The 241,454-nt window shown below is 44.2% G+C and overlaps 7 protein-coding genes, 2 non-coding genes and 2 pseudogenes across 16 annotated transcripts; 4 read left to right on the plus strand and 7 right to left on the minus strand.

Annotated features, from left to right (window-relative positions):
- Nucleotides 1-550: 550 nt before the first annotated feature.
- MPP1 (MAGUK p55 scaffold protein 1) lies at nucleotides 551-30,255 on the plus strand. Of its 2 annotated transcripts, XM_045817367.1 has the most exons (12): nucleotides 553-824; nucleotides 15,616-15,759; nucleotides 16,313-16,391; nucleotides 17,395-17,480; nucleotides 20,145-20,213; nucleotides 21,817-22,013; nucleotides 23,576-23,682; nucleotides 24,252-24,332; nucleotides 25,281-25,361; nucleotides 27,049-27,251; nucleotides 27,504-27,578; nucleotides 29,579-30,255. In XM_045817367.1, exons 1-12 carry the CDS (start codon nucleotides 723-725, stop codon nucleotides 29,753-29,755), a joined length of 1,401 nt encoding a protein of 466 aa, XP_045673323.1. In that variant the 5' UTR covers nucleotides 553-722; the 3' UTR covers nucleotides 29,756-30,255. The 2 variants fall into 2 exon arrangements, with proteins under 2 accessions (XP_045673324.1, XP_045673323.1); XM_045817368.1 differs by lacking the exon at nucleotides 25,281-25,361 and having other exon boundaries at nucleotides 551-824.
- Nucleotides 30,256-31,493: 1,238 nt separating this feature from the next.
- Nucleotides 31,494-44,320, minus strand: DKC1 (dyskerin pseudouridine synthase 1). Its single transcript, XM_045817366.1, has 15 exons — nucleotides 44,209-44,320; nucleotides 43,365-43,432; nucleotides 42,845-42,931; nucleotides 41,321-41,412; nucleotides 40,926-41,110; nucleotides 40,235-40,299; nucleotides 39,720-39,846; nucleotides 39,357-39,487; nucleotides 38,677-38,820; nucleotides 35,939-36,059; nucleotides 35,359-35,477; nucleotides 34,610-34,713; nucleotides 34,014-34,065; nucleotides 32,768-32,908; nucleotides 31,494-32,336 (listed from the first exon to the last, which is right to left on the minus strand). Exons 1-15 carry the CDS (start codon nucleotides 44,222-44,224, stop codon nucleotides 32,271-32,273), a joined length of 1,518 nt encoding a protein of 505 aa, XP_045673322.1. The 5' UTR covers nucleotides 44,225-44,320; the 3' UTR covers nucleotides 31,494-32,270.
- On the minus strand, nucleotides 34,143-34,270 carry LOC123804963. Its single transcript, XR_006783260.1, has one exon. It is a non-coding gene; the product is annotated as a small nucleolar RNA SNORA56 (small nucleolar RNA).
- On the minus strand, nucleotides 39,012-39,145 carry LOC123804962. Its single transcript, XR_006783259.1, has one exon. It is a non-coding gene; the product is annotated as a small nucleolar RNA SNORA36 family (small nucleolar RNA).
- A 7,537-nt stretch (nucleotides 44,321-51,857) lies between the features above and the next one.
- Nucleotides 51,858-52,991, minus strand: LOC123804936 (annotated as a pseudogene).
- Nucleotides 52,992-57,311: 4,320 nt separating this feature from the next.
- Nucleotides 57,312-161,266, plus strand: GAB3 (GRB2 associated binding protein 3). Of its 7 annotated transcripts, none has more exons than XM_045817396.1 (11): nucleotides 57,312-57,633; nucleotides 107,989-108,292; nucleotides 110,794-111,013; nucleotides 111,581-112,218; nucleotides 119,695-119,750; nucleotides 120,240-120,459; nucleotides 122,987-123,068; nucleotides 124,190-124,292; nucleotides 134,205-134,321; nucleotides 135,852-135,961; nucleotides 157,842-161,266. In XM_045817396.1, exons 1-11 carry the CDS (start codon nucleotides 57,562-57,564, stop codon nucleotides 157,846-157,848), a joined length of 1,929 nt encoding a protein of 642 aa, XP_045673352.1. In that variant the 5' UTR covers nucleotides 57,312-57,561; the 3' UTR covers nucleotides 157,849-161,266. The 7 variants fall into 7 exon arrangements, with proteins under 7 accessions (XP_045673352.1, XP_045673348.1, XP_045673349.1 ...); XM_045817392.1 differs by lacking the exon at nucleotides 157,842-161,266 and adding an exon at nucleotides 136,811-139,431; XM_045817393.1 differs by lacking the exon at nucleotides 157,842-161,266 and adding an exon at nucleotides 136,811-139,431 and having other exon boundaries at nucleotides 110,797-111,013.
- A 10,186-nt stretch (nucleotides 161,267-171,452) lies between these two features.
- On the plus strand, nucleotides 171,453-172,722 carry LOC123804937 (olfactory receptor 10V1-like). The gene is given in 5 exon segments (XM_045817374.1): nucleotides 171,453-171,561; nucleotides 171,677-171,826; nucleotides 171,829-172,125; nucleotides 172,128-172,369; nucleotides 172,372-172,722. Coding segments are annotated over 5 exon segments (1,149 nt in total).
- Nucleotides 172,723-187,781: 15,059 nt separating this feature from the next.
- Nucleotides 187,782-188,612, minus strand: LOC123804938 (olfactory receptor 3A1-like). The gene has a single exon (XM_045817375.1). It carries the CDS (start codon nucleotides 188,610-188,612, stop codon nucleotides 187,782-187,784), a length of 831 nt encoding a protein of 276 aa, XP_045673331.1.
- A 13,666-nt stretch (nucleotides 188,613-202,278) lies between these two features.
- Nucleotides 202,279-203,110, minus strand: LOC123804939 (EKC/KEOPS complex subunit LAGE3-like). Its single transcript, XM_045817376.1, has 3 exons — nucleotides 202,872-203,110; nucleotides 202,684-202,812; nucleotides 202,279-202,417 (listed from the first exon to the last, which is right to left on the minus strand). The coding sequence occupies exons 1-3, from the start codon at nucleotides 203,108-203,110 to the stop codon at nucleotides 202,279-202,281; spliced, it is 507 nt and encodes a 168-aa protein (XP_045673332.1).
- Nucleotides 203,111-204,532: 1,422 nt separating this feature from the next.
- LOC123804964 lies at nucleotides 204,533-204,684 on the minus strand (annotated as a pseudogene).
- A 16,717-nt stretch (nucleotides 204,685-221,401) lies between these two features.
- Nucleotides 221,402-222,232, plus strand: LOC123804940 (olfactory receptor 3A1-like). Its single transcript, XM_045817377.1, has one exon. It carries the CDS (start codon nucleotides 221,402-221,404, stop codon nucleotides 222,230-222,232), a length of 831 nt encoding a protein of 276 aa, XP_045673333.1.
- The last annotated feature ends 19,222 nt before the right edge of the window (nucleotides 222,233-241,454 follow it).

Here is a 241,454-nt window from a genome sequence, read left to right on the forward strand (position 1 = left end):
TATTCCTAAGGAATGTTGTCTCCCTTTGCTTCTAGTGATCTCTCAATATTTTTGTGACATCCGCAGAAGGTGTGGCCTAAGACAAGTAAAAACAGTTTGCTTTTGGAGGCGATCAGGTCTTTCATCATTGAACAGCAATGTATTTGTGCTGCCAAAATGAGCACCGAACTGCAGTGTAAATGATAGAGTATCACCAGCACAGGAGCCTTAAAGACATTTTCGCAACAACTTGTACCCGCGTGCATTTACGGATAGAGCCTGGAGTTGAAAGGGAGGCAGTCACAGCCCTTAGATGCTTTCCTGCTCTCCCCACGAAATCAGCCAGGGAGTGGGCCATGCACTCAACTAGCCTGCAGCTGGGGGCCCCTGCGCTGTTTTGGCGCTCAACCCCCTCAGGAATACAGCCACAAGGGCCTTGACAAGAGCTGTGCCTCCTTGTGGCCCTCTGAAGCAGAGAGGGCGCCGCGGGGGTCGAGCGTGGGCGGTCCAGGGGCGGGGCGAGGGTGACAGTGGGCCGGGCGCCGGCGGGGTGGAGACTGGCCCAGCTGCACCAACTCCACCGCTTGCACCGCCTCCGCCGCCCTAGCCGCCTTCTCCTCCCCGCAGGCATCGGGCCCTCATACACCAGCTTCTTCCTGGCCCCTAGTCTCTGCGTCCCGCGTCTCCGCGTCTCCGTGTCTCTGTGTCTCTGCGTCTCCGTCTCAGCGTCCAGCTCCCTCAAGATGACGCTCAAGGCAAGCAAGGGCGAAGGCGGGAGCAGCATGCATACAGCGCTCTCCGACCTCTACCTGGAGCACTTGCTGCAGAAGCGCAGCCGGCCCGAGGTGAGAAAGCTCCGTGGGTCCCCAGGGCGTGGGGTGCGGAGCCAGGACTCTGCCGTGCCTCGCACTTCGGGATCTCCTCTGTCTGCGGCCCTGTCTCCCGGGGCCTGCCCTCGGGAGTCCTGTCCTCGGGGTGAAGGCCACTGCGGCCAGCAGCTTGTGCGGGGGGGCGGGGGGTTGGGGTGCAGTGGGTGGTTGCCCCCAGCAACCCTTCTAGGTGGGAATCAGGAGAGGCCGAGGCCTGAACAGAGTGCTTATTAAGGTCAAGGAAAACTTCGTGGACGGAAGTCAGTATAACAGAAAGACTTTAAGGAGAAGATCCAAGAATACATCTGATTCGTTGGTGTTGAAATTCCTGTGTTTGCTCAGCAGAAAGGGTTGTAAAAGCCAACTCCAGCTCTAAAGCGCTCACTCACTGTCCCTCTGCATTTAGGCAGAACCCCTTGTGCTAGTGTGCAAATGTGGTAACCTGGTGTATTTGTGGGTAGACAAGGAATGCAAGGATTTCAGAGATAATTCTGCCCTCCGGATTCCTATGATGACCTGTAAATACCTGTTAACATCTATCCTCAAAGATACCCACAGGGTACGTTGTCATTTTCTTAGTTCTCATGGTTCTGGGTGTGGGTTGGACCCAGGAAGGTAAGGTTATCACTCAGGGTCTCTCAGACAGGGATAATGCCACTGGAATGCTCACTCATTCCCTCACAAATCTGGAAGCTGAGGCTGGCTCTTATTTGGAGCCATCAGCCGCATAAGACATGCCAGTATTTCTTTCCTGTGTCCTGGCCTTCCTCACATCATAGTGGCCAGGTTGTGTGTGTGTGTGTGTGTGTGTGTGTGTGTGTGTGTGTGTGTGTGTGTGTGTGTGTATGAGAGAGAGAGAGAGAGAGAGATTGAATGAAAGAATGGATATGAATCCAACTGTGTGCAATCTTTTTCTCTCTGGCTTGTTTCACTCAGCATAACCTGAGCCCCATCTATAACTCCATGACTAGAGTTCATGTAAACCTGATGGGCAAGTTGAGAGATTTGTCTGCCTTTTTGAAAAGAGTCCCTGTCACCACAAAAGTTATGCTGTGGGTGCACCATCTGAATAAACAGCAGTTTTTGAATTTATCCTAAAATACTGAATACAGTGTATGGGTTAGCCCATTTATTTTTGTTGTTATTTTTGATGGTTTGACCCCATGAACCTGCTGATTCTCATTCATGAGGTTCATGAGGTTCACCTTCCCTTTTGAGCTCTTACCAGTCTTTGCTGCCAACACTAGTCTCTGCCTCTCACTGGCTGTGTGGCCTTGGACAAGCTGCTGAAGCTCTCTGTGCCTTAAGTTTCTCTTCTCTGTAAAATGCCCTTGCTTGGAGGATTGTGGTGATGTTTACCTGAGGTAATATTCATTAGGCACTTCCAACCGCACTGGGACATCCAGCGTCCCTCAAAGAGCTGCCTGTCCAATAGAAGTCAACATGTTTTCCTATCCTGGTAAGAAGCAGGAAAACCTGTGCAGAAGTTGTTGGCTTTAATAGAAATTTAAAATAAAATCATAAATGATGATATGTTGTTGAAGGCTTCAATTAAGGTGACTGCTTTGTGTAAAGGTTCTCCAGACTCAAAACCCAAAGTTTTACTTTCGACCACAGTCCACATTTAATACTGTAAAGTATTGTCAAAGGATAATTTTGCAATAGGTTTGAACTGTAGCCTGTCTTCCAGAATTAATTAGTGTTATCTCTTTGGAGAAACTAGTTTTAGAAGCTCTCTCTGGCCTTATTCTTTACAGAAGTATACATTAGTGTATACAAAATTGATTATAAAATTCCTAATACTCCTTTTCTCTTCCGTCTTACTTGAAGCAGCACTTTTCCCATGATCTGGCATTAAATAGATCGAGAATCCCTGAAAATTCACTCAGGCTTATTCAGCTTCAAAAAATGAACTGAAAAATAAGTCGGGCCCAGATGAGTGTCCACTAAGAACACTTGTCTATTGATTCCTAGGCCGTCGGGTGCAGCGTCACTCCACACTGGTCATCATTTATTCTGGCCTGCTATGTACAAGCCTGGTGTGGACCTAAGAAGTCAGTGTGTACACTGATGCAGGTGTAGGGTACTGCGAAGCTGTTGGAGCCTGAGTGTTTTCTTTTTACAGAAAGAATCATAGAAAATGAAGTGTAATTTTCAAATTATTTGGTTCTGTCCCCACTTTCAGTACAAGGTGTGGTCTCAGCCTGTGTGACTCCTTTCCTTCTAGGAACCCTGTGACTGCCTTCGAAACTAAAGGACTTGGTATACCTTGCAGATGAGAATCTGGTGTCTTTTTTAACCACTTGGAGGCTAAGTACATTAAAGTTTTATCATGTAAATTCTAGTCAATATTTTATATTAAGGGAGATAACATTTTCTAACTCATTTGTTCTCTGACACTGAATTAGATATTCCAGGTCAAAATCAATTCCCTTAAATTAGGGTTTCTCTGACCTCGACATTACTGACATTTTTAAAAAGATTTTACTTCCTGGCTGGCGTAGCTCAGTGGATGGAGCGGGCTTCGAACCAAAGTGTCGCAGGTTTGATTCCCAGTCAGGGCACATGCCTGGGTTGCAGGCCACGGCCCCCAGCAACCGCACATTGATGTTTCTCTGTCTCTGTCTCTCTCTCTCTCTCTGTCTCTCTCTCTCTCTCTCTCTCTCTCTCTCTCCCTCCCTTCCCTCCCTAAAAATAAATAAATAAAATCTTAAAAAAAAAAGATTTTACTTATTTTTAAAGAGAGGGGAAGGGAGGGAGAGAGGGAAACATCAATATGGGATTGCATCTCGCGCGCCTCCTGCTGGCAACCTGGCCCACAACCCAGGCATGTGCCCTGACTGGGAGTCAACGAGCGACGCTTTGGTTCGCAGACCCGGCGCTCAGTGTACTGAGTCACACCAGCCAGGACGACATTATTCACATTTTGTGCCTGGTAATTCTTTGCTGGGAAAAGTAATACCTGCCCCCCGCCGCCCGCCAGTTGTGACAATCAAAAATGTCTTGAGACATTGCCAAATGTACCCTGGGGCAAGGAAGAGAACTCAGTTGACATTTCATTGATGTAGAGATTGTCCCTAAGCAGTGACTTGCTCAAAACTTTCAGTATTGCTAAAAACAGGAGGACTCTGGATGTGGGGTATAGAAAGGCAACCGTAAATAACCAAATTTCCAAAAGCAGCTGGCCCAGGGGTGGGGAACAGGAAGAAAAGCTCTGAATTAGGGAACCAGCATACAACTTTCGTAACATGTAATTTTCTGAGTCTTCACTTTTTCTTTTTTCCTTTATATAAAGAAATACACATGAACAAAATACATATATATGTTTTTGCTCAAAAGTCACCTTTCCTGCAAGGCCTTTTCTGGACACCCTATTTAAAATCACAAAGCCCCTTGCCCAATTTCTGCCATTTTCCTCCATAGCACACATCATCTTTGGATATTCCATCTAATGTACAGTGTTTAATAGGTGAATCTGCCCGCTGGAATGCCCACTTTTTAAGCACAGGGTCTGTCTCTTACTCATTGCTGTATCCCAAGCATCTGCATATATCTTCGTTATATGAGTACTAGTCCTCTCACAGGGATTCCAGCTCCCACAGGGCTCAGTTTGCTCAAACTGTATGGAGAAAAAGTCTTCCTGACACTAGGACTCCAAGTGAGGAAATGACGGGAGCCGAAGGTGCCCTGCAGTTCTGATAGGAATGAACTTCCATTAACACCCTTTTGTGTCCACCTCTATGCTTCGCACTTTTGGAGGTGCTGTGCCTGCATTCTCTCCTTCAACCCTCACAGACTCTGAAGTCCGCGCCCTTTTAAGTCCTAGAGTTTAAAACATACTAGTCCTTTAACTTTAGACAAGCTTCTAAACCGTTTCACACAAAATGGGGATGAAGACTTCATGAATGGTGTATGTACACAGTCCAGGCGCCAATTTAATGGCAGTATCTGGCTTTGCAGTTCTGTGTTTCTTTCCATGTGGAACTACAGTTCTTGAGTTTCCTGTTTTCCTCCAGTGCAAGGAGAAGCCTTTGCCAGTGTACATAGTACACTGGGTAGATAAAAGCACATTGGGAAAGGATCTTTAGAGACTTGGCCTTTGGATGGATGGATATGTTCTCAAAAAGATTTACTGCCTGAAAAACAATGTGCCTAGTTAATGTATAATTTTAAGATAGTACTTGCAGAAAGTCCTGGCCCTTAGATCTTCTTGTCCCCCAAACTTTTCCTCAGTTATTTGTCTTTTGTGGTTAAACAGTGTTAATCCCTTTCTAAGGCTTTGGAGCACTCTTTGTTTTCTCATAGTTTGTCTTATTTTTCTCCCCCAAAGTGGAATGGAATCTTGCTAGGGCAAAGAGTGGGGTGTTTGTGTGCCCATGGGCCCCCAAACTGTGGGAGGCTGGCTGCTGTTGTGGGGCAGTTCCCAGGGCCTGCCCTCAGGTGATCACTCACCTTCTTGGTCTGGGCCTTCTCCTTAGTCTCATTGCCAACAAAGAGCCTTGGAGTTGGCAAAGAGCCCAACAGTTGGCTGAACTATATTCTTTCCTATGTCACTGTCACTTTCTAATTCGATTGTTTGAATGAGAAAACCATCTTTAATTGCCCCTGCTTTATTCACTCTCTCCAGCCCCCAAGTTTGTTTTTCATTTCTTTTTTTAATCCCAACTTCCTTTGAGCAACTATGTCTGCCCTTTGAACCCTGTTGCAGATGTTTCCTCCGGAGGGAATTGCAGAGCAGCAGGCTTGCCACTCCAGCAGTTTGTAAGATTAAAGGCCAGGATGCTGCTGAGCAAAGGCCAAACATGCAGTTGTGTTTACTTCCCAGTTTCTCCTGAATCTGAGCAGTCATCTTTAAGCAGAGTCACTCCCACCTTGCGTATCATTGGTGTGGGGCAGGCCCATCATAGCCCTGGGGTTTCCCATGTCCACTGGAGATGAGGGCGGTGGTTTTGAAGTTAGGAAGGGGACTCTGCAAAATGGAGTCTAGTACCTTACACTTTTACTGTTTGTCAACATTGCTCGTGTTGCTTACCACTCACATGGTGGTATGGTGGTGATGGTGGTGGCAAAAGTGAAAAAACAGCAGCACATACATGCCTTGGTAGCCATTAATGTCATAAGTGGATGTTGAACAAGCTCCTGTTAGAGCTGGGCACTGTTCTGGGTGCCTGGGTCCATGAGTGAAGACAACAGATAAAGGGCTCTGCCTGTGTGAGACTTAAATTCCAGCTTGGAGAAAATAAACAAAATAAACAAGTAAAACATACATAGCACATTAGAGTGTATTACCAGCTGTGCAAAGAGTACAAGTTAAAGGAGATAAAAGAGCCAGGACAGGTGCCTAGTATGTGTCACTGGGACTGGATGAACAGATGGGACAGACTGCAGTTTAAGTTGTCCCCCTGGACAAGTTAATTATCCCAAGTCCAAGGGAAATACCTTCCCCTTTGTCTGAAGCCCAGCCTCTGCCAGTTGTGCAGCAGGCAGACTGGGATGCAGCTTCATCAGGCAGAACTTGTATATGAATCCCAATTCTTCTGTCTTCACCTCCCATTGAAGAGCAAACTTCCCTTCGTCCATCCCCAAGACTTCCTGCCTTCTTCCTCTCTCTCCCCTGCAGGTGCCATCATTATTTAGAAAGCCTCTGTGAAGCTCCATTTGCAAGTTTTGAAGAAGGCTGACAACCTTGGTGTGTGGCCTTTGAGCACTTACAATCTAAGACAATCTTAAACTCCATGGAGGATATCTTTCCCATTTATTATTTATGGTGGATTAATGAATGAATGATAATTTCTTCTCACCATGGTGAGCTGCTGAAGGTCAGAGACCATACTTAACTATGTCAAGCTCTCTTGCATTTAATGAGGTCTCAGACCACCAGATTGAATTAAGTAATCAATCACCTTTACTTTGCATGTGTACACATCCACACAGACATCAAGTGTAAGTGTATGTGTATTCTTGCTGCTACGATTTTCTGTAGTGAGGAGATACAAGGGGTTAGTTGAAGGAGTTTGCTATAAGGTGTAGTCAAGGAGAAGATAGCCTTTCTTTTCTGAGAGAAGTTTCACTGAAGACAGGCCCCAGGGAGGGGTTAGTAGGCTGGGCAGAGTGTGTTTTAGGAAGACAGGGTGGCTCAGGGACAAGTTCATGCTAGAGAAGATTGTGCTATGCTTTTGGAAGCCTTACTGTTGTGTGTAGGTTCTCTGCTTACCACGTTGGAGGTTTCCGTTTACCTTAGTCATCCTTTGTAACTTCTGGGTGAGTATGATAGTGATTCTTAGTCATCATGAAGGGGAACGACTAGATGGACAAGCCCATTTGAAAGACCAATCTTTGGGATAGCAACTCTTGAACTTTTCTGACTGGAATGTGTTTTGCTTCTGGTAAGCTTGCCTGAGTCCCTAGTGTAAAGGCTGTCATGGTAAAATCAATCTTTATAATAAAGCTGAGTAAGAAGTTTATCCACCTTGTCTAGGTACACTATCATGTAGCCTTCTCCCTCTTTCAAAGGTCATTGTGTATTCTGTGGACTAAGACTTTCTAATCTGTCATAACTTAGAACATTATACATGGGTTCACCAAGTCTGAAAACATAGGTGAATCACTGTAAGTGGTTTATTGATGGTACATTACAGCACGTGATAAAATAATGTGATCCATGTTCCCAAACCTTATGGCCCCCTTTATACTACTATTGTTACTAACACAAGTGTTAGTTGGTGATAAACCCATAAAATTAATTTCCGAGTCTGGTTTTTCAGCTTTCTTAGCCCCACAATTACTAGTGATAAGAGATTCATAAGTCAGGGTCAAAGAAGGTCCTTACATTTATTTCATGCTTTGCATTAGAAATGTGAGGTTTGAGCTCATAAGTTTTGGCAGCAATCATTCAATCGGTGGTCCTTGAATTCCTCATTCTATAGACTCAATCTGTAATACACACACATGGTAAAAACATAAAAATAATACAGATGGTTCATTTGAGAAAGGGAATTCTTCCTTCCAACTTTACACTGTTTCTCCTCTAGTTTTCTTGAATCTACTTAGAGAGATATTTGATCTTGTGCCCTTGAAATGGATCTGTGGCAGTAGCTACCCTGCTTTGATGCGAAGCATAAGAATTCTTTGTCTAGGCCTAAATCCTGACCATTGTCTCTTAAGTTTTTTTTTTCTAAAAAAGCTTATAGTTGTACACTTTACATTTAAATCCATGATCCATTTTATAAGTTGGGTGGTTTAGGTTACTGTTTCTTTCTCCCCACCCCTGCCATGGGTATCTGATTGCTCCAGCACCATTTGTTACAAAGTCTGCCCTTCCTCCACTGAACTGCTTTTGCACCTTCATCAAAATCAAATGGGCATGTCTGTGTGGGTCTATTTCTTAGCTCTCTATTCTGCTCTATTCATCTATGTGTCTGTACCACACATAATTTTTAAAAAGATTTTATTTATTTATTTTTAGGCAGAGGAGAAGGGTGGGAGAAACATCAGTGTGTGGTTGCCTCTTGCATACCCCCCACTGGGGACCTGGCCCACAACCCAGGCATGTGCCCTGACTGGGAATCGAACCAGTGACCCTTTGGTTCACAGGCCACCACTCAATCTAGTGAGCCACACCAGCCAGGGCTGTACCACACATTCTTGATTACTTATAAATATATAAGTCTTGAAACTGTGTACACTGATTCCTTCTAGTGTCTTCCTTTACAAAATTATTTTAGCTGTTCAAGAGCCTATGCCTTTATATCATGTACATGATTTTTAAAAGTCATTCAGGGGTGCTTTTAGCATAACCTATGTGGGTCAGGTGAGTGAAGCTGCTTGTGTATAAGAAAAATTACACTGCCCCAGCCAGGTTTATCAGTAGGTTGGAGCATCATCTCATACACCAAAAGTTTGTGGGTTTGATTCCTGGTCAGGCCACATACCTAAATTCTGGGTTTGGTCCCAGGTCAGGGTGTGTATGGGAGAGAACTATCCGATCTCTCTCTCTCTCTCTCTCTCCCTAGCCCTCTCTCCCTCTCCCTCCCTCTCTCTTCTTTCCTCTCTCTCTAAAATCAATGAACATGTCTTCATGTGAGTACTAAACATTTAAAAAAATAAAGAAAGAAAAGTAATATTCCAGGTGCAGGGAAATCAGCAGCCAACACTTGGCTTCTGTACCAGGGAGCAGTAGGGAATGACCTGGAGAACATGTGCCTATCTGCAGGGGGCAGCCACAGCCTGACACAACAGTTTTGTTCCACTTCTTGCTTATCCCACATCTCCCTGATCTCATTTGAGATAGCAAGATGCCCAATTCAGTTTTTTTTTTTAAGATTTTATTTATTTATTTTTAGAGAGAGGGGAAGGGAAGGAGAAAGAGAGGGAGAGAAACATCCATGTGTGGTTGCCTCTCAGGCGCCCCCTACTGGGTACCTGGCCCACATCCCAGGCATGTGCCCTCACTGGGAATAGAACTGGCGATCTTTCAATTTGCAAGCTGATGCTGAATCCACTGAGCCACAGCAGCCAGGGCGCAACTCAGTTCTTATTTTCTCAGCCCCCTTTGCAGCCTGGGGTGGCCATGTTCTACAATTCAGGCCAATGAGGCACGAACAGATGTCCACTGGAGAAGTTCTGGGACAGATGCCATTGTCCTGGCCCTTTTCGTTCTTTCTGCTATTTTAATAAAGATTTTATTTACTTATTTTTAGAGAGAGGGGAAGGGAGGGAGAGAGGGAAAGAAACATCAATGTGTGGTTGCCTCTCACATGGCCCTCACTGGGGACCTGGCCCGCAACCCAGGCATGTGCCCCGACTGGGAATCAAACTGGCAACCCTTTGGTTCGCAGGCCAGCACTCAATCCACTGAGCTACACCAGCCAGGGCTCCCTCTTTCTGCATTGAGAGTGGAGCTGAAGGCTGGATTGTCAGCTTTTTGTGAGATGTTTTTAGTCCGAGCTCATTTTTTTTTTTTTTTTTTTTTTTGCTTTCTCTGTACAGGGACTTTAGAGCCCCTGACTGTTGTGCTCTACAAAGTGACACAGTTCTCAGCCAGTTCCTCCTCTGTGCACATTTTAGGCCCTGCTGTCTCAACTCTGCTTAGTCAATGGTCATTCCCCCATCTGCTTCCCATCTTCTAGACAGTTATTGAAATCTCTAATCCATGGTAACTTCCTCATTTCTTTATGGGTTTCTGTTCCTTGCCCGCTTTGCTCTCGTTTAAACAGAGTCTGGGGTGTACACTGGTACTTAGGCTACCAACTTGAACCCAAGTCACAGCCACTTATGAAAATTCTGTCTCACCAGAATAGAAAGCATTGTATTTTGTGGAGCTTTTAAGATAATAGATTTTCATTTGCCTGAATAGAAATTAATTGAAACCAAAGGGATGCATGAAATTTTTAATGCTGAACATTTTCTTTAGCAGTGTGTTTCAGCATTCTAAAAATTTTTTAAGATTTTATTTATTTATTTTTAGAGTGGGAAGGGAGGGGGAAAGAGAGAGAGAGAGAAACATCAATATGCGGTTGCTGGGGGTCATGGCCTGCAACCCAGGCATGTGCCCTGACTGGGAATCGAACCTGCGGGTTCGCAGCCCATGCTCAATCCACTGAGCTACGCCAGCCAGGGCTGTTTCAGCATTCTAAATGTATCTCAGCACTCCCCTGCAGGTAGACTGGCACGGCATCTTGACAACAGCTCACATTTGTAAGTGAAACACTGGGAGGTCAAGAAACTTGCCCAAAGTTACCAAGCCGTTAGTTGAAAGAGTCAGGACTCAAACACAGACAGATTGTGTATATTTCTGGTAAGATGCATACCTACGATTTGTAACCTATGCTTTTTTCTTTTCCTGACTTCTTTTATGGCAGTGACACATACACATAGTAAGTAATTTGAAAGGTTTAGAGTGAATACAATTTCCTTCTCACCCCATCCTGTGGTCACCCAATTCCCCTTCCCAGAAGCAACTGCTGTCATTTGTGTCTCCTTCCAGAGATAGCTTATGCATTTATAAGCAAATATGAATGTATTCATTTGTTTCACTCTTTATGCTGATGATAGCATATCTTTCCTCACTGTGGGTTGTTTCCTCTTAACAATGTATCTTCAAGGTTAACCTCAGAACGTCTTTTTCATTGCTACATAGTGTCTGTGTGCCAGGATGCCCCCATAAGATACAGTGTTAACTACACCACTGAGTCATCTACTGTAGAGAACCTTGAAGTTATATGGGGTTCTGTGCTTCCAGGTATCATAAGTTGGATTTATAAATACAACCCTGTCTTAGACAATTCTGTTTTAATGGCAGTGCTGTATGACTCAGTGTCATGTGAGTCTAGTTGCTGCACAAAGCAGTTTCTCTTTCTTAGTACTTCCCTCATCTGAGGCCACCCTGTAACTAACACTATCTCAAATGTCACCATCTTATCAGAGTTGAAACTCTTAGAAAGGATGAAGTAGATTAGAATTAAGATATTATTTACTTTTTAATATACATATTGTGTCTTATAATACATATGTCCATCCACAAGCCTCTAACCTCTTTGTCTCTGATCTTCCAATTTGTTTCCATCTAGGCCCTTGGGTAGGCTATTGAGTGCTTCCCTGGAATGAATGAATGAATGAATGAATGAATGAAAAGGGATCAATTGATTCCCACTTTTCCTTCCCCACAAAATGGATAACTTGGTGTACTACTCACAACCCCACTGTCTTTGAGGGGCACCCTTGGGTATGGCTGGAATGAAGCTGCCATCCATTTTCAGCTTGTACTCAAATACTGAATTGACTCTTCCATTAACCAAGCTCAGACTGCTCCTCCTCCTCCATATTGTTTTTGGAATTAATATTTTACCTGGGGTGAGGGGTGCACTTTTAGAGGTTTCCACTTGGCATTCCCTACTGTCATAGTGCTTACCCTAAGACTGGGCTACTTCAAATTAATAGATTAGAAAAATAAGAAAGAGTCAGCAAAGAAGACTGAGAAGGAGCATTTGAAGGAGAAAGGAGCGATCATCTGTGAGGTGTGTAACCTCAGTCTAATCATGAGAAAACATTGGACAAACTCAAACTGACAGACAGCCTATAAAACAGTAGCCCTGTCCTCTTCAAAAATGTCAAGATCGTGAAAGGCTGAGGAACTGTTCCAAGTTAAGGGTGACTAAAGAGATGTGCAGACTCAACACAGAGCATGATCCTGGATTGGATCCTAGTCTAGGAAAAGGAAATACATACCTATAAAAGACATTTTGGGACAGTTGATGAAATGTGAGTATGAAATGAGGAATACATGATAGTATGGTACCAGTGCTGAATTTTCTCTTTTGAGAATGTTTTTCTTAGAAAACACACAGAAGTATTTATGAGTTTAGGAACATGATGTCTTCATACTATGCTCAAATGATTCAAAATTTAGATTTTGCAATTTTTTATTTTATTTCTTTTAATTTTATTTATTTATTTTTAGACAGAGGGGAAGGATGGGAGAAAGAGAGGAAGAGAAACATCAATGTGTGGTTGCCTCTCATTTGCCCCCCTACTGGTGATCTGCCCACAACCTAGGCATGTGCCCTCAACTAAGAATTGAACCAGTGACCCTTTGGTTTGCAGGCCGGCGCTCAATCCACTGAACCACACCAGCCAGGGCAGATTTTGCAATTTTTTAAAAAGTGCTATGCCGACATTGCTATCCATGTCTTTTGGTGCACATGGAAGGCTCTGTGTCTGTGTTGAGTGGCAGTGAATGGCTGGGCCCTGTGGGAGCGTGGGCCCTGCTCCATGGTTTGCCTGCTCACTCTCTTAATGCATTTCACATCAATATTTTGTTTGGAATTTTCAAATTTACTAAAAAGATAAAAGAATTTTACAGTAACACCTATTAGGCACATCTCCTAGATTCTATGGTTAACATTTTGCTGTGTTTGCTTTATCATATATTGATCCAAAAAAGAAAATCCATCTAGCCACCTTTTTTTGTGCATTTCAAAGTTTCAGTTATCAGAGCAATTCACCTCTGAAAGCTACAGCATGCACATCATTGGCTAGAATTCAGTATTTCTTTGTGGTTCTTCTTTTTTAGGTAGAATTTACATATACTAAATGCACTGGATGAGTTCTAACAGATTCATACACCTGTGTAACCCAAACCCCTGTCATGACATATTTTACCATCATCCAACAAAGTTCTCTCATGCCTCTTCCCATCCTATCAGATGGGATAAAGCAACTACTCCTTTATTTTTGTACTGTAGTTTTGCTTGTTCTAAACCCTCATAAATTGTATTATGTAGTATGTATTCTTCTACATAAAGCTTCTTTCACTCAACATGATGCTTTTGAGATTCATCCATGTTGCTGCATGTATCAGCAGTTTGATCCTTTTATTGCTGAGAAGTATTGCATCATATGGGTGTACTGCGAGTGATTTATGCATTCTCCTGCGGATGAACACCTGGGTTGTTTCTACTTTTCAGCTATTATGAATAAAGCTGGTATGAACATTCATGTACAAGCCTTTTTGTGGACATCTGTTCTCTTTTCTGTTGGGTGAATACCTAGGAGCAGGATAGCTGGGACATAAAGTAAATGTATGTTTAACTTTATATAAGAAATTTCCAAACTTTTCTGCAGTGGCTGCACAATTTAGCATTCCCACAGGTGGTGTATGAGAGTTTCAGTTCTTGGCATCATGTGCCTTTCTCACTTTAGCCTTCCTAGTGGGTATGTAGTGGCATCCTGTATTTCCCTGATTACAGTGATGTTGAGCATGTTTTCATGTGCTCATTGGCTATTCATATGTCACCTTTGGTGAAGAGTCTGTTCAAATTTTTTGTCCATCTTTTCATCACTCATCATTTGTCATATTGTTATTGAGTTTGTAAGAGTTCTTTTTATGTTCTGGACACAAGGCTTTTGTCAGATGGAAATATTGCAAATTGCACTCTCAGGCTGTGCCATGCCTTTTTAGTTTCTTAAATATCTTTTGCTGAAAAGTTTTTAGTTTTGCTGAAGTCAATTGTTCACTTTTATGATTATTGCTCTCTGTGTCTACTAAACCTTTGCCTATGTCAGGGAAGTTTTTCAATGAACAGATGTTCTTAATTTTAAAGTATTTATCTTTTTACTTTTCATTTTACAGTTAGGATCTTTTATGTTGTTTGTAAGATATTTTTATTATACTCCAAGGTTATGAAAACATGCTGTTTTCTTCTCAATGCTTGGTTGTTTTACCTTTCACATTTGGTGCTGTGGTCCATCTAGAATTGAGTTTTGTGTATAAAATGAGGTGGGAATTGCCCTGACCAGTGTGGCTCACTTGGTTTGGCATCACCCAGCAAAGTGAAGGGTCATCGGTTCAATTCCTGGTCAGGGCACATGCCTGGGTTGCATGTTCAATCCCCAGTCAGGATGCATATGGGAGGCAACCAAAGTTTCTCTCTCACAATGATGTTTCTTTCCTCTCTTTCTCCCTCCTCCTTCCTCTAAAAAGAAATAAAATATTTGTAAAAAATAAAATAAAATGAAGTGGGAATCAGCATTTATTTTTCCCATATGCTGTTCTGAAAGACCCAGCACCATTTATTACAAAGACAATGCTTTCTCCATTATACTTCAGCATCACCTTTTTCATAAACCAGCTGACTGTGTTTGTGTAGGTCTGTTTCTGAAGTTTTCATTCTGTCACACGGGTTTTTTACTTATTCTCCAGCCAATGCCACAGTGCCTTTGCTTACTTCAGATTTCCAATAAAGAGGTCTTGCTAGCTAGTCATGTAATTTGTCCAACATTACTGTCATCAAGTTTGGGGGCAAGAGGTCACAGTGGAAATGTCATCTTGAGATGGTAGGAGGGGTAGTGGTGATCTCATCTAGAGGTAGCTCCTTGGTTTTAGTGGCTATTGTTGTTATCATGGGCCAGGGGGCTGGTACCAAGTGCCTAATTTTCCAGTCCAGATAGGACTTCTTTATAGCCTCAGAGGTGAACTGTGATAGACTGATGCTAACCTGAAACACATTTACTGCTCTGTGACCTAGAGCATCAGGGAGTAAAGAGGAAATAGAGCAACTGGGTCTGATGCTCACCAGAGCTCCTGTCACTGGAGAGGCACCCATTGTTGGAATGGGAAAGGCCATTGTCATCAGTGCTCACTTATCCCCTTTACTGATGCATTCCTACTGCACCACTTACCCCCTCTGCCTGCTCTCATTATGAATTAAATCCACCCTGGACCTTTGCTATAGAGTAGGTGCACATGTGTATATGCCTCATGCATGTAAATAGTTCTTATCAGAAGTTCTTGGGGCCCAATGTGCATTAGAAATCAAATTTTTTTACAGGAACAAATTTAAAGGACACATGGACAAAAACTAGGGGGAGGGTGGTAATGGGAGGGAAGTGGGGAGGGTTGGGTGGGTGCGCTGGAATGGGAGTAAAAGGGAGAAAACTGTACTTGAACAATGATTAAAATAAAAAAATTTTAAAAAGAAATAAAATTTTTTGTAATTGTATTATATTTTAGGTAGTTGTCCCAGTAGGGTCCAGGGAAGCACCCTGTAAATCAAACACATTAATATTTCTGCAGCAAACTATATAAACATGTCTATAAAGTTGGATAAATAAGGCTTACAAACAGGTTCACATAAATTCAAATGAGATTGGATGCCAATCTTATAACTGTTGGTTTTCAGAGCCATTGGATTTTAGAACTGCAATTACAGAATGACAATGGACCTTTGCCATTTATTTCATACATTGTTCTGTTGTTTTAACCTGACAGGCTGTGTCACACCAGTTGAATGCCGTGACTGAGGACATGTATACCAATGGGTCTGCTGCCCCAGGTAGCCCTACCCAGGCTAAAGGGCAGGAGGTGCGGAAGGTGCGACTCATACAGTTTGAGAAGGTCACAGAGGAGCCTATGGTAATCCCTTGTCATATGTTCACCCACTGCTTACTGTCAACCACGTAAGTCACTGGGCCACCGAAAGAAACTCAGAAAGCTGAGTTAGGGCATCATTCAGCTCTCATATTGTCTCTCTATCTCCATCTCAAGCTCCTCCTCAAAGCAGGCTTTATGCCCATTCTACTTGAGGACTCCCCCAGGTATAGATGGAAAACATTTCTCCTGAGAAACTGCCCTAGATTATCTTCAAGATAACCTCAGAAAGAACTTAAAATAAAACAAGCTGACCCTGGCTGGCATGGCTCAGTTGGTTGGAGCATCATCCCATAAACTGAAAGGTTGCAGGCTCAATTCCCTGTCAGGACAGATGCATGGGCTGCAGGTTCGATACCGAGTCCAGGTGTGTACAAGAGGCAACTGATCAATGTTTGTCACTGATATTGATATTTCTCTCCCTTTCTCTTTCCCTCCCCTCCCCTCTCTCTAAAATCAATAAGCATATCCTCAAATGATAATAAATAAATAAATAAATAAAGCAAGCAAGAATACTGTACCATTGTGTTTATTTCAGGGAATCACTCTGAAGCTGAATGAAAAGCAGTCCTGTACGGTGGCAAGAATCCTTCATGGTGGCATGATTCATAGACAAGGTACTGTGTGCAGTTCCTAAATTGTGGTCATTCACTGCAGTGGTGAGGGACATGAAGCTTCCATTCTTCAAAACTGGGAACATTCTTGTATGTGTGCCAAGAGATTTGTTTGTGGCTTAATAACTGGCTCTTTAGAATAATTGTGTGATAAGGTCTTCATAGGAATTGCCCAGTGCCACCGTCTGTCCCTCTGAGCATTTCTTATACACCTATTTATATATACCAATATTTTTTTAGTTAGTTAATATTTGAGCAATTAGTGTATACAACCCATTGCATTAGAATTTGAGTACACAGTACTAAAGAAAACAGACCTCCTGGAGCTAGCAGTTAAATTGAGAAATTAAACATTACCTGCTACCCCATTAGCTCCTACCGTTTATGTTTAGTTTTGTGTCTAGGGTGGTGCAAATTTTGGTAAGTACTCTTCACATAGCATCTAAACACTGATTAAGTTTACCATTAGGTAGCATTTTGGGGTTTTAATTAAACAACAAAGAAATATTGAACTTGCTGGTGAATGAGAGGTATTGTGCTCTCTGCCTTACATTGTTATTCTTTTTAGCATGTATAGGTGTGTCATAGCCTCCTGGGATCTGTAGCTACTCTAGTTGCAGGGAGCTTTGAGGATGAGATACTTTTATTCTGTTGTTGGAGTACTGAGGCCACGAAGGATGAGATAGTCAGACTGTGAAGTACTTGCCACAATACATCCCTCAAGGGAATCAAGAACATTTATGGTTGAATTGTGTAAAATCCTGAGTATTTTATACACTTTATTGTATAATAAGCTCTAGATCATGGTTTCTTTTCTATGGTATCTTTAGTTATATTGACAGCTTTTATCTGAATATTTATTCCTTTAAAATTTTTTTCAATTACAATTTACATTCAGTAGTATCTTCTGTTAGTTTCAGATATACAGCTTATTGGTTGGGCAATCATATACTTTACAAAGTTGAACATTTATCCTTTTGTGGACTGAGTTTTCATTTTGCGGCAGGCTTCCTTCATGTCGGGGATGAGATCCTAGAGATCAATGGCACAAACGTGACTAATCACTCAGTAGATCAGCTGCAGAAAGCAATGGTGGGTATTTGCTATGTCATTGTCTTTGTGAAGTGTGGATCCACAGTGATGTCAATGTACCTCATTTTTCTGTCAAAGTATTTGCACCTCATTGAGGAGACTTACCATTGCTAATCTTTATTCTGTATAGAAATGAGAGTTCTCTGCTTTTATTTACTAAACTTCTAAAACAAGGCAAATAATCCAGAGCATATATCTAGAAGAAACATTGGACTGGGTGTCAGAAGGCCTTTGTCTCTAATGGCAGCTCTGAATCCCTGCTCTACTTTATTCTAGCCCCACGATTTTGAGCAAGTGAATTAAGTTCTCTAAATCATCTGTAAAATGAAGATAGTAATCCCTATTCTTATGTCACAGATTTGTTATGAAGAGCAAATGGGATATTATAATGAAAAGTTGAGTGTGCTCTCAACTCAATAGATTCAGTCGATATTTGTTGAGTAACTGCTACATGGAAGTCATGTGCTTGGTGTTTGTGCTGGCTATCCTGTTTGCTTCTCCAGATTCTTCACCATCTCCCACCTCTGCACACACCAGAGATCATTCCTGTAACCAAAGCACTAAGAAACCCATGGGGTAATTGGCCACTGCTGGCAGGAGCCACACCTCAGACACTCAGGAATGAGATGCTAGGATACCAGCCAGCAAATGAACCAGAGAACAGTAACTCAGGAAAAAGTGTCATTTGAACCAAAATGTGGTTTTTCACTTGAGACAGAGATGAGGGAACTACACCTTGGAGAGTTTTGAAACTTGCCCACAGTCACATGACTTTTTAAGGGTAGACCTGGGAAGTCTAAACTCTTTGTTTAGACTTCTGCTTCTAACCAAGATGCAGAACAGGGACCACATTTACCCTGCCTCTTGAAATTATCCAATCCTAAAGGCCGATGCCCCTAATGACAGAGCTTCAAAATACCTAAAGCCAAAACTGGTAGAACTGAAAGAAGAAAACAACAAATCCATGATTGTACTCTAAAATTTCAACATCTTTCTCTTAATATAATCAACAGAACAAGTAGCCAGAAAATTAGTGAGTATACAGAAGGGGCAAACACCACTATAAACCAACTTGAACTAACAGATATGTGCAGAACACTCAATCCAGCAATGGCAGAACACACATTCTTCTCAAGTGCACATGGAACATTCTCCAGGATAGGTAATAACACAAGCCTCAACATTCAAATCATACAAAGTGTATTGTCTACCCATAAAGAAATTAGAAATCAAAAACAGGAGATATCTGGAAATCCCTAAATATTGGAAATTGAACAACACACTTCTGAAATAACCCACAGGCCACAGAAGAAAATACCTTGAAGTGAATAAAAATGAAAACAGTATATCAGAGTTTGCCACCTAACCAGTGCTGAGGTGGAAGTTTAGAGCACAAAATGCCTATACTCGAAAACAAGAAAGGTCTCAACCAAAAACGCCTCAACTTCTGCCTTAAGAGACTAGTAAAAAGGACACATTAACAAAGGAAAGGATAGCCCTGGCTGTCATGGCTCAGTGTATTGAGTGCCAGCCTGCAAAGCAAAGGGTTGCTGTTTCGATTCCCAGTCAGGGGCACATGTCCAGGTTGTGGGGCAGGTCCCCATTAGGGGGCGTGCGAGAGGCAATCACACATTGATGTTTCTCTCCCTCTTTTTTTCCTTCCCTTCCCCTCTCTCTAAAAATAAATAAGTAAAATCATTTTTTAAAAGGATAAAAACCATATGATCATCTCAATAGATACCAAAAAAACAGTTGACAAAATTCAACATCTTTTTTGATGAAAATTCTCAACACAGTAGGTATGGAAGGAAGATATCTCAACATAGTAAAGGCTGCATATGACAAACCCACAGCTAATATATTCAATGCCAAAGAGCTAGAAGCTTTTCCTCTGCTTTCAGGAACAAGAAAGTGGAATTGCTATCTTTCGGGAAAGTAATTTGAGGAGAGCTATTAAAATGTTCTCATCCTTTGATTCTGCATTTCCATGATGGGATCCTATTCTATAGGAATCAAAATGCAAATATCAGGACATATGTTCAAGAATTTCTACTGCAGCAGATTGTAGTGAAAAAAAGCTGGCACCAGTCACAATGCCCAATAATGGGGAGAATAACCGAATGATGTATGATATACCCATAGTGTGGAATGCTGCATAGCTATTAAAAAGAATGAATGAGGTCTTCATGCATGGACCTAGAAGCATATCCACCAAGTCTAAGCAAGTTATAGAGTAATGTACATAGTACAATTCCATTTTTGTTAAAAAATAACAACAAAAATACACACATGTGAATATGTATATATGTGTAGATATTTATAAATGTTTTCATTGGTATGGAGAAAGTTGTAGATATATTTGTGCCAGGATTGATTTTAGGTACTTATGGGGACCATTTGTGGTCAAGTGTGGGGAGGAGGGGAAATCATGAGGTTTTTCTCATTATTCTTTGTACATCTCCATGTTGTTACAATGGTTTATGGGCACATGACACTTGTATTAGAGGAGAAATAGTTCCAATACAAAATTTCAGTGTAAAGTAAAAATGGCTGTTGGGAAAAACAATGCATGGGACTTTAAGAGGGGAAAAAGGAGTTTATGAAACCCCAAATCATCCAAGTTAGCCTTCATTAAAATGTTATTTCTCCTTTCTTTTTTAATAGAAAGAAACCAAAGGAATGATCTCTTTAAAAGTTATTCCCAACCAACAAAACCGTCTTCCTGCACTACAGGTAGGTGGCGCCATTTTCTCTGTTGCGATAACAGCAGAATTCAGTCCCAGTGTTGAGATTTGTTTGAAGTGATATGATTCTAACTTTAAAGTTCTGTATATCTTACAAATGTAGCTGCCTGGTGCTCTCTGAACTTCCATTACAAACAGGCAGGCCTTCTTTCTGACCGCCAGCAGGGCTGGTACTTTGCTGCCTATTTGTAATGAATATGAAAGGAAGGGATAATCTTATTCTACAACTCCAAGAGGAAAATAGGTAAAGGGAATGAAGAGATCATTCACAGGAGGAAAAATATCAGTGGCAATAAGCATACAAAAAAATATCCAGTTTTACCTTCAAAGAGAAACATAGCTTGGACACGGCCTTGGCAGATGAATGTGGAAGAAGTTTAAAAAAAAACACTCTGAAGTTTCTACTGCAGATTACTGTAATAACAGTTTCATGGTCTTAAATAGGTATATTAATGTTCATTTTTTAACTTTTTGTTATATCACTTTTGGTAAATTATGTTTTTCAAGTGATTTGTCAAATGTATTGGTGTGAAATTATTCATAAAATCTTATAACCTTTTAAACATCTCTGGGGTCTCTACTGATCTCTACTGGGACATTGTATCTTCTCTATTTTATTAATTGGCCTTGCTAGGGGGTTCTTAATTTCATGAATCTTCAAAGAGCCAGTTTTGCCTTTGTCGATCTTCTCAACTCTATTTTCTGTTTCATTTGTATCTGTTCTTTATTATTTTTCTTCTGTCTTTGGGTTGGATCTGTACCCCTAATCTTCCTACCTGAGGTAACCAGTATAAAATTCTGAAGTAGTTTCTTCCTGTTGTTTTTTTCTATGTATAAATAAATACATTCTTAAAATGTCAAGCGGACTAGGCATTGTTTTTAGTGAATAATATTCTCTTTTAATGTTGTATCAGTGCCATTTTGCAAGAGCATTACATTTTTCTACAAATTGATTTTTATAAGTGCATGGTCACATATGCAGCAGATGACTAAAACTTAACTCAATTCCCCATTCTTGGAAAATTAGGCTGTTTGCAATAGTTCATTCTTATAAATAATTCCGTGGTGAGCATATTTACCCATACATTGTAACTGACAACTTTTGCATAGAACTGGATTGAGGGGTCAAGGCGGTACCAACTCAGACCCAATAACCCAAAGGCATTTTATACCTTCTTGTTGGAGGGCTCAGGTCTGACCTCTCCACAAACACAAAAATAACCAGTTCCAGTCACTTCAGCTCCTCCATTCTTTTCTTTTTTTACTTATTTTTAAAAAGATTTTATTTATTTTAGAGAGAGGGTAAGAGAGGGAGAAAGAGAGGGAAAGAAACATCAGTGTGTGGTTGCCTTTTGTGCACCCCCCACCGGGGACCTGGCCCAAAACCCAGGCATGTGCCCTGACTGCGTACCAAACCAGTGACCCTTTGGCTCTCAGGCTGGTGCTCAAGCCACTGAGCCACACCAACCAAGGCTCCCCCTCCATTCTTGCCTCTGTGTTATTCATTCAGTCCTGACACTACTTATTATATGTGCTGATGCTGGTGTTTCTCTTGAGGCTGCCACTGCACTTCCCCTTGCCTTCTTTTTCAGATGTTCATGAGAGCACAGTTTGACTATGATCCAAAAAAAGACAATCTGATTCCTTGCAAGGAAGCAGGACTGAAGTTTGTTACTGGGGACATTATCCAGATCATCAACAAGGATGACAGTAACTGGTGGCAAGGGCGGGTGGAAGGCTCCTCCAAGGAATCAGCAGGCTTGATTCCTTCTCCTGAGCTGCAGGAATGGTGAGCTGATTTTATGCAGGTGGAAATTGCAGATGGAATGGACCCATGCCTACCACAGACAATGGCTTCAAAAATCTGTCATGGCATGTGTAGGTTCTATTTCTCAACCAAGCCAACCTCCCCACTTCCCTGGAATAATGGGTAAGGGCAGGGGTAACAATGAATTGATAAGCTTAGCTGGCAGACCTTTACAGGAAAAGGAGGCTGAATAGCTCTTCACTCATTTGTGGGCCTGTTTCCTCAAATGCTTTCTCTGTGGTTAAAAAGGAAGTGGCAGTGCTGGGACTGGAGCCCTCCCTGGTCTCCTGCCTCCCAGGCTAGTGCCTTTCTGAGAAGATATCTTCTGAGTCCTGAAGAAAACAGTCAAATTTTAAATATGCGTTCTTTATGCAAATTCCCAATGTGTGGAAAATGAGGTGAGAATCAACATTTATCCCACACACTTATCTGGTCGAATCCAGGATTACTTATACAGAGACAATGCTTTCCCCACTGCGCAGTATCACCTTTATCACAAACGATCTCAGAGAGACGGGTGCCAGGCCTAAGGCCCCCTGCCAGCTGCCATCCAGACTAATGCAGGGATGGCTGCCCAGGGTTTCCCAGGGCTCACCCACCTCCTTTACCTCTTTGGAGAGTTCTTACGTGGGTGTTCAAATACCTGGCAACGGCAATGTGTCCAGAAGGAAGTGAACTCCCACCACGTTCTCCCATTAACACAGCCTGACCATTCCAGCGGTGCTCTTTGCACCTCTCCTTGTGGAGGCCTCAACTCTAGGCAACTCAAATCCTAGTGCAGTACTGAGAATACAGTGAACACACTGGTTCAGCTGATTCTTTCCTCACTTCCATACTGCTCTAAACCCGGCTCACCACAAACCCAGAGCCTTCTACATACAAGAGAGTCTGAGAGGAAGGGAATGAGGTGGGGAGTGGACAGATAGAGAGAGAGAGAGAGAGAGATACAGGGTGGCTGAAGGGGTGCTGGCAGAGGCAGAGAAACAGGCTGAGAGACCAAGAGGGTGGGTCTCAGAGAGAGACACACAGAGAAAGTGAGGGGCTAAGAGGCAGAGAATGAAAGTGAAGGGGGAAGAGTTAGAGACACACAGAGAATTGAGTAGCTGGCAGAGGGTATGAGAGAGAAGGAGAGGGGTCAAGAACAACATGAAGTTTATTGGCAAGTGCAAAGGGAAGGAGGCAGATGAGTCTAGTTTGGAGGGTTGTTGTTGTTTTTTCCTAAAATTTCATTTATTTATTTTTAGAGAGAGGGAAAAGGAAGGAGAAAGAGAGGGAGAGGCACATCAATGTGTGGTTGCCTCTCACGCCCCACTACTGGCGACCTGGCCTGCAACCCAGGTGTGTGCCCTGACTGGGAATCGAACCGGTGGCCCTTTGGTTCACAGTCTGCACTCAGTTCACTGGGCCACACCAGCCAGGGCTAGTCTGGAGGTTTTTCATAGAAGGGAAAAGCAATCACTGAGCTCTGTCACAACACAGGTGAATGATCCTGGGACTCTCGCACTGCGAGTTCACTGACATGCCTGGTCCTCTTTTCCTACTAGGAGGGTGGCAAGTGTGGCTCAGTCTGCTCCAAGCGAAGCCCCGAGCTGCAGTCCCTTCGGGAAGAAGAAGAAGTACAAAGACAAGTACCTGGCCAAGCACAGTTCAAGTAAGCTTTCTTGAGCTTTCTGGGCCTCCTCTCTGCAGGCTCCTGGCAAGTGGAGATGGTGTGGTGCTTAGTGGAACATACGTTATGCTGAAAGCATGCCATTTCTTCTGGTTTTCTTTTATTACATCCATCTTCCCAAGCTTACTGCAATCAGTAAGACAATGCCAGTACACATAAAGGAAGGTTAGTGGTCTGTTCTCACCTACTCATCATCCTCAGCCCTCAGGTAACCAACTGAACAGCCTTCCAGACCTTTATCAGTGTGGCATTACCATCAGCATGACCAGCTGGAAGGTCTGGACAACCCCAGAGAATAGCATGCTTTCCTGAGAACTAATTCCAGCTTTGGTTTTTACCTACCATGGTTGGAAATATAATATACCAAAATTATAAATGAGTTTTCAAGCAGATTGTAGACAAGAAAGGAATAATAATGCACCACTTATTAAATGCCTCCCATGCCACTCTAAGTACAGACAGGAGCAGCAGAGAATCACAAACTGAAATCATCTGGCGTGATATCTCCTCGGCTCTGGAAGTGAACATTACTTGGTTTTCTTTGTCTCTAGTTTTTGACCAGTTGGATGTTGTTTCCTATGAGGAAGTCGTTCGCCTCCCTGCATTCAAAAGGAAGACCCTGGTGCTGATCGGTATCTCCTCGTTACCCTCCATGTTGCTTTGCTAGTTAGAGTACATTTCTGTCCTTTTGTTCCTGCCTGTAGTATATAACCCTTCTTCAAAAACAAAACAAAACAAAACAAAGACAAGACATTGAGGGAAAAAAGAAGTAAGGTCTCTTGGGTTCTCTGTGTAGAACAGGTATAAAGAATTTTCTGAGTTTGAACCTCATCTGGGTTCACCTTACAAGTGAAACTAACAAGTTTTTCAGCAGCTAATTCTTTTAGTTCGGATTTGGTGCTGGCCAGTCCTAAACTGGGTCTGGCTTTGTTCATCTGGATGGCTGTAGGGGTGTTCTAGTCCTGTGCTTTTTGTAAAGTACGCATGTCAGAGTGCTTTGTTAGCAACGTCAGTGGCCCTGGAAACTATTTGGAGCTCTTTGGTCATCCACATGAGCCCCAGCCTTGAAATGAAATGAGTCCTTGCTCCAATCCCAGGTATGTGGGCCTTGGCTCACCTCCCTGTCTTTAGAATTAAAATATCAATTGCTTAGATCTGTATTAAGGTTCTGCTGAAGTTTCCAATAAAAATTCTAGCTTACATTCAGCACCATTCATTTTGGAAAGCTCAGTAAAGCAAAGATTGTTAGAAAATGGAAACCATCATGTGTTAGCTTGTTCCTCTGTGGAAATAACAGTTACGTTCTAAGTCCTGACTTTTAGCCGTTAGAAGAGTCTCCCTCCCCAGCTGGGACACAAGGGCCTGAAGCCCCTAATCCCCCTGTGGTTAAAGGCATGCTTGCACCTGCCCCCAGCCCAGATGCTGTGCCAACTCACTTTCTCAGCTGTTGGCGATTTCAGGCTTTGAGAGATGAAAACCCATATTCTGTTCCTACTCCTACCCCTTTTTCTTTGGGGAAAGAAATGGAAAACTTCATTAAAATCATAGCAAACTGGATTCTTTCTTCTCTTCCTCTGAAGGAGCCGGTGGGGTGGGTCGCAGCCACATTAAGAATGCCCTGCTCAGCCAGTACCCCGAGAAGTTTGAGTACCCTGCCCCGTGTAAGTAATTCAGGGGGGTGGGTGTCTCAGAGGGCAAGCGAGAGCACCATTCTCCATCTGTGATACTGTAGTAGTCCTTCTTTGGTGATTTTATTTTAAATATTTGATTATAAAAACAAAACACAATTTAGGAAAGATACAAATTTGTACCCATCATCACTCCAACTAAGAGCATAACTGTGTTTTCTTATTCTCTTCTGTGTTGTTCATGTACATAACAGAAGCAGTAGTAAACAATTTTATCCTGCTTTAAAAAATTAAGTAATGTGTGCTCTAGCTGATGTAGTTCAACAGATTGAGTGTGGGCCTGCAAACCAAAGGGTCACCAGTTTGATTCCCAGTCAGGGCACATGCCTGGGTTGCAGGCCAGGTCCCCAGCGGAGGGACCATAAAAGGCAACCACTCATTGATGTTTCTCCATCTCTCCCTCTTTTTCTTTTTCTCTTTCTCTCTCCCTTCCCTTCTCTCTAAAAATGAATAAATAAAATATTTTTAATATTTAAAAAGTAAAAAACTAGGTAATATGTTATTAAAACTTAAAACTTTTTCTCTTTAGTTTACATTAGAAACATTTTCTCATGTGCGTTAATCACTTTGAGAACTTTCTTCTAGTCCACTGAGTGGCTATACTGTAATTTCCTTAGCTACCCCACTTTTATTTGATGTCTGGGCTCTCTGATTTTCATGAAATGTCTCCTAAATCAAAGCAGTGCTCAGGTGAGGCACAATCTCTGCAGCAGTCCCAGATAGGGGGAATCTGGCCAGTGGTCAAGTGGGAAGTTAGATACTTTACATTCCCGGAAGCGAATCTGCATAGCATGGGTGTGTATATTCCCAGGAGGAGATTCTGTTTCTCGCAGTAGAAAAGAGGATTCTGAACCTGATATTAGTATTTTTTTATCCCTTGCTTCTCCGTTTTGCCTTTAGGGACATTGTGACATCCTGGGGCAGAAAGCAAATGGACCTGGGTTGAGAACTGAGTGAGGAAGTTGAGAAGTAGAAACAGCCAGTATAGGCTCATCGTTTAATAACTTTCAATGAAAGGGAGCTAGAGAAAGAGGGTGATAGGTCAAAATAACTTCAGATCAAAGAAGAGGTGTTGTTTTATAAGCTGGAAAGGGGATGATGATAAGGATGGAAAGCAGGGGAGGTCCCTTGGGGAGGGCTGGGGAGGATTGTGTTTCAAGTTACAATATCTGGAGCACATTTACTTAGAGCACAATTTATATGAGCAATACTAGATGTTGTGACTTAAGAACATTCTAACAGTTAACAGTATAAGTTTAAATAAAACCAAAGTATTCTTCTTTCCAAGTTATGAAAACTTTAAATATACTTCCAAGAAATCCTGACCATAGCCTATAGATCTGTTTTTAAAATATCTCCACATGTCATTTCTCCATTTTCAAACTTCAATATTCCTGGAGTTGGTGGTTTGAGACATGGGACTTAATGTTAGGGAAAATAATGATAGGAATGTTTTACACTGGGCTTTGCCTCTTAAAGTTTAAATTTGTTCTGGGTGGGTGGGGGATTTCCTGATATGTATCATCTCCTATTGTCAGCCCTTAAGGATTCCATGAGAGAAAACCCTCTCTCTGCACCAAAGGCAGCTAGGGTTTCAGCAGACACCATGGTCTGTGGCGAGGACCCTGAGTTTGTCAGGGGTTTGGGTTCTTGTGCGCAGATACAACACGGCTGCCCAAGAAGAATGAAGAAGATGGGAAGGAGTACCACTTCATCTCCACAGAAGAGATGACAAGGAGCATCTCTGCTAATGAGTTCTTGGAGTTTGGCAGCTACCAGGGCAACATGTTTGGCACCAAATTTGAAACAGTGCACCAGATTCATAAGCAGGACAAGATTGCCATCCTGGACATCGAGCCCCAGGTGGGTAGGCATGGAAAGGCAGGAGTGGATGGGGAGGGGGTGCTGAAGAGCAAAGCTCATGGAAATCTTTGGGGAGCTCAGATTTGCTTCATGTACTTTCAGTGGGGTCATACAGAAGAAAAACAGTAGTACTGGAAATGATGGAAAGAGTGCTGGGGTCAGTGAAGCCCAGAGATGCTTACTAGCAAGAATGCATCATGACAGCTAACTTTTTAAAAAAATATTTTCTTCCTTTCTCTTCCTCTTTTCTAGACTCTAAAGATTGTTCGGACAGCAGAACTTTCACCTTTCATTGTGTTTATTGCACCTACTGACCAGGGTACTCAGGTAGGAAGCGGGGGATTGTGCAGGGTGGGTAGGGGTTCATTCTCTAGGCATGTCCAAACTGGGACATCAGTCCAGATCATTGCCCAGAGCACTGGCTGGAGCTCAGTTTCAGCTTGTGACCAAATCCCCTATGAGTTTGCTGATTACCTCTATCATTCCCGCAAGGCAAAGAAGCCCAAGGACATATATATTATGTCTTAGCAGACACTTATTAAACCACTAGCTTGACAATGGCCATGCTAGGTAATAGGGACACAATCAGTGTTCCAGACATGCCCAGGGTCCAGTGGCAGAGATGGACAGTTGGGTAAATCTTGACACTTCGGTATAATGTGGGCTCAAGTGGGGTAAGCAGTGGGGACTGTGAAGGAGACTGAACCCACCCTGTGTTGTGGGGTGGATGTGGGGATCATGGGAGAGGAGAAAGGAGGCCAGGGTTATAGTGAAAGGTCTCCCCTGCTCCCCACTCCACAGTTCTTACCTGCCACACACACACTTTGCTGCACCCTGCTTTTTCACTGAACACAATGGTCTTTGTGAATCCGTGCGTGGAGAGCTTCTTCAGTCTTAGTGCCCGCATGGTCTCCCATTGCGTGTATGCAGCATTGTTTTGTGTCACTATTCCCTTAGAGCCATTTGGGTTGTTTTAAAACTTGGACTATTATAAATAACATGGCAGCCAATGGCCCTGTACAAATGGCATTTCACAGGTGTGCAAATCTATCTGAGGAAAAATTCCAGACAGGATTGCTGGGTCCAAGCATGCATGCTTTGGGAATTGGGAATTCAGACAGAGATGATTTACTTCAGAGTGCTTGCTTCCCTGTGCCAGGATCATATTTTCCAAATTTTCACTTTTGTCCAGCCTAATACAGAGAAATATGAGTCTCACTGTATTTTTATCTTTTTAAAAAAGATTTTATTTAGTTATTTTTAGAGATAGGGGAAGGGGAAAGAAAGAGGAGAGAGACATTGATGTGCAAGAGAAACATCAATTGGTTGCCTCTCACACACTCACACACCCACCCCAACCGGGCACCTGACCACAACACAGCCATGTGCCCTGACCGGGAACCAAACTGGTAACCTTAGTTTGCAGGCCAGCACTCAACCCATAGAGCCACACCAGCCACGGCTGTACTTTTATCTTGTACTCTAGGCAGTTGAGTATTTTGTCAGACTCTTTTTTTTTAAGATTTTATTTATTTATTTTTAGAGAGAGGGGAAGGGAGAAAGAGGGAAAGAAATATCAATGTGTGGTTGCCTCTCACATGCCCCCTACTGGGGACCTGGCTGACAACCCAGGCATGTTCCCTGACCAGGAATCGAACTGGTGGCCCTTCAATTCACAGGGCAGCATTCAATCCAGTGAGCCACACCAGCCAGGGCTTTTTTGTCAGACTCTTACTGGCTATTTGTATTACCTTTTCTGTTAATACCTGGTCATGTTCTTAGCTTATTGTTCTGCTGATTATTGGCCTTTTTGTTATTGATTTCTAGGAACTCTGTATTAATTATCACTTTGTGATATCAGTCACAATTTTTTTTAACAATTTGGCATCTTTTGGTGTTTTTTGCTACAGAAACACTTTTACTTTTATGGAATTAAATTATCAGTCTTTTCACGGCCACTTGTTTTGGGGTTCTAGAAAGAGACCTGGGGTTGTCAGTCACACATAACCTTGTCCTGGGATTGCAGCTCTGAGAGCTGCTGAGAGGGCTCTCCATGCTCAAAGGCAAGAACTGGGAGATGGCTGCTGGTCTTCCAGAGTGCTCTGATTAGTTCGAGGGTTACTTTGAGATCCTCTGAGAATTGTTGATTGCCTCCCCATGCCCTTCCCCATTAACATTCTAAAGCAGGGTCTTCAGGCCTTGTCTCTAAGCAGCTGACTGGGAGCCAGGCAATGGTCCTAACAGTCAACAACTACTTAAAAGCCATCCCCAGCCTCTCAGGCTGGGCATGCTGCAGCCTTTCATCAGTGGCTCTCTCTTCTTTGCAGACGGAAGCCCTGCAGCAGCTGCAGAAGGATTCGGACGCCATCCGTAGCCAGTACGCTCACTACTTTGACCTCTCATTGGTCAATAATGGCGTTGATGAAACCCTTAAGAAATTGCAAGAAGCCTTTGACCTGGCGTGCAGTTCTCCACAGTGGGTGCCTGTCTCCTGGGTTTACTAAGCTTGCAGAATGCAGCAGGGAGGAACTACTGTATGCCCTCCCCAGTATTTGGAACTCTATTCCCCTTGCTTTAAGACAAACAGGGGCCCTCCAGCTAATTTGTGTCAGCTTCCAGCTCTATGCAACTATCCTAATTAAGCAGTGGGTGTTGGTCTTGTTCAAGGTGCTGAACGGTCTGGGCTCTGGTTTTCCTGATACATGGGGCCCCGTTGATCAGAATTTTGAAAGGAGCTCTGGAAATTGGGGTCCAGAAGCACTATCCAAATGCAAATACTAATCAAAAATGGCGTATACAAGGAGGAAAAGCACTGGGCCCCATCTCTCTACGGCCTACACTCCTTCACCTTGAATCACACTGGGCACTCCACTTGTCTTTACTTTGAAAACTTTTTTACTGCAACTTTCTAAAATGGCAAAATCAAACAGCTGTGCAATAGAATGATGTCTGCTCTAGGAAAACCCTTAAAAGCAATAAAAATGTTACTGTGTTAAAATGCTAATGACCTTGTGTTTGGGTTTCCACCCACACAAGCCTATGGAAAGAGAAATGTCACCAGCTTTAAGTTCATGGAGCATGGCATTCAACAGCACATGCCTCCCTCAAGCCTTTAACAATCTTAAGGGTCTGGTGGTCTGAGTAACCCAACCTCTTGTGCATGTGACCACATGCTGGGCAGGGTCCAATTAGGTGCATTATGACATGTGTGCATGTACACATGCAACGTGTTAAACACACTCTGAGGGCAATTTTGCTCCATGGGGAAATAAGCCAACATCTTTGCTTCCACTTGCACTGGCCTTGGTTATGACATGCCTAGCAAATCTTGCCATTTTCCCTGCCAGTCATTGTAGCGTTCTCTTTATTCACAAGACACGCTTTTTAGAGTGGCCGCATGACTGGCTGCAGAGATTAAACTGTCAAGAAAATGAGCCGCTGCTAGGATTACAGAAAAACAAAAACTCACAAACCTCAACCCCCAGTCCTGAGCCTGAGCCTATTGTCCACCTAGGATTATCCTGGAACCCAGCAAAGGGCAGGCATTTATTGTAGCTTCCTGCTAGTGCTTGGAGGTTTACATGCTGGTCACACTAAGAGTGTCAGGGCAGGGGGGTGGGGGCAGAGGCTTAGTGGTGGATCCTGAGCACTGGGGTGCACATACCAGCAAAGGCCTCTCCTCCCTGTATCTGGAGACTACCCACTCCTGCCCCAGCTGCTCCTCACATTCTCTTAGGTTTCGGTAACAGATTGGAAGCAATCCTAGACCTCACCAAAGCCTTTAGATTCCTTAACATCCATCCACCACCACTACCCCCCACTTTTGTCACTCAAGTGGGCCATCAGCACAAAGCTTCAGTGGGCTCCTGTCACCGAGTTTGAGCCCCAGGTAGCTTTCATGCTTCCTTCAAGCTTTTTCAGGGCATATCCGCACACACTCACCCCAACACCTGACAGACCCATCCCATAATAGTTATACCTTTCTCCTTTTCTTTGAGATTGCCGAATTTGTGATGATTCCTTTGTTACCTAGTTAACATCTTCAAGAGATTCCAGAGTATTTGATCCAATGCCCAATCAGCCCCAAGGTGCAGGTTGCAAGACAGACCCAGAAAGAAAATTAACCAAAGGAAAAGCATCACATTTCAAATACAGCAAAGTCTCTAGATTTTTTAATCCAATTGTTATTTTTTGTTCTACTAGTTTGAGATCACCGACAATCAGAAAACCCAACAGGAATACTTAATGTAATAAGTCAACTTTAATTAAAGTAAAAATTACAACCTTCTTCCAGCAACAAATGATTGCATCCTTTGAAAGAAGGTAAAAACAAGAGAATACATTTTGGATTCTGCCACGTACACAAGTAGGCAGATGGATTTAGGTACATGAGCCTGTACACAACGAGCTTGAGTAAGTACACCAAGTACTAGGCCAGAGGGATTGGAAATAGCCTTTCAGATGAAAGGACTGTGAGTCCTTGCCAGACCTTTATCTGGGAGATCCATGGAGTCAGAAAGGTGGCTGACACCGGAACAGACCACTGTCCTTACAGTGCAATGGGGATTTACCACTCCGAGTAAACATGGGTGTTACATTCTTTTACTTTTTCCGGACCATTTCACTCTACAATTTTTACAAACTTTTTAAACAGAGGGGTACTGGCGAGTGGCAGAAGCAAGTGAGTAAATGACAATGCTGTTAAAACAGCCATTAGAAACCAGCTACATGTGGTTACTGGGGAGTACGGGGTCTGAGGGCAAGGCTTCCCAGCTCTCCCAAGCAGAGAAGTGGGTGGCATCAAATCTGCCTCCTGCACCCATGTCCTTAAAACAGGACAAGATGGGATGACCACACCAGGTATTGTCACTGAGGTCTCAGAGAGCAGCTAAAATCTGCCTTAGCTCTCCACTGTTTCTGGGACCTATGTTCCATTCCCTCAAGAACAAAAGGAACTGTTTTCTTAATAAGGCTTTAATCTCTCCTCCCAGGTGAGCACAGTGCTTAAAGTGATCTCCACTAATCAGAAACTACTTCTGCTTTTATTTTCTTCTTCTTCTTCTTCTTTTTGGTGGTATCACTGTCCTGGGAGAAAAAAAAAGAAAGACCACAGAATCTGTTAACAGAACCATTTCCACTCTCCCAAAATGAATTCAGGGAAGTCACACGCAGTCAAGCCTTCTAGGATCTCTAAGGATATGTGGGGATAAATCATTTTTTGCACATAACACAAAGTCCTAAGCTTTTCAGTGGTGCCCCAGTGATCCACTTTTACAAACGGGCAGATTCCCAAGCTATGGCCTCCCCACCTACCATCAACAGAATTCTAACTATGAGCAGTTACTACAAAATGCCAGGGCCTATCTCCGCACATCTGCTGTGGTAGCAGGGGACAAGGGCACTCCACTAACATGGGGCAGCTCCTGGAGTAACCAAGTTGGCACCCGTTGGGCAATTCCTCCCTGCGCCCACAAGGACTAAGTGGGCCAAGGTATCTTTAACATCTTTATACACACCCCGTCTCCTGGCTCTCCCACACTCTCCAGAGCAGCTTTGGCCTTCTTATCCTTCTTCTTCTTTTTTTCCTTTTCCTTCTTAATCACTTGTGGAGATGCTGGTGAAGTCTCATCACTTTCACTCTCTCGCTTCCTCTTTTGCTAAAGTAGAGACATTTCATCAAAGGTTAACATCTTAGGCAAAAACGGATAGAAAGGTTAAGTCAAAAGGTGCAGAGCTACCAGAAAAAATCCTGACTCGGTACAATAGGAAGTTTTCTAATTATGAACACCAATGGGTCTTTAAATTTACCAAGGATTCAAAAACAGTCTCGTCCACAAAGAGCAGGAAGCCATGGGCACGGCAGGAGTAGCAAAATGGAGCTGAGGGAATGAATGGCCCTGAGCAAGCTGGGGTTTTTTTGGAGGCCAACCTCACTAGTATAAAAAGTAGAACTAGGCCCTGGCTGGTGTGGCTCAGCGGACTGCCAGCCTGCAAACTAGAAGGCTGCTGGTTTGATCCCAGTCTGGGCACATGCCTGGGCTGCGGGCCAGGTCCCCAGTAGGGGAATGCATGAGAGACAACCACACAATTGATGTTTCTCTCCTTTTCTCCTCTCCCCCTTCCCCCTCTCTAAAAATAAGTAATATTTTTAAAAAAGTTGAACTACATGTCCCCTAGGGGTGCTCCCACCAGTCCTCAAAGGTAGCAGCAAGGCAGGAAGAGCTCTTCCAGAGAGCTTGCTTCAGGTCACTCAGTGCCATACGTTATTTCTATGCTGTCAGTAGTCCCCAACCCTGGGAAACCAAGCTGCCGCTGCACGCTTCCCTTCAACTTTTGAAGCACTAAACTGGTGCCTTCTGGAGACTTGTGCCAGCCTCAGGTGGCACTGCTGCTCCTGCTCAGCCCCAAGTGTCACAGCCTCTGATTTCGACACACCTGTGCCATCACCTGACCCAGGGTGGGGGCCACAGTAAAATATAACCCCACACTGTTCCGGCGGTGTTGCCTAAGCTGAGGTGGATGAGGCCAGTGTAATTCCTGAGCCCATACTTCTCCCAGAAGACTCGTGAAAGTGAATGTCACCTACAGAACCCAAACACCCTGAGGCATAACACGTCATCTCTCTGCACCATGCACCCACGGGGGTGGGAGGCCCTGCCCTACTGAGCCAGGTTATATGGCTGGACTGCACAGTCACCAAAACAAGCCAAACAGAACCATCTCCCAAAGTGTATTCCGAACCCATCACAGGATGCCACTTACCACCTTTGGGATCTGCACTGTTTCGGCACCCACCTCAGTCTTCACGACATCACTGAAAGGAGAGGCAGTAATGTTAGATGCACTGAACAGCTTTCCAAGCAGGGACTGCCTTCACCAGCAGCCAATCAGTAATATCTGGCAAGTCTAAGCCACCATCAAAATGCTGACGCTGGACAGAAGAACTTACCACTTACTGTTGCAGACTGACTCCCTCTAGAGTCCCACAAGCCAGACTAGAAAGGGATAACTGTCTGCTGCAGAGGACCAAGCAATTGACCCAAGCAGTCGAGGTGAAGCAACCTGCTGCCATCATACAGCCCTCAAGGCTTTGCAAAAGGTCTCATGGGTTCCTCTGCTCCCACATCTAGCAAATCCCCCCCCTACTCCACAACCAAACCTGCTCCTCACCTGGGCCCCATGACCGCCTATCTTCATTTGCAGTTGATGTACTCATCCGAGTGGCCAGCATGCTGTGCTTATCCCTCCAAGTTCAATACCCTCCTACCTTCATCTGTAGCTGAGGCACACTATATCCAGGCAAGTATGCCATCTCTGCCTGCCCTGGATGTCTAATAAACTAAAAGCCCTGCCCTCACCTGTAGTCAACATACTCCTGAATCCAGGTGGCCGGTGTACTGTCTGTGGGCTTGCCATGCTTGTCCAGAAGGCCCTGCTTGATCATCAGCTTCTTCTGACTTGCCTGGTGGACATCAAGGTTTCAACGTCAGAAATGTGCCAACACATACAGCAGGTATTGTGACTGCATGCACATGGCTCAGGTCACACTTCTTCCTTGTGTACTCCTTATAGCCCTCTACAGACCACTCGAAATTCACCCTCTCTCCAACAGGAGCAAACAAGGGACTTGTTAAAGCTTACTGTCTTGGTGAGAGCCCTTGCAGTGCCCTTCTGTGGCACAGGGACTTCATATGTACTGGCGCGCCTGCCCTGCACCTTCCCTCCCCTCTTCACCTCGTTGACATCTAATGCCACACCTTTCACACCAGCATGGCTCAAGTGAAGGCCCCTTACCCAGATCCCCTCAACAGGTCAAGCCCTTCCACTGTTACTGTGCAGGTGCCACACACCTCTGCATTCCTTGATAAGACCTCAACTGGGCTAAAATCCACTATTCCATGATGCAGTTTGAGTGATGCCCATGTGCTTCCTCCCATTAGATGGAAATCTCTAAGGTCTGAGACAAGCCAGTTTCCACTCACCATCGACTCCCCCAGAGCTCAGCACAAGGCAAGGCTGTGGCTCAGAGGTTATACCAAGAGCTTCCCAAGTATTCAGCAACACTAAACAAAATAACCTGGCAGGAGACACACCCCGTTTCGCTTACCTTTGGACCTAACCCCCACTTCCGAGGGTAAGTGTCTCTTTCCATGATCACTCTCTTGATCTTGGCCACTATCCCATGGTCACAGGTGGAGATCACTGCTGTGGTCATTAATGCGATAGCTGCAGGTGTTGTGGAGAGATATCGGAATCACTTAAAGAGGAAAGCCTTGATAACTGGTAAGCCCAAATGCCACTGGTTCATATAGCTTTTTCAAACTCTAAGCTCTACTGCCTTAATCAAAGCTTCACTGAAGTGATACTGTACATAGGGATGTACAGACAAGAAGTGGACTAAGGGTTCTTCATTGATAACCATGGACATTTATTCCCATTCTTAATGATTTCCTCTTTCCTCACTGGAGAACCAGCTGCTGAGACATGGCCTCCAGCAACAGCCACAGGGACAGGGGTAAAACCCACTTATCTCCTCCCCCACATGTGCCTGTCTGACATGGCCTTTTGCTGCGGCCACCCCTACAGACCCCTGATAATACAGTGAGATCAAACCAAGACCAGGTACCTGCTCTTTGTGAACCTGGCCATGATGGTGCAGAAGAAATGAGGACAACGTCCCCTCTTACCTATGCAGATTGCTTCCCCTTTGGTGGTGATGACCACGATCTCCTGATTAACTTCAATGCCATCCTCATATCGGAGAAGACCCGGAAGCATGATCTTCGCCCCATAGCAGATTGCATTCACCTACAAGGATGGTACCATCTGTGAGAGCCCCAGCCACTGCCCTCCACCCCACACAACAAATTCAGACATGGGGGGCGGGGCCTGTGAGCACCACCGCACCTTGATACAAGGCCAACACCATCAAGAGCCACTGGCGGCAATCAGCATGTGAAGGAACTCCGAATGATAGCAACCATTCACCACACACCGGGCAGTTTATGCATGCTGACTCAGAAATGTTAAGTAGGACTTTAAATAGCTATGCCTTCTATGCCTGTGGAAGTTTAGGATGCTTTCATTTTAAATCTAAACCCAGCCTTAGTCTCCCTGAATTGCTCTTCTCTACTACTTATCATTAAGGGAAAAAACACCTTGACAGAACTAGATCTATTAGATCTATTGGGACATTTAGGTAGTAACATAATCCCAAAGTAACTCACAAGAGCAAGATTACCAAGGCCAACTGCACACAGGTTTTGGCATAACTTATAGGCCAGCAGGTACAAGGCCACCTCTCCCTGAGTTCAATGGCATTCAATGCATCCATCTGCCTTGTCTCATCTTGTCTTTACTCACCCTAGGTCTCTTTTGCTGACCACATTCCACCTGCCCCTTAAATTTTCCCAGGAGCTACCAGTTTGACCCTAGCAAAAGGGTGTATCACATTTATGTTATTCTGTTTTATGTGGTTAAGTATTGTCAATCATTATAGTGGCATGTTTTAGTATACCTCATTAATTTGTTTATTATGAATTATAACATAAAAGATACATCAAATAGCCCTGGCTGGTGTGGCTCAGTGACTTGAGTGACAGCATGCTAACCAAAGGGTTGGAGGGACAGGTCCCAAGTTGGGAGCATGAGAGAGGCAACCAATAGCTGTATCTATCTCTCGCACATCAATGTTTCTCTCTTCCTTTCTCTCTGCCCCTTACCCCTCTCTAAAAATACAAACTTTTACAATCTTTTTTAAATAATCTATACAATCTTTTTAAAAAATCTATATAATAAGATAATACAACAATCTATATAACAAGATCAATACAATCTTTTTTAAAAATCTATATAACAAGATAAGAATATGTATGATAAACCTCAAATTATTATATGTAGAATTTACATCCTTTGAAGTTAGAGAATTTTTTATTGCCACATAACATTGAAAGCTTGATTATGCAGTTGGTCACAATCTTAATTTCCAAAGGGCCATTCTCTCATGATACCATTAGGAATAAAAAGGGTGTTTATAACATTCTGGACTCCTTGAAAAGAAACTTATCCTTAAATCATTACTAAAGAAGAGACCCAAGCTGACAGTACGCTCAATGTTATTTAGTAAATATACTAAGAAAAAAAGGCTCAAAAGGCTCAGTGATGCTTAGGTTTTATAGACTCAAACAAGTATTTAAACATGACAAGATTTTATGAAATTCCCAAAAGGGAAAATACCTTATATCTTTGAAACTCTCCAGTCTCAACTTTTTATCCTCATCAAAACAAGTTTTTCTAGCAGTCATTTAAATAAAATCAGTTTATTAGACACATGGAGAACTACCAGGCTATGAGGCCAAATTCCATCTACTACTGATAGTCTATTTCTTGAACAAAGTTACTTTGGGAAAACTCTCAGGTAATTGCTTAATTTGTCTTTATAGAATTAGGCCTAGCATTAAACTTTTACTTTAATTCAGTACATTTAGTTTTCTTTTTAAAAAGATTTTATTTAGCCCTGGCTGGTGTAGCTCAGAGGATTGAGCATAGGCCTTCAGACCAAAGTGTCACCGGTTCAACTCCCAGTCGGGGCACGTGCCTGGGTTGCAGGCCAGGTCCCCAGTAGTGGGGCGCGAGAGGCAACCACACTGATGTTTCTCTCCCTCTCTTTCTCCTTCCCTTCCCTTCTCTCTAAAAATAAATACATAAAATCTTAAAAAAAAAGATTTTATTTATTTGTAGAGAGGGAAAGGGAGGGAGTAAGAGAGGAAGAGAAGCATCAATGTGTGAGGGAAACATGGACTGATCACCTCTCGCACGCCCCCAACTGGGGACCTGGCCCACAACCCAGACATGTGCCCCGACCAAGAATCAAACTGGCAACTTTTTGGTTTGCAGGACAATACCCAACCCACCACACCACACCACATAAGGGCTAAATTAGTATATTTGGTTTTGATTCGACCAATCAAAAATGCTTCATTGACAAAAAAAGAAAAAGACCCCAGTGTCCCACCTACAAAACCAGAAAAAAAAAAGGGCAAAATAAGAGACAAATACTAACAACTCAGAAAGCCCACAGAAAGTTAAGTTCACGGCCCTGACTGGCGTAGTTCAGTGGATTGAGCGCAGGCTGGGAACCAAAGTGTCCCAGGTTCGATTCCCAGTCAGGGCACATGCCTGGGATGCAGGCCATGACCCCCAGCAGCCACACATTGATGTTTCTCTCTCTCTGTCTCTCCCTCCCTTCCCTCGAAAGAGGAAAAGAAAAGAAAAGAAAAGAAAAGAAAAGAAAAGGAAAGGAAAGAAAAGAAAGTTAAGTTCACAACATCATGTTTCCCCTTTTTAAATAGAAAGTTTTCAGAACACTGACTGTATCTCATCTATGAAGACACATTTTGTCCAAATATGGACACCCAGAACTTACTGCACTGTCTTTCATAACCAGCCGCTTATGAGATGTCAACAGCTTTTCCAAAGGGTAAACAACTCGCCGCAGATAACTCTCATCCTTGTGGTTATCATACAGCCACTGGGCATCAAGCACGTCGTGCATTGTCACCATGTGGTCCTGAGAAGCAGCCATGTAGAAAAATTATTCATTGTCATCACATCTCAAATAGCCAAACGGACACCACACTGCCAAAAACTGAAATGAATTTAGCCTCGTCTGCTAATCCAAGCTCATTAGTCTTCAATTTCTTTAGAATCACTTCTCTTTTGGACATCTTTAACCTGATATATTTAAATCTGAACAAGCAGTTTTGTAGGCTGTGAGGTAAATGAATAGATTAATGCTTTCTATCCAACCGTCTCCCCTAGCCTGTATTTCAATGTCCCAAAGTTTAATTAACAGAACAGGGAAGATGCCCTGAACTGAACTCAACACTTTGGATATTGTCTTTCCCAGGACATGAAGCAGGTGGAGTCCCACCAAGAGCTAGAATATACAGGGTGGGGCAAAAGTAGGTTTATAGGTGTTTGTATGGAAAATACAATAATAATATAAGAATAAACTCTGCTTCTCATACTCACATCTGCACACCTACTCTGGCCTGGCCTGTACTATGTACCAGCCCCAGAACTGCCAGCCCCACGGTGGCGTACCTTTTCGCTCATGACTCCAGAACGAACCCTCCGAAGTTCCTGCATCTGACCACCAACTCCCAGTAACAAACCAAGGTGCACACACAGTGTCCGAATGTAGGTGCCGGCCTCACAACTCACCCAAAAGATTCCTAAGATACATACAAAAGTAGCACATATTCTCCAAAGTAAATATATCACCAGTTGAGAACCCAGAGTTATTCTCTATCTGAGCCAGAAAGACTAGAAACAATACACACAGGCCATGGCTGCACCATATACTAAGGGCATCTATACTTTTAACAACAGAGTATAATTTTCAAGAATCCATTCCTCCCCACATATGGTCTGTTAATTCAGTTCCTCACAGGCCTAACAGCTTACCTAATCTTCTTTCAGGATCATACTCAATCATTTTGCTCTCATAGATGGTCCGCACTCGGAGTTGCCTCTTTACTGCAGCAATAAGAGGGGGTCGCTGGAATAAGGCACCCGTCAGAGTTTCTAGGGCCTGAGACCAAGCACAAAGCAAAATAAAGACTCTCATTGCATGGACTCTCAAATAAGATCAAAGAGCATATTTTAGGAGTTTGAGGACACAATCAAAACATACAAGATTTCTTTCAATCATTGAAGATCTAAAAGACCCTTTCAATTTTTGCTTCTTTCTTTCAACTACACAGGGATGGCTCAGTACTGGATCAGAACTCTCCTCACAAGGGATATGACCAGAAGTACCCTTGCCATCTGTAGTCACCTGTCCAAGCTGGCTAAGGCAGCCCACTGGGAAGGGCACAGGAGAGTCCAGCCAGGAAAGCTGACCTGTTTCCAGATGCCTAGGGGCTCAGAGATTGTTTCCAGGTCACCAAAAGATTCCCTCCCTGTAATTACAGACTTACCCTGGCAAGTTGGGTTCCCCCTTCAATAGCATTGTGCAGCCGGACAATTCCCACATACTCTTTGCCTGAAAAATGACAAAAGAGTAGTCAGATGTGGCTACTGAGTTTTCTGTATTCTGTATATACTCCTATCAATTCCATTTTGTGCAGCAGAAAATATAGTCAATTTGACCTTCTGTTCCTGTAAAATTTTGCAGCAAGACAGATTTCATGGTGCAGATGTGGGAAAGGAATGACAACACTTTCTCTCATGGGGACTTCAATTTCCAATGTGCTGACAAGGGCAGTTGGAGTACCCAGTGTAGAGCCTGCCTGGAAAGAAGTCTTTCAAGGTCAAGTACAATCTTCCCAGATGAAAATGTGAGAGGGCAATTTAGGCAGAAGCAGCAGCATAAAGTTAGAGGACCCTGGAGTGACAAGCTGAAAAGCTGCACTTCGACACAGGTCTGCCTCAGGGCTAGGAACAGATGTAGTTGGCTCAACGTGCACAAGCCTAGTAACCTAGCACTCCAAGAAAAGGCAGATGCAGAGCACAAAAGGCACATAGAAAGTAAAACTGTCTCTGCTTAGGATTTTTTTTTTTTTTTTACTGATGAACGAAATTTCAAGAGCCAAAAGGTAGAAGGGAAAGGAAATACAGAAAGCCATCCAATCTCAAATTACCCACCTCTTCCTTCCCTCTTCCACATACCTGCACTCTGTTGTGATTTTACCAAGCGAGTGGCTCGTTCTATGCAGACGATTAAACAGCCAGTCACCTTGGGATCCAGGGTACCACTGTGTCCTGTCTTCTCCACTCGCAGTATTCGTCGGATCCAGGCCACCACCTCATGGGACGAGGGGTTGGAGGGCTTGTCAAGATTAATGAAACCTGTCCTAGAATGGGAAAGAAATTACTGGGCATCAGTTCTGGTCCCCTAATAAAAACAAAATCTGAAGAGTAAAAAAGACTTCGCCATAGGTACAAGTTATATGATATTTAGGATAATGCCACCCTAAGATGCCACTACCACTCAGTAACTGATGTAAAAAGGGTCGTTTTTAAAGAACAGAAGTTTGAACAGTGCTTGCTCTGAACACACTTACCTGATATAATCCCCAATCTCTCTCTTCAGAGGATTTGAACCACAAGGAAGAGGTGTATAATGTGTTGTCCTTATATTTAGCTTATCAAAATTCTAAAAAGCAATGATACAACACAAAATAAAGTTAAGAAGCTATTAATATATGTAAAACAAGAAACCACCACCACTGTGATATGGTTACTGTTCAAATTCGCAGACCTGGGTCTTGCTCCTGTATGTTCATTATCTGCTGCGACAGACTGTTAAGCCTCCTTACATACTAGGAAAATTACTCATGAGTAATAAGACCAATTTTGTCACTCCTCTAGAAAGACTTCTTGAGGTACTACAGAACAGACTGGGCTTCACCATGCAGGTTTATGAACAAAGCATGAAGTAGCTTTGATTTTGTCAGGGACAAGAGATAGTCAAATCAAGGAGGACTGGCAGCAATATTTCTCAAACATGACTAGTTTGTTCTTACTCTAGATACTCCTATTTCTGCTTTCTCATGTCTGCTCCTTTTCACTCTCCTTTCTCAGGCTCAATCACTGGTCTGAAAGAGCTCCTCTCAATTAGAGCCCATCTTTCACATCACCCAGTTTAGTTTCATTATGGCATTTATCATAAATACCAATTATTTTAACTATGTCCCACCCCTAGATTTTAAGTACCATGAGAGTAGGGACATTGCCTACCAGGTTCACTAGTGTATTCCCAGGGCCTACAATAAAAAAGCAGATGCTATTTAAATGACAGACATAGGCCTGGCTGGTGTAGCTCAGTGGATTGAGTGCAGGCTGTGAGCACAGGCTTCAAACCAAAAGGTTGCCAGTTCAATTCCAGGTCGGTCAGGGCACATGCCTAGGTCGAGGGTGAGGTCCCCAGTGGGGGACACACAAGAAGCAACCACACATTGATGTTTCCCTCCCTCAGTTTATCCTTCCCTTCCCCTCTCTCTAAAAGTAAATTAATAAAATAAAACCCAACACAATAGTCAACAATTTCTAGAGGACATGTTACATGCCAGGCACTGTGGCTAAACACATTACATGAATTACCTCCTGCAGCCCAAAGCTTGCCTTCCTAAGATATTATGAGCAAACAGCTAACAGCCTCTAAGAGTTTAGAGGTTAAATGACTGGCTGAAGGTCACACACCACCTGACCCAATCTGGCTTTAAAGCCCATGCTTCTGAAGCACTAAAGTGGTCAGTGCCACTCCAAGTGTGGCCCACAAACTGCTTCAAGTCTGTAAAGCGAAGTAAAGAAACCAAGAACTAATTGTTTATAAGCTTTGAGGAGTTTGATGTCATTTTGACATTTTAGCTGTATTCTACAACAGTGTTGGGTACATTGGAAATGGAGGGGGGAAAAAAACAACAAAACCTGGTCCTTCACCTCAGACACCTTGAGGAACACTACACTCTATCACCTAGCATTTCATAAGGGAAGGATGCTAGCATTAAGCACTCTTAATGAACTACTTAACACTTAAAAATAAAAGCCAGACACTGACCTGATGATGCACAATCTTAACCACATACCTTTAGCAACAGGGGCCACTGAGATGTGTCCAACTGAGCCACTTTGGATTCAGGTTTGATAAGAAATTCTCCAGCATGTTGAATTTCCTTCCACAGGACAGAAACACACCCTATTAGACTTCCCACCTGATTTGGAACAATTCCATTACTACCACAGAACCTTATACCCTTTCAATAGAAAACAAGCTAGTATATGCCTCTTCACTGGAACAAAAAATGACCTAAAATCTCAGATGGGTAAGTGAAGTGCCCCCCAAGAAGGGTACAGCTATTTAAAGAGACAGAGGACAGTGGGTCTGCAGGTGGAATAAAAAAAATTTTCAGGGAAAACAGCTGGTGTGGCCAACACCACCTAGGAAACTACATGTGATAGGAGACATTTAGATTGGCTGGGACTGTGTACAATGACTGCCCAATTCCAGCCTATTACTTCAAAGCTTTTAAAAGTAGTTTTCTCTAACTTGTTATCTAAGTGATCTTTATTTTTAGTCAAAACAAAGGAAAACATATTCCTACTCACTGCAACATCTTCTTCTGGTAATGTCTTGGGCTCTTTTTTCTTTTTATGCTTCTTTGGCACAGTAAATACTAGAAAAACAAACATGAGATTTGTTTTGTTTTGTTTTGTTTTTTCTGAAAATAAACGCAACGAAGTTTAAAAGAGAGAAGGAAACCAGGGTAGGTGGAAAATGGATGTTTGGTCTACAATTACTGAGGAAAACGATGTGTGATGCCAAATGTGGGGTGCATAAATCCGTAAGAAACGAGAACCAGTCGCACGTGTCGGCTTCCTTTAGGTTCACCACGTGGCGGTGGCTGGGCTTCACACACTTCTGCGTTCGGCCCACACGCCGGAAAGTTCCATTAAGGGACCACTTGACTGTCCCCGAGTGTATGTGACCTCTAGAACTTCCTTTAGTGTAGAAGGTACGTCCACGCCCCAGCCCGAGCCCCTCAACCTCTTTTCTTCCCCAATCATCCTGTCCTCCCCTCACTCCCCGGCGCTGACTGTGGCGTCTAGGCTGCAGGCAGCACAGGTACCGCTAGGTCTCCTGCCACCGCAGAATCAATGGCATGGCAGCCGCCTTTCAAGCCCTAAAAAGGCTGTGCTGTCAGTGGCAGACCCGGGCCTTGTGGTATCAGCTCATCGCGAGGGCCTCCCGCGATTTTGCCATCACTCATGGAGCCAAAGCCAAGAGGTAAGGCTGGCAAGAGGCCTTGCAGCCAGCGAGCCAGCCCGGTGGCTGAAGCTAACGGACAGCTCGGGCTCCGACGCTGTACCCTGCTCCCTTATCTCTGAGGCAGTGGAGTTGGCCCCAGTAGGGGAAACTCGGCCAAACAAATTGTGAAAGAACGACTCTTACCTTCAACATCCGCCATATTTCCCCGTAGAGCGTGCGAGCCGCGTGGGCAACCGCCAAAAGAGAGATTAACACTCCCACCGCTCTCAGGCCCTGCCACTAGAACCCGCCCACTTGTGCGCGTCCCCGTGCGTGTCGCACCACGGGGTGGAGTCAATATGAAAGAGCCTGGCCTGCGCGCGGGACAACTGAGCAATCTCATTGGCTGGTTTCTCCCAAGTGGTGGTGCGCCTGCGCCTGCGCCTGCGTTTTGGGCCTCGCCCCGCCCACAGGAACTCCGGCTGGGAGAGCGGCGCAGCCAGGCACGCTGCAGCTTGTGGGCGTGGCCTGGGCCGCTGTTCGTTTACCTTCACTGGTTTTAACCCGAGTTTGAGCACCTGAACACCTGGCTGAGTACTCTGTTGACTGTAGCTTATTGCTTCTTCTCGCCGATCATTTAAGATTGGTATCGGATCAGTCCCGATTAAAAAGTGAAGACGTTAAGGCACAGAGAGATCGAAAGCCCTTTGCTGCTTGTAATTCCTATCCAGCTAGAGTCTCTGGCCAGAGTGCGAGCCACTTGTGAACTTTGAAATTTTCTAACAGCCACATAGAAGAAAAAAGTAAAAAGATAAAGTTAAAATTGTTTTTAATAACGAATTTTACTTAACCCAGCTATTCAAAATGTCTCGACATGTAAGCTATACACCATATTATAAATGGGACAATTTACATTAATTTTTGCATCAAGTCTTTCAAGGATGTGTTTTACACTTAAAATGCGTCTATTTGAACTCCATAGATGGGTCCATGTCAAGTGCAATAGTCACAAGTCACTAGTGTCGAATTGGGCAGCCAGGAAGCAGTCCCTGGTTCAGGGCCTTTTCCCTTCTGTTTTTGGTGCTCTTCTTGCTCTTCTATCTCTCAAACGAGTTCTTAATCTAGCCCCTGTGGACTTGATTGATCTCCAGTTATTTCTTTATTGCAATTGTAAGTGGAATCTTTTGCCATTATCTTTCCTAATGAGTTGCTGCTGACAAATGAGAACAGTCACTGATTTTCTTTCCAAGCCTTCTCTGCCAACCAAAGAATAGAAAATTTTCACTTTTATTTTACTGTGGCTTAAAAAAATTGGTTTTTCCTCACATAACTTAATCTATCAAGAACTTATTTTGGTGTATGCCAAGGTAATGACCTAAATTGACTTTTTATAGCTAACCAAAGCTCCCAGTATCAACCAGTTCATGAGTAGTTCATTATTTCCCCCCTTATTTTATATTATTTCATTGGCACCCATTTGGCTGGATAAGTCTGAGGTATTCATTAATGGTTCTCCTATGGGCTTCATCTTTGTCCAATACTCATCTGATCTGTTAGGAAAGCCTATCAGCTTTGCTTTCAAAGGAGGTGCAAAATCTGATGGTATTTTACCACCTTCACTGCTGTCACTGTAGTGCATGCCATCATTATGGCTCTCCTAGGTTTTTTCAGTGACCTCCTGTGGTTCCCCCTTCTACTTTTCCCAAATAGTGTCTTCTCAACACAGCAGCTGGAAAGAGCCATTTAAACTGTAAGTAAGGCTATGTCCCTCCTCTGCTCAAAGCCTTTAATGGTTTCCTTTCTGTAACAGGGTGAAGAGTGGCCCCCCCAAAAGATATGTGCTAACTCCTGGACTCTGTTATTGTGACCTTATTTGGAGAAAGGGTCTTTGTAGATATAATTAAGTATCTCAAAATGAAATCATCCTGGATTGCCCAAGTGGGCCCCAAATCCAACAACAAATGTCTTAAAAGAGAAGGGAAAAGAAATACAGATAGAAGAGAAGACCATGTGAAGATAGAGGCAGAGATTGGAGTGATTTCAGTCTTCCAGGTTCTGTAACTGTGAGAGAATAAATTTCTGTTATTTAAAGCCACCCAGTTTGGGGTTACTTGTTGTGGTATCCCCAGGGAACTAATATACCATCTCACTAAGAGTAAAAGCCACACTTCCTCTTGGTTATCCAGGACTACTCCAGGCACGTTCTTCCCTCTTCCTTAAGTGTACCTTGTTTACTTAATATTAGCCTTATGAAGCCAGGAAATGTTTGTCTATTTTGTTCACTGCTACATACCCAGTTCCTAGAAAATATTCAGTAAATATTTGTTGAATGCATCCGTCTTTTGAGCCCCAAAACCCCATGGACCTTCCCTTACCATCCAAAGCAGCTCCTCCTCCCCTTCTGATGAAATTGATCCTGCCTTTCTTGGAGATCTTTGTACTGAAATCATCTGGTCAGTTACTGAGCAAAGGGATGCCAGTTCTCCTTGTTCCCTACTCCCTGCATCCCTCACTGTCTCCAACCCTAACCCTTGGGGAGGTGGGAATGTTGGAATGGAGTTGTCATGTGCATCCCCCTGGCACACCCTTTAACTACATACCCAGAGAGAGCTCAAAGGACATTCCTTTTACCAAAAACACTTAGGCATACTTCGGTCAAAGTTCTGAAAAACTAGTCTGGGAAAAGAGGCAGGAAATGTTGTCATGGAAACAGATTTGCACTCGCAGTGGGAATTAAGGGGTCCTGCAGCAGCAGAGGCCAAGTAGTGGCATCATGATAGGCAGCAGCCTGCTATCTGAAACCAGAATGGTTTCTCCCCATGGATCTTTCATCGGAGGAAACTGATCACAGTATCCTGTTAATAGGCCACGTGTAGTGGACCATGATCTGTATTACTCCAACCACCAACAACAGAAACTCTATGTTGAATGGCAGCTTGCCATTCAATTCACTGGCTCAAAACCCTCAAGTAAAGGTGAGGCCAGGTACATTTAACATTACAATGTATACTGTATTTTAAACCTTCTTCCTATTTTCCCCTGGGGACATAGAATGCCACTGTGTTCCACTGGTCAGAAATGGAGTCTTAGTCCTTGCCCCATTCACTATGGAACCCCCTGTGGTTCTTTCCCCAATCCCTGATTGCTTAATTGGAATAAACACAATTGGCAGATGGAAACATTCCCACAGGGGCTTCCTGACTCAAGGACTGAGGACAATTATAAACAGAAAGGTCAAAAGGAAGCCCCCCCAGCACTGTCCCTTCAATCCTCTGGCACATTATCATAATTAAGTCCCTAGGGACTGGCTTGATCACTTCATTGTCTCCCAAGACCTCATGCTGGTCCACCACATTAATGACATCCTGCTGAGGCATAGGAAGTAGCAAATATTTCACCACAGGATGAGAGATAAACCCCAGGAAAATTCAGGGGCCCAAAACTTCTGTGAAGTTTCTGGGCATCAGGGGGCTGGGGCCTATTGATATGCTTTCTCGAAAGAGAGAAATGACTTGCTGTACCTCAACCATACTGCCACTAAGAAAGAAGCACAATGCCTGGTGGGCCTCTTTCTCAAGGTGACATTCCCCATTAGGATGCTATACAGAGCTTTTTCCATACCTTGATGAGAGAGTTGCAGCTGAAGCCTCTGAAATTTGGGATAAAAAGTAAAGACACAGGTGCGCATGCACACACACACACACACACATACACACACACACACACCAATTTGCTGGTAGGAAAAGTTTCTGACTTGCTTTAGTCCCTAATTAAAAAGGAATGACTATGTGATACAAGTTATCTCAAGACCTGAGCTGCACGTCATGAACTGGGCCTTGTTTGACCAACCAAGCCATAAAATCAAGAATGAGCAGCAGCACTCCACTGTCATGTACAGTGGTGCAGCTTCTGGGGAAAACAATCTGGCAGCTCCTCGGACAGTTAAGCAGAGTTGCCATATGATCAGCAATTCCACCCCTAGGTGTATATACCCAAAAGATTTGGAAACAGAGACTCAAACATGATTCCAGGGACTCGTGCTGCATGATTCACAGTAGCCAAAAGGTAGAAGCAACCCAAGTGTCCATCTACAGTTGAATGGAGAAACTAAATGTGGCCTGTCCATGCAGTGAAATATTTTTAGGCCATAAAAAGGAATGAAGTACTGGTACATGCTCCAGCATGGAGGAAACTCAAAAACATGCTAAGTCAAATAAGTCAAGCACACAGGGGCAAATATTGGGGTAAGCAAAAGTAGATTTGCAGTTGTGAGTATGCAAAACACAGAGTTTATTTTTGTATTATTATTTATGCTTATATTATATATTTTTCTCCTACAATGTAAAACTACTTTTGCCCACTCCTGTATTGTATGATTCCATGCATTTGAAATAGCCAGAATAGTCATCCTAGCACAGGCAACAGGCATGTGAGTGAGGAAGCTTCCAGAATATTATAGCATCCAGCCATCCAGTCACCCTCAACCACCTAGTCATTTCAGCTGAATCTCCAGACATTATGGAGCAGAGAGAAAATATTCTCACTGTGTCCTATCTGAAATCTTCAACACAGGACAACCTGAGTATGTGCTGACCAGGAATCAAACCCATGACCTTTTGGTTTGCAGGACGATGCCCTTACCAACTGAGCCAGGGCCGAGCATCATTTCTGTTGATTGTATGGTTGAAGCAGTCACAAACCTACCCAGGTTAAAAGGGAGATGGGCCCTGGCTGGTGTGGCTCAGCGGATATAGTGCCAACCTGAGAACCAAAGGGTCGCTGGTTCGATTCCCAGTCAGGACACATGCCTGGGTTGCAGGCCAGGTCCCCAGTAGGGAATGTGGGAGCAACCACACACTGATGTTTCTCTCCTTCTATCGCTCCCTTCCCCTCTTAAAAAAAAAACAGGGGCGGGAGATGGTATCGACCCCACCTCTCTCTCTTTTTTTTTTTAAGATTTATTTATTTATTTTTAGAGAGGGAAGGGAGGGAGAAAGCGAGAGAGAGAGAGAAACATCAATGTGCGGTTGCTGGGGGCTGTGGCCTGCAACCCAGGCATGTGCCCTGGCTGGGAATCGAACCTACAATACTTTGGTTCATAGCCCGCACTCAATCCACTGAGCTACACCAGCCAGGGCGATCGACCCCACCTCTCAATGAGAGGAGTGTCAAAGAATTTTGGAACCCTGGTTTAAAACTGCTACATTTATCAATATCTAAGTGACTGCTGTGCCAGCCAAACTGATGAATTAAATGGGGATGTGATAGAAATTTCCTTCTCTGCATTTTTCAAGTCCTTGATAATGGAACTAATTTTTGACGTTGTCCCCTAAGTATGCAATGTTTCTTTCAACTTACACTTTGACTGGAAAGTGGAGCTCCAGGGGTTTCCACTTGGACTTTTCTGCCATGATTTCCTCATCCCATGGGTCAGGAAATCAATGTTGGGGGGCGGGTTCTGCTGATTTTTTTAATTGTAGCCATTCTGCTCTGTATATAGTGGCATCTTACAATGCTTTTAATATCCATTGCTTATTTGCTAATAATATTGAACAATTTTGCATATTCTTATTTGCCATCTTTATATTCTCTTCACTGAAATGTCTGTTCATATCTTTACTCTATTTTGTAATTAGATTATTAGTGATATTTAATTGTTGAATTTTAAGAGCTCTTCATATATTCTTGATATGAGTCTTTTTGCAGATATGTGGTTTTCAAACATTTTCTCCCAGTCTTTTTATACTTATTACAAGGTATTTTGTAGAGCAAAAGTTTTAATTTTAATAAAGCACAGTTTATCATTTTTTTTCTTTTATGGCTTGTGCTTTTGGTGTCATGTCTAAGAACTCATGACCAGGCCCTAGGTTTCAAATATTCTCTCTTATGTTGTCTTCTAAAAGTTTTTTTTAATTTTATTTATTTGTTTTTAAAGAGAGGATAAAGGAGGGAGAAAGAGAGGGAGAGAAAATGGGTGCAAACAACAAGCTTCGATCAGTTGCCTCTCATAGACACCCCTACCAGGGAACAGAACTTATGACCCACACATGTGCCCTGACTAGGAATCCAACCACTGACTTTTACCTTTACAGAATGATGCCCAACCAACTAAGCCACACTGGCCAGGGCTAAAAGTTTTATAGTTTTATATATTAGATATAAATATGATCCATTTGTCATTAATTTTTATGTAAGGTATGAGGTTTGGGTTAAAATTGCTTTTTATTTTTGTTTTGTTTTGTTTTGTTTTGCCTGTGCATGTCCAATTGCTCCGGCACCATTTGTTGAAAAGACTGTCTTTCACCCATGGAATTAATTTAGTGCCTTTTTCCAAGACCAGTTTTAGCTAATTTATCTGAGTTTATTTCTGGGTCCTCTATTTTATTCCACCACCTATGTGTCTATTCCTCTAACAATATCACAAGTCTTGGTGACTGTACCTATATAATAAGCCTTAACATTGTGTAAAGAGCTTTGTGTGTTGACCTTGAATCTTCATTAGTTATGGGAGTGTTTCTGTAGATTCCTTGGAATTTTCTATGTAGACAATTACCTCTGTAAATTGAGACAGTTTTATTTCTTGCTCCCCAATCTGTGTGCCTTTTGTTTCTTTTTTGTTGTTGTTTTCTTCTTTTTTGGATTTATTCCAGTGACTAGAACTCCCAATACTATGTTGAACTAGAGTAGTGAGAGTGGATATCCTTGTCTGTTCCTAATTTTAGGAGGAACGTGTCCAGTTTTTCACCATTAAGTATGATGTTTAGTCATATGTCTTCTGTAGACGTTCATTAACAACTTGAGGACATTCTCCCTCTATTCCTAGTTTTATTAGAGTTGTTGTCATGAATTGGTGTGGGGTTTTGTCAAATGCTCGTCCTACATCAATTGATATAATTGTGGGACTTTCCTTCTTTTGCTTGTTCATGTGGTGGATTGCATTGATTGGTTTTCATATATTAAATGAGTGTTGCAGCTCTAGGATAAACCTTACCTTGTCATGGTGTATAAAATGTTATATATTTGTAAATTCTACTTGCTACCATCTTGTTAAGAATTTCAAATCTACATTCATTAGGCATATTGGTCTGAAGTTTTTTTTAAATTATTTTTACTGTAGTTCTCTGGTTTTGGCATCAGAGTTATACTGTCCTCATAGACTGAGTTGAGAAGTGTTTGATTTGGACTTGTGACAACAATTTCATTTTTTCTCATTAAACTTTGTTTTAATGGGTTTCAAAATTCTGTGACATGTTTTTGGTCAAGTTGTTTTCATTAAAAATACTGATTTCAAAAACTAGTAACTTGCCCTGGCTGGCATAGCTCAGTGGATTGAGCACAAGCTGCAAACCAAAGGGTCGCAGGTTTGATTCCCAGTCAGGGCACATGCCTGGGTTGCGGGCCAGGTCCCCAGTGGGAGCCACAAGAGAGGCAACCACATGTTGATGTTTTTCTCTCTCTCTTTCTCCCTCCCTTCCCCCCTCTAAAAATAAATAAATAAAATCTTTAAAAAAAACTAGTAACTTAAAAACTGTCACACAAAGAAAACCAAATGGTCCACAAAGCATTCTCCTTTCCTTCTGAAGATTTTAGGATGCATTGTAATCATTAATCAGTGCTTTACTATTAAACTCAAGTGGTCAATTGATACAAACAGTTCTTGTGTGTGTGTGTTTGTTTTTTTATTTTTTGACTTTTCAGATAAAATTTGTTATTATATTTGGGATTTCTTTATTAAACCATAACACATGGGATCTGTGTGTATCTTTTTTATGGTTGCATAAAGAGACAAACAGTTCTGAGATTGCTCTTCTACTACTAATTAAGTCAGGGCTGGCAGGTGTTGGGGATAATATTCACTTAGTCTTCTGCGCTTTCTGGACAGACTTGATGGCTTTGCCAGCTCTAGCTGCCTTCTTGTCCACTGCTTTGATGACACCCACAGCAACTGTCTGTCTCATGTCACAAAGAGAAAACAGCCCAGAGGAGGGTAGTCGGAGCACCTCTCAACAGACATGGGCTTGCCTGGAACTGTATAAAAAATGGCACAGCCCTGGCTGGTGTAGCTCAGTGGATTGAGCATGGGCTGAGAACCAAAGCATCGATGGTTCAATTCTCAGTCAGGGCACATGCCTGGGTTGCAGGCCAGGTCCCCAGTGTGGGGTGCTTAAGAGCAACCACACATTGATGTTTCTCTCCTTCTCTTTTTCCTTCCCTTCCCCTCTCTCTAAAAATAAATAAATAAATAAATAAATAAATAAATCCTTTAAAAAAGAGCCAGCCTGCCCTTCCCCAGGCTTCTCTTTTAAATTAATTAATTAATTGATTAAAATAAAAATAAAAATGGCAGCATCACCAGGTTTCACAAAATTCAGGCCATCTTCCAGTCTTTTCTCAGAACCATGGTCAATCTTCTCCTTCAGCTCAGCAAATTTGCAAGCAACGTGAGGTAGATGACAGTCCAGCACAGGTGCATGTCCAACACTGACTTGGCCTGGATGCTTCATGATAATCACCTGAGCCAGGAAGCCAGCTGCTCTCATTGGTGGGTCATTTTTGCTGTCTCCAGCCACATTGCCATGGCAAACATCTTTGACAGACAGGCTCTTGACGTTGAAGCCCACATTGGCCCCAGGAAGAGCTTCACTCATAGCTTCATGGTACATTTCAACAGCCTTTACTTCAGTTGTAACACTGACTGAAGCAAAGGTGACCACCATGCAGGGTTTGAGAACGCCAGTCTCCACTTGGCCCACAGCGACGGTACCAATGCCACCAATTTTGTAGAAGTCCTGGATGGGTGGACACAGGGGCTTGTCACTTGAGTAAATCGGTGGCAGGATGTAATCCAGAGCTTCACACAATGTGGTTACACTGGCATTGCCATCTTTATAGGTGACCTTCCATCCCTTGAACCAAGGCATGTTAGCATTGTCACCATTTCAACTAAAAATTGGCACAAATGCTACTGTGTCAGGTTTGTAGCCAATTTTATTTTTTAATAATTTGTAAAAATGTTTTTACTGATTATAGAGAGAGAAGGGACTGGAGAGAGAAAGAGAGGAACATTGATGTGAGAAAGAAACATTGATTGGTTGCCTCCTGTATGCACCCTGACTGGGGATCAAATCTACAACTCTTGGGGTAATGCTCCAACCAATTGAGCCATCTGGCCAGGGCTAAAAGCCTCACTATTTTAAATGTTATAATAATGGATATGAAGTCAGGATTTTTCATAAGACATGAAAAAGAGTATCATTAATAATAATAAAGTCAAATTTTCATATTTCGGATAGAAATTAGATTGCTTTCACTCTCAGAGAAGCACTTTATAGGTGTTCTCATAGGCAAAAAGAGTGTTTCCCTATCTGAAATTGTACCATGGCAGTCTAGTCCTTTAATTTATGTGCTTTATAGATTATTTGAACAACAGCTGGGTGGGAAGAGGGGAATTATAGGAAGGCACAGCCTTCTTTCCTTATTATTGGCTTTTCATGCACATGTAAGCTATCACCCCATGTCTGTCCCTGATCCAGAAATTGGAGAGACATTTTATTTTTATTTATTTTTTAAGGATTTTACTTACTTTTAGAGAGATGGAAAGGGAGGAAGAAACAGAGTGAGAGAAACATCGATGCATAAGAGATACATCCACTGTTTGCCTCCCTCATACCCCCAGTCGGGGACCTGGTCCACAGCCCGGACACATGCCCTTATTGGGAATAGAACTGGTGACCCACTTCACAGGCCAGCACTCAATCCACTGAGCCACACCAGCCAGGGTGAAAGACATTTTACTTTTAAATGTTCTCTCTTTTCATGGAGAATAAGCTAGATGCATGGCCATTTTGCCCATCATAACATAATTGAAATAGAAACTCTTCCATAACAGTGGACATTTATTTTCACAAATCCTTCTAGTTATAAGATCTACAGTACTTAATGAACTGCCAAACTAAACATATTTTAAATAAATAATAAATGGGGAAGCCACAGAAAGAATCCAGGTACTGAAAACCACTTTCTATTTAAAGCCTCCTCTCCCCAGGCTGGAGTGCAAAGAAAGTGGGATGGGGCTTGATGAGAGGAAAATGAAAACTGTGATATGTAGAGGTCATCTCTCCCTAGGAACTGAGGAGGAGTGACCACAAAGAAGCAACTTGGTTTCCTCTGGAAGGGAGAACAGTACACTCTGAAAGATGCAGGAATCACATCCTTATGTAACCTTCATGGTTAGCCTGGGGGTGAATAATGGGTGATCACAAAATTAATCAGGTTGTGACTTGAATTGAAGCTATTCTGGTTGATGTTTTTTTCCTAGGTCAAATCAGCACAGACCCTGGCACCTGGTAAGTGGCTATTTTTCTGACAAATGATCTTTTCTCTCTTAGTCAGCAGATACTATCTGAAGCAGCTTGCTTTCATCTGGAAGGAACAGAAGTCTGACTTTAGAACCTTATCTAAGAGCTATGCCTATCCTCTGGCTTATTGTCATAATCCAGGGGGAGTGGAGCTTGATTGCTGATATAACCATGGTGAACATTGCTGGTTTATTACAATGAAGGCATTTTACTTACTGGACTTGGCGAGCAACAGATAGCATAGATCCTTTATTAAGACACATGTATGCCAGAGGATGGGAGATAAAACCCACAAAAACTCAAGAGTATGACCCTCAATGATGTTTTGAGATGGTCTGGACCATGTCAGGTATTCAACAAGTTGCTGTACCTCATACCACCTACTACTCAGAAAGAGGTACGGCACTTGGTAGGGCTCTTCAGATTCTGCAGGCAACATATCATACACTTAATTATGTCACACCAATGCATGTGGCAAGTGATCTGTAAGGTTGCATGTTTTCAGTGTGACCCAGGGTAAAGAAAGGCTCTGCAGCAGGTCCAGGACACTTGACCTTTATGGTCATGCAGATCTAACATGCACAGAGCCCCCTGACACCATGGGAGGCTACATGGAATCTCTGGCAAGTTCCAATAGGAGAAACATACAGCGGGCAACTAGAGTTCTGAAGCAAAAGAAGTATCAATATTTTCCTTTGCCCCTGGCTGGTGTAGCTCAGTGGATTGAGTGCGGGCTGCGAACCAAAGTGTCGCAGGTTCGATTCCCAGTCAGGGTACATGCCTGGGTTGCAGGCCATGACCCCCAGCAACTGCACATTGACGTTTCTCTCTCTCTCTTTCTCCCTCCCTTTCCTCTCTAAAAAATAATAACAAATAAAATCTTTAAAAATATATTTTCCTTTAGACTAGCAGCTTCTGGCTGGCTCCTGGGCTATGGTCAAGTCTGAATGTCTGAATATGGGGCACCAAGGTGTTGTGTAATTTCAGCTACTCCTGATAAATTGAGTGCTAATTGATCACCCTCTGCAAGTGGAATATTTGAGACCAGACTCAAGCAGGTCTGGAAGATACAGCAAAGTTGCTCAAGCAAGTGGCTCACATGTTTGTGTCCCTACCGCTGCATGACACCCTTTCCTTTGACTCACACCTGTAACATCATAGGGTTTCATGACTAAGTATATTGGTCAAGGTCCCAGAAGGAAGCAAATGGTAGACTCAGTGGGTTGAACTGAGGAGAGTGTTATGAGGGGATTTTATTTTTTCAGAGATGAGAGCAAGCTTAAGGGAATTAGTAATGAGTGGTGAGGCTCCCAGGGGCTGGCATCAATTGATATGGTCACAGCCACTGCCACTGTCTTTGCCATGCACTCAACCTGCCCACAGCAGAGACCAACACTGAGCCCCCCATAAAGTAGCATTCCCTGGTGGGCCAGCCAGTGTGACAGATTGATGAAATCAGACCACATTTGTCTGTAGGGGACAGCAATTTTTCCTCACTTGAACAGGCACTTACTGTAATCCACATTTCTGCCAGCATTCCCACCCATAGACTTACTGCACCTTATTCACTGCCACAGTATCTCACATAATAGTGCTTCCAACCAAGAAATCATTATAAAACAAAAGACACGAGTGAGTGTGCTCATGCTGAGGGACTGCACTAGCCTTACCATGAACCTCATTGCCCTGAAACACCTGGCCTGATAGGATGGTGGAGTGGTCCATTTATTAAAGACTCAGTTACTGCACTAGTCAGGTAAAAAAATACACTGAAAGGTGGAGTTTCTGTCTTACAGTATGAGGTAAACACTTTGAACTGATGACTACTATACGGTGCTGATTTTGCATAGCCAGAATCAATGGGTCCAGGAATTAAGAGGTGAAAGTGGATGTGACTCGTCTCACTGTCATATCTAATAATCCACCCTCAAGGTGTCTCTTCCCATCCCACAACTTTGAGCTCCCGTGGTTCCCAAGGTAGGAATGTTTCTACGACAGCTGCAACATTGGTTCTATCAAATTGTAGATTGAGATTGCCATCTGGCCATTTAGGGTTCTTTGTTCAACCAACAGGCAAACCACGAGGCTACTGAGCTGGCTTGGATGGGGGATTATCATATGGAAAGTGGATTGCTGGTAAACAAGAAGATTAGGACTGTGAATGGAATCCAAAAAATCCTCTGGGGCACCTCCCATTACTACCACCTGGCAGGACTCCTGAGGATTCAGACTTGATGGGAGTAAATATTTGGGTCATGCACCAGGTGAATTGTGACCATCTGAGATCCTGGCTGGAGAGCAAAGGGAGAACAGGGAGGGTGGTGGAAGAAGGAAGTTATAAAGACCAATTATAGTCTCAAGACCAGTTATAGATATAAGGACTGTGGTACACTTGTGTGTGTGCATGTATAAACTTCTCTGATCTTCCTTGTCTCTATATCTTATACACGTCAAATAAAGGTTGTAGAGGTTATAGGATATAAAACCCCTAGAGATGGCTGCAATGACTGATGGAGCTTTTGGTCCCGTTTTAAGGAGTGCCTTTTAAAGTAGGTTTTTCCATCTGAACCTCTTAGGCAGGAGCGGGGGGAGGGTCAAGGATTCCTCCTGAGTCTTTTGCTTCTTAACAATAAGCTTAAAATCAGTATCCCAAAAGGCCTATTTGGGGGTAACAAAACTTCAGTCCCCCTAAGAACCATTTGTCTGCAAACAATCAAGTGGAACAGGGAGGTCAAAGAGGAGGCAATGCTTTTCTTACTGCCTAACTATATACACGGCAGGTGCAGATAACAAGTTTGGGCTTTCGGTACCCAGGACCAGCCCTTTTGACGTGACTGGACACGGGTGGGGGTGAAGGCAACGGGGGACAGTTCCGTACTGCACTGCACTCTGTATAGGTCACGGGGCTCCTTCCGCGCGCTCTCTCGTGGTGCGTCTAGTGGCCACTCGGCCGGGCTCTTGTTCGAAGGGGCTTCCCGATTTTTGCTGCCTGCTTCCCCCCCGCGGTCTCTCGCCGCGGGCGGTGGCGCCCGTCCCCTCCCAGGGGGGCGCGGCGGCCGGAGGCGGGGGTCGTGGCGGCCGCACGGGGCGGCGCTGGGAGGGCGGGCGCTGGGCCCGCCCCGTCGGCATCCCTGGCCCGACTTCCTCCGGCCGCGGCCGGCCGACCCAGCTGGAGGAAGCGGCGGCGGCGGCGGCCACGATGAGTTCGGGGGACGCTGTGTGCACCGGCTGGCTCGTCAAGTCTCCACCCGAGAGGAAACTGCAGCGCTACGTGAGTAGGGGCGCCGCCCGCTCGCCCTCTCGTTCTCGTGTCCCCATCCGCGAGGTAGCCACGGGGAACCCCGGGGTTCTATGCACCCCCAAAGCAGCCGCTCCCAGCGCTCCGGGCTGCAGGCAAGGCCGATCCACCGAAAGCGAAATCGCACGTCGAGCCAATGTCCAGCAGGCGGGCAGGGGCCCGGTGACTCTTGGCTTGCGGGGCTCCGCGGCTCCAGACCGCCGCTCACCCTATCACCCTAGAAGAGGAAGGCGGGTTGGGGCTGAGGCACCAGGCACCATTCTCGGTGCAGAAGCGCAAGGAGACATCTCTAATGCCTTGTCTCTGGAGAGGGGTGCCCCTGAGTTCCATTGCCCGGCAAGGAGAACAGGGTAGGGGTTAGAAAGAAGCACAGAGGAACGGGGCCTGCATTCCACTTGGACCGTAAGGAATACTCTTTCTTGTAACTGTCATCGGACACTCCTATCTGGAACCTTCCACAGAGTATAACTCGTTTCTCATGCTGTCTCTTCTCAGCTTTTTCTTTATGCTGACACGTTGCTTTTTTTCTAGTACCAGCAGGAACCGCGGACTTTTGCTAGTATGAAATAAGGGACACAGGGAAGAGCACATCTTCCTACATATTGCATTGCCATTTTAAATGCGCTGCCCACAGCTCAAACGTTCATTATCTCCATCAGCACCCTCAGTAAGGTCTAAAAAAACATTCCACTTGAAGACTTGATTGCTACTGAGTGTTCTTCATCCATTAGGAAGAACCACTTCAGCCCTTAGGGATTTGCATATAAATAGATATTAGGGCTTCTTGCTTTTTTTAGGCTGGGAGTAGCTTGATGGATTCATCTTGTTAATAATTCCCAATTTCTCTGCAACTCCAGAGCAGGGTGCTAGCAACAAACACACTCATGTCTGCTCTGCTCCACAAAAGCCCACCCACAAATCTCTTGTTTATGGCACGCTCCCAAACTGGTGTCCGAGTTTCAGCCAATTTCAGCACTGTTTTGGTTCCTACATTTATGAGGCACATACTGTGTGGAAGTGGAGGAGGTGGGATTCTAAGAAAACTTGAAGCATGTATGTATGCTTCCAGAATGTGAGACAGCAGCCTTTCCTGAGCATACAACTGCTTGGGGTCCCCATTCCCACTGATCCTAGGCTAGACAGTATCACTCTTAGGAATCTTTGGGAAGGTTTTTTTTGATGTTTGTTCTGCTGAGCAACATTTTACAGGAACGCTGTTCTACTTATCATATAGGTGTCACAAATCTATACATACCAAGATTTTTCACATTAAGTACCAGTGTGTTCCTTCATCATTTTTGTTTTGAGTCCCCAAGTCTATAAACACGAGGTCCAATATTTCTCAGCCTCTGAATCACCCAGCTGCTTCCCTAAAAAACACTGAAGCCGTTTTGAAGACTCATTCATATTCAAATGAAGCAAGAGACAAAAGCGTACTCCCCAGGACCTTCCTGAGCAGGTGAGGGTTTGTCTCAGCATGGTGCTTAGGGGCCAGCCCAAGGTGTGCTATTCCTTGTTTCCCTTTGGAATGTGAGACATTTTAAAGGTTCACTAGATATTTTCTGAGTGTCACTCATTCTTCAATAGATAACTCAGAAAGATGGTGAACCTGGAGGGCAAAGTTTATGGAAGATTTTTTTCCAGTCCTGTTTTGTGTCTTGTCCTGACCACACTGGCTTAGGGAAAAAGTTTTTTAGTATTTTGTCAACATTGGGAAAGCATGAGTGTATATACCTATTATTAGATGTGTTTCATTCTTTTTGGGTGCAGTGGAGGTGTGGCAAGTATGGACTTTGCACAGCTTATAGGTAGGTAGGTGTTTGTGATAGTGGGGTGGTGATAGAGGAGACTTCACATATGAGTTATCTAGATTGACATCTTATCAATACTCCAATACATGAACATTGCCCTTTTAGCTCATGATTGGGCTTTTTTTTTTTCTATTTACGGTCAATGCCGTTTGGTTGAAAGGTGTCTGGAACACACCTAAGACTCCCCTTTCTCTCATCTCTAAATTCTGTAGGAATCCCTTGTTGCCACTAGATGGCGACGGTGTGTCAGTTCAATGGGGCAAGGACAGCACTATTATTCACAGCCAACTTTAATTAAGATCTTGTCATGTCCTCCCTTTGAGTGCCAACTCTGAACCAGGCCCTGTGTCACCAGCTAGAGATACAGAGCAAAAAAGATTTGATCCCTGACTTCAATAACTCCACAGTCTTAACATTTGTAGCACAATAACATAACAAAGCAAGTTTGTCACACAAAGGGCAGTAACTCAGTTCTTTGTGCTGCCAGGTCAACAAGCAGCACTCCTTTAATGTTTGTTAAATTACAAATGGAACCTCAGTTTGTTTTCAGTGAAGTCTTTCAGTCCAAGGTAAGCTTGTCCTTCATCCTCTTGACTCCATGAGCCAAGGCAATCAGTAAGTTATTTTTATCACTGCTCTTTGAAAAGATGGTTAATTCTTTTCCTTTATGTTTCTTGTTTCACAAGTAATATTGGGACATATTCTTGTAAAAATTCAAACAATCGAGGAATAAATTGAATAAAAAGTGAAAGACCCTCTTTAATTTTCCTCTACATCCTACCTTTTCCGTGCACCCCTCCTGACTCCACTCCACTCCCTAGGGATAACAACTGTTAGCAGTTTGGTGAGTATCATCCTAGAAAAATTTCTACAAAAGACATAATTTTCTTTTTGCACACATGAGATCATACTATAAAATTGTCCTACAATTTTCTTTTTGCACAATCCTGGACATCTGGTTAGTGCATATAGATTCACTTCATTCTGCTAAACCATTGCCTAATATTCCTTGTAATAGATGTAACATAATTTAACAATTTGCCTATTAATGAACATTTGCCTTGCTTTATTTTCTCAATTTTAAAGAATGCTGTAACACCAATGATAATAAAATTATAATAACTTAAATTTGTTGAACGGTTGTATGTGCCAGGCCCTGTGCTTCTGTTATCCTTTGAGTCTTCAAAGCAACACTAAGAGCCCAGGTACTGTTTTTATCTCTGCATGTAAGTTCTTTGTTGGGTGTATAATTTGCAAATATTTTCTACCAGTGTATAGGGGTTTTTTTTTTCATTCTATTTACGATATCTTTTCTAGAACAAGGATTTCAAATTTTTGATTAAGTCCAATTTATCTATTTTTCTTTTATGAATTATACTTTTAGTGTCAAATTTAAGGATGCTTCACCTAGCCCTAGACACTAAAGATTTTCTCCTATGTTTTTTTCCTAAAAGTTTTGTGTTTTATATTTAGATCAGGGTGTCACTCATTTTCATTGGGGGCCACATCAACCTCGCAGTTGTCTACAAAGGGCCGAATGTAATTTCAACTCCTTAACAGTTAAGAAATAGTTACATTTATACAGTCCTGAAATTATTTTGGCCCTTTAAAGGCAAGCATGAGGCTGATGTGGCCCCCGGTGAAAATGAGTTTGACACCCCTGATTTAGATCAATGATCTACTTGAGTTACATTTTGTAAAAGGCATGAGGGGTATGCTGTGGTTCATTTTCTCTCTGTATATGTATATATGATTTTATTTATTTATTTTTAGAGAGAGGGGAAGGGAGGGAGAAAGAGAGGGAGAGAAACATCAATGTGTGGTTGCCTCTTGCACGCCCCCTACTGGGTACCTGGCCCAAAACCCAGGCTGGCAGTCAATCCACTTAACCACACCAGCCAGGGCTATCAGGTGATTTTAAATAATATCCTTGTATTCTGCAACACTGATAAACTCACTAGTTCTAGTAGCCTTGCTTATAGTTAGAACCTGTGGTACTGTCAGTGTTACACAGAAATCATGAAAGTAGTCATCCTTGAATTTATCCAGATCTTAAGGGGAAAGAACTGTTTTTCACCTTTTAAATATGTTTTCTGTAGGCATTTTGTAGGGGCCTTTTTTCAAGTTCAGGAAGTTCCCTTATATCGCTAGTTTGCTGAGACTTTTTATTGTGAATTGGATTTTGTTAAATACCTTTCCTGCATCTATAAAAAGAATAATACTGCCCTGGCTGGGTGGTTCAGTTGATTGGAGCATCATCCCATACACCAAAATGTTGTGGGTTCAATCCTGGATCAGGGCACATACCAAGGTTTTGGCTTTGATCTCCCATTGGGGCACGTATTGGAGGCAACCCATAGATGTTTCTCTCATATCAGTGTTTCTCTCATTCTCTCCCTAAAATCAATAACATATCTTCAGGTGAGGATTTTAAAAAATATGCGTTTTATTCTTTGTCTGTTACTATGGTGAATTCTGATAGATTTTTGCATGTTGAGCCAGTCTTGAACTTCTGGGTTAAGCTTCACTGGATTGTATTGGGTTGGCCAAAAAGTTCATTTAGATTTGTCCGTACGATGGCTCCAGTACTGCTTAGTTGTCTTTAGCTTCATTCAGAACAATTTTGATAGATTGTATTGCGACAGCTGTCATATCAGTGTGCATTTAAAAAAAGTTATCAAAATTGGTGAATTTTTGTGTAGCCATTTTAATATTGAAGATGGGAGAAAATACACAACATTTTTGTCAAATTATGTTTCATTATTTCAACAAAGGTAAAAATGCAACTGAAATGCAAAAAAAAAATTATTTGTGCAGTGTAGGGAGAAGGTGCTCAAATGTTAAAAGTGGTTTATGAAGTTTCTTGGTACTGATGATATTTCGGTCAAATAATTCTTTGCTGTGGGGTGTCTTATGCATAGGAAGATATTTAACAGCACCCCTGGCCTCTACTCACTAGATACCAATAGTGGGAGATAGCCCGCATACTCAAAATATTGAAATCAATAAAATTATTGGTAAAAATGAAAGATGTATGTTTTATTTTATGGAAAAAAACTAAACAGACTTTTTGGCCACCCCAATAATATATTATCCTTTGTATATACTACTGTGTTTAATTTGTTAATATTTTGCTGATAATATTTTTCTCTTTGGTATATTGATCTGTAATTTTCCTCTTTTTGTGCTATCTTTGTCTGGTTTTGATATTAGCATGACATGGGCCTGATAAAATGAGTTGGGAAGCGGCATTCCCACCTCTTCTATTTCTGAAAGACATTGTGCAGAATTGGTATTCTTTCTTCCTTAAATGTTTGGTAACATTCACCATTATTTTTTTAACTAGTTAGATGGATTAGCAGTTTATTACATCAAAGCCATAATTTACTTTAAAATTTCTTCAATATTACTTTTTAAAATTTAATTTATGGGACTATTATTGTTTCAAAACATTTCCCATTGAAACTATCTGGACCTGGACTTTTCTTTGTGAGGTGGTTATTAACTATAATTTCTATTTCTTTAACAGGTATAGGACTATTCAGGTTATTCATAGTTTCTTTTTTTTAAGATTTTATTTATTTATTTTTAGAGAGGGAAGGGAGGGAGAAAGAGAGAGAAACATCAATGTGCGGTTGCTGGGGGCTGTGGCCTGCAACCCAGGCATGTGCCCTGACTCAGAATTGAACCTGCAACACTTTGGTTTGCAGCCCGTGCTCAATCCACTGAGCTACTATTCATAGTTTCTTGAATGGTCTTTGGTAGTTTATGTTTTTCAAGGATTTTCTCTATTTTAGTTTTTGAATTTATTAGCATGATGTTTATTATTCGCTTATTTATTGGCATGACGTTTATTATTCTCTTATTATCCATTTAATGTTTGTAGGATCTATAGTGATGCCTCCTCTTTTATTTATGATACTGTAGTTTATTTCTTCTCTATTTTTTTCCCATATGATCAATCTGGTTAAGGTTTTGCCAACTTTACTGATATTTTCTAATAACTAGGCTTGGGTTTCATTGGTCTTCTCTTGATTTTTTGCTTTAAATTTTATTGATTTATCCTGTTATCTTTACTATTTGCTTCCTTCTGATTGCTTTGGGATTAATTGTATCTCTTTATCTAGTTTCTTCAGGTGTAAACTTAAATTACTGATTTGAGATTTTTCTTATTTTTCAATTTATTTTTTTTCTAATATAAACATTTAATACTATAAACTTCTCAGCAATGCTTTAGGTGCATCTCACAAAATTTGATATATTGTGTTTTCATTTAAATTTATTTAAAAGTATTCTTTAATATCCCTCTGAGATTTCCTGTTTGATCCAAGGGTTGTTTAGAGGGGTTTTTTTTCTAATTTTTGTTTGTTTTCTTTCTTTTTTTTTATTGTATTTATTTATTTTTAGAGAGGGAATGGAGGGAGAAAGAAAGACAGAGAGAAACATCAATGTGCGATTGCTGGGGGTCATGGCCTGCAACCCAGGCACGTGCCCTGACTGGGAATCGAACCTGTGACACTTTGGTTCGCAGCCCGAGCTCAATCCACTGAGCTACACCAGCCAGGGCGGTTTTTTAAAAATGTTTTATTTTTTTATTTTTATAAAGAGAGGAAGGAAGGGAGAAAGAAAGGGACAGAAACATCAGTGTGTGGTTGCTTGTGTGCTGCCCCTTTTTGGGAACCTGGCCTGCAACCCAGGCATATGCCCTGACTGGGAATCAAACTGGTGATCCTTTGCTTCGCAGTCCCGGTGCTCATCCACTGAGCCATACCAGCCAGGGCTAGAGGGGTTTTTTTGTTTGTTTGTTTAATTTCAAATATTGGGGGATTTTCTAGATATCTTTCTGTTATTAGTTTCTAGTTAAATTCAATTATGGTTTAAGAACAAACTCTGTATGAGTTGTATTCTTTAAAATTTATTAAATTTATATTATGACCCACAATATATTTTCATTTGGTGAGTATTACACATGCACTTGAAAGAAAATGTATATTATTCTCGTTGGGTGGACTGTTCTATAAATACTAATTAGATTAGGTTGGTTGATAGTATTTTTTAAATGAATTCATTGGGGAGATATTGGTTAAGAAAAATCATAGGTTTCAGGTGTACAATTCCATAACACATCATCTGTGTATTGTATGTTCACCACTCCAAGTCAAGTCTCCTTCTGTCATCATTTATCCCATCTTTATCCTCTTCTACTTCCTCTCATCTCCCTCCCGACTTCTCTCTGGTAATCACTATACTGTGGTCAGTCTATGAGGGTTTGATTTTTTTTGCTTAATCCTTTTACCTTTTCTACCTAGCCCCGCTCCTGCCTCCCCTCTGACAGCTTTCAGTATGTTCTCTGTATCTATGAATCTTTCTATTTTGTTTATTAGTTTATTTTAGACTCCACATAAAAAAGAAATCATATGGTACTTGTCTTTGACTGGCTTATTTCACTTTGCTATTGCAAAGGGTAAGAATTACTTCTTTTTTACATTGAGTAAATGTGCTGCAGCTTTTATTCCCATTCATCTACTGATGGATACTTGGGCTGCTTCTAAATCTTGGCTATTGTAAATAATGCTGCAATGAACATAGGGGTGCATATACTTTTTTAGAGAGGAGGGAAGGAGGGAGAAAGAGAGGGTGAGAAACATAAGTGTGTGGTCGCCTCTCACACGCCCCCTACTGGGGACCTGGCCTGCAACCCTTTAGTTCGTAAGCCAGCACTCAATCCATTGAGCTATATAAGCCAGGGCTATGTTCTTTTTAATTAATATTTTGGATTTCTTTGCATATATTCTCAGAAGTGGAATTGCTAGGTCAAAAGACAGATCCATTTTTAATATTTGAGGTATCTCCATACTGCTTTCCACAGTGGCTGCACCAGTCTGCATTCCCACCAACAGTGGAAAAGGGTTCCCCTTTCTCCACATCCTCCCCAGCACTTATTTGTTGATTTATTGATGACAGCCATTCTGACAGGTGCGAGATGGTATTTCACTGTGGTTTTAATTTGTATTTCTCTGATAATTAGTGATATTGAACATCTTTTCATATGTCTATTGGCCATCTGTATGTCCTCTTTGGAGAGGTGTCAGTTCAGGTCCTTTGTCTATTTTCTTTTTTTTTAAAGATTTTATTTATTTATTTACTTTTTAGAGAGAGGGAAAGAGGGAGAAAGAGAGAGAAGCATCAATGTGTGGTTGCCTCTCACATGCCCCACACTGGGGACCCAGTCCACAACCTAGGCTTGTGCCCTGACTGGGAATTGAACCAGCAGCCCTTTGGTTCACTGGCCACAGCCCAATCCACTGAGCCACACCGGCTAGGGTTGCCCATTTTCTAATTGGGGTTTTTTTTTGGTGTTGAGCTTTGTAAGGTTTTTATAACTTTGCATTGTAACCCCTTATCAGATGTATCGGTGAATATGTTTTCACATTCAGTGGGTTGTTTTTTCCTTTTGTTGATGTTTTTGTTTTGCTATGTAAACACTTTTTTAAAGATTAATAAAATCTTTATTATAAAGATTTTATAAATAAAACTAAGTATCTTTTTTTAGAGAGAGAGAAAGGGAGGGAGAGAAACATCAATGTATAGTTGCCTCTCATGTGGCCCCCACTGGGGACCTGGTCCCCAACCCAGGCATGTGCCCTGACTGGGAATTGAATCAGTGGCCCTTTGGTTCACAGGCTGGTGCTCAATCCACTGAGCTACACCAGCTAGGGCAACACTTTTTATTTTTCCTTTTGTTTCCCTTGCTTATGGAGATATATTAGAAAAAATATTGCTATGAGCAATGTCTGAGATTTCATTGCCTATCTTTCCTTCTAGGATTTTTACAGTTTCGAGTCTAACATTTAATTCTTTACTCCATTTCAAATTTATTCTGCTATGTGGCATAAGAAAGTGGTCTAGTTTCATTTTTAAGCATGGATCTATCCAATTTTCCCAACACCACTTATGGAATATATTACCTTTAGCCCATTGTTTGTTTTTGCCTCTGTCAAGTATTAATTGACTCTTAAGGCATGGGTTTATTTCTGGGATCTTTATTATGTTCCATTGATCTATATGCCTATTTTTATGCCAGTACCATGCTCTTTTGATTCCTATGTTCTTATAATACAGTTTGATAGTGTGATTCCTCCAACTTTGTTCTTTTTTTCTCAAGGTTGGTGGTGCTATTCGGGGTCTTTTGTGGTTTCATATAAATTTTTGGCATATTTGTTGTAGTTCTGTGAAATGTCATTGGTATATTGATAGAAATTTTGTTGAATCTTTTCTGGCTGGTGTGGCTCAGTGGATTGAATAGCTGGCCTGCGAAACAGGGAGTCACTTGTTCGATTTGCAGTCAGGGTACATGCCTGGGTTGAGGGCTAGGTCCCCAGTAGGGGACGCTCAAGAGGCAACCACACATTGATGCTTCCCTCTTTCTCTCCCTTCCCCTTGCTAAAAATAAAGAAATAAAATATTTTAAAAAAACTGTGTTAAATCAATTGATTGCTTTGCATAGTATGGACATTTTAATGATGTTAATTCTTCCTATTTATGACCATGGTTTATGCTTCCACTCAAGTAGGATTTATTCTCGGGATGCAAGGTTGGTACAATATTTGCAGGTCAATAAACATGATATACCACATAAGTAAAATGAAGGATAAAAACACATGATTATATCAATAGATGCAGAAAAAGCATTTGATAAAATACCTCAATATTTATGATAGGTTGCCTGTGAACTGATAGGTTGTCAGTTCAATTCCTGGTCAGGGCACATGCCTGGGTTGCAGGCCTGGTCCCCAGTTGGGGGCTTGCAGGAGGCAAGTTTATTTATCCTTATAAACTTTGTGCTATTGTTGTCATGTATTTTACTTTTACTTACAATATAAACACATGATAGATAGCTATTAATTTTGCTTTAGATAACCAGTTACCTTTTTAAGCAATTAAAAATGAGAAAAAAATCAAATTTACTTTTCTTTGTTTATTCTATCTAGCATTCTTTATTTCTGTAGGTTCAAGTTTCCGTCCGTTGTTATATTCCTTCTGCCTAAAGAACTTCCTCTAATATTTTATGTTGTCTATATCTGTTGGCAATGAATGCTCTCAGTATTCGTCTAAGAATTAGCCTTTGATTTTTTTTTAAATTTTTAAGGTTTTATGTACTTATCTTTAGAGAGGGGAAGGGATGGAGAAAGAGGGCAAGAAACGTCAGTGTGTGGTTGCCTCTTGCATGCCCCCCTACCTGAGGACCTGGCCCACAACTCAGGCATATGCCCTGACTGGGAATCGAACCAGCAACCCTTTGGTTAACAGGCCAGCACTTACTCCACTGAGTCACACCAGCTAGGGCTTAGCCTTCAGTTTTAAAAATATTTTCACTGGGTCTGAAATTCTGGGTTGACTTTTTCTTTCAATGCCTTAAAGATGTCACTCTTTTATCTTCTGTTTTTTATTCAGGATAGGGGCTGTTTGTCAAAGCTTCTTTCTCAATGTCAGCATGACCTTCACCTTTAGGTCTCCTTTTTGTATTTTCAATGTACCATCTTGCTAGTTGTCTCATTTATTCTTTCATTTTTCCTCTATTCTGCCTTGTTTTGGATTAATTAAATTTTATGATTCCATTTTATCTTCTTTGTTGGCTATACCTCTTTGTGTTTTTTTATAGTGGTTACATTAGAGGTTTGGTATATATCTTTAACTGATTATAGACTATGTTAAAGTAACATTTTAATTTCAAGTGTCAGGAACAATAGTGCATCTTTAGATCTTTCCTCTGGACTATGAAAAGTCTGCTCTTCTGCCATAATCTAGTCTTTGAATGTTTGGTAAAATTCACCTGTGAAGCTATCTGGCACAGGACTTTTGTTTAGTTGTTGGGAGTTTTATGATTAATGCTTCAATTCCACTAGGTGTAATCTGTCTATTCAGATTTTATGATTCTTCCTGATTCAGGTTTTTTTTTTGTTCTGATTCAGTTTTGAAAGGTTGTATTTATTCATTTCATCCAGATTGTCCAATAAATTGGCATCTAGTTGTTCATAGTAATTTCTTAACAATTCTTTGTACTTCTGTGGTGTCAGTTGTTACTTCTCTTTCATTCCTAATTTTACTTATTTGGGTCCTCTTTTTCTTGGTGAGTCTGGTTAAAGGTTTGCCAGTCTCATTTATCTCTTCAAAGAACCAGCTTTTGGCTTTATTGATCTTTTGTATTGTTTTTAGATTCTATTTCATTTATTTCTGCTCTGATCCTTAATATTTTCATTCTTTTACTGTACTTGGGCTTTGTTTGTTGTTATTTTTCTATTTCCTTTAAGTGCAAACTTATATTATTGACTTGACATTTTCTTGTTTCTTCAGATAGGCCTACAATGCTATGAATCCCTCTTAAGACTGCTTTTGCTAGGTCCCATAGGTTTTGGGTTGTGGTCTCATTTTTATTTGGTTCAAGTTATCATTTGATTTCATCCTTGATAACATTTTCAACCCATTTATTGTTCGGTAACATGTTCTTTAGCTTCTATGCCTTTGTGTGTTTTTCGGTTTTCTTCTTGGAATTGATTTCTAGTTTCATACCACTGTGGTCATAGAAGATGCTTGATATGAATTCACCTTGGTAGGGTCTGGTGCCTACTGAAATCTCCCTTTGGATATGTCGCTTGTAAAGCTAGTTGGATCCTGCTGTGATGTTTTCTGAAGCTTGCCACTGGGTGTGTTGGTTCTGGAACCTTTTGGGAGGGACTCTGGTACAGGTCAATGTCAGATGCTGCCTGTGACTGGCTCTGGGCAACCTGTTTAGAGATGTAGTTTGTGGCTGCCTCTGCTGGGCCTTGGTGTGCATGAGAGGGACCAAGCTATGTACCAAGGCTGGCTTCCACCACCACCGAGTCCGGTGACAGTTTCAGCAAAAGGCCCAAGACACCCCGAGGTCCACCTCTTCCTGTCTTTACCTCCTGGCTGCTTGTTAGGCTCAGTCACTGAAAGAGCCTCTGGGCATACTCAAGTTGCATGAGGAAAATTCTCAGTGAGTCACTAGGTAGGGGTGAGTGGTTTTCACCAGATTGAAACAGGTTGTCTCAATGCCAGTGCTGAGTCTGAGGCCACTCAGCAATAGTCCCATGGTACACCAAGTCTAGCTGCCACCTTCCAGGTGCCCACAGAGCTTTGTAGGGTGTCAGTGTCGTGAGAAATCATCAGAGTGAAGCCACCGGAGTTTATCAGGCCCAAACAGATCAAGATTTGGCTGTGTGAAGCAGGGCTCTATACCAGTTAGGTGTGCAAGGGAAAAATGCCCCCCTCAACCTAGAGCCACACAATTCTGTCTGTCCCAGATTCTTCCTGGAGTCCAAGCTCAGCAGTGCAGGCTGCTGGGAGTTGGGAGGGTGGGGCTGGTGGATTTCCTGTAAGGGGGAGCGCAGGTCAGGCTTGGAGGAAGGAGGGAGGAGTGGCCCCTGTCCCAGAACCACACAGCTCAGTCCTGACATGCTCTGGGTTTGCCTGCACCTCTACACCCCTGCCCAGGCCACCAACTCCTCAGCAGAGTATGAGCTGACTCCTCAGCTGCGCAGAGTAGGGTGACAGGAAGTCTGCACAGAGTAGGGTGACAGGAAGTCTGGAAGGTGTGGCTATTGCATCCCCCCAGACTGATGCTATAAGGAAGGGAGTGCTGCACTCAAGAAAGATGGTGTCTGCAGTGTGGGAGAGGTCTCAGGACAGGGATCCTGGTCGCTGCCCCTTCAGGTCTCTCCCCAGAGCCACAAACCCCAGTGTCCCCTCACAGGACTCTAGTCCACACCGCAGTCCCTCCACTGTAGCCCAGGATGGGTGGCTGTGAATGAAATTTTGTGTTTTGGCCCTTTAAGATAGTGCCTGTGCCTGTGTCTCTAGCAGACTCCTCTTTCTCCCTGGTAGGCAGAATCCCTGCTGATTTTCACAGTCATGTGGGCACCTTTTCCTGGCTCTGGAGCTCTGGGTTGGGGATCTGGGTATGGCATTGACCCCACACTCTTCAAGCAGAACCGTTGCAGGTCAGATACCCCTTCAGTATCTCAGCCACCACCCCTGGGAGTAGGGCCACCCCTTTTTGGTCTTCGCCCTTCCTACCATTCTTGATGTGGTTTCTTCTGTAAATTCTTGGTTATTACACTTCTGTTCAGCTAGTCTTCAGTTGGTTTTTCAGGTTGATTGTTCTATACTTTAGTTGTAATTCCACTTTGGTCTTGGGAGGAGGTGAGTGTACCTTCCACCTAGTCTTCCCCCAAGAATGTCTTTTTAATTGATTTTAGAGAGAGAGAGAAACATCATTTTGTTGTTCCACTTATTTATACACTCAGCAGTTGATTTTTGTATGTGCCCTGACCAGGGATTGAACCCACAACCTTGCCATATAGGGATAATGTTCTAACCAACTGAGCTACCTGGCCAGGGTCTCCCAAGCATACTTTTGAGTTACTATTCTGGTAGTGAATGTGGGGAGTACCAACGATTTTTGCTCTTTCTACTCTTACAGCCATTGCTTCACAGGCCAGAAGGCTGATGATGGGGATTGGATCAGTTGTCAGTGATATCTGTTCCAATTACACATTCAGGAACTGCTATAGACCCATTGATCCTACTCTGAAGTGTGACTAGGTGTCAAAACTCCATTTATCACCTGTCCTCCCTAAAATATTCTTTCAGGAGATACAGTGGTATATTGGAAATCTCTGGTAAATGTACCCACATCAATACAGTTAGCTTGATCCAATAGTATATTGTCTTTCTCAGGCTAACATTCTTAGACTGTGTTCCCACATATTCCAGTGGTTTTTCAAGAGAGCTCTACTGAGGTACACACATACATTAGTTATATTATTCATCCATTGTAAGTATACAGTTGTGTAATTTTTAGTAAATCTATAGCTATGCAACCATTATTACAGTCCAGTTTTAGAACATATCTGCTCCCTCAAAAACTTCCCTTGGCTTATTTGCAGTCAATTCCCACTCCTTCTAGAAAGGGGAAAGAACTAATCTGTTTTGCTTTTTTTAGTAATTTGATATAAATAAAATAATAGAATATGTGGTCTTTTGTGTCTTCATTCTTGTAGCCTTGACCACACAAGAGCCAGTGCTTTTTCTGAAACTCACTGAAGGTAGACCCTGAGGCCACCAATTTGAGACCTTTCTTAATGTCTGACATAGACATTTAATGCTGTGAATTTCTCCCTTGGCACTGCTTTAGTGGCATTCCACAAATTCTGCTATGTTGTGTTTTCATTTCTATTCACTTCAAGATATTTTCTAATTTCCCTTCATATTTCCTCTGTGACCTATGTGTTATATTTAGTTTTTAGTTCTAATTTCATTTCATTGTGGTTAAACAACATACTTTGCATGATTTTAGTCCTCGTAAATTTGTTGAGACTTGACCTAGCATATGGTCTATGTTGGTAAATGTTCTGTGTGCACTTGAGAAAATTTTACAATTTGTTGTTGGGTGGAATGTTCTATAAATGTCAATTAGGTCACCTTGATTAATAGTGTTGTTCAGTTCTATATCTTTTTAGATTTTCTTCTGTCTTATTGATTTACCAATTACTAAGAGAGGGGTATTGAAATCTAAGATTAAAACTGGGTTTGTCTATTTTACCTTGAAGTTTTATCAGTTTTTGCTTCATATATTTCAAAGCTCCATTAAGAGTTGCATACACATTTAAGACTGTTATTTTATTTTGATGAAATTAACCATTTCATCATTATGAAATGACCTTATTTATTTGTGGTACTATTCTTTGCTCTGAATTCCATTTTGTCTGTCATGCAAGGTCATTGCAAAGGTTTATTTTCTAGACTGCTTTTGGCACCAAACACTGTTTCAGTCAGGCCTTACACAGAAATACAGAAGCCACACCAAGTATTCAACAGAGATAATTCAATATAGTATGTGGTTTACACAGGTGTTAAGAGAGCTGAGGGAGCAAAAATGGGGCAAGCAGATACTAGTAACTTCAGAAAGCAACTGCTATTGTAAGAGGAACTTGGGCATAAAAGTGAAGAATGATATGACCAGAATGTAGGAGCTTGGAGGAGGACTACTTGTAGCCATATATCCATTGCTCCAACTTCTGGTGAGGCAGGTGCTATGCAGTTAATACTGTGCCTGAGCCCTGGCTGGTGTTGCTCAGTGGATTGAGCATGGGCTGTGAACCAAAGGGTCACCGGTTCGATTCCCAGTCAGGGCACATGCCTGGGTTGCGGGCCAGGTCCCCTGTGAGGACCACATGAGAGGCAACCATACATTGATATTTCTGTCCCTCTCTTTCTCCCTCCTTTCCCCTCTTTCTAAAAATAAATAAAATAAAATAAAATAAAATAAAAACCTTAAAAAAGTTGCACCTATTTAAAAAAATTTAAAAAAAAATACTGGTACCTGAGAGGGAGCCTAATGAAGCTGGCAACTAGAGCTGGTGCTATCTTCTGCTACTGTGGAGATTCAAATGGATGTTGAAAGTCCCTTCTCCCTATTTCATGCCTTGGAGTCTTCTACCAGTATTTCCTCTTAGCAGAACCCAACAGGAAGACAGCCAGCAAGGGAGTCCTACAGTTGTGGTTGGTAGAGTCCCAGTTCCAGAATTAGAGGAGACTGTAGACGGGTGGTCTCAGGGTTGAGAAATAATAGAAAAACAACTGGTACAGTCCGGACTGACTCTCCAGATATGTCCCAAATTTTCTCTCATACTCTCCTTGTGTCTTTTTGCTCAATGTTATTAGAGAATTTCCCAGGTCAAGCTTTTAGCTCACTGATTTACTCAAATTGTAAACATTCTGCTGTTCAGCCCGTTGATTGGTAGTCATGTCATGTTTTAATGTCAAAGAGTGGTTTCCTTTTCACATTGGCCTGCCTGTCTTCTCTGGATATCCCAGCATCTAGTGAGAATTTTCCCTTGCATATATATTATATCCTGGCTTCCTCCCTCACATTCATATACATAATAAGGAGAACAGGTTTCTAGAAAGAGGGAACAGAAAGTGTAAATACCCTGAAGCGAAAGGAAGGCATTAGCCATATTTGAGGAAGAGCTTTTTGAATTTGGTTTCATATTCTTCAAATGTTTGATGATTCTTGGTTGCTGGCTCATGTTCATGTTTGAGGGTCAAGATCAGTAGTTCTCAATGGGTGTGAGATTTTGCCCCTCAGGTAGGGATGCCATATTTAGAAAACAAAAACAAAAACAGTTAAATTTCCATTTCACATAATAGAAACATAATTTTTAAAAGATTTTTTTTATTTTTAGAGAGAGGGTAACGTAGGGAGAAAGAGAGGGAGAGAAACATTAATGTGTGGTTGCCTCTCATGCACCCCTTCCTGGGAACCTGGCTTGCAACCCAGGCATGTGCCCCGACTGGGTATTGAACTGGCGACCCTTTGGGTCAAAGGCCAGCACTCAATCCACTGAACCACACCAGCCAGGGCAAAACATAATTTTTTAATATATGTGAACTCTATCCCCAGGAGACATTTGGCAATGTTAGGAGAAACCTTTATTGGTATGTCTGATAGGGAGATGCTACTGGCATCTAGTCCTACAATGCGCAGGGCAATCCTCATAGAAAAAGAATTTGGCCCAAAATGTCAATAGAACCAAGAGTGAGAAATTCTGTTCTATATTGAACAGTGAATTTCTTCAGCTGAAATGAGGATCCTGTTGAAAAGGAATGTTTTAATTATAGGAGCCTGTTTCTTGTTTTGGTGAAGAGGAAGGTCAGAGACTGGGGTTGGCTGGTTTGTCTCCTGGGGTGTGGGCTCTCATAGCAACTGGAAATCTCTATGATTCAGATCACCATCAAGGAGGCTTTGCCACCACGAGTCCCATCTACCCTCAGCTCTCTTATGGGGTCGAGACAATGAAGATTCTGTGTTTTGTCCAGCTTTTCTGGTCAGGGTAAAAAGGACATCCTTTGCAACTTTCTAGATCCTAGGCAGAAAATGTAACCCCTTTATTTTTTTCTGAGTTTTCAAAAACTCTTGTTTTATTATTTTATGTCTCCTTGGTATTTATTCATTCTGTTATTTTGACATCTGGATGATCTCAACTTCTGAGTTATATTTAGAGGATGTGTTGGGAGTTTCAGATTTATACAGCCACCATTACCCTAGCTGGTTTCATTTGTAAAATCTTTTATTTCTCTACTTTAGTTGTTATTCTTATTAGAGTAGAGCAAAGTGAGGGTATAACTTTATTGTCTAGTTAATCAACTGACTCAACACCATTTGTTGGGTAGTCTTTCCTCCATACACATTTTCTTTGTATGTTGCCGGAGAGAGTGTACTTTAAGAAATACATGCACATGATTCAAAATGTAAGCATATTAAGCTATATACAGTGAAAAATAAGTTCCCTTCCTTCTCCCTTTCTCCCAGTTGCTCAGTTTCTCTCCACAGCTGTAGGCATGGGAACTAGCTTCTTGATTTTCATGTTTATTGCAACGTTCTTCATAATAGCCAAGATATGGAAACAACTTAAGTGTTCATCAACGGATGAAGGATAAAGAAGTTTTGGTGTATCATACAATGTAATATTATTACTCAGCCATAAAAAAGAATGAAATCCTGCCATTTGTGACAACATGGATGGACCTACACGGTATTATGCTGAGTGAAATAAGTCAAAGAAAGATAAATACCATATGACCTCACATGTGGAACCTAAAAAAACTTCATAGATACAGAGAAAAGATTAGTGATTGTCAGAGGCAGGAGATGGGGGATAGACAAAAAGAGTGAAGAGGGTCAGAAGGTACAAAAGTTCAGTTATAAAATAACTAAGTCATAACCAAAGCATCGCAGGTTCGATTCCCAGTTAGGGCACATGCCTGGGTTGTGGGCCAGGTCCCCAGTGGAGGCCACATGAGAGGCAATCACACATTGATGTTTTTCTCTCTTTCTCCCTCCCTTCCCCCCTCTAAAAATAAATAAATAAAATAAAATAAAAGATTAAAAAAATAAGTCATGATGCAACGTACAGCATGGTGACTATGGTTAACAATACTGTATAGTATATGTGAAAGTTGCTAAGAGCGTAGATCTTAAAAGTTCTCAAAAAATTTTATTCTAGAATTCTCTCCATGTCACTAACCAGAGATCTTCATTTTTGACAACTGTATAATATTCTGCTGTGTGGCTATACCACATTTATTCAACTAGTTCCCTATTTTGAACACCTGGGTTGTTTCCACTTTTTTGATATTTACAACCATTGTCACAACTAATAACATTGTACGTGACTTTTGTACATGTGCAGGTATATCTGTATGATTTTCACAGCTGGGATTTCTGGGTCTGTGAATCTATAAATTTAGTAGATATTACTGAATGCCCATTTGCATTCTTACCAGCAATGTAAATAGTGCCTTGCCAACAGAATGTGTTGTCAGATTTTGAAATTTTGATCTTCCAGTCATGAGAAATGCTTTCCGTGTAATTTTAACTTGTAGGTCTTTTATGCAAAGGGAGGTTAAACATTTTTTGATATTTTTGTTTATTTTCCTGTGACATGTGGTGTTCCTCTATCATTGGTCTTTTTAGTCTCAATTTCTGGGAAGTGGTTAGTCCTTTGTGAGAAGAATTGCATATAATTTTTCCCAGTTTGTTATTTGTATTTTGACTTTGTTTATGTTATTTGTGTGGGTGTATAAAATGTATGCATTAAATGTGTCAATTTGTTATTTTACAGCTTCTGGAGTCTCAGTCACATTAAGAAGGCCTTTTCTACTCCCTGGTTTTAAAGAAATTCACCTATGCTTTCTTCTAGCACTTGTATGGTTTTATTTTTTACATTTAGATTTGTGATCCATTTGGAGTTTATCCTGGTGCTGATGTTATTTTTTAAAATTATTTTTTAAAAGTTTTATTTATTTATGTTTAGAGAGGGAAGGGAGGGAGATAGAGAGAGAGAAACATCAATGTGTGGTTGCTGGGGGTCATGGCCTGCAACCCAGGCATGTACCCTAACTGGGAATCGAACCTGTGATGCTTTGGTTCGCAGCCCGCGCTCAATCCACTGAGCTATGCCAGCCCGGGCTGATATTATTGTAGATGGATCTTTCTCTCCATTATATCTAGTAATTGGCTGTTTGTATACATAAGGCTATTGATTTCCGTCTTTGTCTGAGTTCCTTTGAAAACAGAACTTGAGTCAAAACTTATTTGCCAATGCTTTGTTGGAGTTGTAATCTCAGTGTAGTGCAAGTGATAGAAAAGGGGAAGGCAGGAAAGAAAATACAAATTGGTGTGTTATTGAGTTGGCCACAGCTTCAAAAGAAAATACAGCCAGTTATTGGGTCATTTGGATCTATTTGGACAGGCTTAACAGAACCACTGCACCTTGAAACAGTCTTTTGCAGCAAGGAAGGGAGATAAATTTATCTGCTAATTCCCTTAGGGTTTCTGTCTCTCACTGATCCTCAAGGCAGCCACTGGGAAAGCCAAATCCCATATTGTGTGGCATGGTGTCTCATCTGAATTCAGAAGTGGTGGAAGTAACTAAAGTATTGAAGGGTTCATTTGGGTTGGGTCTAGGCATAGGAGCTGAGTGGCTTCTGCCATGGCAGACATAATTGCAGCTACACCAGAACCCAGCCTTTATCCAGGGAGAACAAACCAGGCAATATGGGAGGACTCTGAGCAGGGCGCTTGGCTCTTCACTGAGCAAGCAACCAAGGCCTGGAAGGCAGGTGGGGCCAAAGTCATCCAGGGATGCACAGAATTGGGTCTAGTATAGTTTCCACATGCTAATATTCTGTGCTCACACTTTTGAATTTTATTATGTTTGTAATAGTTTTTCCAGTTGATTATTTTAGGTTTCCTGGATATACAACCATGTCTTCTGAAACAGAAAGTTTTACCACTTTTTTTTTCAGTTCTTATATATTTCATTTTTTTTCTTTTGTCCAAATGTGTTGGTTAACACCTCAGTGTGAAACAGTAGTATTCATACCAATGTTAGTTTGATTTTGACTTTTATAAGCATGCCTTTAATGTTTTCTTGTTGACGAAGATATTAGAAGTTTATACCAATTGAAGAGCAGCTCCCCATTTCCTTCTCCCCTTGTACTCTGGCAGCCACCGCTCTGTTTTCTGCTTTTACAAGTTTGACTCTTACAGATACCTCATGTAAGTGGAATCATGCAGTATTTGTCTTTCTGTCTCTGGCTTATTTTGGTTAAGATAATGTCCTTCAGGTTTATTCATGTTGTCACAAATGGCAGGATTTTTTCCTTTTTTAAAGCTGAATAATATTTCATTGCATGGATCTTTCACACCTTCATTCATCCATTCATTCATCGATGAATACTTAGATTGGTTTCATATCTTGGCTATTGTGAACAATGTTGTAATGAACATGACAGTGTAGCTATCTGTTTGAAATACTGATTTCAGTTCTTTTTAGTACATACCCAAAAGTGGGATTGCTGGGTCATATTGGTATAAACTTTCAGTTGGGAAAGATAAATCAGTTCTAGAAATCTGCCGTACAACATAGTGCCTATACTTAAGAATACTGTATTATGCAATAAAAAATTTGTTCGGAGGGTACACCTCATTGAATAGAACTTCTGTCTGAACTCTTAACACACACACACACACACACACACACACAGAAACACAAGCAAACTTTTTGCAAGTGATGGATATGTTTATTACCCTTATTGTGGTGATGATTTCCAAATTGTGCATACTACATGCAGTTCTTTGTATGTCAGCTGTACTTCAATAAAGCTGTTCTTAAAAAAGAAAAAGACTGATTTGGGGGGTAGGAGAATATTTTTTTCATGTTTGTGAAATATTCCACTGATACCTCTATTACTGTTTCTTTTTTTCATCAAAAGTCACTGTTGAATTTTATTTAAAAGATTTTTAGCATTACTAGTGAAAAAGTCATGACTTTTTCATTGAAAATAGCAGAGCAGCCCTGGCTGGCATAGCTCAGTGGATTGAGCACGGGCTGCGAACCAAAGTGTCACAGGTTCGATTCCCAGTCAGGGCACATGCCTGGGTTGCAGGCCATGACCCCCCAGCAACCGCACATTGATGTTTCTCTCTCTCTCTCTTTCTCCCTCCCTTCCCTTTCTAAAAATAAATAAATAAAATCTTTAAAAAATGCTGCAAAAAAAGAAAAGAGAAAGAAAATAGCAAAGCAATACATTATTTTTTAAAATAATTTTTCTGCTCTATTTTTTAAATTTTATTTATTTTTGGAGAGAGGGGAAAGGAAGGAGAAAGAGAGGCAGAGAAACATCATTGGTTTCCTCTTGCACACCCCGCACTGGGGACCTGGCCCACAACCCAGGCGTGTGCCCTGACTGGGTATCCAACTGGCGACCCTTTAGTTCGCAGGCCGGCACTCAGTCCACTGAGCCACACCAGCCAGGGCACAATACATTCTATTAAGAGGTTATCTAGCATTGAACCATTTTTATATTTGTGGAATAAACCCCAGCTAGACAGGGTGTGTGTGTGTGTGTGTGTGTGTGTGTGAGTGATTATGCATGCTAATAATGTATATTGGGTTTTTGGATCAATATTTATAATTAAGTTTGCTCTTTGGCTTTAAATTTGGCTTTTTAAATTTCTCTACAATCTTTAGCAGATTTTGGCATAAATGTTATACTTGGTTCATATAAAAATTTGGAAATTTACTATATTCTAGAATATTGTAAGTAGAGCTGGAATTATCAGCACTTTAAAATTTTGGCAGAATCCCCCTACAGTTTATATCTGGAGCTTTTTTGTGTGTGTTTAGATCTTTTTCAACTCTATTTCTTTTATGGAAATTGATCTGTTTAGTCTATCTCGTCCTGAGCCAGATTTGTAAATTATACTTTTCTAGTCTATCTCGTCCTGAGCCAGATTTGAATTATACTGTAAATTCATCTACATATAATTTTACAAAATGGTTCTTATGACTTTTGGATTTATTTTGCTCTTTCTGGAGATATTTCTTCCTTGTCATTGTGATTTATTTTGTGCTGCTTCTTTCTGTTGATTAGGTTAGCTGGTGGGTTTTCTGTTTTATTGATTTTGATTTTTGCAGTGAACCAACTTTTTGATTATTAATTAGTCATACTTTTAAAATGTTCTAACTTTTTAATTTCCCCTTTTCCATTTATTAATAATTCCTTCCTTCAAGTTGGTATATTTTAGAGATGAGGAAACTTGGACTGACCACACTGTCCATATAGATGTTGTACTAGTCAGAGTTTTAATTTCCAAACAACAGAAGCTGATCTTGACTGATTTAAGCAGAAAAGGAGCTTATCAAAATGATATTGGGTAGCTCACAGAAGTGTTGAGAGGGCTGGAGAACCAGCTTTGAGGTTAAACAGCCAGGAAAAACACCCCAAACCACAACTCAGAACTAGTACTGGTGAGAAATCCACTGCTGCTGCCACTGCCTACCTGTTCCTTCTCTCTCGTGTCTGAGTAGATGCCGGACAGCCTGTGTGGTGCCACTTATCTCTAGGATTGTCACGAGCCTACCTAAGAGTCTATAAAATACAAATTAAACCAAAAAGTTTACTACCATCAACACATCCTAGATAAAAGAGTAGGGAATAGAAAGAGGAAAGGAAAATTACTAAAATGCCATACATAGCAGGGCAGAACATCTCAATGGTTACTATAGTCCTTGATTCCTGTTACCCTTTCACTCAACCAACACCTCAGCTGATCCAGGTTCTGTACCTGGTGAGATGACCTGAATCTTCATTGCTGAGGAGTCTGATTCCCTGGTGGTCCTAGCAGTGGGTTTTGGGGGTCAGGAGATGTGGGTACTTAGAATCATCCAAATGCCCTTAAATGTGTCCATTCTAATTCTTAGGATCCCAGTCTTTCTTAAGCTTGCTCTTGATTTTACAATATAAGACCTGGTAGAATAATTTGGCAACTTGCAGTATTAAATCAGGAGATTTGTTTTAGGCTATCTCAGTTTGTGGCTGTAAGATGAAGTTCTTTTAGCATCATCATTGAACGTCTAGTTTTTCTTTTTTTTTAAAGATTTTATTTATTTATTTTTAGAGAGAAGGGAGGGGAGGGAGAAAGAAGAAGAGAAACATCAATATGTGGTCCCACTGGGGACCTGGTCTGCATCCTGACCGGGAACTGAACCGGTGATCCCCTCCTTCACAGGCCCACGCTCAATCCACTGAGCTACACAAGCCAGGGCGAAAGTCTAGTTTTTCAACCATGCTTGAGCCAATAATTTAGGTGTTTCAGGTTTTCATCCCTTTTCTTTAAGATCTCCAGCACTTTTAGAAGCAAATGCCTACCTTGGATGAGATTATCCAAGGAGAGTGTGATGAGTTAAGTCCTAGAATGCCTCATGACCTTCATTGCTATTCTGTGGTAGTTAACACTGAGCTCCTCTCCCCATCCCACCTGTCAAAAACCCTTCTCTTCAATAAGCACATCATTTCAGGTAACTAGATGATTGTTTAATTAGGTGGCTAAAAAAGGGTTGTGGGTTCTATAGAAGCAATCTTGAAGCTAAACTGTTAGGCAAGACAATCAGAGTTTGTACTCTAGGTTTAAGGGAAGCTGGAAAAGAAGTGTATTAATGGGAATGCAGCAGAAGGGGAATGTATGAGAATGGTTTTAGGGAAATAATCAATAGGGCTTGTGATTGCTTAATTCAGAGGTGTGTGACAGAGGCAGGACGTTAAGAAGGGTGATTGGCAATCCCCATTGCAGTGCAACACTGTAAACTCTAGTGACTTGAAGGGGTATTAATGGTAATCTGATTAAATGCTGGCCATGTTTTTTGACCAGTCATTTGTTATCTGGACACTTCCAGTGACAGGAAACTGGTTATATAACATGCTTCCCAAATAATGGTATGATAGCTGGGACTGTGAGAATCCAGTTCCGATGTTACCTCCTTCAGATACACAGAACACATCTCATTCTTTTTCACCTTGAGAACTCTGCACATATCCAGTCTGAAAGTTTCCAGTTTATTCAGCCATTCCACCTGAGTTCCTACACCATCCTGATAGACCTTCTCTGAACTGGTACCAGACTGAACAAACTCCTCCATATTTTGAGTGGCCAGGCCAGGGCAGGGCAGGGCAGGGCAGGGCAGGGCAGTGCAGAGCAGAGCAGAGCAGAGCAGAGCAGAGTAGAGCAAGACAATCACTCCTTATCTGGACGCTGTGCTTCTGAGAAGGCAGCTGGAGATTCCATTAGCTTTGTTCTGGCAGCCACACCACACCATTGACTCACACTGAGCTTCCTGTCAAGTGAACTTAGTTTTCCTCTGTGCTTTTGCTCAGCTATCTTTTCTCCAGTCTGTTCTTGTGCTGTAGATGTTTTGTTTTGTTTAAGCCAGGGAACTGGACATTACATTTATTACTGTTCAGTTTCATCTTTTTGTTTGGTCGTTCATACCAGTCTGTCAAGATCTTATTGGACCCTGATTAGGTCACATATGACATATATGTGAGAGGGAGCCCAGGAGAAAGACAATTTGGGAGAAAGTCTTGCTGTGGGCACATCCAGGCTGAGACATACTCAGTTTGAAGTAACTGTGGGACAGTCAACAATTATTTGGGGTAAATTTTTCCTGAGCTCAAGAATGGGACCTGGGCCTAAGATGGCATTTTAGTTGTCACTGAGTTATAGTTAATTGAAATAATGAGAGTGGATGAGATTATCCAAGGAGAGTGTGATGAGTAAGAAGGAAAAGAACCTTGGACAAAACATTGGGAGATACCCACGGTTAGTAAAAGGAAAGATGTCATTGAAGCTGAAAGAGCTAAGAGCACTTGCAGAGGGCTGCTTTTGCAGGGAGAGTTCCAGTCAGCCCTCCCTCCTCCACTCAGGGCTCTAGAGTGGAGAAAGCCTTGGATTTGAGGGCAGAGTGCCTACTCTTTCTGGTAAACCTGATTCCATGGTTTAGGAAGAAATGGGCAGGGAGAAAGGTACAAGTGTGCCAGTGAAAGAAAAGAGAGAGAGATCAGGTGGTAGGGGAAAGCAAAGGTGGGGGGGGCATTTTATTCATTTGCAAGGTAAAGTAACCAGAAATCAAGTGACCCAGGCCTGATAGATAAATACAGGCAAGTGACTAGAATGTATAAAAGTAAGCAACTTTCCAGATGGACAGCTGCAACTTCAGGACCTGAAATGTGTGTTTTAGATGCATTTTGCTTATAGGTATTTGTGAGATTGAGGATAGAGTGCATTGGTTAGAAGTCTTAACAGGAAAAACACTCCTTAAAAGCTTCTCCACAGTTCTTTCTTGAAATATGAGTACCCACTATTCAAATCCTAGAGCAAAAGTGGAGAAATAAGGCAGTGAACTGGCTTCTCCGCAGACCAAATGCCTCCTCCTCTCCCTACCCTGTATTTGGTCAAGACTCTGTAAGTCCAGGTTAAACCTCTAGATTATAACAGCCAGCACTCAGATGTGTTGTTATTTTCTGAGTGACTAATATAATGAGTTAATCACTTACCTCAGTAGAACTCATAGCCTTCAGAGGTGGTATTCTTTTACTTCCATTAGGAGAGAAATCATAACTGGTTGTCTTTTTGTAATTTTAGCAGTCACTGATGTTTCATATGCATATGACCTCATTAAGGATTACACATGGTGATATGTTTCTCATTCACTCTTAAATCTGGCTTTTGACAAGGTTGACTAATGTCCTGCCTCACAGAGTTGCCATGAGAATTAAATGAGTTATTATATGTACAGCACTTAGAACACTAGTAGACACTTCATATATGGTCAATAAAGGTTACCAATGAATATTTCACTACTAGAACTACTAGTACTAGTACTACAGAAAGATATCGCAAGGTGTTCCTCTCTCCCCACCTTGGGTGGGCTTTCACTTACAATAGCCATCACCTGCAACTCCTGTTTGAGGAATTACTCTTGGCCTACTAGAGACCTTTTTGTTTGACTTGACAGAGGTAGAAGTGTTTGGGAATTTGCTTACCCAACCCCTTAAACGGGAGAGGGAATAGCTAATGCAGAGCCCCTCATTTAGGAACACACCTGGAATGTTCCAGGAACAGTGAACTTGGCTGAAGCCCAGGGAATGAAGTTGGAGTTAGAAGTCAGAGAGGTGATCGGAGGGAGTAGGGCACTCAATGTAGGGCCTTATGCCAGAAGGCCTTTGGCTTTTCCTCTGAGTGAAAGAAAAAAGACAACGATAAGGTTCTGAGCTCAGAAATAACATGATTTGACATGAATTGTAACAAGGATCACTCTGGTAGCTGGATCGAGAATAGACTGTAGGGACAAGGGCAGAAAGAGGGAGAACAGGTGAGAGGCTACTGATCCAGGTGAGAGACAATGATGACTCCTTCTGCAGAGGGGGCAGTGGAAGATTCTGAAAGTAGAACCAGCAAGATTTTCTAAGGGATTGTTTTTTTTCTCTTTGAGAGAAAGAGGAGGTGAGAACTCCCCGGGTGATTTGGGTGGGGTGTTTTGGGTGTTTTGGCCTGAGCGCCTGGAGGATGAAGTTGCTATATACTGATATTTGCAAGCCTGTGGAAGAAACAGGTTCAGGAAGACCCAAAGTGCCCCGAGGGCTGCCTTATAGAAAAATGCCTTGCATGCCTGGCCCTTGCATGCCTTGCGGGAGAGACTCTGCTGGGTTTTGTTTGTGAAAATTTGCATTTACTTTGGAATTTCACTCAGACCTGTAAATGAGATAAGGCAAATGGAACTCAAAAGAATCTAAACAAAAGAGAGTACTAAGATTTCCAAGATATGAGAGTAGCCTGGGGTGGAGGGAGGGATGTGTATGGTTTGTACATTCACACTATAATTATTTGATGGATATTTGATGTATATTTACTTTCTGATTTTAGCCATTATAAATGACATCAACATCCATGAATATACATTATTGTACATGCTTGAAAGATATTTTTTACAGAATTTATTTATTTATTTATTTATTTATTTATGTATGTATGTATTTATTTATTTATTTTTATAGAGAGGGGGAGAGAGGAATAAAGAAGGGAAAAGAAACATTGATGTGAGAGAGAAACATCAGTTGGTTGCCTCTCGTGTTTTCCTTGACCAGGGACTGAACCCATAACCCAGGCATGTGCCCTTACTGGCAATCAAGCTGATGACCTTTGCTTTGTGGGATGACACCCAACCAAATGAACCATACCGGTCAGCACTGTTTGAAAAATGTTTGCTAGTTTGATGGATAAAGTTATCACATGTTTTTTGTGGGCATCACATTTTTAATTAGCAATTTCTGGATACATGATTTGGGGCCATTTGTTCCTTCTTCTGTGAAATGCTTATTCATATCTTTTGCCCATTTTTCCTATTAGGTCATTTATGTTTATCATAGTGTTTTATAGAAAGCACTTTATGTATTTTGTTTATTAAATTGTAGCCTACATATTATCTCACAATTATATTCATGTAATAATTAAACATGAAAATTAAAAGAAAATATAGAAAAATATTTTTTATAATCTTGGCATGGGGAAGGCCTCCAAACTTGCACCAGGCTAGATGTACCCAGAGGCCCTGGGGAGCCTGGCCCCGAAGCATGCTAGGAAGCCCTGGCTGGGGTGGCTCCACATCTGTCTCAGTAGCTAAGGGTGGGGTGTTAGAGTGGAAACAAGGATCAAAGTCAGTTTCCTTCCCTTGTGGATCACCCTCTGTTTACTTGTCTGTCTCCTTCCCTGCACTGTGAGCCCGAGCCACGGGGGCAGCAATGGGCTTTCTGAGTGTCAAATCCCCAGGGCCTAGAATGAGTGACATAGAAATCTGGCTTCCTTCCCTTGCAGGTTGGTACCCCATGCCTAAAAATGCACTGTCTTCATACCAGGTAGAGCCTCATAAGTGTGTTACACTGACCAGTGAAGTGTGTAGGTGAAAACCTTCCCATCCTCTCTCTCAGGCCCTGGCCTTGCATCCCTCATATCTATCATGGTGTAGTGTGATTATTTGTTTGACTTTCTTGTATCTGTATCCCCAGTACTTAGCAAAGTCTTTCACTACAGACTTTCTACTCAGGTAACTCGGCTTATTTTGCCTTAAAAAATTTATTTATTAATTTGAGAGAGAGAGTGTGTGTGCAAGAGCAAGAGAAACATGTATCACCTGCAGCCCACATGCACCCCAGCTGGGGATCAAACCATAACCTAGGTATGTGTCCTGACTGGGGGTCCAACCCACAACATTTTGGTGACCTTTCAGTGACCTTTTCAGTGTGCAGGATGGATGCTCCTATTGAGACACACAGGCCAAGGGGTTATTTTGCCTTCTTTACAGATAAGAATTTTGCCTTTCTTTACACTGAAATAAATGTTTACTTGCTATAAGGCAGCATCAGTGACGTGCCAGCTAGGTCACCCAGTGGGCTGCTTTGTGATCCCCTCCCAAACCTCCTTTTCGGTAGTTGTTTCAGCTCATCACTTCCAGTTCCTATTTCACAAGAAGCAAGTCTGTTGTGTTGTGGCTTTCAGTGCTAACAAAAAAAAGAACAACAACAAAAAAAAACAGTGGTTTGGGGATTTTGGCCAAGAAAATGGTATAATTAGAACTTAAACTGAAGTCTTAAGTAGTAATTTAACCCCACCCAAATTTTGACACCAAATGAGAATTCTGACATTACTTTGTTTCAGACCCTTAAACACTAAAATGTTATCTTGATCAATATTATAAAGTAAATATGAAAGGAATGAAATGTATTGTCAGATAATTACCACCAAGACACTTGCTTGACTCAGAAAGTTTTTATATGTGAGATCTTTTGAACTTTGAAGAACAGATAAATTTCATACTTTGAACTATTTAGGCAAATTTCAATAACTGCGATAACAAAATAGATTACAATACAAAAAAACATATTGATCAATTTCAATATAAATATGAGAAACTATTTTCAGATGTACTATATTTAAATGTAAGAAAATGAAATATAATTTCTAGAAGAGAAAGTTGTAGAATCTCAATTAGATCTTGGCATAAGGAAAACTTTTCTCCACATGATAGCAGAGGGAAAACTATTAAGGAAAAGACTGGAATTTCTGTCCTATAAAAATAAGACACTTCTTTTCACTCATTTATTTATTCATTCAGTCCTCCAACAAACATTTAGTGAGCATCTCCTATATGCTAACCACTATTTTAGGCATTAGGTATTTCAAAAACAATATAAATGTATAAGGCAAATAATAAATGTGAACAACTTTTGCATCAATCACAAATATGTGGCAAGCAAAGAGTTCATATCCTTCACCATTAGAAAAAGGTCAGCATCCCAAATGAAAAATTGGCAAAGTATGTGAACAGCAGTTTACAGAATAAAACCTACAAATGGGTGTGATACATAAGAAATGATAACCAACCTCATTAGACATTAGACCAATACAAATTTAAATGAGATAGTCTTTTGCTTTGGCTTATGTGACTGTCAGAGCTTTAAAAGAAGTTTCTGAGAAAGGTGACAGAAATAAAGTAACATAGTTCTGAGTACATGTTTGCATAATTTCCTCTGTTATCACACTCATCAAAAAGAATGAAAAATGTCCTGGCTGTTGTGGCTCAGTGGATTGAGTGCCAGCCTCAAATGTGAACCAAAGGGTTTCTGGTTCCAATCCCAGTCAGGGCACATGCCTGGGTTGTACGCCAGGTCCCCAGTAGGGGGCACATGAACAGCAACCACACATTGGTGTTTCTCTCCTCTTTCAGCCTCCATTCCCCTCTGCCTAACGAATGAAAAAATTCCAAAATAGAGAAGGAAAATCCAACTGAGTCATGGACAGACCCTTACTTGGGAGGGCACAGTTTAAACAAATTAGGAAAAAGATTTCTGAAGCCTTCCAGTGAAAAATGCTTAGCTTGGAAAGGAGAGGACTATGGCCTGGGCTAATCCTCTATTTGGATTCTCAAGAGTCATGAATAGAAAGGGACAGTGAGGGGAAAAGGGTGGAGGTTTAAAGTGAGAAGAGGTGTGCAGTCGTGCCCAGGGCAGGCAGAGTGTGTACCAAGGGACCACCTGAGTGATATTAGTGCTCATACACTGAAATGAAAGTGAGACCAGTTTGTGTCATTGCATCTGAGTGTTCCTGAGGTAAAGGAATGCCACTGGGGTCAACAGTGAGGAGGCCAAGGAAGTTTTCCTTGAACTGTAAACAATAATAAGGTTCTTCCCTCTAGCAGGTGTATGTGCTTTTGAATCAAGCAAGCAATGAAACCAAGATGAAACGGAGAATGTTCTTTTCCTCTCCAGGTATCTGGGGATAAGACTGCTAGCAGGCAACCTCTGGATCTTAACTTCTCCCATGCTGAGACTGGCACTTAAACAAACACTGGTGCCCTGTGGTCTGGGTGGAGTAGCTTCTATTGATTGACAGTTATGTGCTGGCCAGAGACTGGGAGGTGGTTTTGGCAACTTCCTCTAGCCAGAGGAGTATTTCAAGCTGATGAACCACTTTGTAAAAAGTCCCCTTGGGGCCATAGTTTATTGCTTGATTGTCCTACCAACCCTGAGATGCTGCCACAATGTGAAGCCGAACCCCTTTCGAGATGGCTCAGCCCTTCTCACATTCACTTATGTCTTTTTTCTTCCCTCCCATCTGCCTACATCTCAGGCGCATACGTAACACAGGTGTTTCAAGTGTAGACGTCTCTGCTTTTTAGGAATTCACATACAGCACTGTTTTTCGTTATAATTTCTGGCTGTAGTGACATGTTTGTAGGAAGCCTTTTCAGATACCAGTGTTACGTAAATGTCCATGTCTATTTTTTCTGTGCTGTTATAATTTCCTTATTTAAATGTGAATTTTTAATCCAGGCAGTATTTGTTTTGATTGTATGTAGAATGAGGCAGATTTATTAATTCATTCAATAAGATTTACTGAGCTCCTTCCAGGCACCAGGCACTGTAGGGACATTTGAGAAAGATTTTCCTCATTATTAAACCTCATATTATATCTAATAATACAAGAGACGAGATTTTCTGAATGCTTTCCAAATTCATATAATTTACAAAAAAGAACAGGAAGACCTCTTGATAGACTGAGTTCATTTTTATAAAATGGTGCTATATTTTCTCCTTTCCTAGACATTTAATCCTAGATTTTGTAACACAGATACACACTTGCCCACAATCCCAATCAATTTGCCTCATTCCTTTCTTCCTGCCCGACTCTTTAGGAGTTCTAAGCTCTTTGACCTGCAAAGCTAATTGTCAGTGGATAGCAGCTGCTAAACTCACCAAAGCACGTGGTTAAGACCCAGGCTCCTGCAGTAGCTGATCTGAGTTCAAAGCCCACCTCTGCCACCTATTAGCTCATGTGCTTAGACAAGTTGATTAATCTCTCTGCTTTTCAGTTTTCTCATATGTATCAAATGGCATAAACCTTGTATACCTCACAAGGACCGTATGTGGATTAAATGATTTAATTTAATCCAGTCCATCCAGAGGACTTCAAACAGTTCCTGGGACATAATGTGTTAAGTATTATTATTGCTGTTGTCTATTTTGCAGGAATACTAACAAAATAATAATCTGTTCCTTCAGGTTTGTTACTTTGGTACTGATATCTTCTCATTGTTAATGAACTTTTTTGTTTTGGAGACAGTCCCAGGAATTCTCACACTTGTGCACTCAGCTTGAGCAATGAGGAATGTCCCTAGGGAGCATACATGGTGTTAGAGCAATAGTTTTTATTGTAGTAAAACATATAATATAATATTGATCATTTTAACCATTGTTAATGCCACAATTCAATGGCATTAAATACATTGATGAAACTGTATAACCATCACCACTACTTGTATCCAACACTTTGGTGTGAAAGTAATTTTAAAAAGCCTATTCACATGTATTCATGCCTTTGCAAGTACTCTGCTTAGAAGAGCCTCCCCTCAACCATTTTGGTCTGGTAAGCTCAGCTCAGTTGTCACTCCTTCCCTGAACCTTCCTCCCTTCTTAATTACCTCTTTTGTGTTTCCATTCTACCTCAGGCTCCTAATCTATCACAGAGCTTACTCGAGTTTAAAATAACTGTTTATTCCTGAGTTGGTTTGAGCTCATTGTTCCAACCCACCATTTTGCATCCTGAGCCTGGTACCTAACATATTGGTGACCCTCCCAGGTTCATAACACCTGCTAATTTGATTAGTGGGTCTTTAATGACCTCTAAGATTCTGCCGCGCAAGAAATAATGAGAAACTAGTCAGGACATTCAGTGGCACTTAGATTGACAATACATGAGGAAGGTCAAGCCCATGTCATGTACTGTGGCATACTTATCTCTGCTGAACATTCCTCCTCAGGATTCCTCCTTCCAAGGCCCACCACAGTGCAGAGATACAAGATTTTTCTGCCTCTGTTGACAAGCCATGGAGGGAGATCCTGTGGGCCAGGCCATCTCTAGGACAATCACAGGAAGTTATTCCACGCCTGGGACAAGTCCCAACTCTATCTGGCAGCAAGCAGAAGGTTACAGGCCATCAGGCTGAAGGGTCACCAGCAATCCCAGGGCTGGTGGCACTGAGCCAGGACAGAGAGGAGCTGTATAACCTGCTTCTGGAAATTCCCAACCTGCTGCCCTTGGGTCCCATAGCCTTTGTGGTCCCCCTTGGCAAGGAAGTAGAAGGTGGAGAGAAAGGACCCTCGAGTAAAGCACAACAGAAAATAGAACGTTAACCAGAATTCTGCCTCTTCAGTGATACATTTTGCAACACATAAACACACCCCAACTTCCCAAGCATTTTCAAGGTGAAACCACTGAGAAGAGAATGAGAGCTAGGCTTCGAGGAGCAGGTCTTGGGAAGTTACTGAAAATCTCCAAGTTGCTACCAAATGCTTTCTTTCATCTCATGTTCTGGGATCACATTCAAGATTCCTGGGAGCCTTACAAATGGCAGTCAGTGGTTGAATTGTTAGGTTTTCTAAACACTAACTAGCATTTACTAAGTAGCTGTCAATAGCAACACAAAAACAAGAAAAACACAGTTGGGGAAACCTGTTCATAGAGGAACAGGGGTGAGGGAGGATGCAAAAGAAAGTGGAAAGTCAGTAAGTCAGACAAGAGTAAGTCTTATTCCTTTTTTTTTTCCTTCTGTCTTTTCTGCACTCCAGAGAAGAATGTTTGTACATCAAGGGACAGAAATATTCCACTTTGGAATACAGAGCTAAATCAGGGGAAACAACTTTGACAGTTCGTTGTGATAGAACAATCTTTGCTGGAAGTGCTCTAACATGTATGTGACTTTGAAGGTAATATGCTCTGTCAGTCTGTTTCCTTCTGAATACCTCCCAGTAAACTACAGGAGTGGCAGGAGCAACCAGCTTGAAAACCTGCCAACTTCAATAGGCATATATCCTCTTCCTACTATAACTTTTTTGTTTCTCATTTAATTTCAACTAATTCTAATTCACTTTTTTAAGCTTTTATTTATTTATTTTTAGAGACTGGGGCCCCAGAAAGAGAGGGAGAGAAACATCAATGTCTGGTTGCCTCTCCTGCGCCCCCTACTGGGGGACCTTGCTGGCAACCCAGCATGTGCCCTGACTGAGAATGGGACACCTACCCTTTAGTTTGCAGGCCTGCTCTCAATTCACTGAGCCACACCAGCCAGGACTCTAATTCACTTTTTCAAACCGTGTTCTTGAACACTGAAAGGGAACCATGAGAGCTGGACCAATGAATAAGGCACTTCATATCTCTGAGGACCAGCTTTTTCTGGGAAATTAGTTGTTTTAACCACTTCACATGATTATTAATGTGAATTCATAGACTTGTAAGAGAAAGAAAGAGTTTGCCCTTGTTCTCTGCAGGAGACTTGTAGTACTTGATAACACAATACACAATGATAGTATCTGCCCAGTAGCAAACCAGAGCCTCGGATTCATCCTGGACTCTCCCTCTCCCTAATGGTCGGTACTATCAGTTTTACCCCCCACCCAGCCTTCCCCCATCTGGCTGATGCCAGCTCTGTAGCTTTGTCCTCAGTTACTTCGGCCATTTAGGAAGTCAGAAATTCACACATGTGGCACAGCACTTGGTCCACGAGACCACTGTGAGTATCATGAGAGCAGGGCCTAGGTCATATTTATCTCTTTATCCCTTGCACACATCCCATTCAATAAACATGCTTTCCCTGGATGATTTAGCCCGTTTCCACTTAATGTAATTATTGATGCTTTGGGATTGAAAACAAGCACCTTATTTTGTGCTTTTTATTTGCTCCTACCTAGTTTTCCTTTTCTGTACTTTCATAACGTCTTTTGGAGTATCTTTTTGTGAACTTATTTAGAAACTTAATTAGATCCCCAGGAGGTTGGAAATAAATGTAGAGGAGGCCACTGGCCCTTTCCCTTGTCCCTCTACATTTAAGTATCTTGCACAATTCCAGTTCAGTCTTATAACCAGCCAATGACATTGGTACCATCCAAGATATGCGGCAGGTTTCACCTTTTGTACATGTACACATGGGCATGCATGTGTGTTTTATGTGTGTCAGTGCAGCTTCATCACATAGTAGATTCATGTAACCATCACTGCAATCAATATACAGCTACCTTCTAACACAAGGATTTCTCCTGTTAACCTTTTATAGCCACACCAGTTCAGCCTGTCATTTGGTCCACAACAATGCAAGTATGTATTGTATGCCAAGACTTAAAGGTGTGGGAAGTACTTCAAGGACCAAGACAGGCGATGTCGCTGCTATCACAGAACATAAAGGCTATGTCAGCAAAGGCTAACATCCCAGGGAGAGTTGGAGACCACTTATGTTCATTGGCTGTGTCTTGGTTTCTAGAGTTCCTTTATTCTGCCTATAACTTCAGACACTCACCAAACTACTTCCACTTCCAACTTTACACCTCTCTCCATATGTAATAGTGAGAAATTCTCTACTAAGCCATTCATATACAACTTGAAAGCTTTTCACAGTATACCCGGGCCTTGCTATCCATAGGTTCTTAGCAACATTTTTTTTTCTCCTTGCTGTCCTCTAATCTGAGGCATCTTCTTCAGCCTGTGGCCAATAAGGCCACTGAAACAGCTGCCCAGAAGGAGACCAACACCTGTAAGCAATCAGAACAAGTAGACTCTGAGCACCAAATCCTGGAGCCCCGGACACTCTTGGCCAGGACAGCATGGAGCTCATCCATAAATCAGGAGAGGAAGAGGCCCACATAGTTCCTTTTGGCAGGTTAAGTCGAAAACTGCCATTGCTGAAATGACAACAGTATTTGAAGGATCAAAACCTAGATCCTTCAACTGTAGCTAGATGTAGGTTTTGTTCCTTCAGCCTGATTTGGAAAGCCTGACTATGAAGACAGGTTGCTGACCCATCCTGTGCACATGCAAAGGAAATGATTTCATAGCTTTGGGATTTCACCACTGCAGAGGGGGCAGGGGGCCAATTCTGCTTAAACAAAGGGACAGTAATCACTCTTGCCAGAAAAGCAGTTTAAATCAGAGGTGTCTCTTTACAGCCTCAGAGACTTTCAGGATGTTTCTCAGTTCATTTCAGTGTCTTTAGACAATGAATACGATCCAGACAGGCCACTTCAATTTCATTGGATTGAATTCTGGAGCCCAAGAAGTGTAAAAAAACATCAACCTTGCTATAACCTAGCCAGGTTTGTTTTACTGCACAAGTAAAATTGAGTACACCAATAAAGTGCTCAAACTTCTAAGTTTTATCCATTATAAACTTCAGCTTTGATAGCCTATCTTATTAACTCATAAAAGCCCATCTTAGGTATGCTTAGCTGATCACTTTTACGCCCCAGTTTAATCCTCAACAAGCTGCAGTGTCTGGACAGAGCATTTACTGTGTTTGAGTTAGAAGTCTGGAAGCAAGCCTTGCCTGATTGCCTAAGGTCCAGATTAGAGGCTGTGTCTATCTGGTTCACCATCACATCCTTACCTCCTAGAACATAAATCCATGATGAGTGAATTTTGGTTATTAGGTTTGTTATGAACCCATAAAACTAATTTCTCAAGAGTCATGTTTTGTTTTGAATTTAATTTTTATTATATTATTTTCCATAACCTTTTAATCCCCTTATATCCCCTGTCCCCCACAACCACCACACTGTTGTCCATGTCCATGAGTCCTTTCCTTTTTTGCAAATCCCTTTACCCCCTAACCTCCCTCCCCACTAGCTGTCATCTGTTTTCTATCTATGAGTCTATCTCTATTTTGCTTGTTAGTTCAGTTTGGTTGTTAGATTCCATGTATCAGTGAAATTATATGGTATTTGTCTTTCTCTGACTGGCTTATTTCACTTAGCATAGTGTTCTTCAGGTCCATCCATATTATTGCAAAGGGTAAAATTTTCTTTTTTTTTTTACGGCTGAGTAGGATTCCAATGTGTAAATGTCCCATAGTTGTTTTATCCACTCATCTACTGATGGACACTTGGGCTGCTTCCATATGTTGGCAATTGTAAATAACGCTGCAATGGACACAGGTGCTTATGTCCTTTTGACTTAGTGTTTTGGTTCCTCTGGACATATTCCCAGAAGTGGGATCAATGGCTCAAAAACAGATACATTTTTAATTTTTTGAGGTATCTCCATACTGCTTTTCACAGTGGCTGCACCAGTTTACGTTCCCACCAACAGTGCAAAAGGGTTCCCCTCTCCACATCCTTGCTGGCTACTTGTTTGTTGATTTATTGATGATGGCCATTCTGACAGGTGTGAGATGGTATCTCATTGTGGTTTTAATTTGTATTTCTCTGGTGAATACTGATGTTTAGCATCTTTTCATATGTCTATTGGACATTTGTATGTCCTCTTTGGAGAAGTGTCTATTCAGGTCCTTTGTCCATGTTTTAATTCGGCTGTTAGTTTTTTTGGTGTTGAGTTTTGTAAGTACTTTATAAATTTTGGATATTAATTCCTTACCAGATGCATCAGAGAATATGATCTCCCATTCTGTGGGTTGTCCTTTTATTTTGTTGATGATTTCCTTTGCTGTGCAGAAACTTAAAAAAAAGATTTTATTTATCTGTTTATTTTAGAGAGAGGAAGGGACGGAGAAAGAGAGGGAGAGAAACATCAATGTGTGGTTGCCTCTCAGGCACCTCCTAATGGGGACTTGGACTGTAACCCAGGCATGTGCCCTAGACGGAGAATCTAACCTGTGACCCTTTGGTTTGCAGGCTGGCACTCAATCCACTAAGCCACACCATCCAGGGCAAAAAATTTTTAGTTTGATGTAGTCCCAACTGTTTATTTTTTCTTTTGTTTCCCTTGCCTGGGTAGATATATCCAATAAAAAATTTCTGTGAGCAGTGCCCAAGATTTTTCTGCCTATGTTTCTTCTAGGATTTTTAAGGTTTCTGGCCTAACATTTATGTCTTTGATGCATTTTGAATTTACTCCTGGGTGTGGTATAAGAACATGGTTTGGTTTCACTTTATGTATGTACCTGTCTAATTTTTCCAACACCATTTATGGAATAAACTATCTTTAGCCTGTTGTATGTGCATGCTCCCTCTGTCGAATATTAATTAATTATAAAGGTGTGGCTAATTTCTGGGCTCTCTATTGTTTTTCCTTTGATCCATGTGTCTGTTTATATGCCAATACCATGCTGTTTTGATTACTATGGCCTTATAGTATAGTTTCATATTAGGTAGTGTGATTCCACCAACTTAGTTCGTCTTTTTCAGGATCACTGTTGCTATGTGGGGCCTTTTGTGGTTCCATACAAATTTTTGAAATATTTGTTCTAGTTCTGTGAAATACATTTTTGGAATCTTGATAGGAATTGCACTGAATCTGTAGATTGCTTTGGGTAGTATGGACAGTTTAATGATGTTAATTCATCCTATCCATGAACATGGTATGTGCTTCGACTTATTTGTATCTTCTTTTTCTTTCTTCATTGTCTTATAATTTTCTGAGTACAGGTCTTTGACATCCTTGGTTAGGTTTATTCCTAGGTATTTTATTCTTTTTGAAGCAATTGTGAATGGGATTATTTTTTAATTTCCTTTTCTGTTAGTTTGTTAGTGATATGTAAAAATGTAACTGATTTCTGTATATTAACTTTGTATCTTGCCAGTTTGCTGAATTCATTTATCGGATCTAGTAGTTTCTTGGTGGAATCTTTGGGGTTCTCTATGTACAGTATCGTGTCATCAGCAAATAAAGACAGTTTTACTTCTTCCTTTCCAATTTGGATGTCTTTTGTTTTCTTCCTCTTGTCTGATTGCTGTGGCTAAGACTTCTAGTTCTATGTTGAATAAGAGAGGTAAAGCAGACATCCCTGTCTTATGCCTGATCCTAAGGGGAATGCTTGTAGTCTTTGCCCATTGAGTAAGATGCTGACAGTGGGTTTGTCATATATGGCCTTTACTATGTTTAGGTATGTTCCCTCTATTCCCACTCTGCTGAGAGTTTCAATTATAAATGAATGCTGGATTTTATCAAATGATTTTTCTGCATATATTGATATGACCATGTGGTTTTTATCCTTCGCCTTTTTTTTATGTGGTGAATCACATTTATTGATTTGTGACTGTTATACCGTCCTTGCATTCCCAGAATAAATCCTACTTGATCATGGTGTATGATCTTTTTGATGTGTTGCTGTATGGGTTTGCTAATATCTTGTTGAGGATTTTAGCATCTATGTTCTTCAGGGATATTGGCCTACAATTTTCTTTCTTTGTAGTGTCTTTATCTGGGTTTGGTTTAGGGTAATACTGGCCTCATAAAATCAGTTTTGAATTTTTCCCTCTTCTTGAATTTTATGAAATAGTTTGAGAAGGAGAGGTGTTAGTTCTTCTTGGAATGTTTGGGAAAATTCACCTGTGAGGCCATCTGGTCCAGGGCTTTTGTTTTTTTGGGGAGCTTTTTGATTACTGCTTCAATTTCATTAGGTGGCATTTGTCTATTCAGATTCTCTGATTCTTCCTGATTTAGTTCTGGAAGATTGTGTGTTTCTAGGAATTTATCCATTTCATCCAGGTTACCCAGCTTGTTGGCATATAGTTGTTCATAATATTTTCTTACATTCCTTTGTATTTCTTTAATGGCAGTTATTTCTCCTCTTTCACTTCTGATTTATTTGTGTCCTTTCTCTTTTTCTTGATGAGTCTGGTTAAAGATTTGTCAGTCTTGTTTATCTTTCGAAGAAGCAGCTCTTGAATTCATTGGTCTTTTGTATCATTTTTTTAGACTCTTGTTTATTTCTGCTCTAATCTTTATTATTTCCTTCCTTCTACTCACTTTGGCCTTTGTTTATGTTTCGTTTTCAAGTTCCTTTAAGTGTGACGCTAGATCATTTGTTTGAGCTTTGTCTTGTTTTTGAGATAGGCCTGTAATGCTATGAGTGCCCCTCTTAAGATTGCTTTCCCAGTGTCCCACAGGTTATGGATTGTTGTGTCCTCATTTTTATTTGTTTCAAGATATCTTTTGATTTCTTCCTTGATATTGTTGTTGACCCATTCATTTTTTTAAAAGATTTTATTTTTTTAATTTAGTTTTAGAGAGGGAAGGGAGGGAGAAAGGGAGAGAAACATCAATGTGCGGTTGCTGGGGGCTGTGGCCTGCAACCCAGGCATGTGCCCTGACTGGGAATAGAACCTGCGATGCTTTGGTTTGCAGCCCGTGCTCAATCCACTGAGCTACGCCAGCCAGGGCTGACACATTCATTTTAAAATAACATGTTATTTAGCTTCCGTGTCTTTGTGTGTTTTTCACTGTTCTTGTGGTTGATATCTGATTTCATAGCACTGTGGACGGAGAAGATGCTTAATATGATTTCAGTCTTCTTGAATTTATTGACACTTGTTTTGTGTTCTACCATGTGGTCTATCCTAGAAAACACTGCACATGCACTTGACAAGTATGTATATTCTGCTGCTTTGGGGTGAAATGCTCTGAAGATATCGATTAAATCCATTTGATTGTGTGTCCTGTAAAGCTGCTGCAGTCAGTCTCCTTGTTGATTTTCTGCTTGGAAGATCTATGCATTGAAGTCAATGGGGTGTTAAAACCCAAAATATGACTGTATTTCTGCCAATCTCTCCCTGTATGTAAATCAAGATTTGTTTTACATATTTAGGTGCTCCTGTGTTGGGTGTGTAAAGGTTTACTAGGGTTGTATCCTCTTGTTGAATTGTTCCCTTTATCATTATATAGTGTCCTTCATCTCTTACTATAGCCTTGGTTTTAAAGTCCATTTTGTAGGCTATAAGGACTGCTACTCCAGCTTTTTTCCCTTTTCCATTTGCATGAAATATGTTTTTTTTCCAACCCTTTACTTTTAGTTTGTTTGTATCTTTCAATCTGAGATGGGTCTCTTGGAGGCTACATACATATGGGTCTTATTTTCTTATCCATTCAGCCACCCTCTGTCTTTTGGTTGGAGCATTTAAGCCATTTACATTTAAGGTGATTATTGATAGATATATATGTAGCACCATTTTATTGTTAGATTGTTTTCCTTTGTTTTTTTCCATTCTTCTCCTCATTCTCCTCCTTCTCCTTGCAAGCCCTTTAACATTTTTGCAATATTGGTGTAGTGTTAATAAACTCCTTTAGCTTTTTCTTCTCTGGGAAGCTCCTTATTTCTCCATCTATTTTAAATGACAGCCTTGCTGGGTCAAATAGCCTTGGTTGTAGGTCCTTGCTTTTCATTGAATATTTCAGACCACTCCCTTCTGGCCTGCAATGTTTCTCATGAATAATCAGATGACAGTCTAATTGGTGCTCCCTTGTAGGTAATTCCCTACTTTTCTCTTGTGGCTTTTAGGATTCTCTCCTTGTCTTTATGCCTTGTCATTTTAATTACGATGTGTCTTGGTGTAGGTCTCTTTGGGTTCAACTTGTTTGGGACTCTCTGAGCTTCCTGGACCTGTGTGTCTTTTTCCTTCACCAAATTAGGCAAGTTTTCTCTCATTATTTTCTCATATGGGTACTGAATCCTTTGCTCACTTTCTTCTTCTGGTATTGCCATGGTGCGGATGTTGTTACACTTCATGTTTCCAAAATGTTTCTTAAATTCTCATTTCTTTTTCCTTTTGCTGCTCTACCTGGGTGTTTTTTCTACCTTGTCGTCTCCAAAACACTGATCAATCCTCTGCTTCATCTAACCTACTGTTTATTCTTTCCAGTGTATTATTTATTTCAGATATTGCATTCTTTAGTTCTGACTGGTCCTTTTATATGGTTTCTATATCTTTTTTCATGCTTTTGAGTATCCTTATAATCATTACTCTAAACTCTGTCTGGTAAATTTCTTGCTTCCATTTTATGTAGTTCTTCTGGAGAAGCCTCTCATTCTTGGAGGTCTGTTTCTTTGTCTTCCCATTTTGGCTGGTTTTGTTTTTCTGCCTTATATGTTAAACTAATCAGCTACTATTATAATTGGCTGTGGATCTAATCAATCTGTAATTATCAGTGAGGCTTAAGTACCACAAAGTGGGGCAGAGTAATTCCTGAAGTTGGGGCTATTGCTTCCCTTCAGGCTAATGCCATTTGGAGAAAGATGGCTTCTGCAATATGGAGGATGACTCAGCACAAGGATCCTGCTGGCTGTTCCTTTAGTTTTCTCCCCAGAGTCACCAAACTCAGACTGTCCTCAAGTGTCTCTAGTCCCTCCCTGCCCTCAAGTGTCACTCTGCCCTCCCTTTGCTGGCACACAGAGTAAGTGGCTGCAAATGAAATATGTGCATTGGCCCTTTAAGAGGTTCTCTAAGTCTACAGCCATCTCTCCCTGGCAGACAGAAACCCTGGTCCTTTTCACAGCTGGATGTTATCTGGGTTCATTTCTGTCTCTGGTGTTGCAGGCTGGGGAGACCAGCTTGGGATTTAGACCCCACACTTTTTAGGGGGAACCTCCTGGCCACTGAAATATCCATCCAGAACTTCAGCTGCCAGCTGTGGGAGCCCAGCCAGCCCTCTTGCGTCTCCTCCACACTTCTTACCAGTCACATTGTGATGAAGTGTTTTCTTCTGCCTGTCTGTATTCATAAGGTTTCTCTCCAGCTGGTGTTCAGTTGATTATTCTGGATGATTTCTCTACAGTTTAATTGTAATTACAGATTGGTCTCAGGAGGAGGTTAGTGTAGCTTCCACTTAGTCCTCTGCCATCTTAGATCCCTCAAGAGTAGTGTTTTAAACCTGGACCTTTGATACCATGAAATAATGTGTAGAATTCAACCAACAGGTATTTACTGAGCAACTATTTTGTGCCAGACACCACTAGGTATAAAGAGGTGATCAAGACAGGCAAGACCTTGCCTTGGCTAGGTGGCTCAGTTGGTTGGAATGTCATCGTGTACACCAAAAGGCTGTAGATTCACTTCCAGTCAGGGCACATGCCTAGGTTGCAGGTTCAATTCCTGGTCGGGAAGGCAATCGATGTTTGTTTCTCACATTGATGTTTCTCTTTCTCTCCTTCTCTTCTCTTTCTAAAATCAACAAACATCCATGGGTGAGGATTTAAAAAAAAAAGATCCGCTCAATCATTTCAAGATTTTTTTTTAAGCTTTCTTAGGTTAGGTCTAGAGTAGACTGTACTCTAAGGGCAGTTTGGCCTACTGCTAACTCTAAGGTTTGGCCTTTCCTGAGTCTCTGCTGAATGTCTCAGGTTTCTTTGTGGTTAGCTCATCAGAATTCTCAGCCCGGTGTGAGCTCCAGCAGTTATTCATTGCTGAGTGTTCAGTAGTTGTTTTTGGATTCACTTCAAGGGGTTGCACCCTACACAAGTGCATGTACTACTATTCAGCCAAAGTCTCACAGGGGACAGGGGAGATTCCTATGTAGATTTCTGGAGCTCTTTCTTTCTTTTTTTTTATTAAGATTTTATTCATTTATATTTTAGAGAGAAGGGAAGGGAAGGAGAAAGAGAGGGAGAGAAACAGCAATGTGTGGTTGCCTCTCGCATGCCCTCTACTGGGGACCTGGCCCGCAACCCAGGCATGTGCCCTGACTGGGAATCAAACCTGTGCCCTTTTGGCTCACAGTCTGGTGCTCAGTCCACTGAGCCACACCAGCCAGGGCTTGAGCTCTTTCTTTATATAGCTCCTTCCTCTCTGGTGTTCTGCTCTACAAATTTCAGCCACCTCAACTATCTAGAATTCTGATCTCTGTCTTCGGAATTCTGCAAGATTTCTATTCTCTGTTTGGGATCCTCTCCCTGCACTTGTAGTCTTGAAATATGACTGTAGGCTGAAAGCCAGGTGGTCATAGGGCTCCCCTCTTTTTTTCTCTTCTCATACTGACCACAGCCCTGCATTAACCACCGTCCAACGTCTGAAAACAGGTGTTTCATATATTTGGTCTACTTTCCTAGTTGGTTTTATGGGTAGGGGACAAGTTTAATGTCAGATGTACCAAAGTGGCAAGAAGTAGTTGTTCTCCAGGTGATTCAGATGCATATTAAAGGTTGGAGAATGTATTGGTTTGCTGAAGCTGTTGTAACAAAATATCACAAACTGGGTGGCTTAAGCAATACAAATTATCCTCCAGTTCTGGAAGCTGGGATTCTAAGATTGGTTCCTTCTGAGGGGTATGAGGGAGAATCTGTTCCAGGCCTCTCTCCTTGGTTTGTTGATGGCCATCTTCTCCCTCTGTTGCTTCACAATGTCTTCCTTCACTGCATAGCTGTGTTCGAAGTTTTCCTTTTTTTAAGGTCACCAGTCATATTGGATTAGGGCCCATTCTAATGGTCTCATTTTAACTTGGTAAAGACCCTATCTCAAAACACAGTGACACCTTGAGGTACTGGGAGTTAGGATTTCAGTGTATGAATTTAGAGGGGGGCACAATTCAACCTATAACAGGGAAGTTCAGATTCAAGTCTCAGTCCCTCTTCCCTACATATTAAAGTGATTGCACTTTTCCAAATGCACACATCACCCACCTCAGTCCTGCGGGCACTTGCACCTTTGTTTAACCTAGTGGGTCACTCTCAATCAACAAGAAGCTAGGAGGTATTTGTAGATGTTAATCTGCAAATTGGATTGGCTTAAGAGAAGACCGACATATAGCTTTTACTCTCAGAAGGATGAAATTCAATTATTCCTCTAACAATTCCATACAAGCAAATAGGCCTGTGATCTAGACACATTTTCCTTGGAGGAGTTTATATTTTAGAAATGAGCAAAAACACTTTTTTCGCAAAATTACAGGATGTTGCAGGTTTTTGTTGTTAAGAGATGATACTGGTGGGGTGGTAATGACTCAGCTTGGTGGCTGTGACAGGGAAAGGCTGATGGGAAACAGATCTTTTGATGGTTAGAACTGGAAAAGCCCTCAGAGTCCATCAGGTCACAGTGGGGGATGTGGGCTCCAGAGGAGGAGAAGCAATTTTCCCAGGGCAAGCAGGTACCTTGTGCAGGGTTGTGGCAGGGGCAACAATCTCACTGTCATTTTATAAGTTACTTTAAATTGCTAATGTTTTGCTATCTATTTTCTCACTGGTTCACTCCAATTATACCATAAGGGAGGCAGGACAAAGTTTATTATCTTCCTTTACATATGGCAGGACTGAGGTTCACAGCAGTTCATTGTTTAAGTCACTGGGAAAGTCTAAAGGACAATCAGAATTCAAATGCAGGTCACCTGACTTTCAATTCAGCCCCCGCTTTTTCTGAACTCTTTCTCTGAGTCATATTTGTGGATACTTGTTTGCAAAATGACTCTGCTTTCTAGATCTCTGTAGTTCAGGATATGCTCATTGGCTTAAACAGTCTTTCTTGAACTGTTTACTTCACCCTTTTCCATTGTGGCTTTCCAAGCTGCTCCCCACCTACCCTACAGGGGAGGCCTGAGGTGAGAATGTGGAGTCTAGTGCAGGCTTGGAAACCAGGAATCTTGCACTTGTAAAATGGAAACATCTCCCCAGTTAGGAACAACTGGGGAGGGTCCTCTGTGAGCTTACCAATTCCCTGACAACCTGGCACCCTTCTTCCATTCATGCACTGTGCCTGGCACGTAATAGGCACTCAGTTACTATTGAATGAATCCATGAGTATGCCCTGCCCAGAGGAAATACTTGAAAATCCTTTTTATCATAAAAGAAAACACAAATGTAGCAAACCACATTTTTAAAAAAATGTATGGTGCACTAAATTACTATTAGGTCAGCCCCCTTGTAACCACCAACCAGCTCAAAAATAACTTTGCCATTCACTGCCAAAGCCCCTCCATGTGCCCCATCTCAGTCACAACATCTTCCTTCTCCGCATAACTAACTATGGTTCCTGATATGTATAGAAATCATCTTCTTTGCATTTTTAATGTTTTTATCACTCAAGTGAGCATCACCTGGGCACTATAATTTAGTCTAGTGCTTTGAAAAAAATCTGATACATCCTTTAAGTGTCCTTAAACCCATAGATTCTCCATACTCCTGTCCTTTCTTTTTCTTATTTATCTGCTGAAAAACTTGGGCCTTTGGTCTGAATAATTTCCAACAATCTGGCTTTTGCCTTGTTAACAGAAGAAACATAGAAACCTGTAAGAAATTTTATGAGTTTGTTTGAGCCAAACTGACGACAATTGCCCAGAAGCAAAATCTCAACAGATTGAGAAAATGCTCTGGAAAATGGCAGTTTTACCACTTAATTTTATGAAATCAGAGGAGAACACACAGGGCAGTTACACAAATCCATTGGTGATAGATTAGGGAGGTGGGAGAAAGTGAAGCAGGGGAACCTCTGGGACTGGGTGAAAAGTAAAATGAACAGCCCGGCCAGGTGACTCAGTGGGTTGGAGCATCACCCCATCCACCAAAGAGTTAGAAGCTTGAATCCTGTTTGCAGGCATATGGGAAGAAACTGATTGATGTTTGATGGATGATTGTCTCTCACAGTGATGTCTCTGTCTCTCTCTCTTGCTGGGTAGATAACAGTCAATAATTATCGTGATAGCAATAACAAGGAGATTTGTGGTCTTCCTTCTGGTGTTGGTTGTGCTTTGAGGTGTCCAGAAAAAAAGGAACTACTTTGTTATTCTAAAGGCATGTTATCAGGTGTGTTATGCTACATGCAAAAAGACTACAGACAGGTTCAATTAAGGTAAAGATTGACCTGTGTTAGGGAAAAACACCACCCTGGGATATTACTACCAGTCAGAAACAGCTTTTAGTATGAAAGTTTTAATTTCAGACCATCTTATGTGGTTACTTTTTGTCTGTAAGTTTGCAAGGCCCACCACACAAGTGTCCTCTGAATTTGTCAGGTTTAGTATGTGGCCTCTTTTTTATCCACTGCCTCATGCTCGGCTCCTGAAGGTGCCTGCTTGTTTCTCTTCCTGAGTTGGCCACTGTTGATGCTTAATACTTATACCTACTCATTCCCTGGGGATGGCAAAATGGTGATAGCCTACTTCTATCATTTGTCTTTCTTTATTAGTCCAAATATGTTTATAAAAATGTGTTCAGTGGGATGGCTTATCTAGGAAAGGCAGGGTAATGCTCAATTCTTTCCCCTTACTTGCCAGTTTGCAAGAAAGTGAAGTGGTCCCTCATATCCTCTAAGGATGACAAATTCTTTTTTTCTTTTTTAATATCATGAGAATTCATGCACTTAAACATATTTGATGGATTTCAAGCCACTGGAATTATTGTACTTATTAAAGCTGATGTCACTCCACTTTTGTCCATGGGAACATCAGGTGAACTCCTGTGTCCTTTTGATGTGACCCTTCACATTTGATAACTTCCTAGTGGCACTGTTTCATTGGAAAGAGCTTCACTTTGGTGCCAAGTGACTGCCTTCAGGGGTCTTTGTCACATGTGTTCCACTTCCAGAGGCTTGTAATAAGCCTGATGGAACAAAACCATACACAGCCTCTGGTTCTACCTATCTAACAAAGAGTTCTAAGAATGTGTCATTTCTGCTTTTGCATCATTACAACTGTTAGGTAGAGATTTACAAACCCAAGAAAGAACATGCTGATGAGTTTGCCAGATTTAGCATGAAAATGATGCTATAGCCTATTCAAGTTACTGGGTGACTATTCATTTTCCTTTCCACTCTCACGCTTGCCATTCAGCTCTGTTGAACTACCTGCATTCACGCATGCTACTTATTTAGCCCTTTGTCAGTCTAAGTAAGCTTAGCTATCATTTCCTTTTGGAAGCTTCCCTACACCTACCGATCTCTCGTGTGTTACCATAGCATTTTGGCTTTCTCTTCTCATAGCACTTATCTCACTGACTACAATTGTCTGTTTAACCATCTGCCCACTTCCTTTGCTACCCGCAAGACTGAGTGGCAGGGCCTGTGGCTTGTTCACCTCCATTTCCTCAGTTTCTGCACGGTGTCCAGCATATTAGTAGCGTATTAACAGATAATCGTTGAACAAATGAGTGAAAACCAGACTTGTCCGTGTCATTCTCCTTTTTACACACCCACTGCTCCTGGTTGACACCTCTACTAGCGCTCTCATTACCCTGCATTGAATCTACCCATTTCATAATTCTAATTCCCTCCTCTTCACATGTCCCTACCAAAGTGACTTTTGGAAAGTTTGGGGTATCCCAGACCCCCATTAAAGCTTTCCTTAGCAGGCACACATGACATCCTTTCATCCCCAAGGCCCCTTCCTTGGGCCCATGTCATCACAGGGAATACCGGGACTGGTCCTTACTTTCCTGTTTACCTCAGTCACTGCCAGAAGCCCAGGTTTCCCCTTTCCCTCACCCCATACCCCACAGTGACACTGGAGCTCCTTTCCTCATGTTTGTTGTCTCCACTCTGTTGAATACCATGTTTTTGCTATAGGAATTTACTGACTCATTTTTGTCTCCCTCCTGGATTACTATGTGAGCATACAAACATGATATTATTTCTTCCATCTTTTTTAAAAAGTCCTCACCCAAGGATTTTTTTAAAGATTTTATTCATTTATTTTTAGAGAGGGAATGGAGGGAGAAAGAGAGAGAGAGAAACATCAATGTGCGGTTGCTGGGGGCTGTGGCCTGCAACCCAGGTATGTGCCCTGACTGGGAATCAAACCTGCGACATTTTGATTCGCAGCCTGTGCTCAATCCACTGAGCTATGCTAGCCAGGGCCCAAGGATATGTTTTTTAAAAATTGATTTTAGAAAGAGAGGGAGAGGGACGTTGGGAGAGAGGGAGGGAAGGAGGGGGAGTGAGAGAGATCAATGTGAGAGAGAAACATCGATCAGTTGCCTCCCACATGCACCCCAACCAGGGATCAAACCCACAACATTTTGGTGTATGGGATGACTCTCCAACCAACTAAGCCACCTGACTGGGCTACTTCTCCCATCTTATAAACAAGAACTAAATCACACTGCTTTGTCCCTCTTCTAAGTGGCCAAACATCTCCTTAGAGCTGTACACTGTCTGTAAAGGCAGAACCAAGCCAGGGCCCACCTGCCAGGCCCTGTTTCTCCCTCTCTGTTCCAGCCCAACATGGAGCAACTGCCCTCCTTCTGATGGCTGGCCCCTGCTACGGGTTCTAAAGGGCTTTTTATTCTGAGGTATAATTGCAGGTACTTTCTGCCAATTGGCCTTCCTCTCTTCAGTGCTTTATCAGATTCTGTCTCAGATCTTATGTTCTCTGAGCAGGGAGGGAGCTGAGAATGCTCCAAACGGTGGCCTTTCTGTTCCCCCTGGCCTCTTGGTCAAAGCTGGTGGGCTTATACATGTGTCAGGCAAAAATGAAGTTAGAGATATAGGAGACTTCCTGTTCCAGTGGTCACCATGCCTCCTGGCAGAATCCCGCACTTCCTGCTGTCACACATGCCACTGCACAGGAGAGCAAACCACAGAGCTATAAATCTCTCCACTTGCTTTTGCCAACTGCAACATTGAGTCTCTTCAATGGAAGAAAGTCCTGCTATCAGCCCATCAGCCCCTTACTTTTGTGCTCAGTTCTCTCCAGCAGAGCAAGCACATGGTATCCATGCAGGCTGGCCAGGTGGCACGCACTGAGCAAAGGGCACCTAAAACTAAAAGATAGGGAACTTGAGGAGAGTCCTCACTTCTTTCTCCCTGCCTCCAGGGGACAGAAGGGAAGTTTACTGATACTGAGGACTTATTAGAATAGCATGGATATGGTCACTTGCAAATATCTCTTTCCCCAGGCCTCATACCCAAAAAGGTAGCTATCCATTTATCTGATAGGATTTGCACATCTTCTTGGAACTGCCAGCAGCAAACATTTTATGTCAAGGGTGAGTCAGGAGCTGAGGAGGCTTATGTCCTTCTCAGTAGCTCTAGTCTGCCATTATCTCAGCTGGTTTCTTTCCAGTATCATTCACTTTTCTTTGTTGAGCGTATAATAAGCTTTGCCTGATCATCTTACCTCAAGACTTGACTCTTTCTAAGATCTTTATTGCACTAACAAAATTCCTTTCAATTGTTACAGTGTATTCTCAACATGGAACTGATAGTTTTAAGCCAGACAATTCCTGCCACCCTACCCCTACCACCTTAATGATAAACAAAATACAATTATTTTCAGATGTCCTGTAGGTCATCTTGATCCCTGATTGAGAAACACTGTGATTGGGAGGAGGGAGAGGAAATGCATGTGTCTTCCATGTTTAAAAGTTATCCCTTGCCCTGCTGAGTATAGCTCAGTGGATTGAGCGCGGGCCTGCAAACCAAAGAGTCACCAGTTCGATTACAAGGCAGATGCCTGGGTTGTGGGCCAGGTCCCCAGTAGGGGGCGCATGAGAGGCAACTGTACATAGATGTTTCTCTACCTCTCTTTCTCTCTCCTTTCCCCTCTCTAAAAAATAAATAAATAAATCTTAAAAAAAAATTCCTTGACCCCAGAGATCTCCCCTTTACAGTGACACATCTCTAAAGAATTGGCCACACACCCCTCTCTACTTTTTTTCTTCACATTCATTACTGATCCTTTCACCCTTACTGGAGTTCAAATCCATTCCTACAGCACCTTAGCTGTGTGACCTTGAGCACATTAGCTAATTTCTCATTTTTTTCATACATAAAATGGACATACAATAGTTGTGTCTCCTATACCATAGTTTTGGAGATTAAATGGGTTATCTCCTCTCCAATGTGTATGATTTTTCTTTTCTTGTTGAGTAATTCTCTAGAAGTTAAATAACAATGTTACATGATACTAACAATGGTAGGCAATCATGATTTGCATCTGATTTTAATGTATGATACTGGCTTTGAAACCGAGATAGTGATAAGAAAGCATCCTTCTTCTTCATTACTAAGGTTTTGTTTTTTTTTTTAAGACCTGAGTATAAATAAGTTTGTATTATTGTACATACCTGTGCTGCACTGATTGTATAATTCTGGTCCTTCGACCTGTGGGAATGAACCCTATTACCACACTCTTTGATAATGACACATCCTATAATCATCGAAGAAAGCAGAGTTGAAGATGGCACACTTTAATCCCAAACAGGGTGGACTTTGCATTTCATTGTTCAAATAGCTGATTTACTTCTTTTTGCTGTCCTTGCTATGAAATAGGTTCTTAGCAGGGTCTCTAAAGCAAGAGCAATTGGTAGTAACTCCTTGTTGAATTGTCTCTCCACAGGCCTGGCGCAAGCGCTGGTTTGTCCTCCGACGGGGCCGCATGAGTGGCAACCCTGACGTCTTGGAGTACTACAGGAACAAACACTCGAGCAAGCCCATTCGTGTGATAGACCTCAGCGAGTGTACAGTGTGGAAGCATTCAGGCCCTGGCTTCGTTCGGAAGGAGTTTCAAAATAATTTCGTGTTCATTGTTAAGACTACTTCTCGTACATTCTATCTGGTGGCCAAGACCGAGGCAGAAATGCAGGCGTGGGTATACAGCATCACTCAGGTCTGCAACTTCGGCCACCTGGAGGGTGGTGCAGGTGAGAACAGAGTCATGATTCCTATGTGCTGACGGCGGGTGCCTGGGACACAGCACATGCACTGGAGAGCTACTATGGGAAAACCATAGAAGGTAGCAAGCCTACCTCTGAGGGTGTTTTGGCAGGGTAATTTGTATCAGAACTGCCCCCCCCCAAATACAGTACCAGAAATTTCTCCCTTTTACCAGGTGTTAGGCTTCAGGTTTACATGTACCATGCACTGAACATTATAGGCAACATCAAAAAGGCTTTGAAGCTGCTCTGTGCCTTTGCTCTCATAAGTCACAGAGAATGCATTCAGTGAAAGTAAAACATGGGTGAGGACGTCTCATGGGGCTCTGATTTTCCCAGTGCTGCTACTGCTGATTTTCTAGAAATATTAAATATCACCATCTTTCATTAATTCATGGAACTGCAGCTTTTCTGTTACCTATTGTATTACTTAGGAGTAGGTAGTAGAAAGACAGAACTTGGCTACTTATCATAGGCAGGGAAAAAATCCTCATATCTGTAATTGGTTTTAGGTCTCTGCAAGGGAAATTAGGTCCAAATTTGCTCTGTTCCATTTCTGGGCAGTGGGAGCAAATGAGTCATGAGGTTCTTTCTCCTCTCTCTCTTATTCTCACTCTCCCTTTCTCATTCACAGACACTGACCATTCTATGCAATAAAGCAGATAGATTGCACCTAGGGTTCCAATTCATTCCCCTTCATGGGTTTTGTTGTTGGGCAGCATGCCCTGATCCTCGAACCATAAAACTTTCCATCTTATTTCTTTTAGCCCCTTACTCCTAAATTCCATGGTCAACAGTTGCTTCAACATTTCTACTGTTTCTGAATGCTTAGCATTGGCCGCTGAAATATCTATGTTAAACGCTAGGTGGTGGTGGAGAGTCAGAGTTGCATCTTTACGAGCATGTGAGAGAGTGTTTCCTGAGGACAAAACTCTCTCTTTTTTTTAATGAACCGGGGAAGCTTATTAAGTGAAGCTATTCAGTTACATTGTTGAGCTTTGACAGCACTCAAATGAAAGGAAATGAAGTGCTGACGAGTTCTTTACCCTTGCTACAACAGATAAAGTTTATTAGCAAAGTGGCAGTGAAGGCACCCTGGCTGGATTCTCACATTGGCAAATGGCCAGAGGCTCCTTGACCAACTCCTCTAGCTTTGCTGCCCACTCTTTGCCACCCTAGTCCCTACCTTCAGCCTAAACTGGATGTATATTCATGTATTATGTTATGTGTTTTCTCTGTTTCTTTCCTCATCTAGGAGTTATCCTAAGACATAGATACATAACATGTTTCCCAGTATTCAAAGAGGAACAGGAATGAGTAAGGCACCAAGCAGGAAATGGAAAGTTCTGGCATGAAGCTGGAGGAAGCCTGAAACCCCCTATGACCTCTTTTATTCCCTGTATTTCCCCTTAGTTTTTAGAAGGATGTGAGGGCAGAGTCCTCTTCATTGGAGAACCACACCCGAAGGGGTTTCTTGTGGCTTTTCACATATGTTTGGTTCTGTCTACAGCAGCCACAGGTAGTCAGCATACTGTGCAGACTTTGGCCAGGAACATTGCTAAATGCTTTTGCATATTAGCTCATCTTATTCCCTAGACCAATTCTGTGGCATATGTACTAGTATTTGCATCTCCACTTCACAGAGAAGGAAACCTGGAACAGGAGGGTAATTTTCCCAAGGTCACAACAGCTAGATAATAGGGCCTGAACTTGAACCCAGGTGTTTCTGGGCCACCCTGACTCAGGAATTCAGAACTCCTACTAACTGGGTTCAGAGGGGAAATAAAAGGGGGCTTTTTATTGGGGGTTTCTGAATGTTATGTTCCTTGTGAAATGTGGGCTTTACTAGTCACCACAACACCCCCTTTTTAATCTTCCTTTTCCTTATATGTCATTAACAGTCAATCTTTAACAGTGTTCTTTATTCATGTTACTTGTCTATCCCTTCTGGTGGACAGTAAGGGCTGAGTCTTTGTCTTGGCTGTAGCAGAAGAGTTAGAACAGTTCTGGGCACATAGTAGGTGCAAAGTAGATATTCTATATACATAGACATGAACAGATATCTATATATGCATATATACATGTATGCAGAAATGCACATGTAAGTACATACATATGTGTTTGATATGCATAAATATGTGTATATATGTATATTTGTTGAGTGAATAAACAGTGATGCAGGGCTGGGGCTGAGGGCCATAAAGAAGCTGTGTATAGACTGTCTAACTGCAAATTTTTATACCAAGGATGCTTCTTTTCTTTTTTTTTTCTTTTTTTTTAACTCTTAATTGATTCAACACTTCACTCTTAAGAACATTGGCCTTCTTTCCCAGACATTGTTTATAGCTTGGGGAAGTGGTCTCCTCCATCAGTACAAACACCAGCTGTAATTTGCATCTTTTATCTGGCTTCTTTAGATGCTGTTTGAGAAATTGTGAGTGAGTGTTATAGCCATTCTTAAACGTTAACGTGGGAAATGATTTCTCCAGCAGATTCCATGGAGAGCCTCTCTCACACGCCCTGCTCCCTCCAGCCATCCTCTGCCAGCTCCCTTCACACTGCCCATGCTGTCAGCTCCTCCTTGCCAAGAGATGACCCAAACTCTAATACTGTAGCCACTGAGGAAACCAGAAGTGAGTCAGAGTTTCCCTTACTTCCTGATTATCTGATTCTGTCCAACTGTGAGACTGGAAGACTGCACCATGCCAGGTATGCTTATGCACCAAACTCCCTCTGAGCCAGGCCTCCTACACACTCTCCCCTGTTTGCCGTGCCCACACTGCCTCCTCTCTCAGGGTCTGTCAGTGAGATGTGCTCACTAGCCTGACTGAATCAGTCTGTTTAGCTGCAGCAGGTTTTAGTGGGTATATCTGCCCTCACTTCTCTTCCTGCTACTGACAGGGTGGGGACAGATCATTATCAACCACTATGAAGGATGAAATATGTGATATACTAAACAAAATGAGTCACGTATTTCAGCATTGTGGCTTTCATTTCTAACCTTGCATTTTCATATAAAAAAAATCTACAAACCATTTTTTCCCCCTACATCAAGGTGTTGGTGTGACCGAGCGTTGTAGAGGGAATGTGGCTATATAAGTAAAATAAAAGGTAATATTGGAGGAATGGGAATGAGGCCAGTATGGGTTTTGTGGTGGGTAGATAGCTTTCTTTAGATTTCTGCCAAGGGAGTATCAGCAGTGTTGCTGTGGTACCTACTACAGCTGCCAGGGACCTGCTACTTTCGGTCAAATTTATATACTTTTCTTCCCTCAGTTTACCCACCAGATGTGACAGCTGGTCAAACTCAGACCGTTCATTGGAACAGACTTCATCTGATGATGTTTTTGTTGATGGCCTGCAGTCACTGCACTATGTTAACTTGGCCGACCCCTTAACCCGTCGGAATGGATCTCAGGAGGTGCCTTACTATGCAAGGCCTCGGAATGGATCTCAGGAGGTGCCTTACTATGCGAGGCCTCGGAATGGATCCCAGGAGGTGCCTTACTATGCGAGGCCTCGGAATGGATCTCAGGAGGTACCTTACTATGCGAGGCCCCGGAATGGATCTCAGGAGGTGCCTTACTACGCAAGGCCTCGGACTTCCCTGATATGCAATAGAGATAGCAATGGGCCATACAGGGACCACGTTTCTTCACCACTGCTGGAAACTTCCTTAAATTCCACCATTCAGGTAGATAAAAACCAAGGTTCTTTACCCTATGGGGCAACAACACTAGACCTTGTGCCCAATGTGCCACCTCCTCGCCCCCCTAAACCAATCCATCTCTCTGAACGGCGCCAAGAGGAGCGGCTCCAGTGGAGTGGACACAGCAGTATCAAGAAGCCAGAATGTACTACGGCACCAAGAAGAATTTCTCTCTCTGGCTTAGATAACATGAGACCCTGGAAAGGTAAGTGTTGGATGCTAATATTCAGGTACAGGGAGAAGCCTGGCTCCTCTTAACTCTTTGGGTCCCGTAGCTGCTAAAAGAGTCAGAGCCCTGGTCCCTTAGGCATGCCTCTGACCACGTGATGGCCTCCCCACCTGACACTAAGCTCCAGGTGTTTGTATTGATTCACTCTGGCACCCACCCGGTACAGAAGGTGATATCTTTTATGTCAGTTCTGTTTGATTCCATTCTTTGCCTCTCACAAGTGACCTCTGAGACAACAGAACAGCTCTTATATTTTCAGTGATCCCATCAGCTTCATTCATCATCCCATCTGACGTGGTTTTTCAAAATTCTAACTGGCTATGCACTAGTGATGTTGCTTTTATCAAGTTGTCACCATCAACATAATGCTAACCCAGTTTATCAGCTTGGTCCATCAGCATGCCCTCCTGGAACCCTCTTTTGCTTTTTTCCATAAAGTGCTTCCTTTTCATGGGGTTCTCTCCCTCTCTGTCTCTCTCTGTCTCTCTCTGTGTGTCTCTCTCTCCCCTGCCCCGCCTTCCTGCTTCCCTCCTTCCCTCCCTCCCCCACTCTCCATCCCTTCCTCTCTCTTCCTCCTTCTCTCTTCATCCAAATTCAATCACTCCCACCTACACTGATACCTACAAGGCTACATTTTAATGGAATTATAGAAGTTTAAGGAACACAGACTAACTTCAAATTGTATGTTTCCTATTCTGACTGAGGAACTGAGTTATTGGCAAAGACCTCCCCCAATACCCCTAGTGATGTGACCATTGCACATGTTTCTTCTTTCTGATAACCTCAATGAATGAGTATATGCTGATTATCCAGAGGGTCTTAAAGTCCTAACATGTGAGCAGTAGACGAAAAAGGGAAAACAAAAAGTAGGTAAGCAACTTTTGGAGAGTGAAATAAATAAAACCAGTAGAATAATAGAATATGAAAATAAGTCTCAAACGAAAAACAGATTCTGTGAAGCAGAGGGAACACATCATAGTGATTGTTCTGCCTTCTCCACTGACATTCACCTGGATTCAATGTTTGTGACTGGTGGCAGAGTGGGGTCAAGGTTCATTAATGGGGAGGATTGCATCATATCTGTAGATCATCCTGTGAAGATTTGACATCCTTGCAATGTTGAGTTTTTCAAATCATGAATATCCTTCCGTTTATATATAGGCCTTGCTCTATAATATAGAATCACTGCTGTGTTAACAATAGACTGAAGAAGCAAGTGTAGAAGCAGGAAAACCAATTAGAAAATGAGTGTAGTAATCCAGGCAAACTGTAATGGTAACTGAGACCAGGATGGTAGCTTTCAAATTTGTTAAAAAGCAATTGGATGCTTGATAGATTTTGAAGACAGAACCTCATTCATGGGATGTGCAGTAGAGAAAGCATGGAATCAGTGTTGACTTCATGGCTTTTGACCAAAGAAACTGAGATGGGGACAAGGAACAACTGGAGCAAGTTGGAAGATGGGGTGGAGGTCAGAAAGCTGTGTTTGGATATGTTGAGTTTGAGATCCTAATGGAAATGTCAGGTAAGTTGTTAGAAATGTGAGTCGGGAGGTCAGTGAGAGGCCTGAGCTGGAAGTATGAATTTGGGAGTTGTCAGTGTATGGATAGTAAGTTCAAGGGACTAGATGAGGTCATCAAGAAACTGAATACAGAGAAGAGAAAAGAACCAAGGACTCAGCCTAGAGCGCTATAACATTTGGAAATCATGGGCAAAAGGATTCAATAGCAAAAGAAACTCTGAAGTTATTAGTGAGATAGCAGGAAATCCAACAGAGTAAGATTCTGGCAGAAACTTGTTCTCCAGGTGTCTGTTTCATAGGACTGTGGATATGGACCCATTCTTGGTGCCTTCCTTCAGTCTGAACCCATTGTTATTCTGTCATAAAGTCCTTAAGCTATCTGATGTCGGTACAGGGTTTTCGTCATATTCGCGTTATTTGGTGATAGCACTAGGAATCTGATAATGGAGAGGGAGATTGGGGACTGTGTTCAAATACACAAGTCCCATATTCTTTATTAACAACATCCATAATGAATTCTAAATTTAAGTACTTTACGTGTTCCAGGCACTGTACTAAATCCTTTACATGCATTAACACATGTAACATCTCCAGCAGTCATGACAAAGAATCTGCTACTGGTCATATTTTATAGATTAGGAAATTGAGACCCAGAGTGTAAGTAAGGTGTTCAGAGTTACACAGCTAATTAATGGTAGAGTGGGGATTTAAAACTAGACTGAGTGACTCCAAAGCAGCTTTTAGCCAGTAAGTACTTCAGCAGCCTTGGAGACATAGGAGCATAGATATGTATATCAATGCATATACATATATGCATATATATAATACATATTCCTTCTTTAATATATAACCTTTATTATAATTTTCCCATTACCTTATACCCCCACCCCCAGCTATCACCACCTCGTCCATATCAATGAGTCCGTTTTCTTTTGGGCTCAGTCCCTCCACCCCTTAACTTCCCCCCTACACTAGCAGTCCATCTGTTCTCCATCTACAAGTCTGTCTCTGTTTTACTTATTAGTTCCCTTTTTTCATGAGGTTCCACATATGAGTGAAATTATATGAAATTTCTCTCTGACTGGCTTATTTCACTTAGCATTATGTCCTCCAGGTCCATCCATGCTATTTGTTACACAGGGTAAAATTTTCTTCTTTTTTATGGCCAAGTAGAATTCAATTGTGTAAGTGTTCTGTAGTTGTTTTACCCACTCATCTATCGATGGACACGGGCTGCTTCCATGTCTTAGCTATTTTACATAATGCTGCAGTGAACATAGGGGTGCTTATGTTCTTTCAAATTAGTGTTTTGGGTTTCTTTGTATATATTTGCAGAGCTGGGATTGCTCGGTCAAAAGGCAGATCCATTTTCAATTTTTTGAGGTATCTCCATACTACTCTCCACAGTGGCTGCACCAGTCTGCATTCCCACCAACAGTGCAAGAGGGTTCCCCTTTCTTCACGTCCTCACCAACACTTGTTTGTTGATTTATTGATGATAGCCATTCTGACAGGTGTGAGATGGTATCTCATTGTGGTTTTAATTTGTATTTCTCTGATGAGTATTAATGTTTAGCATCTTTTCATATGTCTATTGGCCATTTGTGTGCCCTCTTTGGAGAAGTGTCTATTCAGGTTCTTTGCCCATCGTTTAATTGGGCTGTTAGTTTTTTTGGTGTTGAGTTTTGTAAGTACTTCATAAATTTTGGATATTCCTTATCAGATGTATCAGCAAATATGTTCCTCCATTCCATGGGTTGTCTTTTTATTTTGTTGATGATTCCTTTGCTGTGCAAAACCTTTTTACTTTGAAGTCCCAATTGTTTATTTTTTATTTTGTTTCCCTTGCCTAGGGAGAGATATCTGATTAAAAAATTACTTTTAATACATTTTATTCATTATGCTATTACAGTTGTCACATTTTTTTTCTCCCCTTTATCCTCCTCTGCCCTGCACCCTCCCTCCCACCAGCATTACCCTCCCCTTAGTTTGTGTCCATGGGTTATACTTATAAGTTTGTTGGCTCCTCCATTTCCCATACTATTCTTAACCTCCCCCTGTCTCTTTTGTATCTACCACTATGCTTCTTATTCCCTGCAACTTTTCCCCCATTATCCCCCTCCCCCACTGATAACCCTCCTTGTGATCTCCATTTCTGTGGTTCTGTTCCTGTTCTAGTTGTTTTCTTGGTTTGTTTTTGTTTTAGGTTCAGTTGTTGATAATTGTGAGTTTGTTGTCATTTTACTGTTCTTAGTTTTTATCTTCATTTTTTTCTTAGATAAGTCCCTTTAACATTTCATATAATAAAGGCTTGGTGATGATGAACTCCTTGACCTTGACCTTATCTGGGAAGCACTTTATCTGCCTTTTCATTCTAAATGATCTTTGCCAGATAGAGTAATCTTGGATGTAGGTCCTTGCCTTTAATGACTCAGAATACTTCTTTCCAACCCCTTCTTACCTGTAAGGTTTCTTTTGAGAAATTAGCTGATAGCCTTATGGGAACTCCTTTTTAGGTAATTGTCTTCTTTTCTCTTGCTGTTTTTATGATTCTCTCCTTTTAGCCCTGGCTGTTGTGGTTCAGTGGATTGAGTTTGGTCTGTGAACCGAAGGGTCACTGGTTCTGTTCCCAGTCTGGGCACATGCTTGGGTTGCCGGCCAGGTCCACAGTAGGGTGCATGTGAGAGGCAACCACACACTGATGTTTCTCCTACTTTTTTTCACTGCTTTCCCCTCTGTCTACAAATAAATAAATAAATAAAATTTTTTTAAAAAAAGATTTTATTTATTTATTTTTAGGGAGGGACGGGGAGGGAGGGAGAGAGAGAGAGAGAGAGAGAGAGAGAGAGAGAGAGAGAGAGAAACATCAATGTGCGGTTGCTGGGGGTTATGGCCTGCAACCCAGAAATGTACCCTGGCTGGGAATCGAACCTGGGACACTTTGGTTCCCAGCCCGCGCTCAATCCACTGAGCTACACCAGCCAGAATAAATAAAAATCTTTAAAAAATGTTCTCTCTATATCTTTAACCCTGGTTAATTTAATTAAGTTGTCTTCATGTGTTCCGCCTTGGGTCAAATTTCTTTGGGACTCTGAGCTTTCTGGACTTGCTGGAATTTTATTTCCTTTGCCAGATTTCAGAAAATTTCTTTCATTATTTTTTTAAATAAGTTTTAAATTTCTTGCTTTTCCTCTTCTCCTTCTGACACCCCTATGATTTAGGGGTGTCAGAAGGAGATGCTGGGATATTTAACATTGTCCCAGAGGTTCATATGCCTCTTCTCACTTTTTTGAATTCCTCTTTCTTCATTCTGTTCTGGTTGAATATTCCTTTATTCCTTTTTTTTAACAAAGATTTTATTTTTATCATCTATTTATTTATTTATTTGTTTGTTTGTTTGTTTTTATTTTTAGAGAGGGAAGGGAGGGAGAAAGAGAGAGAGAGAGAAACATCAATGTGTGGTTGCTGGGCATCATGGCCCGCAACCCAGGCATGTGCCCTGACTGGGAATCGATCCTGTGATGCTTTGGTTCACAGCCCACGCTCAATCTACTGAGCTATGCCAGCCAGGGCCCTTTCTTCCTTTTTTTCCAAAACATTGATTTGAGTCCTGGTTTCCTTCCCTTTACTGTTGATTCCCTGTACATTTTTCTTTATTTCACTTTGCATAGCCTTCATTGCTTCCTCTATTTTGCGTCCATATTCAGTCATTTCTGTGAGCATACTGATTGTCAGTGTTTTGAACTCTGCATCTGATAGGTTGGCTATCTCCTCATTGCTTAGTTCTTTTTGTGAAGTTTTGATCTATTCTTTCATTTGGACCATATTTTATCTTTATCTTTATCTTTATCTCAGCACACCTGTTACATTGCAGAGGGCAGAGCCTTAGATATTCACCAGAGTGGGGCAACCCAGGTTGCTGTGTTGTGGCACTGTATGTGGTAGAGGGTTCAGAGAGGGAACAATGCCATTTGCTCAGCTCTCGCTCCAATTTCAGTCACTCCTCCCACTTTCTATAAGCAAATTGATTCCTTTTGGTGCTTCTTTCCAGGTGGGTAGGTTTGTGTACCTTCTAGGACCCCATGGGCCTCTCCAATAAACTCTTCTGTGAGGCTGAGAGTTTCTCCCACAGCTGCAACCCCCACAGATGTTTACAGCCAGGGTGTTTGAGGCTTTAGTTTCCAATCCTGGAACCCTGGGATGTGATATCTATCTCATTCCCCAGTTGTTTCTACAGGCTTATCCGCACACAAATGTGGGACCACCTGGTTTACTAGCCACCACCTCCTGTGCCCAGCCAGTAGCTTTGCCTTGCATCCTTGCCACCCTGGCTGCCCATCTCTGCCCCTCCTACCAGTCTGGGTGAATGTTTCTTCTTTAAGTCCTTGGTTGTCAGACTTTCATACAGTTAAATTTTCTGGCAGTTCTGATGGTTTTTGTTTTTAAATTGGTTGTTGTCCTTATTTTGGTTGAGGAAGCAAAGCATATCTGCCTATGCTTCCATCCTGGCCAGAAGTCTAAAGTTGATGATGTTGAGTGTTTAGTTTATTTTTCAGAGATAACCTGACTTTTGACATCTCTGAGTTTTGGGGGGACATTTGCTCTGGTTCCCACTTGCTAAGAGAACTTACCTCACTTGTCAAGAGCAGTCTCCATTGTTGGCCCTTTTTCCTTCCTTAGTTAAAATGCACTGTACCCCATGGATTTCCTCCTTACTGTATGTTTGCACTTTCTGAGGATGAGCCCGTGCTCATCTTCCTGCTCTTTGAATATTGGGATTCTCTAGGTTTTATACTTAAACTTCTCTCAACTCTTGCAATCTAAATAATCTTATCTTCTCCTAGTTTTTAATGCCATCTTTAAGCTGGTAATTCCCCAAAATTATATCTGACTGGAATCTAGACTGCCATATCTTGCTGCCTTATAGACTTCTCCTGTTTCTTTTTTATTTATTTTTATCTTGCATAGTTGTAAAATATTAAAATATTTTTATTAGATAATAGTGATGGTATGAATTTGGGTTTTGTCCTCAATGTTCTTTCTTAGCTCAATAAAAAGTCAGAAACCCCATGTTGACCACTAACTTCATTTTTTTTAAAGATTTTATTTATTTATTTTTAGGGAGGGAAGGGAGAGGGAGGGGGGAGAGAGAGAGAGAGAGAGAAAGAGAGAGAGAGAGACAGAGAGAGACATCAGTGTGCGGTTGCTGGGGGTTATGGCCTGCAACCCAGGAATGTACCCTAGCTGGGAATCGAACCTGGGACACTTTGGTTCCCAGCCTGCGCTCAATCCACTGAGCTACGCCAGCCAGGGCATACTAACTTCATTTTTTATGAACATCTCTTTCAATCCAACTCTTAATTCTAAATTTTTATGTCAACACTGTTTGTCACATGTATCTGATAAGTTTCTCATCCTGTATTAATTCACCTTTTCTCTGTCTGCATGCCTGTACCTGAGTAGCTGACTATTGTTGCAGAAAATCACAGTCACCAATTCATGGTTACAGATCTCAAATGGGCCTTCAATGCTGCTTGGCAATGCTATCACTTCCGTGTTGATCCTATTCTCCTGATCATCACAGGGGATGTCTCACACATTCTGTCTTCTCAAACCTCTGGTTCCATCTCCACCATCTCTAAGCTCAGAAAATTCATGTAATAAATGCAACAAATTCTTGTTAATTACTTGCTATATCTCTTAGGGAGAACTAAAGCTATCATACAGAAACTTCTTCAAAATCTGGTCTGATTTTCATCTATTCTGACTACCCAACTAGACTTAATAGCTAGTCTTGCGTATAGAAACTGTGTTGTGTTTCTCTGCCTCTCCAGAGCAGAGGGCAGGGCCCTGAGGGGCATAGGATCTTGGACCTTAGTTTAAATTGATGTAGCCCTGCATTTCTCACCACCCCATCTTGTTTCTTCCAGCTGATGTAGAAGGCCAATCCTTAAGACAGCGAGACAAGCGGCATAGTTTAAATTTGGTGAGTTTGGCATTTGAGTTCCTTGAAGCCTCAATTTTACAAAAAAAAAAAAAAATAGCCTGATTTTTATACATTCTCTTGAAGTCTGAATATTTGTGGACCGTTGCAGTCTCCCCTTAAGGTTTGTACTTGTCTGGGAACTACTGGACTTAATAAGTAGTATTCTGTAAGGACACTACCAGTTCTAATAGTCCAGACACTTGTCTGATTTGGGGGTAGCTACTGAAGGCCTCACTTTATATTTGAAACATTTGCATCAATTCATAAACTTTTGTCTTCCAGCCTGAGATCTAGGAAAGTTGTCACACACCTCACAAATTAAGTCCAGAGGCAGAGCTTGAGTAAGAGGCTTGTCTGACTTTCCTATGGAGGCTCAGAGTTATCCTTGGATAATTTGCAACTGAAATCATATATGTAGGTGAGGCTGGCTACTGGTAGACATTTCCATGACTGTTCTGTGGTTCCCAACCCATACTTGTTCTCTTGCAGCCATGCAGATCCTCTCCAATGTGCCCTACAGCTTCAACCAGTGATGAAGACAGCTATGTGCCTATGGCCCCCCTGGGTGCCATCTCTTGTCTCAAAACTGAGTCCAACTCTGATGACTACATCCCAATGAGCTCAGGAAGCTTCTCCAGCCCACTTCCTGAGCTACCTGCAAACCTGGAACCTCCCCCAGTAAATAGAGATCTCAAGCCTCAGAGGAAACGTAAGCCATTTGACCAGGCCTGCTATGTAGGAGAAGGGAGCAGCCATGTGTATAAGTTTCCTTCCTGACCCTCTCTGGGAAGGAAACACTAGAAAAACCATCCTAGAGGGCTGGGAGGTTTAAGGGTGAGGAGAAAGGGCTACAATTGAATGGGTAGGGCTGGGGAACCTTGCTGCCCCAGATCATCACAATAAAAGGAGGCAGGGGACTTTCAGGCACCATAGCCCCTGCAAATACAGCCCACAAAGCCTAGATCATTGCAGAGGACTCATCTTCACCTGCTTCCAAGTCAAAGGCTCAGAAATAAGTGTTGATGAATTGGAATGGAACATGCCTGACATTTCTTCATTTAAACAGCACTTGAATATAATTACAGTGCCCTCTTCCTATAAGGAAATCAAGAATGACCTTTGACACTAATTTCTGAATGTCAGAGTTACCACTCAGTGCCCTGTGCATGCCTGTCAGCCAAGGTATTTCAGATGGGAGAAGACTTTGGCAGTGAGCAGTCTAGCTCCTGTGTGCACAGAGCTTAAAGCTTCTGCATTGCTCTCGGGCAGTTTCTCTGGGTCTTATAGGCAGCATGGACAGGCAGGGAGAAAGGAGAGGAGGGAAAGAGGAAAAGCAGGTCAAAGTAACTTTCTTGCTTTATTCTTACCCACCATCATCTGCTCAGTAAGGCTACATGATTTCAAGGAAATATTTGGTACAAAGAATTTGATCTCTGACCCTTACCTCTGGTACATTCCCACCTCTCTTTGCCCTTTGGAAAAATTATTTCTTCGGGTGACCATGCCCAAAGCTAGTAATTCAGTCCCTTACTCATGTCTGGTCCATTCTAGTCTCACCTGTTCAATCTGAGTCAAATCACATTTACAGTGTGTTTGCCATTTGCCATGTGTGTAGTGCTGTTTTAGGCACTGGGTGGGATGCAATGATGAGAAAGCAAGTAGGATTCTTCAGTTTGAGAGGAAAAAAATATAAAAAACATCTGGAAGAAGAAGAAGAAGAATTATGAAGTCTATATGAAATAGGAGAACAGACCCCGTGTTATGAGGTTCAGAGGAAATAACCATTCATTCTGGTCAGGAACAATTTAACAAGGACCTGTAACTTTGAGATAGATATTGTTCTGTTCAGTTAAATTTCTATAGCAATGCTGTCCAACAGAACTTTTTGTGATGATATAAATGTGAATATTGAATATTTGAAATGTGTCTAGTGCAACTGAGAAACTGAATTTTAAATTTTATTTAATTTTAATAAATTTCAATTTAAATAGCCACATGTGGCTTGTGCTACCACATTGGACAGCGCAACTCTGTAGGACCTGGTGATCATAAGCATGAAAATGGTGAATGGACTTGAGATTAGAGATTCATTGGGTGGGTGTGAAGGTCCATACTTGGGCCAGGAGATGCCAATTTTTTTGTAGGTGTAGATGCAGGGACAGATCCTGGGACCCAACAGGGAGAGGGAAGATGGCAAAGCCAGGAGGTGACTGGTCGGTGTCATACTACCAGGAGAGACCTTCTCCCCAGACACTATATGACTCACATGTCCTTTACAGATCACCACCTTGCCCAGGTGTGAGGCTCCTGGGAAGTGGATTGAGCAACAGAGAAGTCACTATACTAGACTCTGGTGATATGGAGGGGAGTTATAAACAGTCTCTACCCACCTCTACCCACATAGTCTAGTGGAGGAAAAATACAAAAGCAACCTGATAATAGGAATGCATGCATGACCAACTCAGTGAGTTGGCTTTTGAAGTGGAATTAGGGTCAGGTGCCAAGTGCTTCTCTAGAGGCCAAAGCTGTTGCAGTGAACAAATCAGAAGAACCCCTGTCATCTCAGAGCACATAAGTCTAGACCTGAATCAGATAATCACCGGTGAATGTATCATCACAAACTGGGGGGAGTGCTATAAAAGGTAAGTATAAGAACTCCTAAGAGCCCATGATGTGGAACTCGACCTTGTCTGGAGGTCAAAGAAGGCCTTCCTAAGCAGGGGACATTGAGCTGAGATCCAAAGATGACTAACCAGGTAGAGAAATGGAGAATGATATCCTAGGCAGAAAGACCATCAGCTAGACAATGAACTAGAGGTGGGGAAGACTAGTACCTGGGTGATAAAAATAAAGTTTCAATTTTGGACATGTCAAGTATGAAGTAGGCATTGGCATTCCATAAAGTTCAGAGACTTTCATCTGTTCTGTTCATACTATGTCTCTAACACCTAGAACCATACCTGACATATAATGTGTTTTATAGCTGTGTGTTGACTAAATATATTGCCTTATCATTACCTCTAGCTGGTAATGTGACCATTTGCTCAGTAGTTGCCCTGTCCCTACTACCAGGGAGTCAGGAAAGAGTGAAATTTATACTCATCATCAGTGCTGCTTATTAGTAAATTTGGATTTGGTGTGCTAGGTAAGTGGAATGTCATAGTTTTACAGTCCTTTGATTCTGGCCTTGAACTGCTAAGAACTTATCTTACTGGATATTGTGTGTTATCTTGTAGCACGGTCACCTCCCCTAGACCCGAGAAACCTTTCTACCATCCGGGAACACGCATCTCTAACCAGGACCCACACTGTGCCTTGGTAAGTGTCTGCTTGCTCAAAGGGTCCTCATCCAGCACAGATACTCCCAGTCTTAGTTAGGTCTCTTTGATTAAATGTATTTGAAGTCCACTTGATCTAGTTTAAGCAAAAGAAGGGGCAGGGTTTATGATCACAAGAGGAAAGAATATAACTGAACCTCCCAAGATACCAGAATTAGGAAGGAGAGTGCTCTTGGAAACCCAGGGAATCTCTCTCCATCTCTCATGTCTACCTCTCTCTTCACATTTGCTCATTCCTCTTTCTTTGGAGAACTCTTCTTTGTTGCTCAATCCTCATGGCCAAAAATAGCTGTACCATAGAGCCTGAGCTTATTTACATGATACAACTCCAGTATCAACAGAGACAGGCTCTTTTTCAATCCCAATTCACAATTCTTGACAGAGGGAATTGTATTGCCCCACCATGAGTGGAAGCAGCTATGGCCCAAGGGAGGGCCAGTAGTACCGACATAGCTTCAAGAAACTCAACTTTGTGAACAGAGTAGGTGAAGGGCATTCTCAGAGAAAGAATGGTTCATGGGCTTGCTATACAGTTCTCAGAATGTATTTGCACCCTCTCATCTCACCATTTAGATGTTGCATTTTCAGAGTCCCGAGCTTTACCCAGGAGTTTCTTGGTTCACTCTAAATGCCACAGGACACAATCATTTTGTAAAGCAGAATTCTGCAATGAGCTCTATTTACAGCTTCTGACTCAAGAGAAGGATGAAAGGTGATTTGCAGTCTTGTCCTCATTCCATCAGAGGACTGGCCACACTTCCTTACTTTCCCTGGTTACTTTGAATGGAAATTAGAAAGCCCCAAGGGAGTGGGTATTTTTCCTAAATGATCTGAAGCCTTGGTCTGTTTCTAGAAAGCTCACGAGCTGTGTCACATGGAAGGCCTGGAAAAAAGTAGCCTTTGAGAACTGGGAGTCACTTGCACCAGAGTAGGACAGAAGCTGCTGGACAGTCTCTACTGCTTTAAGAATCGCTTTGGCCGGAAGGAAGTTGTATCTGGAAGGGGAGGGCTGAAACCCCACAGGGCCCATGTCAGTTCCTGGCTGACTTTCAGAGCAGCTGTAAGACATTGCTTTGACCTCATCTATATTTTTGTTCTTAGCAATCGGACGAGCTTTCTCTCTCCAGAAAGAAATGGTATTAATTCTGCAAGATTTTTTGCCAGTTCTGTTTCCAGAGAAGAGAAAGAGAGCAACACCCAAATGGTAATCCTATATTTTTCATACTCTTCTTATTCTTCACCTGAATGTATATTCTTAGTTCATTATAAAGGAGACATACTTTAGAAAGGCCCGTACAATCTTAACACAATCACTTGGTTGTGATATCAGGTTACAGTGTTTTCTAGACTATGAACACATTGATTTGAAGGTGAGTTTTATTTCCTGCAATACTGAGTTCCTTGTACCATTTCAAGGCCACAGTATTTCAGCAGTTCCCAGGGTATAGGCATGTGTAATGGGAAAATGGCAGTGTCAGCACTTTTCACCAGGGCTGTGATATTCTGTTTGACCCCAGTAGGTTTGGAGTTCCCTGGATGTCCAGAGTCTAAGCTGTGAAAACTCACACATTGGATGGTTCCTTCCACCTGACCACTTGGTGGCCCTGCCCTAACTGCCACTGAACCTTTCCAAAGGATGAATCATTTAGAGTCCCATTGAAGGGGGGTACAGTGCCCTGGGCTTTGGGTATGCCTTAGTTTCTGAAGACTCCTGTTACAGGGTCTTCTTGTAGCCCTGAGTGGATAGTTAGCTGACATTTCTGTTCTTTGATTAACCATTTATGGTTCTAGTCCTAATCTCCCCTTCCTGCCCTCTCGTGTCCCTTCTGTTCCCTTTACCTTGGATTCTATTCAAGAGCATGTGTTTTGAAAAGAGAAAGGGGCTTTTAGCACATCTGGGAATTATCAGGCATTTAGTTAGAACCGTACCCATTCTGCAATTTTAAAATGTAGGAACTTTGGAGATAATTCTCTAGAGAGAATTGCTATTTAAATTATGAAATTTTGAAAAGAGATCTTAGAAGGACAATGTTCAAGGCAATTATCAAATATATATATATATATTTCTATTGCAATTGTCCCAATTTCCCCCATTGCTCTAACCTGCCCCACCCAACCTCACTTACATATACTTTTGAGAAGATAATTTTTCCCTCCTATACATGAGGATAATAAATAGGCAGTTTGAAAACTAAAAACAGTAATCTCCAGTGAAGCAGTAATTAAATGCTTTAGTTTGCCTTTCTATTTGATAAAAATCTCTGTAAGTGCACTTAACCATATGCAGATGTAAAGTGACTCATATACAAATCTGCTGTGATCTTTCCAATGTTTTTCACACTTAGTAATGGCCCTTGGGAAACTTGTGGAAGAAAACATTCTTAAAAATGATGCTGGACCAGCTGTGCTCTGTCTCCAGAGAACAGAAAAGGGAAGTGAGTGTATAATGTAATACAAGCAAGTGCATAGTCATTCCAGACACTAGCCATTCATTTATGATCTTTGAGCTTGTGATAAAGACCAGTGAGCCCCTGGTAACCTCAGTTCCGCTTTCTGTCTTCATAAAGTTGCCTATTCTAGGTACCTCACATAAGTGGAATCATACAATGTTGGGCCTTTTGTGTCTGCCTTCTTTCAGTTAGCTCAGTGTTTTCAACATTCATCCATATTCTAACATATAACAGAATTTCATTTTTTAAAAATTTTATTTATTTATTTTTAGAAAGAGGGGAAGGGAGGTAGAAAGAGAGGGAGAGAAACATTGACGTGACACGAATGTCAATCAGTTGCCTTTTGTGCGCCACCAGCCAGGTACCTGGCCCACAGCCCAGGCATGTGCTCTGAGTGGGAATCAAAACAGTGACCTTTCGGTTTGCAGGACAATGCCCAGCCCACGGAGCCACACCAGTCAGGGCAGAATTTCTTTTTTTTTTTTTTCAAGGCTAATACTCCATTGTATTTACACATCACCTTTTGTTTATCTATTTGTCTGTAGGTAGATAATTGGGTTGTTTCTACCTGTTGTCTATCATGAATAATGCTGCTATCAACATTGGTGTACAAATATCTGTTTGAATCTTTGCTTTCAGTTCTTTCAGATATATACATAGAAGTGGAATTGCTGGATCACATGGTAATTTGTTTAAATTTGAGGAACCACCAAACTGTTTTCCAGTGACCAAACCATTTTATATTCCCAACAGCAATGCAGAATGGTTCCAATTTCTCTATATCCTCACCAACACTTGTTATTTCCCATTTTTTGTTTGTTTTGCATAGTAGCTATCTTAATATGTGTGAAGTGGTATCTCATTGTGGTTTTCTGTTGCATTTCCCTAATGGCTAGTGATGTTAAGCATCTCCTCATATGCCTAATGGCTATTTGTATATCTTCTTTGGAGAACGGTCTAATCAAGTCCTTCACCCATTTTTTAATTGGGTTGCTTATTTTTATTGTTGAGTTGTATAAGTTTTTTTTGTTTTTTAAAGATTTAATTTATTTATTTTTACAGAAGGAAGGGAGGGAGAAAGAGAGAAAGAGAAACATCGATGTGTGGTTGCTGGGGGCTGTGGCCTGCAACCCAGGCATGTACCCTGAGTGGGAATCGAACCGGCAATGCTTTGGTTCACAGCCTGCGCTCAATCCACTGACCTATGCCAGCCAGGGCTGAGTTGTATAAGTTTTTTAAAACAATATGGATATTAACATTGTATCAGATGATTTGCAAATATATTTCCCCATTCTTTGGGTTCTCTTTTTCACTTTTTTGATAGTGCCCTTATATGCAGAGATTTTTTTTTTAAGATTTTATTCACTCATTTTTAGAGAGGGAAGGGAGGGAGAAAGAGAGAGAGAGAAACCTCAATGTGCGGTTGCTGGGCATCATGGCCTGCAACCCAGGCATGTACCCTGACTGGGAATTGAACCTGCAACACTTTGGTTCACAGCCTGCGCTCAATCCACTGAGCTACACCAGCCAGGGCTGAGAGTTTTTTTTTTTTAATTGATTCCAGAGAGAAGGGAAAGGAGAGAGAAAGAAAAAGAAAAATGTTAATGTGAGAGAGAAACATTGATACATTGCCTCTTGCATGTGCCCTGACTGGGGACCCAAACTGCAACCCAGCCATGTAGGTGCCCTCACTGGGAATTGAACCAGTGACCTTTTGGTTTGCAGGATGACACCCAACCAACTGAGCCATACTGGCTAGAGCTACACAAAATTTTTTAATTTTGATGAAGTCAATTTGTTTCTCTTATTGCCTATGGTATTCATGTTATATTCAATAAATCATTGACAAATCCAATGTCATGAAGTTTATCTTTATGTTTTCTTCTAAGAGTTTTATAGTTTTAGCTTTTATACTGAGGTCTTTGATTCTCTTTTGAGTTAATTTTTGTATATGATCTAAGGTTAGGGTCCAGCTTCATTCTTTTGCATATGCATATCCAGTTTTCCCTGCATTATTTGTTGGAAAGACTGCCCTTTTCCCAGTGGTCTTGGCACCTTCATTGAAAATCAAAGGACCATAATTGCAAAGGTTATTTCTGGACACTTTTATTCTCTTCCATTGGTCTATATGTTTGTCCTGCCTCCAGTATGATACTGTTTTGATCACTATAGCTTTATAGCAACTTTGGAAATCAGGAAATGTGAGTCCTTCAACTTTGTTCTTCCTTTACAAGATTGTTTTGGCTATTCAGGGTTATTTGAGATTCCACATAAATTTTAGGATGGGTTTTTCTATTTCTGCATGAAATGCCATTGGGATTTTGATAAAGAATGCTTTGAATCTGTGGATTGCTTTGGTTAATGTTGTAATGTCTTCTTAAAATATATTTTATTGCTTATGCTATTATAGTTTTCCCAATTTTCTCCCCTTACCCCCTCCACCTGGTACCGCCATTCCCTCCAGCAATCCCCACACCTTTAGTTCATGTCCATGGGTCATGTAGATAAGCTCTTTGGCTTCTCCATTTCCTATACTGTTCTTAACATCCCTCTGTCTGTTTTGTACCTACAAATTTGTGCTTCTTAATCCCTGCAGCTTTTCCTCTATTCTCCTGTGTTCACCTTCCAACTGATAACCCTTCCAATTATCTCCATATCTATGTTTCTGTTCCTGTTTTGCATGTTATGCTCAGTCTGTTTTTGAGATTCAGTTGTCAATAGTTGTGAATTTATTGTCATTTTAATGTGCATAGTTTTGATCATCTTCTTTTTCTTATATAATTCCCTTTAACATTTCATGTAATAAAGGCTTGGTGATGATGAACTCCTTTAGCTTTAACTTGTCTTGGAAGCACTTTATTTGCCCTTCCATTCTAAAAGATAGCTTTGCTGGATAGAACAATGTTAGTTGTAGGTCCTTGCTTTTCATCACTTTGAATACTTGTTGCCAGTCCCTTCTAGCCTGCAAAGGTGTTGTTGTTGTTGTTGTTGTTGTTGTTGTTGTTTGGAGAAATCAGCTGACAGTTTTATGGGAACTCCTTTGTAGGTAACTATCAGCTTTTCTTTTGTTGCTTTTAAGATTCCCTCTTTATCTTTAACCTTTGAGATTTTAATTATGGTGTGTCTTGGTATGGTCCTCATTGAGTCCATCTTGTTTGGGACTCTGTGCTTCCTGTACTTGTATGTCTATTTCCTTCATCACATTAGGGAAGTTTTCTTTCACTATTTTTTCAAATAAGTTTTCAGTTTCTTGCTCTTCCTCTTTTCCTTCTGGCACCCCTATGATTCACATATTGGTACTCCCGAAAATGTCCCAGAGGCTCCTTAGTCTATCATTTTGGGGGGATTCTTTTTTCTTCTTGCTGTTGTAATTGAATGCTTTTTTATCTTCCTTATGTTCTTTTTTTTACATTTTATTTTCATCATTGTTCAAGTACAATTTTCTGTCCTTTACTCCCATTCCAGCCCACCCACCCATCCCTCCCCACCTCCCTTCCATTTCCACCCCCTCTAGTTTTTGTCCATGTGTCCTTTATATTTGTTCCTGTAAACCCTTTCCATTATCCCCTGAAATTCCCTCTCCTCAGCTTCATCCCCTCCACTGTTGGTATCCTGCAGATTTTTCTTTATTTCACTTAACGTAACCTTCATTTCTGTCTGGGTCTTTTTTATGCTGTTACAGTACCTAGTGAGTTCCTGGAACATCCTTATAACCAGTGTCTTGAACTCTGCATCTGACAGGTTGCTTATCTACATTTTGTTTAGTTCTTTTTCTGGAGTTTTGTTCTGGTCTTTCATTTGGGCCATATTTCCTTGTCTCCTCAATTTGATAGTCTCCCTGTGTTTGTTTCTGTGTATTAGGCAGAGTTGCTTTAACTTTCTGTCTTAGTAGCTAGGCCTATTGTAGAAAAGTGCACTTGTGAGTAGTGTGGGGTGGAGCCTCGGGTAATCGCCAGGGCAAGGCAACCCATGTTGCTGCTGAATGGCTCTGTGTGGGAGAGGGCTCAGTGAAGGGACAATGCTGCTGCCTCTCCTCTGGAACTTTGCCCACAAGGATGCCGTGCCCTAGCCCTTATGCCAGTCACCTCAATTTCTCCTCATATATCACTAGTGCCCTTCCCGCTGTTATCCCCCTGGTGCTGAATCCCAGAGGGAGTGGGTCTGTAAGTCCCAAGACTGTTGTGGGCCCTTTAAGGAGGAGTCTTCTGTCATTTCTGCCATTTCTTTTGCCACCCTAAACCTTACTGACTGGGTTTTATAGCCAGAAGTTATGGGCACTTAACTTCCTGGTGCTAGAACTCTGGGCTGGGTTGTCTGGTGTGGGTCTGAGATCTCTCACTCCAAGGTGTACCTTCCAATTTTTATCCACTACACATGGATGTGGAACCACCCGTTCCATATTTCCGCTCCTCGCTGTGTCACTATGTCTCCGCGCCTCTCTGCGCATCTCCATAATTCCACCCTTCCTACCCGTCTGGATGAATGTGGCTTCTTTAACTCCTTGGTTGTCAGACTTCCATATGTCTCAGTTTTCTGACGTTTCTGGGTGATATTTGTTTTGTAGTCTAGTTGTAATTTTTGCTCTGATTGTGCAAGGAGGCAAGGCATGTTTATCATGCCTCCATGTTGACCAGAAGTTCCTGGTTAATGTTGTAATATTAACAATAATTAAATCTTCCAATCCATGAGCATAGGGTGTTGATCCATTTTTTTATGTGTGTTTACTTTCTTTCAGCAATGTTTTGTAGTTTTCACTGTACAAGTCTTTGTTTCCTTGGTTAAATTTATTTGTAAATATTTTATTGTTTTTGATGCTATTTTAAATTAGATGGCTTTCTTAATTTCCCTTTTAAATTTCTCATTGTTAGTGTATAGAACTGCAACCACATTTTGGGTGTTCATCTTGTATCCTTGCTGGGTTTGTTTATTTTTTGTTTATTAGTAACTTTTTTGAGTGGAATCTTTAGAATTTTCTACATATAAGACCATATTATCAGCAAACAGGTTATTTTGCTTCTTATTTTCCAATTTGGATGTCTTCTGTTTCTTTTTCTTGCCTAATTTAATTCCAATACTTTGTTGGGTAGAAATAGTAGACAATTCTGTTGTCAACTACACAACCCAGAAATTCTTCTGCAGGTGTATGAATGTTCATGGCACCATCTTACAAGAGCACCAAACTGGAAGCAACTCAAATGTCGTTGTTAGTGAAACAGTGAAATAAATCATGCAATGGAATTACCTATTCCAATCCAATGAAAATCAATGAAATTAGGACACAGGTGGCAAACACAAGGCCTGTGAGTCAAATCTGGCCCTCCACCTTGTTTCTACCTGGCGGCAGTGCCAAGCTCTCACTAAATTGTTAAGGAGTAGGTACATGTATACAGTCCTAAAATTACATTCGGCCATTTGAAGGCAACCGCAAGGCTGATGTGACCCTGAGTGAAAATGAGCTTGATACTCCTGGAATAGGACTTCTGCATAGATATGGGTGAGGGTGAAGGATGTTTTATGAAACAAAAATTGAAGCCATGAAAAATATACCATACAGTTCTATTGCCAGAAGTTCAAAACAGGCAAAACTAAATATGTGATTTAGGATACCTACCATCTCATAAAGCTATATGTAAAAAGAAACAGAGCAGTAAACACAAAATTCAAGATAATATTTAACCTCTTGGTAGGAAAGAAAGAGGTAGTAGAAGGGGAACAGGCACTTCAAAGGTATTGGTAGTGACTTCCGGCCAAGATGGAGGTGTAGGTGGTCACACTGCCTCCTCAAAAAACCAAAATTAAGGACAACAAAAATTTAGAAACAAAAACAACGAGGACAGAAAATTGAACTGTACGGAAGTCCCAACAACCATTCATCCAGACCGGTAAGAGGGGCGGAGTCGGCGGCCGGTGGAGAGGGGTTGAGGCACGAAGAAGCGGTGGTTGGCAGACCTGGGCACGGAGAGGCAATGGGCAGACCCAGTGAGGCGCGCAAGGCAGATGGCTGTCTGCAGTCACACATTCACACGCAGATAAACCAGGTGAAAATGGGCAGCAAGACAGGCTGCACAGCCCAGGGCCCCAGTGCCAGGAAATAAAGCCCAAAAGTGCTGATTAAAAACACTTGTGGATATAAAAACAATAGTTTTGATATTTCCCTCAAATTGAAAGTTTGAGTGGAATACTATTTGCTTTATTGTCATTTACTCTAAGAATAAATTCAATTCAGCTCCAACAAAACTGGCCAAATTCCTGCTAGGCACCACTTCCTGAGCTAGGTAATGTTTATTAAAAAGTAAGACAATTAGGCTTTATAAAGTGTTCCCCCTGATATTTTCAGTACCCAACTGGCACTATACATAATTATTACAATATTATTGACTGTGATTATTTAAGCACCAATGCTATACAACTGAAGCTAATACAAAATAATATGGAATGTAAACTGCAATTTAATATTTTTTAATTTTTTAAAGAATAAATTAATTGTTAAAAAGCGAAAAAAAAAAAAAAGAAAACACTTGTGGAGATTGAGGTGTCGAGAGAGACTCCCAGCCTCACAGGAGAGTTCGTTGGAGACCCACAGGGTCCTAAAATGTACAGAAGCTCACCCACCTGGGGAACCAGCACCAGAAGGGCCCAATTTGCTTGTGGGAAGTGGCAGAGTGGACTGAAATCCAACAGAGAGTGGAGAAAGCACCATTGTTCTCTCTCTGACCCCGCCCCCACCTACTGTGCACAACACAGTGACTGGGTTGCCCTGCCCTGGTGAACACCTAAGGCTGTGCCTCTTATACATAACAGGCACGACCAGATCCCCCCCCCCAAAATGGCTCAAATGGAAGAACAAGTCAAAGCCTCAGAGCCAATAGTTTTAAGCAACCAAGAGATAGCCAACCTATCAGATGCACAGTTCAAAACACTGATGATCAGGAGGCTCACAAAATTGGTTGATTTTGGTCACAAATTAGATGAAAAAAATGAAGGCTACACTAAGTGAAATGAAGAAAAATGCACAGGGAACCAACAGTGATAGAAAGAAAACTGGGTCTCAAATCAGTGGAGTGGACCAGAAGGAAGAAAGAAACATCCAACCAGAAAAGAATGAAGAAACAAGAATTCAAAAAAATGAAAGGCTTAGGAACTTCCAGGACATCTCTAAATGTTCCAACATCCAAAATCTAGGGGTACCAGAAGGAGAAGAGGAAGAGCAACAAGTGGAAAAGTTATTTGGCCAAATAATAAAGGAGAACTTCCCCAATTTGGCAAAGGAAATAGACATCCAGGAAGTCCAGGAAGCTCAGAGTCCCAAAGAAGTTGGACCCAAGGAGGAACACACCAAGGCACACCATAATTACATTACCCAAGATTAAAATGGAGAGAATTCTAGAAGCAGGAAGAGATAGGGGGACAGTCACCTACAAAGGAGTTCCCATCAGACTGTCAGCTGATTTCTCAAAATAGACCTTACAGGCAAGAAGGGGCTGGAAAGAAGTATTCCAAGTCATGAAAGGCAAGGACCTCCATCCAAGATTGCTCTATCCAGCAAAGCTTTCATTTAGAATGGAAGGGCAGATAAAGTGTTTCCCAGATAAGGTCAAGTTAAAGGATTTCATCATCACCAAGCCCTTATTATAGGAAATGTTAAAAATGGAACTTATCTACGAAAAAGAAGATAAAAAACATGAACAATAAAAAGATCAAACTCAGTTATTAACAACCACACCTAAAACAAAAGCAAACTAAACAAACAACTAGAACAGGAAGAGAACCACAGAAATGGAGATCACATGGAGGGATAGCAACAGGGGAGGGGGAGGAGAGAGGGGGAAAAGGTACAGGGAATAAGTAGCATAGATGGTAGGAACTAAATAGAGAAGGAGAGGGCAAGAATAGTATGGGAAATGTAGAAGCTAAAGAACTTACGACACGTGGACATGAACTAAATGGGGGGATTGTGGGTGGGAGGGAGTGTGCAGGGGGCAGGGGGGATTGTGGGTGGGAGGGAGTGTGCAGGGTGTGAAGGGGGAAACGGGACAACTGTAATAACATAATAAAATATATTTATAAATAAATAAAAATGCCAAAAAAAACAAAAACAAAAGTATTGTTAGTATTCCACTTGTGAAGCTGGTGGTGGCAAGTCTATGTATAATATTACATACATCTTACCATTGTGTTGTATATACTACCTTTGACTTCATTTGGGGTGACTTTACTAGAACTTTAATAAGTATTATTGATCTTTTCAGAATTTAATCTCGAAGGTGTCAGGGGCCTGTGAGATCCATAAAACAAATTCTTCTTGGGAGATTTTCACCAACTGGTTGTTGTTTTTTTTTTTAAGATTTTATTTATTTTTTAGAGAGAGGAAAGAAAGGAGAAAGAGAGGGAGAGAAACATCAGGGTGTGGTTGCCTCTTACATGCCCCCTACTGGTAACAATTGGCTAACTGTTTTTCATGATGAATAAAGGTATGGCTTCATGTGAAGACTGAATTGGCTATTTTGCATTTCACTCAAACGTGAAGGAGGAGCTGCACAGGTCTCATCAGAGTAGTCTGTTATGATCTGATGGCATGTGCCCAAGTGAAGACATGGCTCACCCTCCCTCCCTTGGGCAGCCTGGGCAGACATTGTTAACCTGAGTCTTGTGATGTTGGATTCTAGGGGCAACACCAAACAGTCAACTCCCGGAGCAGTGGTGCTCTGATACGGACAAAGAAATGCAACCTAGATTATTTAGCCCTGGACTTCAATTCAGCATCACCAGCCCCAGTACAGCAGGTAGGAAGGAGTTTGTGTCTGAGAATTCGCAGGAGATTTCATTTGTTTAGATTTTTTCTGATGATTCTACCATGTATGTCCTCTTTGGAAATTCTTAAATAGTCAGACATGTACAGTGAAGAATATTAAAATCACCCTGATTCTGCCTCCCAAAGCCTGCTGTATTCCCTCTAGGTTGTGTTCTTTAGATGTATAGATATACCTTGTTTTACTGTGCTTTGCTTTATTATGCTCCACAGATGTTGCATTTTAGGCAAGGCCCTCCACCAGCTAAAAAATAAAACCCACTTTATGTTGATACTCCCTTTATTGCAATGTCCTGGAACTGAACCTAGAACACCTTCAAGGCCCACCTGCATACGTACAAATGTATGTAGTACTCATGCCTTTCAAAACTTGGACCATAAAATTTATAGAAAAAAAATTTTGGCAGAGAAGAGCATGAGGTAAAGAACACTTCAGGCACCAGAAGGGCCTGCTTAGAGAGGAAGTCATAGTTTAGTGTGGCTAGACTACTGGCGATTGGTGACAGGAACTCTCAGTTGGAATTGGAACCCCTCAGTAAAAGTCCTCAAAGGCCAGGTTCGGCAATTTCAACTCTCTTGGGTAGTATTATGAAGAATAAGATCTATGTTGATGCCTGTGGTGAGGATTAAATGAAATAATACATGTAAGTGACACTAACCATTAACTAGTGTTGCCCACTACACAGTGTAAACCATGGGATGAGTGAATGGTAAGCAGTTGACAAGAACTAAATATTTTTGAGCGAGGGATGATCATAATCTAAATCATGCCTAACAATATATTGTTGAGAGAAAGAACTTGCTGAACAGGATATACAGTATAATTCCTGTGTGTGTGTGTGTGTGTGTGTGTGTGTGTGTGTGTGTGTGTGTAAAAAAGGTCTGGAAGGTTTCCCTTCCCTTTTGCCAAATGAACTCCCATTTCTCCTTTTAATTTCATTCCAAAACCTGAACTGATGATCCAGAAAAGCTGGTCAGAAAGATGAGACCAATAAGTACAAAGGTGTGTTATTCAGTTTTGTTAGGCTATGTAATCAAGACAAACAACCCCCAAATCTCAATGTTTTGCAACAGAGAAGGCTTTTCAGTTGTTGCTAATGGGACGGTCCACTACACGCCAGCATCTTGGTGTTCTAGGCCATCTTCAATCTAGGGCCCAAGCCAAAGGAGCAACTCCATCTGAGGCATACTGGTCTCCTGGAAGGGAAAAAAGAGAGATTGCAGAATCACAGGATGCCTCTTTTCTCTACAGGATTACCATGTGTCACTTCCACTCACATTATATTGGTCAAAGCAAGTCAAATGGCCCGAGCAAAGTTGAAGGGAGCAGAGGTGAAAAGATATTTATGCACACACACCCAAAGTATAGTAACTTTTCTGCAGTGAATGACCCAGAAAGAAGGGGCAGCAAATACTTAATAACACTATAATTTACCATAAAAGGGCTGACATTTTCCTGAAATTTTAATTCATGTAATGAAATCTTTTTATTCTCCCCCTTCAGAAACTTCTTTCAGAAGAACACAAAGTTGACTACGTCCAAGTGGATGAGCAGAAGACACAAGCTCTCCAGAACACCAAGCAGGAGTGGACCGATGAGAGGCAATCCAAAGTGTAAGCGGTGTGGGTTTGGACTGTGTGTGACACAGGGAAACTTGGGGCTGGGTTTGAGGTTTTTCTTTTATCCTCACCTGAGGACATTTTGTTTTTCATTTTTCATTGCTTTTAGAGAGAGAGGAAGGGAGAAAGGAAGGGAGAGTGAAACATCGATGCGAAAGAGAAGCATCGATTGGTTGCCTTCCCGTATGCGCCAGACCGGACTGGGGATCAAACCCGCAACCTAGGCATGTGCCCTGACTGAGAATCGAGCCCGCAACCTTTTGGTTATGGGATTATGCTCCAACCAACTGAGCCACATTGACCAGGGCAAGGGTTTGAGGTTTTCCACTAGAATCACACTGATGTTCGACACAGGTCAAGATCCAGAGAGAATGTATAATTTCCATGGGCTCGGCAAGAAACTTTGGGAGAGAGGACCAATTTGTATACATTAAATGGGGAGAAGAAGGACGCAGTGTCCTACCAGAGGGTTCTCTGAGGGCATCCAGCCCCCACCCCACCCCCACCCGTCGCAGAAGTTTTCTTCTCTGGCCACACTTGCCCAAGCCCAGAGCCTCAGGGATGCGTAGAATTGGCTCCACAGGCACAAGAGACACAGATGGAGGATTCCACAGCCACGGACTGGGATGTAGAAAACTCCATTCATTCAGACAGGGTAGGAACAATAAAAACAAGACTTAGGAGAATATTATGCCGAGTTTGGTTAAAAATCTCTCCAATGGAGAATTTGGAGTGCATATTGAAGCCAGTATTGCTAACTGACAGGAAGACATCGCTTGACTCCAATACCTGAAATTGACCTCTCTCCTGTGCTTCCATTGAAATTATAAATTTTCCTAGCAGAGAAGACCCAGGAGGTCATCTTGTCCTAGCACCTGAAGACACAGTTGAAGAGATCAAGACCAGCAATGGTGGGAGAGTCTGCACTCCTTACACCATAGACTCCAGCAAACAAATAGTTTCTATCTCCCAAAGAAAGACAATTCAAGTGATGGGGCAGTGAGTCCTGGGCACTGTGATAACCATATCAGATGAAACGAGTGGCTCTAAGGACATAATGTTTGGAGCAGCCATCTGTGGCTGGGTATTCCATTCCTGTTGACCTTTTTCCTGCATGTCTTCATGTGCATCATACCCTGTCTTCCTCTAAAAGACCTTAGAATCTTGGGTTGCAGATATTGTTGCTGCCGTTTTGAAGAAAAGAAAACTGAGAGCCACAGGAGGGCCCACTTTGACCAAGATCACTCATGGATCCGAGACACAGAGTCAGGTTTAGAACAGAGCTGGCCAGGCTGCCTGTTGCAGGCTCGTTCCACTATCTCACCCTGACTCAGGATTTTGAGGAAATCGATCAGTGTGGCCAACCTCAGAGACCCATGGTGACATATGCAGATATGAGATGGGTCATCATTTCCTTTCCCTTTCTTAGGAATTTGAGTAGGTGTTTTTATACTTGAAAGGTATGTGTGTCAAACCAGGGTTTCTTTGCATGGTATTCAAATGGGAAATTCTGACATAATCAGTAATTACCATCAGAAATAACTTGTAACAATTAGTGTGAAACCCGTTCTTAGATTGCATGGTGAGCTTGCAATGTGTTTCCTGTGAGCTCGCTAATGCTGGCAAAAGAATTGTTGCCACCTGGGAAGGCACAAATTGTCCCTGCCTATTTCATGCTGGACCCAGGCTTTTCAGTGATAAAGAGTTATGACTAGGAAAAAAACAAACAAACAAAAACCACTGAGTTGCATCCTCAGGTTTCCTGGTTAATTTTTTCCTCTGCCTTAGCGGGTGTTGGGGTTCAGGGGACTCAGATGAAAGTCTCACCTGGGCATGTGATTTTACTTGATTTTTCTTCCTGATCCTTCTGAGCACCTGTGGCCAGAAGACAGATCTGAACAACTGCGAGTTAAGCAGCTGCTGCTCCAGTGTTTCGACTGACACTGTGCCCTTTATATGAGGATGAATCAAACAGACAGGCAGGTCTATGACAGTCAGGGTTACTCAGGGCAGTTGTAGGCTTTGTTGTGTGGTTTGGGGGTTTCAGAGTGCCCCCAAAGTAAGTAAATGCCAAAGTCTTATTTTATCAGATCATAAAAGAAGTAATTTTGATGTTAAAAGCAGCAGGATCTTGTAACATAATTTCCTGGAGCAAGGTTGGGGGAAATTGCTGAGTCGAGTCCTTAGTGAATGCAGACAGAGCAGGAAGAGGGCTCTGCTCAGTCCATGGCCAGCTCCATGTCACCACACACACAGACTGGAGCCTGTAAAGAGCTGCCTTCTTCCCTAAGTAACTTGAAAGAGTCACAGAGCCCTCAAGCAAGAATGAAGGGCTGCAGACGGGCAGTTCTCATAGATGATAGCTTCCTCATATGTGGGGCACCTGTGTGTAGACCACTGAGTGAGTACCTGACACAGGGCAGTGCAGAAAAATTGCATGCCCAAGTGTCAAGAACCACACCAGATTGAAAATAGAATGAAAAAGAAAATACAGCTGAAATTATGTTGATAGTGAAATGTCATTCAATTGACAAAAGAGAAAATCTGTTTGTATAAAACATTTCCATAGCTACATTTACTGTTGAAAGCAATATGCATTTCAGTGGTATGACTTGTTTGGAAATGATTAATTTAGGGATTTAAAAAAAATGGATGACTTCACCCTCATTTTGAGGGTATATGCAATTATGTCCTGCTTTGATAAAACTGCTAATGGAAGGCTACTCAAAAGCATTGTGATTCAGGAATACAAAGTACAGGTAGTTTTTCAGCTGACAGGAGCATCTGCTCCTGAAAAAGTCACCACGAGTCCAAATGATGCTGGCCAAATCTTGTTTTTTGGTGGGTATAATCCATGTGTAACAGAGGGTCATGGTTTTGACCAGGTTCTGAGATTTTTGTTAACCAACCATCCCAGATTCCATTTCAAGTCACGTGCGTATGGCGTGCTTGTACACTGTGCAGGCTGCTCCTTTCTAGGAGACTCGAGAATCAACAGAACAGGACAATGCAGCAATTAATTCCACATTGTTTTCTGCAAGTTCCTGTTCGTTTTGTTTCCTTCCATCTTGTTTTGTTAGGAAATTCCTCCACTTCAGGAGTTGTGCAGTACAAAAGGGGGTACTGAGGGTCTCAAGCCTGCAAGTCCCTAAGGCCACAAACCCACAAGAACTTGGAGAGTTTACTTTTTCTTGAGAAGGGATGTGCCCTGGGGCCCAGCGTATTGCCGGGCTTCAAGGGCATGGAGTGAGCCAGTGGGAGTCTGTCCAGACCACACTACACTGAGGAGCCAGGATCGACTGAGTTGTGGTCTTTAGGTTCAAGCTCAGACCAAAGGCTCCCTGCAGACCTGGCTATCTCCTCAAGGCTTCCACAGTCCCCATTTATAACATCTTTGTACCCACAATCATGCTGATTTTAAAAGTTCATTGTGTTTTTACTATTTTATTTCTGGTGTTAATAAAAGTTTTGTAAGGAGGAATCATGACTTAAGTTCCTTATTTGTTTTTAGTGATGACATTCAATATAAATACAGAACATGTTTTGAAAGCTGAGTATGAAAATAAACCTCATTGCCATTTTCAGTTACAACAGAGTTAACAACTGACTCATGTGGAATGACCTACATCCATGTAATTTCTCTGCAAACAATTGAGCAGGTGGCTGTAATGAGCACTGCTTCTGCTCAGCCAAACCACATCTTTGCACCTTTTTTCTTCATCAGAAACAAACTTCAATGATTGGCAATAAAGTCAAAGGCCTTCCCTGATACCACATGTAACATGAACTTCATCATTAGTGACATTAAAAAGCAAGAACCCCTAGCCTTCCTCTCCCCAGCAGTGTTTTCTTATGCCACCAACTCCCTTTTCTCCATGCCTGAAGATCCCAGCTGCCCTGGCTGCTGCTGGATCAGCAGCCTCTCTAGGCCATGAGGCAAAGCAGGGACAATCAGAGTAGTGGGAGCTCAAGTTTGGGGAAAACACGCCAAAGGCAGAGAGAGGACAGGCCCAGGAAATCCTGGGTCTCAGGGAAAGAAGAAACCACATGAAATTTCTCATCCAGGTGAAGTATGAGGCCAACCAATACAGATGCTTTTACTTGGTCTACACACTCCAGACCAATACCCTGACCCCAAGAAGAGCAGGTTGGCCCAAAAGGCTGAACTGAAACCCAGGGGATGTGAAACATAACGTTTTTAAAAAATGTTTTAATACACATACTATTTACTTATTTTTAGAGAGAGAGGAAGGGAGGGAGAATGAGAGGTAGATAAAAATTAATATGTGGTTGCCTCTCACACGCCCCCTACTGGGGACCTGGCCCACAACCTGGGCATGTGCCCTGACTGGGGAATCGAACTGACAACCTGTGGTTTGCAGGGCGGTGCTCAATCGAATGAGCCAATCCAGCCAGGGCTAATTGTGCCATTGTTTTAGAAATTGAGTTTTAATTTTCTGCAACAGAGACTGTGACATTGGTGCGGGCTGGATCAAGGGTTCCAATGGGGGAGAGAGCAAACCTGAAGTGCAGAATCCCACATGCACAAGTACTCCGTTCATGATAAGGAACACTGAAGAGCCTCAGGAACACAGCAGCCTTTCCAATCAGGGGTGCAGGGTCATTGGGTGGAGATCCAAGTGGACAATAATGAGCCTTGATCCCACTCAGCCACCATGCATAAACATCAGTTCCAGGTGGAACAGAATGGGGAAGGGAGAACAATCACTTCGACCTGCTCCCTCTGCTTTATCAGATCCATTTTCCTTCTATCGACCACTGTTATTTTCATCTGTTTCATGGTCCAAACCTCTGTTTCAATGAGTTTGAGTGTTTGCCTTCATGTAAAAGAACACAGCCTAATTGTTTTATGTCTGTCTTGAAATTTTTAAATTATTTCAATTATTTTATTCTTTTTAAAAATTTAATCTTTATTGTATTTTTTCCATTACCATTTAGTTCCCTTAAACGCCCTCTCCCTGCAGGAATCACCACACTTTTGTCCATGTCCATGAACCTGTTTTCCTTTTTGCTCAGTCCCTCCACCCCGTAACCTCCCCACCCACCCCAGCCCTCTGCACCAGCTGCAATTTGCTCTCCATCTATGAGTCTGCCCCACTTTCCTTGTTAGTTCAGTTTGTTCATTAGATTCCACATACAAGTGAAATCATATGATATTTGTCTTTCTCTGACGGGCTTATTGCACTAAGAAGCATAATGTTCTCTGGTCCATCCATCCATACTGTTGTGAAGTGTAAACTTTTTTCTGAATGAGTAGTCTTCCATTGTATAAATGTCCCATAGTTCTTTTATTCATTCATCTATTGATGGACACTTGGGCTGCTTACATATCTTGGCAATTGTAAGCACTGCAGTGAACATAGGGGTGCTTATGTTCTTTCAAATAAGTGTTTTTTGAGTTCCCTTGGATACATTCCCAGAAGTGGGATAGCTGCATCAAATGGCAGATCCCTTTTTAATTTTTTGAGCAATCTCCACACTGCTTTCCACAGTGGCTACACCAGTCTGCATTCCCATCAACAATACAAAAGGAATGTACTTTCTCCACATCGTCACCAGCACTTGTTCTTTGTTGATTTATTGATGATGGCCATTCTGACAGGTGTGACATGGTATCTCATTGTCATTTTAATTTGCAACTCTGATGATTAGTGATGTTGAGCACCTTTTCATATCTCTATTGGCCATCTGTATGTCCTGTGGAGAAGTGTCCATTCAGGGTCTGTGCTCATTTTTTAATTCAGTTGTTTGGGGGTTTTTTTGGTGTAGAGTTTTATAAGTACTTTGTAAATTTTGGATATTGACCCCTTATCAAATGTATCAGTGAATATGTTCTCCCATTCTGTGGGTTGTCTTTTTGATGTTTTCCTTTGCTGTGTAGAAAATTTTAGTTTGATGTAGTGCCATTTGTTTATTTTTTCTTTTGTTGCCCTTGCCTGGGGAGATACATCCCATATAAAATTGCAACCAGCAATGTAAAAAATGTCTGAGATTTTGCTGCCTATGTTTTCTTCTAGGATTTTTACTTTCATGTCAGACATTTAAGTCTTTCATCCATTTTGAATTTATTTTTGTGTGTGGTTTCAGAAGGTGGTCTAGTTTCATTTTTCTGCACCTATCTGTCCAGTTTTCCCAACACCATTTATTGAATAAATAATCTTTAGCCCATTGTATGTGCTTGCTTGCTCTGTCAAATATTAATTGACTCTAAAGTTGTGGGTTTATTTCTGGGCTCTAAATTATGTTTCATTGATTTATGTGTCTGTTTTTATGCCAGTACCATGTTGTTTTGATTACTGTGGCTTTGTAGTATAGTTTCATGTTAGGTAGCATGATTTCTCCAACTGTGTTCTATCTAAGGATTGCTGTTCCTATGTGGGGCCTTTTGTGGTTTCATATACATTTTTGAAGTATTTGTTCTAGTTCTGTGAAATACGTCATTGGAATCCTGATAGGAATTGCATTGAATCAATAGATGGCTTTGGGTAGTATGGACATTTTAATGATGTTAATTCGTCCTACCCATAAACACGGTATGTGCTTCCATTTGTTTGTATCTTCTATTTCTTTTTTCATTGTCTTATAATTTTCTTTTTTAAAATATATTTTATTGATTATGCTATTACAGTTGTCCCATTTTCTCCCCTTCACTCCCCTCCACCCTGTACACCCTCTCCCACCCATATCCCCTCCTTTAGTCATGTCCATGTGTCATACTTATAAGTTCTTTAGCTTCTACATTTCCCATACTATTCTTACCCTCCCCCTGTCTATTTTCAACCTACAATCTATGCTACTTATTCTCTGTACCTTTTCCTCCTCTCTCCTCCTCCCACTCCCCTATTGCTAACCCTCCATGTGATCTCCATTTCTGTGCTTCTGTTCCTGTTCTAATTGTTTGCTTAGTTTCTTTTGGTTTTGCTTTAGATGTGGTTGTTCATCATTGTGAGTTTGCTGTCCTTTTACTATACATGGTTTTTCTTTATCTTCTTTTCTTAGATAAGTCCCTTTAACATTTCATAACATAAGGGCTTGGTGATGATGAACTCCTTTAACTTGACCTTATCTGAGAAGCACTTTATCTGCCCTTCCATTCTAAATGAAAGCTTTGCTGGATAGAGTAATCTGAGATATAGGTCCTTGTCTTTCATGACTTGGAATACTTCTTTCCAGCCCCTTCTCACCTGTAAGGTCTCTTTTGAGAAATCAGCTGACAATCTGATGGCAACTCCTTTGTAGGTTACTGTCCCCTTACCTCTTGCTACTTCTAGGATTCTCTCCTTCATTTTTACCTTGGCTAATGTAATTATGATGTGCCTTGGTGTGTTTCTTCTTGGGTCCAATTTCTTTGGGGCTCTCTGAGCTTCCTGGATTTCCTGGAAGTCTATTTCCTTTGCCAGAATAGGGAAGTTCTCCTTTATTATTTGTTCAAATATGTGTTCAATCTGTTGCTTTTCCTCTTCTTCTGGTACCCCTATAATTCGGATGTTGGAATGTTTAAAGATGTCCTGGAAGTTCCTAAGCTTCTCCTCGTTTTTTTGAATTCTTATTACTTCATTCTTTCCTGTCTGGTTGTTTTTTTTCTTCCTTCTGGTCCACTCTATTGTTTTGAATCCCAGTTTCCTTCCCATCACTATTGGTTCTCCGTGCATCTTCCTTCATCTCATTTACAGTAACCTGCATTTTTTCATCTAATTTGCCTCCAAAATCAACCAATTCTGTGAGCTTCCTGATCACCAGTGTTTTGAACTGTGCATCTGATAGATTGGCTATCTCTTGGTCACTCAAAAGGATCCAGGGCTAGGGCCCCAGTTGCTAGATTGTGACGTTGTATGTGGGGGCAGGGGTTGGAGGGAACAATGGCGGTAGCTCCATTCTCCTGGGACCTCAGTCCCTTCTCTGGGATCCTGAGTTGCGCGCTCTGCCCTGGTCCACAATCGCCACCTCACTGGGTCCGCCAGCTGCCACTTGCGTATTCAGGGTCCACCCGCTGCGATCTTGTGTGCCCTGGATGCCTTATGCACCCAACTCTCCCTGTTCTCCACGCTGAGACCCCGCGCCCGGCTGCTTGTCTCTGCCCCTCCTACTGGTCTGGATGAAAGGGTCTACTTCAACTTCTTGGCTGTCCAACTTCCATTCAGATAAATTCTCTGTCAGTTCTGGGTGTTATTCTGCCTCTAAATTGTTGTTGTTCTAATCTTGGTTGTGCGTGGAGGTACAGTACGTCCACCTATGCCTCCATCTTGCCGGAAGTCCCCTGTCTTATAATTTTCTTAGTACAGGTCTTTTACACCCTTGGTTAGATTTATTCCTAGGTATTTTATTTTTTTGAAGCAATTGTGAATAGGATGTTTTGTTAATTTCCCTTTCTGTTAGTTTGTTCATGGTATATAAAAATGCATCTGACTAATTAATTAATTAATTTTGTAACCCGCTGAACAAAATTCACTTATCAGTTCTAGTAGTTTCTTCATGGAATTTTCAGGGTCCTTTATGTATTGTATTATGTCATTTTCAAAAAAAGGCAGTTTTACTTTTTCTTTTACAGTTTGTATACCTTTTATTTCTTCCTCTTGTCCAATTGTTGTGACTAGGATTTCCAGTTCTTTGTTGAATAAGAGAGGTGAAAGCAAACATACCACTGTTGTTCCTGACATTAAGGTTTTTGCTTATAGTTTTTGCCCATGAAGTATAATGCTGGCAGTGGGTTTGTCATATATGGCCTTTATTATGTTGAGGTGTGTCCCCTCTAATTCCACTTTGCTGAGAGTATTTATCATAAATGGGTGCTGGATTTTATCAAATGATTTTTCTGCATCTATTGATATGATGATGTGGTTTTTATCCTTCACCTTTTTTTTAATGTGAATCCCATTTATTAATTTGTGACTATTGTTCCATCTTTTCATTTGCAGAGTAAATTCCACTTCATCACGGTATATGATGTTTTTGATGTATTGCTCTATTTGTTTTGCCAATATTTTATTGAGGATTTTAGCATCTGTGCTCATCAGGTATATTAGCCTATAATTTTCTTTCTTTGTAGTGTCTTTATCTGGTTTTTGAATTAGGATCATGCTGGCCTCATAAAATGAGCTTGGGAGCCTTCCCTCTTTTTGATATTATGAAATAGGTTGAGGAGAAATGTTCTTGGGATGTTTGGTGCAATTCACCTGTAAAGCTATCATGTCCAGGTGGCTTTTTGTTTGTTGGGAGGTTGTGTTTTTTGTTTTTTTTTTAAGTACTGCTTCTATTTCACTAGGTGCAGTCTGTCTATTCAGATTCTCTGATTCTTTCTGATTTAGTTCTGGAAGATTGTGTGTTTTTAGGAATTTATCCATTTCATCTGAGTTGTCCAGATTGTTGGCATATAGTTGTTGATGAGATTTTTTTTACAATCCTTTGTGTTTCTTTGATGTCCATTGTTATTTCTCCACCTTCCTTTCTTATTTTATTTATTTGGATCCTCTCTCTTTTTCTCTTGTTGAGTCTGGTTAAAGGTTTGTCAGTCTTGTTTATCTTTTCAAAGAACCAGCTCTTGTATTCATTGATCTTTTGTATCATTTTTTAGAGTCTATATATTTCTGCTCTGATCTTAATTATTTCCTTCCTTTTACTCACTTTGGCCTTTGTTCTTTTTCAAGTTCCTTTAAGTGTAAAGTTAGATTATTTGAGCTTGTTTTTTCTCTTCTTTTCTTTTTTTTTTTTTAGATAGGCCTATAATGCTAAGAGTTTTCCTCCTAGGATTGCTTTCCCAGTGTCCCACAGATTTGGATTGTCATATCCTGATTTTAATTTGTTTTAAGGTGTCTTTTGATTTCTTTTATCTCATTGTTGACTCATTCAATGTTTAATAACATGTTATGTAGCTTCCTTGTCTTTGTGTGTTTTTCATTGTTTTTCTTGTGGTTGCTCTAGTTTCATAGCATTGTGGACAGAGAAGGTGCTTGATATGATTTTGATCTTCCTAAAGATATTAAGACTTGTTTCATGTCCTAACATGTGGTCTATCCTAGAAGACATTGCATGTGCACTTGAAAAATATGTATATTCTGCTGCTTTGGGGTGAAATGCTCTGAAGATACCAATTCCGTTTGATCTAGTGTGTTGTTTAAGGCTGCTGTCTCCTTGCTGATTTTCTGTCTGGAAGACCTATGCATTGAAGTCAATGGGCTATTAAAATCCCCAATTGGTTGTATTTCTGTCTTTCTCTCCCTGTATGTCCATCAAGATTTGTTTTGCATATATACTTGCTCCTATATTAGGTGGGTAAAGGTTTACTAGTATTATATCCTCTTGTTGTGTTGTTCCTTTTATCATTATATAGTGTCCATGTCTGCCTCTTACAACAGCCTTGGTTTTAAAGTCTATTTTGTTGGATATAAGTAATGCTACCCCACTTTTTTTTTCTTCTCCATTTGTATAAAATCTTTCCATCCCTTTTAGTCTGTGTATATTTCCATCAGAGATGGGTCTCTTGGAGGCATCATATGTATGGGTCTTGTTTTCTTATCCATTCAGCTATGCTCTGTCATTTGGTTGGAGCATTTAAGCCATTTACATTTAAGGTGATTATGGATAGATACGTGTAATGCCAATTTATTATTAGACTATGTTCCTCTTGTTTTTTCTTCTGTCTCTTTTTAAAGCAAACACTTTAACATTTGTTGCAGTACTGGTTTGGTGTAACAAACTCCTTCAGCTTTTTCTTGTCTGAGAAGCTCCTTATTTCTAGTTCAATTTTAAATGATAGACTTTTACTGGGTTATCAGAAAAGTAGCCTTGGTTCTATGTCCTTGCTATTCATCACCTTGAATATTTCAAGCCAGCCCCCTGTGGCTGGAAATGTTTCTGTTGAGTAATCAGATGCCAGTCTAATTGGTGCCTACTTGTATGTAACTTGTTTTTTTCTTGCAGCTCTTAGGATTCCTTGTCTTTAAGCTTTGCCATGTCAATTATGATATGTCTCAGTGTAGGCTTCTTTGGGTCCATCATGTTTGGGACTCTGCGCTTCCTGGACTTGTGTGTCTTTTTGCTTCAACTGGTTAGGGGTGGTTTTGGTCATTATTTCTTTAAATAGGTTCTCAATAACTAGTTTGCCATCTTCTCCTTCTGGTATTCTCATGATGAGGATGTTGTTACACCAAATGTTGTCCAAAATGTTTCTTAAGCTCTCCTCATTAAAAAAATTATTTTTTGCTGCTCTGCCTGGGTGTTTTTTTTCCTACCCTATCTTCCAAATCAGATTCTATCCTCTGCTTCATCTAACCTACTATCTATTCCTTCCAGTGCATCATTTATTTCAAATATTGCATTCTTTCATTTGGACTGGTCCTTTTTTTGGTTTCTAAGTCTTTTCAGGCTGTTGAGTATCCTTATAATCATTACTCTAAACTCTATGTGGTAAATTGCTTCCTCCATTTCATCTAGTTCTCCTGGAGAATTCTCTTGTTCTTTCATTTAAGGTCTGTGTTTTTTTTTCTTCCCATTTTGGCTGCTTCTTTGTATTTTCTGCCTTAGTTGTTAAATGGATCAATCAGTAATTAAACTAATCAATCTGTAATCTGTAGTCAGGCTTAAGCTCCACAGTGTGGGGCAGAGTAATGTCTGTGGATGATGTTATCGCTTCCCCTCAGGCTGATGCCACTTGCAGGGAAGTGCTCTGCCTGTGAAAACTGCTTCTGCAGTGTGGGGAATGACTCAGCAAAAGTAACCTGGTTGCTGTTCCTTCAGTTCTCCCCCCAGAGCCACCAATCCCAGACTCTCCTCAAGCATTTCTAATCCACTGTGCCCTCCCTTTGCTAGAGCCCAGGGTAAGTGGCTGCAAGGTAAATTGTGTCTTGGCCCTTTAAGAGGCTCTCTGTGTCCAGCCATCTCCCTCTGGCAGATAGAAACCCTGCTTCTTTTAAGAGCTGGATGTTACCTGGGCAACATCTGGGATGTCTTTCCAGCTCTGGTGCTCGAGGCTGGGGAGCCCAGCCTGGGTTTAGACCCTGCACTTCTCAGTGGAAACGCTCCAGCCACTGAAATATCCTTCTAGAACTTCAGCTTCCACCCATAGGAACCCAACCAGCTCTCTCACATCTCCTCCACATTCCCTGTGTCTCGTGGTGAAGTGGTTCCTTCTGTCTGTCCTTGGGTATAAGGCTTCTCCTCACCTAGTGTTCAGTTGGTTGTTCATGATGATTTCTCTACAATTGAGTTGTAGTTCCAGATTGGTCCCAGGAAAAAATCAGTGTAGCTTCCACTTACCCCTTTGCCATCTTGGGTCTCAATTATTTTGTTCTTTTATTTGAGACTTTTAGTTCATTTACATACACTATGGTGATAGGAGTCAGAATAGTGGTAACCTCTATTGGGGAAATTATTGATTGGAAAAGGGCACAAGAGAACTTCCTGTAATGGAAATATTCTGTATCTTAGTCTGGGTTCTGGTTATATGAGTATATGTATGTAAAAATTTATCAATTCATAAATTTAATACCTACACTTTACTGCATGGAAATTATACTCGAAGAAACCAGTTAGCAGTAAAGGAAAAAAAGACTAGTGGAATTAAAGTTAATATAAGAAACACAACCATAAAACATTAGAATAAACTATAGGAAAATGTTATTATCTTGTATGTGGAAGACCTTTAGCAAGGCACCATAAAAATGCAATAAAGACACCCTGGCTGGCGTAGCTCAGTGGATTGAGTGCGGACTGTGAACCAAAGTGTCGCAGGTTCGATTCCCAGTCAGGGTACATGCCTGGGTTGCAGGCCATGACCCCCAGCAACCGCACATTGATGTCTCTCTCTCTCTCTCTCTCTCTCTCTCTCTCTCTCTCTCTCTCTCTCTCTCTCTCTGCTTCCCCTCTCTAAAAAATAAATGAATAAAATCTTTAAAAAAAGAAATTATAAAAAAAACCGCAATAAAGGAAATATGTATTTCCATTAATAATTTAATTTCATTTGATAAATATTTACTGGCCCCCTTCTATGTAATTTGTATGCTTGTGGGTACTGTGGATACATGAGAAAAAAAGATGCCTTTTCCTAAGGAGACTATGTTCTGGTAGGATGTCAGGGTACTGTTAGTGCTGTGTGCGAATCTTCTAGCACCTCAGTCACTTTTTGATGTGTCCCTTTCTGGCTTCATTGTGCTTTTGCTTCCAACAGTCCTCACCTGGGACTCATTTTCAGAGGAAGCCCTCCCAAGCTGTTACTTGGACTGCTTTACCTCCAAGAGCAGAGGGTTGAACATGCCTTGGAATGGCCTTATCCTGCCCTTCCTTCTGAAGGGCACACATTCCAAAATCCCAGGTCCTTCACCTCATGTTGGGACAAAGTCTAAGTAGAAATTATACTCTAGAGCTCCCCAGTGGGATTTGACAGAATCTTTCCTCCCTCTGAGATTTCCCCCTCACTTGGACTTTCCCCCTTATCTGTCCTGCTTTCTCCACTATCATGGTGTTATGGAGCAAAGGCTCATGGCCAAACATGCATAGAAGCCAATACTATGACACCAGCTTTTGAGAAAGTGAGAACAGTTTTGTTTGTGATGTTAACCATCAAGGAGAAAAAAAGCAAGGCTCAAGTCCATCTTAGGATCCAGGGTTCAGGGCGAGATTTAAGGGGTTTCAGCACTGGATCTTCCTGGACAGTAGACACACTGCTACTGAAAAGTTCTAGCTTCAGGTTCTGGCCATGTCCCAGTCCTTTGGTGTCATGCAGGGGAGAAGTTAAGGGTTCACAAATGTTACTCAGGTGGTGTGTCTGTTTAAACTTTGTTTCCCAGGTCTTGTTAGAAACAGGATAGGACCAGTCTGAGATGGGTCTGTGGTTATACTGGTCTCAGCCTTTAGTGATCCCAATTGTAGTATATTGCTCTCTTTGTGTTTCTCTCTGTCTCTAGAACATTTATTTATTTTCAAAACAATTTTTCAAGCACCTATTCACCCCTTTATTTTATTTTTTAAATTATATTGTATTGATTATGCTACTACAGTTATCCCAATTTTCCCCCCTTTGCCCCCCTACACCCAGCTCCCTTGGGCAATCCCCACTATTGTCCATATCCATGGATCATGCATGTGTGTTCTTTGGCTACTCCATTCACTGTGCTGTTCTTTATATCCCCATGACTATTCTGTAACTACCAACTTGTACTTCTTAATCCCTGTGTCCTTTTTACCCATACTCTCAATCTCCCCCATCCCCACCCATCTGGCAACCATCAAAATGTTATCTGTATTTTTTACTCTGTTTGTATTCTGCTTTTTTGTTTATTTTGTTTTTTAGATTCAATTGTTGATAGATACACATGTATTTGATGCCATCTTATTGTTAATATTTTTATCTTCGTAAAGAAGGCCCTGTAACATTTCATATAATGCTGATTTGGTGGTGATGTACTCCTTTAGTTTTTCCTTATCTGCACAGGTCTTTATCTGTCCTTTAATTCTAAATGATAGCTTTTCTGGGTAGAGTCAACTTGGTTGTAGGTCCTTGGCTGTTCATCACTTTGAAGATTTCTTGCCAGTCCCCTCTAGCATGCAAAGTTTCTGTTGAGAAATCAGCCGAAAGTCTAATGGGAACTACCCTGTAGATAACTAATTTTTCTCTTGGCACTTTTAAGGTTCTCTCTTTATCATTAACCTTTGGCATTTTAATTATGATGTGTCTTAGAGTGTACATGCTTGCATTCATCATGGTTTGGGACCCCTTGTTTGGGGCTCTCTGTGCTTCCAGGACTTGTATGTCTATTTCCTGTACCAAGTTAGGGAAATTTTCTGTTATTATTTTTTCAAATAGATTTACAACACCTTGCCCTCTCTTCTCCTTCCTGCACCCCCATGATGTGAATGTTGGTACTCTTGAAGTATCCCAGAGGATCCTTGCACTATACTCTTTTTTTTAATGGATTCTTTTTCTTCTTGCTGTTGTGATTGGGTGTTTTTTGCTTCCTTATATTTCAGATCACTGTTTTGATTCTCAGCTTCATCCACTGTACTCTTGATTCCCTATAAAATTATTCTTAATTAGTGTATCCTTCATTTCTGACTCATTCTTTATGGATTACATGCCACTTTTCTCACCAAGTTCACTGAACATCCTTATAACCAATATTTTGAACTCTATATCTGGTAGCTTGCTCATCTCCATTTTATTTAGTTCTTTTTTCTGGAGGTTTGTTCCATTCCTTCATTTGGGCCCTGTTTATTTGTCTCATTTTGGCAGCCTCCCTGTGTTTGTTTCTATGTATTAGAGGTGCTACCTCTCCCAGGTTGGTAGAGTGGCCTAATGTAGTAGGTATTCTGTCAGGTCCAGTGGCACAGACTCTGCTATCACCTAAGCTGTGTACTCAAGGTATGCCCACCATGTGGGCTTTGTACACCCTACTCTTGTAGTTGATCCTTGATTGCTCTTGGTAAATCCAAGGTCAACCCCTGCCTGTGCTCTTTCTGGGGTTATACAGCATAAGGTACAAAGCAATCTGCAGGTAGCTGCTACTTGCACTGGGCTTAGAGGTGCTCAGGCAAAGCCAAGCTGTGAACCAAAGCAAGGTTCTGCTAGTGTTGGGCCTGGGGCATTTTAGCAAGAAGTATGGCATTAGCTGAAGCCAGATGCTGCTTGTTTGAGAGAAATTAGGAAAATCTGAAGCATGGGTCCAGACATGCCATTCATAAGGAAAACCCACACTGGAAACAGTGTAGGTGGGCCTGAAAGTTGGCCCTTGTGACTGACCAAATTAGAGATATGTGTGCAAAGTAAATGATTATTGTTAAGTCACTAAATTTGGGGACAGTTTCTTATGTAACAACAGTTACGATACCACCAACCAAAGATAGGTAAGACAAGGAATTTAAAAAATAAAATAAGCCCTGGCTTATATAGCTAAGTGAATTGAGCGTGGGCTGTGAACCGAAGTGTCATCAGTTGGATTCCCTGTCAGGGCACATGCGTGGGTTGTGGACCAGGTTCCCAGTAGGGGGTGCATGAGAGGCAACCACAGATAATGTATTTGTCTCCCTCTCTTCCTCCTTCCCTTTCCCCCCATAAATAAATAAAAGAAATCTTTAAAAAATAAAATAAAAATAAATTTAAAAAATTTAAATTATACTGTATTTTAAAAGGTGGTGGATACTGTAGAAAAAATAAAAAGCAGTATGAGGGAAATTGGTTGTGCATTTGTTTGTGAGGGTTCAACTTCATGAGTAAGTAGAGTAAGAACATGAGATCTGAGCAGACTTGGAAGATGATGGAACTGGCCGTGAGCTATATTTGAGAGAACAAGGAAATGAGAACAGACTGAAAAAAACCCTAATTCAGCAGAAAATCTGGAATCTTGAAGGCACAGCCAAGAGGCCAATGTACATGGCACGGAGTGAACAAGAAACCATAGCAGAGGAGGTAGAGAGGTAATAGGAGATTTACAGATTATAATGTGGGGCCTTGTTGGCCATTGTAAGGACCTTTGTCTATGTTTTGAGTGAGAATGAAGCTAGTGTAAGGAATTGAGCAGGGGATACACATGATGTGACTTAAATTTTGAAAGGAAGAATTACCGTAACTTCTCTTTTAAGAATAGACTATAAGAGGGTTAAGATTAGAATCAAGGAGATGAGGCAGCAAATTACTGCACTCAGAGAAGCAAGAGAAAATAGTAGCTCAGACTGGGTGGCAGCAGTAAAAGTGGTGAGATGTTAGATTCTGGATAGTTCGAATAGAATGACAGAATCTGCTGAGGGATTGGGTATGTGCCAGTAGCGGAAGAGAAGAATCAAGAATAATTCCCTTATTTTTCTTTTTTTTAATAAATATTTTATTTATTTATTTTTAGAGAGGGAAGGGAGGGAGAAAGAGAAACGTCAATGTGCGGTTGCTGGGAGCGGTGGCCTGCAACCCAGGCATGTGCCCTGACTGGGAGTCGAACCTGCGATGCTTTGGTTCGCAGCCCAAGCTCAATCCACTGATCTACACCAGCCAGGGGTAATTCCCTTATTTTTCACCTAAGCAACTGGACAAATGGAGTCAATCACCACAAACAGAGGTTGGAAAGACTGTTGGTGGAAAAGTCTTATGGGGGTCAGGGCCTGGAAACCCAGTTTTCCAGAACCATCTAGGCCTCCCTTGGAAAGTGGAAAAGCCTTTAGAGAAGCTCAGAGCCCACTTGGGATGGGTGGTACAGATGATGCTAAGGTACAAACACAGTTCATTTTATTGTGCTTCACTTTACTGCATTTAAGAAATACTGTGTTTTTTACAAAATGAAGGTTTGTAACAACCGTGCATCAAGCAACTCAGCATCATTTTTCCAACAGCATTTGCTCACTTCATGTATCAAAATATTTCCAATGTATTCATTATTATATTTATGATAATCTGTGATCAGCGATCTTTGGTACATATGTTGTAATTGTTTTGGAGGTATCACAAACTGTTTCCACATAAGACAGCAAATTTAATTGATAAATGTTGATGTGTTCTGAGTGCTCCACTAACTGGCCATTACCCCTTCACTCTCCTTCTCAGGCGTCCCCATTCCCTGAGACACAACAATATTGAAATTGGGCCAATCAACCCCACAGTGACCTCTAAGTGTTCAAGTGAATGGGAAAGTAGTACATCTCTGACTTTAAATCAAAACTAGAAATGATTAAGCTTAGTGGGGTAGACAGGTGAAAACTCAAGATAGGCTGAAAGGTAGGCCTATTGCACCAAAGTTAGCAAAGTTGTGAATATTAAGAAAAGTTTTTGAGGGAAATTAAAAGTGCTACTGCAGTGAACAAAAATGATAAGAAAAGAAAAACAGCCTTAATGCTGATAAGGAGAAAGTTTTATAGGTCTGGAGAGAAGATCCGGTCAGCCACAACATTCCGTTAGGTGAAAGTCTAATCTGTAGCAAAGCCCTAACTCTTCAGTTCTATGAAGGAAGGCTGAGAGTCGTGAGGGAACTGCAGAAGAAAAGTTTGAAGCTAACAGAGGTTGGTTTGTGAGGTGTAAAGAAAGAATCCATCTCTGTAACATAAAATGCAAAGTGAAGCAGTAAGGGCTGATTTGGAAGTTGCAACAAATTATCAAAAAGATGTAACTAAGAAAAATGAATGAGGATGGCTACACTAAAGAACATTGTTAATGTTGATGAAACAGTCTTCCTTATATTGGAAGATTCCATCTGGGACTTTCATAGCTAGAGAGTCATGTGCAGCTTCAAAACTTCAAAGGACAGGCTGACTCTCTAGTTAGGGGCTAATGCAACTAGTGGCTTAAAGTTTAAGCCAGTGGTCATTTATTCTGAAAATCTTAGGGCCCTTAATAATTATGCTAATCCTACCATTTATGATCCATAAATGGAAAAACAAAGCCTGGGTGACAGCATGTCTGTTTACAATATGATTTACTGAACATTTTAAGCCCACTGTTGAGAATTGCTGCTCAGAAAAAAAGGAGTCCTATTAAAATATTAATGCTGATTGATAGTATACCTCATCACTCAAGAATTCTGACAGCGATGTACATAAAAATTACCTTAATCCCTGCAAACACAACATTTATTCTGCACCCAATGGATCAGAGTAATTTTGACTTCCATGTATTATTATTTATGAACTACATTTCATAAGGCTATAGCTACCACAGATAGTGATATTGGAAAAGGAAATGAAAAGGATTCTAGATGCCATTAAGAACTTATGTGCCCTCGCTGGTGTGGTTCAATGGATTGAGTACTGGCCTGTGAACCACAGGGTCTGCAGTTCAATTTCCAATCAGGGCACATGCCTGGGTTGCAGGCCAGGTCCCTTATTGGGGGTGTGTGAGAGGCAACCACACATTAATGTTTCTCTCCCTCTCTTTTGCCCTCCCTTCCCCTCTCTCTAAAATAAATAAATAAATAAATATCTTTAAACACACTGTAAATGTTTTAAGAAAATATTTGTGATTTGTGGGAAGAGGTCTAAATATCAAAAATATCAGTGTTAATAGGAGTTTGGGAAAAGTTTATTTCAACCCTCGTAAATGACTCGGAGAGGGTGCAAGACTTCAGTAGATGAATTAACTGCAAGTGTGGTGGAAATAGCAAGAGAACTAGAATTATACATGGAACCTGAAGATGTGACTGAGTTGCTGCAATTTCATAAAACTTGAAGAAATGAGGAGTTGCTTCTTATGAATGAGCAAAGAAAGTGGTTTCTTGAAATGGCATCTACTGGTGAATATGTTGTGAAGATTATTGAAATGACATAAAAAAATTTAGAATATTAAGTGAACTTAGTTGACAAAGCAGCAGCAGGGTTTGAGAGGATTGACTCCACTTTTAAATGAATTCTGTGTATAAAATGTTATCAAACAGCATCACATGCTACAGAGAAGTCATTTGTGAATAGAAGAGTTGATTGATGCAACAAAAATCACTGTTGTCTCATTTTAAGAAATTGCCACTGCCACCTGAACCTGCAACCACCGTCCTGATCTGTCAGCAGTCATCAACATCGAGGCAAGACTCCAACAGCAAAAGATTATGACTCACTGGCGGCTCTTGTATCTGTATTCAATCTGCTTGCAAGTGATGAATGTGTATGTTCCTGACATGAATGTTGTTTGTTCTCATTCATGTTAATGTTTAAGGCAAAAACAAAACAGTGCAGATACACATTCATCACTGACAGAAATAACTTCTTTTCTAAGTCAAATAATAGTGTTGGAATATGGGGAAAGCATTTCCTCAAGTTTTTATGCTATTCACAATGGAACCACTACAAACACAACTCAAAATTTTAAGTGCATTTATTCTGCATTGTTAATACTGCATTGAACTCAAGTTTGATGTTTAAAATATATGATCTCTGAGTAATGGTTATATTTAGATCCAGGTGGGTTTCATGGCATCATGAATTTACCCTAAGCTAAAACTAAGTGACAATCAAGAGGTTTTCTCGGTCTACCTGGTTATTGTTGAAATTGGATTCCAAACTTCTCTCTTAACTGCCCAAATCCTACATGCTTCACTAAAAAACAACAACCTTGACCCCATTATTTGGAAAGATCAAGATGACAACCTTTAATCTTTAAGAAAACTTAATAAATCCCCTGCCCTTGGATATTTTCATTGTCAACTCCCCTTTTACCTTTTTATGAGAAGGAAAGGAATGCCTTTGGAGTGCTCACCCCAAAACAGGCAGACCATCATCAACCCACAGGGTATTACAGCCAACAGCTAGAGATCCTGTGGCATTCTTCCCCATCTCCCCATCTCAGAGCCATTCTTGCTAATGCCATTTTGGTTAAGGCCACCAAAGAAGTCATGTGACTCCCTCTAACCATCTGTATCCCGTGCAGTAGAAGCCCTCATGAATTCCCGTCACACCCAGCACCTTTTGGCCAGTCTCACCTATGAAATTCTTTTAATAACTGCTCCTCGTATACCTCATTCCTACTGTAGCAACCTTCCTTCCTCAATTAACAAAACCCCTGACAACTACTTAAAGCTGACAGATCACCTTTTGGCTTCCCATGATATCTTACAGGAAACTAACCAATGCAGATAGATTTTTCATGGTTTACTGATAGCTCTTATTTAAAGGATGGGAATAGTAAATATGCTGGGCATGCTATTAAAACTTCTTTTGAAGTTATTTAGGAAGCATTTTTTACCTCTGCCCAATAAGCTGAATAATAGTCTTATTTGGACTTGTGGTCTAGCTAAAGATAAAACTGCAAATATTTATACTGACAGTTGCTATGCATTTGGAGTAGCCCTTGACTTTGGAATGGTATGGAAACAGCAGTGTTTCTTATCTCTAATGAGGCTAACATTAAAAATAGTTATGTCCAAAATTTATTAGATGCCATATTTTTAGTGGCCCCTTTGGCTATTATTAAGAACCCTGGGCATTCCTAACCACTCTCTGAAGGCTGAAGGAAACCACCTTGCTGATATATTTCTGCCAAGAACTCTGTTGTCAAAGGAACCAATAGCCAAACATTTGTCATGGTCAAAAAGGATGTTTCCCCAAAGGATAGTTTACAAAAATTGACTAGAGATACCCAACAATTGATCCCAGGGAAGGTAAAACAATATTGGAAATCTAATAACTGCTATTTAGATAAAAAGAGAGAACTCTGGTTTGGGCCAAATAAAAACCCAGTCCTAGCAGAAGTCCTAAAATGTTCATTACTACCATACTTGCATTAAACTATTGGTCTATGGATAAAATGATAATGTTCATGAACTTATATTGGTGGGTAAATATCAATGAGACTACAAGAAGTACCAACTTTGCTTGCCCCGCCTGCCCAAAATATAATCCTTGGAAATCTGTCTATTGCTCTAGGACAATTTAAATTGCCCAAAGAATCACTAGGGGTTTGGCAAATGGATTTTATTCAGCTTCCTTTGTCTCATGGATATACATGTGTTTCAGTCATGGTTTGTATGTGTTCTCAGTGGACTGAAGTTCTCCCTTGTAGATAGAGTACTGCCTCTTCTTTGGCTTAATATTATGTTAGAAAATATCCCAACATGGGGAACCCCACCTTGAACTTCATAGTGACCAGGGAACCCACTTCCGTGGTCAAGCACGTCAATAGGTCTATGCCACTTGTCTAGTTCTACAGCACATTCATCATGCCTCCTATCCTCAATCCTTGGACATAGTTCAATAGACTAACACTACCATTAGGACCCAATTGGTGGCCCTGGCTGGGCAGGCAGCTCAGTTGGTTAGAATGTTGTCCTGATACGCCGAGGTTGTGGGTTCAATCTCTGGTCAGGGCACATACAAGAATCAACAAATGCATAATTAAGTGGAATAATAAATCAATCTCTTTCTCTATCTCTCCCCACCCCTCTTCCTTTCTCTCTTTCAGTTTTTGAAAAAGAGCCAATCGGTAAACGTTGCAGAGATCCTCCAGATTCCTTGGCCAAAAGCATCGTCATTGGTCCTTCTAAATCTCAGAACAACCACCACCTTTGAAACTTGTGAACTCTCAGCCTTTGAGATAGTCACAGAATGCCCAATATTCCTAGCTCCTGCCTCTTGATCCACAGTTGATAAAAAGATATACCTCAGTATTGTAAAAGCTTCTGTTGGAAATAATCATACTTTAGTAGAACAATCTTTTTGCACATGAAAACCTCAAACACCATCATTTGCAACCTGGGCACTCTGTTTTTATTGGAGAAAATACCTCCAAAAACACTCTTCAACCTCACTGAAAAGGCCCCTGTCAGATCTTGTTAACCAACCCTTGTGCTGCTAACTTCCATGGAACAGACATTCACATGTCACATCCAAAGAAAACACCAGCCTTGGCTAGTGTAGCCAGGTTAGAGCATTGTCCTATAACCAAAAGACTGTGGGTTTGATTCCTGGTCAGGGCACATACCTAGATTGTTTGACTGCCCCCACATCCCTGTCCGGGTATGTGTGGGACTCAGTAGATTGATGCTCCTCTCTCTCCCTTCCTTTCTCTTTTCCTTTCTCTCTAAAAGCAATGAAAAAAAATGTCCTAGGGTGAGGATTTTAAAAAATGAGAGAAAGAAATCACCAAACCCTGAGTGGACATGCAGACCTGAAAATAAAGATCTCCAGGAATTGAAGCAGATGAGAGTTGAAGAAGACAGCTTTCCCAAGATGACCAGACCAGGCCTGTATACATTTTTTTGCCCCCTCACCCAAGGACATTTTTCATTGTCTTTAGAGAGAGAAGAAGGGAGAGAGAGAAACATTGATGCAAGGGAGAAGCATCAATATGTTGCCTCCCACACATACCAGGAATGGGGATTGAACCTGCAAGCTTTTGATTATGGGACAGCGCTCCAACCAACTGAGCCACATCAGCCAGGATTCCAAGTGTATTGCAAAGGGGGAAACATTTTCTTTCTTTTTAAGAGAGGGTAAGAGAGGGAGAAAGGGAGAGAAATACCCTTGTGCAAAAGAAACATTGATTGGTTACCTCTTGCACGTCCCCTACCCGGGACCTGGTCCATAACCCAGGCATGTTCCCTGACCAGGAATCGAGGAATCGGAGTGGTGACCTTTAAGTTCTCAGGCCAGTGCTCAACGCACAGCCACACCAGTCCGGATAGGGGGAAACATTTCTGACTCTTGGGCTTGTCACCAGAAACTGATTTGTTCACATTGTCACAGGTCCCTTATATATGATAAAGAAGAAACTTAATAAGAAAGGTAACATTCAATAAATGACATTTAAAATTCTTTTTTCTTTATTAAATTTATTGAGGTGACATTGGCCAAAAAGATTATATAGGTTTCAGGTGTACATTTCTATGACACATGATCTGCATATTGCATTGTGTGCCCACCACCCAAAGTCAAATCATCTTCTGTTACCATATATTTGCCCCCCTTCATCCTTTACCATGTCCCCCAAACCCTTCCCTCTGCTAACCACCATATTGTTGTCTCTGTCTGAGTTACTGTTTGTTTTTCTTGTCTGCTCATTTGTTGCTTTCAGTTTTATATCCCATATATGAATGAAATCATTTTATTAAAACAATTAAATTTATTGGGGTGACATTGGTTAACAATATATGATTCATATGTACAATTCTAGACTGTCACCTGTATATTGCAGTGTGTGCTCACCACCCAAAGCCTCATTTCCTTCCACCACCACACATTTGACCCCCTTTACCCTTTTTGTCCTCTTCCTACCACCCTTCCCCTCCAGCAAGTACCATACTGTTGTCTGCATCTAAGAGTATGTTTATTCACTTGTTGCTTTCTGTTTCATACTCCAAATATAAGTGAAATCATATGGTTTTTGCCCTTTCCATCTTATTATGCTTAGCATGATATTCTCAAGATCCATCCATGTCATCACAAATGGCAGCGTATCATTCTTTCATAGGGCTGAGTAGTATTCCATTGTGTAAAAGTACCACATCTTTATCCAATCATCCATCGAAGGACACTTAGGTTGTTTCCATGACTATTGTGAAAAATGCTGCAGTGCACATGAGGGTACATAAATCTTTGCGAATAAATTGTTCAGGTAGATACCCAGAGGAGGGATTGCTGGGCCCTACAGAAGTTCTATCTATTAAGTTTCTGAGGAACCTCTCTATTTTCCATAGTGGCTGTACCAGTTTACATTCCCACCAGCAGTGAATGAGGGTTCTCCACATCCTCTGCAACACGTAACATTTCTTGACTTACTGACAGTGGCCATTCTAAAGGTGTGAGGTGGTGTCTCATCGTGGGTTCTATTTGCATTTCTCTTATCACTGGTGAAGTTGAACATCTTTTCATATATCTGTTGGACATTTGATGTCTTTTGGGGAAAAGTGTCAGTTCAGGTCCTCTGCCCCTTTTTTCTATTGGATTGGTTGTTTTTTTGTTGAGTTTTATGAGTTCTTTATATATTTTAGATATTAGCCCCTTCTTGGAGGTATTGTTAGCAAATATCTTCTCCCATTCAGGTTGGTTGCCTTTTTGCTTGATGGTTTCTTTGGTGTACAGAAGATTTTTAGTTAGATATAGTCCCATTCATTTTATTTTTGCTTTATTCTTCCCTGGCCTTTAGGGTCAAGTTCACAAAAGCCTCTCTGAGACCAAATTCCACAAGTTTGGTAGCTATGTGTTCCTCTCTGTATTTTATGGTTTAAGGTCTCACATATAAACCTTTAGTGCATTTCAAGTTTATTTGTGTGTATGCTATTAAACAGCAGCCTACTTTTGTTCTTTTGTGGGTAACTTTTCCAATATTCCTAACTGCAATAAACAATACTTTAGACAATAAGCCTTGCATGTACGCACACACAAAGGTGGATTCCTATCTCATTCCTTGCATCAAAATAAATCCCAGGTGACCCTAGCTGGTGTGGCTCAGTGGATTGAGCACCAGCCTGTGAAGCAACCGGTCACTGGTTCAATCCCAGTCAGGGTACATGCCTGGGTTGTGGGCCAGGTCCCCAGTAGGGGGGCACTCAAGACGCAACCACACATTGATATTTCTCTCCTCTTTTTCCCTCCCGCTCCCTCTCTCTGAGAATAAATAAAGTAAATCCCAGGTGGATAAAAGAGTAAACCCTGGAAAATGAAACACTGAAACTACCATAGTAATGCACAGGTGGATATCTTATCTTCAGAGTGTTGAAAATAGTATGAGCTCAGAAACCCCAGGGGAGGAAAACAATGAAGTGGCTACCTAAAATTTAAGATGTATGTGTAGCAAGGGACAAGTGGGAGATAACACATCTCAATTTGAAGGCACTAATTTGTTAACAGGGACTTATTTTAAAGCAAAGCAAACTACCCGCTGTACAAATAGGCTATGAATCTATGAAAGTGAACATGCAGGTCGTAAGAAAAAAATACAAAGGCAAATAAACAAAAACAACAGCAAAAACGATGCTCAGCCTTGCTAAGACTTTTTTTTTAAAGGCACATGAAAACAAAGACGTATTTGCGCATCACATGGGCAAAATCTGGAACCATTTGCAGCAGTTTGAGCGGGGCTACAATGACTGGTATACGCGGTTGAGGATGGTGTATATTGGAGCAGCGTCTCTGGAGGGCACGCTGGCAGCCTTGTTGCCGCTTGAAATACGCACACCAAGCTCAACAGTGGGGAGGCAGAGAAGGTCCACAGGCCAGGGGAGACAGTGCTGAAGGAAAGAAAAAGACAGGCAGGCGTCCTGGGCTGCTATTTCTGTGTCTCCGTCCAAGGGCTTCCTGTTGGCCTCGCCCAGTGCACTGCAGAGAGAACAAGAGTATGGAGCAGCCTGAGCGGCAGGGAACCTGAGCATGCTTTGAACATGCTTCAGAATGTCTCCCGACCCTGTGCTCAGAGTCTGTCCTGTTTGGAAGTCCTTTCCTGGAGACAGATGCTCAGGGACGGGACACGCAGCCCTTCAACCTCAAGGGCGCGCCAGCAAGCACCCTTCAGGCTCTCTGTGCTCATCTGATGACTGAATGTGGCGCCTGATTGCAGACTCCCCCGGTCGCCACTAGGCGGAGACAGAGGAATGCTCAATAGATGCTCCTTCCAGATTTGAGAGCTGAGGGTCTAGAGAGGAACTATGGAAAGAGGAAGCAGACAAAAGATATATCATATGTTTTCTGGTCGCCCTTGAGTAGGTAGTTCCCTTAGTCTTGGGCTGCTTTTCCATGCCATGACCCACCCTTCGCATTTCTCCTTGAGGCGGCCTGGGATGTGACCTGGCATGAGGGTGCGGTGGTAATGAGGCAGTTTGCACCACTAGATGACACCATAGGGGAAGGTGAAGCGAGGACTCAGACAGGCCTAGGACTCCGTTGCCTGCCGCGTCCTGACATCAGTGTCTCTCTTGCACATGAGGTAATGCTTTGCGAAAGCTGGCCCACATCCACATTCCAACACCTCCTCCTACCATTCTCACTGGCCATCTCTTCTGGCCTCTAAGTGCAGGATGGAGACACACAGAGAATCCTGAGGTTGTTTTGTAGTGGGTGAGGGGGGCGGTTGAAGTTATCCCCAACCTGAACTGTCACCTGTAAACTTAGGAGCAGTTGCTAGTCCTGTTTGCCACTGTTGAGGAACTGAACAGCCCATCAGAGGGGCCACCCCACAGCTGGGGCCATGCAGTGTTTTCCTTGTCACAACGTGTGACGTGTAACTCCACAAACAAGTGCATGAGACCAGTTGGCATTTCAGGGGTGTCCCCACACTGACACAGTTGTCCATGTGCATCTAGCATAGAGGCCACCTGTCCCCACGTGGAATTAGATGGTCAATGCAGGAATTCCTCCATATACACCTCTTTCCCAAGACCCATTTCTTCAGTCTCATGGGTGGCTCTCCAATCCTTGGGACCATGCAGCCCCAGGGACTGACCCCAGGGCCAAAACTCTACCTGGGTGTTCAGAGGGCAGGGAAAGACTGAGGAAAGAGGCTGGCCAACCCATTATGGTAACTGAGTTTCCTAAGGGAAACGTACACACAGGTGCCTTTTGGGCGGCTGGAAGACAAAATGAATGCCCATGCCTTGACAGGTGGGAAGAAATTATGTAGGGTGAAGGGGGTAGGGGATAGTCACAGATACCAGTAGGTGAATGCTGCCCAATATGGAAATTACATGCTTGACCAGGTTAGGACAATGGGCTGTTCCTGGAACCAGCACAATGTGGGAGGTAGAGAAGGGGAACAGGGTTATATCCTGGTGCTGCAAAGGGGGTTTGCAGGAACTAATCTCGTTACGGAACAGCGTCTCCTCCAAGGTGAGGGAGGTGAGGCTGGAGCCCAAGATGATGGCAGCATTGAGGTTCTCTCTGCATTTGAGCATGGCAGCCAGTGGGCAGGTTAGGCACATTTCCCCTTAGGAGGCCACCTATTGGCTGTGTCCAGCCCTTTCCCTGGCATTGTCCAATGCAGTCAGTATCAGGTGGGAATAAAGACTCTGATGGACTTCTGCTTAGAAGGCTGGACTTCCATGGGTGTTGGTGGGGCCAGATGTGTCTCCTTCCTCCAGCTTCCACATAGCCCAACTTCACCTACTGGCCTGGCCCTTCTCAGTCAGTGGGTACGATTCCCCAGGGTTCTCTGCTTGCCTCTGTGGAAAGCTACAAGCTGACTCTGCCTTTAAAATAGCCTTGTGCCCTCCACATGACAACTACTGAAAATGAGGCTCACAAAACAAGGACAGGCCATGCAGGGGGTTCAGTGATGCCCACCCCCCACCAATGCATGTCCACCTGCAACCTACAGCAGTCCTAGGAGAGGAATTCAGTTTGCAAATTGACGATGCTCTGCAAACTGCTCAGGGCCTGTGATAAGCATAGAACCCAAGGGTGTTCCACATGCAGACAGACTTTATGTCTGGTGAAACTAATAATGTTTGGTGTGTCTTCTTCCAGTTAATTTTACTGTGTTTTCCAAAAATGTTCACCCATTATGGACTGGAAATATTTTTAGAAAGAAAGAAATGAAAGGTCCTTCACCAAAAGGAGTTGGAAAGTGCTCCTCTCAACAACAGCTGGTGGCAGCTCCTCAGAGTTTCTGGAAAGAAACGGCAGCTGTTCGCTGTGGAACCCCCACCCCCCGTAATGTATATTTCACTTAGCGTTGCAGCAGTGTGTGGAGACGGTACTTACATCCAGGTCCTCACATCTCCACTTTGCCCACAACTTCTACTTGTGTCTGTATTCCGTTGTGTCGAAGTTCGAATATTGTTATTAATTATTCTGATACAGAATAGTACAATTTCTGGATTCTGGGAAACTGGCATCAGTGCCAGAAATGTCATTTCTGAATCTTCCCAGCCCTCCCTCGACTGCCCCATCCCCAACAAATGAGAGAGACAATGGAAAAGCAGAGCCAAAACCCCAGGGAAACATGCACAACAAAAGTAGGTGACAAATTACCCCCATAAACTCTGAGATATGGGCTGGCTGAGACCAAGCCACCTCTGGCCCCAAGATCTGTAGAATCTTTTCTGTTTTTGTTTCTTTTTTAATTTTTTCCCAATTTTGTTATCCCCTTTATCCCCCTCTTCCCTGTACTGTACCACCCTCCAACATTCCCCACCACCACTTAGTTCATGTCCATGGGTCATACATATAAGTTCTCTGGCTTCTCCATTTCCTATACTACATCTCTCCCTGTCTATTTTGTGCCTACCTATTATGCTCCTTATTCCCTATACCTTTCCCCTTATTCTCCCCCTCCTCCTCCCCACTGATAACCCTCCATGTGATCTCTATTTCTGTGATTCTGTTCCTGTTCTAGTTGTTTGCCTAGTTTTGTTTTTGTTTTTTAGGTTCAGTTGTTGATAGTTGTGAGTTTGTTGTCATTTTACTGTTCATAGTTTTGATCATCTTCTATTGCTTAGATAAGTCTCTTTAACATTTCATAAAATAAGAGCTTGGTGATGATAAACGCCTTTAATTTGACCTTAACTGGGAATCACTTTATCTGCCCTTCCATTCTAAAGGATAGCTTTGCCGGATAGAGTCATCCTGGATGTAGATCCTTGCCTTTTATGACTTCAGGTACTTCTTTCCAGTCTCTTCTTGCCTGCAAAGTTTCTTTTGAGAAATCAGCTGATAGCCTTATGGTAACTCCTTTGTAGGTAACTGCCTCCTTTTCCCTTGCTGCTTTTAAGATTCTCTCCTTGTGTTTAACCCTGGGTAACTTTATTAGGATGTGTCTTGGTGCATTTCTGCTTAGGTCCAATTTCTTTGGGACTCTCTGGGCTTCCTGGAGTTCCTGGACTTCCTGGAAGTCCATTTTCTTCACCAGATTGGGGAAGTTCTCCTTCATTATTTTTTTCAAATAAGTTTTTTTCAATTTCTTGCCCTTCCTCGTCTCTTTCTGGCACCCCTATGATTCAGATGTTGGAGCATGGAAAGTTGTCCCAGAGTTTTCTCAGCCTCTCCTCATTTTTTCTGAATTCTTGTTGCTTCATTCTATTCCGGTTGGATGTTTATTTCTTCATTTTGTTTCAAATCCTTGGTTTCAGTCCTGGTTTCCTTCCCATCACTTTTGGTTCTCTATATATTTTCCTTTATCTAACTTTGTGTAGCCTTCATTTCTTCCTTCATTTTGTAACCAGGCTCAATCATCTCTGTGAGCATCCTGCTTACCAGGGTTTTGAACTCTGAATCAGATAGGTTGGCTAGCTCCTTGTCACTTAGTTCTTTTTCTGGAGTTTTGATTTGTTCTTTCATTTGGTCCATATTTCTTTGTCTTGACACACCTGTAAGGGGTGGAGCCTTAAGTATTCACCAGGGCAGGACAACCCTCTTGGCTGCTCTGTGGCGCTGTCTGTGGAGGAGTGGTCAGAGAGGAAACAATGCCACTTGCTGGCTGTGCTCCAGCCTCACCTTCCATCACTTCCCTCACTTCCCACATGTGGATTGTGGTCTTTCAGGTGCTAATTCACAGATGGGTGGGTTTGTGTGCATTCCAGGACCCTGTGGGCCTCTCCCACAGACTCTCTTGTGATCCTGAGAGCCTTTCGCACTGCCACACCTCCTGCAGATCTTTACATCCAGAGGTTTTGGGTCTTTAGTTTTGCACGCTGAAACCCTGGGTTCTGTGCTCTGTCTCGCTTCCCATTTGCCCGCCCCCCGAGCTTATCGGCCCATGAATGTGGGACCAACTGGTCCACCGGCTACCTCCTTGTCTGGGTGTCCTCTCTGCCTCGACTACCCATCTGGATGAATGTTTCTTTCATCCTCCACCCCTCCTACCAGTCTGGATGAATGTTTCTTTAACTCAAGGATTGTTGGACGTCCATGAAGTTCAAATATGTGGCAGTTCTGGTGGTTTTTCATTTCTAAATTTGTCGTTGTTCTTCTTTTGTTTGTGTGAGGAAGTAAAGCATTTCTACCTATGTCTCCATTGTGGCCAGAACTCCTGGGCTGCTTTCTATCTCCAAGTTCTAAGTTTGGACTGTTGGAAAATTGATGCTTCCACAGATATTCTCCAAATCCTTGGCGTATCAGTACATGAGCAGATCCACTGATCTGTGGAATCTTAGCACCTGAGGAAAGAAGGTAGACAGAAGGACATGGAGGCTGCCTGGTGGACCTAGAGCTCCAATACTTACCTACCTTTAGGTAGTGCCAACCATGGGATTCTTTGTAGTTGGTTGTCCAAATACAAGGTGAGAAAATAAAGAGAACCCATCAATCTGCAGCTAACATTTTCAAAACATAAAGAGACTGTCGAGGAAAATACAATGAACCCGATGGAGTAGCTGCACATGATTGCATGGAGAAGAGCCCTGGTGTGCAGATGAGGGGGTAGAGGGTGAGGCTTCCTCATGGCCCCCAGGCAGGTATGAGGCCCACAGCCAGTATAGTGAAGGAGGAGCCGGGGTGTGGAGTTCAGTCTGGGATCGCACTCCTGAATGCTTGGCAGCACAATTTCTGAGAAACTTAGATACAAATAATGGCACTTAATTTGAGAATTTGGAGGAGTAGAGAAGGGCCAACAAATAGCACACCTCTTCCTGCCAACTGAGCCAATTGAGACACACTACAAAAGCCCTACAGAAGGGGGAAGCAAAACAACGTTTACACCAGGTACCGCTTGTTATAGGGGCAGACTGAGCTTGCTAATTGCCCCCCCAAAACCCCACCCCCTGTCTAGACTCTAACAACCCATGGAGGAAGGTTTTGGGCCTGCAGAGCAGGCTCACGTTTCCAATATTGCGGCCTCCCACCCAGTTGTGGGGAAAGGGAAGAAGAAAGAGACCAAGTGCTCCACACTTGGAACCTTTGGCAAGTTAACCACTCGGTGAAGAAATGTGTACCTGTGCATGCTGCCCACCAACAGCATGATCCACTGCATCTCCATGTGGCATCAACTTCCTTGAGGGAGGAAACCAGGAGAGAGAAGGTACACCCCTAACAGCACGCGCACTCCACATTGGACAGATTGTTGTGCTTCTTAACCCTCTGGGCTTAACTATTGAGCCTATGGTGTACCAGTGGCCACCAATTCACTCCTTTGTCTGCTGTCATCCTAATTATTTCCAGCCACCATTGCCCAACGCATCTCATCAGAAGTTCGGCATCAAGGTCAAATGACAAGCACTAATAATAACAGTCCAATGTGCACAATACTGCAAATATAAACCCACCATGAATTTTCTGGGGAGACAATAAAGTTCAAAATTCCCCTCGTGAATTCAAGTTTAAAGACATTATAGGAAAGCCCCAGAGAAAAGTCTTTCAGCCTGTGAGCTGTAGTAGAAAGAAGCTGAAGCTCCCACTCACTCTGTGTGACCTCCCATCTGCTCAGACTCACAGGTTCCTGCTGGTGAGTGCAGCCAAGATCCTGCATCCGGGCCACCATCCATAGGAATGGGCCTTGGCAGTTAGGTTACTTCCGTGCCAACTCACCCAGGATTTTGCCCTCTAAAGGGTCCAAATAGTTCATAGGACACCCACCCACAAATATCCCCCTGTGGTGCTACAGTCCCAGCAGAATAACATTCCCAGAACTCGGTGCCACGTTGGCACAGAATCTGTGATACTCAACGGGAGAGACATACAGAAAATCTGGATACTTTTGAGCGATGTGGAAGCTGAGCTACCACTGCTTTAGAACATCCAGGAATTTGCAAAGATGCAGCCCCAGTTACTTGGGTCTCATTGAAGTGCCTGTCTTTCAAAGCGTTGAATTCATCTTTTGAAACCTCTTACTTTCCACTCCTCCCCTTGGGCACCATTTCCAGGTAACCCTGGTACTAAAGCGGGTAGTTGCAGTATCTGATGAAAGAGAGCAGGCACTTTCAGCCCTGGGCCACGGTGGTGTGTCCACTGGCTTTGCCAAAGGGCTGCTGCGGCCTTGAGCTCTGCCTCCAGGCCAGGTTTCTCCCTTGGGCTCAGTTGGTTTCTGCTGAGCCAGCTTGCTTCAGGAAAGCTCCGTGTCTTTGTTTTCCACATGTGCAGGACAAGGTCATGGTGAGGAGGTGTGCCCAAAGCCTGTGGCATGGCCTCTGTGTCCATTCAAAAGCAGAAGACCTTTTGTATTAGAAACTGTGGCCAGGAGGAGGGAGGAGGCAACGGAAGGTGGAAGGGCTGGGAAAGTGGCACACACCCACCGTGGACTATGCAAAGCCTCTCAGGGTCAGCATCAAAGGCAGAAAGTACTGGGGTGATTGAAGGGGATTGTGCGGGGTTCTCAGCACAAACTCAACTGTTTGGGGGTTCTGTGTCCTTTTCCGGGGGTGGCAGAATGCTGGAACCAGGGCCTTCTTCCTGCTGCTGCCTAGAAGCCAGTAGTGTGCTGGCCCTCCCAGGACTAGAAGATTCTGAGACATGGCAATGGCTTTGGCTTGGCCACTGCTATTTCGAAAAGGGCAGTAGTGGTCAGGAGGCTTTTCTGAGAAAACCCTGTGGGCCATGGAGGTGCACAAAATGAACACCTGCAGCGGGCAGCCTGGAGGGCCTGCAAAGTGTAGGCTGCTTTATGAAGGCAGGGGATGCCACAAGTACCGTAGGCCCTGCTGCCCTGATGCACAGCGTGGTGTGTGGGAGATGCTCAGCTACACCTAGACCAGGACTGGGGAGACGAAAGTATTAGTTGGAAGTTTAGGTCAGCTGAGAAGTAGCATTCTCAAGGTTCCATGACTCTTATTCCCCCACTTCCTTCACTGAAGCTACTCTGATGGCATGGAATAGTGTGCGGCTGTTAAACATGAGTTCAACCCTTGTACATGGTTGTCACTTTTAAGACTAAAAACACAAGTTACCATATAATAAGTATGAGCTGGTGTCCATGTTTTAAAGACAAAATCACAGGACATATGCATACATCTAGGTGCTTGTGAAAGGGCCTGGGATTTTGTACTCTATGGATACCTGAAAACTAGGAGGTGGCAGTGGGTGATCACTGTCATTTCTACTCACTTCTGTATTGTTTGAATTGAACAAGGTCATGTGTCACAGTATTCACTAAGTAGGTACGTATACATATGTGGTTTGCATGAAAAATGGAGGCCCTGAGAGTCCTGATAAGGCCCCCACCTTAAAGTCAGTACAAAGAATAACACAATCCTAGTGTAGGGGCTCAAGGACCTTACAAAAGCTCCAGTCTTGGGCTCCATTGCCCACTTTAAGCTGCTCCTAGTAAGGCCTGATCGCTTGCTTTGAATCCAGCCAAACCTGCCCGTGTTCCGCCTCCATAATTAGCCCAAGACCCAGCCACACGCTGGTGACTACACAAGGGGCAGTTAGTTTAAGCAGGTCTGAGTCAAATAACATTGTCAACACCTATACAGTACTTTTTACAGTATGTGTGTGTGTGTGTACAGGCATGTTTGCTTTGCTGTACGTGGGTGCACACGTGTGTGTGAGGTATGTGTGTTCATAGGCACGGGCCAGAGCAGGGAAGGACCTGTGACTTTTACTTTCACTTTTGTGTTTCTCGGCATTTGAAGGTTTCAGGCGCCAATGAAACGAGAAGCCCCCGCCTTCTTCCATGGGAAAAAGAGAGGCAGCGAGTTGGGGTGGCAAAGCTAAAGACAAAGGACCGAGTCCAGGGAAGATAAGCCCGGAGCCAGAAAGCACGCTCTCACACTCGTAGACAGTGATCCTGGGACGGACAAGGGGCTGAGAGGGGGGCGGTGGCAGAGGAGGAAAGCCAGGCTGGGCTGCGTGAATCTGGACAGGGCCGGGGATGAGGCAGAGGACTTCATGACCCTCTGTTCCGAAGGGAGGAGTGGGCAGGTTGCCCTCGAGGGACCCATCAGGCTCCAAGAGTCCAGGGGCCCGGCAGGTCAATGGAAACCACAATGATACTCAGTGTGGCACGCAAGTGAGTGCAAAATTGGAATCACCACAATCATCTAGGCCTATCATCCAAATGGGTTTTCGGGTTTCACTGAGCCCACGTGAGTCTCCGTGGCCCTGGAGAAACTGTATGCCCCTAAGTGAGTTCCTGTCCTTTAGGGGACAACTTCACTTCCACAGAACCCTTAACTCCTATCAATTCTAGATTTGTTAGCTCTCTAGAATCTTTAGAAACCTCCCCCTCTCTTCTGCTGCGAGGGAGGGATGCGCACCTGGGTCCTGTCAAGGGAAGAACGCAGCAAACGTGTCCCCCTGTGACCCAGGAAGCTGCCTGACCTTATCCCCTTGCTCCCACACTCTAGACGCAGAGCAGCCAAAGCCACTGTCCTGCCAGGCACTCAGCGCCCCAGTGTCCTGAGCGTTCTCATTTCCACCCCGACTCTCAGCTCTGTCCCGTTGGCTCCGGCCCTGTGCCCTGGCTTACCCTGTGCCCTCTGCTCTTCTCACTCTACACCCTCCCTGGACGATCATGACCTCAGCCATCGCCAGTGCATCAGAGACTCCCTGCTTTCACGCAACCACGTATTCAAGCATATGTGTTAGGTACCTGCTTGATGCCTGGTGCGGTATACTCACTGCAGGGGATGCAGAAGAAAGCAACAGGTGTTTTAGTCCACGAGCACTCACTGACGCTTCTCCCACGTGCCAGCCACTATCTCAGAGATTGAATAAGGCATGACTCTTGCCATCACGCAGCTCACGGGCTGTGGAGGTAGAAGAGACAGAAACAAAGGATTACAAGACTGAAGAGTAAGTGATATGGTCGGGGAAGCCCGGAACAGCACCAGTACCTGAGGAAGGGACTAACTCAGCTTAGGCGTCCGGGCAGCTGGAGCCTCCTGCAGCCGAGGAGCGTTGGCACAGGAGAGGCGGCAGCTATTGCCAGTCACACGTCTTCCTCTCTGGGCATTGTGTTCACAGCCCTGCAGATGCAGGAACCCTGGGAATTTGGGGAGCATGGTGGCGCTAAAGGAGGGACAGCACAGCCAATGTGCAAAGTCAAAACGGGTTTAATATCAGCCTGCCAGGCCTGAGGTCTTGCAGGGATTCCTTAGAACAAGGTCAGTGAGCCTGTAGGGCCAGTCCCCTCTATTCAAACCTACTTAGTAACACGAATCTCAGCGCCTTCCACCCCACCTGCTCCCCCTCCCCCAGACAACTCTTCGACATGGGAGACAACTTCATGTGTGGACTTGACTTATCTCGGCTCGTGTCTTGTAATAAATCACCGGGTGAACTGAAGTGGCGCCACAACCAGCAGGTCATTATTATTGTCCGTGAGCAGAGGGCAGGACTCAGGAAGCTCAGAGAACGCAGACCAGGGCCAAGCCCGGCAAAGTGGCTTGGAGGTCCTGCAGAGCTGGCTACACTCCCAGCTGTGACGGGCTCCAGGGTGTCCCACAACCTGGACGGTTGCTAGAAAACTTCCACATCCAGCCCGGGAGCTCCACATCAGGGAACACGGGACAGCCCCTTTGCAGAAAAGCCACACCTTAAGCTCCGAGTTTATGATCCCGGGCTTCGGGGATCTGGCCAAACTGCAAACTTCTCTTTTGGACTCCTTTTAATCACGCACCTTGTCACCCTAGCAGGGCACACAAGCATCGCGCTCATCATCCTCATTGACTCCTGCCTCCAGACGCCCAGGTGTTTCTTTCTTCCCAATCTGTCCGCCATTGACATTTGCTGTATATGGGTCATTGTCCCCAGCACGCTGGCCAGTTTCCTCTCCAGCAGCCAGCGGATGCCCATCCGGGGCTGTGCCTTGCTAATGGACCTCCTCATTGCTCTGGGAGGAGCAGAGTGTCTCCTCCTCACTGTGATGGCCTATGACCACTCCGTACCCTCTGCAACCCCTTGCGCCACACGCTCACCATCGCCAAGGCCCTCCATCTGCAGGTGCAGGCTCTGGCGTGCGTCTGTGGCTTTGCACTCTCACTCACCCTTGCCACACTAATGCTCCTCTTACCCTTGGGCCGGTCCCTTGATATCAGTGATTTCTTTTGCGCCATCCCTGCCGTGCCATTCCTGGCCTGCTCAGACACGCAAGCTGAGGAGATTGCAGCCTTCCTGCTCTGCATGCTCCCACCCTGTTGATTCCCTTCTTGCAGATACTGCCCTCCTGTGGATTCATTACCACTGCCATCCTCAGAACCCATTCAGCTGAGGGCAGGAGCAAAGCCTTCTCCAGCTGTGCTGGGCACCTGCTGGTCTCTCTTCTGCACCATGGCTGCGCCAGACTCATACACATTCACCTCAAGTCACGCTACAGCCCGGGACAGGACAGAATCGTGCCCTTAATGTACACCAGTGTAACTCCCACGCTCTACCCTGTGACCTCCTATATACGTAACCTCCGGAACAAGGAAGTCTAGTGTGCCCTCAGGGGGCTCCTGGAGAGCCACAGGCAGATGAGGCGGCAGCTCAATGCCAAGTGAAGGGCAAAGTGGAGTCCACCGGGCCTAACCTGGCCCCCTTACGAGAACCCAGTCGGTCATGTCCACTGCACAGCAGGCGGCTGCCCCGCACCCTCTGAGGGCTGCGTCCCGGTCGTACGCACCCCTGAGCCTCATCACCCTCTTTTCTGTGGTCAGAGAGATGGAACGAACCCTAAGGCCTCCCAAACTATAGCAGCCCGGGGGTGTTTTGCTGTCCCTTCGTGGACAGCTGCATTCATCATCCGGAACACTGCCAGAGACACGAACACTGACAGGAAGGTCATGAGAGGACCCCAACAAAACATTAAGGCAGCCACTTCTCTGGCCAAAGAGTTAGCGAGCACAGAAATATGAGGAGCTGCCAAGTCCAAACTAGGTCAAGTGAAGAAGTGGAAAGGCAGAGGCAGCCCAGACACTGAGTCCTGCACCACCAGAAAATGACCTGGAGATCAGGGGAGATGCAACAATGCAAACCACAGCAGCGGTAGCCAAAGCAGCAGCACAGGGGGCCTGTGACCGGTTCCACCCCCGCCCCACTCACCATCCTCACTAAGGCATTTCACTATCTGCCCTGGCCCAGCCTCTGGGCTGGGCGACTCCTCCTTCCACTGGCTAGAGGGCCACTGGCTCCAGACAGCCTGCGCAGCCTGCGCCTCCTCCAACCTGGCCCGCCAGGCTTGGGGACGTGCCTCTCCACTGTGGCCCCACGTGCTCGCTCACCACCCAGTGCTGAAAGGGTGTGTCCCTCTCCTGGACTGGCCTGGAGGCTCCTCGAAGGTAAGAACTGTCATTAATCTCTGTTGCCAGAGGACCTGGCACATGCAACGAGTATTCGATAAGCAGTCATTGAATTGTGAGCCCCCGTGAGTTTGGTACATCTTCAGATGTTAGTTGCTAATGGAAGGAAAGCCTTCAGTATCCTGCTGAGCTGAGAGGCCTCTGTGATGCAAGGACTCAGGTCAGACATTCCACTCTAGAAGACCTGTTTGCTGACCCCACTTCCACCCCAGGAGCTGGGCTAGGTGCCATGGATCCCTGGAATTCCCTCCATCACAGCACTCTGCAAGAAATATTATTGGATGAGTAAATGAATGAATGGCCGAGCACCTTGTGTGTGCCAGGCACTGGGCATAGCCCTGGGGACACCCAAAGGTACAAGACATAGTCCGTGCCCTCTGGAGCTTACAGATGAGCCCGGGGGATGAGGCGCCAAAACAGCTCTTTTACAACACAATCGTCATGAGCGCTTCCTAGGAAAAAGCGATTTGTCATCAAACCTAGGAGCACCCACATTCTGTTCAAAGGGGCAAGGGTAGGGCTGCGTCCTCAATGACCTTTCATTGGACAACTAAATCAGCATGATGACCATCACCCTCTGGACTTCAGTTTCTGTCAACAGTACATTTTCCTTATAGTTTTAGCCCCTAAAAAGAGTTTGGAACTGACACACAGAAAGTTCGGTGAACAGCAGCTATTTCCAGCCTTGCCTCCTCCTCTCAGTTTGCAGCTCCTCCCACCAACCTCATCAAGCCTAGGTGAGGACCCCATCATCGTCATAGACATCGACAGCAAAGACACCCTCAGAACCACCAGGGGGCACTCCTCAGTGGGAGTGGCAGAGCTGGGAGAATGGCAACCATGTAGATCATTCTTTCCAGTGCCCACCCCTAGTTGCATTTTGGTCAGTGCCAAGGCCACAGCAAGTCACTGAGAGACGGTGACAACAGAAGAGTCCTCTAAGGAGCTCTGCCCAAAGGCTTACACACTAGCAGAGTCCTGGGGACGCTGCAGTGCCACCTGCATGCTATGCCAAAAGACAGTTTCACATTGCTGTCCAGTGGGGTGATACTATCCCACTTCTTCTGGGACTGTGGTGAGGATTGCAAGGACAGAGCACAAAAAGTGATGCCTGGCCCAGCACCTGGCAGGCAGGATGCCCCATCAATGGCAGCAAGCATGAGCCAGTTAGATGGAGAACTGGGCCCTTCCATGTTGCTCTCTCCCCTCAGGCTGCACTTCCCTCAGTGCCCTTAGAGTTGGGACAGGCTGCAGTCTGCAAGTGTGTGTGTGTGTGTGTGTGTGTGTGTGTGTGTGTGTGTGAGAGAGAGAGAGAGAGAGAGAGAGAGAGAGACCATTAGCAGGTCCTGCAGGATACCTAGACAGTGACTCCAGGTTGATCACAGGGTGGGCATGGCGACTGCTAAATGAAAACCCTGGGCTACAGAGAGAGACAACACGAGTGAGAGTGAGACAGCCAGAGCCCCAGACAGCAGCTGTTTCTTGCCAACAATACCCACGCCAGCGCAACTTAGGCTCTGTGCTTCAGGGCCATGTGATGCCCTCATAAAGGGGTGCAGGGACACCCCTCTCCTTGACAAACTTACCTGGGTTCTGCTTCTTTTATTGCTTCAAGAAATATCAGCTCCTACCACTCACCCCTAAATCTTTCCCTGCTTTCAAGTAAACTAGTGACATGTTGACAGATGTTGCAGCAGGGGGAAGGGCAGGTGTGTGTAGATGTGTCATTCCCATTATAGAGAGTTTTAAAAGGCCAAGGTACCAGGGTCTTCTTTGCCCAAGCAGACCCCTTCCTTACAGTGCCCTCTCCCACCGTGTTGCCATTTATGTAATCTTCGCTCTTCCTTTAAGGCACAGCTCAGATGCCATGCAGTTCTCACCCCCTTTTGAGTACTGCCTTGCTCCAATTCCCTCTTAAGGCAAATGCAGTGGGAATGTCCCTGACAGGACATACACCCCCATGCACACACGCACACAGGTGGAGCCTTGGCTGGGGGTGGGGGAACGTGGGGCCGGGCTGGGCAAAGACAGGAAATCCTGTCACTCTCGGACAGAGTGGTAGGGCTCAGGGAGCATGGGGTGCCCCAAGCAGGAAGCAGAGCCCCTGTCAGGTGGAGCATGACAAGGCATGGGTCCAGCCCTATGCCCAGTGCCTCTGTGAGGTGAAGGGGAGAGGGGGGCAGAAGTGAGGTGAAGGTAATACACTACCCCCAGCATTAGGGGGGGCTTCCCAGAGGGAAGGGTCCCAGGAAACTGTTACCCTACACGTAAGAAGGTCTTTGAAGGGGAGAGACAATGACCATTTATTTCAGATCCATAACTTGAAGTATTAGGGATTTGTAAATTCTGACAGAAGCCCTAATAGTGTTCTGATGAGAGACAAAGGCAATGGGTATGAATGAGAGAGAAGGGGAGCAATTACATCCACAGAAGGAGGGCATGTTTTTAAAGAGTTGCATTTATTTGTTTTCAGAGAGAGGGGAAGGGAGGTTGAAAGAGGGGGAGAGAAACATCGATGTGTGAGAATATGGATCGGTTGCTTCTCACACGGGTGTCCCGATGGGGTCCCGGCTTGAAACCCCGGCATGTACCCTGATCAGGAACTGAACCGGTGACCTTTTGCTTTTTCAGAAGATGCCCAGCCCACTCAGCTACATACCTCAGGGCCAAGGAACACATACCTTTGGGTGCAGATAACGTAACACAGTGATGTTTGTGCTGAACAATGTTCCTAGTTTTCAGTCCAGAAGCGATAATATCTGCTTTCTTGTTAGGTCTGCCAATAGTTCTTTGAAACACACGGTTGCCCTATGCCCCATCCAAAGGTCCTCTTGCCCTGTTTTAACATTGCAAAGGTTTGAGAAGTAAGACGTGCAAGGCCGTTCCTCTGGCAGGGCCGCGCTGGCTCCATTTTAAACCTTGCTCTGTTCATATCTTTGCTTGCAAATCTCTAAGCTAAGACATGATGCCAACCTGGTCTCAGGTGGACGAGGGATGGTGGCTAGGACACATTTAGGGGGATTGATTAGATGGGGGGGGATGGTAGGGGACTCAAGACTTGGAAAATTTTAGCTTAAGGTAAAACGTTATAAATCTAGCAAGTAATGTGTATGTTAAAACTTTTCTTTCAGAAACTACAGATAAGGCATGTCTTGGCTCCTGGGAAAACAGCCCACCTCCTGGGGCACTGCTAGAGATTACCCCCTGGGGACAACTGGAGGCATCCGGACCTTTGTGTTTCAGGGAGAGACAGAGGACCACCCTTCCCTAGAAACAAGGAACTGCCCAGGACGGGACTGTTGCAGCTTTTGGCCTGCCCCCCCGCCCCCCCCCCCGCCCACTCCTGCAGCCCTTATAAAAGGTCTGGCCTGGAAAGAAAGACAAGATGGTCTGTTAGGGTATGAACCCACCATCTTCTCAGATGGTCGACCATCAGAATAAAGCGCCCATAAAAGATTCAGTTGCGGTCATTGCTTATTGGGATTGGTAGTGACAGGCAGCCCGAACGCCGGTGCCTTTTCTGGTTACAGTGAGATGACACAGTGCGAGGCTGTGCAAATACCTGTCACCAAGACGGTAAATGAGAGGGAAGGGAGCATTTGATGGGTGGGGGGGGACCGCGAGGTCATCAGACAGCTAGTTGGGTTCCAAGTGCCCACAGGACATCCAGGTTCAGGTGCCTGTACTGATTTGAACTCAGGAGTTCAAGAAGGATGCTGAGCACTGTGCAATGGGAAAAAATATCCTTATTGATCTGACCATCCCCTTCCTTGAGCTCATGCACCCTGGCCTTGTCACCTCTAGCCTTCGGCATTACCTATTATGCCTCATGTGGTTTTAAGTATGTTCTCCATGTCCTGAACAAGTCTTCTTTGATTCGCAAATGTGAAGGCCTTAACCGCTGTGCAGCCACTTGTGTCTAGGGCAGAAGTGGCTATGGAGAGGAGAGTCTGTGATGTGCTGAGCGCCTCCTGAGAGTCTGCCTGCGTGTGCTTGTATTGTGTGTGCGTGTGTGTGTGTGTGTGTGTGTGTGTCTGCGTGCGCGCGCGCACACGAGCGCGTGCACATGCCCACCCACCCATGTGTACATATCCTTGAGTACTTGGACGGATTAGAAGGGCAAAGTTTTCCTTGTGTAATATTGATGACACTCATGGAAAGCAAACCATCAGTAGCCCTCTGGAGGAATACCTTCCCCTGCAGGTCGAGCATTACATGTGCAATTTGGTAAGGCATTGCTCTAGGGAAGCAGCTCAAGGTCAGGAAGACAGGCAGGCTGAGCCTCACTGGCCCCGCAGTCCTTAGCCTGGGTCCCCAGGATGGGTGACTTCAGGGACTTCATCACAATCCTAACTGCACCAAGACAAGGTGCCAATTAGATGCAAGTTCAGAGGAAAGATTGGCCCCCGATGAATAGAACAGGACAGTTAAAGCTTCAGCAAAGTGGTGTACTTGGGAACTGATTAGGAGTTTTTCTGAACGACAATTGCTCAGTAGCTCTGTTACGTTTTTCTGTGTACACATGTAACCCGTGCACATTGTCAAAATAGAAAACTATGGGCAAATGTGGAAAACACAACGAATACCGATCGTCTCACTAGGAAAGATAAGCGCAAAGAACATGTGAGTGAGTTTCGGGGTGAAATGAGCTGATTCATGTTTAGTATTTAGAACAGTGACTGAAGCATGGCAGTCACTCAATCCATGCTAGCGGCTATTGTTATTCCGCTGACAGTGGGCTTAGAAACGTCTTTCCCCATGCAAAGCCTCAGAGATCACCTACATTTTCTTCTAGTGTATTCGACTAGAAGAAATGATTTGACTGTGTGTATACTACTTAAATACCTTCCCATCATAAACAATTCACATACTACATAAAAAGGCAGTGTATATGTGAATGAGTCCCTTCACAGATCTCCCTCCCATGTTTCTGTGAGAACTAGCACAACAGCCTAATAGGTCAGTGTTCGTTTGTCCAAACCTACTTCATTCGTTAGTCCCTTGCACCTCAGACTCGTCCCTCCAAAGGTGTATCCCGTGACTCTTGGCTGCATGGGCAGAGAGCTGTGTCCAGGGGTGCCAACTCCCCTGCATGCCCAGGCCCACCCTGTGCACAACAGGCTCTGTGGAGGCGGGAAAAGGAGGATGTGCAGGGGGAGCTGGAGGGGAGCACAGACACAGGGGTACAGAGGTGTCCACCCCAGGAGCAGTAAGTCAGAGGGCACGAGCCAGTGCAGGGGGCCCCGAGTCTCAGCAGGAATAGGCAGCCTGCAGGTGACAGTGAGCAGGAAGACATTGCAGAGAAATGTAGAAAACTCAGGAAGGAGCTCATGAGCAGCTCAAAGCAGAGCTCTTCATTTGTCACCTGCCCAGGCTGGTTTTTCCCTCCATGACCCCCATGTCAGTAAGACCCAGTCTTGCCAAAACCTGGAGGTCCTCCTTTGGACCACACTTCTTCATCCTCCACCGCCAGCCTTGCTGAAATCTGTGGTTCTGACCTGCTAACAACCACATCCTGGGTTTTCTCTAGAATCCCTTCACCCACCTGCCTGGCTTGGTGTGTTCCACTTTAGCATACTGTTATCCTTTCTCCCCAAGAGTGTCAGCTCCCTGCAGACAGGGCTTCCTGCTGGCTTCCTTCCCCTGTCCTACTATTCCCAGTTTCTGAAACAGTGGGGGGCCCAGAGTCCCCCCACTGTGGCAAGAACACATACCTGTGGCAAGAATCAGGTGGAGGTGGGCAAGCTTCCCCCGTACCAACAGCCCCATCAGTCTCAACCTCCAAGACAAAGAGATGGAGTAGGAGTCAGCTCTCCAAAAATGACCTTTCTATTGCATGTCTGTAGGGCCTTTTAGCAGACTTAGTATGTCCCTGCTGCCTGCCCCCAACCTCAGCCCTCCCACCTCCCAGTAGCCCCTTCCCCAGTGAGGTCAGGGCTTGGGGGAAGTCTTTGTAAGATCCACTCAGCTCTCTCAGGATGGATTTGACACCAAGTGAGCGAAGTACAGCTGCTACATGGAAGGCTTGAGACTTGGAAATTGCATCAGCCTTCAGGTGACAGGCAGGAGTCAAGCCCTGGTGTGTGCCCACCTCAGATCCCTGCAGTTATACCCAGCCAGGTGAGCAGCCCCATATCCCTGGGACAGAGCATCTCACCTACTCACCCCCATGACATGGGGCGAGAGGAACACTGTAGGTACAGAGAAACCTCTGTAGGCAGTGCTGCCTCACAACCCCTACAATTACCCCTGCCCACTTCCCACTGTGCCTTTCCAGGTGACTTCACCCCATCAGACACAGAAGTGAAGTGGCATCCCGCAGGGCAGCAGACACAGGGTTGCCTCATGTAGTCCTGCACCTCCAGCCTCCCCCATCGACGACCTCCCCTCAACAGGAAGACTCTGCAGCTAGGGAGGCAGAGCCCATGAGGGCTGTGCCAGTGGAGGGCAGAGCAACTGGGAGCTGTCCCTGGGCTGGTCCTTCAGCTCCTTCTGCCCCGGTGCCCAGCGCACTCCTCCTGGGCCCCTTAGCCAGGCACTCCAAGCCTGTGGCCTAGAGATAGGGTGATGTGTGTGCCTGGACCCCGGGGGCCCCAGGGCAGAGAGGGTGAGCCTGTCATCTACTGCCCCAACCCCAAGCTGGCAGGCCTCTCAAGAGAGGTCCCAGAACTACAAGTGGTGCCGAAAGAGCAAGGCCCATCCATCCTGGCTCCCCCAGGCACTGGGCTGAGGTGTGCTTGAGGGCCTGCAGGGCCCATTCGTGACTCCTGCTGGGAATCAGCCCCAGGATGGGTCCTGCCGAACCCACGCAAAGGCGGGCCATGTGAAGATCACAGGAAGGAAGACTGGCTGGCACTCTACATGAGATACCGGAGGCACCACCAGCCCTCCCTGAAAAGCGACAAGCGCTCAGCAACCCGGTCCCATGGGAGGTTATCCCAGTTGCTCCAGAAACAGGCTTTGTGGGCGCCAGAGACGTGCGCATGCGCGCTTGGGCCCTGGAAGCCTTGGCGGGAAACTGTCATGAGACCAGCGTCCTCAGAAGATGGGGTTCCTGGGAGGTGGCAGCAGGGAGCATTTGCGCAGGCGCTCAGGGGAGTTCGAGTGACGTCACACTGTAAGAGGTGGAGCTTTCTGTCAGGGAGCTGTTGTCTGTTGCTAGGAAGCCGAAAGTCAAAGTTGGAGCTCAGAGCTGAGAAGCCATGCAGGGTGAATACCGAGGTACAGGCGGTGGGCCCGTCCGCGATGAAGCCGAGGGCAGTCCACGTGACCTTAGCAGCTCAGATAGCCCTGGAGGACACGAGGGCCGCGCTAGGGGAGTCAGGGCAGAGTCCCGGGCCTCATCCACCAGAGGGCCGCGGGTTGGGCGGGCACTGCGAGGTCCCGGGCCTGGCGGAGATGCCTCGCAGGGGCCTCATTTTCCTGCTGGGTCCACAGGCGGAAGGCCAGGATGACGACTGCTCCACTAGTATCCTGTTCGAGTAGTGGCAGGTTGCCAGGGGGACGCACCTAAGCCAGGCAATGGGACGAGGAAAGGGGGCCAGCTTGGGGTGCAGAGTGGAGACAGGAGATGAGAGACCAAGGTAGCTGAGGGGATGTGCCAGAGGTGGGCAGTTGAGATGGGGGTGGGGAGACGGGCTGAGGGACCAGGACGAGGGGATTAAAGCTGGTGGGATTGGTCTGAGGGGGAACGGGCAAAGTCGATATTGGATGGTGCCTTAACTGAATGTCTACCAGTAACCTCAGGGTGCTTTTCCGATCAGCCCTCCAGGCAGAGATGGCCCGCCAGTTCCTGGGCCCACGTATCCAGGCCTACCCAGGGGCAGTTTCCAGGGAGCTTGTAGTGTCTGCATATTTGCTAATAATGTGAGTTCTAAAGCGGGCCAACGTGGGGGGTGGAGTGGCAGGGGGCCGGGGTGGGTCTCAGGAGGGTCCTGCTAGTAGTGAATTGGAGACACCCAAACTGTCAGGTGTAAGGAGGTCCTCACAGTGGACTGGGCCTGTCATCGCCTGAAGGGGGAGAGAGAGCTGGGTACAGAGTTATATGCTTTAAGTTGATTTTCATTTTCCCTCTTTCAGCCGATTGACTGCTGAAGACCCTGGCCAACTCCAAATTGCTGTGAACTTCTGTCTCCACCAGCTTTGCATCTTGATTTGGACCATAGTGAACATTTTGCACCCAGTTTTCTTCACCAAGCCTAGTCCGGAAAAAAGGGGCTAAGTAACCTGGGGTCCCTCCCTAGGCACTGCATCTCTCGCTGGTGCATTGCTTCCTGCAGTAGTTGCCCCTTCATTGTGTCCTTATACTGGCCCTTTGGCACTCTCAACCCTCTTGCTTTTCTGTTAATGGAGGATAGGTTCTTAATTGTCTGTTACAGCAGAAAATAAAAATGAAACTGTTACTCTTGTTTGAGTTTATTTTCAGTTAACAGGTCCCCCCATTTCCCTGCCTTTGACCCTGGTGTGGAGGTGAGCTGTGGGATTCAGTCATTTCAGTCCGACGGAGACCAGTTAGGAAGTGGAACCTGACAATGAATTGTGTCATGCCATTTAGCATTAACGACTGTTAGTATTTTGGAAACTATTTTGTTTTATACTTGCATTTATATACTAAATATACAACAAGAACAATGTATCATATTTGCAAGTTCAGAATCAAATTTTTCCAAAACTATTTTCATTTAACATATGAGCTTTTCCTCTTTAAAAAAAAAAACTAAAATACATGGTATTGAATGCATAAAAGAAGTACAATAATGTCATTGTTGAACATTTAATATTTCCATGTTTTGTGATTATAGATTTGATGAAATTCTTTTGTTGTTGTTGTTGCTGTTGTTGTTGTTCAGTTGCAGTTGTCCCCATGTTCCCCCTCATTGCTCTCCTCTGCCCTGTCCAAACCCCACTCCCGAAGACAATCCCCGCCCCATTGTCCTTGTCCATGGGCCCTTTACATGTTCCTGGACTGGACCCTTCTTTCCCCCATTATCACCCTCCCCCCTCCCTTCTGGTCACTGTCAGTTTGTTCTTTATTTCCATGTCTCTGGTTCCTTTTTGCTCATTTGTTTTGACTAGGTTCCAAATATAGGTGACATGATACGGTATTTGTCTTTCACTGCCTGGCTTATTTCACTTAACATAATGCTCTCCAGTTCCATGCATGCTGTGGCAAAGGGTAGGTGTTCCTTCTTTCTGCTGCGTAGTATTCCACTGTGTAAATGTACCAGTTTTTTGATCCACTCGTTTACTGATGGGCACTTAGGCTGTTTCCAGCACTTGGCTATTGTAAATTGTGCTGCTATAGAACATTGGGGTGCATAGGCTCTTTTGAACTGGTGTTTCAGGATTCTTAGTGTGTAATCGCAGCAATGGAATAGTTGGATTGAAAGGCAGTTCCATTTTTAGTTTTCTGAGGAAATTCCACACTGCTCTCCACAGTGGCTGCACCAGTCTGCATTCCCACCAACAGTGCACTAGGGTTCCCTTTCCCCACAATCTTGCCAGCACTTGCTCTTTGTTGATTTGATTATGAGGACCATTCTGACTGGTGTGAAGTGGTATCTCATTGTAGTTTTAATTTGCATCTCTCTGATGGCTAGTGATGTTGAGCATTCTTTCAGATGTCTCTGGGCCCTCTGTATGTCCTCCTTGGAGAAGGGTCTATTCAGGTCCTTTGTGAATTTTTTAATTGTTTTTTTTTTGTGTTCATAGTGTGGGGTCATGTAGTTCTTTATACATTTTGGAGATTGGGCCCTTGTCGAGGTATCTTTGGCAAATATGTTTTCCAATACAGTTGGTTCTTTTTTAATTTTGCTGATGTTTTCTTTTTCCAAGCCGAAGCTTTTTATTTTCATGAAGTCCCATTTGTTTATTCTTTCCTTTATGTCCCTGGCTCTAGGGGACACATCAGTGAAAATATTGCTGTGTGGGATATCCTGAATTTTCCTGCCTATGTTCTCTTCTAGGACTTTTATGCTGTCACAACTTATATTTACGTCTTTTATCTATTTGGAGTATATTCTGGTGTATGGTCGGTGTCTCCCTTTCTGGCACTAGTCCCAGTGGACCAGGGGCTAACCCTTATGACTTGATTTGACCTTAACTACCTGCTTAAAGTCTCTCTCTCCACATATAGTCACATTAGGATTTCAACATATGGCCTGGGGTGGGGGGGGAGGAACAATTCAGCCCATAGATAAACCCAAACAAAATATTTTCAGTCTTTTAAGTCTTTGCCGACATTGTAACCAAAATCATATTACCATATAGTTTCACTTTCTTTTGACTTCTAATGATTTAATAGCAATTTATAAGACATTTGGACAGTGTTATCTCCATCCACTCATACACTTTGTCTATTTTTTATTGGAATAGTCATATTTACTTATTGATTGGTGAGTGCTCTTTATATGTTAAAGATAGCATTAATCTTTATCATAATTTGAAAATACTTTCCTGCTTCCTTGCTTCATATCTGGTCATAATTCCTTTACCTATAGAATGTTTTGTAAAATTTAAATGTCATTTAAGTGATCATTGTTTCATGATGATTTAGCACCTTATGTCCAGCGGAAAGCCTCACCCACTGTAAAATTATAAAACTAGTCACTCATACCATTTTCATCCACTCAGAATTTATTCTGGCGTGGAGACGACAATGATCTGGTTATTTTTCTTGCCAACGTTAGGCAGGTGTCTCAACAGCAGGTGCTGAATAATCTCTATTTCTCCAGGGAGTTGACGTGTTGTCTTCACCACATTCTAAACTCCATCTTCATCTACTCTTGCAGCTTGGGCCGCACTGCCAAGGGTGCAGGGTGAGAGGGTGAGACACGAGCATAAGAAGGAAGTGAGACAGACAAGGTTAGGGCGTGAAGGGATTAGAGGTTTGGTCCTTGGGGATGCTTGAGCATTTGGGGTTTTTTATTGCTTTATTATCCTCAATGACACAGTGATAAATATTTTGTTAAAAAAATCCTTGTATGCACACATTTAGCCCGATATACACAGTGCTAGTTTTAGTGTGAGAGAGTTTTCAGGGCATGGAGTTCATACCTTTGAGGAACTATGCATTCCCTCATGACCTATTTAGCCAGGTCTCTGTAATTTCAGTACATTGCCTGGTCAGAGGATGAGGGAACATTACTCTATCACGTAGTAGAGTGAAGGATGGGGAGAAAGGCCAAGATGTGTGGGTGCCAAGGTGATGTCCAAAATCAAACACAAGTGCCATCTTCTCCTTGGAAGATGGGGTTCATCAGCCAGGCAGGAGCAGTTGTATCCTAAGCAACTAAGACAGGCTTGTGACTGGAGAAAGGAGTAAGTGAAACCGAAGACTGCATAAAGAACAAGAGTGAAATTACTTGGGTCACTCAAGTCAGAAGAAAGAGAAAGCTGGTTGTGACCTTGCTTTTCACATTTCCAGAGAATCATTTCCAAAGAATCAGGAAGTACATCTCCAAAAGAAGCAAACGCTAACTGGGTAGAAAAATGAAAGCATACAATTAAGTTGAAAATACAAAATTATAAAAATAAAAGGAGAAACACAGAAGAAGAAGTTGATGTGTGATACAAAACCCAGAAGGCATGCACGAACAAAAATGAGTCAATGTCAGAATGCAAAGAAATGTTAAGTGCATTTATGGCAGAAAACACCATAAAGGCACCGAACTGCGAATCGATTGGGAAGACTATCTATAAGTCAGATAATAAACAAAGCAGGATTCAAAATCCAGGAAACAAAAAAGATAAAATCAATGTCTAATTACACAAAAATGTTAATTTCTGTTTTGGAAGAGAACATCAAAAATCAAATGAGAAGTTAATTTAGAAAAAACACTAACTGAAATATTAAACAAAAGTTAGTATCTTTAAAATGAAAATACCATTTCGAAATCAACACATAAAAAGACCAACAACCCAGAAGAAAATCATACAAGTGATAGGAGCATGGAATTCACAGACTAAGAATTGTAGATAGTCGCTTTGGATGGCATATAACCGAAGTTAAGTAAAAAATATTGTATGAAAAGTGTAGGTAATATATCCTAAGGAAAAAATTGGAGGAATACATATAAAAATGTTTATAGTGGTTAGTACAGAGACTCCCACTAGGAGAAATTTCTACTTTCTAAAAACACAGGTTTGTATAAAGGATGATGGACTTTCCCCTGGCTGGTGTGGCTAAGTGGATTGAGAACCCAACTTCAAAGGGAAGTGTTGTGGGTTCATTTCCCAGTCAGGGCACAAGCCAGGGTTGCAGGCCAGGTCCCCAGTAGAGGGTGCATGAGAGGCAACCACACACTGATGTTTCTCTCCCTTTCTTTCTGTCTCCCTACCCTTCTCTCTGAAAATAAATAAATGAAATATTTTTTAAAAAGCATGAATGATTTTATGACAAGCATATATAACATCCATGTCCTGGGGGTTCAGTTTGTTCTGCCTTCTCCTGTACATCAAACAAGGGTGGTTTGATTCCCAGTCAGGGCATGTGCTTAACATGTGGGTTGCATCCCCAGTCAGGGTACATGCAGGGAAGCAACAACTCCATTTTTCTCTCTTACATTAATCTCTCCCTTTCTCTCTCTCTTTGTCTCTGTCTCTCTTTCTGTCTCTGTCTCTCTCCCTTCTTCTCTCTCCAAAATCAATGGACATTTCCTGGATGAGGATATTTTTTAAAGTGAAATTTTTTAAAACAAGCATATAGTAGAGTCAAAACATTAAAACTATCTAAGCATCAAGAACTATAAATACATTGTGGTCCCAGTTGGGTTTCCTGCTTAAACATGAGTGTACACACATGTGTAGTTCAAAAAGAAACATGAAGGAAACTTTCAAAAAGTTCCAGGAGGTTTTCCTGGGTGGAAAGACCCTGGAGCATACTTGCTCATCATTTCATAAATTTCTTTAACTGCACAACACATTCAACAACCATGTTTTCGTTCCATCTATGGAAAGCAATGTTTTAGGAAAGAATTCTGGAATGGAGGGAAACCTGGCACACAAAATAGGATTCAGCAAATGAACTATTCACATGAAATCCGAAGTTCTTGTGTTACTGTATGCCACGTCCTCTTCCAACCATGTTGTCTGACAAGGTCCGAACGTGGAAAGAAGGAATTCAAGGAATCCATCTTCCTGGAAGAGAATGTGGCATACAAAGGGGGACGGTAATTTTCCTGGGGATTTCTCTTAATAATTTCCTTGCTGATATTAATCATGGTCTTACTTTGTACCCTGATTCCCATAAGAACAGGCCATGAGGAGAAAAAGGCTTGAAGTGAGTCAATGATTAACTTTGAGGGAAATTCTGAAGGGACAACTAGTTCTCCCCAGACTATTGAATCCTGCCCAAATTGTTTAAACAAGGTGTTTATAAACCTGAATAAGAAATTATCCCTGATTGTTCCCATAAAAGAATTCATGAATCAGTTACAAAAGGCTAAATTATTGGCAGACTTTCCCACACCTGTTCCTTACCCATAGATACAAAGAGTCTTCCAAGAAAACAAGAAAAAAAACTATATAGACCCCTACCTACAGCCCAGGGATACCCCTGGGTAGCATATTGGATTAATAGCAAATTATGGTATCCCCTCCAATAAAATAGCCCCTGAATGTCTAAAACTTGTTGGAGTAAAAGCCCCTCCTTTACCTTGAATAGGAACATATATCAATTAGAATTAGACAGGCAAAGAAATAATAAAAGCTGGTTACCTATTACAAACTAAGCACATAGAAACAATTACCAGGGAGTCACAGTCCATAGTACATAAAATAATTTAGACAGAAAAGATAGATAGCCAAGTTAGACATCACAAAGGCCTTATAATAAATTTTGTATAACCTCTACTCAATCTGGCATATTCTTTCGCCCCATGACAAATTCTCAGAACTTTAATAAAAAAATAAGACATTCAAATTCTGTACATATAGCTATTTCTAATTGTCTGAGGTCACTAAACTAGCATGACGCAATATCCGGGTAAAAAATTTCCTGCTTCGCCTAACTGCAAATGTTAATCACTACCAAAAATGAAAATATAAAAACCTGCTTGTACTTTCAATAAACGGAACGGAGCTTCACTGTCCTTTGAGTCATGTTGTCATCTGTCTCCCATTGCCGATGCCTTACACACCTTTCAGGACCCCTGGATCTAGCTGCGGACGAACAGAGGCAATTGCACTCACCCTCAAGCATCGGGTACGTGCCAGCCTCACTGTGGAGAACACGTGTGGCCTTGATTTGATGTGACAAGTGCCTAGCAGGCACTTTCTTTCCCAAGGACCTTAAATAAAGCCCCCTTCGCCTCCTTGTTTTGCACGCTGTAGATGATGGGGTTGAGCATGGGAGTGAGGACCACGTACAGCACAGAGAGCAGCCGGTCTCGCAAGCCCGAGTATGCAGAGCTGGGAAGGATGTAGCAGAGCCCTGAAGTGACGTAGAAAATACAGACCACAGTGACGTGAGCGCCACAGGTGGAAAAGGCTTTCCTTCGGCCCTCAGCACAGTGGACCCTGAGAACAGCGGCCACAATGTGCATATAGGAGATGACAACCAGGGCGCAGGGGGCAAGAGCCACCAGAAAACCAAAGAAGACCAGGGCGAGTTCACTTGCCTGCGTGCTGGAGCAAGAGAGTTTGAGCAGTGGAGGGAGGTCACAGAAGAAGTGAGTGATGAGGCGAGGTCCGCAGAATTTGAGTAGAGCTGCAAGGGTGGTGTGGGTGAGTGCATTGGCCAAGGCAAGAAGGCAGGAGATTGAAGCTAGTCCTGCCCGGGTTCTTAAGAATATCTGGGCAAGACAAGCACGATAGGGCATGGTCCGCACTGGTGCCAGCAGATGCACCAGCACCTGAGGCACCGTGTTGGAGACATAGGCAGTGTCCAGCAGCGACAGGTTGGCTAAGAAGAAGTACACGGGAGTGTGGAGCCGGGAGTCCATTACAATGAGGCTGACGATGCCCAGGTTCCCAACCACAGCCACTATGTAGACCAGCAGGAAGATGGCAAAGAGCAAGGGCCTCAACTCCTCTGTGTCAGTCAACCCTTCCAGAAGGAACTGGGACACTAGGGTCCCATTTTCCAGCCACATGGAACCACGCACAGAAACCTGCACCTGTAGAGTCCCACAGAGACTCAGATGAGGGAGTAAGTTCGGAGTTCAATTGACAAAGGGAGTGGGGGTGAGGGAAGGTCCAGAGACAAAGCAGACAGCTTTCAAGCTGACGGGATGAAGACTCAGGATTGGAGGAAAGGAGGTCAAGCTGAAGAGCCCAGCGGGAAGGTAGAGGCCAGCAGAATGGAAAGGGTAGCCCCCTCAGCCCCCACACCAAGAGGAGGTGCACACGCCTTGACGTCACAGTGCACGCACCTCCTGTCAGGGTATCAGAGTCAACCCCTCAGAATCCTCTCCCTGAATAAATGACCCTGGACCTTGTAACTTTCCGAAAGGGCCCCGTTATTTCACCATCGCCAGTCCAGCAGAGGCCCAATTCAGGATCACTGATAAGACATCAGTCAGGTGTCTCTTTCTGCTCTTCTGAACCTTTCAGTGCCTTCCACATCACTCAAAGTCAAAGCCAAAGTCCTCCCCAGGGCCCACCAGGCCCTCTGTGACACACCCTCTCCTCTCCTCTCCTCTCCTCTCCTCTCCTCTCCTCTCCTCTCCTCTCCTCTCCTCTCCTCCCCTCCCCGATCTTCAGGCAAGAAAGAGGTCTGTCAGCTCCTTGCCCCATATTGCATCTTCAGACCTATTTACCGAAGTGAACATCCTTGCCTGTTGCCGCCCTCCTCACCAAGGCTAATTTCTACAGCTGCCTCCTCTTCTCGATCCCTGGAAATTCTTTCACATGGGAAACTACTAGATGCCACTGAATTGTTTGCTTTAAAATGGTTACTTTCATGTTATGCCAATTTTACCTCAATAAATAAGGAAGCAAAGTAAAGATTTTTTCAGGCATATAAAAGCAGAGATCATTTGTTATCAGCCCAACACCTGCACTGTAAGAAATATTAAGGACAGTTCTCTATAAGGAAGGATGATACGAAAACATTTCAGGTTCGATCCTTTGTCAGGGTGTGTGTGGGAGGCAACTGATCGATGTTTCTCTCTCATATCAGTGCCCCTCTCTCTCCCCCCCCTTTGTACAAATCAATGAATGTATTGCCCGATGAGGATGAAAAAAATTGACACAGCGTGTCCACACAAAGACTTGAACATAAATTTTCCTATCCACTTCATGAATCATAACCCCAATTTGGATACAACCCATGCTGTGGTTAGACAAATCATGGTACACCTGTCCAGCAGAATACCACTCAGCAATAAGGAGGGATGAACTACTGAAATACCCAACTACTTGGATGGATCTCAAAATAACTACGCTAAGTAAAACAAGAGTACCTACTGTGTAATTCTGTTCAAATGAAATTCCAGAAAGGGCGAATCTAACCTACATTTGTTGCCTGGGGGCAGGATGTAGAGGAGGGGATTGGCTGTGAAGAGGCACATCCCCTGAAGAGGAGAATTGTGAGAGTGGTGAAAATGTCCTCTACCTCGACTTCATTTGTACACAGCTTTGTCATTCTCAGGAAACTGTGTAGTTAATATGCGTGCACTCTTCCGTAGGTACCTTTTGCCTCAACTAACTTGTGCAAGAACCAAACACAGAAAGGATGACCAAAAAAAAAACAAAAAATGAATGACAAAGTGGTTGCTTTAAATCAAACCATACCTATTATATTAAATGTGAATTTGCCAAATACTTCCATTTAGAAACAGACATTATTGGAAGGAGTTTTTTAAAGAACCGCACTACTGGCTGTTGACATGAGCCACAGTTACAGTACAAAGACACCAATAAGTTGGACGTATGTAGGAGGATGGACAACGGCATAAAAAGGAAATAGTACAGAAAGCAGGCTGAGGTAGTTATATCAATATTAGACAAATCAGCCTTCAAGGAAAGCTGTACTACCAAGATAAAGGGATCAGTTTCATAACAGTAAAAGTAGGGACTGATCCATCGGGAAGATACAACAACCATAAATATGTTAATGCCTATTAACATATCTGCAAAATACGCGAAGCACACACCCACAGACCTCATAGTTGAAAGGGGCAGGGCGAAAATCACAGTTGGAGATTTTTAACATCCTCCCTCAGTGAGTGACAGGAGGAGACAACACTTATACTGTTGGGTATGACGTTAACTGTGCGGTTTGTCATATAGGCTAGCCTTTATTAAAATGAAGTATGTTCCCTCTATGCTCACTCTGTTGAGGGTTTTTATCATGAAGGGATGTTGTTTTTGTTCAAATGCTTTTTCTGCATCTATAGAGATAATCATACAATTTGTAACTCTTTCATTCTGTTAATGTTGTGCGTCACAGAGATTTGCATATGTTGAAACATCCTTGTTCTCTGGGTGTAGGTCCCTGTCCCCACACAAACATCAGAGATTAAAGCTGCCTGTACACTAAAATGTGTCAGAGAATGCCTTGGCTGGTATGGCTCAGTGGACTGAGTGCTGGTTTATGAACCGTGCTGGCCAGGCCCCCATTTGGGGCGTGTGAAAGGCAACTGATCATCAACAGTTCTCTCACACATGTTTCTCTCCCCCTCTTTCTCCCTCTCTTCCCCTCTATCTAAAAATAAATATATAAAATGTTTTTTAAAAAGTGGCAGAGAGTAGGACGGAATGTCAGTTTGAACCCCAGGCTGATACTCTGGTGACTTTGCTCAATGAAATTCTTCCTCAAGCTACAAGCTCTTCTGGTTACTGATCTTTCTGTGGCTTCCATACCTTCCTCGCAAAAAAGACAGGTTTGCCTTTATTTTTCCAGTTTCTTCAGAGAGCCCTTTTTATAGACATATAGACATGCACAAATCAAAAACATATAGTCACAGACTCTACACAGCTAGGTCTCTTTCTGCAAAGAGTGCAGATTCTCCCTCAGGGCCATGCTTTCTTCCTCCCTCTGTCTCTATCTCAGGTACTCACCTCTCCAGGTTCTTGCACTGGGGTGTCGTTCATTCCCCCTTTTGGCTACAGTGGTGCTTTGTAAGCACCCCATTCCATATTAAATAGGGGCTTTCAAGGGAAGGCAGAAGAATGAGGATTTATCTCATCTCTTCTCCCCACCTCAGGGAGACTACCTCCTCTTTTTTTTCCTCTCAAAGACGTTTGTAATTACTTTAGGGAAGAAAGCAACAGTATCATAATTTGAAGAAATACTTTGGGGGAGGATGATGCAAGAGAGAGTCCCACAAAGTAGGTGAGTATAGCAGGTGAAGTGGAGCCCACGTCCCAGATGAATTCAATATTTCAGACAAGTGGTGATTTAGATTCTAGGTTAGGAGGTCAACAGAAAGCTCAACTTAAGGAATGGCCACACTGCATGCTGCGCCCAGGCGACAAATGTAGGTTAGATTCACCCTTTCTAGATTTTCATTTGAAGAGAATTACACAGTAGGCAGTCTTGAGTGTCTGGCAGAGGAGCAGGGCAGGGTCGGCACTGAGGACAGAAGGCCTCCTGAATGCCACGGGCTGCTGAGCTAGCCCTCGTCGCTCTGTGGCATGTTTGGGGGCTTTGGAGTGTGTCCTGGGGTGCCAGGGCTGCAAGTGGGAGCGGTCTTGTGCTCAGGGCCTAGCCAGCTGGGCTGGGTCTTCCAGATGACCTTGGGGGAGGGGCCCTGACCAGGGCACGCCAAGGCTGAGCCTCCCGGTCTGGATCCAGCAATGAGGCCCTGGCGGCTGCTGTGCGAAAAGCACGGGGTGGAACGGAGGGAGGCCGGGCCAGAGCCTGCCACGACTGTGGCAGGAGCCGTGACAGGGCATCTGGGGAGGGGACACCTGGTGAAGTCCCTGGGACCTATGGGCTGGTGCTCCCCCGTGCCAGCCCCCGCCTCTAGCAGTGTCTGAGGCACTCAGACAGGGCGAGTCAGGCTCTGAGCAGCTGACTCCTGTGGCCAAGCTCACGGGCCTCAGTGCGCCAAGCCCAGGTGACACAGGAGGATGTGCGGTTGGGTGGACTTGGCGCTGGGGACTCGGTGCCTGGGTGCCGAGGGGGACACCCCCGGGTGGGCCGGGGCTGGCTCTGGGAAACCCATCATCTTCTTTTAGGGTTCTCGTGTGTGTGTGAGCCTATGGGACACGGCTGTGTGGGGGCAACAGACCGTACACCAGACCTTGGGCCTCAGGGGACCACCAGCTCAGCTCCCTGTCACCCTCGTGGACCTTCCCCGGCTCCCCTCTTTGGAGGGAACAGGCCCGGCAGTGCCTGTTTGGCCCTCCACTGCCGCTGCTCCTGCCGCCCCTCTCCTTCGTAGGAGGGGCTTCATTCTGACGACCTCCCACACCTGTTTGTGCTTTTAAAGCTTCTGTACTCCAACACACAGGAGGCAGGGCGTGGGCAGTGGGCTGTGTCGTGATCCACAAACGTGTGTTCCATGGCTATTTGAACCAGCCCCCTACTATATAGGCCTTTGTGCCGTTCTCACTGTTCACTCTGACTAGCAGTGCTGAAATGACCATCCCAGTCATTGGGATCTAACTTTGTTTTCTGTCCACGTTGTCAGTCCGCTGTCCCAACACAACTGACCGAATATTCCCCCGCTCTGTTGAAATGTCACCTTCACCGAACTATAAATCCCCGTCTGTGTTTGTTCTTGCACATCGGCTCTTCCAGCCGATTCCGGTTGAGAGATTCCAGGATGTCCTCTCTGAAAGAATGCTGGGAAGGATACAGCATGAAAGGGAGGGAATGGGTTGGGGGCGGTGTGCCACTAAGGGGCACGTATGAGATTGTGGCCACTTAATTTGGAGGTTTGGATTCACCGACAATAAAAACCCCAAGTCGAAGGCGAATAGTTAAGCACTTTGTTAAGCGAGAGCAAGAGGAAAGCAAGATTCAAGAGCATACATCGGCAGAGGGAAATCACCAACACCCGAACACAGACACTGGGGAATCCTGGAGACAGCAGCATTCGGGGTCCACCTGGGAAAAGTTCCAGGCGAGGTGTCCTTCCCTTGGGTGAGACTCCAAAGTGTCACTTTGGGGGCTAGGATTAAGTATGTTTTAGACAAAAGTGGCTGCACGCCAAAGGCCTTCTGTGACTTGACTAACTTAACTACTCTGTCCCTCTGGGAGACGGGCCAGTTCTCCCTGAGGGAATGGCTAAAGATCAAAGGTGCTAATCTCCTGGGAAGAAGGGCCAGTTCTCCCTGAGAGACAGCATGCCTATATTTTATTCTTCCAAAGAAGGTCACAGCTCAGGCATAAACAGGGAGGATTCTCAAGGTCCCTTAATCCTGTCAGGCGAGGGGTGTGTGTGTGTGTGGGGGGGGAGAGAGAGAGAGAGAGAGAGAGAGAGAGAGAGAGAGAGGGAGAGGGAGAGGGAGAGGGAGAGAGAGAGAGAGAGGGAGGGAGAGGGAGAGGGAGAGGGAGAGGGAGGGAGGGCGTGCGCAAGCGAGATGGAAGCAGAAAAAAGCTGGTTTCTTCAGAGTGTTGGGAGAAAGGCTTACAGAACTCTCAGCTGCGTGGCACCTTGGAGGGATGTAAGGCTCTCCCAGTCTTCCAAATAATCTCAGGTATCCCCCTGACAACTGGGAGGAAATCGGTGCTCTTGTGTCCATGACAGAGGCATGGAGAGTTGGGAATCCTAGTACCATTGCAATCATAGCAGTTTCAGAATAGTTTTCTGAGTTGTGTTCCCTGGGCATCTCAACACTTTGGCTGCGGGCACCATGGGACGCCGTCGACAAGGTCGGGGAGGGGCCAGAAGGTTCCCTGTGGGTCTGGACCCCATCAGAAGGGACTGTGTACCCAGGGGTCACCTTTTTAAATGGTCTCACGGAAACCTCTACCGAAGTCCCAGGGTTTGCCTTCGGTGAACACTCGGTCCCAGCTGCCCACTGGTCACAGCTGGCTTCTCTGTGTCCCTCTCCTGCAATGTGAATGGGAGTCTGTCGCTTTTCCCCAACTTGACCCAATAAGCAATTGCAAGTCACCCAAACCACCTCGCATTGTCTGAGTGTGCTGCCCGATGAAGTGTCATCAGAGAAGTGAGGGCATTCTCACCTTCTGCCTGTATAAGAACCAGTTGTTGGGCAGAACTCAAGAGGTTCCTGTGACTTCTAAGGGGGGAAAAAATCTGCAGTGGAGGGTCTTGTCACCAGGTGGCAGTAAATGCACGGGTGGGGACTTCAGGGCACACTGGGTGGGCCTGGGAGCCAAGCAGAGACACAGATGGGCGCCCCCTTCCAACTCCTGTGCGGACCATGGCATGTGAACCCCCGGCCCAGGCCGTAGACTCACCGGCTGACTTCACAAAGAGCATTCCTAGTTCAAGTGGAGAGAGTGGATTCACCACCATTTCTCGACCTGTGGGTTTGACCGTGATCACAACAGTGTGGCCGAGTGTCTTTTCCAAGCGATGGACCTAACCTTAGTCCACCCACGTGCTCTGCTACACGATGTCCTTTGCGGTCTCCTCTTGAGAGGCGGGGTCTGTGTCCCCGACCCTTGAGTCTCAGCTGCCTTGTGACTGCTTGCACCAATGCCGCTCAGTGGAAGTGACGCCGTGTGACTTGCAAGGCTGAGTAGTGGAAGGTGGTATAGCTGCTGGATTGTCCCCTGGGCTAGGCGCCCTGGACCCTGAGCTGCCTGTGAGAAGATGGACCCCCCTGAGGCTTCCATGCCGTGAAGGAGCCAAGCTGCGTGGGGGGCTGTGTGGACGTGCTCCGGTCCACAGGGCCCCAGCTTTCCAGTCGTGCCACACCACCAGGGGAGTGATGCGAGGGAGTGAGGATTCCGGCTCACACCTGCCTGAGTCCTCCCAGTCCTCCCAGCAGAGGCTCCAGACACGGCAGAGCAGGGACAGCACATCCCCACTGCCCTTGCCCCAATTCCTGACCCCCACAATCTGTGATCTGTGCGCACAGCCTGTGGCTGTGTAGAGCCGCTTACCTTTGGGGGCAGTGTCCCATGCAGCCACAGGAACGGGAACAAGGACCGAGGCTACAAGAGCACGGCAACAGAATGTGGTTGCTAACCTTTACGCAACCCACCTTTGCATGGGTGCTTATTCCAAGCACTTGAATGACATTCACTTGAGTTGCTTCTCGGGAAAACCCCTGCAGGTAGTATTGTCACCATCGCCAGTCCCCAGACCCAGAAGCCTCGGTCCAGAGCTGCCAGAGTAGTGGTCGAAGGTCACCTAGCTCTCAAGGGGAGGGCCTCCGACTGAATGAACCCTTGTGTCCGGCTACAGAGCCCATGCTGAGAGCCACTGTACGGTGTGGCAGGCTGCTTCTGACTCTTCTTCCACACCCTAACTCGCACTGGCTGCACCGTGAGGTCATGCGCCAGAGGGCAAAGGCAGAGGACACGTTCGGATGTCAGTTTTCAGTTAGGAAATCTGCTGAGGGACCTTAGAGGGGCGACCAAAATCTTCATCCCCAAAACTGAAAGAATGAGCGTCACCTCTCTGATGCAAAGAGAAGGCCGGGACACACAGGATTTTATCATCTTAGAGTCCCGGACACCCTTCAGGCAGACATTCCAGGGCAACCACCCAGACCCCAGATTCTGATCAAGTGGCAGTGTGTCTCAGGGCCGCAATGGACGAGATTAGCAAAAAGAGTAAAGCCATTTCGATGAAGACAGCAGTTTTCATTTCTAACACTCTCCACGAAGTCCAAGCTTTTATTCTGAGCAGGCGATGCTCCATTGCACTAGGTAACTTGCTCCCAACGGTAACCTCTTGCCGTCCCGCATGCCTGACACCACAGGCATGGGGAAGAAAGAGAGACAGAGAGCAGGCCCAGTCCCGAGTGCCCAGGAGAAAAACGGAATTTGTTCAGGACAGCAGAGGCCGAGCCAGGATCAGTAGAGAATGCTGCTACACGGTACAGCCCCGGCACCCCCTCCCCACCCGCCAACCCCTGGAACCTACCGGTCACCCCTGAGTCCCTCCCTGATGCCCTTCTAAGGCTCCTTACTGACCAAGACTCCTCACATGTATGTGAGTATACATATACCCTCTAATATCCATTGGTTCTTCGTTTTAAAACTGGCAAGTGCTCCGAGGGAAATAATCTGTGACACAAAAGCATAAAAGGCACAAATTGTAATTCACAGAATGGCCTCTCCCCAGTCCTTTCCTGAGGTGGGTAGAATTTCAGCAAGTCCACTCAGATTGCGATTCCTGTCGTGTACAACCTGTACAATCTCCTCACCTCGAGGGCCGCAGGCAGCGGTGAATATGATGGTACTGGCCACCTGCCAGGTGTGCTGGCTGCTGTGTCCACCCCGCTGATGGTGGGGATATTGAGGGACGTTAGGTGGGCAATTTGAAATGCCACAGCGCTCTCCTGCCTCAAATCAGCACCTTCATTTTTTCACCAGCTATTCCTGGTGGTACATTACCTACTGGATTCCAGAGTTCTGTAAATGTTGATTCTGACAGTTTTTGCCAGTCCCTTAGTTCCTAGAGTGGAGGAATGGGGGCCCTGCAGCTCCTCAGTTTTCCCTTTGTGGGAATGTCGCCCAGAACGCCTTATACAGGGTGGGGGCAAAAGCAGGTTTACAGTTGTGAGAGCTCGAAACACAGTTTATTCGTGTACTATTCTTTATTAACTATTGGATTATTTTCCATACAAACAAGTGTAAACCTACGTTCGCCCCATCCTGTAATCCTCAAATATCCAAGCTTTCAGAAATAACCAAATGTAATAGAACCATAAGGGAAGAGTCAGGACTAGAGGCAGAGTGCACAGTGTTGGAAAAGAGCCAGATCCTCTTCTATTCATTGGTAATTACTCTCTAAAAAGTAAGAATCAAGAAAGGACAAAATGAAAAAGGACCAAGAAAGAGAGGACCAGGGATGGAGAGGAACAGGGGTAAGGAGGAAGACAGGAAGGGAGGAAAGAAGGGAGGAGGGAGGGAGGGAGGGGGAGGGACCCTCCTGCTGCATGCTGTCAGGGGACATTCTTCGTCGGCCTCATCATGACCACCTCCACCATTACCCCAGGGACAGCATCAGCCGCTCTCTCCCCGCAGCTCACCACGTCAGAGTTCTGCACGCTCTGCAACGGCTGGCCCTGTTCACACATATGGATAACGGGGACTGGATTTACGCTGCCGCTCACTTGAAAGAACCCCCCAAAACCAGACACAGTGAATGAAACGCAGGGTGTAAAGATGACGGGTATCAAGTGATGACGGGCAGTGATCTCTGGGACTTGAGAAACGAGAGGTCTGCCCTGCGTTTGCCGCAGCCGAGTGTCCGGACAGGGAGTTCCCTGGCAGAGCCCCCATGGACAGCCCGAGTTGAGGAGATGGGGAGATGGAACCGAAATTCTCAGCACCTGGAGTGAGCGAGGTAGAGGACCGCAGGGAAGAGCGTGGCGCAGGGCGAGGACGCTGCCTAAGCGCAGAGGGTCCCCTGGAGTATTCCGCAGACCACGGCTCAGCACAAGCGTGAGAGGGGAGTACATGAGGCCGGGGGAGAACTACCGGGAGGGATGAAAGGGAACCATGCCGGGAGCTCAGGCTGGACAGGGACTGGTGGCTGTCCCCGCCAGCCAGGATGGTAACCCTCACAATTTGGGAGGCATCGGGCAGGGCGCTCCCAAGGGTTTTGCGTCAGTAGTGGCCGGGGGCGGGTGGGGGGGGGCGGCGGGGGGGGGGATGACTCCCATTCTGATAGGGCCCACACAGCAAACCCTCAGAGCCAGACTCTAAAGGGTCCAACTCTTTCCAAGTCACTTAACAGCATCCAGAACTACTGACGGCAAAAAGTATGTCTAGGACTACAAGGATATCCAGCACCCAAGGGAAAATCACAATATCTAGCATCCAGGCTAAAATTACCAGGCATGCAGAGAAGCAGGAAAACACAGTCCGATAATGAGAAAAGGTATCAACCAATAAAAGTCATCCCCATTGAGCCCTGGCTGGTTGGCTCAGTGGATTGAGCACTGGCTTGCGAACCAAAGGATCACTGGTTCGATTCCCAATCAGGGCACATGCCTGAGTTGGGGGCCAGGTCCCCAGTAGGGGGCGAACCAGAGGCCACACATGCTGATACTTCCTTCCCTGTCTTTCTCTCTCCCTTCCTCTCTGTCTAAAAATAAGTAGATAAAATCTTCCAAAAAAAAAAAAGTCATCCACATTGAAAAGGAAGTAAAACTGCCTTTTTTCTAAGAAAACATGGTCATCCTGGAGATAATCCGATGGCCTGTTGAAAAGAGCTGCTATAGTAAGTGAGCTTAGCAAGAGCTGCGCTATACTACACAGGGAACTCACTCCTTCCCATGAAAGGCTGAAACAGTTGTCCCAGCACTTTTCTTCACTGACCTGAGACAAGGCCACTCAGCCCACAAAGCTCTGATTTTATCATATCTGGGCTGTTTGCCCTTCTCGTGCAAACTAGAGTTTTAAAAACGTTCTTGCCAAGGAGTCCCAATAGTGACAAGGATGTGGGAAACCAGCACTCTGGTTGGAGGGTCCATTTTCTCTAGTGCCATTCTGCAGTGAAGATGGAGAGCTTTATAAATCAATCATATTCAACTCAGTAGGTCCACCTCTTAGAAGGTATCTTTGAAAAAATTTTAAAATATGTTTGCTGATTTTACAGAGAGAGGAAAGAAGAGGGGAGACAGAAAAACATTGAGGTGACAGAGAAACATCGGTTGGTTGCCTCCCATACACTCCCGGACCAGGGATCAAACCTAAAACCTAGGTATGTGCCCTGACCGGGAATCAAACCTGCAACCTTTTGGTGTACGGGACAACACTCCAACCTACTGAGCCACACTGGCCAGGGCCTCTGGGAGTCTGTCTTAAGGACATATTCATTCACGCAAACATTTATTCATGAGAATTCCTCTGAATCCTGTAATAGGACAAAAATGGCAACTAATTTAAATGGTCAATAATTACATTGTAAAGTGCCTGTTATGCCTCCATTCAATAATGCATTTGAAGCCCTGGCTGGTGTGGCTCAGTGGGTTGAGTGCAGACCTGTGGGAATCGAAGGGTCGCCAGTTCGATTCCCAGTCAGGGCACGTGTGTGCTTTGTGTGCCAGAGGCCGGGTGGCGGGTGTGTGAGAGATAACAGATTGACGTTTCTCTCCCCCCTTTAGAAATGAATAAATGAAATCCTTAAAAAAAAGATAATGTGTTTGAAGAAGTTTTAGAAAAAAGGAAAAGTTCATGTTACATGAAAAGTTTTAGTAAAAATGTTAAGCTCGCAACAATTTGTTATACATTACGTTATTGTTATACATTGACTATATAAATACAGCTATAAAACTAAGGAATGATTCTAAAATGTTCACAGTAGTTAATACTGAGGGACAAGACCCATCTTCCACTTCCTAAATTGTCTTCGGTTACCTTGTAGTGCTTGAGTACGATTCCCAGACCTCCCCTCCCAGCCTGAGACAAAGCCAAGCCTGTTAAGAGGTGCTGCAGTTGAAAAGAAACTCAAATGGAATAGTAGCTCAGTTGTATTTGCTGCAGAGACAAACACTGAAGCGCTAAACAAAACGAGTGGCCCGCAAGTGCCCAAGGGCCAGTGCAGGCAGAAGATTAGGGCCCCATAGGAAAGTGGCACCTACTGCAGGAATCCCTGCTGTGGCAAGGGTCCACTGTCTAGGGCCGGATACAAGGTTGGGCCTCAGCCCCCCTTTTCCCAGCCCAGGTTTGGCGGGGAAAGAGGGGGCCCAAAGCGCTGCATGGTCCCCATCACCGGGGAAAGCTGGTCAAGAAAGTTGATGATGGAAACTCGGAGGGCTTCAATATATGAATTTGAGGTGTGGAGGGGACCCACGCATTCAGTCCAAGGTACCGGTGAACTAATGCATATGGTCACCCCGGCTACCAGGTAAACCTAGGATGAAGTACGTGTGAGGCCTGCTGGTGTCAAGTCCTCTTACCTGAGGACCGGTTCCGGACACCTTGACAACGTGTGTGTAATGAGTTACAGCTGCTTGGCTGTGCAAAGGGGTTAGACTGCTTTCTGTCTTTGGAATCTCTAATGCAGATTGCCTGTGATGTATGTACACCACGTTCTGGTGCAATGGTTACTCAACAATAAGGCTGTTTTTCTTCTACTTTCATGGAGACGTTTTCTGGGTGGGCAGCAGATTGTGTTCTTCTGCCCTGAAAGGACCTGAAAAGAGCCCTCTTTGTAGGTGAGGAGTGAGGCCAGGGGAGCAGGCCAACGGGTAGCACCAGTGTACGTCCATTTCGAAGAGGGTCAAATAAGGTTTCAACATGTAAAAGGATCTGGGAGTACAGGGAGCCCCTGGAAAGCCAGGACTGGGTTTCTTACCAACCTTCTTTCCTCTTCTACTTTTCCGGCATTGGTCCATTTCTGCATCTTTCATTAGCCACGTGGATGTTCCCCGGAGCCATCGGGAGGAAAAGCACCATCCCAGCCTCCTCGTGGCTCCACGCCGCAGTGCTGAGGTTGGTATGATACCACGGCTAAGACACTGGGTGCTCGAATCAAACAGACCTACATTCAAATCAGGCCTCTGCCACTTCCTAGCTCAGTGACCTTGAGAAAGTTGCTTAGCTTGTCTGATCTGCAATTCTTCACCCATAAAAGGTATGTTAGTGCTTAGCTCACTGCATTGTTGTGAGAATGATATGTAATGATGTAGGCAAAGTACATATCAGATTGCCTGTGCACAGATGACTCTCTTTTTAATTGTATTTCCCCAAGACTACACTATGCTGTCCCCTCCCCCTCCCCCCCTCCAAGCTCTTAACCAGTTGTCCCAGCACTCTTCTCCTCTGACCTGAAACAAGGACAGTAAAGCAAGAAGTTCATATTCCAGTCTTTCTGGTTTCCTTGCTCTGTTCATGCAAACTGAGTGCTTTTAATTTTTTTATTTTAAATTTAATTTGGCATTGTCATTATTAGTATTGCAGCAGGAAACACATACAGCAGTGACCAGAGTGTGGGGAAACCAGCATTCTTGTGGGGGTGGGCACGTTTCCTGGAGAGCAGTTTTGTATTATAGATGTCCCTCTGGGAATCTACCTTAAGGAAACAGCCAATCAGGCAGAGACTTGTAAACAAAGATTGCAGTAAAACATTATGTATGCTAGGGGAAAATGAGAAAGATTTAAGTGTTGAGCGATGACATAATGCATCTGTGCATTCTGCATATAATGCATCTATGTATAATGCATCTTCTATGCCTCCAATCAATAAGATGTTTCGAAGAGTTTTTCGACAGAGGTAAGGCCCAGATATTCGATGAGGACATTTCAGGGGAGAAAAAACAACTAATGTTAACCTGATAAGCCTTGCTTGTTTACACGACTACTACACATTAACGTAGACACACACCTCTATAAAAGTACTCCAAAATGCTGATGGCAGTTAATGCTGAAGGAGAAGTAGCAAGTAATTTTCATTTTCTTTCATTTCCTAATTTGTATTCAGTTGCCTGTACTACTTGAATATTTGAACCCCAGAACCTCTCCCTCCAACCCAGGGACAAAATCAAGAAAATCTGGATGCTGAAAAGAAACTCAGACACAAAACTTTAGCTCAGCTTTATTATCTGCAGGAGGGAATATTTCAGGCACCAATCCAAACAAGAGAGTGAGAGCACCCAAGAGCCAGTACAGGCAAACAATTAGCCCGGTTCCCCCCAGTAAAGTCGCAACTACTGCAGAAATCACGGCCTTAGGGATGGATGCACCGCCTAAGGTCAGACACTCTTGTGGCTTCAATCTGCTCTTTTGTACTGAAAGTTAGCAACATCCGGGAACACAATGTGCTGCATGATCCGTGCCACTATGAGGAGCTGGGTGAGCAAGTAGAAAGTGGAAATTTGCAGGAGCTCAGCATCTTCGGAAGTTAATCGGCTAAGAGTGAGGGGAAAAGAAAATCACTTCAGAGGTGCTAACTCCTGGCCCTCCTCACTCCAACCCCTCCCCCTCCCCGTGTCAATTAAGACCTATTCCCTCACTGGGGAGGTCCTCAGTCTGGGGCACACCCGGTGCCCCCCTCCCCCGCCCTCCATAGTTAGACCGACCCTTTGATGTCTCCACCTCTCCAATGGAGCGACCCTCAAGCAGAGATTGGCCCCGTCTCCTGCTGCTACTCTGACTCAGGCCCTTCAAGTACTTACATAAAGAGCTCACTGCCAGTCACCGAGAGCTCCCAAAGAACCATCCCACGGTAGAGGTCAGCACCTGGCAACAGGAACCTGAGGGCCACCTCGGCATCCACGTTAGACAGGAAGGGCACCGTGAGGGTGCTGGTGGAGTTAAGGTAAAGGCACCATCTACACGGGCTTTCTGATTCAGGCCCCCTTACCTGTCAGAAGCCAGTCTTCTGCCAGGTTGTCCCTCACCCTCAGGACACCCAAGACGCTCCGGGATGACCCTTAAAGGAACTCTGCACCACAGTCCTCCTCGGGCCACCCCGCCATGTCTCCAGGCCACCGCAGCTGCTTCTCCCAGCGACCCTGGGTCCCCATAATCCCCTTCCGTCCCACCAGAAGTCCACCCCGCTGCCACGAGGACCCGAAGCCTCTCCCGCCCATCCTTCTGCATCCCCTCACCTCCTGCCCACCCCCTCTCCCTTTACCTCCATGGCGCGAGGGACGGAGCTCCTCAAAAAGGATACAACTCCAGTACCTCACTTCCCAGGTCTCCGTCAGAGTCAGAGGCTTCTCCAGCCGGCCCTGAGTCCAGTGATGCTCTGTCGACCTGGGGATCTTCCCCGGCTGCAGCGCTTTCGGCTCCGGTGCTGTCCGCGTCTCCAGGGCCCATGGAGTCCCCTGGGCCACTGGGAGATTCTGCACCTGTCACCATGCTGTCCGAGCCTTCGTCATCATCGCGGCCGGGGGCCTGCATGGCCTTCCTGTGCCCACCACAGACCAAAACACACACGTTCCTCTCAAGGGTGAGCCACCAGACCCTCCCACAAAACCCTGCCCACCCTCCTCACCAGAGGTGGCGCCTTCGCACACAGAACTCGCGGGAGGCTCCTGGCAGGGGATTGGTTCCGACCAAGCCACACTTACCACACAGTCTGTCCAGCTGGGGTCCCTGGGGAGACCCTGTTTTGAGGGAGGCACGAGGTGCGCTCATGAAGCCCCGCCCCCCTTGCCTGAGGCCCCACAGGCCACGCCCATCCTGGAAGAGAGAGATTGTTCTGAGAGAACCTGGGGTGTTGAGTGGCAGAGGAGGTTCAGATGAAGGGGAGAAGAAAAATAGGGGTGGATGTGGCTGGGGAAACAGGGTCAAGACGTGGGCAGTGTAGCCTTGGAGGGCCACCATGGCTAGGACTTAGAGAGGCGTGCCCGAGGGAAAGAAATGGTCCGTGTCCCAGTGGGCCCTGTGTGTGTCTATTAGTAAACAGTGAGTGGCGGGTGGCATGCTGGGGGAAAATGGTCTTATTAAAATGTCTCTGCCAGCCTCAAACTTCTGGGATTCTGAGAATTATTAGTGTTTCTGAAAAACGTACCAATGAGCTCCTGTCCGCCAAGCAGCCAGTTCCCTCCGGCCAACTGAGAAACTAACTCACTTCCCCTGAGCATGGGCTCTGAAAGTGCCCAAGTGCCCACGGAGACACTCCCAAGAGATTAACTAGAACTTTCCACCCCCACGGCCTTGACAGCAGCTCCCAAACCATGCTGCTGCAGGCAGGCAGTAAGGGCTACCGCCTCCCAACCTCCCCCACATAAAACCAAAGACGGTGCAAAAACATCAGGGGAAGCATATGACTTCCAAGAAAAGGGTTCTCCCCGAAATTGGGAGGTCAGTAGTGGGCAGTGTCTTCATGGCTGGGCGTCATCCCATCGTGCAGGCCCTGCCTTCATGGCCTCATCTAAGCCCCATTTTCAAACACTATTTGCCCGGGGTCAGGGCTTCAATGTATTCCAATTATGCGGAAGAGAGGACTTGTACGTTCAGTGCATAGTAGCAGGGTGCACCTCACTGACTCCGTCTGTGTTTACGTGAATACTTTTGTTATGTGCCCCAGGCATGAACCAGCTCTGGCCACCAACACAGGCAACAAGCAACAAGCCAGGATGATCTAAGGACTGTACAACTGCTTTGCCCCTGACTGATACAAGAGCAACAGCACCAGCCAGGTGTGTCCTCGCCCATTGCCAGAGGGAACGTGGATATTTTTAACAGGGAGCCAAGGATTGAGGTGACCAAACATAGAAACAATGTCTGTACCGACTGACAATCCATGCTAGCTGTTCTGATGGGTATGACAGAGGAGGACCCAAGGTCTCACAGGTATTCCCAGCTGAGGCACAGGACAGAGGCAGTAAACTAAGATTTTGTGATCAAAAATTCTTTAAAGCAACTCAACTCTAAATGATAGGGGACTCAAGAGTTGGAAAATTTTAGCTTCAGGTAAAAAGTTATAAGCCTAGCAAGTAATGCATATGTTAAAGCTATTGTTTCAGAAACTACAGATAAGGCTGGTCCAGCCCACCTCCTGGGGCACTGGCTAGAGATTACCGCCTGGGAACAACTGGAGGCATCCGGGCCTTTGTCTTCTAGGGAGAGACAGATGACGACCTGCCCCTGGGAACAGCTAACTGCCCAGGACAGGAATGTTGCAGCTTCTTTCACCAAACCCTCCCTGAACCTCAAGGCCCTCACTGCACCTTGTTTATTCCCCATTATAAAAAGTCTAGCCTGGAATAAGAAGGGAAGATGGTCTGTTAGGGTATGAACCCACCATCTTCTCAGATTGCTAGCCATCTGAATCAAGTGCCCATAAAAATTCAAGTAATGTCATTGCTTATTGGATTTGGTAGTGACAGGCAGCCCAAACACTGGTTTCTTTTCTGGCTTCACAAATGCCCTCATTAAGCTGCAGGAATCAAAGCAGCTACGGAGGTCAAAGCCTCTGGTGAGTGTCATTCCACTTTCTCAACTTCGCCTCAGAGTGCCCCCTTCCCGTCCTTGGGCTCCCTGCCTGGAGGACAGTGCTTCCCCAGCTGGCCTCACTGGTGGTGTTGACTGCTCATGCTCCTGTGCCAGGCCCCACCTGTCACACCTCAGCCCAGGAGGTGACACAGGCCACGTCTAGGCTCCTCTCTGCTACTTCTGAACCGCCCTTCTACCTGCTGTTCTGGTTACTGCCCTTACCCAGCTCTGCTCTGTGCCTCAGAGGCTGCCCCACATGGATGGCACCACTCAGGAAGCGCCCTTCTTCAGGCTGCCAGTTGGGCTCAGCCAATGGAGGCCGCTGGCAAGAGACCAGAGGGTGGGGGGAGTGAGAACCAAGGGCATTTGTAGCCCCCTCCCCTAACACTCATCCTCTGAGGCTCCCTGCAGCTCTGGGAGGGGCTGCATTCCTCAGCTCTCACCAGGATGCAGTAGCAATCCTGGGCCCCCTACATTTAGGCCCAGGATTGCTATAGAGAAGGTGGCTTCCCTTGGAGCCTGACCATCCCTTGGTAGCTGTGGCATGCTGGCAAATGGTCGACAGCTTGTTCCCTGTGGTGTGGGGAGGGTGGTGGGATTGAAAAGCATGCATATACATGTGCAAATAGGTTTACTCTAATTCTAACTCTGTTATAATTCTCACTCACAAAGAATGTGTAGTACACAGTTTACAAATAATAATCAAATAGAACGATCTCTTCCTTGTAAATTTTATAGACTTCATGGATTCTCACAGATTGTTTTAGTTGGCGTTTGCCAAACCCTGAACTCAAACGTTGCTTGAGATCTTCATTCACGTTAATCAATGAGTGAGGCAGAAAGGAAACAACACAGACACACACCCATCAGCGACATACGCAACTTCTTTTCTGAGTCAAATAATAGTCTTAGATTGTGGCAGAAGCATTTCCCCCAAATGTTTATGCTACTCACACTGGAGCAGCCACAGATGGATGACACAGCTCGTCTTTTCGGTACAGCTCATCTTATTAGTAACATTTCCTCCATCACTTGCTTAAGCTAGGCCATCGACGAAACAATAAGCCGAGGCCTGATTTGTAGCATTTGCCAGTTTCTGTGGTGTCAATATTCTAACCCTGGCCAATTTCAAGCCACCAGCGGACATCGCGGAACAGTGTTGCAGAGAGACTGGCTCGCCTTTGTAGAGTTTTCCACCATACAGTTGCAATAGGCAAAATTAACAGCGAGAGCATGGGTGACAGTAACATGTAGCACAGTACTAGAAAATGAAGGGTTTTACCTTTTGAAAGTCTAATTCATTTCATCGTAAGTTCATATCATTGAAATTTGAATTATTATGCAAATAAATGACTTCTGCAGATCACTGTATAGCACCGTGCCTCCGGTCAACAATACTGAATTGGGTTCTTAAAATTGGCTACGTTAAGTGTGATGATAAGTATTCTTCCCACACATACACAAAAACATAATAAAAGGGTGGGAGGAAACTTTGGTTGAAGGTATGTCTATGGCCTTGATGGTGGTGAGGGTTGCCCAGGTGTGGGCTTCTCCCCAGCCTCATAGACGTGCATACATGAAATGTGCACAGCTTTTTACCTGTTAAACATAACTCAATAGAGTGGTTCAGAGAATAAAGTAAAAGAAGCCTCTCTTATTGGCTCCAGTGCACATCCAGCTCCCAAAGTTCTGATGATTTAACTCTCAGCTCTCCGGAGCCCACACGAGGCAACTCCCACTCACCACTGCTTCTTGGCCCCTTGGCCCTGCCTGCTCACACCCCTCTAGATGGTCTTTTCATTAAGCACTCCTCAGTTAAATACTTCAAAGGTTCCCACTTGTTTCCTGCTGGTGCCCTGGCTAGAGCTGCAGGGGTAGATGCAGGCATCTTAGAATTATTTGGGGTGTCCTCAAGTATCAGTCATGATTCATTCCCAGATATCTCAAACCTCTCTGGTGAGTTTTACCCAGGGAGTTTAACACAGAAAAACAGGAGCTTACAAAACAAACGAAGGGCTGGGAGAATGGAATGTAGGCTGAGGCTCTGGGAGTGACCCAGAACACCACAGTAATGACCTGCTTGGGGAGCCGGTGCTCAGGTCACAAGGAAGGGACAGATTCAGGAAGCTGCTGATCCACTGCCCGTTCCAGGAACACATACCCCTTGCTATGGTCCAAGTATCAGGAAGTGTTTGGGTTCCAGAGCCACACTGCAGCCACGAGATTTGCACGGGCCACTGGGGAGGATGCTGCACCTTTAACAGTGACCTCTCCAGAGGCAGGGTGAACCCTGACTGTAGCACTTGCTGATGGCCCTGGTGTATGCACACACACACTCCCACCACAGCCGATTTCAAGCTACCGCCATGACGTCTCTGAATGCCGAGCTGCTCGGAGATGCTGCTGAGCTGCTGTCACCAGCAGGGCCAAAGTGGCCCAGCGCACCACTGCACGCACCCTGCCTCTCATCACACTCACACACTCTGGAAATGCGAGCCCCTGCGACTTGCAGAAAGAACAGCCAGAAGCTGACTTCACCTCATTTTGCCTTCCGATTCACAGGCAAGTGCAATTAGCCCACCAAACCTGAACCACACCCACAACGCTAGTTCCAAAAGGAGCCAGGGAAGTGCAGGTTTTCATTCTCTGGTGTGCACAGCAGAAGGAGGCTCACTAGATGAAGGCTGGTGAGGAGCCAAGCCACAGAATCCAGCACCGTCCTCCGTTCGGCTACTGCACATCTGTATGTATGCTTTTAATGTGCAGTAACAGCTAACACTACGTTCCAGACACCGTTTCCAGTGCTTTACGTGTATTAATCTATCACGTAAGTTTTCAGGCTATGGTGGCAGTGACAGTCTCATCTCTGCCATGATGAAACCATCCTCCAAACGAATAAAAAACACACCCACTGTCAGCAACACCGGCGACTCAAAGTCCAAACTCTCTCAGGGTGATGTCCTCTCCATCTCTTGTTATTGGATGGAAAGTTCCCGAAATGTCGTGAAGTCCATCCAGTCCAATATGTCATTTGAGGCCGATATTTCCCTGTTACTTCCTGCCTGGATGATCCACCCATTGCTGTAAGAAAGGTACTAAAGTCCCCTACAGTTAGTGTGTTATTGCCAATTTCTCCCTTTAGGTCTGTCGATAATTGTTTTGTATATTTTGGTGCTCCCAGGTTGGGTCCATTTATATTAAGTGTTATGTCTTCTTGAAGGATTGTCCTCTTTTTCATTATGAAATGTCCATCTCTGTTGTCTCTTGTTACCTTTTTGTCTTGATACCTATTTTGTCTGACATGAGCACGGCTAACCCCAGTCTCCTCTGGATGCCATTTGCTTGGGGCATCGTCTTCCACCCCTTCACACCCCACACCCCTCTGCGTGTCTGTGGGACTGGGACGGGTCTCCTGAAGGCAGCATATAGCTGTGTGTTGCTTTTAAATCCATCCTGCTACCCTGTGCCTTTTGCTTGGTGAGTTGAGCCCATTTACAGTGACCATTCATACACGACTACTTACTAGAGCCATTTCATCTTTTGATCCTGATTGCTCTGTATCTCCAATATTTCTTTTTTTTAAGATTAAGGTCTTTTATTTTTTATTTATTTATTTTTTAGAGGGAAGGAAAGGGAGGGAGAAAGAGAGGGAGCGAAACATCAACGTGTGGTTGCCTCTCACACCCCCCCCACCGGGGACCTGGCCTGCAACCCAGGCATGTGACCTGAATGGGAATTGAACCAGCGCCACCCTTGGTTCACAGGTCGGTGCTCAATCCACTGATCCACACCAGCCAGGGCTCTCCGTTGTTTCTCTTCCCTCATGTTTCTGTCTGCTATCTTAGTGTGTAGGGGATTTCTATGGTCTTTCTTTTCCATTTCCTTTTTTGTTAATGTTTCATAGCTCAGCTCTGGACTTTTGTTTTCTGGTTACCATTACGCGTGTATAAAATGCCTCATAGACACAATGGTCCTCTTTTTCTGCCTTTGCTCCTTATCTTCATCCACGGGTACAAGTTCAGTCCTTGCCTCCTCCCCTTTCGTGCTGCTGTTATCACACGTGATCCCTTTTCATGTTGTGCATTCATTGCCTATTTGCACGTTTTGTTATTTTTAATGCTTTTCTCCCTTTAACTTTTATGTCATAATGAAGTGCTTAATACCCTTTTCTGAGACCGAGGTGTGATTTCCTCGTTCCATTTGTCACCTTACTCACAGTTTCTTTCTTTCTTTCTTTTTCTTTTTTTTTTTTTAAATTTCGTCTTTTTGCTTTAGGTAGAGGAGTCCCTTTCCACATTATTTATAATGCAGTGCTGGTAATATAAATTCCCTCAGTTGTTGTTTGTCTGGGAGAGCCTGTATTTGCTCTTCATATCCAAAGGATAACTTTGCTAGATACATCATTCTGGTCGCCCTCCAGACTTGTGGGCAGAGGGGGTGATATGGGCCCAGAAACACCCCTCTAGGTAAATGCTGGCTCCCAGCCCTACCCTCACCTGTAGGCCCTGCCTGCCTCCTGCTGTAACTTCCAGGTTGACTCGACACCCCTCCAGACAGGAGAAGTACAGTAGCACCGAGCAGGGCTCCATGCCACTTGAGGGTCCCTGGCACCTCTGGAATCTTCAGCCTCCCATCGTGTCCTCCACCCTGAGAGGGAAGACTCTGCAGCCCGGGATGGGGAGCGCATGAGGGCTGTGCCAGCAGAGGGCAAAGCAACTGGGAACTGTCCCAGGGCTGGTCCTTCTGCCCCTGCAGGCCTCGTGCAAGCAGGTTCCTCCTGAGCCGCTGGGCTGGGCCAGGAGGAGCCGGCCCAGTTCCGAGGGCTGGAGATGTGGCAGTGTGTGTGGCTGGATCACGGGAGCCCCAGGGCAGAGGCGTGGGACTGGCAGCTGCCACCCCAACCCCAGGCTGGCAGGCACCTGCATTAACAGGGCCGAGAGTGACAAATGGTGATGAAGGAACAAAGTCCATCCATCTTGGCTCCCCAAGGCACTGGGCTGGGGGTGCCCAAGGGCCCACAGGGCCCAGGAGTGACCCCTGCTGGGAATCAGTTTCAGGCTGGGCCCGGCTGGGCCCACACAGACTCAGGCCATGTGTGGGTCCCTGGGAGGAAGACAGGCCTGGAGAGTCCTTGAGGCACCTGACACACCCCCAGCACTCAATGAAAAGGGACAGGCAGTTAGCAAGCTGGTCACAAGGGGAGGTTGGCCAGGCTGGCACTGGCACAGGCTTTGAGGCTCACCCGAAAGCTTGGGGCTGGGCAGGCTTGGCAGGAATCAGTCATGTGACCAGGGGCTTGGCATGATGGGGCTGCTGGGAAGTGGCGGCAGGGAGCAGTTGAGCAGCTGCTCAGGGGAGTTCGAGTGACGTCACACGCCAAGGGGGGCAACTGCCTACGGGGGTGGTGTGAGGGGAGCCTCTGTCCAGCTCTGGGAAACAGAAAGCCGGAGGTCAAGGACGAGGAACGGTGCGGGCTGAAGACCGAGGTGCAGGCGGTGTGGCTGCAGGCGTTGGTGCCCAGGGCAGTCCGGGTGTCCCTGGCTGCTCCGATGAGCCTGGGTAAAGGTTTGTCAGTCTTGACTTTTCAAAGAACCAGCACCAGACCTGAAAGAGAAATAACAACCGATGCCAAGGAAATACAAAGGATTGCAAGACACTTTTATAAACAACTACATGCCAACAAACTGGACAACCTGGAAGAAATGGATAAATTCCTAGAAACATACAACCTTTCCAAATAAATCAGGAAGAATCAGAGAATATGAATAGACAGATGACACCTAGTAAAATTAAAGCAGTAATCAAAAAACTCCCAACAAACAAAAGCCCAGCACCAGATAGATGGCTTCCCAGGTCAATTTTAGCAAACATTCCGAGAAGTAACACCTCTGCTTCTCAAACCATTCCATAAAATTCTAGAAGAGGGAAGGCTCCCAAACTCATTTTACGAGGCCGGCAGGATCCCAACTCCAACCAGATAAAGACACTACAAAGAAAGAAAATTTTAGGTCAATATCCCCCGATGAACACAGGTGCTAAAATCCTCAACAAAATATTAGCAAATTGAATACAGCAAGGCATCAGAAAGATCATACATGCTAATCAAGTGGGATTTATTCCAGGAATGCAAGGTTGATCCAACATGCGCAAATCAATAAATGTGATTCACACAGGAACAAAAATGAAGGATTAAAACCTCAGGATCATATCAATAGGTGCAGAAAAAGCATTTGAGAGAATCCAGCACCCATTCAGGATAAGAACTCTCAGCAAAGTGGGGTAAGAGGGATCATCCCTAAACATAATAAAGGCCATACATGACAAACGCACTGCCATCATCGTACTCGACGGGCAAAAAATGCAAGCGTTCCCCTCGAAATTGGGAACAAGGCAGGGACGCCCGCCTTCACCTCTCTTATTCAACCTAGTACCGGAAGTCCTAGCCACAACGATCAGACAAGAAGAAGAAACAAAAGGCATCCGAGTTGGAAAGGAAGATGTAAAACTGTCCCTATTTGCAGGTGACATGATACCGTACATAGGAAACCCCAAAGATGCCACCAAAAAACTGCTAGAACTGATGAATCAATTCACCAAAGTGGCAGGATACAACATTAATTAACACCCAGAAATCAGTTGCGTTTTTTTATGCCAACTGATTGCCTACCGAAAGGTCCCAAAGATTTCTCTCCTATGATCCCTCAAATTTTTACAGTTTTCACTTTGGCATGTAGAGCTATGACCATTTTAACTTAATCTCTGCGCAGGACAGGTCAGCAGCCAAGGGGGTCCAGCTTTGTTTTTCCCATGTGGATATTCCAGAACCACTGATTCGAGAGGTGATGCTTCCCGCACTGACTTATCTTTGACAGCTTTGCCAAAAATCAATCGACCATATATGGGTGGGTCTGCTTCTGGGCTTCCGGCCGTGTGCCATTGGATCTAGGTGGCTACCCTGGCACCACTTGCACTCCATCTCGATTGCTGTGCGTTTGGAGAACGTCCTGAAATCAGGCTATGTTAGCCCCTCAGTTTGCATTTCTAGGGTAAACCACACTTGGTCATGGTGCATTAGTCTTTCAATATACAGTGGAATCTGGTATGAAACATTTTTGCTAATTTCCTTGCATCGATGCTCAGAGGAGATAACGGCCTGTAGTTGCCTTCTTGCTGACATTTTTGTCTGGTTTTGGATTCTCGGTAATATTGCTCCCATTCTTTTATTTTCTGGGGGGGAAAGGGGCGAGACTAGCACCGTTTCTTCCTTAAATGTGTAGTGGAAATAATAACTATGGTACCTGGCCTGGAGCTTTATTTATGGGCAGGTTTTAAAGTGTGAGTCCATTTTCCTTCTTTGATACAGAGTTGCTCGGATATTCTTTGTTCTTCTTGTCCTGGTTTCAGCAGTTTGTGTCTTTCCAAGGACTTGTCTGCTTCACCGTTCACCTACGTTGTGCCAGCAGCTGGAACAGAGCATCAGCCTCACGTCCAGCAACAGCTCAGGGTAGCAGAGCCAGACAGGAGGGGGCTTCTCAGCCCTGGGCCATTCTTTCGTTGTGGGAGGGGGGCTCACACCTGGTCCTCCCTCATCAGCGCTCATCAAAACCTCATCAGTGCTCATCAACACCTCATCAAGGTTTTGAGCCCCAGAGGCAGGGAAGGGGTGACAGGACCAAGCCACCCACCTCAGCAGCAGCAATACCCCTGGCCTCCTACCCTTGTGCCCAGGTGGTATGAGAGCCCCTGGCTTCCTTGCTGTTTATAATCCCAACCACCTATTTACTTAAGTTACCTGCACCTCGCCATTTCTAGGCGTCGATACTCCCCCTCCCCAGGTGTTGGCAACCCACTGCTGGCCTCCCTGGCCTTCCTCAGGCTGTGCTCCAGGCAGCCAGGAAACCCTGCTGAGACACATGGTGCATCACGCCATTGACAGGACTAGGTAGGCCTAGGGGGAATGGAAAATCACCAGGCGGGAAAACTGCACTGTGGGAAACTGTAGCCTGGGACACTGCCTGCCGGCCCTACCCAGGACACACAGATGCCCGGCTAAGATTGGGGGTCTGGGGTCGGCCTACCCGGCATAACAGGATGCAGCATTACCTTGAGCCTGACAAGATGTATCAAGAACAATGTCTTGGTCAGCAGAAACGGCACCCAGAAACCAGCCCTAGCCAATCACACTCTGACACCCCAACAGCTACCCTCTGCGGGTTTCGGAGCTTAAAAACCCTGCCCTAAGAACAACCGAGCGAGTCTTAAACCCCCTTGGTTGGCTCCCCAGCCGCCCTCGGTTGGCCGCGCTTTCCCTCTTATTCCCCGCTAATAAACCCTGCTCCTTGGCTCGCTTGCATCCGCCTGGTTTCCTGAGCGACTCCGACAGTCATCACTGCGTTCAACCCCCTCACCCCCAGTGGTTTAAATGCACCCAAACTCCTTCGAATCTGGCAACTCCTTCCTGTCCCTGCTGTATATCCATCACAGTTAACTACCAACCTCTTCTCCCCTCCCCCACCCATTGATGCAGGCTTTTGCATCAATGCACAAGGAGGAGAGAAGGCACAGGCCAGGAAGGTTCTGGGCCTCAAGAGACTGGCTTTTCATGAGACTCAGGGAAGGGAGGTTATTCAAAAACAAACGTGCCTTGGGCTACTCTGTGCCGGGCAGTGTCCTCGGAGCTGGGGATACTGCATGGGGGTGATAGGTCATGCAGAGGACAGGAGAGGTGGGAGGCAATTTTAATGAGGTGGCCAGAAAAGCCTCTCTGAAGGGGTGACATCTGAGAAGTACCCAAAACAGATGAGGGAGTAAGCCAGGTGGATCTCCGGGGTGGGGGAAGAGAGCTCCAGACAGGAAGGAACCAGTGCAAAGGCCCTGAGGCAGCAGTGGGCCTAATGTGTCTCAGATGTGGCAGGAGGCCAACGTGGTTGAATCAGAGTGAGCAAGGTGGAGAGGGGGAGGGGAGGACAGCGGGGGGCGGGGGGCCGGATCACGTAGGGCTGTGGAGGCCACTGTGGAGGCCGCTGTGAAGGCTTTGGCTGTCCCCGGGGGAGAGCGGATCCCAGAGCAGGTTTGGAATAGAGGAATTCTGTGACCTGACCTAAGTGTTGAAGCCGCCAGCAGCTTCAGCACTCCATGGTGGGGTCAAGGCTGTAACTGACTCTGGACCTGGGCTCCTGTGAATGCAAGCTGTGCCTGACGCTCCACGAGAACAACGGGGGCTACCTCGCACACGCCCAGGGGAAAAAGCACCGGACCAACGTGGCCGGCGAGCAGCCACAGCAGCTAAGGAGCACCCAGCCAGGTGGCGCCAGAGAAGGTCAAGGAGGAGGGGAAGAAACTTGTGAAGGCTGGCCACCCGGGCTACCAGGTGACTGAGCAGAGGGACACAGAGATGGCCAGCAGAGCCTGCTCTTCCAGATCTACTACCCCGAGATGACGGATGGCATCATGCCTCAGCACCGCTTCCTATGAGCGGAGGAGCAATCTCCCAGACTGGTGCTGGCAGTACCTGCTCGTGGTGGCCGAGCCCTAAGAGGCCATCATCTCCAAGGGGCCGAGCAGGCAGACTGACAAGGCCAAGGGCAAGTTTTGGACTCGCTGGAACCGGGAAACCAAGCGCTTCTTCCTTCAGTTCCACTGTAATGTGGAGGAGCCCTCTCCCTGCTGAGCTTCCCGGCAAGGCCTCCTGGGGGTGAAGCTGCTGCCACCCACACTGATGAATGGCTTGCCCCCGAGGCAGGCTCCAAAGCCTGTCTCTGCCCCCCATGCCGGCCAGTCAGCCTACACCCTCCGGGCCCCTGAGCCAGCCCTAGCTGCCCCCCTCCAGCTCTTGGGGCCCAGTGGACCACCCACCAACAGGTGTGGTCCACCCTGCAGCTCCCATGGTTTACCCACCTGCCCCTGGGGTCAACCTGCCTGCTGCTGGGGTCCACCCTCCCCCATCTGCTGGAATCCACTCCCAGGTCCCAGGGAGTACAGCCCCGAGTCCCTGGAATCCACCTCCCTCCCTGGGCTTCCTCCTCCAGCTCCTGGAAGTCACCCCTCCAATCCCAGGGTCCACACCCCCCATGCCCTCTGAGGACCCTGAGAACGTTTCACCGTCTCCCTACCCCCTGCCCACCGAAAAGCCAGTCCCTCTCTCCTTGCAAGTCTGCTTTCCCGTTTCTGTCCCCCAAGCCCCCCAACCCCATCTGAGTTTGCTGTTTTTCACAGCGCTGTGTTGTCTCCAGACCTCACTAAACAGCCTCCTCAGGAAAAGTTTTTTTGACAAAGAGGTCCTATTCCTGTGTTCCATGAAATATTTTCAGAAGAGATGAATGCTAAGCCCGCAAAAACATCCTTGTAGCAAATAATCTTGGGCACTTGGGTTACCATTATTCACTTAATGTATAAATGCAAGTATACACGTACAAAAGTATTTCGAAATGTTGACAGCTCTTGATGCGGAATGTCAGGACAGTTGGCTTTCGTTTCCTTTTATTCCCTAACTGTCTTCGATTGCTGTGTGCTCCTCCCCGAGTCCCAGAATCTCCCCACCCCGCCAACATGAAGACAAAGACAAGGAAATGCGCAGGCGCCAAAGCTGGACAGACACTCAGACACCGAACACTGGCTCCGTTTTGTTTTCTGCAGTAGCAAACATTTAATCATCCCGTTCCTCAAGCAACAGGGAAATAAAACAAGTGGGCTTAGAGAGCCAAATGCCAGCACGGGCAAACAATGAGGCCCCAGTAAGAGAGTGGCGTGGCGCTCCTCCAGGAGTGCGTTCCCTGCGCATTGCCTAGGAGGGGTCACAGGGTTAGGCCCCAGACCCCCTTTCCTGGCTGAGACCTGGTGGAAAAAAGAGGCCAAATGCGCTGGATGTTCCCCATCACCACGGAAAGCTTTTCCAGGAAGGCGTTGACGGACACTCGGAGGAGACCAGGGTCTTCTGCAGTCCATCGGCTGAAAGGGAGGGGCAGAAATCAAGCTGAAGGTGACGACTCTCTCTTACACCCAGCACACCACGGCCCCTCCTGAGACCTAACCCTTGAGTGCATCATCGTATCCATGACAGAGCCCTGCTCGGGCAGGCCTAAGGCAGCTCTCAGGCCTTCAGCGCTTCCCCCGCCCCCATCTGGGCCCCTACTACAACTCACACAGCCAGGACGCTGCCCTTCACTTTGAACTCCTTCCCCACCGCCTGCAGCTGGTGTTGCTCCTCTTGGTCCATGGACCTGCGGGCTATCTCTGCCTCCAGGGGGCACCGGAAAGGCACAGTGAGCTTGCTGGGGGGAGACGTGGTTAAGGCACCGTCCGCAGCTGAATTTGGCCGAGCCTCAGGCTTCCTCACACCTCGGAGGCTGGCCTTCACCCCAGCCTTCCCCTGGAGTCTTCCACCCCCAGCTTCCCTCCCACCCCCACCCTCCCTCTTCTGCCAGCTCAAGCCACCTCCGCTCAGGCCACCTCCACGCCTGCCTCCCTCCTCACTCAGTTCATCCCGTCCCACCTCCCCCACTCCCTCAGGCCTGCTTCCCTACCCTCCAGCCTCCTCAGGTGTCCACTCCCCTCCCACCAGCCTACCCCAGGCTCCCTTCCCCGCTCCCATTTTTGTCTCCCCACGTCTGCCCTGTGCCCTGTCCCCAAAAGACAGACCCTGGCCTTGCGCGATGTCCCTGAACCATCCCTTGGCCACCGGGCCTCAGGGGCGCGTTGGAAAGGATACAAGGTCATCTTCCGGTTTCCTGGTCCTACAGACACTGACGCTGGCCCTGAGGCACGTGCAGCCCTTTGGACATTGGGAGCACCAATGGCTGCTGATCCCATCGTTTCCTCGTCTCCAGGGTCGCCCTGGCAAGGGGGGCTGTGGGGAGCACCCTGGCCATTAGGAGTGCCACAGACACCCCCGGTCAGCAGGGCTGCAAGGGCCGCTCTGGGTGTCCACATCACCAGAGCCACTAGGGTCGCCAAGACCACCGTGACCTTCCAGAACGCTGGGGAGACCACGGCTGTTAGGGCCTCCGGTGCCACACTGGTCTTCAGGGCCGCCGAGGCTACTCCCTGCACCAGCCGTACCACCTGCATCTTCGTCTGCAGCCTCCATGGCTGCTGCAACCTCCCGGTTGCCCTCAGAGCTCGACTTACACCTGATGGCCGACCCTCTCAGCCCGCGGAGGATGGACTGAGGCCTTCTCAGGAGGTTCCACCCCTTCCCACGCAGTCCGACGCAGGGTCTCCAAGGCGCCTGCGCAAACCGCCCCTTTTGGAGGTCCAGGGACAGCGCCTGGTTCCTGCCACCTGGTCCGGGAGACCCCAGAGACCGCTTAGCCAATGAGGGCTCCCTCATGGAGCTCCGCCCCACAGAGCACTGTGTAACCCCCCCCCCCCCCCGTGCACGTGGAGAAACACTGTGCTACTGGGCTGTTACCTGCCAGGAGAGCGGTGCTCTGGCACAGGGGCGTCCTTGCTGAGGCTCGCTGAGGCGGGCTGACCTCGGGCCCCAAGCTTGGGGGTGGGCCTCCTAGTCAGTGCCAGCACCGCCAGGCCAGCCTCGGCTGAGACCAGCTCGCTGACCCCTGGTCACCTGTCATCCAGTTCTGGGAGTACTCAGGCGCTTCTGTGCTAAGGGCTGCACTCCAGGCCCTGGCTGAGGCCCCAATCTGTGTGCGCAGGGTGGGGCCCAGCCCTCGGGGGATTCCCAGCAGGAGTCACACTCATTTATCCCCCTATGCTCCCTCGCCCCCACCCCCACCCTCCATCCCCCACCGGGTCTGGCGGTAGGGGGGCGGGGGACAGGGGAAAGGAGGGGTTCCCCGTTGCAGGCCGGGCCTAGGACCTCTCCTGAACTGAACAAGGACGTTTCGATGTATGGAAATCTCTGTGAGACACCACATTAATAGAATGAAAGATTAAACATCATATGGTCACCGCCACAGATGCAGAAAACGCACTGGGCTAATTCAACGTCTTTTCGTGATAAAAGTAAAACTCTCAACCCAGTGGGGATAGAGGGAACATACTTCAATATAACGTAAAGACCAGGCTATATGACAAACCCCACAGCTAACCCCATACTCAGCAGTGAAAGGCTGAAAGTTTTCCTTTAAAATGGGGAACCACACCGGGCTGGTCAGATGGCATACTCCGCAAGATTTTAATTTCTAAACTATTCGATGAGAATTGATTTGGGCCCAGCAAATGCTTTATCCTGGTGAACATACCCTGTCCTTGAAAAGAGTGTCTGATCTACACAGATGTAAAATTCAGACTTCGTACTTAGTGTTCTGAACATGGAAATGCATTTCAGGTAGGAGAGAATATGGTTCAGGCCTTTTATGTCAGGGGCCGTAAACTTTTCTAAAAGTTTTACTTATTTATTTTTTGAAGAGAGGGGAAGGGAGGCAGAAGGAGAGGGAGAGAGACATCAGTGTGTGAGAGAGATACCAGTTGGTTGCCTCTGGCATGTGGGACTGAACCAGAGACCTTTAGGCCCACTGGCCAGGCCACCAGTCAATCCACCGGGCCACAGCAGCCAGGGCAGGGGCCAAGAAGCCTTTAAGGTAAAAATCAGACAGTGAAAATTGTAGCTTTTTCAGTCACAAGCGTCACTGTAGCCGCTGCTGCTCTTTCTTCGCATTCCTCCCCCCATTTTCTTCCTCCCCGCACCTTCCCTTCCCCCACTCCCATCCCTCCCCTCCTCCCCTGCCTTCCTCTTCACTACCCATTAAAAGTGAAAACACATTCTTAGCTCATGGGCCATTCAGAAGCAGGCAGAGAGCCGCCCTTGGGCAGGGGGCTGTAGTTTGCCAGCCCCTGTTCTCCATCTCAATGGGCTGTGTTGTCTCCTCCTGTCACTCACTGAGGGAGGATGTTAAAAATCTCCAACTGTGATTTTCGCCCTGCCCCTTTCAACTATGAGGTCTGTGGGTGTGTGCTTCGCGTATTTTGCAGATATGTTAATAGGCATTAACATATTTATGGTTGTTGTATCTTCCCGATGGATCAGTCCCTACTTTTACTGTTATGAAACTGATCCCTTTATCTTGGTAGTACAGCTTTCCTTGAAGGCTGATTTGTCTAATATTGATATAACTACCTCAGCCTGCTTTCTGTACTATTTCCTTTTTATGCCGTTGTCCATCCTCCTACATACGTCCAACTTATTGGTGTCTTTGTACTGTAACTGTGGCTCATGTCAACAGCCAGTAGTGCGGTTCTTTAAAAAAACTCCTTCCAATAATGTCTGTTTCTAAATGGAAGTATTTGGCAAATTCACATTTAATATAATAGGTATGGTTTGATTTAAAGCAACCACTTTGTCATTCATTTTTTGTTTTTTTTGGTCATCCTTTCTGTGTTTGGTTCTTGCACAAGTTAGTTGAGGCAAAAGGTACCTACGGAAGAGTGCACGCATATTAACTACACAGTTTCCTGAGAATGACAAAGCTGTGTACAAATGAAGTCGAGGTAGAGGACATTTTCACCACTCTCACAATTCTCCTCTTCAGGGGATGTGCCTCTTCACAGCCAATCCCCTCCTCTACATCCTGCCCCCAGGCAACAAATGTAGGTTAGATTCGCCCTTTCTGGAATTTCATTTGAACAGAATTACACAGTAGGTACTCTTGTTTTACTTAGCGTAGTTATTTTGAGATCCATCCAAGTAGTTGGGTATTTCAGTAGTTCATCCCTCCTTATTGCTGAGTGGTATTCTGCTGGACAGGTGTACCATGATTTGTCTAACCACAGCATGGGTTGTATCCAAATTGGGGTTATGATTCATGAAGTGGATAGGAAAATTTATGTTCAAGTCTTTGTGTGGACACGCTGTGTCAATTTTTTTCATCCTCATCGGGCAATACATTCATTGATTTGTACAAAGGGGGGGAGAGAGAGGGGCACTGATATGAGAGAGAAACATCGATCAGTTGCCTCCCACACACACCCTGACAAAGGATCGAACCTGAAATGTTTTCGTATCATCCTTCCTTATAGAGAACTGTCCTTAATATTTCTTACAGTGCAGGTGTTGGGCTGATAACAAATGATCTCTGCTTTTATATGCCTGAAAAAAATCTTTACTTTGCTTCCTTATTTATTGAGGTAAAATTGGCATAACATGAAAGTAACCATTTTAAAGCAAACAATTCAGTGGCATCTAGTAGTTTCCCATGTGAAAGAATTTCCAGGGATCGAGAAGAGGAGGCAGCTGTAGAAATTAGCCTTGGTGAGGAGGGCGGCAACAGGCAAGGATGTTCACTTCGGTAAATAGGTCTGAAGATGCAATATGGGGCAAGGAGCTGACAGACCTCTTTCTTGCCTGAAGATCGGGGAGGGGAGGGGAGGAGAGGAGAGGAGAGGAGAGGAGAGGAGAGGAGAGGAGAGGAGAGGGAGAGGAGAGGAGAGGAGAGGGAGAGGAGAGGAGAGGAGAGGAGAGGGTGTGTCACAGAGGGCCTGGTGGGCCCTGGGGAGGACTTTGGCTTTGACTTTGAGTGATGTGGAAGGCACTGAAAGGTTCAGAAGAGCAGAAAGAGACACCTGACTGATGTCTTATCAGTGATCCTGAATTGGGCCTCTGCTGGACTGGCGATGGTGAAATAACGGGGCCCTTTCGGAAAGTTACAAGGTCCAGGGTCATTTATTCAGGGAGAGGATTCCGAGGGGTTGACTCTGATACCCTGACAGGAGGTGCGTGCACTGTGACGTCAAGGCGTGTGCACCTCCTCTTGGTGTGGGGGCTGAGGGGGCTACCCTTTCCATTCTGCTGGCCTCTACCTTCCCGCTGGGCTCTTCAGCTTGACCTCCTTTCCTCCAATCCTGAGTCTTCATCCCGTCAGCTTGAAAGCTGTCTGCTTTGTCTCTGGACCTTCCCTCACCCCCACTCCCTTTGTCAATTGAACTCCGAACTTACTCCCTCATCTGAGTCTCTGTGGGACTCTACAGGTGCAGGTTTCTGTGCGTGGTTCCATGTGGCTGGAAAATGGGACCCTAGTGTCCCAGTTCCTTCTGGAAGGGTTGACTGACACAGAGGAGTTGAGGCCCTTGCTCTTTGCCATCTTCCTGCTGGTCTACATAGTGGCTGTGGTTGGGAACCTGGGCATCGTCAGCCTCATTGTAATGGACTCCCGGCTCCACACTCCCGTGTACTTCTTCTTAGCCAACCTGTCGCTGCTGGACACTGCCTATGTCTCCAACACGGTGCCTCAGGTGCTGGTGCATCTGCTGGCACCAGTGCGGACCATGCCCTATCGTGCTTGTCTTGCCCAGATATTCTTAAGAACCCGGGCAGGACTAGCTTCAATCTCCTGCCTTCTTGCCTTGGCCAATGCACTCACCCACACCACCCTTGCAGCTCTACTCAAATTCTGCGGACCTCGCCTCATCACTCACTTCTTCTGTGACCTCCCTCCACTGCTCAAACTCTCTTGCTCCAGCACGCAGGCAAGTGAACTCGCCCTGGTCTTCTTTGGTTTTCTGGTGGCTCTTGCCCCCTGCGCCCTGGTTGTCATCTCCTATATGCACATTGTGGCCGCTGTTCTCAGGGTCCACTGTGCTGAGGGCCGAAGGAAAGCCTTTTCCACCTGTGGCGCTCACGTCACTGTGGTCTGTATTTTCTACGTCACTTCAGGGCTCTGCTACATCCTTCCCAGCTCTGCATACTCGGGCTTGCGAGACCGGCTGCTCTCTGTGCTGTACGTGGTCCTCACTCCCATGCTCAACCCCATCATCTACAGCGTGCAAAACAAGGAGGCGAAGGGGGCTTTATTTAAGGTCCTTGGGAAAGAAAGTGCCTGCTAGGCACTTGTCACATCAAATCAAGGCCACACGTGTTCTCCACAGTGAGGCTGGGACGGACCGGGCACTCGAGGGTGAGTGCAGTAACACAGGAGCTTGGAATTTCATGTGCATGGTTCATTTGCTGAACCCTACTTTGTGTGCCAGGTTTCCCCCCATACCAGCAGAGATCCCGTGCCTCTGTGGCGCAGTTTGTAATTTAAAATGTTTTCTTCCACTGATGGAAGTAAAATATGTTCATTGGGTCAGTTCTGCAGTTACAGATACTTGTGAAATGATGAAAAATACCCTCAACCATCTCCCCCCATCCCCCCGAGAGAATGTTTTTGAACAGTTTGTGAACAGTTAGATGGTTCCTTCAGGTTTCTTTTTGAACTGCAAATGTCTCTACCTGCATATTTAAGCAAGAAACACAACGGGACCACAATGTAATTACAGTTCTTCCTACTGACACAGTTTTAATTGTTTCCTGTTGTAATATATGCTTATCATAACATCATTCATGCTTTATACAAAGTTGTGTTGTTGGAAAGTAAGAATTTCCCATAATCTGACTCTGCACTAACCACTATTAACAGTTTTGTACATTGCTTCTTTGATTTTTTAAAAAGCTTTTACTTATTTATTTATTTTTAGAGAGAGGGGAAGGGAAGCAGAAAGAGAGGGAGGGAAACATCAATGTGTGGTTGCCTCTTGCATGCACCCTACTGGGGACCTGGCCTGCAACCCAGGCATGTGCCCGGACTGGGGATCTAACCCATGACCCTTTGGTTCACAGACCGGTGTTCAATCCACTGGGCCACAACAGCCAGTGCTCTCTTTTGATTTTTTTCTCACAATATATGACTCTAAAGTTTTAAAAGTTCTTTCCTGAAGATATGCTTGAGAGAGAGAGAGGGTAACACTCACACCAAGACATCTGGCTGGGGTTGCATTTTTAAGATAATTTTTTTTTTACATAGGTCGGGTCATACCACATGCACATTAACCGTCTATAATTCTTATCCCATGAATTCCATCTTCCTGTCAGAGGTACAATTTTCTTCTGAGTTCTTTGTCTTACAGAGATTTCTAAAAGAGAGTTTCATTTTAAAGTTCTTAACTTTTGTTTCTTATTTGGCTTACTAATCTTTTTTCTAAATTGTTTGTCTTCTCACTTTCTTTCTGGTGCTTTCATCCAAAACAGCATTTATTTATTTTAAAAAAATGTAATTTATTGAGTTTTAGAGAAAGAGAAGGAAGGAGAGAGAGAGAGAGACATATCAATTTGCCATTCCACATATTTATGCATTCATTGGCTAATTCTTACATGTGCCCTGCCAGGGATTGAAGCAGAATGTATTTCATTTTATTTTAATTTTTAAAACTATTTTATTGTTTATGCTATTAGTTGTAGCACTCCTTGCCCTTCGCCCCTCCTCCACCCAGCCCGCACCCCACTTCCATATTCCATGCCTTCATTGTCGTCCATGTCCATGGGACCTTCATCTGTGTTCTTTGACTAATCCCTTCTCCTTCTTCCAGTCAGTCAACCTCCCCTTTCTCCACGTACAGCTGTCAGTCAGTTCCATGGTTCCATGCCTCTGGTTGTATTTTGCTCATTAGTTTATTTTGTTCATTTGATTCCTCTTATGAGTGAGATCATATGGTTTTTGTGTTTCACCGACTGGCTTATTTCACTTAGCATAGTAGTCTCCAGTTCCATCCGCGCTGTCACGAAAGGTAGGAATTCCTTCTTTCCTTCTGATGCGTAGTATTCCCTTGTGTCGATGTACCACTGTTTTTTGACCCACTCATCTACTGATGGGCAAATAGGCTGATTCCAGATCATGGCTATTGTAAAGAGTGCTGCTATGAACACGAGGGTAGATGAATGTTTTTGAATTGGTGTTTCGGAATTCTCGGGTATATTCCCAACAGTGGAATCACTGGGTCAAAAGGCAGTTCCATTTTAGTTTTTTTGAGGAAATTCCGTACTGTTTTCCACAGTGGCTGCACCAGTCTGCATTCCCACCAACAGTGCGCCAGGGTTCCCTTTTCACCACATCCCTGCCACCACATGTTGTTTGTTGATTTGTCAATGACAGCCATTTTGGCAGCTGTGAGGTGATATCTCATTGTGGTTTTAAGTGGCATCTCTCCCATGGCTAGTGAAATTGAGCATTTTTTCACACGTCTATGGGTCATCTGGATGTCCTCCTTAGAGAAATGTCTATTCAGGTCTTTTGCCCATTTTTTAATTGGATTATTTGTCTTCCTGGCGTTGAGTTGTATAAGCGCCTTATATATACTTTGGAGATTAAACCCTTGTCTGATGTTTCGTTGGCAAATATGTTCTCCCATACAGTTAGTTCCCTTTTCATTTTGATCATCATTTCTTTAGCTGTGCAGAAGCTTTTTAATTTGATGTAGCCCATTGTTAATTTTTCCTTTGCTCTAGGTGATACATCGGAAAAAATATTGCTGCGTGAGTTATCTGAAATTTTACTGCCTGTATTTTCCTCTAAGATTTTTATCTATCATGCCTTCTAGTTAAGTCTTTTATCCATTTTGGGCTCATTGTGCTGTATAGCATAAGATGGTGGTCTACTTTTTTTTTTTTTTTTGCATGTACCAGTCCAGTTCTCCTAACGCCATTTATTGAATAGACTGTGTTTACTCCATTGTATGCTCTTGCCTCCTTTGTCAAATATTAGTTGGCTATAAAGACCTGGGTTGATTTCTGGGCTCTCCATTCTGTTCCATTGATCTATGCCAGTACCAGACTGTTTTGATTAGAGTGGACTTTTAGTGTAGTCTGATATCAGGGATTGTGATCCCTGCAACTTTGTTCTTATTTCTCAAGATTGCTGATGCTATTCGGGGCTGTTTTTGGTTCCATATAAATTTTGGGGATATTTGTTTTAGAGCAGTGAACTATGCCTGTGGTGTCTTAATAGGAATTGCATTGCGCTCTAGCTGGTTTGGCTCAGTGGACTGAGTGCTGGCCTGCAAAACAGAGGGTCACCAGTTCGATTCTCGGTCAGGGCACATGCATGGGTTGCAGGCCCACGACAGGCAACCACACATTGATGTTTCTCTTCTTCTTTCTCCCTCCCTTCCCCTCTCTCTAAAAATAAATAAATAAGAAATCTTTAAAAGAAAGTAAATCCCAGGTGGACAAAAGAGTAAACCCTGGGAAATGAAACACTAAAACTACTGTAGTAATGCAGAGGTGGATTTCTTATCTTCAGAGTGTTGAAAGTACTGTGAGCTCAGAAACCCCAGAGGAGGAAAACAATCAAGTGGCTACCTAAAATTTAAGATGTATGTGTAGCAAGGGACAAGTGGGAGATAACACATCTCAATTTGAGGGCGCTAATTTGTTAACAGGGACTTATTTTAAAGCAAAGCAAACTACCCGCTGTACAAATAGGCTATGAATCTATGAAAGTGAACATGCAGGTCGTAAGAAAAAAATACAAAGGCAAATAAACAAAAACAACAGCAAAAACGATGCTCAGCCTTGCTAAGACTTTTTTTTTTTAAAGGCACATGAAAACAAAGACGTATTTGCGCATCACATGGGCAAAATCTGGAACCATTTGCAGCAGTTTGAGCGGGGCTACAATGACTGGTATACGCGGTTGAGGATGGTGTATATTGGAGCAGCGTCTCTGGAGGGCACGCTGGCAGCCTTGTTGCCGCTTGAAATACGCACACCAAGCTCAACAGTGGGGGAGGCAGAGAAGGTCCACAGGCCAGGGGAGACAGTGCTGAAGGAAAGAAAAAAGACAGGCAGGCGTCCTGGGCTGCTATTTCTGTGTCTCCGTCCAAGGGCTTCCTGTTGGCCTCGCCCAGTGCACTGCAGAGAGAACAAGAGTATGGAGCAGCCTGAGCGGCAGGGAACCTGAGCATGCTTTGAACATGCTTCAGAATGTCTCCCGACCCTGTGCTCAGAGTCTGTCCTGTTTGGAAGTCCTTTCCTGGAGACAGATGCTCAGGGACGGGACACGCAGCCCTTCAACCTCAAGGGCGCGCCAGCAAGCACCCTTCAGGCTCTCTGTGCTCATCTGATGACTGAATGTGGCGCCTGATTGCAGACTCCCCCGGTCGCCACTAGGCGGAGACAGAGGAATGCTCAATAGATGCTCCTTCCAGATTTGAGAGCTGAGGGTCTAGAGAGGAACTATGGAAAGAGGAAGCAGACAAAAGATATATCATATGTTTTCTGGTCGCCCTTGAGTAGGTAGTTCCCTTAGTCTTGGGCTGCTTTTCCATGCCATGACCCACCCTTCGCATTTCTCCTTGAGGCGGCCTGGGATGTGACCTGGCATGAGGGTGCGGTGGTAATGAGGCAGTTTGCACCACTAGATGACACCATAGGGGAAGGTGAAGCGAGGACTCAGACAGGCCTAGGACTCCGTTGCCTGCCGCGTCCTGACATCAGTGTCTCTCTTGCACATGAGGTAATGCTTTGCGAAAGCTGGCCCACATCCACATTCCAACACCTCCTCCTACCATTCTCACTGGCCATCTCTTCTGGCCTCTAAGTGCAGGATGCAGACAGACAGAGAATCCTGAGGTTGTTTTGTAGCGGGTGAGCGGGGCGGTGGAAGTTATCCCCAACCTGAACTGTCACCTGTAAACTTAGGAGCAGTTGCTAGTCCTTTGGAGGGGACAGTATTCCGTAACGAGATTGGTTCCTTTAAAATAGTCTTGTGCCTTCCTCTTGTGAGGCTAAGGGGAGAGGAGGTCAGAAGTGAGGTGAATGTAATACACTACCCCCAGCATTAGGGGGGGCTTCCCAGAGGGGAAGGTCCCAAGAATCTGTTAACCTACACGTAAGAAGGCCTTTGAAGGTGAGAGACAAATAGCCATTTATTTGAGAGCCATAAGTTTAACGATCAGGGATTTGTAAATTCTGACAGAAGCCGAAACAGTGTTCTGATGAGAGACAAAGGCAATGGGTATGAATGAGAGAGAAGGGGAGCAATTACATCCACAGAAGGAGGGCATGTTTTTAAAGAGTTGCATTTATTTGTTTTCAGAGAGAGGGGAAGGGAGGTTGAAAGAGGGGGAGAGAAACATCGATGTGTGAGAATATGGATCGGTTGCTTCTCACACGGGTGTCCCGATGGGGTCCCGGCTTGAAACCCCGGCATGTACCCTGATCAGGAACTGAACCGGTGACCTTTTGCTTTTTCAGAAGATGCCCAGCCCACTCAGCTACATACCTCAGGGCCAAGGAACACATACCTTTGGGTGCAGATAACGTAACACAGTGATGTTTGTGCTGAACAATGTTCCTAGTTTTCAGTCCAGAAGCGATAATATCTGCTTTCTTGTTAGGTCTGCCAATAGTTCTTTGAAACACACGGTTGCCCTATGCCCCATCCAAAGGTCCTCTTGCCCTGTTTTAACATTGCAAAGGTTTGAGAAGTAAGACGTGCAAGGCCGTTCCTCTGGCAGGGCCGCGCTGGCTCCATTTTAAACCTTGCTCTGTTCATATCTTTGCTTGCAAATCTCTAAGCTAAGACATGATGCCAACCTGGTCTCAGGTGGACGAGGGATGGTGGCTAGGACACATTTAGGGGGGATTGATTAGATGGGGGGGGATGGTAGGGGACTCAAGACTTGGAAAATTTTAGCTTAAGGTAAAACGTTATAAATCTAGCAAGTAATGTGTATGTTAAAACTTTTCTTTCAGAAACTACAGATAAGGCATGTCTTGGCTCCTGGGAAAACAGCCCACCTCCTGGGGCACTGCTAGAGATTACCCCCTGGGGACAACTGGAGGCATCCGGACCTTTGTGTTTCAGGGAGAGACAGAGGACCACCCTTCCCTAGAAACAAGGAACTGCCCAGGACGGGACTGTTGCAGCTTTTGGCTCGCCCCCCCCGCCACCCCCCCCCGCGCCCACTCCTGCAGCCCTTATAAAAGGTCTGGCCTGGAAAGAAAGACAAGATGGTCTGTTAGGGTATGAACCCACCATCTTCTCAGATGGTCGACCATCAGAATAAAGCGCCCATAAAAGATTCAGTCGCGGTCATTGCTTATTGGGATTGGTAGTGACAGGCAGCCCAAACGCCGGTGCCTTTTCTGGTTACAGTGAGATGACACAGTGCGAGGCTGTGCAAATACCTGTCACCAAGACGGTAAATGAGAGGGAAGGGAGCATTTGATGGGTGGGGGGGGACCGCGAGGTCATCAGACAGCTAGTTGGGTTCCAAGTGCCCACAGGACATCCAGGTTCAGGTGCCTGTACTGATTTGAACTCAGGAGTTCAAGAAGGATGCTGAGCACTGTGCAATGGGAAAAAATATCCTTATTGATCTGACCATCCCCTTCCTTGAGCTCATGCACCCTGGCCTTGTCACCTCTAGCCTTCGGCATTACCTATTATGCCTCATGTGGTTTTAAGTATGTTCTCCATGTCCTGAACAAGTCTTCTTTGATTCGCAAATGTGAAGGCCTTAACCGCTGTGCAGCCACTTGTGTCTAGGGCAGAAGTGGCTATGGAGAGGAGAGTCTGTGATGTGCTGAGCGCCTCCTGAGAGTCTGCCTGCGTGTGCTTGTATTGTGTGTGCGTGTGTGTGTGTGTGTGTGTGTGTCTGCGTGCGCGCGCGCACACGAGCGCGTGCACATGCCCACCCACCCATGTGTACATATCCTTGAGTACTTGGACGGATTAGAAGGGCAAAGTTTTCCTTGTGTAATATTGATGACACGCATGGAAAGCAAACCATCAGTAGCCCTCTGGAGGAATACCTTCCCCTGCAGGTCGAGCATTACATGTGCAATTTGGTAAGGCATTGCTCTAGGGGAAGCAGCTCAAGGTCAGGAAGACAGGCAGGCTGAGCCTCACTGGCCCCGCAGTCCTTAGCCTGGGTCCCCAGGATGGGTGACTTCAGGGACTTCATCACAATCCTAACTGCACCAAGACAAGGTGCCAATTAGATGCAAGTTCAGAGGAAAGATTGGCCCCCGATGAATAGAACAGGACAGTTAAAGCTTCAGCAAAGTGGTGTACTTGGGAACTGATTAGGAGTTTTTCTGAACGACAATTGCTCAGTAGCTCTGTTACGTTTTTCTGTGTACACATGTAACCCGTGCACATTGTCAAAATAGAAAACTATGGGCAAATGTGGAAAACACAACGAATACCGATCGTCTCACTAGGAAAGATAAGCGCAAAGAACATGTGAGTGAGTTTCGGGGTGAAATGAGCTGATTCATGTTTAGTATTTAGAACAGTGACTGAAGCATGGCAGTCACTCAATCCATGCTAGCGGCTATTGTTATTCCGCTGACAGTGGGCTTAGAAACGTCTTTCCCCATGCAAAGCCTCAGAGATCACCTACATTTTCTTCTAGTGTATTCGACTAGAAGAAATGATTTGACTGTGTGTATACTACTTAAATACCTTCCCATCATAAACAATTCACATACTACATAAAAAGGCAGTGTATATGTGAATGAGTCCCTTCACAGATCTCCCTCCCATGTTTCTGTGAGAACTAGCACAACAGCCTAATAGGTCAGTGTTCGTTTGTCCAAACCTACTTCATTCGTTAGTCCCTTGCACCTCAGACTCGTCCCTCCAAAGGTGTATCCCGTGACTCTTGGCTGCATGGGCAGAGAGCTGTGTCCAGGGGTGCCAACTCCCCTGCATGCCCAGGCCCACCCTGTGCACAACAGGCTCTGTGGAGGCGGGAAAAGGAGGATGTGCAGGGGGAGCTGGAGGGGAGCACAGGCACAGGGTACAGAGGTGTCCACCCCAGGAGCAGTAAGTCAGAGGGCACGAGCCAGTGCAGGGGCCCCGAGTCTCAGCAGGAATAGGCAGCCTGCAGGTGACAGTGAGCAGGAAGACATTGCAGAGAAATGTAGAAAACTCAGGAAGGAGCTCATGAGCAGCTCAAAGCAGAGCTCTTCATTTGTCACCTGCCCAGGCTGGTTTTTCCCTCCATGACCCCATGTCAGTAAGACCCAGTCTTGCCAAAACCTGGAGGTCCTCCTTTGGACCACACTTCTTCATCCTCCACCGCCAGCCTTGCTGAAATCTGTGGTTCTGACCTGCTAACAACCACATCCTGGGTTTTCTCTAGAATCCCTTCACCCACCTGCCTGGCTTGGTGTGTTCCACTTTAGCATACTGTTATCCTTTCTCCCCAAGAGTGTCAGCTCCCTGCAGACAGGGCTTCCTGCTGGCTTCCTTCCCCTGTCCTACTATTCCCAGTTTCTGAAACAGTGGGGGGCCCAGAGTCCCCCCACTGTGGCAAGAACACATACCTGTGGCAAGAATCAGGTGGAGGTGGGCAAGCTTCCCCCGTACCAACAGCCCCATCACTCTCTACCTCCAAGGCAAGCAGAGGTGGAGCAGGAGACATCTTTGCCAAAATGACCTTTCTATTGCTCTGTCTGCAGGGCCTTGCTCTGTTAGCAGAACAAGAATATCCCCACTGCCAGCACCCATCCTGTCCTCAGCCTCATCACCCCATCCTCCCCCAGTTCCCACTGAGATCACGGTGTGGGGGAAGTCTTCCTGTGATCCACTCAGCTGTCTGGGGATGGATGTCACACAGAGTGAGTGAAGTACAGCTGCTACATGGAAGACTTGAACATGGAAAGTGCATCTGCCTTCAGGTGACAGGCAGGAGCCAAAGCTGGATCCAATCCCTGGCGGGTGCCCACCTCAGATCCCTGAAGAGGTGCCCAGCCAGGTGAGCAGCCCCATATCCCTGGGACAGAGCATCTCACCTACTCACCCCCATGACATGGGGCGAGAGGAACACTGTAGGTACAGAGAAACCTCTGTGGGCAGTGCTGCCTCACAAGCCCACAATCACCCGTGCCCGCCTGCCACTGTGCCTTCCCAGGTGACTTCACCCGGATCCAGACACAGAAGAGAAGTGGCACCCCGCAGGGCAGCAGACACAGGGTTGCCTCACCTAGAGGGCCTCTGGCACCTCCTGCACCTCCAGCCTCCCCCATCCACCACCTCCCCTCAACAGGAAGACTCTGCAGCTAGGGAGGCAGAGCCCATGAGGGCTGTGCCAGTGGAGGGCAGAGCAACTGGGAGCTGTCCCTGGGCTGGTCCTTCAGCTCCTTCTGCCCCGGTGCCCAGAGGGCTCCTCCTGTGCCCCTGGATGGGGCAACCCAAGCCTGCGGCAGGGAGGCATGCTGGTGTGTGTGCCTGAACCCCCGGGGCCCCAGGTTGAGGGTGGATGGGGTGAAGCTGACAGCTACCACCCCCACCCCAGGCGGGCAGGCACCTTGATTGACAGGGCCCAGAGAGACAAGTGATGCTGACCGAGCAAGGCCCATCCATCCCGCCCCCGCCCCCCGCCCCGCTCCAGGCACCTGGCTGGGGGGTGCCCGAGGGTCCGAAGGGCCCAATAGTGACTCCTGCTGGGAATTAGCCCCAGGATGGACAGAGTCCAGCCCACTCAGTGGCCGGCCACTTGTCCACCCCAGGGAGGAAGACAGGCCTGCACTGTCCCTCAGGCACCTGACACACCCCCAGCACTCGGTGACCTGGGACCCGCACTCTGCAACCTGATTCCAGGGGAGTTGGCTAAACTGCTACCCGCACGGGCTTTGAAGGCCACGCGCACTTGGGGCCTGCAAGCCTTGGCGGGAAACTGTCACGAGACCGGGGAGGCTGAAGACCGGTCCTTTGGGCGGTGGCGTCAGGGACCATTTGCGCAGGCGCTCAGGGGAGTTTGCCCGACGTCCCACTCTAAGGGGCGGAGCTTCCTGCGGGAAAGCTGTTGTCCCGCGCTAGGAAACCGGAAGTCCAAGTCGGAGCTCGGGAGCTGAAGAGCTCAGCAGCCCAGCAGCCCAGGGCTGAGAAGTCATGCAGGGTGAAGACCAAGGTGCAGGTGGTGGGGTTGCGGGCGGCGGAGCCGAGGGCAGTCCGGGTGACACCGGCAACTCAGATGGCTCTGGAGGCCACCAGGACCCCAGAATCCGAGGCACGAGGCAGACCCGGGCCTCACCCGCCAATGTTCCGCTGGTCCCGTGGGCACTCCGTGGTCCCGGCCTGGGCCGAGATGCCTCACTGGGGCGTGGTTGGCATGCCCGCTCTGCAGCTGAAAGTCCAAGACGACGACGGCTCCACCTGTATCCTGTTTGAGTAGTGGCAGGTTGCCAGGGGGGCGCACCTAAGCCAGGCAATGGGACGAGGAAAGGGGGCCAGCCTGGGGGCACAGAGTGAAGACAGGAGATGGGAGACCAAGGCGGCTGAGGGGATGTGCCAGAGGTGGGCAGTTGAGATGGGGGCAGGTAGACGGACTGAGGGACCAGGACGGAGGGGATTAGGGTGGATGGGATTGGTCTGAGGGGGAACGGGCAAAGTCGATATTGGATGGTGCCTTAACTGAATGTCCACCAGTACTCTCACAGTGCCGTTACCATCAGCGGTTCAGGCGGAGATGGCCCGCCAGTTCCTGGCCCCACGTGCCCAGCCCCACCTATGGGCAGTTTCCAGGGAGCTTGTAGTGTCTGCAAATTTGCTAATAATGTGAGTTCTAAAACGGGCCAATGTGGGAGGTGGAGTGGCAGGGGGCCGGGGTGGGTCTCAGGAGGGTCCTGCTAGTAGTGAGACACCCAAACTGTCAGGTGTAAGGAGGTCCTCGCGGTGGACTGGGCCTGTCCTCGCTTGAGGGGGGAGAGACAGCTGGGTACAGAGTTATATGCTTTAAATTGATTTTCATTTTCCCTCTTTTAGTGGACTTACCGCTGAAGACCCCAGCCAACTCCAAATTGCTGTGAACTCCTGTCTCTACCAGCTTTGTCTCTTCGTTCAGACCATGCCTAACAGTGTGCTCCCAGTGTTTTTAACACCTCCCACCTTTAACCCTGGTCGAGAAAAAAGGGGCTAAGTAACCTGGGGTCCCTCCCTAGGCACTGCATCTCTCGCTGGTGCATTGCTTCCTGCAGTAGTTGCCCCTTTATTGTGGGGGCCTAATTGTTTCCTTATACTGGCCCTTTGGCACTCTCGGCCCTCTTGCTTCCCTCTTAATGGAGGATGGGTTCTTATTTGTCTGGTACAGCAGAAAATAAAAATGAAACTGTTACTCTTGTTTGAGTTTATTTTCAGTTGACAGGCCCCCCCGCCCCCATTTCCCTGCCTTTGACCCTGGTGTGGAGGTGAGCTGTGGGATTCAGTCATTTCAGTCCGACGGAGACCAGTTAGGAAGTGGAAGAACACGACAATGAATTGTGTCATGCCATTTAGCATCAACGACTGTTAGTATTTTGGAACCTATTTTGTTTTTTACTTGCATTTATATACTAAATACACAACAAGAACAATGTATCGTATTTGCAAGTTCAGAATCAAATTTTTCCAAAACTATTTTCATTTCACATATGAGGTTTTCCTCTTTAAAAAAAAACAACCTAAAATACATGGCATTGAATGCATGAAAGAAGTACAATAATGTCATTGTTGAACATTTAACATTTCCATGTTTTGTGATTATAGATTTGATGAAATTCTTTTGTTGTTGTTGCTGCTGTTGTTGTTCAGTTGCAGTTGTCCCCATGTTCCCCCTCATTGCTCTCCTCTGCCCTGTCCAAACCCCACTCCCGAAGACAATCCCCGCCCCATTGTCCTTGTCCATGGGCCCTTTACATGTTCCTGGACTGGACCCTTCTTTCCCCCATTATCACCCTCCCCCCTCCCTTCTGGTCACTGTCAGTTTGTTCTTTATTTCCATGTCTCTGGTTCCTTTTTGCTCATTTGTTTTGACTAGGTTCCAAATATAGGTGACATGATACGGTATTTGTCTTTCACTGCCTGGCTTATTTCACTTAGCATAATGCTCTCCAGTTCCATGCATGCTGTGGCAAAGGGTAGGTGTTCCTTCTTTCTGCTGCGTAGTATTCCACTGTGTAAATGTACCAGTTTTTTTGATCCCCTCACTTACTGATGGGCACTTAGGTTGCTTCCAGCACTTGGCTATTGTAAATTGTGCTGCTGTGAACATCGGGGTGCATAGACTCTTTGAATTGGTGTTTCAAGATTCTTAGGGTGTAATCCCAGCAGTGGAGTAGCTGGGTTGAAAGGCAGTTCCATTTTTCGTTTTCTGAGGAAATTCCACGCTGCTTTCCACAGTGGCTGCACCAGTCTGCATTCTCACAACAGTGTTCTAGATTTCCCTTCCCTCCCCGCCACAACCTCTCCAGCACTTGCTGTTTGTGGATTTGTTTATGATGGCCATTCTGAGTGGTGTGAAGTGGTATCTCACTGTGGTTTTAATTTGCATCTGTCTGGTGGCTGGCGATGCTGAGCATCCTTTCATATGTGTCTGGGCCCTCTGTATGTCCTCCTTGGAGAAGTGTCTGTTCAGGTCCTTTGCCCATGTTTTAATTGGGTTGTTTGTCTTCCTGGTGTGGATTTGTGTGAGTTATTTATACGTTTTGGAGATCAGACCCTTGTCCAGGTATCATTGGCAAATATGTTTTCCCATATGGTTGGTTGCCTTCTCATTTTGCTGATGTTTCCTTTAACCATGCATAAGGTTTGTAATTTCACGTAGTTCCATTTGTTTATTCCTACCTTTATATCCCATGCCCTAGAGGATACCTCAGTGAAAATATTCCTGCATGGGGTATCTGAGATTCTCCTGCCTATGTTCTCCTCTAGGACTTTTATGGTGTCACAACTTATATTTACGTCTTTTATCTCTTTGGTGTATATTGTGATGTATGGTGAAATTGGTGATTGTAGTTTCATTTCTTTTGCATGTAGCTGTCCAGATCTCCCAAATACCATTTACTGGAGAGGCTCTTTTTACTTAATCTTTTGTTCCTGACACTTTGTCAAATATTAATTGATCATAGAGACTGGGGTTTGTTTCTGGGCTGTCTAATGTGTCTGTTCTTATGCCACTTCTGGATGGGTTCATTTTTTAATATTTTATCGATTATGCCATTAAAGTTGTCCCATTTTTTCTCCCCTTTGTTTCCCCCAGAGTGTTTTGATTACAGTTCCTTAAAATATAGTTTGATACCAGGTATTTGTGTTCCCTCCTACTTTGTCCTTCTTTCTCAAAATTGCTGGTGCTATATGGGGTTGTTTATTGTTCCATATACATTTTTTGAGTTATGTGTTCTGTATCTGTGAAATAGGTCATGGCATTTTAATAGGGACTGTGTTGAATATATCAATTGTTTTGGGTACTATGGACATTTTAATGATGTTAATTCTTCCAATCCATAAACACGGTATGTGCTTCCATTAATTTGTGTCTCCCTTAATTTCTCTCTTCAGTGTCCTGTAGTTTTCTGAGTACAGGTCTTTTACCTCCTTGGTTAACTTTTTCCCTAGGTACCTAAGTTTATACCAGAGGGGAGAGAAGAGGGAATTTCAGGGGAGATTGGGAAGGGTTTACAGGAACAAATTTAAAGGACACATGGACAAAGACCAGGGAGAGGGTGGTAATGGGAGGGAAGTGGGGACGGATGGGTGGGCGGGCTGGAATGGGAGTAAAAGGCAGAAAACTGTACTTGAACAATGGTTAATTTTAAAAATGGACAAAGAAAAAAACAAATGAGATATATTCCCTCTAATTTCTCTCTCTGATATTTTGTTGTTGGCATACAAAAATGTGTTCGATTTCTGAATATTTACTTTGTATTTCACCGTTTTCCCAAATTCACTTATTAGGTTGTGTAGTTTTTTTGGTGGGGTCTATAGAGTTTTCTGATGTGGACGCCAGCCCGCAGTGTCCACGGCGTTATGATGAGATACGAGACAAATCCACATGGACTACTGAGTCCTGTGGAGGAAAAGGGATGGCACAGACACCGTCTCAAGGGGAGAGAGTGCCAACCCTTGCCTTAACAGGCTTTTATTGGCTTTCTAATAGCATACATCAAAGAAGGTTTTCATTCATTATGCTTAGGTTTGCTTTAAGTAATTACTTTTGACAGATAGCAGCGGAAGGGATGTTACTGATTACTTCTGACAGATTAACAAGGAAAAAATATTGCAAATGCAAGGGAATGATAAGAGTAATATGTCTGGTTACACTTCAGTCCTTGGGAGAATTAGCACAGACTTCAGGGAGTTACTTTATAAAGATAGGCAGCAAGTGTTTGCTGCCTGAACTCAGGGTGAGAGAGTGTTAGCAAGAGCAAGCCACAAAGCAGCCTAGGTATAATGCAGGCCTGATTTCCCACGGGAGAGCCGATCCGTGGGTGTGGCTCCTGTGTGCCACAACACACCTATTGGGCTTTTCAATAGGGCCGAGCTACAATTGCCATTGCCAGGCAGATCGGTTCCCTATAGTTTTCTATGTATGTCACCATGTCATCTGCAAACACTGACAGTGTTATTTGCTCCTTTCCAATTTGGATGCCTTTTATTTCTTTTTCTTGCCCAATCGGTATGGCTAGAACTTTCAATGCTATGTTGAATAGAAGTGGTGAAAGCAGACACCCTTCTCTTGTTCTTTATCTTAGGGGGAAAGCTTTTAGTTTTTGCCTGTCGAGTATGACCTTTGCAGTAGGTTTGTTGTACATGGCCTTCATTATGTTGAGGTATGCTCTCTTTACTCCCACTTTGCTGCATGTTTTTACTATGAATGGGTGCTGTACCTTATCAAATACTTTTTCAGCGTCTATTGATATGACCATGTACTTTTTGCTTTTTCTTTTATGTGATGTATTACGTTTATTGATTTGAGAATATTGTGCGATCCTTGCGTACCTGGAATCAGTCCCGCTTGACCATGGTGTATGATGTCTTTAATGTGTTGCTGGATCTGATTTGCCAATATTTTGTTGAGGATTTCCATTTCTATGTTCATCAGTGATACTGGCCTGTGGCGTTCTTTCTTTGTTGCGTCTTTATCTCATTTTGGGTGTAGGATGGTGCTGGCCTCATTAAAAGAGCTTGGCAGTCTTCCCTCCTGTTAGATTTCTTGGAATAATTTGAGCAGGACAGGGGTCAGCTCTTCCCTACATGTTTTGTCAAATGCACCTGTGAAGCTGCCTGGTCCATGGCTTTTGTGTGCCAGGAGTTTTCTCATTACTGCTTCAATTTCCCTAGCTGTGATCAGTCTCTTCAGGCGTTCTACTTCTTCTTGATTCAGCTTTGGAATATTCGATCTTTCTAGAAACTTGTCCATTTCACCCAGGTGTTCAAATTTCTCGGTCTGTAGTTGTTTGTAGTAATGTCTTACAATCCTGTGTATTTCTGTGGTATCAGTTGTAATTCGTCGTCTTTCGTTTCTGATTTTCTTTACTTGGGTCCTCTCTTTTTCTCTTGATGAGTCTGGTTAAAGACTTGTCAATTTCTTTTATTATACGGGAATTTTAGCTTTGATTTTTGAACATCGTATGGTACAAGAAATTTTCTGTAACATATAATTACAACACACAAGAACAGGTACAAAGTATTCCAGGTACTACCCATGTATCGTGTGCATCCTCATTTTTCCCACAAAAATTTGGGCAAAAAGTTTGCGTTATACACGGCAAAACACGGTACATTTTCTTTTCTTTTATAAATTATATTTTGTTGATTATGCTATTACAGTTGGCCTGATTTTTCTCCCTTTGCCCCCTACACCCAGCGTACCCTGCTCTCTTAGGCAATCCCCCGCCACAGTTCATGTCCATGGGTCATGCCTATAATTCTTTGGCTACTCCATCTCCTATACTGTACTTTACATCCCCATAGCTATTCTCTAACTACCTATTTGTAACTCTTAATCACCTCACCTCTTCACCCATTCTCCCTCTCCCCCCTCCCATCTGGCAGCCCTCTGGTAAGTAACTTCTTTTCTCCGTCTTTTAAGACTCTGTCTTTATCTTTAACTTGTGGCCTTTTAATAATGATGTGTCTTGCAGTGGGCCTCTTTGCATCCATCATAGTTGGGACTCGGCGCTTCCTGGACTTGCATGACTAGTTCCTTCAGGAAATTAGGTAACTTTTCTTTCCCTATTTTTTCAGATAGATTTCCAATTTCTATTTTTTTAACGTCCAGTTACAGGTGTCCCCATTTTTCCCTCATTACTCTCCCATGGGCTGTCCACCTCCACCTCCTACTTTCAATCCTACCCCCCATTGTCTTTGGCCATGGGTCCTTTGTACACGTTCCTTCACTTCCCCCCTCCCCACTGGTCACTGTCAGTTTGTTCTTTCTTTCCATGTCTCTGGTTCTATTGTGCTCCCTTGTTTGTGCTGTTGATTAGGTTCCACTTATATGTGAGATCATATGGTATTTGTCTTTCATCACCTGGATGCAAAGTAAATATTCACATTTCCAATTTCTTGCTCTTTGTCTTCTCCTTCTGGCACCCCTATGAGGCCAATGTTGGGCCTCTTAAAGTTGTGCCAGGTACTGTTTGTACTATTGTAATATTTCTGCATTCTCCTTTCCTCTGGATGATTTTTGCTTCCTTCTGTTCCAAATCATTGATTTGATGGTCGGCTTATCCATTCTACCATTGTTGCTTCTGTAAATTGTTCCTTATTTCAACTGGTGTTTTCTTCCTTTTTGACTGGGGCTTCTTTATACTGCTGAGGTCCTCACTAAGCTCCTTGGGCATCCTTATAAACGGTGTTTTGAATTCTGCATCTGAAACATTGCTTGTCTCCATTTCCTTTAGCTCTCTTTCTGGAGTGTTGATCTGTAGTTTTGATCATGGCTCATTCATCTGAGCCATGTTTCTTTGTCTGCTCATTTTGGCAGCCTCCCTGTGTTTGTTTGTATGTATTAGGTAGAGCTGCTTTGACTCTGTGTCTTGGTAGTGTGGGCTAATGCTGTAGGAGTACTATAGGGAACAGTGGCACAGCCTCCCCTATCGCCCAAGCTGGGTAATTGAGGTACACCATTTGTATGGGCTGAGTACAGCCTCCTCTTGTAGTTGAGCTTTGGCTGCTGTTGGCAGATCAATGGGAGAGATTTACCCAGGCACAGTCAGCTGGAACAACTGTCTGTGCCCACTGACCACCAACCTCTGCCCTCCATGGAGAATCAGCTGTGCAGGGGCAGGGTGGTGGTGCCCCGATGTTGTCTATAGGTGTCTACTGGGCGAGTTGGCCCCGGGGATTCCCAGGTGGTGCAGGCCAAGGTCAGCCCCCACCTGTGTTTTGCCCGGGGCACCCTGCCTGAGCTATAAAGCAATCTTAGATGGCTGCTACTTGTGCTGGGCTTGGAGATTTTCAGGTGAACCTGAGCTGTGACTCTAATGTAATCTGGCTTCCCCTAAGGCTCACTGAAGCCAGCTGTTGCTTGTTTGATAGGATTTGGGATCCACGAGCATCCATTCTTATGGAAAAGCAGCTTGGGTGGGCCATAATTTGGGTGGGGTAGAGCCTCTGTGGATCTTCAGAGGTGGGCCACTCAGTGTTAGCCATGTTGTTGGACTGTGAGGTAAGCACCAGCCTAACCAGCTCTGTGTGGGGGGGGGAGGGCTCAGCAGATTGACAGTGGCCTGTGCTCACCCCGATGCTAGGCACTTTGTCTCCCTGTATACCGCTGTTGCCCTTCAAGCTGCCACCCCGGTGCTAGAGCTCAGAGGGGATGAGTCTGAGTAGGTGAGTCCATGTGTGGGTTCCCCAAGAGGAACGGCTTAGGGCCCCAGCAGCCACCTCCACTGACTCGGTCCCCACTGGTTTTCACAGCCAGGAGTTGTGCTGACTGACTTGCCTTCCTGGCACTGGGATCTTGGGCTGGGGAGCCTGGTGTGGATCTGGGACTCCTGGCTCCCGAGATATCCCTCCCGAATTTTTATCCATGTGGGCGAGGGGTCAGCTTGTTCCATGTCCGCACCCCGCCTACCAGTCTGGATGGTTGGGGTTTCCTCAATTCCGTAGCTGTCAGACTTCCACTCAACTCAATTTCCGACATTCCTGAGTGATGGTCGTTCTGTGTTGTAGTTGTGATTTTCATGTGGTTGTGCAAAGCGGTGAGCCGTGTGTGGCTGTGTCACCATCTTCACCAGAAGACCCAAGGCTTGTCGGTTTTGTTTCTCTGTCAAAGAACCAGCTCCTGGATTTGTTGATCCTTTGAATTATTCTCTTAGTCTCTATGTCATTTACTTCTGCTCTGATCTTGACTATTTCCTTCCTTCTACTTGCTCTGGGCTTTGTTTGCTGTTGTTCCTCCAGATCTTGTAGTTGTAGGGTTGGGCTGTTTATTTGAAAAATTTTTTACCTCTTTTAGGTAGGCCTGTATGGCTATGAACGTCCCTCTCAGGACTGCCTTTGCTGTGTCCCAGAGGATTTTGGCTGTTGTGTGTTTATTTTCATTTGTTTCCAGAAATGCTTTGATTTCTCCCCTGATCTCGTTGTTAACCCACTCATTATTTAATAACATGTCATTCAGTTTCCATGAATTTGACTGCTTTTAACTTTTTTCCTTGAGCTCGGTTTCCAGTGAGAAGCCATTGGGATCTGAGAAAATGCTTGATATGATTTCAGTTTTCTTGAATTTGTCCAGGCTTGTTCTGTGTCCTCTCATGTGGTCTACGTCTGAGAATATTCCATGTGCATTTGAACAGAATGTATATTTTGCTTCTTTGGGGTGAAAGGTTCTGTGTGCATCAGTTAAGTCCGTCTGATCTAGGGTGCTGGTCAGTGACACACTCCCCTTGTTGATTCTTGGTTTGGAAGATCTGTCCATGGTTGACAGTGGGATGTTAAAATCCCCTACTATAACCCTGCTGTTATCTATTCTTTCCTGAAGTCCTCCGAGACTTTCCTTATGTACTTGGGTGCTCCTATGTTGGGTGCATATATGTTTCTGATGTTTACGTCTTCCTTTTTAAATTTGTATTTTAAAGGATTTTATTTATGTACTGTTAGAAAGAGAGGAAAGGAGAGGGAGAGAAACGTGGATGTGCGAGAGCTGCATCAATCAGTTGCCTCTCGCACACCCCCAACTGGGGGCCTGGCCCGCAGCCCAGGCATGTGCCCTGACTGGGAATCGAACCCACGACCTTTCGGGTTGCATGCCCGCAGTCGATCCACCGAGCCACACCAGCTGGGATGCTTGTGTGGCCTTGATGAGTTCTTCCCTTCAGTATTATGAAGTGACCTTCTCTGTCTCTTTTTATGGTCTTTGTCTGGGAATCTGCTTTGTCTGATATAAGTATTACTATGCTGGATTTTTTTCCTGTCCATGTGGGAATATTTTTTTTCTGACCCTTCACTCTCAGTCTGTGTAGGTTTTGGTTCTGAGGTGGGTCTCTTGTAGGCAGCATATATGTGGGTCCTCCCAT

Source organism: Phyllostomus hastatus, unplaced genomic scaffold (assembly GCF_019186645.2).
Source record: "Phyllostomus hastatus isolate PE091 unplaced genomic scaffold, TTU_PhHast_1.1 phas_scaffold_255, whole genome shotgun sequence".
NCBI lineage: Eukaryota > Metazoa > Chordata > Mammalia > Chiroptera > Phyllostomidae > Phyllostomus > Phyllostomus hastatus.

Coding starts and splice junctions, on each gene's coding strand:
- LOC123804940 (XM_045817377.1), top strand. CDS start 221,402: ATGTGGCTGGAAAATGGGACCCTAGTGTCCCAGTTCCTTCTGGAAGGG.
- DKC1 (XM_045817366.1), bottom strand. Junction 39,847..40,234: donor GGGGAACCCAACTTGCCAGG/GTAAGTCTGTAA, acceptor GCTTGGTCTCAG/GCCCTAGAAACTCTGACGGG. Junction 32,909..34,013: donor CAGTGCAGATCCCAAAGGTG/GTAAGTGGCATC, acceptor TCTCTACTTTAG/CAAAAGAGGAAGCGAGAGAG.
- GAB3 (XM_045817392.1), top strand. CDS start 57,562: ATGAGTTCGGGGGACGCTGTGTGCACCGGCTGGCTCGTCAAGTCTCCA. Junction 111,014..111,580: donor GGAAGACTGCACCATGCCAG/GTATGCTTATGC, acceptor TTCTTCCCTCAG/TTTACCCACCAGATGTGACA. Junction 120,460..122,986: donor TCTCAAGCCTCAGAGGAAAC/GTAAGCCATTTG, acceptor GTTATCTTGTAG/CACGGTCACCTCCCCTAGAC.
- LOC123804938 (XM_045817375.1), bottom strand. CDS start 188,612: ATGTGGCTGGAAAATGGGACCCTAGTGTCCCAGTTCCTTCTGGAAGGG.
- LOC123804939 (XM_045817376.1), bottom strand. CDS start 203,110: ATGCAGAAGGATGGGCGGGAGAGGCTTCGGGTCCTCGTGGCAGCGGGG. Junction 202,813..202,871: donor AGAAGACTGGCTTCTGACAG/GTAAGGGGGCCT, acceptor TAACTCCACCAG/CACCCTCACGGTGCCCTTCC. Junction 202,418..202,683: donor ACTGGCAGTGAGCTCTTTAT/GTAAGTACTTGA, acceptor CCTCACTCTTAG/CCGATTAACTTCCGAAGATG.
- MPP1 (XM_045817367.1), top strand. CDS start 723: ATGACGCTCAAGGCAAGCAAGGGCGAAGGCGGGAGCAGCATGCATACA. Junction 23,683..24,251: donor CCTGGCCAAGCACAGTTCAA/GTAAGCTTTCTT, acceptor CTTTGTCTCTAG/TTTTTGACCAGTTGGATGTT. Junction 25,362..27,048: donor GTTTGAGTACCCTGCCCCGT/GTAAGTAATTCA, acceptor TCTTGTGCGCAG/ATACAACACGGCTGCCCAAG.